At 39.8% G+C, this 220,084-nt stretch overlaps 2 protein-coding genes across 3 annotated transcripts; both read right to left on the bottom strand.

Moving 5' to 3' along the window:
• Positions 1-9,609: 9,609 nt before the first annotated feature.
• On the bottom strand, positions 9,610-68,810 carry PTPRB (protein tyrosine phosphatase receptor type B). Of its 2 annotated transcripts, XM_065743296.1 has the most exons (34): positions 68,747-68,810; positions 67,098-67,490; positions 59,226-59,458; positions 53,941-54,217; positions 44,286-44,564; positions 43,467-43,724; positions 42,469-42,732; positions 39,724-39,993; positions 37,771-38,031; positions 35,461-35,727; positions 34,212-34,475; positions 33,006-33,269; positions 31,768-32,031; positions 30,761-31,024; positions 30,235-30,504; positions 29,339-29,602; positions 28,209-28,472; positions 27,473-27,754; positions 25,996-26,274; positions 25,042-25,191; positions 23,920-24,163; positions 22,683-22,789; positions 22,064-22,163; positions 21,105-21,188; positions 20,971-20,988; positions 20,785-20,866; positions 20,272-20,362; positions 18,933-19,009; positions 17,991-18,125; positions 16,292-16,414; positions 15,917-16,080; positions 15,144-15,279; positions 12,927-13,047; positions 9,610-10,441 (listed from the first exon to the last, which is right to left on the bottom strand). In XM_065743296.1, exons 1-34 carry the CDS (start codon positions 68,799-68,801, stop codon positions 10,419-10,421), a joined length of 6,627 nt encoding a protein of 2,208 aa, XP_065599368.1. In that variant the 5' UTR covers positions 68,802-68,810; the 3' UTR covers positions 9,610-10,418. The 2 variants fall into 2 exon arrangements, with proteins under 2 accessions (XP_065599368.1, XP_065599367.1); XM_065743295.1 differs by lacking the exon at positions 9,610-10,441 and having other exon boundaries at positions 12,527-13,047.
• A 718-nt stretch (positions 68,811-69,528) lies between these two features.
• Positions 69,529-214,790, bottom strand: PTPRR (protein tyrosine phosphatase receptor type R). The gene is made up of 14 exons (XM_065743306.1): positions 214,634-214,790; positions 201,594-201,898; positions 138,960-139,073; positions 136,729-136,884; positions 129,939-130,049; positions 125,142-125,404; positions 104,909-105,095; positions 98,565-98,649; positions 91,943-92,022; positions 89,664-89,801; positions 82,293-82,403; positions 80,970-81,127; positions 77,231-77,344; positions 69,529-70,743 (listed from the first exon to the last, which is right to left on the bottom strand). The coding sequence occupies exons 1-14, from the start codon at positions 214,788-214,790 to the stop codon at positions 70,650-70,652; spliced, it is 2,073 nt and encodes a 690-aa protein (XP_065599378.1). The 3' UTR covers positions 69,529-70,649.
• Between the last annotated feature and the right edge of the window lie 5,294 nt (positions 214,791-220,084).

The raw sequence follows: 220,084 nt of genomic DNA, 5'->3' as shown, positions 1-220,084 counted from the left end.
GCTTGGCTCTGCTGCTTCCCTGCCATGCAGCACCAGAAAGGGTGCTCATAATAACTCATCGTTATTCTGTATTCATGCAGACGGAGCTGTGTCCCTCAATAATTAGCTTTATAATGATCTACAACCATTTGTACAAACTCGCCCCCCTCCTTGCATTGTTCTCTGTCACTCCTGCCTTAATCTGCGCTTTCAAGGTTGCTTTTATTGATAGGTGAGATGAAAATGCAAAATGCAAAGCAAAATGCCAAGTTGATTAGTATCATATTTATTTTGCAAAGACAGATTGCAAATCACTTTATTCGATATACATTCTGTTCTCCACTAGGTAACCTTGAAGACTGTGCTGCCAAGTCAAGCACTGCTATTAGGAATGCTCATTATGTAGCTCAGAAGCGTTCCGATAGTTGGCCCTCAGATTTAAGGTAGTACCTATTGCACCCTATGAAATGTGCAAAGAAGACCCACACAAGAAGTGCTGCAGCCCTTCCTGGCAAGGAAAGGTTTACTTCCCCTTTAGGAGAGTACATTTCTGGCAAATGTGCTGTATTAAAACCAGCTCTGTCCTTGGGTGAGGAAGAAGAAGGCTGGCAGTGTGGTTATTATTAATAGCTTCTCTCAAGTAGGGATTTTAATTGGCCTGTAAAAGTCTCCTCACATCCCAGGAGGTGAGAAGTTCTCTTACAGGCAGCAGAACCTCTGCGTGCAGGGGTTGGGGTGCTGTGTGTGGGGCTGTGCCATGAAGCAGCAGCCGAGATGGACACAAATGCAGGGATCCCAGTGTCCCCAGTCCCTGCTCCATCAGGTGAAAAACATCCGTAGAAAGAGGCACGTGTTGCAGTGGGATGCAGGATTTCTTCACTATTGCTGCCCTGCTAGGTGCTCCAGCAGAGCTGTGCCCACAGGCACGTGATGGCAGCTGCCTCTCTGCCACCTCCAGCACTGCCCCCTTGCTGTTCAGCTGAACAATGCCTTCACATCCTGAACTAATTTTCTTTGAATTCCAGGCGCTGTGATACTTGTGTTTCTTCCTGCTCTTCCCCTAAACATCTGTCATTATTTAACTGGATGGCTTAAACTCTTTATGCTCAGTTTACTAGTCTCTCCAGCTTGATGTGGAAATACACCCGGTGCGGAAGCAGCTGCCAGGAGGGCTCCTCTCGTGATGGTTTTCATTACTAGGATAGAGAGGACAAGAAAGTTTACTGCAGCATTTTGGAGACTGGGAGCTGATGGCTGTGCCTTTTCTTTGGAAGGAGGCAGCAGCCCCATCTAGCACGCACCAGCACAGTCTCTGCTTCCATCTAATCTCTGAGCAAAGACACATTCGATGCTGATTCAGCAGCAGATGCCATGGGCATGGCTCCTTCCTTGGCCATAGTCGGTGGATGTTCTGTCCATCTCCTCCTGTCAGTGGCTGGTAGGGCAGTGGTGGGCTCCCACTGCGTGGGGCAGTGCCAGCAGGGCTGGGTGCAGCTGCTCCTCACCTCATCGTGTTGTTCAGTGCTCTAAAACATGAAGGCAAAGACGGGAGCAAGAGGATGGGGCTTGAAGGAGGGGGCCCATCTGGGATGTGCTGTTGCAGTAAAGAGGGAAATGTCACAGTGAAAAGGAGATGTCTCACAACTGCTTAATGTCACGCTTTCACAGATTAACTGCTCTTTCTTTCTTTCTTTTCTTTCTTTCTTGTCTTTCTTTTCTTTTCTTTCTTTCTTTCTTTCTTCTTCTTTCTTTCTTCTTTCTTTCTTTCTTTCTTTCTTTCTTTCTTCTTTCTTTCTTCTTCTCTCTTTCTTCTTTCTTTCTTTCTTTCTTTCTTTCTTTCTTTCTTTCTTCTTTCTTTCTTTCTTTCTTTCTTTCTTTCTTTCTTTCTTTCTTTCTTTCTTTCTTTCTTTCTTTCTTTCTTTCTTTCTTTCTTTCTTTCTTTCTTCTTCTTTTCTTTCTTTCTTTCTTTCTTTCTTTCTTTCTTTCTTTCTTTCTTTCTTTCTTTCTTTCTTTCTTTCTTTCTTTCTTTCTTTCTTTCTCTTTCTTTCTTTCTTTCTTTCTTTCTTTCTTTCTTTCTTTCTTTCTTTCTTTCTTTCTTTCTTTCTTTCTTTCTTTCTTTCTTTCTTTCTTTCTTTCTTTCTTTCTTTCTTTCTTTCTTTCTTTCTTTCTTTCTTTCTTTCTTTCTTTCTTTCTTTCTTTCTTTCTTTCTTTCTTTCTTTCTTTCATCATTCTCCCTTGCTTTGTGGGCTGCTACTGGGTTTGGATAAACTAGTTGTTTCAAGACTCCATCTTGCCCAAATCCCACATTTTGTACCATGGATGCTGTCACTGACAGTTACCAGGAACACTGGATAGATCTCACCAACTGGTGTGGCCAATGAGACTGGCCTCAGTGCTCATGGAAAAGCTTGATCTTAGCTGTAAGCATCTAGTTGGATGCTAAAGGGGCCCTCATTTCTTCTGGTTTAAGGCTGCTGCCCAAGCAGACTTTGAAGTTCAGCTGCTTCGAGGCCCATATAGCACCCAAATCTGCCCTCAGATCTGCTGTGAAAGTTTAAAATGCACCGCTGTTTCCTACATCATCTTGCATGCCATCTGTTTTCCCAATCACTTTCCTCAGCTGCATAATTTAATTGCTGGGAGAAGTACAAGAGAGGGCAGGCAAAAGAGATGCATACAAGAGATGTATGTAAATGAAAGCTGTTTGCGAAGGCTCTGTGTCAGATTCTCCCATTTGTTGTGGGGGTACTTGGAGGTGCAGTGGCATTTCGGGAGCAAAGGACAAAGCAAAACCTGATCACACGAACAAAACACTCTGACTCCCCATTTCTGTGGAGGAAATCTGCAGGGAGCAGAGTTCCACTGCATTGAGGCCTCATGCACTGGGCATAACACAGCATGAGCCCTAAGCCAGCGTCCTCCTGCTGTCCAGATCCGTTCCCTCCCCTTCTCTGTTGCTCTGTTCTTGGAGGATAGTTCCCACCCATCAGCCATACTTGCACCTATGAGAAAGTCAGGGCTAGCTAGACCCCTTGCTTTCCAAATCCATCATCCCTGCTCCTCACAGAATACAGCCTCTCCTGGAGGAACCCTGCTGGGCCTCAGAGGAGCAGCCAGGCACTACCCCGTAGGCTGTGGGACCAGGGCAAGGCCCGAGGACGTGTGACAGCCTGGTTGGGATGGGGGTCTTGGCTGATCAACCACAGCAGACTTGACACCAGCGCTTTCTTTTGCTTTTTTTGTCCCCCTCTATTTTTGCTACTGACATTCTGGGCAACTTAATGCAAGATTTCGGCTGCCTGGGAACTCCCGGGGAGGACCGGGGGAGCTGCACCTTTGCCAGGATGTTGATAGAAGATTTGTCACAACCCAACCGGATCTAATTGGCGTGATGTGTAAGAAACAGGCTCCTCATTTATTTTTAGTGCTCCTCAACCTTTCTAGTGCAGATCTGTAGGGCATTAATTAATTCCAGTTGTCTGCCAGTTCGGTTTCTCCAAGCTGGACTCTCACAAATAATTTGGCTCCAGGTGTTTCTTAGATCTAGTGATAAGATAACAGGATGCTGGCATTTATCGTGCTTAGTGTATTGAGCACATCTTCACTGATCTGTTTGATACTTGGGACATTATCTGAGTCTTTATTACCTTTTCAAGTACCAATCTTTTCTCCTAGCAATTTCGTTACTGTGGCTTCAGTCAGTGACAGGCAAGAGAAGTGCCCCCAATTAACACAAGCACTTCTCTTTATCTCTTCATTATTTGCATCACATTTTCCTCCCCAGCCAAGCTGGGCGCAGCATGCCGACCACCTTTGCTTTACTGTCTGTCTGATTATTTTTACTCTGTCTTTTTACAGTGTAGCTCAGTTCATACCACAGCTATTCTGGTGGCTTTACTATGTGCCATCTGGTTTGTGTCTGACTTCCCAGGAAGTGTGGCTGTTCTTATCCATAACTCCACGAGTCTCCCCTTTAATTTCAGGTTTCTTTATTCTCTGTAGGATGGAAAACAGAACGGAAGGGCTTTCCTTCTCTGTGGGCTGCACTGCAGCCTCAAACCTGCTCTGGGCTAAAACCAGACGTTTGTCCCAAAGTGCCCAACAGGAGCAGGAGAGTAGGATTGTAGTGGCAACAGATAGTTTAAAAACTTCTCCTAATATGAAATTTGCCAAGCAGAGACAATCTTCTCGACTTTGCACCTTCCAGCAGGGGTCTGACAACTCAAGAAAATGGGTTTGAAATACATCCACATCCTTACTGATATGTGTGTGTGTGCGTGTGTCAAGGACTGGGAAGTAAATTCTTTTCCTGCCCTATTTGCTCACAGACCAATGCAGGGACCCAGCGTTGGTGTCCCATGGCGTCACCCAGTGCAGCTGTTGGAGTCCACGCTGAAGAGACCCCTGGCAATGCTCTTCCCCAGCTGTGAGTTCAGAGCTTCATTCTGAAATGCTATGTGGCTTCTGTGAAACAGTGAGGGGCTGAAGGTCCTGAGGCAGCCCCAGGACCTCTGTTCAGCAGGGTGAGGCAGCTTGACCCATTGTCCATCCCCCGGCACAGACAACAGCATGCAGGGATTTTGTTGGTTCACTTAAGCCCATGGATGTGAACACAGGCACTGCAGACACCTGCTAAGAAATCTGTTTAGTCAATCTAACCGCTTTCTGTGTGTTTCGTGACTTCTGACCTGATATTTTGGGACAGGGAAGCCTGGATGATCACCCCAGACAGACATCCCTGCTCTAGAGACGTGTGTGTGATCAGATGTGATACCGCTGGTGTTTGCTGCCTCCCCTGCCCTCAGCTGCTCTGTGTGTGTCTGAACACCCTCAGCTGGCTCCGGGCCTGCCCCACTCCTGGCCCTGATGTGGTTAAACAAACAGCAAATTGTGGCAGGATTTCAACAGGACCCATCCATAGTCTTCTTGGTAAAGCAGAGGAGCTGGACACCCTCTGTATTGCAGTTCCCTTCTGTGATTTGTAAAACCACTTGTATTTATTCTTGTCTGCAGTGCTGGCCATGTTTCTCCTGTGTGGGGACACAAACTGTACATGACTGCTGCTCTTCTGCACCCACACTGGCTTTGGGACACAGCACGCCTAAGAGGTGAGCTTTTGTACCACAAAGAGCCTCTAACACCTCCCTTGTAGCTTTCAGTGCACAGCTCCCAGTACAAAAGAAAGCGTAATACATCATTCCTCCTTTTAAACAAACTTGTCCTTAACACTTCTGATGACAAGTAAGGACTAACTCAGACACAGAGGGCAGGCAATAAGCATGCTGCTGCACAGCACCCTGAGCCCGCAGGAATGCTAATGGGTTTCAAGCATCACGGCAAGGGAGAGAGAAAGAACTGCATTTGTTATAAAGCACGGTTCAGACCCTCAAGTGGTAGATGGTGATGTAGCTCCAGAGCAGCCTCAATTGGGGCAGTGGCTTTGTGAGATGATGCCTCCAAAATAAGAGGCGCTCAAGTTCCCGAGGTGCGCTGTTGGTTCAAATGCACACTGTGTAATCCAGACAATATTTGTCTGGGGATGAGGGCGAAGGACTGAGGAGGCGAAGGAAACAACTGCATCTTTCTGCATGGGCACTCATCCACACAGCAGGCAACAGCAGAACCCCCTTTTCCCAATAGGCCGAGGCTTCTGATGAGTTTAATGTTCTCTGAAGACCATCTCACTTGAAATCAAACTCACTTACGACCTTCCTGCGAGCAGCAGGACAACAAAATCCATAATGCAGAGGCAGTCACACAGAAGACAAAGACGTGATTTTTTAAATGAACGTTTTATTCATGAGCTACTTATAAAAATGTGTAAAATACCCTCAAATATATTTGATCTGTTGGCTGCAGCTAAAAATATAAAAATATACTTAACAAACGCATAAATTAAATTGACAAGAGTAGCACAACTCTGTGTTCACCCAGTGTTTGTTTGTTAGGAGCACAAATATCAGTAATTATACACCATATGAGAATGGAATACGTGCTGAAGACATTTTTCAGTCACGTTCCTCCAGGCACTGGCAAACAATTTATGGCTAGCTGTATTTCAAAACTGTGGGTTTTTTTCTTATGAGCCCTACTAGAGGGCAATATATATTTGGCTACTTGACGTTACTTACAGTATTTCTTTAGCTTTCAAACAGAATAAGAACCAACAAAGTCATGTGTAGCAACCTACCAGCATCGTGTGCCCGAACTCCACAGTGTTTGCTGAATGCAGGTAGCCCCTACTCTCCAGTATTTCCTATCAGTCTTAAAAAACACCCCATTCTGAACACCCCATTAACCCCAGCTGTTAATCTGTGAGGTCACAGACCCCTCCAGCAAATCAGGAGTTTGACTGTCAGCTCGGGAGGGATAGTTGAGGGCACAGGGTGCAATGGGAGCTGTCCAAGCACCATGGTGCACACTCACCTTTCATTCAAAGGCACAGCCTATGGGTCCCAGAGCTCACAGAGCCCAAACATCTGTGACAGGGCCGTGAGGGGACTGACTGTTGTTTTAATTTAACATTTTATTCACAAAAACCTGTACGCCTGGAAGTACTGAAGGAAATCTGAATAAATGCAAGCACTGGGCATTGCCACTTCCCTGGTATGGCTGCTGTAGGCTGTATCTCTGAACGTCAGATGTGTTTCTCTGCTCTGTGACCCTGGGAGGAGAAGCTAAAGCAGTGATTAGATGGTTATTGTTCTCATCCCTTTAGTCCCCATATTAACTCCCAGGCTGAGGAGCGTGGCATGTACTCCTATCTGTTCAGTATTTAACTTCCTGCCTTCTAAGTCAAAGCACAGATAACTGTATACAATACATAATATAAACATAAAGCTCACAGATTCTTTTTTCTGTTCTACAACTGAAAGGAAATTCATAGCATATCATGGTATAAAACAATATTTCTGGCAATTTTAGGCACGTATATAAGCTGTATAAATAACTATAGCAGCAGAGAAAAACGTATAAAGTTGCACTTTTATGACATCTTCACAGTATGCCTTTCTCTCACTCACTTCTGTGTTCCACTAGTAACAAAAAATATCATTTATCAACTCCAGCTATGCAAAATCTTCTTCTTTTCTATGCTCGGTAGTGGATCTTGTAGTTTTATTGCACAGATTAAAAACATTTATTATATTTTTTTTCATTATTAAATAACTTTTAATACAAAAAAAAAATTAACTGAACTGAAAGCCCAACCCTACAAGTGCTTCAGAAGTCGCATGGTATTTTTCAGACAGACGTTCCAGTTGAGTTTCATGAAAGAAGTACTCAGGTAGCTTTGTGGACAATGAGGAGATTCACAGGACTGGGCTCCGAGTGTGCAAACCTTAGCTTATGGATCAGCAATGACACCAGCCTTACTTTACTTTAGAACATTATTATAGGGAAACATCAAGAAAGGAATTTTGAACATCATTCACGGATGTTCAAAGCAGAAATATCCTCTTTGCCAGAGAATGTCTTCCTTAAGAGCTGTCTTTGTGCAGTACAAAGGCTCCTTCAAGTCCGTTCTTGTGACACTAGCATTTTCCCTTTGGTTCTGTTATTCAGCTTAAAGGCACAGTAAATACAATGAATGACACGGACAAGTAGGTGTCTCATATTAAAAGAAATGCTACATATATACTTTTAACTTATTCTCAGTTGTTTTACACTGGTTTTGTATGACTGGAATTGGCCAGAAAGCAGAACCAGAGCAGTAAGGTGTACGCACATCTCTTGCGTGAGATGTAAAGGTGTTCAAGAGCGTTGTGCCAGAGTATGTAAGGTCATCTGCCCTCTTACTAAGTGTGAACTGTGTCAGTTATTTGCTGAGAGAAAAGACAAAAAGAACAGTTTGCTCCGACATCATCATTTTAGGTGCAGATTTGTAAACTCTGTAGGTGCTGGTAACTGAGCAGAGAACACTGAAATAAAGAGCAGAACAATGCACATCCTTCTGAAAACAATTAACAATATACAAACATAGCAGTATGCAATCGACTTCTGCCATCCAATCATGTATTATTGAGCCAGTTCCATTTCCCCCAGCATAAAAAAATGACACAGTAATATATACAGTGTGAGATAATTTATAGAGTGCATTTGGTATGTCCTCACAGTGTAATTGCATTGCTGCTGAGTAACACGATCTCCTTTCCTCAGCTACTGCTGCAAAAAGAAAGGACTAATGCAGTGCACGTCACACAGAAGCAATTTTCATGATGCCCTAAGTTCAGCTGTTATTAGTAGAGCCAACAACGAGTCTAAAGCTGCCATGCTTTTGACCTTGCTTGCTAACACAGAGTCTATGTAGCAAAAGAAACAGAGAAGAAGGAGGCCTGCAGAAAATTTGCCCCTTTCTTTGTGCTTTTGCCTACACTTCCCTCTGTGAAATGGGCTTTTGCTGTAATGTCATTCCCTTCTTCTTCAGATCCCACCTGGGGTGGTGAACCTTAAGGTTTGTGTGAGGGCCAAGAGGGATGCACAGGAGGAATGAGCAGTGTTTTCAGACACAGATACCTAAGAGGCTGAATGAGCCTACACGTTCTGAAAAGATATGTGCGATGATAAGAAAAGATGGCTTCTGCAGCATCTCAGGGTGTTTGGTCAAGAAAGGGTGAGACTCCAGCAGGAGCAAGAAGGAAGGGGCACTGTCGGGTTGTGTCCTCAACAGGAAAACCTGCACGACATGGAAGTGCACAATCTTGCTGGTACTTGTGTGGATTTAGGAAAACTCTGTCAGGGAAACCTTGAAGATTCCTTCACCTATTGTCACACAGGTGTTCCCACTGCAGGGAGAGCATGGCTCCAATAAGTCACGGCGAAGTCACAGCAGTGTTGTCAAAGAGCCACTGTGGTTTCTAACTGAGGCACAGCTTAGATGTATTGGTGGCTCTCTGGAGGCCCTCAGAAATACTGATTTCTCTCCAAAATAAAAGTGGAATCCAGACACTTGTCTCCAGCAGCAGGCCACATTTTTTTCTAGGTAATGAGTAGGTAGATAGATGAAAAGAGCACTAACAAGCACTTCCTTCTTGTGGAGAAGAACTGCATGTTGCCTCTCTTCTATTTATCTGAAGGGCATTTTATAAAGACAAAGAGCAGCTGAACCGTGTTCAGATCAGTTCCTTGAAGAAGAAGCCTCTTTTGCAGAGGAAAGAGGATGTTCCTAAACTGCCTGGCTGGGCAGGATACCTGATGGGTGCTCCTGGATTGCACTTCTTGCTAATCACAGGATGCTCTGAGTTCATCTGATGATTAGCACAGCAAGCTAATCACCCTGAGAGACTCCATCTCCTGGGTTACAGATGAGCCTTTTTCTTTTCCATCTGCACTTGTAGTGGAGTCTTGGGTGGTATCAAAGCGGAGGAGTCTCGAGTGGACGTGCATTTCCTCTGTGAAAACTAACAGCTCTTGAAGGAGACCTGCACTCAGGCGCAGGCAGCTACACTGCAGGCAGCGTTAGGCCAAAGCCAGTTGTGTAAACTGTGGTATCTATGTTTTTGTAGGTCTTTATTTCAGTACATTTGTAATCTCTCTCAATTTAAGCAGTCACGGTACATCACTGTTTTAATGAATTTGAGAGCCTTCACATCCTTACAGATCTCCTGAAGTGTTGTATAAGGAGTTTTCTTGAACACCTTTCTTATTCTATTGTACGCAAGCACAAATGCACACACATATGCTGTGCTCTGATTCTGCTCTCTCAAACCAGGGTGAAGAAATCAGAAAGTGACCTGTTCCCCTCAAAGTATGTGTATGGGGCAAGTCAGTGAGACTTCACGGCAGCGTGTGTTGTTTGATATTTTTCTACTGTGTCACATTAGACTGAAACAGTTGCTTCTAGTGAGGTGCACCTTATTTTACTTGTCTGTTATCAAGTTCTGTAAAAGATATGCCATAGTGGTATGGATTTCACCCATTTCACAAGCAGTAAGATTAAAGTGTAGAGTAGCATTGTAATTCTTACACAGGACTACTGTTCCCTTTCTTAATAGTAGCTTATTTCACCTCACAAACACTGAACTAATTAAAAAAAAATACTAACGAGGCTCTTCTTGTAGGTTTTTTTCTTTGTGTTAAATGTCAGTACATAATCTGCCCCAAATGCAGCAGTCCTGTTAGCAAATACAATTTAAAATAGTTTATGTAGAACAGTTTACAAAAACTGTGATACGAAAAAATAGTATTATCTGAAGCTTAATATTAATATAAACATTATAGAAAAAATACATATTTACATAATGCCAAAATACAATTATATACATTAATATCTATTACACTTAAATTATATATCTTTAAAAAAAAAACACCAGACCAATAAATAATACAGTTTCAATAGAAAGGTCTGGTACCTTTCTAGTGCATGAAATACAAATATAAAAACAAACAAACAAACCCCTATTTAACACACGTGGTCACAAAAGCAGGTGTCTGTAACATTCTTAGTGCCTTGAATAAACAGCATCTGAAAGCAAGGAATACTGGGATTAGAAAGAACAAAACAACACAGCTGGCTTCATGTTCACCTCTGCCTGCTCACTACAGGCTCTGAAAGGGGGCTGTGGAGGTACATGCTGTTGGTTGATGTGACCGCTCAAGAACCAATCCCACCTTCACTTCTGCTAGCACTTCCCAGCTTGCTGAATTCCAGTTACTTCAGTCTTTGGCCTCTTCCAAGCTTTGTCTACCTATTGATAACTGATTTCTACAGACTAGATTAAAAAAACCCAAAACAACACCTGTTTTGATTCCTCATCATATAACCTTGATTTTTACTGTGCAGCTCTGAGAAGCCACTGTGATCCTGCAGGCTGACCCTGAAAGCTTTTAAAAAGCCATTAGGAATCACTGAATGGCCTGGGTTGGAAAGGGCCTCAAAGATCACGATCTTTCAGTTTCAACCTCCCTGCTGTGGGCAGGGTCACCAGCTGAGCCACACCCAGCTTTGTCTTGAATGCCTCTGGGGATGGGGCATCCTCAACCTCTCTGGGCAATCTGTTCCACTGCACCACCACCCTCTGAGTGAAGAACTTCCTCCTGACATCTAACCTACATTTCCCTCATCTTAGTTTAAATCCATTCCCCCTTGTCCTATCACTATCAACCCATGTAAGCAGTCATTCCCCCCTCCTGTTTATACACTCCCTTCAAGTACTGGAAGGCCATAGTGAGGTCTCCCCGGTGCCTTCTCTTCTCCAATCTGAACAAGCCCAGTTCCCTCAACTTTTCCTCATAGGAGAGGTGCTCCAGCCCTCTGACCATCTTAGTGCCCCTCCTCTGGACCCATTCCAAGAGCTCTGTGTTTTTCTTGTGCTGGGGGCTCCAGGCCTGGACACAGTACTCCAGATGGGGCCTCACAAGAGCTGAGTAGAGGGGGACAATCACCTCCCTCTCCCTGCTGGCCACCTCTTTATTTAATGCAGCCCAGGATATAGTTGATCTTACAGGCTGCAAGCGTGTTTTACTGGTTCATGTCCAGCTTCTTGTCCACAAGGACCCTCATGTCCTTTTCCACAGGTCTCCTCTCCAGGAGTTCTTCCTCCTAGCACCTGGGATTGCCCTGGTCCAAGTGCAATGCACTTAGCCTTGTTGAACCTCTTTAGGTTCACACGGGCCCACTTCTTCAGCCTGTCCAGGTCCCTCTGAAAGGCTTTCCTTCCTTCCAGTGTACTGACTGCACTGGCTCAGCTTGGTGTCATATGCACTCTTGCTGAGGGTGCATTCAATTCCATGGCCTATGTCACTGATAAAGATGTTGAAGAGCACCAGTCCCAGGACCAACCCTTAGGGATGAGCTCTACAGAGAGACAAAGGCCACCACTGTTCACCTCTCCAGACTGGTCCTCCATCCACAAGGACAGGAGGTGAGGGACAGTGCTTGTGCTGGGTCTGCTACTGCTGCCCCAGCAGGTCAAGGCAGGGATAGCAGACACTGATGTGATGACTCCAGGAAGATGACTTCCCAGTGGTAGCTCCTGCTCAGTCCCCAGCTTCTCCTTAGCAACAATAGCCACCTGAACTTTTCAGGTCACCTCAGTTTAGGCTCTCAGCAGGACTGTAATGTCCTGAAAGATCCAACTCTTATTAGGAATACCCAACAACCTGATGTTTAGGACACTGTTGGAAAACAACAGATCTCTGTTAACTATTGGCTATAATGGGAATCGTGGTCATTATCTATATACGGTAACATTTGTGCAACATTTATCAACATGGGAACAGGGTATGTGATCTGCTCTGTCCCCAGTACATGCCAGGGTCTGAAGTAATCATTCCTAAGGCCATGGAAGAAATCTACTCTTGCAGTGTGACTCAGAGCTGTTGTGCTCTCCAACCACGGTGCCTCAAGGTGTAGCTAAGATGTGACCACAGCTGCTTCCTCTATGTCCACTGGGAAGTAAGACTGAGTTTCTCGGCACCATCTTCTCAAACTTTACAGGGACCCTGGGCACCCAAACGGATTGAGGGTTTTCAGACACTGAGGTATCTGTGGGTTCTACAACATTCAAGCACTTCAGAAAGTGTGTCTGTAAATTCTTACTACCAAGGAACTGGATATGGGATAGGAAAAAGGAGCCTGAAAGAAAGGATGGAGAGCTGGGGGAGTAGAAAAGAGCACAGCCTTGGACACCTACACAATCCAGTTAATACAAGCAGAAGTTTCCTCAGGACAATACACAGTCAACAGAAAATAGAGAAGATGCAGAACAAAAGCTAAACAACCAAGGATGACAGATGAGACCAGGAATCCCAGCCAGCAGCCTCAGTATGCTGAAAAGTAGGTGGTGTAAACACTGGTAAGGGAACAGGAAGAAGCCAGTATCAGGACAGGGAAAGGATTCAGTTCACCCAACAGTACAGGAATCATAAAGTGTGAAATTACACTCAATTACACTGTCAGTGATCTAATACATTTGAAATACTTTATAATTTGATAAATTTCCACTTACCTCTGTGATACTCTGGATTCACATTTTCATATATTGGAAACAAAGGATTTTCTTGTTCACTGTGAAGTTTTCTGGCTCTTAACACGTCTCTCACACATTGATGTAGATACACATATTGACACTGCAAAATATATACCCATATCTTTAAGTCACCCTGGGAAAAACAATTACAGGCTAACTCCCTCACACAGAATCAAGAGCAGTGTTAAAAATGAAAATATACTTCTAGAAGTCACCTCCTTTTCACTGTGCTAATACAGCAAACTTTTGTGATAACCTGTTTTTAAAAATAGTGTAATTGAAATATAATTCAACATCACATGTTTTGATTGATTATATCACAACTGAAAGCTTTATGGACTGGAAGGCATAGTCTGACATAATGCTATGTTGGATAGCTGCTACTCTGAAGGCTTTGTATAATTTATGTGCAACTACTAATATGTAAAGGGAAGCACATGGAAGAAACAATCAGCTTCCTGTTTTTTTTTTTGTTCTGAAAATAAGTATTTTCAACAGAATGTTATTAAAATATAAAAATATTCCACGGAACTTTGATGAACCCCATTTTTTTTTTTAAATAGCATTTTTTGATCCAATGTAAGTTATAAAGTTGCTTCTGAATATGCAATGAATGATAACCATCTTTCTGCAGAATGCTTTTCACTAGAAGGGAGCTAAGATGACATTCACAACCAATGCAGAGATGGCCAGCATGATGTTACGGACTATCAGACTACCATTATGAAACTGTTAAATCCCCACATGTTGCTACTCTTAGTCATTTATGAAATGAGTCATTATTGTTTTGTGATTAGTGTAGAATGGTACCCAAAAATTAGGCAAAGCATTTTTATATATCACAGAATGGTTTGGGTTGGAAGCAACCTTTAAGATCATCTAGTTCCAGCTTCCCTGCTATAGGCAGAGACACCTCCCTCTAGACCAGCCTGGCCTGGAATGTCTCCAGGCAGGGGCCATGCACAACCTCACTGGGCAGCCTGTCCCAGTGTCTCACCACCCTCACAGTTAAGAATTTCTTCCTGATACCTAGTCTAAATCTACCCTGTTCCAGTTAAAAGCCTTTTCCCCTCGTCCTGTTGCTACCTGCCTTTCTTGCTCTAGCTCAAAGACGTAATTAATTTCTCAATAAGCATGTATTTCCTCTCCTCACATCTTCAATCTACATTCTACAAGAAATTCAGCTATTGCTCTGTGCATATTTCTCAGTGATTCGGCTCTTGGAAAGCGAGCACACTCTGCTCTGCCCTACACGATCTGCCTTGCTGACTACAGCTGGTGGCAATGGAGGGGAAATAGATTCACCTCTAAGGATGCTGAGCTCAGGCTGAGAATCTGTCTCCCTTCAAAGAGAGGCATTCTGTTACTAAGACAGTTCCAGGAAATCTCTCTTAAATTCCCAGTGGTGCCAACCATGCTTGTGTGAATTTTGTATCTATCAGAAAGCTCAGCCACTGATACTGTTTCCAAATTGCAAGAAAGAGCTCCATTAGTACCAAGCTACAGGCAGACCCATCAAACACATTCTGATTGCTCTATTAACAGTTCAGACAAAATCTAAAGACTGCCTCCACAACTCTCCTTCATTAAATCAGCTCCTAAGTGGCTAGCTGCTATTAATGTAAAGTGATTTTCTTGCATTTTTAAAAGCACAGAAAGAAATCCCAGACACTTTTTCTGCACTTGTAGAATACATGTACTTCCTCTGGCATAGTATTTTAGAAGTCTGACCAATATTTCCAGTACCATTAATGAAAATGGACAGAGCAGCTCAATAAAGAACACATTTTAAGCCACAAGTCACAGTGCCTAGAGTTTTAAAATTACATATACCTAATTCTTCCGTTCTCCATTCCTTTCCCCCATTATGTCTACCTGTCTTATGTTCATCTTCCCACCCCATACCCAAAGGAGTTCTCACTGTTCAGAGCTCATTTACTGGAAACTGTAATAATAGAACAACGTGCTCTCAGAGTGAGAGTGGTGAGTGCCAAGGGGAGAAATCTACAGGAAGCATTGCTACTGCTTGTTAGTGCTTGCACCCACTGTGTGAGCCACTGCAAATAATCCCCAACTTGAGGCTCTAAATCTATCTAACAAATCTAACAAGTATTTCACTGAGAAGGGCTATAAGATGAGAGATTATGAAATAAAAGGCAGCTGGTGTTGGTATATTGTAGGCTATCCAAAACTTACCTCTGTTTGAACCATGTGAACCCGGTGAAGCCTTAGATCATGCACTGCTGCATAAATGTCAACAGTGTCCTTTGAATCCAGCTGCTGCAGAATTCTGTCCAGTGCAATGAATGTGCCAGTCCTGCCAACACCAGCACTGAAAAAGAAAGCAACCCAGAAGATTTAAACAGATTTAAATTGACACATGCAATACTTTTGTAAAGTCTGGACTTCCAGAATGAGAACCTCCTTATCAACTGATGTCTCTGGGACTTTACATGCTTCATACTGGAATTTGTTCTTGGAAGGAGGAATGACAACAATGGAAGAGGTATTTCTGATACTGCCTACTGGGCTTTCTGCTCTCGATCAACTCAGGCACTGAGATATCCTGAGAGAATGCACCTGACTGACTTTTATGTCAGTTAGTCTCAACATCCACATGTAGCCAGACTCATCCTTGGGTATCCCTCCTGTTCAGAACATGTTTTTGTGAACCAGATGTTGGACCACAACCAGCAGCATATAGGCAATTTAAGAATACATAAAGCGTAAGAGCAACTGCAGCTGCTCAGACTTTGAAGTGCTCTCCAGTAGATCCCAAACGGCGCAGTAGTTTCTGGGGCATCTCCAGGGTGAAACAGTGATTGCATGGGCCTTGGGAACGTTGATCAGAGGTACTTTGGGATCTATGCCCATTGACCATCTCTCAGGTTGTGTGACTGAATACTTGGGATCTCCACAATGGTATGCATAAAGGCTCTGTGCTGCTGACTTTTTGCTGCTGCACATACCTGCAGTGCACAACAGTTGGTCCCGTGTCTGGGGTCCTGTTGATATAATCCCTTACAGTTCTGACAAACTGGATCAGGGATTGAGTGGTCTCTGGCACTCCATGATCTGGCCACACAGTGTAGTGGAAGTGACGAATGAGCCTTGTTGAGTCAAGCTGCTCCTCCTGTTGAAGTACAAAGGTGTGGGTCATCAGAACAGCCATGAGATGAGGACACACAGCCTCCATGCAATTTCAGAACACTACAGCTACTACCAGAGATGAGCTGGGCATGCTGCAACTGCGCTACAGCAGAAGAAACATTCTTAATTTCCTTGCAGGTTTTTTTTAAGTCAATTATATATATATATTTATATGTATAAAAATGAAAACATACACTGCAGATTTTAAATTCCCGTATTGTCCATTCTGGGAGAACCGATTCAGACAGCATTTCAACTATCAGGTCTCCATAGTACAAGGAATCCTGGTCAAGGGGCCAGTAGTGATCACACTTTACCTGCAGGGACATGGAAAAAGACTGATTCATTATCAAAGAAAGCTGGGAACAAGGCTTTAATGCAGCCCTGGCAGGAGCAGGCTTCAGACCTCCTGTGCCTGAAGATGGAGGAAGAATCATAGAGTCAAAGAATCATCGTCATGGTTTTATGCATAAATTGTTGACAATCATCTAGGGTGGAAAAGACTTTGAAGATCATCAAGTCAATCCATCAACCCGACCTACAAAGTCCCATCACATCCCTTAATGCCACGCCCACCACATCTCTTAATTACTTCCAGGGATAGGAATACCATCACTTCCCTGGCAGCCAATTCCAATACTTGACCATCCTCTCCATAAATAAATTTTTAGTAACACCCAATCTAAACTTTCTCTGACCTTCTTTGAGACCATTTCTCATATCCAGTCATTCATCATGTTAAATGCCACACAGCTGGATTTGGTCCCTTGATCCAGCCTACCTAGATCCCTCTGAAAAGCCTTCCTACCCCCAAGCAGATCAAGAGTGCTGTCTGACCTGGAATTGTCCATAAATTTACTAAGGATGCACTTGATCCTCTTTGATCCAGACCACTGATAAAAATATTAAACAAAACTGACCCTAGTTTTGAGCCCTGACTCTATCAATCAGGTCTCTAAATTGGATTTCAAGAGGGTAGACTTCAACCCAACTAGTAGCTCTGCTAACTGCATTTCTTACTTTACAAAGGATCAAAAACTCTATCATTTCATGATCACTGTGCCCAAGGCATACTCCAACAACCACTTCACCCACGAGCCCTTCCCTATATGTACTCAACAGGTCCTGCAGGGTACTTTCCCCAGCTAGCTCCCTCATCACCTGTGCCAGGAGGTTATCCTCCATACTCTCTAGGAATCTCACAGGCTGTTTCATCTTTGCTATTTTGTAATTCCAGTAGACATCTGGGAAATGGAAACTCTCCATGAGTATAAGAAAGGCAGTACTAGCAGCAATTGAATTAAGAGACCAGTGCCCCCTTTTGCCCTGTCAGCTCAACAGATAGGTACTGGGATGGGAAGAAATTTGGATGAGGCTAAAAAGGGGAGTTCTCATCTCCGATGTTTGTGATGGGGGAATGGAAATTGCTTCACTGATGTCTTTTTCTGGATGTCACATTTTCTGTGACAGTTCTTCGCAGAGCTCTGCATAGTTGAGGACTAGGCCTCTAGCATATACTTCCTTGCCTGCCTCTGAGGTTTGACAGTGGGGTCCCACTGTGAGCCAGTCAGGTGTAGTAACAGACAGCTTGCTGCCTGGCTTGCATCTGTTTTCTCCACTTGAAGGAAAAATAGCAAGCTAAAAGAAAACATCCCTATATATCCCACCAGAAGAACACCACTTCAGGATGATTTAACCTCTTAACAGATCTAATCTGTGTCTTACACAGAAGATGCAGGACATGGTCACACTACCTACCTACGACTGCACTCAGCATGATGCAAATAATAAGCATAAACACTGTATAAATATTAAAGCATTAATAATGACATTATAAGTTTAAAAAAAAGGCAATAATGAAGTCATTATTGATAAAGAAAAGTCACTGCTCACCCGGCCCTTCTCAACACACTGGGTTACCATGACAATATTGTGAACATTTTGCTCCCATGCCATCTTCCAGAACTCATCTTTAGTGCCAGGCAAAGGGCCCTGAGTCGCTATATATTCCCTGTGGAAATTAGTGCCCTGTAAGAAAAGAAAGCATCATTAGTTTCCATAAAGGCAGAAAAAAAAGATCTAGCAACTGAACAAGACATAGGGTTATAGCCCGGGCTCTGCAACAATGATACCCTTGCTGGGACAACAGCCTGAATGCCTTGGACCTCAAAGCAGAAGGCTGCTAGAAGCAGAGAGAAGGAAAAGACTGCAACAGTGTATATATTGCAACAGTGTACTATTCCTTTTGTGACAGTCAAAGCTTTGCATTGTGCTGGACACTGGAGCAGTCTCAAACAATTATGGAATCAGTAGGAATTTTTGTTTCATTTCTGATGTTTTAACTACATTAGCTAAGTTCTAGCTTGAAATTTATATTGTTAAAGGTACTGCTATTATCAATCAACTCTCTAGTAAATGGCATAATTGTAATCTCATCCTGTTTCACCATCCCACAAGGTGCCAGAGCTGTCAGGATGAGCTGCAGCTTCACACTGAGCATGCCACCTGCAGTGATAGCTACAGTTGTTGTGGACAGTGTATAAAATCAGTGACCTTTGAAAATGTGTCCTTGGCCAATTAGACCTGCTATCTTACATAACTATAGGAACCTAAGGAAGTGTCCTTGAGAGCTGGCTGAATCACTCAAAGCTAACTTAATGGCAGTCAGACAGAGCCTTTTAGCACACCCACAAAACAAGTTATCAGACTTCTAGCTAAAATGAATAAACAAAGAGAGCAGGGAGGCCTTAAGCCTCCAGGTTCATATGCAGTTTTAGATGAAGGGCAAACAACCACCGAGGAAGGACTGTAAAATAACATCCTTGAGTCACTTACTGGTATATAGCTTGCATTAATGTAGTCTGAGCAAGGGTCATCATCCACATTGGAAAGCTTCACTCTTGATGAATCATCTAGGAAGAAATTGATTACAAGCTGCTCATGGTTGGGTCTTGATTTTCAGTCCCTCTTCCATTAAAAAAGTGCATTTGTGAAAGGATTGGTGAGACTACCACAGGATTCTTTTATGGAAGGCTAATTTAGAGGAATAACTGCTTACATTTGTACTGCCTCTTTCACTTAGGTGGGGTCTGGAATATTTCAGAGACTATGAGGTGGACAAATGAGAAGCAAGCAGTGAACGTCCAAAAATTCCTCTGCTAAATTGCCCACGATTTGTTATGGCAACGAAAAGAGCCACAAAAGCATCCTCCTTTTACCTGACTGCAGTATGCTGTTGTGGACAGCAGTGCCTAGCACTGGCCTTGAAAGAGCAGCCGTGCTTCAGCAGCCTTCACAGCTCCCAGAACAACCCCGTGTGAGCAGGACAACTGTCTTCCCTGGAAGCAGTGGCATCTCTACTGCTAGAGATGTACATAGTGCCCAACCCACCAGGCTGCCAATCTGTGAGATGATGGCTCTCAGTCAGTATTGCTTCTTCTACATGGCAGGCCACAGGAAGAGGGAAGAGTATGGGTGAATGGGCATGTGATAGAGAAGCTACAGTCAGTAGGAATATAGCATGGGTTTAAGCAGGAGGCCTGGATCAGAGGCACAGCCCCTAGCCCAGCATGGCAGTCAGAACACATGAGATGCTGTGAGGTGGCAGCAGAGCACCATGCTCCTCCTACACGCGCAGTATCTGTTACCTCCAAAACTGCTGAACAGGAGATTAAAGGGGGCAACTTCAGTGACAGGTCCTGCCCCAAAAGAAGAGAGCTAACCTCACGTGTGTGTCCCACAATGCAGAACCACACTAACTGCACTGTGTAGCAGGTTTGCTGACCTCTAAAGAAGGAACAGAGTCACCATGGCTGTCAGCACTGAAGGGATGACACCCTGTATTTATACAACTCCAGTGTTATTTCTTCTATCCTTGTTATTAGCAGTGACTGAGTTGTAATAGCTTGTAAAAACTTGTAGTAGCTTAAGCTTTTTCCGTCTAGACTGAGCACCAGTCACTACACCTCTAGAGCATAACAGAATTACTGCTGCGTGAAGCCACTCAGGACCAAACACCATATGCCCCTAAGCACCAAGAACTAAGGTGGCAGAGGTATTTCATCTCTGACAGAAATGAAAGGATTGGCTGCACTCTCTTTTCCAACAGGCTTGCTGAAAAAAGTGAAAAGTAGTTGGTGTGATGTAATATTACACAACCAAAACTCAAACTCACAAGGCAATATATTATTGTATCGATTTTTCCCTCTGTTCTCTGGCAGAAGTGCTATGTCACATGTCTGGTTTCGACCCACATCTTTTAAGTCCTGCAAAATATTAGAAATAAAATGTCAGTTGAAAATAATTAAAGGATGTGACAACACAGGGGGAAAAGGGTTTTTTTTTTTTTTGTTTGTTTGTTTTTGTTTAAATGAAATTACATAGTTAATCACAATGGCATAAGGCAAGCACATGGCTGACAGGCATTATCCATGACTTGTCACACAAATGTGGCACACAATGAATGCTCCTGACCTCAGCCAGGTAGGTATCAGATAGAGGCTGCCAACCAGAAGATGCTGTGCCAAACGAAGAGCTTGTATTACAAGTGGAATTCAGGTGAGACTCTCAAACTTATTTTAGTTTGCGTGTGACAAACAAAAGCAGATCTTTCAAATGCAAGAACCCATTGATTCAACCATCCCGTGCCTTCATAAAACAAGGTCTTTTGCCTAGATTTGGTTCCCACCTCATATTCCTTGGACAGGAGGTAGTTGGAGTCTGCTTGGAGTTTGGTGAAGTGTGCTTCAAAATGACTGACTTTGATCGGACTGAAATATTCAACAGGAGGAAGAATATCACACGATGAATCACAGTCATAATTTATTCAGTCATTATTTTTAAGCTTTTTTAAGTGTTATCTTTTCATTTTTACCTGGAAGTTTTCCGGTTCCTAGAAGTAATATTAAAAGAAAAAGAAACACTTTATCAGTGAGTGACAAAATTGGACTGCTCCTCCATGATGCCATGTTAAAATATTGCTCTTAGAAACAAATATGATGATGTTACCCTTTTTGCCCCAAGTTCAGATGGACTGCCAGTGCCTTGTCCCTGTGAATGCTCATCCTTGCTGTAGGTCTCTCATGGCCATTGCTGGAATAAAAAATAAGATATTTTCACCTCTGTTCTACAGTTACAGTGCAATACTGCTAAAAGTTGCCAATAGTGTGACTTTAAGTAGTGAGCTTTGAGAAAGGAATTACTAAAAGTTTGATTTGGGGCTCTGATCACATGACACTGCTTTTAGCTGTGGCACAGTTCTCTTGAATTTTAGTGATGTGGGACAGACTATAAGACTTTGTTCCCCACCTGAAACACTCCCAGCCCAGCCTGTCATCAAGAAGGGCATCCTATGTGCTATCAGCAATGCTGCATCTCTTTCAGTCATGCAAAATGGTTTCAGCACATAAAGCATTTTTTGAAGTTGGGACAGTATTTTGCTTTTTAAAAATGTATTCAAAATTTGCTATTTAGAATTCATCTATGATGTGAAATACACAACTATAATCAATGGAAAACTGAAAAGTGAAGTTTTGGATACCAAGTGTTGGATACTAGTGTTTTGGATACCAGGGAGTGTCACACTTTGAACTTTTTAAGCTGAAATAACAAAGTCTAAATGAACAGTTTCAAGAACTTCCCATCTAAAATGGTTATGAAAATAATTCAAAACATTTCATTTTTTACAACAGATACTGAGTTTGCATGTGAAACTTTTTTTTTTTCAGAAAAATTCAGACTCCTACTGAAATCAAGAAGTAGCAGGGATCCTGTACAAGACAATTCTTACTAACATCAGTGGATATTTCAATCTCCTATCGAGAATATATTCAGTTATTGATATTTAAGTCATTCGTTCTATAGTTAGTGTGTACAGACATCATTTTTTTTATAGTTCAGTGCATTGCTTATATCAAAGCAGCATGACCTGATCTTGTAGCAAAGGCTGATAAAAGGTCTCTACTTACCTAACTTTTTGTCTGCAGACAAATAAAGCAGTAACAGCCACTAACATCACAATCAGAAACAAACCAGCACTCACACCTTCAATAACTCCAAAGAGAGGCTCTAGAAACAAAACAGTGAATTTATACATTTTGAAGAAAAGATATGAAGAATCAAAGAATCACCAGTGTTCAGAGAATAGTTATGATCAGCTAGAGGAATTGGTTAAATTCACGGAAATTCAAAGTGTTTAAACAACTAAACTAGGCCTCGGTTTTCCAACCTCATTTTTTCTAATGTTATGAAAAACTTTTCACTCCCAACCACAATAAAAGAAAGCACATACAGGAATTTGGTTATTTTGTACTTTGAAGCTCTCTTGGTGACAGCATCACTGAGAATTCTGTCAGCAGTTCCAACAAGCAGACCTTTTAATTTTCAAATTCATGGCTTATCTGTGGCCATTATTTGCCATGGACAAGCCATGGCTTCTGCCTCATTTTCAAAGACTTCAGGACACTGCACAGCAAAAACACATGGCTTTGTTCAAGTCCTTGCAAACAGTTCTGGATACCAGAGTGTTTTAAGTTGAAAAATATAATCAACTTGCTATGGTGACCGAAAAGCGAGCTTGAAACTAACCTGCCTCTGTGGTGATTGGTAAAGAGAAGAAGGTGTCCGCAAAGAGTGGTTTAGGAAGTTCTTTTGGGTCTTCACTGAAGAGCTGGGTAAAAGCCCGTATGCTGATCCTAAAAAATCCCAGTGCAGTTTACAGTTACTTGTTACGTTTATCAGATGTTCAGAGCCACAGTGTAAAAATAAAAAAATTCAGGTAAGAACTCACTTGTCTCTTAGAGATACCTAAAACCTTTCCATTGATCACAGACAGCTTGTAACACAGGTGCCTTAGATAAGTATCACAGCTGGGTGATATAAATCCCAACCCAGCTACCACAGATGGAAATACCCTTTGAGGTCAGGGATGGGGTTCTTGATGCTGGCACACACAGACTGACAGCATCTGGAAGCACAGTCAGCAGGAGCTGCAGTGGTGAGGGGACTCAGAAATACTTCTAAGTGGAGATGTTTTCCCTTCACATGGCAGGGCTAGGCTGTGTTGATGGAGAAATGTTACAATCCTCTTGGGTTCTCCTGGTAATGTTAGTATTTCCCAAACAGAACTTTTGGGAAATGTGCCCTAATGAGAAAAGAGTGGTAGGGGATGCACAGCAATGTGTTCATGACTGTGAAGAAGCTAAGAGGCATGATGTGCACTGCCTGGCACGTGCCTTCTGTTCATGTCACTGTGTGGTAAGCATCTTGCAGAACCCTTGGCAGAGTGTTTGCCTGCAAGAAGGGTGTGACTGATCTGCACTGGAGTTCACATTTGGTTTCACAGACTGTTCAACTGCTGAGCCTGGTCTTGGAAGTAGCACTCTTCTATATCCTACACCTAACCCAGCCTTAGCTCTGGAGTGTCTGGACTGTGCCATGGGTTAGAACAACCTGCACGATTTTCTACCTTGAGTAGTAGTGCCAAATAAATTCAGTGCAGTGTTCTTGCCTTCTCTTGTTATGTAATCATCTGACTGAGATGACTTAGTGTTTCTAAAGAGAGACTCACTACCTAGAGGGAAGGTCTTAATCAAAAGGAAATAAACAAACTTACTATGCATACCTAATGGTATCGTTCCCATGCTAGTGAAAGTACGGTTTATATCTATGGAATGGGGCATGGATAGAGCTTTTATAAATTGTGATATGAAACACAAGGAACACTATACAAACCAGTTATTAATCTTCAGAAACTCAAGTGTATCAGGCACTCAGCACTATGCCTAACAATGTGACAGAGCACAATTACCAAGAGAAATCTGACCTATAAGCAGTCCGAGGCTTCAGGGGTCCATCGCAGAACTTTTGCTGATCAGGATCACACTTTCCTCCCAGATTTTCCATTTCTCCTCCAAGCTTAATGTCAAAGCTTTTATAGTCACTGTCAGGGTTTTCAGCACATCTACTGGCAAAATAATTTGTCTGGTAGATGCGTATGGAGTCATTGTGTTTGTACTCCAGGTAGGAAGGTAATGGGTGCTGCTCATCAGGCTTTGGTCCTTCACTACCTGCATGTGCAGAGAAAGAGGTGTGCATATCACAGCCATTAATGCAATGCAATATTAGAGACTCAGGGTGCTGATAAACAAAATCTTTATTATTCAACTTTTGAGCCTTTCCTGGAGGGAAAGCAAGAAAAAAAGTCCTACAAATTGACAAGAGTGGTCTACTGTATGCAGAGAAAAAGTAAATAGGAAATGACAGGAGTCTTCTGAAAGAAGACCTGTAATAGCACGCAGAAGACTTGAGCAGGCAAAAGCCCAGCAATAAGCAGCCTCTTTCTGCAAGAGCTCTATAAACTGCTCAAGCATGACAAAGTAGACAGTGGGAATATTTCCTCTGGCTTTTTTTTTTTTTTACTTAAGTGCTGATAGAGACCTTAAGAAATTTTCTCAAGATTCATAAAACACCAGCATACCAATATATGAAGCTGCTCCTAAAACCAGTGTTTTTAGATCTGTATGCAAAGTCATATTCTTCAGCAAGCAAACTTCACACTACTTTTTCCTTCTCTGCATGGCTCACTGTGGTTCTCCAAAAGAGTTGTCTACTTTTCGAGATCTGTGCACAGCAAGGCAATTTATTCTGTGTTCACTCCCAATGGCATCTATCATACAACATAATTCTTCTGCCATGGAAACTTTCTGATCTTATGAGAGCATCTCCTAGAGTACAGAACCTAACTGCCACTTCTGGATAGGCTCTTCAGTTCCTGCTGATCCTCTGAGGGGAAGACTGAGCCCTTAAGATCCCAGACTAGGGAGCGTGAAACTTCAGTGAAACTCAGCAACTATATTAGAAATTACTTTGTTGTGTAGTGACGGGAGTGCACCTATGCGTGTAAATCATACAGGCTATAGAGTGAATGGTATTGAATGACACTTACCATCAGCTTCTCTGACAACCACAGTGAAGTACTTCACAGCTCCATTAGTATCACTAAACCAGCTGCAGTTAAAAGTGAAATTGATGGAGGATTTAGTAATCAGCACCTCTCTTTTGTTTACTCGTATGTCTGGAGGTGGCTGAGGGGGACCTGAGAAATGAAACAAAACAAGAAAAAAAACATGGAAAGGCATTATCTATGTACTTGCTGTGAGCCATACATAGCAAAGGAAATGCAATTTTTAATAAAGTTCAGATGACTGGACCAAGTTTCTGATTCTGTTATTTTGCAGTCAAGAAAATATCTTCACCTCCCACAGGGAAACTGCCAAAGGACGAATCAAGCCAACAGTGAGTCAACCATATTAACAGTGGCAGCTCCTCAGTAGGAATTCCTGCAGAAACCCACTTGGAAATGCATTAAAGTCTGGCTACATCTATGAAATCAGAATTCGTAGCTGCTAAAGATGACACAAGTCTAAACCAGGTATACAGAAGCCAGTTAGCCCACTCACTACAGCAAGTTATCTACTTTAAGCACCTAAATTTCTGTTTTCCTTTCCAAATGAACAGCACTGAGTCAGACACAGCACTTAACTACAGAAAACCATTTTCCAGACTGAATGCAGAATTTCTTCAGGAAGTGTTCTTTGTATGATAGAAAGCTACACCTTAAGTAGTGACATAGTAGAAGTAAACTGCAAAGCAAAATAGCAGGGATTAACATGTTTTTATGGTGCTCAGTTAAGATAGATCTATAGCGCCAGGTTGCAATTTTTAGGAAGATCTGTGTTTCCCTGGGGTTGAGCTTCCAGTGATAACAGAATCTCTCTACTTTGGCTACTAAACTAAGAGTTCCACGCACTGGTCATTGTGGAGTTCAGAACTTATAACTCAAGCAATGGCTTATTGCTGCTCACTGCCTCCTTTCACAGCAACTCTGCATTCCACTTACGGTCAATCATTGTGATGGTGCTGTCTTCAACTACTTCACTTGTCATGTCTGCAGAATGCACCTTGATGGACACTAGGTAGCGCTTGTGGGGAACAAGGGTCATTATATTGAGCAGAGTTCTGTCTTTTTCTATCCTTTTAGAAAATTCCACTTCCCGAGTGTCCAGTTTTTTGCACTCAACACTATACCCGTCAAAGTCAGAATCAGGAGGAGTCCAGGAACACGCAATGGCAGTGGAAGTCTGGGGCCGACAATGAAGACTTTGAATCTTGTCTGGTTCTACAGAAATGTGGAAAAATTTAGAGTCAGTGAGAAAAGGGCCAGCATCAAACACTTCACTCTATGGCTCAGGTAGTATCCCTAGACTCAACATCAACCATATAATCAGTGCAGGAGGCCAGGAACCAGAATTTCTCTATCCCACAAATGTGCACTTCCTGGTTATTAGGCAAGGCAGCCTAACTCAATTCAGCCATCTGAAACAGGAGCTATTGACACTGGCCCCAGTAGATTTATGAAGCTTCAGTAATTAATAGAAAACAAACAAAATTACTTGCTGAAGTTTTAAGAGAAAGACTGGAAAGCAATGGATTTCTAATACCATGGTACAATTTATTCGGAGGTTACATCTGATTAACAGTATCAGTCAATACTGATACTATTATGTTATTACTGATCTGGTTTGCTGGATAGGGTGTGGTGTGTACACATTACTAAAGCCTACTAGAGAAGTATGTTTTGTCCATTTAACACTGGAGTAACATATAACATGACATGTAGCAAGAATGGGACTTCACCTTCAGATGGCGGCCACCTACCTACATTAAGCAGTCAAATACAGGTGAAAACTACGTCGTCATTTTTAATTAATACAGTTAATGAAGTCTAAAGAGCTATTCAGCTTATTGAAATATGGTGTGAATTTGGAATCCCATCCCAAATGACATGAAAATTTTCAAGGCTGTTATTTTTACAATTCCAGGTCACTTCCACAAATGAGTTTTCTACTGAGGTTTCTAAAGACAGCTAGAGTTGATGAAGATCCACAAGCACCGACTGTCAGAAATGCAGAACAACGAAACACTCTGCTTCCAGTTTTAAATCTAGTACAGCAGGGTTCCATTCATCCTTTATCTCTGATTGTTCAAAAACTGATGAGTTCAATGTTCCACTGTCCCTAGAATCAGAAAAGTTTGGGTATTCACCCTTATTTAATCCCTGAAATGGACTGATTCAGACTCTGCAACCAAACAGCTCCACTCTGGATGTGACATTTGCAAATGTACGCCTGTTTTCAATCTTTAAACACTTGACCTTGCACACAGCAAGGGCTTATTTTAGAGTTCAGCAGAATTCATTGCCACTCACTCATGAATTTATTAATGGAAATTACTGACTGTGAAAGGAACTAGTAAGATTTAACAGCTTTGCAACTTCTCCAGCTGACTGTTAGGGTGCAATGGATGTAATTACTTACTGGTTCTCACACTTTCTGACTGTGACTGACTGTATGTCTTCCAGCTGTCACCACTGACCGTTCTGACACTGAACTTATAGAGTCTTCCAGGTCGCAGGCCATAGATGATGCGTACTTTCGATTTGCTGCTGCTGTAGGGATTGAATACTGTGAGGGGATCCTTTGGGAGCCACTGCAACTCAAAATCATCATAGTCTGTCCAATCTGGAGGACCCAGCCACGTGACTGACAGAGAAGTGTTTGCAACGTCAGCGAATGACACAGTGTTAGGAGGGCTGGGTGCTACACAAAAATAAAATAAAAAAAAATAAGAGATTGATTCTTACCAAATTTTTTACACAAGAAGATGAAACACTGATTATTATCTATATGGTTGAAATTATCCTGTGCACACACCCAGTTTCTGCAACTGTGCTGACGGTGGTTACTTACGGAGCCATTTCATATTCCTAAGTCTTTGAAAGAAAGAACTGCTCTAGATGGCAATGCTTGAGCAATACAGTTGGACCAGATGACCTCCAGGGGTCCCTTCCATCCTATACTATCCTGTGATTCTGTGAAAAACAGTTCTGAACAAAATCATACTCAATTGCTTTAATACCCTCTAGGATATTCCTTTATCTTTTAGATCTTCAGTGATTCTTATAACAAATCCTTCCTCAGAAAATGTTAGTCGCATAGTTGTGAAATGATACGAATCCCGACGGATAGAAATTTCAAAGCTTTTGGACCTTACCTGTTCTTCCTTCAGCATTTGCTGTATTGATCAGGTCACCACTGTGAGTCACCACAACCAGAGTGTACTTTCTGCCAGGAACAAGCCCCCGGAAATGCCACTCTTTTAGGTCTTTCCCTTGCAATGTCTCTTTCTGTGTCCCATTTGGGTTGTAAAGATTGAACTCATAGAAGTCAACATCTCCTGCTGCTGGACTCCAGGTGAACCACAGACTGTCTGTCATGTTTCTGTTGGATGCCTTGAGATCAACAACTGGAGCTGGCGCTGAAAAAAACGGGGTAGACATTACTTTACAGTGAACATCCTTGAGGAGAAGCAGCACCAAGATAAAACAGGAAACAGATGTAATGGTTTCACATGATGACAGCCATTTAGCAGACTACACAGACACCACAGTTGAACAAAACCCTAGGAAGTACATCAGGAAGTATATCTCAACAGTTTGCCTTCTTATTTAGAATTTCCACTGTCCCAGAAAAAGGTTGGAAATGTTTGTAACAGACGTTTTTGCAAATGTTAAGCAGCTTTTTACTAGTCAGTACCTGGAAACATCCAATTCTGAGGACACTGAAGAAAGTCTGCTGCTGTTCAGCAGCAGTGGTATGCAGATGTTACTATACACTGGTTCAGAGGATAAAGAAAGGTTTCACAGAAGTCAGGTCTGCTACTGCTGCTTAGGAAACTGCTTCCCATGTGCAACTGAGCAAATGTGGAACAGCAGCTACAACTCCCCATGGGAAACAAGTTTTATTTCACTGGTTGACTGTCTGCTCCAAAAACCCCACTTTCTTTGCCTTTTTTCTTTTTCATTTACAGACCAGCATTCCTTTTTGGGAGGAAGACAGGTGTTTTCCATTAAAGCTTATGCATCACACATTGTGATATCCATTCTCCTGACCTCACTACCTGGGGACTATTGTACAATGTAGACAATTAACTTTTCTGTTGTATTTTTCCTTCTGTAAACACATTGCTTAGGATTTTACTCCTATCTAACATTTCTCACATGCAAGAAAATATTGATACCTCTGACATTTGCCCTAATCTAGCAAGAGCATCACACTCAGACTAGCTCACTGGCTGCTCTCATGAACGCCACACTGGAAATAGATTTTCTTACACGTCCCTACCTGTTCTCCCAAAGACAGATGACTCATTAGTAAGGTCTCCACTGTGGGTAACAATCACCATTCGATATATCCTGCCTTGCCGCAAGTTCTGGAATGAACACTGCTGAAGGTGCTGCTCTCCTGAAATCCTGTCATGAAGGGACTTGTCTGGGTTGTATAGGAAGATGTCATAGGAATCAAGCTCCCCTTGTGAGGTGGTCCAGCTGAAGGACAATTGGTCAGTGGTATTCACTGTGACCTTCAGATTTGTGACGGCTGCTGGAACTGAAAAGAAGGATAAATGCAAGAGTAAGCAGAAAGGTGTCTACCCACTAAGCTCAACCTCTAATAAAGTAATAGCTCATAGCTGTAATACATTTCAGTTAAGCCACAAGAAGCCAAGTAATGTCAACAGCAATTTTCAGGAACAAGGGAAGAGCATTTAGGAGGTGCTACTGAGTCTCTCCAATACAATGTTTGTATTTCCTAATCAGTCTGTTCTCTGGCCTATGCTCACACAGAACTGTCCTTTTATTTCCGCGAAAAGCTTTGCTAGAATAAAGACTGCAAGACTTGGCTCAAAGTTTAAAGATGCATATTCACATCAAAACCTATGCTAAGAGCCTTGAGACTGTGAATGAGAAACCTTGTAACAATCAAAAATTCAGGCTGTTCCATAACGGACAGAATGAGGTAGGTACTTTGCAGTTTGGTTTAGTATTCTTACTATGAAACTATGCCCACATTATGCAAACAAATTTCAGATACATATATGAAGCATATAACCTGAAAAATGAGGTATAAATAGCTGGAGTCGTTCTTACCAAACATTTCCAGATTCAAGATATACAGATTATTCACGCATTTAATTATATCATACTAAGGGAACTATAAATAAACCAGGACGTTCTAATTACCTGTTCGCCCAACAGTTTCTGCTCGTTTACTGAAGAGTCCACCACTGACTGTCAAAATATGTATTTTGTACTTCTTGCCAGCTAACAAATCTTCAAATTTGTGTTGTTTGGAAGTAGCTGGCTCTGATTTGTTGCTCAGGAGGACTCCTTGCTCATTCAGAAGCAGAATGTCGTATCTTTCAGCTACACCAGGAGCTTTCTGCCAGGTTACTAACAAGGAATGACTGCTGTAAGCATGATCGGCTAATAATTCCTGGACAGAGGCAGGAACTAGAAGAAAGAATTAAGGATGAACATCACCAGATGAAATATGGACCATTCATGACATAACTGAGTAATTAACAGAGAATATCTTGATAAATTTTCACGGTCTTACAAAGCCACAATTCAGGCTGTGAATCTGAATCCCACACACATTTACCCAGGTAAAGCTAACCATGTGACAGTACTCAATAGCATTAATGGACTCACACCCAAGTAGCTTCTGGGAAAATATAACACTACTCACTCCTCAAAAGAAACTTACTTGTTCTCCCAAAAGCTGCTAAGCTGTTGTGTAAAGCACCACTGTTCGATTGCACCACCACCCGGTACTGCTCCCCAGCTTCCAAATCATGAAATGTTTGCTCAGAGATATCTTTGGAGACACTCCTGGAATCAAGTTGATGGTTTTGCTGAAATATAGTCACAGTGTAGGAATCAACATCTCCACTTCCAGGTGTCCAGCTCACTTTCAGGCTGTCTGTCATACCATTAGGTGAAACATGAATGTTTCTCACTGCACTTGGAACTGAAAATTAAAAAAAAGAACACAAAGACACCTGCTCACCAAGTTCCTGGTTCATTCTTTTTGAGTCCTTTTTTTTTTTGTAACTACAATAAACACACCAGAGTACAAAGAGCATTTAGAAGTACAAGTAATTGCACTCATGGGTAAACACAAGTAAAGCTGAAGATAACTGTAGGATTGTGATGTTACAGAAAAGCAACTCCATGTGTTCACAGCAATAGTGAAGAAAACATAAATAGGTTAAAAAGAAAAAAACAACAGTTCTAACATTCCTTTATATGGATAACCTCCTTCTTTTTACAATGATACTTCAGAGGCATCCTGGAAAATCAAAGCTTTTTATGCACATTTAATTAGTTATCCACTTTGCAGTTAAAATCTCACCTACAGATTGCAGGTGGATAATCAGAGGTGTAAAATAGCTTAATTGATTTAACCAGAGATACTAAGCAAACAACTGGCATGCATGAGAATAACAGAAACCCTAACATTGACATTTCAATACCCTTAGTATGCAGTAAATCAGATTATCTGCCAACAATCAAATACTGGTGACTGTGACATTTGTTTATTAAGGGCAGATCAAGTTAGCTGATGTACTGGCATGGTTTTCAGTGAGAGCTCCCATGTTTATGATGTTACAGCAGCTCAAATAAGATCATGGTTCAGCCGTGATTTTATGTGCTTTATTTTTCTACTAGATAAGTCCCAACACAAGCTCTAAACACCATGTTACTTCTTACTTGTCAGGCCTTCTATGAAAGTAGCACGCTGTGCATCTCCACTGATTGTCAAGACAAGAATTTTGTATAGACGTCCTGGAGTCAGAGCTGTGAACCAGCACTCCTCGATGGTATTCCCAAGGAAAATGGGTGGGAAGATCTTCATATCATTGTAGAGGAGTTGAATCTCATATTTATCAACATCACCCTCAGCCTTTGACCAGGTTACCTGTAGATCTTCTGTGCTTCTGTTACTAAGAGTTAGTTCCTTCACTGACTCTGGCACTGAAGAAGTGAAAAGAAGGGAAAACTTCTCAGTACTTCTTAGGAGATCATAGCAAAAAACAGATAACAGCTCTGAGACCATTTCATTCAGCTACACCTTTTCATTCAGTTCCTTAGGAAAAGCAATAGATTGCTCTTAGTTCAAAGGCTTGTTGTCTGTGGCTTGGACCATATATAGCAAAGAAAGGTTCCCTTTCAAAACAGGGAGCCCACAGTCTATCCTCTTTAAACTCACAAATAATGAAGCTGGCACAGAGTTTGCACTGCCAACAGAATTTGAGATGTCTTTACATACAGCAAATGTAGTGCAAAGAGCCCTGAGCTAGTAGAGATCTAAGGCAAGGCTGTTGATGCAGCACCATGCTGTGCAGTTCCTGACTCCTGCCAGACGCAGGTCAGTTATTCTTGCCCAGCACTGCATCTGTGTTAATAAACTTGTTTCTTAGCATGGCTCATTAGCTTACACGTATCAGTAGGTCAAGACAGTCAGGTTACACCCAGGTACCTACTGGCTCACAACCAGTCAACTTATCATTTGTGCCCCAAGCTATTCAACAACTCCAGTTCATGGGGCAATTTGGGAAGAATAAGGTGTACCTTCTTCCTTTTACGTTACCATAACAAGGAAAATCCATGTTGCATACATTCTGACCTAGCTGAAGCGTAAGTCCTAAGATGATGTGGAAGTATGTACAACTCTGTTTTTCCGTTTTCCATGTCACAAGATTTAGCACTCCAAGAACACAGCACAGATCTCTCTCTTTTTTTTTTTTTTACTTTTCACAAGTCCCTAAATTAAAAATCAGTCATAAACTCAATATTGCTCTCCACCCTTAGAATGATACAGATTCAAGGTCACATTCAAGACATTCATTCCTCCTATGTTAAAATCACACAAAAATTTTAAGAACAAGGTATGGCAAGTAAAAGAAAATCCTTAATTGTCACAGGATGCTTCTGGGGTATTTACTTACTTGTTCTACCAAAGACCCTCTCACTGGTTTCGTATTTCCCACTCCTTGTGCTGACTGTGACACTGTACTGCCTCCCTGGGACCAGATTAGTGAATACACATTCATTTTCATCCTTTGGGACGCTTTTTGTTTGGATGAAATCATTGTTGTTCTTGATGATCACTTCATAACTATCAAAATACCCAGAGGCATGTAGCCAAGACACCTTCAAGTAGTCACTTCTAGCTGAATTGCTGACAGTAAGTCCTTGAACACCAGAAGGAACTGAAAGAAAAAAAAAATTAAATTAAAGATTCAGAAAGTAACAACTTCTTTAAGTAAAAGGAGTCGCTGTATTGGATTATATTTGTGGTAATTATCAGAGGAAGTTGCAAAAAGCATACAACACGGATTTAAGGAACACCCTACCTTCTAAAATCACAACTGGACAGTTTTCAGTCTGGTTTACATCACACATCAATAGTCTGCTTTTCCAATTTTCAGTCTCTGGGAACAACTTTGTCAGTTTTGCTTATAGCAGTGAGTTCCACACACTGACACTGAATTTACTTCTCATTTATATGGCTGTACCATGGACTTATGTTGTAAGATTAAAATAGCATTTAACTACACTAGCTTAATAGTCTTGGTGATTTTAACACCCCTTACCATGCTTCCTTTATTCCACTGGTTTACAAAGTATAAAGTCCCAGTCTTCTCAACCTTTGAGGAAGTTTTGAAAAGTTCTCCATCATTATGGCCACCCTTCTCTGAAATACCTCTATTCTGAGCATTGGATAACCAAAACCAACATGGAAGTAACATGGATGTTACTCATTTATGTGACACCTTATTAATGTTTTAGTAGTTAGCTCCTATTCCTTGCTTTCTGCATCTGCATAACTTATCTGGGGGGTGCTCTGCTGGATATATTTCAAGAGTCAAGTAGAGGAGTTAAAAACAAAAAAAATGCACTTGAGACATAACAGACATGACTTCTGATCATTCACAAGAACTGACATTCAACTTCTATTCACACTAAGGTCATTCTGTATGACATAAAGCAGAAATAGGGATATAAGAATAAGCCAGTCGGTAAAATTGTAATGCTATGGTTTGATTCTCTAGCCTCTCTACTCATGCATCACAGTTTGGTCAGATATTCATATATCACTACTATATCCAAAATTGTTGCAGTGACTGGATTTACTCAAAGGCTCTATTTACCTGTTCGTTCCTGGACGAAGGAATAATTTTCATACTTCCCACTCTTTGTGGTTATCCTCACATTGTAAAGTGTCCCAGGAGTAAGGCTGCTGAAAGAGCATTCACTGAGAGACTTGGATATGGTGAGAATCTGAATAATCTGGTCATCATGAGATAGCGTTACCAAGTAACTGTCTACATCTCCAGAAGCTGGCAGCCAAGAAACACTGAGGTAGTCACTGCGACCTGAGTTATTTACTGTTATTCCAGTCACACTGGAAGGAACTGTGTAAAAAAAAAGAAAACAACACAGAAGAACTTAAATTAGTCGATTCTTATTGCTAAGGAAGTCTGGAACACAACCCTGCAAAATAAGCCACCTGTGAATCTGAGGACTAGGGAGCTCTGCACTGATTCCCACTCACCACCAGTCATTTGCTGTTTTGGACAATGAGGGAAGTCTTTGGTGGCACGACCCCAAGACTTCTAAAATTCCACAAGATGAAATAACCTCTGAAAGTGCCATCACCAGCAGCAATAACTACTGATGCTTGTTTGAAGTATGAATGTGTTGCATTTATAATGAGTTCTCTGACACCTAGTGGCCAAAATATGAACGTAATTTATTTTTCAAGCAAGCAAAGTGAAATCAAAGCTCCATGCAGCCAGAATTTCCATCAGTTTCAGGTACAAAACTATACAGTGGCAGGCTTACCCCATAAGTAACTGCTCTATCTTCAGAGGATTCTGATATACTGATCTGACTTACCTCAGTGGAGGAGCTGGTTGTCAGCAATCATAGTCAAAATTATGAATACATACTTTGTGAAATCTAGTATCTTAAGTCTTTTAGTATTATTGTTCTCCAACGGTTTTTATGTTCCTCTCTACTTGAAAATAGTTGTCTTCAAGGTGAACAATGGAACAAACTGCAGAACTCCTGGCCTTTGCTAACTTCATGTAAAGGGTGAAACTGCACTGTGTTGTCAACTTTTCCCTCCATTTAGTATTCAAAGAACTGCTACTACATTTCACAAGTTATTAAACTTACAGAATTTGATGCAATAGTAAAATCTACCCCATGCTGCATAGGTCTCATAAACAGTAGGTATCACTGGTGGACATCCTCTAATGTTAGAGGAAAAAGAGCAGGTCATGAGAGACTGAGATCCAAAGTCCCAGATCAGTGGCTTAGCTGTAAGATCATTCTCTTAAATAAATTTGCTCTCTAAAAATTTAAAATGAGTATGCTGGAGTACTTCTTCTTTACCTGTCCTCCCCTCTGCAATTGTTTGCCTTGAAGATATCCCCCCGCTGACAGTGGTGACAACAACTGAATAGAGTCCTCCAGGTTTGAGGGGATAGAAATGGTATTCATTGGTTTCACTGGGTACAGTTTCATTTTTAATGACAACATTCTCGTGAATCAGTAGCACTTGATATGAGTCTACATCTCCCAGTGCTTTTGTCCAGTTGGTGAACAAGTTGTTGGTTGATCCCTGACTTGATACAGTCAGACCGGTCACTTGGGCTGGCACTGCAAAGCAAAATGTCATCATGTTACTGAAGAGAAACAAAATAAAACACTCCTCCCCAAATAACCCAAGTTTAGTCACAGTGAGGAAGTACATCAAAAAAGCTTTCCAATTTGTAGCCAGACTCAACAGGACTAAAAATAATCTGTAGACTGCTTCCTGTCTGATGGGATGTGGTCTATGGGAAACTTTGATACAGAAATGTCTTCAGGCTTCAGCACAGCTTTTCTTGGTCAGACCAAAATCCCTCAAGATCAGAGAACTGGAAGAGGCAGCATGTTATAAATACCATTAGCAAAAGCCATCAATTTAGGAAATCTTTTTTTGTTGTTGTTGTGAAGGTAATTTTGAATACAGCCTTTCATTCTCCTCTCCTCTTGCCCTCCTTGTCTTCACCTCTTATACCTATTAAATGGCAAACCAATTTGATGAATGCCTCAGAGAGTTATCTGTACCCCACAGAGCTCTGTGTCAGATTCTTTCATTTCAGGGGGTAATATGATGGACAGGATAATAGCTTTTCTAGCATCAAAAGATGAATTAATTGTTATACAAGCAAAACTTTTATTTAAGCATAAGCTGGTGAACTCAGACAGACCAAAAAGGAAAAAGGAAGAAGAAAAACAAATGTTTAGCAGAAATTCTACTCAAAATACAGCTACCTTTTTCTAAGTATTTCTGCTTACATGACCAAGTGTAACTGAAATAAAGAATACTTTTGCTTTGGGAAATATGACTGCAAGCTTCTTGTTTCATATCAGCCTTTTTGCACATGCAGTACTGGATTAGCTATCATCAACAAAAGCTAGAAAATCAGGCACATAACTGAAGAAAGACAAATGCTGTCAAATAAACTGGAAATAAAAATCCCATCATTTTTTCTAACATTGTCACAACATAATGAGATCCACCAAAACACAGACGTGACAGATTTCTCTGCTAAAGATTCTTTTATTGTTAATTAAGGCTACGCTAAAAGCTGACCAAACTGTGTAAGACCTACTTCTGTCATACTTACAGAATTATTTTGAAAGTCAAATAGTTTGTCCTATTGAGAAGAAGATTCAGAGGTCTGGAATGCTTATTAAGACCTATATTCAAATTTATTGATGTTCCTCCTTCATCGCTTTGAATGTAAAGCTGACAAGACACCCCTGCCTGGTGTGTTCTCAGGCACTAATTCGTATTAGTGAAGAGGGACACTGTAACCTCTCTGCCTAAACGGGCCGTCCAAAGGAGCATTAGGCAGAAGGAAGCGTAACCCTAGCTGTTCAATCACATACCAGAGAAATTAAAGTCAAACTCTTAAGGAATTGGGAGGAGTTGCAGTGCTTCAGTAAGGACCACTATCAAGTCACAGGCATGATTAGGTTCATACACCAGCAGGTTGTTTTTTCTTGGGCTTTGACAGACGAAAGCAATATTTTAAGACTTCTTAGCACTGGAGAATGCATAAGTCAAGCAGAGCAAAAGAACACATATGGTTTAAAACTTGCACACGTGCACAAAATTAGCACCCTGTAGTGGGTGGGAATGGGACTTCACTTGTGTCACAATCATCATTCTAAGTAAAAGATATGGAGTTGGGAATCAGAAGAGCAGAGAGAATCAAAATATCTTTTCAAGGTCACATATGTTTTTTGTCTGTCAACTTTGGAATGTTCCCCCTAAATCAACATTTTCCTTTGTGTATTTTTTTTTCCAGATGATGCACGCTTTGAATCAAGAAAGTGACCTTCCCTAAGATATGCAGTGAAAATTGTTCTTATTCAGAATCTTTTGCTAATGTAGGTTGATCTGATATGACATCATATTTCAGAGACCATTTTTGCCAGAAATTACGTATCTATTTTCCCAAAACTTTGAACAAATACTGCAAGAGTTAGAAATGAGAGACTAGAAACGCATCTCTTCTGTTGAAGAAGCAAACATAAATTGAAGGGTTTTGATATTTAGACACTGAGTTCATCCAGTTCATTACAAAGCAATCAATGTGGATAATAGTTAACAGAAGTAAAGATCAAAATTGATTGACAGGACAGTACCTGTTCTTCCTTCCACTGAAGTCCAATTACTTAAAATCCCACTGATGGTAGTGACTGTTGCTGTGTATTTCCTTCCAGGTACCAACTCGGTGAAAGTAAACTCTTTAGTTTCTTTTCCAAGCCCTTTTTTTATGACAGTAAGATCTCTGTCTCCCAGTGAAACCACATAGCTATCCCATTCTGCAATAGGGGTCACCCACATGATGCTAAGTGAAGATTCGTTAGCATGCTTTACACGGAGCTGGAGAACAGGCTCTGGAGCTGCAGAAATACACGAATATCACAAGGACATGCCTTGTAGTAAACACATGTACATATCTCAAGCTGCTGTAAGGCATCAAAATATAAATGTAATAGTAAGAGAATTAATGCAGAGGAGATTCTTTACCTTTCTTAGGAAGCCTGTCTTACAAATATAGTACTTGTGCTGCTCTTTCAGCAACAGGCTGTGACAGCAGACTTCAACAATGCATTACGGATGCAATGCCAATGTTTTAAGGTTTAAACTTATGCCAGGATATATACAAGAGTGTGAATAGAAATTCAGTGAAGTCAGTAAGCCTACTCAAGAACTATGGATGTTAGACAGGACTATAAAACTTTTGTACCATAAAATACATCTAGGTCAATTTAGCCGTGACAAACAAGGATGTAAATTACAAGGTCAGAGTGACATTGATTCTCTGCTGGTTTTTCTCAGTGAAGTTGGGAGAGATTTCAAATTTACAGTTGTATAAAAGAAGTTGACCTTTCTGCAGTGAATTTGTTTATGTATGCATACACGCATGCACCCACAAACACGGGGTGCTTGTCACCTAGCGTAGTCCCCAATCTGATTTTGTCTATGTTATAATGAAATCCAATTCATGTTCCAAGAGTGTGGGCTGACATAAGAGAAAATTAAATTACAACAGAGACTAACACCTCTGTTTTCTAATGTGTACATTATGTACTTGAATGCGGATTCATCACAGTTGTGACACATTCACTGCATATACTGTTTACTGGACCATCTTCTCATCTTTTAGATGTGCCAGTCAAAAGTAACACAAACAGCTAAAGTTATGTGCAATTTATATCAAAATAAATAAAATGGAAATAGTTGGTCAAATTGGTGAGAAGTTAGAGAAAACTTCAGTTCTGCAGCTTCTACTGATCTTCCCACTGTGCAAAATCAACAAAATGAAATCCTCACAGAGTGATAAGTAAAGGCATAGCAGGAAAGGTGGTCACCAGAAAGGATGAGGATGAAGTTGGGTGGTCCCATCTTATCACGCATTCTCCTGTAAGGTAAGACTCTGCCTTGACTCCTGTTTGACACTCCTTCTCCAATTCTTCTTGTCCTCTGAGCTCCACTTTTTTGTGGTCACAGAGCAGAACAATAAACAATCATTTCTTAAGTTTGAAGCAATCAGATGTGGCTGTGACCAACTTGCTTCAAAAAAACTTCATTAATGTCACAGCAACATATAAAGATTTCTTTTAGAAAGGCTGACTTGAATTAACACCATTTTCTTTATGGAGCACAAGAACAAGAATTGGGATACTATGGAACAGTCTATAGTCAGCTTTGGTTAACATTGTTGATACTAATCAGTCATCCAGATTTGCAAGAAAACCTGTATGCCACTGATTATACAGGTGAACAATTCAGGGAGCTCTATATCACTATGTTTAAAGAACTACAGAGGGTACCTGTAACAGATTCAAAATGTAACTGAAATGTTGTGCATCTAGCATTATGCCTCAGTTTTGACAGAATTGTGGTGATTTTCCAAAAGATTCACCAATGTATTTATCATGAAAATAACATTTTTTTTTCCTTTGCTTACAAAGGATCTCTTTTTTAATTTATTAAATGCGACATTTTGTAGATTCCCAAGCACTACACCTTTCTGACTGCCCACAGAGCCAAGTTTTGTATTTTCATGCTTCCCAGATAAGCACACTGACCTGTTCTCCCCGTGCAGCTAGTCTTGCTCTGCAAATCACCACTCTCAACAATGACCTCCACTTCGTACTGCCTGCCTGGGATGAGCCCCACGTCTTGGATGAGGTGCTCAGTCGTGTTTTTCCCCAGAGTGGTGTTGAGCACCAGGGCTGAGCGGTTCCAGAGGAGCAGGTGGTACCGCTCCCAGTCTCCTGCAGGGGGCAGCCAGTTCACTCGCAGAGTCCTCAGCCAGCCACCTCCACCGGCTTTCAGCTCAGAAACTTTCTGGGGAACTGAAACAGAGAGAGAGATGGAGGGAGTTATTCTGAAGCAGGGGATTTCTGGCAAGACATAACCGGACACTGCAGCACAGGTATTGTAGAGGAACTCAGATCATTTAAAGCAGTCTGAGGGATCTTGTAACAAACGGAGGTGTTATTTTTGAAGACATTTTCACTTCTCCCCTTACAAAAACGACTCCCTTGTTCACCGTTGGTTTCTGATAAAAGAAATTCTCTTCTTAGCATAGGGAAAAATCTCTTCTATGCACCTCTAAGATGCATCCTGAAGGTTTCAGTTAGTTTCCCAGCTGTTTCCTGGAGTTAATTACGTTTACTTAGAAATTGTAGATCAATTTTTTATACTTAAGGCCAAAATTTCCTTCACTACAGGCCAAACTGTGCTTTCAGCAACAGAAATGCAAAGCCTGACAGCTTCCTCCACAAGCGCCTTGTATGCCCTAGATCACCTACACATAAGGCAAAAAGGTTCTAACCTCAGTTCATTAAAGCTTACACTCAATCTGTTCCTCCACTTGAAGGGTCCTGAACTTGCTCAGTCTTCCTGCCCTTCTGCCGTAGGTCTCAATGGAATAGGGCTCTGGTAGCCCTGAATACTAAAGCTTTTCCAATTTTCATGGAATAATTAAATATTAATCACATCAAGCAGAGATTGGTAGATGCAGATCTTTAGCTTGGGATACCTATAACTTAGAGCTAAAACACTCCAAGATGATCTTCGGAGCCCTGAGACCATCACTAAATATTAATTATAAGCCACAAGGCTAGAATCATGCCTTCATTTATGCACTGGCTTAGTTAATGCTTAATTAATTGCTCAGTACCTAGAAATGATTGAAAGATTTTTCTAACAACAGCACAAAATACACCAGTTTCATTTCCCACAGGTATAGCTGAATATCAAACCTAGATCTCCACATCCCAGAAAATATGGGAGATACGTTTCAATTGCTGAGTGAATGGATAAAAGCATTAAGCACATCACTGGGAATACTACTATACCTAGATGAGATAAAGTTCAGGCCTGAAACACTGGCTGGGTATTATTACAGCCTTATGATACAAAGCTTCAGCCCTAGAGACATCCATTTTCCTGGCCCCAACATTCCTCAATAGGTTTCACTGCCACAGGCACTCTCTCAATATAGTACGATGTGTTAATTCTCTGGTACCCATCTCTCCATATGAGTTACAGGGGGATCCTAAGAGTCCACACCCCTTCAGTGTCTGTAGACCTGAAAGCCTACATTTATAAATCCTTCCTCAGGGCACTAAGTGTCTGCTGAGGTGACTTTGTTTTCAAAGCTCTTCCTTTTTCATAGACACCAAGGTCAAGGGAAGAAGCTGCACACGATCAGTATCTTTTGAAAAGGGACTTGTTCATTCCCAGCTTTTAAAGTACTGGTTTGGGGATCACAAATTGACATAACAGAGGTCATAAATTTGGGGGTCACTGGTGTTAGTGAGAACCTGAAGTTCTCCCTTCAAAGGGAAGTAAAAGTTAATCCTAATAGTCAATAATGGTAAGCTACACAAACAAAATCAACATACAGAAACCTGATCCTGCTTTGTACTTACTTGACTTTCTGAGCTTTTCAAGTACCATCCTACCACATGCTACTGCACTTAGAACAAGGTAGAAGCTAGATATGCCAAAGACGTTCCTGCCTTTCACAGGAGTTGTTTAGTTGCAAATTATAAATATTCTCTAGAATAAATACTCTTTTTCATACACACATTTTATATTTGTTGGCTCTCAGTTTATTAACAATTTAAATGTTTTCTTCATCTACTTATATACTTCTCCCACCTAAATTCTACTTGGGTTAGGCTGGTGTGGAGGAGATGGTATGTCTCTCTGGTCAATAGTGCTGCCAGAGAAGTATGCCAAGTTTTTTTTTTAATTCAGAACTCATCTAAGAGATGCCTGAAAGAAAATTACACTTCTGAAAGAAGGCAAACAAAATATAATCCAGCTCTACTCAGACTGCCACGTGCCTTCCTTAGTCCATGCTGCTGACAGCAAGAAAGCTAAGACCTAATGTTTTCCTATTTGTAAATTTTTGTCTGGAGCAAGAGATAGCATTAGAACATATAAAATTACTTAAAAATTCAATAACAATTTGACTATGTGCAGACTTCCCCATAATGTAACTCATTTTATACACTATGCTGAGATGAAAACAAAGCATGGAATACTGTAAAACCATTTTGAAACAGATTCACCCAACTGTAAGATCCCAAAATGAACTATTGTTTCCTGCTCCTAAGGTATGCTGTAGCTGCTTTTGGCTGCCACATAACTGTTGCCAAGGATTCAGGAAGAAGTGCTCCCAGAACAATACTGAGCTCTTTATCTTATTTTGCCTGGAATCCAAATCATTTTGACTCCTGAAATGATTTGCTACAAGGACAGCAGAGGCAAAAATAGCATTGGTTGAAATGTTCTTATTGAAGCAGAAGACTTACATGTCCTGCCAGATGCCATCTTATCACTAAACAGTTCACCACTGATAGTGCGGGCAGTAATATGATAAAGACGTCCTGGAGTTAGTTTGTCAAAGTGAGTCTCTGTGACTGCTGGCTGCAAAGTTTTGACTTCTTTAACTGATCTAAGATGAGACAGAGTGATGTTATAGAAATCGATGCTTCCTGAAGGTCTTCTCCACTTAATTTTTAAAGTATTGAAGCTGTCATCATTAGTCACTGTTAAATCTAACACTTCAGCTGGGGCTAAAAAAAAAAAAAGAGAGAGAATATAACATTTCAAACAAAGTACTTCTCTGTGGAATAAAACAACAACAACAACAACAACAACAAAACAAAACAACCCCACCACGGCTCTCAATTTTCTCAGTTTCAAAGTCCTTAACCTGCTTTGCATTTTTCTTTCCCACTTGCTTTTCAGAAATGCAGCTATTTCACAGTCCAGAATAAGAAAGACCACAGATAATATTTTTAGCCCAAATTACAAACCACCACTCTCTGGGTCTGGCCCCCCAGCCAGTTCTTTACCCAGCAAAGAGTGTACATGTTCAAGCCATGGGCTGCAAGTAAGAATCACTCAAGAGTTAAGTCTTTTTTAGTGCTGTGAAATAACCAGACTACATACTGTTTCAATTCACTAAGAAAGTTGATACAGAAGTTAGATGGACTTATTTCACTTGAGACACTGCTCCAGTTGGGCTCAAACTGTTGATAACTTTAAATGTTTAATGGAGCTGAATATGCTAAGCTGAGCATGTAAGTCAGCTGTAGACAACTTAAAAACTAATTTACCAGCTAACTTTGCTGTAATAACTTAGGAAGCCAAATTAGCTCATGGTGCCTGTAACTTCCTCTATAGCCTTTGAAGAAAAACACCTGTCAAGGCTAACTCAGCCATTTATTATACTTGAGTATGTTCTAATATTGCTAGATCATAATCTAAGCTTCTCGTTCTGTTGTGACAAATTCTGAAATCATACCTGTCCTAACTATTCGAAAAGCAGTGCTCTCCAATCCTGCTGCTTGGGTTATCACGGAGAGGTTATACAGGTGTCCAGCCGTAAGTCCAGAAAAAGTGTAAGAAGTCAGAGGATTTTCTTGATGACTCTCATGAACTGTGCCATGATTATCAAATAACACCAGCCTGTACAGATCCACATGCCCAGAGCCAGGAGACCAAGAAGCATGGATACTGTCTGTCTTGACAATAACATGGATATTCTTCACAGGGGATGGCACTGTTGGAGCATAAAAACCACATGCTTTAGGCCTAATGGCCATCTCCACAATTTCATCAACTTTGAACAGATTTACTTCAGAAATACGTTAAGCTTATTTAGGGTTAGTAACAATCTAACCCCAGATTTATAGCCAAATAGATCACAACAACATTCCTCCATTCCTAGCAAATACTTTGTTACATTAGTCAGTCATGTTTTCTTCACAGAATCACAGACTTGCAGGGGTTGGAAGAGGCCTCAAGAGATCAAAAGTCCAAACAGTCTGCCATAGCAGGTACACAGGTAATAGGTTGCACAGGTAAGTGTCCAGATGGGTCTTGAACATCTCCATAGAAGGAGACTCCACAACCTCTCTGGATAACCTGGTCCAGTGCTCCGTCACCTTTACTGTAATGTTCTTCTGCATGTTTGCACGTTTCCTATGTTCATATTTATTTATAACCAATACATTATATAGCCAAGTAGAATAATTATATGAATTTGCTAATTTCTAAGCACAGAACTGCAAAATACTCTAAGTGGTTTTACTTAGATGAACTATGGTGAAGGAAGTCCTACCAGTAGATCCATTTATGCGAAATTCCGGGGTGCTTTTATTTCCAGCAACTGCAGTAAGGACAATACTGTATTTACTCCCAGGGACTAGGCCAGTAAAAGTTTTTTCAGTTTTTGAAAATCTTCCTGGTATGGAGGCTTCTTGTAGCTTTGTATTACTGTGATCAAATACTACTATATTATACAAGTCCACCTTTCCTGGAGAGGGATCCCATTGAACCTGTAAGCTTGTGAATGTTGTTTTCTCCTTGTTAATTTCAAAACGAGGTGGTGGTAAAGGATCTGCAGTTAAAAAAAACAAAACAAAACAAAACAAAAAACAAACAAACACAACAGCAACAGAAAAAAAAAAGAAAAAAAAGAAGAAAACATAAACCAGTATTTCTTGCATTGGGACTGTAAGAAGTTTTGTATAAAATAAAAAACTTTCACAACTCTCCCTTTTCATCATCATCCTGTCAATGCTTTTCAAATGTCTTCTCCATTTCTGAATAACAAATTACTGAAATGTGCCTTCAAGAGACTCCTACAGAACTTAGAAATGTTACCTGTGTATATATATGTATATATACTCACTCATATACATACACACCACAATAGAAAAAGCACTTGCAGTTAGTTGTGGATGTAAATCATGAGCTTGTAAAACGACGACTGTAACAAGAAATATCAAAATAGGAAAAAAAACCCAGAGATTACACTCAATGACTCAGGATAATATAGTTTTATAGATATAATGGTACCACTGGCTTTCTCTTCCAAGCTTCCTAGAACCCACACGTAAACACTTTATCACTAAATGAGCATAAGGACCACATAATTCTTTGTTTTTTGTATTATCTTCAACCACTTACAATAGATTAAATATGCTTTTCTGGTGTAGTATAGTTTATAGAAATTTAAGAAACCCAAACAGTATATTGGACAAAAATTTAAGAAAAATATGATAATAATAATAATTTAATCATTTAATTAGAACTATTTCTCAGAAAAACACTCCGTGGTCATTACGTTTGGGCTGATGTGTTGGAGTGAGATCAGAATATCAATAAAATGGTCCAGGTTAGCAAGAATATGTCTACAGCGCACCATTAGAGTGGAGTAATGGCGCAAACACTTTCTAGGAACACAACATACTGGGTTAAGTATCCTAAGTGGCTGTACACGAAGGTATGCAGTATGGGGAACATACAAGTTGACTGGGATCATGGAGATGTGGCAGGATGGCTCCCATGACTGAAGAGTTGTAGTGGAAGGATGCAGGCTCTTTAGGAAGAACAGGAAGAGGAAGACAAGGAAGGGATGTCATCCTCTATGCCAGTGACCACCTGGAATGCATGGAGCTCTTGCTGTGGGATAGATGGGGAGCCAACTGAGAGCTTATGGGTTACGATTAGGGGGAGGACAGGGACAGGCCACATTATAGAGAGGATATGCTACAGGCCACCAGACCAAGAAGACCAAGTGGATGAGGCTCTCAATAGACAGATAGAAGCAATCTTATGTTCAGATCTTATGTATCTATTAGAGGGAAAACACTGCAGGGCATAAACAATCCAGGAGGTTCTTGGAATGTGTTAATGGTAATTTCCTTCTCCACGTGACAGAGGGACCAACAAAGAGAGGTGCTATGCTGGACCCCATTCAAGGAGGGGCTGGTGGAGAATGTGAAGTCAAGAGCAGCTTTGGCTACCGTAATCATGATATAGCAGAGTTCAGGGTCATCATGGCAGTGAGGAGTGCACAAAGAAAACTCAGAACCCCAGACTTCAGGAGAGCAGACTTTGACCTCTTCAGGGATCTGCACAGCAGAGTCCCACAGAATAAAGCCCTAGAAAGAAGAGAGGCTAAAGAAAGCTGGTTAATATTTGATGATCAACTCTTCCAAAATTGAAAAGCAATGCATCCCAACAGGGAGGAAGTCGGGCAAAAATGCCAGGAGGCCTGTGTAAGTAGCTCATGAACAAACTCAAACAAAAATGAACCAAAACAAAAATGAACCAAGGCTGAATAAAAGGAAAATTAACCTGGAAGAAATATAGAGGCAGTACTGCAGGATCAAGTGCACCCTCTGCAAGTTTGCAGATGACACCAAGCTGAGTGGTATAGTTGACACATCAGAGGAAAGAGGTGCTATCCATGGGGTTGAAAGGTGGGTCTGCATCAACCTCATCAAGTTCAGCAAGGCCAAGTACAAGGCTCTGCATCTAGGCTGGGGCAACCTCAATCACAGATACAGGTTGGGTGGAGAATGGATTGAGAGCAGCCCTGAGGAGAAGGATTTGGAAGTGTCAATTAATGAAAGATTCAGCATGAGCCAGCAATGTGTGCTTGCAGCCCAGAAGGCCAACCTTATTCTGGGTTGCATCAAGAGAAGTGTGAGCAGAAGGTCGTGGGAGGTGATTCAATCTCTGCTCTGCTCTTATGAGACCCCACCTGAAGTACTGCATCCAGTTCTGGAGCCCTCAACACAAGAAGAACATTTGTCATTGGAGCAGGTCCAGAGGAGGGCCACAAAGATCATCAGAAGGCTGGAGCACCTCCCTTATGAGGACAGGCTGAGAGAGCTGGGGATCTTCAGCCTGGAGAAGAGAAGGCTCTGAGGAGACCTCTTAGCGACCTTCTAGTACCTGAAGGGGGCCTACAGGAAACCTGAGGAGAGACTTTTCATTAGGGCATGTAGCAACAGGATGAGGAGGAATGGCTTTAAACTGGAAGAGGGTAGATTTAGACTAGGTATCAGGAAGAAATTCTTTACTGTGAGAGTGGTGAGACAACTCAGGTTGCCCAATGAGATTGTGAATGCCCCTTCTCTGGAAGCATTCAAGGCCAGGCTGGATGCAGTTTTAAGCAACCAGGTCTAGAGGGAGGTGTCTCTGCCTATAGCAGGGGGGTTGGAAGTAGAAAAACATAGAGGACCCTTCAAACCCAAACCATTCTATAATTCTATGATTGTCAGATCATCCAGGGAAGGCATTAGTAAAGCTAAAGCCCAAACAGAATTTAATTTGCCCATGGTTGTGGAGGGCAACAAGATCAAAGGCAAGCAAATACCACTCCTATCTTCATGAAGGGCAGGAAGTAAAACATGAGGAATTGCAGGTCAGACAGCCTCACCTTGATCCCTGGGAGGGTGATGGATCAGGTAATCCTGGAAACCATTTCCAGACATACAAAGGAGAAGAGAGGCATCAGGAGTAGTCAGCATGGATTCATCAAGGGGAAGTCACACTTGACCAAACTGATGAACTTCAACAGTATCATGCCGAAACTGATGGATGAGCAGTGGATATTGTTAAAGATCTTACTAAAGTCTGTGAAGACAATGTCCTCCATAAGATCCTCACAAGGAAGATGGTGGAGTATGGGCTGGATAAGCACATAAGTGAAGCAGATAAGAAATCAGCTGAATGCTCAGGCTCAGAGGGTAGTGTTCAATGGCACAAAAACTAGTTAAAGTCCAGTAATGAGTACCCCAGGAGTCAGTACTGGGTCCAGCCTTGTTTAACATCTCCAATAATGATCTGTATGATGGTGTAGAGTGGACTCTCAGTAAATCTGCAGATGACTGCAACTGGAGGGAGTGGATGTCTCACTGGAGGTTCATGCTGCCATCCTGAGGAACCAGGTGGAGGAGGTGGGCTCACAAGAATCTCATGAAGTTTAACAAAAAAGTACAAAGTCCTGCAACTGGGGAGGAATAAACTCAGACACCAGTACATGGAGGAGGCTATCCAGATGGAAAGGATGAACAGACCCCAGAGTCCTGGTGCACAACAAGTTGGACATGAATCAGTAATGTTCCATTGCCAGCAAGAAGGCTAATGGTATTCTTGGCTGCATTAGGTAAATAATGGTCAAGGGAGGTGATCCTTCCAGTCTACTCAGCATTTGTGAGGCCATGCCTTGAGTACTGTGTCCAGTTCTGGGCTACTGAGTAAAAAAATCAGACATGGACATAATGGAGAGGCCAATATAGGACCACCAAGATGATTAAAGGACTCGAGCATCTTCAAAAGCTGCACAGACATGGACCTGGATAATCTGCTCCAGGTGGCTCTGTCTGAGCACACAGGTTGGACCTGATGACCTCCAGAGTTGCCTTCCAACCTCAATCATTCAGTGCTTCTGTGATCAAGGATGATAACTGAGGTTTCTATATCAACAGTGCTTTAAACACAGATTAAGACCATTTTTTCCAATGTAGCCATTCCTGCCCTGCTCCCTCATCAAGGCAAATGAAAGAGTATGAGAACACCTCCCATTCTAGGAATACAGTGATGGGAACATCATGCGGATAGGAGCCATTAAGCTGTTCTTCTCCAGAGGTTTCTCTGCTCCTTACAAAACTGTGATGAGAATGTATGATGCAAGGTTTGGGTGGTATGCTTTTGTCAAACAAAGCATTTCAGAAGAAAATATCCATGCCTTCTTGAAGGCCTTCTAATGCCTTCTAATGCTCTGCTTAAATTCCTGCTTTGGACCATAGAGACACTGTTGCTCTTCAAAAACCAAAACATTAAAAAAAATAAAAATAAAAATAACAGGTATCTTCTTTTCTTAAACTCTTTAAGGCAAACTACTTCTGCTTAAATCTGAAAAAAAAAAAATTAAACTCAAGTCAAAAACTGAGCACGTCAAAATTCAGTCCAAATAAAACTTCCCATTTACAGCAATTGAGACCGAAGGTTTTAATAAAAAGTGTCAGGAAATCTTAACAATGGGCTAGAGTACCAGCTCCACCTATAAAATATACTAAGCGACTAAAGACTATTATGTTGGCAAAAGTGAATAGAGGGGCCTTGTTGCTTGAAGGCAAATGCTCTAATTGGAAAAGGTCAAACTTGGGGAATTTGAAATAAATTCCAGTGCTATGTATGGTCAGATGCACAGACAGCTGGAAAAATTTTAATCTGACCAATAACCAGAAAACAGTCATGATATAACTGTCAAGATCTTCAACTCTCTCTCAGACAAAATTAGAGTAAGGTAGACTGATCACTAGTCCTGCAAAAGTAATCAACACTGTAATCCACATTATTTGTCAAATACTACAAGACGTTTCCTACATTTTTAGAATACTTATACTATCCTAATCAATCTGCCTTCCAAGGTGCATTAAGGAAAAAAAAAAGAGTTGCGTGCCTAGAAGGTGAAGTTCAGAAATTCAGACTTTATCTAATCTATCTGGTCCAGAAAACAAAACACTCAGTGCTTTGTACATCCGTTAGAACAAAGGAACAATGAGATTGGGAAGTGCCTGGGCTGAAAGAGCCCTGGCTGGAAACAAACACTTAAAAAGCCATTTACATTGTTATACAATTCTTTGCTGGCAACAGTACAACACTGATGTATCTCAGAAATAAAATATTTTCGAAGATATTTATGTACCATTTAATACTATGTGAATTAATGTCTCTTGGTGTACAAAGTCCAGAAGATCTGATGTTGCTTAAATTAAACTGCACCTTCATTTTAACTTCTGGGAGGGAGAATCTGCTTTGTGTGCACCACTGCTATGAAGATATTTTATAGAAACAATATAGTTTCATCAAGTCCCCTTGACATGACTCCCAAATCCATTCTGTAAGCACAAAACCACCCTTGCATTATGTAAAGAGAAAAAAAAACCATCTGAGGTAAGTGCTGAGGATGGGGAATTCCTGACTTCCAGTCTCATCTCTTTTCCTACCAAATCATTTGATTTTATCTAGTTCTCTAGAGGTTTTCAGAAAACAGTAAATGTTACCTACTTTACAAAGATTTTTCTGAAGATTAAGCAAAAGGGTTTCATTTCACTGTTTTTAAGTACAAATGCCCATTTCTTTCAGCTGACATGCAATATAAAATCTTCAGAACAATTTACATTGCTTTTGTTTTTGTACTCTACCTTCTGAGACAATGATCACAACCATTACATGATTATGGATTACAGGATTATACAGCCTATAGTTGGAGCCATGTCACAGCAGTCGTTACACATGGCTAATAAATCAGATTTATCCCCAATAATTTGAGATTTATGAACACGTGGCCAAGTTACGCTTCTGGCACTTACAGTTGTGTGTCCCAATGGAAAAATACTCTGCCAGTCTGTTTCTTAGATGGTAAAAAATTTTAATCTCTTTTCATTTGAATATTTAGCAATTTGTTTGGACAACATTTTATTTACCTGATAGCTCTTTCAGTACAGGTAAGATGGATTAAGCAGTAATAAAATATACCACTGCAATACTTATGTAAAAAAAAAAAGTTGGAAATCTTATTTCTAAGCCTACTTTAGGAGATTCATTTGAAAGCAGAGAAATTCTCCACTTGTTTCTCATTGCTCTCAAGACCAGTATTTTATTTCTGAATTGAAATTCAGAATCAAAATTCATGAATTTAACTGTAAACTCTTCATACACTACTGCTTTTAACTACAGATTTACATAAAAAAAATAAAAAATAAATAAAAAAACTAGAGCCATTTCCTGAAGATATATTACTGAAATATAGTTATGCAGATGCACAGACATTTGGAGAACTGAGGATGTAAAATGTATTTTCTCTGAAATCAAGAAAGGGACAATACCATCTTTTGTCATACAGCAGCTCTTAGTAACAGAGTTTTACTGAGATCAATAAAGAAGACAAGAATACATCAACAGGTGCACAGGTTGTCCCAACTTTAGAATGTCAAGCATGCTGACTAGTTACATGGCATTATATGTTGTTTTATATAAATATATGTCCACTAAAACACGTAACAAATGGTAAATATTAATCTTAACTAAACTAAATATCCAGACTTGTGTCTACTAACATCTGTAAACTCAGGTTTCCAGAGGAAATTTAACTGCAGTGCCCTTTCTTCATTCCCTCTTCTACTAAAATAGCACAACTGCCAACACTGCATACGAGTTTGCAAGTTTGCTTATACCAGGTTCATACACTGTGTGAGTGATTGCATTTGCCATCATTTTGGAGGATCAGTTTTGGTCCTCCCTTTAGAGGATTAAGTACTTGCCACTTTGAATAATCTCTGGATAAAATTTTCTTGAGTAAATAGATGTAACAGACTCCACCAAAGTGGACTAGTGTGTTTTACTCCATCACTATTCCTACATTATTAGATTTCAGGTGTATGCATTCAGATATTGAATGGAAGATGCTGCTCCACTCATAGAGTAGAACAGAACAATACTAAGGTATCACATGAGAGCTTATGTAGTCTTGGTGAACTACGTGCTAATTCTATTGGAATATCAAACTTGTACATAGCATAGATACAATATGTCCTAATTACAATCTTACTGTAAAACTGAAGACACAAAAGGCTAAATTACATTAAGGATTTGATCCTCTCCAACCATTTACATGACAACTGCAACTACAGTATGCATTATTCATCACTTTCACTCTAAGCTCTTAATCAGAACACATCACAATCAAAATTTGATGAAGCATTTTGGATGTCATAGGCTTAGCTGCTCCAATATTTTGTGTAACAAATGTGGTGAAAAAGTGAACTCCCAACAGGAACAAGTACATAAAAATTGTAATAGGACTGAATGTGGGGAAGAAATCATAGTTTCTGAGTTAGGTCTAAACATGAATCTATGAATTCATCTGTCTTCATTTACTATATCAAGGCAATACAGGTGTTCAAAAACTAATTTTGTAAAAATAACCATAGAAGATATGATCCCTCTCACTTCCATCATTCGAACTTCAGGTTCCTAGTTTAACTTAACGCTCCTTTTATAATCAGTGGAAAAAGCTGAGCACCTCCAAAGGACAGTTTTCTTAGACATAGTGCTCAGGAAGGGAACCTCACCGAGTAGCAAGGTCAGACACCATATTTTTAGATGGCCCATGATAGCTCAGTTCCGCTACCATTCAAATCAGTGGGAATTTTGTTTACAATACAATTGAAAATATTGCTTATGCTTCCACATTCATCATATGGTTTCCAGGAATATATACCTTAAACTAAAACTACTGACACCAACTTGTAATGGTACAGGTGAAGACAGCTTCCAGAAAACTTGCTCTAAACGCTGCCCCTAGAGGAAACGCACAGAGGAATATAGAATTGGATCTCATTCTGCACTGAAATGCATAGTACAGACAATGCAACGTAGGTTGCTGAGGGGTATAACAAACCCTATATATTCTTTAGAAGTTATCCTGGAGCTACATGTATACTTTAAACACAAGCAATGCAAGAGTTGAAATTGAATCAAAGGATGTGAGAAACCATGGAACAATTTGACCCGTTGTGTTGGAAGGAAACCACAGCTCCTCTATTCTTATTTCATGCTTTTGACAAATCTGTGCTATTCAAACCCAAACCCAAACTCCTCTTCAACTACGGTCAGCTAATTTGTAGTACTTCAGTTTGAACTGTAATCAGTGTTTTCACTCTGACACCAGCTACATACATTGCTGATACAGTATGGCTACATCAGCAGTTGTATCAGTCACTTATCATCTCAGTCTTGCAAAATAATTTTACTGATTAAAAAGTCATAAGTGACAAATACAAACTACTGCCTAAATGACTTTGCAATAACCAAAATGTGATCTAAAGTGCTATCCTTACCCCATCTCAAGCATCCCTTCTTAGAACTCTAGTACCTGTCACTGATGCTGCTTCACTACCTGTCACTCTTTCAATTTTCAAATTACAAGTTATCAGTATTAGAAAGAGTTGGGATTATATACGATGTGGACTTAAACCACTGCTTGTATAGAAAGTATTACTTGTTTTCATCAAGACACGCTACTTGTGCTTAATATATACCCATTACACCCGCAGATTCGGCACTAGACTTCTTTAACTTCAGGTGCCAAGGCAAACAAATGGAGGGTATTTACTGTTATTTGTAGTTACTGCAGGGAAAAGGGTATGACAGCAAATGAGATGTCTGAACTAGCAACCGCTAGGTGTTTAAACAACTGCTAAGTGTTGTGCTGCCATAATCTTAAATGCAAATACTAAAACACCTCTCCAATGTGAAGATTTTAGGAGCAAATCAGGGAGGCATTTAATGACAGACACTATTTAAGTCATCTCCATTTTGAGGCTTGTGTTAGCACCTGTAAGAGGCTGGACTGGACATCATCATCCTTAAAACAACAGATAAATGTAGAAAGAGTCCCGTTCTTCTGCTACCACAGTAGGCTGCTCAGAGTGGCTCTTGGCCTCACAGTGCTGCGTTGCTCCCACACACACACACAAACACACACGCACAAAGGGCACTGCTGGAGCATTTTCACAGCTAGTCGTGGATGCAGCACTGCCATGCTCTGCACACTTTCGGCCCATCGTACACCTCAGCGGCTGTATTCGGTACAAAGGGACATGCAAGAAATTTCAGATTTTGAACTTCCAGACTCACGAGATGGGATAAAAACAGTATGACGTGGTATTAGAATGAAACGGTGAGCTAACCTTGAACAGCACCCAGCAGTCGTTGACATCGACCACATTTTAAACACAACTATGCCGTCACCTGAGGCACTACGAAGCCAATAGATCGGACGGGCAGAAAGGATGCCACCGCTCACTTCTGCCGGCAGGCAGCTCGAGGGGCTGAGGAGCGGCAGATCGCGCTCATCGCCGGCCGAGCCTCCTTCCAGCCCGCCGTGCAAGCTTTCGGCAGCGGCTTACCTGTCTGCAAAGTGACGTCGGCGGTCTCCCCGTCGGCGAGCGGCTCGATGCGCAGATGGTACCACGTCCCGGCCTCCAGGTCCCGCACGGTGCAACCGTAGGAGCCGTTGCCGTCGCAGGCGGGACGGCAGCCAGCGGGCTGGCCGTCCTCGGAGCGTCCCGTCAGGTTGAAGTCGCAGGCGTGGGCCGCGGCGCTCCAGCGCAGCCAGGCGCTCCGCGCGGCCACGCGGCGCTCCGTCAGGTTGGCGCTGCAGCCCGCCGCCTCCCCGCGCGCGGCCTGTGGAGAGAGCGCGGGCACAGCGCTGCGACACCGACCGGCAGCCACTCCGTGCCGTGCCAACCCCCGCCGCCCTCGGGGCAAAACCCACCTGCGCAGCCCCCCTCACCTCGCTGAGCGCCAGCACCGTGCACAGGGCGAGTCCCGCTCCATAGCTCAGCATCGCCACCCGCTTTTATCCTCGGAATCCCTCGCGGGGAGGGGAGGGGGGAATGAAGAAGCCGAGCGGCCCCGCGGACCCTCGGGGTGCCCCCGGCCCCGCTCCCCGCCGGGCTGGCTCCCCGCGGCGGCCGCGCAGCCAGCCCTCCGCCGGGCCGCCCGCTTGCTGCATGCGCTTGGGGCTGCCCCGGGCGCCTCGCCGCCTCCCTGCGGCCGCGGGGGGGGTGACGGTGGGGGGGTGCGCGGGGGCTGCCCGGCGGCCGAGGAGGAGCGGGGGGCGGAGGAGGCGGGGGCGGCGGCCGCCGCTTCCCACGCTGCCATTCTGACCCGGGCTGACTTCTCTGGAGCCCTTTCCGCGGACTTCCGCAATCAAAAGGCGATTTCCTCGCTGCTCGAGGCGGGGGCGGCGCCCTGGGGTTCATGGCAGCCGGCCGGGGGTGCGGGTCGTGCTGGGCGGTGGGACCCGGGACGCCGCCCCCGGCTCCTTCCCTCCCCCTGCTCCCGGCTCCTCTCTCTTCACTTTTTTCTCGTCCCTGTCTGCCACCCCATCTCCCTCCCTGCTTCCTCCCTTGTCCCCTTTCCTCACGGGGCTCCCTCTCCTTGCCTTCCGCCCTCCTCACCTCACCTGGCCCCTCACCTCACACACACCTCTCTCCTCATCCTTGCCTCGTCTCCTGTAGACTTCAGCTATGTCCTTTTCAGCTCCTTTCAGTGAGAAAACGTCCCTTTTGTGGCCTTTTGTGGCACAGCTAATCCCCACTACCTCTGTCCTGAGGACAGGCTCAGGAGCATTCAGCGTGCAGCGTGTGCCTCCAATGCCTCCATCCTCTCCCTCACCCCGCAGCACCATGGCAGGGACCGTGAGGCTAGGACGGCTCCAGCAGAGCCCTCCACCAACCCACTGCCTTCAGTCCAGTATACACACAGAGGAGCAGCCCGTGTACCAAGGGCCAAGCTTTTTTGTTTTGCTCTGCATCAACGTCTGTCCTTGAAATATTCCCCAGGATAACTCTCAAGCTAAAATTACACACCAGAGAAAGCAAAAAAACCTCTGTGTTTAAAGAAAGCACAAAATGAGCTGTGAGCAACTCTGAATTCGGCTGTAGCTGCAGCACAGCTCTCCATTTCTGTCACACACACCCATTTCCTTTTATTTAAGCTTTCAGCCCCTTAAAACTCACATGCATGTGGATGCAGGGTGGAGTGAGGGAAAAGAATCACTGTTGAAATTGTTTCAGACTGTCATATACTGAGATAGGCAATAACCTAGAAGCTACTGTGGCTGCATAAAGGGGGGGGGGGGAGGAATCAACATTCATGTTTTTCACATAGAAGTGGCACCTTTCTGCATCCTTCTGTACGTGCATACATGGTTTCATCTTCTAAAAGCAGCACCTCAAACAAGTTTATCCCTGTTTCACTTTTGCCCCATCTTGATATTCAAAGAGGAAAAGGTGCTACCATTTAAAAATGCCAGTCCACCTTTCATGGCAGCTGCTGTTGCAGCCTTCAAATACGATGCAGATATATGAAAAACCTTAGCTTGCACTGGGAAACCAAAGGTTTTAGTATTCATGAGTGCTGACCTGGACTTGTGGAAACTTTAATCTGTCCCAGTGCAGCTCCCCACGTGGTCCTAGGGACCTGGCACAGACAGTGTTGAGCTTTACACTGCAAAGACTCATGATGACCATTAACTTCAGGATCAATAATCTTACTTGATGTTATAAATATATACTGATTATTATGTAATTGTCAAGCTCACTGCAGTGCTAAATCTTCCTTGGAATAAACATTTCGTATACTTCAGATAAAAGGAAGGACTGTGCCTCAAAGAGCTGTTTCAGTGATAATCCATTGATGGTGTGTGTATTATGGAGCCAGGACTAAACTGATATAAGTATCATGCAATCAGTTCCAAGCCAGAGATTTTTTCAGTATAAAATCATTTTTAGATAATTATGTTTTGATGACTGAATGGCATAAACTACTTAAACACTTTTGTGGCACTGAAAAAGAGCAAATCTGAACGTTTATTGAGATGTTTGGATCACTTCAGATCCCTCTCTGAAAATAAGAATATTCAGAACAACCTTGATTTTCTTGGAAAGTGGAGCTTGTATTGTAGGGACTTTTAACAGCATATTTATGACTTGAATTCGCATGGGAAATTCTAATTCAGATGTATAGGTGTATGTGTAAATTAGTTAGGTAGATGTAATGTTACTGCAAACTTACAAGACCCGGGAAATAAATGTAACTTTTCAAAAGGGAAATTTAAAGATTCTTGGGAATGTTGGTGTTTTCCAGTTAACATAAGATAATGCATGGAGAAAAAGCATGTTGCTGCTGCTTCTCGCCTTTGCTCCAGAATTAGAAGTTCTTAGTTTATAACTCTTATTCTCAACATCATAAAATCCTTGAGCTAGTTATATTAGTAAGAAAGCACAGGTTTATGGATTTTAGAATTTCTATATTTCATACAAAGCTGCTTTAGAGGTAATTTTCACCACAGATGTCTGCCAACACTGGAATAAAGCAGGAGAGATCATTCATTCACTGGAGGTAATATATGTGTATAGAATAGTCAACGTAATACAAGTAATTATTTCCAGAGTGGTATTGAATAAATGAGTTTTTAGCAAATCAGCAGTCATGCAGTCTTTAACACTTACCGATCTGTGTGGCAAGCCAAGAAACTAATTAAAAAGGAAAAAAAAAAAGAACTGGAAGTGACTTTTGGGAGTGGCCGGATGTGTCTCTAATAGCAGGCTCCAAAGTCTCTTTCAGTCACTTTCCCAAGGTTTCCTGCCCTTTTTTTTTTTTCTTTACACCAGCCTCTCTCTCTGTCTCTCTAATCAAGAGGAAATGGGCTTTGCATAGTTTTTGTCGTGGCTTGAAAGTGCAAGCTGCAGTTTTACTTGAAAACCAAGGCTGCTCTAAACTAAATATTTTGTTTGATTGAAGTGCCACCATTGTCGTCCACCTCCCCTCCCCCCTTCCCTGTAGGCATGATCGCAGCCAAATAACATCAAGGCTTTAATTTTACAAACAAGAGGACCCGGCTTGGGGCAGATGCAGTTCATAGAAGGTATTGTCTTCCTGATAGCAATTATTAGCCTACACGTTTTCAAAGTATCATGTTAATTCCAGCTGTTCTTTTAAATATGTCTGCTAGTTTGACAAAAATGTTTTTAATTCCACTCTAAGGACAAGAAAGCTACAAGATGAAGGTCAGAATTTTGTATGTTCAAAAACGGGGTCTCTAGGTTCAAGTGGTTAGACAAGGCTGGACATTTCAAGGGACAGATAATTATACTTTTCTGTTGTGGTTATCTTCAAGAATCTGGTTTGAAAGCTTTGACCTTGCTCAATGCAAATCAAGTGAATGAGATGAGCTGGGGTAGGAACCCAGGAGGCAATGGCTTCAATTCAAACAGTACCTTCCTGCAGCACTGATGGGGCTATTCAGTAGGACTGTTGGAGGCTATTTGGGTAATACCCTGTTCCACAGGGCGCTTCCATTTGGAGGAGACAGATACTTAAGGCAGGAGGCTTACATATGAGCAGAGAACATGGAGTAATTAGCTCAGCCTGCCTGCGCCAGCCCCAAATAATGATATTTTGAAAGAACCATCCATCACCTCTGGACTAGGGTGCGGTGCATCCATCATCAGCTCAGTCCCTTGTGGCCAGCACTAGAATAGTATTGACAGGGTCCATAAACCCTAAAGTCAGTAATTTGCATCAACATTGTCCTGGGCAACACTTCTACTTTCTCCCTGTCTGAAACGTTCTGTAGTGATGTTGTTCAAACCAGATTGTGCAGGATTTCCTTAAAATAATCAGGATGTGTAAAGGCTCCTGTTGTTCTTACTCTCATCTACAGTAACGTTGACACTCAACGTAATAACTGAAACAGGTTCACCGACCCCAATAAATAAAGTGCAGTGTGCTCTCCTGAACAAAAAGCTGGGGGATTTAGGGATTTTCAGCTCTAATCCTTATGTATTGATAGCAGGATAGTGACCAATCATCTCCTGAGTGCTTTAGGTCTAACTGAACGTTTTGCCAACGATTATGCCAGATTTGCTCTCAAATTACTTAATTGTGGCTTGCCCACACTAAAACAGAAGACTGGAGGGCTGAGTGCTCACTGTTAGCTTCTTCTGGATATGGGGCTGGCACCTGCATTCCCCTCCTCTGCATTCCCCTCCTCTGCCAGAGCTGTTTGTGTTTGGACTCTGGAACAGAGTGTAGATGAAGGAGCAGCTGTGTGTCTTCCCTCTGGCTATCAGTCACCAGATAAGCTGACCAGGGTCAAGGGCAGTGTTCCTCATAATGCAAGTTAGAGCACTGAGTTTTCACTTGCTTTAGTCTATAAACCATATATGCAATTCTAGAACTCAAATATCCTAAAAAAGCTCATAAAACTGTTTCTTAGGATGCAGTTAAAGCAAGAGCCTCACGTCGTGCAACAAACCCATGGCAGAGACTAAGTAGCTGGGAACGGATATGTCAGCTCCCGTGTCTCCTGCCACATCCATGAGCATTCCGTTGCTCCTCACGTATCCTGAACATTTTTCCTGTAGCTTAGACATTTTCCCAAAGCACTGTGTGCACCACGATTGTGCTGTACGGAAGGGGCAGATTTTTTCTCCAGATGTACTTCTAGCAAAGGGAACTATCAGCATGAAGAAAGAATCCCATCAAAATAAAGAACAAAGCTCAGTCCTGCAGCTGGCTTTTTTTTTTTTTAAGTCTGTGAAACATCCACCTGTAATAGCTCTCAGGCTCCACACAGTGGAGCAGGCTTAATAAAAATCAATCAATAATTCATCTGCCTTACCTCCTCTGTAGTGCTGGAGTATTGCAGAGGAGTAGTTGGGACGGAGGGTTTCCCTGTTGCTGAAGATTTCAAGTCAAAGTGGAGGTTTTCAATGAAGTTTTTTGTGAAGTGTTCAGTCACGTTTCTGAAGGACATCTCTGTGCTACTTGCCAGCAGACTGTCAGGCCTTGAGGTAGTAGTGTTTAAAGGGAAGGATGTAGTTGTAGTAGTCCATTCAGAAGCATCTTGGAGATCTAAGACAAATAAAGTAATTCAAATGAGCTCTATATTTTTATAACCAGTTCCATAGATGCCTGTTATGGCTTCCAAGTAGTGTAAGTGCACCTGTCAGTTCTGGAGTTTTTGTTTTCAGCACAAACATTATTTTGCATCAACATTAAAGTTTGCGCAAAATATCCATGAACTTTCATACCACTCATCTTAAATGCAATTCCTCACTGGCTCCAAAGTGTAGAGAAAGGCTGTATTTTGTCATTAACAACACAATGTTTTCACACATAGCTTTTTCACTTACGTGTTTTGTCAGACTGCATGATTTCAGCTTTATACAGTCAATAAAAAGCCCAATGTGTAAGTACATGGGACAGATTCTCATCTGCCTTTTATTGATGTAAATCCAGATTATGATTTTGTGCATGGTAATGAAGTTCCTTGTGCCTAGATGTGATATTCCTCTTGCAATTTTATATCTGTCCCAAGTTAGACACCACGCTAACCCCTGACTGCTCTCTTTCCAAGGTTCAGCTAACAATGGTATCATTTCACTAAAGTGTCTGCAAATATAACTCTGGGTTTGCTTTTTTAGTCACGTACCCTTCAGAGAACGCCAAAGTTGCAATTAGAGAGCAGGAAAGATTTTACTACACATTTTTCCTCCACATTTTCATGGCTCTTCCTCCCAATTGGTATGTATTTAATATCCTTTCTTTGTGGCTGTGAGGGCAGGGTTCAACCTGTGGTGGCCTCTACATCTGGTAGCATCACGTTTCAGCTAAGCGATTGAACTTACTCACTGGCCCCTTCTCCTCACAAAAAGCTGCCCTGCCATTGCTGGAGCACAGCTAGTGTGTGTTGGCCCAATGCCCAAGACACTTTGTCTGTCCTTGAACTGGGCTCTACAACATGACAGAACCTTGTTTTGCTGCTGAGCCACTGGGCTGATTGCCATTCATAATAATTTTAGCTCACAATCCCTGTTAAAAAAAAAAAAAAAATAATGACTGAGTTAAATTGCAGCAGAAGCTTCCAAATGTAATCGGGTGTACTTGGTGTGCAATTACGATGTCTTAGCAGGCCAACATGTGATTACCTCTTTACCCAAAGGATCAATGGATGATCTTCCATTAAGTCAATACTGTTTTTTCCTGGGGTTCTTTTATTTTTGGTGTATGTGTAAACATGCATGTAAACATGTCCATTTAGTAAAACTTGTGGTACTTCCCTTTGTATCTGGAAATAAAAGGGAGATTAGTAACCTTTGTAAGTGACACTTTCCTACAAGTGTTTCTCATGCTTGACAGCATGGTGCGTTCACCAGGTATATTGTTCAGGATCCTCTTGATCAAGGACTGGCTTGCCAGGGTGGGATGATACCTACTGAAACATTTCCCCTCTTATTTGCGTTTCACTGGAAATAAAAATGACCAAATATCCATTACATTACAAATATCCATTACATTACAAAAACTGTTGATCAAATATTTTTCAAAGTCAAGGCATGGAGAAGAATTCTGATGATGGCATTTTGTTTTCTTTTACAAAGGAACCCTCATGTTTGCTCCGACGCTGCATGACAACCCTCGTGCTACTGGTGATGTGTTTGCAGAGTCCTCTGCAGATTCATAGGTTCGTAGGTGCATAGGTTCATAAGGTTGGAAAGGACCTACAAGATCATCTAGTCCAACCATCCTCCTATCACTATCCCTACCCAACTACTAAATCAAATCCCTTAGCACCTCATCTAAACGCTTCTTGAACAGCACTAGGGATGGTGCCTCAACCACCTCCCTAGGCAGGCCATTCCAGTGCCTGACCACTCTTTCAGAGAAAAAAAATGTTTCCTCAGGTCTAATCTAAATCTTCCCCGGCGCAACTTCTGGCCATTCCCTCTCGTCCTGTCATCAGATTGCCTATAGTGCAAAGTCTGCTGTGGTTCTGCATCACATACCTTCGTGGTCCCTATCCAAAGGTCAGGGAAGAGTCTGGCAGGGGCAGCCCTGTGCTCAAGCTGTTGTCAGCTGCTGAACCCAACCTTCAGCTGCCACAAGTCCTGACTTAGTCTCAAGTCCATGTCACCCTTTGTTCCTGGGGATCTCTTGTTAGTTGGGGGTCTATGAAAGCCTGTGGTAGGCAACTAGAAGTGCCAGCACTGATGACTTGGGCTGGATTAAGCCTGCTGGCTCTGTGCCTCTTAAATATCTCCAAGTTCAGCAGGGAGTAAGCTACTGATAGGAAGACAGCTTTAAAAAAAAAAGACATCTGAGTGGTTAGCAGCCACATAGAAAAAAAGGCCATTCATTTGGGTTCCTAAATATAGATTTACACACTCAACTTAAAAGCACATTAAAAAAAATAAAAAAAACCCTTGGCTTTGTTTACAGAAAAATAGCAGCTATTCCAACAGGAAGAAACTGACATTCCAGTGCCAGTTGTGTTTTAGTAGAGCTGCTACTCCATAAAAGGTCTGTGGGACCCAGTATCTGGGATAAGCAGTATCCCTGGTGCAGGAACAGAGGGGAGAGGCCAACTCCACTGCCAGAAAAATCACAGGTCATCAGACCCATGCCATCAGCCTGGGGAGGTACTACAAAGGGGCACTTGGTAAATGCCCCACCTGTCTCCTTTCTTCAAGCTTCAGCCTTCAACCAGAGGCTGAAAACCTGTGAACCTTAGATGGAAATGGCTTGTGCGTAGCAGTAGGATGTACTGGAACTTGGGGCATGTGTACCAGCACTTTTCATGTATGCAGTGCTGGACTATTGAGTAACAAGTGTATCATGATCCAGGTTTAAATTATCTAAGGAAAGCTGCTAGGGTGCCAGTATAAGGGCCCTCTCATCTCTTCAGCAGCAGGCACTTACAAGAGAAGTCTCTTTACTGTAAGACTTTGGCAAAAAGATTTCTACACAACTTGAATTTCTAACTTTTATCCCTTTTGAACCAGAAAAAACTCACCTCCTACGTGGCTATCAGCTAAGTACACAGGAATCGCAGCAGTGGGATTTCTCAGAAGTGCTTAACATTGTTCTAGCAGTCTCTTTGGAAATCAGTCATAAAACTGTTCATGGGAACAGCACTGCAGAACTGACAGTGACATTGATCAATAGTGGCTGAATGATGTACAGTGTGTGAACATACCATTGTAATCATCAGTAGCACACCCAGGAGAAATTATGACATTATGACTAAGTGCATATTTCATCCATGGGTGTACTGCAGACTGCATCCATCTGCACAGCAGCAGGCTGCTTACAAGCAAAGGAGATCCATCAGTTCTGTGTATATGCTGAGCAAAGTGCTGTGTGAATATCACTGGTTCCTTGTCAAGCACCTGGAACCCTATAGCAGTGCCTTCAGGCTTGGGCAAGGTATCCAGACCCCATTAACTCCATGGCTCTCTACTGAAGAGAGCTTAGAAAAGTAGCTGCTGTGTAGACACCCAGGGCTTGGCTCAGGTGCCTGAATGTTGATACTTTGTGCAATCTGAAAAGCCCTAGGGCACCTGAGACAGCTGCTCAGGGCTCTCATAGGGCCAATGGGAGACCTATGTCCTTCTGAGTAGGCAGAAACATAGAGAAACCCAACCTGTTAGGAACCTCGGGATGGATTGCTGCAGTTATTACCAACACTAAGGTGTGGAAAAGTTAAGGCCCATAGATATCAACACTATCACAAAATTGGGTGGGAGTTGAAGCTTTTCCAGTGCTTCTTCCACCTTTCTTTAGTGTTCTTCCCCTTTCCCCTTTTTCAAGAAGACCAACAGGATGGTGCTCTTATCTTTCTTTACTGTGTTCTGCAGTTACTCGCCTGGTTCAGAGCATACCCTGAGTGTACACTGCCCTGCTCTGCTCTGCTCCCATTTTCCCCACTGAAAATGAGATAATGGGAAGAGAGAAAGCAATGTGACAGGAAGGTAAAAAGGAAGCAGAGACACAGGACCAGAAGCTAGGATAGAATCGGAGGTAGGACTGTGAAGGTAACAGTCATTGACAGAGGGCATGTCAGGATTTTGCTTATGTATAATATCAGATATTTTGTCTATGACAGACTGCAAACAAATTGAGATAAAAAGGTGCTGTTTGACTTTCTTGCCTATTTTGTTTCATATCATTGCAGATCCTACTATGCTTCTTAAATACCTGACACACAACAATAAGTAAAGAAGCCATGCCCCTCTACAGAATCAGCTTCTCTTGTGAATGGAGCTTAATCCACAATTCTAGGGTTTTGCAGCTACACTTACTTTAGGAGATGTCCTTCCTGTATATGTTACAGCAGAAGGGAAATGTGACATAGAGTACTGCATTACAAAACAGCTCATGTCAATTTCTGTGACTAGAGTGCTCTACAGGCCGCGTGTCAGTCTACAGCACTGTGAGTAATCTCAGCATACAGCCTGGACTTTCATCTCCCTGTTTGAAATAATTCTTAATTTAGTGAATAATTTTCAGTTTCAAGTGGTTTTAAGGTTTGTTGGTAATATTTGAAGCGCCACAAGGCATTGCCTCTGTTCTCTAATCAGATATTTTAGCGAAACTAAACCTTTCCAGAGCAAAAGAGACATGTAAGGATTGTTCACACAACTCCAGAGAGACAGCAGCATTACTGTGTTAGATTTGCAGTGCTTGGGGTTGTTATTTGCTTGCAACAGATTTTGCTGCTCTCAGTCATAGTAAAGATCCTTCTTCCTTTCGGAAGAATATTGCCTGTGATTTTTAATTTTAGATTTCACATAATTTACTGTGCACAAAATTCTTCTGCAAATATACATCCAAATACAAAACCGGATCCTGAGAATCCTTCATGTCTGCCAATTTTCTTGCATGCAAAACCATATTTTGTCTAAGTCTTTCACTATATCTATGAAAACACTTCCAACTGTTCATTGATGATCTTCATTAACATGAAAGGTTTACTTCTCCCTCTGTCCCAGACATGCTTCTAATGAGCTGATGTTTGCTTTTCTTGTGAGCACCCTACCTCACTCCCTCAGCATGTTCCATTTCTTCACATAGCACTCTCCCTCATCATGCTGCCTTCTAGCCCTGCAGCTCCTGCATGTTTTTGTCCTCTTTGTTTCCATCCCTCTTCCTTCTACTGAATCCCAGACTTAGGAAAGTTCTGAGCCTGCAAGTGAAAATAAGGCCTTAGCTCTAAAGGTCTGTGCATCTGTGCCCCTAATCTCATGAATGCCGAAACCTGACGTCCCACCACCTCAAGGGAGACAATACCTTGTGGCCTTCTGTTGTGTCTGCTGTTTGAGCCTGCTGCCACAATCAGCAATGTCTTTGTGTGGGATGGACTGCCTGCTGTTAGATTTAGAGTGATCTCTGACTGAACAGATCTGGATTACATGTGTAAACTCATCTGGATTTCCACACACAGTCATTTAGGTTAGGATTGTAGCAAAAACCGAATATCCAGCACAATCAATTTATGATTTGAAATCCAAATCTGAGCTCAGACTTTCCCCAACCTCAGAACAAATTATGCTTGGTATTTGAATTAGCTCCAGTATAAGAGGTAGTTCCAGTTGTTGGGTTTGGAGCATGTTCTTTATCTGAGCGGATATTTGGGATTCAATTCAGTAAGTAACTCCATTGTGAAAATAACAATGTTTTTTTTTATAAATACTATGAAAAAAAGGTTAAATTACAATCAAACATGATATTAGTCTGGAGTAGAAAAAATATACAGCCGTTTCAGCTCCAAAGAGTGCTCAGTTTTTGCTATCTCATCTAAACATAGATTGAATATGTTATTTTAGACTGATCTACTGCAGGATTTGCTGAATTTAGGAAGATGTGCTCAAGAGAGTAATTTTAAGAATTCAGCATTGAAATTTTTGATATTTATATGACCACCAATATCAGCACTGTAGGCATTAGTTTTCTTCTTGAGGTACTTACTATTTTCATTTGAAAAAATGCATCTCTTCATATTACTTCTACTAATGAACACTTGGAATTCTTAGGTATTGTGGATCACAAGGTATAATTTATTTTTCAGCTTCTAAGAGCCGTCAAAAAGGGGGTAACTAATAAAGTGAGACTCTTAAAGAGAATCAACAGGCTTCTCTACTTAGAGAATTGCTCAGTACTCATTGGTCTTAAATCATCTTCTCATGATGAGTAAGAAAAGGATTCAAGCTTACCTCAAATCTGTTAGGCAACACTTTATCCAACTGTCTGCAGAAATAACACTGCCTAGGTATCTAACTTAATTTTTCATGGTGTCTTTGAATAAGCAAGCAACTCTCTGTCTACGCACAGGTACACAGAACTTCATATTATTTTGCCTTCTAAGTCTTTAAAATATATGAGAAGACTGCATGTTGTCCAATTCTCCATTCCTTGATAATGCATCTTTTCCTTTCGGACTTCCACAGTGGTCCTGTTGCTGTGACTGGATTCCTGCAAGTGTAGATTGGCTGAAAAACGTTGGTACCCAGCCTTAGGAGGAATGGGAGGAGGATCAGCTATCAAGCATGCCCCAACATTCTCGGGTTAGAAAGAACAAGGAATTTGTTTGAAATGTTCTGAAAACTTGGCCAGATGCAAAAGTATTGAACCATAAACCACTTTTAAAATCATGTAAATATAAGAATAAGTGGTGTGTTTCCCACTGAAAGGCTTAACTGTGCAGGTTGTCTTTATTTACCACAAAGAACACCTTAAAAGTGTGCAAGTAGAATACCAAAGGGATTGTTATGAATGACTGACAACAGGATGTCAAAGAAAACATTATTAAGTAAATTCAAACGTTTCTTTTTCCTTTTTGCTGGGGATATGTAATATGTAACACAGGTGTCTCAACACATCTAGAAGCATGTGCGCGGGCCCATGCGTATACAAGTGTCACTGCAAGAATTTCTAAGATTATATTCAGGATTTTGAGTGCTCTCATAGATGTTCCATCCAATGGCAGAGAGAATCTGCATGAACATACAAATATGTGGACTATATGGCTCTTCCAATCATGCATTTGGGGATATCAGAGTAATAAATGTATTTTGATTTTCAGATACTTCCTTGTTATTGACGTGTTGAAACCAGATTTTATGATACAATGAATGAGAAGGACCTGCACACATCCATATTTTAAAAACTACATGGAATTATAATCTATACTTCTGTTTAAAAATAAAGAAGGAAATGACACAGGAATAGTGAGCTGAGCTAGCACGTAAGTACTTTGATGTTAGGACTGTGAGTAGAGAAGGCGGGGGGGAACATCCTGATAAAAAAAAAAATAATCAGACAGACTGCTCTAATCTCAGCTTTCCTTTTGTGGTTCTTTTAACTCTTTTTCTTTTTTGTTACTATGAAAAGATGTTTTTATGTATAAACCAAACACTTGAGAATTCTTAACATATGAGTAAGCACTGAAGAGACATTTTTGTTACCTAAACTTATAGAATCACAGGATGGCTTAGGTTGGTGGGAACCTTAAAGATCATCCTGTTCCAACTCCTATTCCATGAGTAGGGTTATCACCCACCAGATCAGGCTGCCCAGGGGCCCATCCAACCTGTCTTTGAATACCTCCAGGAATGGGGCATCCACGACCCATCTGGGCAGCCTGTGCCAGTGCTTTATCAGACTCCACCAAACTGACCAAATTCCAGGATATCTTTTTGAAGAAATAGCTCACCTTGCTTTGAGCAGAGATTTACATAGACAGGTTTTCCCATCTCGCTGGCTTCGAGCTGCATCCACGTATGAAGGTATTTTTTACTCTGCTTGGCCATCACCTTCTGACCTTGCTTGGTAAGAAAGAGTGAGCTGTTGGCTACCTTCAGGAGCCCATCTTCCTCGTGGCAAGTCCACCTGACTGCCTGGGAGCAATTGACGATGATGCTGCGAGATGACAGTGCAGAACGCGTGGAGATGCTCAGGCACTGTCCAGATTTCACATGGAAGAGCCTGTCATCAGCCATCCATTGCCACTGCTGGTTGGGACTGCTCATGCTGCACCTTTCCATAATGACTCCTCTCCTTTCTGAAAGACACTGCTGTCTCTGGACATGGATAATCAGAAACCCTTCTGGAAGAGGAAAATCCCAGAAAATACAACAGATTACACATGGTTATTTAAAAAGTAAATTCACAATGATTTAAAATACATCAGCAAATAAATTTCCCTTCCCACTGACTGTGTTCAACTACTCATGAACTCTCCATGTGTTTAACCTACTCGAAAGAACCCCAATTGTACAGCCCACATGATGTGAGCACTCTTTCATGGTAATGTCAAAACACAAATAGCAAACTGTTGTGGCAAATGTCACCTTAACTTTAATTGTATGTAAAAATGAAGAAAAACCTACACCGGATATAAAAGAAATACAAGAATTTCTAACTTTAGATACCTGTTCTAAACATCCCACTTCCCCCGCCCCCCCCCCTTGAAAACACAGACATCTGTCTACAAGATCTCTCAATCTTCTTTCAGTTTTATGGCCCAGTCATTCTGCAATATAATTTACTGCTTGCAAATTGTTTTAGCAAAACTCTCAGTGTTAGTGAAGAAAACATGTAAGAAAAACACCTCTCAGTACCCGTGCCTTTGTAAGAATGGAGACTTTCTATGGATAGGAAGTACAACTCTTACAGGATTTACTCCAATGTCTCTAGCTGTTAGTTCTGTGGCCACTCTAATCCATTTCAGCTCAGCACTTTGTTCCACCATAAATACAGCAAACAAGCATTCAAATGAACACAGCTATGACTCATTTATCATAAAGCTCCGAAGTTACCAGAGCAAAAAAGTACATGTCATGGAGCACAAATATTTCAAATGCAGCCACTCTTCCCCATCTTATTTATGTTTTTATTTTTCTACCCTCAGTTTTACTCAAACACGTTATTAGTTACAATATTTAATTAGTGATAACATTTTATTAATTACAGCTAAAATCAATGCTTTTTTCCCTCCGTTGAGGTTTTTCATTCCTCTGTTTCTACAGATCTCGGTAGTTTCCAACTAAGCATTACAGAAATCTCATGCCTCTGGAAGTTATACAGGGTAGCAGTAAAACAGAGTTTCCCCTTCAAAGACATTGCCCCAAAGCTCATCTCCTGTATTGTCAAGTAGGAAATCTTAAAAACAAGAAGAGGTACATCCAGCATTGAAAGAGAAACCTAAACAGAACTGGCTGTGTTGGCCCTGCCCCCCATTCCTCTTGTATAAGCTCACGCACAGAAGTGACTCTGTTCTGTAAGTCCCCAGCTGCCCTGGAGGTTTCTGCTCAGTGGCGGAAAGAGCGAACTGGTGGAGGGGAGGTGGGGAGAGACACTTACCTGAGAACATCAAGGCAAGACAGGTAAAAACCAGGACGTGAATTAAGGACTCCATTTTCCCTCTAGCAACTGCCCACGCTTCTCTTAAAAAAAACCACCTCAGATAAGTGAAGCGAAGGCTAGGAAGGAAATGTGCCTTCACAGGGGGAAAAAGTCAGTGACGAGCACTTCCTTCTATTCAATTGTTTTGGGGAGTTTTACACCACTTTGTCGTTTCATATGATTCTTCACAGTTTACTAGCTGCTTTCTTTTGGAAAAATGCAAACACGCAGGCCACTAGAAGAGATGGTGTTGAACCGCTTTAGACTGAAAGTCCAAAGAAAAAGGGATTGTACCTCTGTATAATTAATTGCCTGTGAAATATTATGAGTCCTCAGGTGATCTGGATGATGCCAAAAAAGTATTATGCAGGGAGCATGTACACATTTTTATAACTATCTGTAATTAGGCAAAATCCTGATACTGATGTTTCTAGCTCCACAAGTCCTAAAAAGCCAAGCAGAGAGTGAGAGGAGAAGGAGGAGTGGAGAGGGCAGATCTCTCAGGTATATACTGGACCTTATATGAACTCCCCTGAGGACTGGGTGCTGTTGATTGTGCCTTCATCAAGTGATCCACTTTGCTCAATGTCAGTAGGATTTACTCTCTAGTAATCGGAAGCCATTATGTATATAGCCAAACTGTACCAAGCTCTGCCTGTTCTGGGTGTACAAAAGCATGCACCAAATTACTCTAAGCAAAAAATAAATAAATAGAGACTTCAGTAAATATTTTGTATCAAGTGTAATTTATTAGCAGTATAAAGCAAAGTCAACATCACTGCATTAAAAACTCATGATAACCTGTGAACAGACCTCCCAGTATTAAGTCATAATGCCAACTTTGCATTTCTCTTAAAAACAAATTCTTACTGAGCAGTAAGGAAACAGTCACAGCAGCATTTTCGTTCTTGTATAACCTGTCATGGAACAGTCCATATCACAAAGGCATCTATCTCTTACTGAAAGAGACAGAGCAGATAAACAATGTAAGCAAAAAAATCTCGTATTAATAAAAGACAGACAAATATTTAAAATCCTTACCATTTAATATATGCTACAAAGTTTCTTTTAAAACTTTAAAGTAAAATGACTCACACAATTTACAAATACACTGGATTTGGGTCTGTAGCTGAAGCATGTTCTATGACAGTCAACAGTACAGGGTAAATACATACACACTGAATAACAGACATTGTGCTCAGCAGCTGCTCCGTAAGACCTACAGTAAATACACATTTAATAGTTAATAGTATGAAGAACATATACTTCCATATAAAATATTAGCTGCTTTTGAATATTTTCAAAAACAAGACTCAACATTTTTTCTCATCCTCTTTTTCTTTTTTCTTAAATCCATTATTGAACACTTGCAATTTTAGCAGCAAGAATATTATGTGGCCAAGAAACAAGCTCACCACATAATCAGTAATAGCACTTTACAGTACAGTTGACAGTCCATTCACAAGACATTTTGCAAACGTTAAAGCATTTGTACACTTGATAAACATTTCTTCAGTAGAAGTTTCTATGTCCAGTCGACTCCGGCAGTAGCACATACATACATTCCATAGGGCAGATACCAGTATTACAGAATGAACCCACCTTTAGATATATATGTGAAATCCACGTGTAGTTTCAGTACAGTACCTTCTTTATAAATCATTTTTGGGAAGCTCACAATACATTCATATACAGTAAAGGTCCAGCAATCTTTATACTCTTACCAAATTGTCCACAATCCTTTCAGAAGTTGGCTTCAAAGCCGCTCTTCCCACTGCAGTAAACTCCTTGAAGAAGCTGCTGGTAGGTAATGAAACAAATTACCTCAAGAGACAGACATTCTGTTTCACCCTCCTTGTCTTCACTGGACAGCTTCCTCAGAAAGTCGGCTTTCATACAGACTTAGTGCGTGGTGCACAAATTCATACTGTTCACTGGTCTGAACCATGCCACCTCTGAAAGAAAATGCAGAGGAATGAAATGTTATTTGTTATGAATGCAACAAGCTCCAGCCCCTGCCAGCTCCATGGCTAGATAAGGACTTTTCTCAATTTTTGACCTAAAGTTTGCTTGAGCAAGAGGGAGATTTGCCTATCCAGAAGTATTTCCTTCATGACTTATGCCATCCAGCATACATATAGCATGAACTACTGGTGCTAATAATATCAGAATAAGAACTAGAGAGGAAATCTGGTGTTTACACTGTTAAAACCTACATTTCAAATTCAACACATTCATAGAGAATTTTGCTCTGTCACTGGGGCATGGAGGGCCAGCTACATGGACTCTGCATTGCCACTGGTGGAGCAAGGGAGGATTCAGAATCCGGCCTTTCATTTTTGTCCTTTAGTAAAACTGCAACCTTCATTGACCCTCAGACTGCCTGTACAGAGAACAGCTCTTCCTGTCCCCTTTCTAACGCCTACAATGCATCCTGTCCTAACAGCAGCCACCTAGGAAATTTTACAGCAGTGACTCATTTCAACACCAGAGATACAAAAGAGCTTAACCTGACCATAAAAAGGACTAGTTACAGACAGATTGTATTAGATGCCTCCACTTAATACATTCAACTGCTAACAATTCCTTTTTTAGGTGGAACAAGGAGGATCTAGTCTCACACGTCCAGTGCCAACTGCAGTAGGAAGGGGACAATGTCCTACAGGAGGTAGGTAGGTGCAGTATTTAATAAGAGTTACATTCAGTTCTGAAATTAAACTGAGCTTCATTCTGGAAGTACTAGGATCTTTCAGATCTCACTCCCCATCAAGTGAAGGCCGCCAGGGTATTTGAAACAATGTGTTCATCCTTAGGTTACCACAGAGAGGCTGACTACCTCTGGGGGGATGAATGAGTAAATGGCCTTAAGGCGAAGGACGACATTAAGATGTGTATTGTATTTGGCATAAGCTAAACCTTCTCTAAAGCAATAAAATGTAGGGAGGGATTTAGGTCCAAAGTGATGCAGAAGCCAAGCACCTAACAGCAGAAGCTCTGACAACCTCCCACATGATCACTTCATAGGCAGCAGCAACAAAAGGACATCGTGATATACAGCTGGGTGAAAAATGGTAACGATGCCTTGGCAAATATTGTCCATTAGTATTAGATGAGTTCGTCTGCTACCATAAGGTTCTTATATTTTCCTCAGTGCTATTGGATGGTGAAATTGCTACTGGTTGTAGCAGCAAAAACGATTAAGTTAATACCTACTTCTGTAGGAAATTGACCAGCTGTCTATGCTCCTCCAGTGAGCTCAGACAACTGTAAAACCCTTTTTAGTGACCTGCATTTCTATTATGATACGCTGCTTTTAGGAATTAAATCACAAGTCCTTAAATGGTCCCATACAGTGCAAAAAGCAGCAGTCTCTTTGCTTTGCCAACAAATACATCCACAAATCCACAACTCTTGGCTGCCTGCTGCCTGCAGCCACTCTCCTCTGTGCTCGTCTCCTGCCTGAAGATCCATCAAGAGTCATCTAAAGGTGACAGGAGGGCTCTGCTCTGGTTCTGTGCTCTGCCTGGCCTCCTTCCTTCCTCCTCCTGCTGCGTCCCGCTCGGCCCACACGTCCTCTTCCCAGCCTGCCCTGTCTCTCTGCCAGCGCTCCCCCAGGACATGCTTTCAGGAGTGCGTTTCCCAGCTCCAATCCACTGTGAGAAGGGGTGAAGGAAGGGAAAATGTCCAGGGACCAGCATGTGGCAGGAAGAGAAGGTTAAAACTGCTTTGGCTGCACAAGGCCAATTGTGGAGGTGACCCTTGCACCTACCTCTGTTGAAGTGAAGTAACACACAAAATCCCTAGGGCATACATAAGCCTATCTGAGGATGAACATTTGTTCCTAAGCAAAAGTGAGCTGTTGTGGTGCTTCCAAACCCTGTGTGGGCATAGCAGTGCACGTCCCTGCCAGCCAAGGGGATACTCAGATCTTGGAGGTTCAGACAACTTGACCTTGCCTACCACCCATGGGATTCTCCCCTCTGTTCCTGTGAAGGGCTCATACTTAACATCAAGAAATTATCTATCACCTTAAAACATTGTTTTGTGTAAAAGGCTCCATGAAAGAGTACTTTTTCAGGAGGAAATCTGCTGTAAGAGAGTGTTTTCCTCTGCCACGTCCCCTGTGCCCAGGAGGGAAGGACTCACAGCTGCAGCACCGCTGGGCCTGCAGCTTTTGTCCTCACTAGCCCACACTGACAGCTCCTCCATTAGCTGCTCTCTGCTTCTTTGGGGCTCACTGAGCTGCTGCTTGGAAGAACCAAACCCTGGTGTGCTGAGGACTCGGGGGCCGCCATTGTGTCTGCTTGGGCAACCATGGCAGAGGGAAAGCTCTCGTTCCTTGCCCTCTGGCTTGCTGTGAGTGCAGCTGGTTGCAGTCTGCTCCAAAATGAATGTGATGCAGAGTTTGGAATTTCTTTTTTTTTTTTTAACCTGAGGCGATTAGTCAAAACACTTAAACAATGAATTGACGCACACTGGAAACTCTTCATCCTGTCTGAGGAGCCAAAAGCAAAATTATTGGATGCTATTCCAAGAATGTGCCTTTAAGGTTAAAGAATGTGCAAAGTTTCTCGATATCACAGCAAGCCTTGAAGATGCCTCACATCAAACATTTCCTGTTTCTGTGCCAAAACATAAAAAAATGAACTGTGAAAAAAAGAATAAAAGAAAGCTGAGCAGAGCTGAGGGTCTGTCTTTCTATGAAGCCACACAGATCATAGCTGTATCTATATCCTGGGTCAAGCTTTTGAGTGGATGGTTCATTTCCTCATGTTAGCTCAGCACAGACGACTGCTGCAAGATCCTTTCACCCCCCATCAACCTCCTAAGTTATACTGAGCAGTTAAGAACACAGCTCCTAGACATCCTGGGAACAGCTCTCTGCCACCTCATTCTCTATTGGAACTCTATTTCAAACTCTGTTTCTAGAGGGACTACATAGGCAGTTAATAAATTTTCTTTTTTTTTCCCCGCACAACTCCTTGCCACTATCTGTAATTTATTTGGGTGTTTGTTTGGTTCTTGCAGAGTACAGTGGCCATTGGGAATGTTTTGGTAAATGACGACCAGCATCATCTGCTCTACACTGAGAGTCCATCCAGCACAGTTCTATTTTCTGCTCTCCTATTGCCTATATTATTATCTCAGTAGAATCTAGGCCTTGGGTCCATATGGCAGAAAGGTCACACACCAGAAATGTGTTCATTCCATTAGCAGGTCTGCATTGAGTGGTGTAGCTCCAAGCATGAACAAACTTGGTTGGGAACCAAGTGGATATGAAGTATCAGAGACGAAAAGATTCAGTGCACACCTCAGGCAACTTTCTAGCTGTTTTGTAGACAGAGAAAACCATTGTTTTCTCCTTAACACTATTCTCTTTTGAGAGGGCAACCTGTACAGAGAATAAATTGCAGCCTGGTGATGTCCAGCGTCATGAGGATGAGGACCTCAACTCTGCTCCTGTTCTGCTGCTTGGCTCATATGGGCTATGCCAGTAAATGAAGTATAACATGGTGATGGCCACAGCCAGCTCTGGCAGCAGAGTCTAGTGGGATGTTCAGCTCATTTTGTCAGCTTCAAGCCACTTGTAGTGACCTTATCTCACATCCCACCTGCAATAATCCCACGTCAGGACTGTGAGGAGAACTTGGTCTCATGGAGCTTTGTGTGTGTTACAGTGATACTTGGCCACTTGATGAAACTGTGGTCTGGTTGGACTGGCAGGGCTGCTGAGGGGCTGCTAAGCTTTGCCTTAGCAAACCTTGCTAATAAGCTAACTGCCAGGTGAGTGAGAGCTGTCCTGCAATATGGCCATCTGGAAAAGGGAAAGGAAAAAAGCTTTAGGTGTAATTGAGTTTTCCTCAGAAAAATGCCATCAAAAATTAAAACTCAAAAAATGTACTTTTTGTCTCAGGCAATGCCTGAGAATATAAAAAACCGAGAAGCCTTCACCGAGATCTCTGGGGTCAATTTTCACTATCTGAAACTTGAAAAAATATGGAAATGCAAGAATCACTTAAAATTTATAACAAGCTTTGTGTCATTGAGCTTACTGTGCTGAACATTCATAATTGAGTCAGATTTCTATTTTCCCTCCAAGTTTATCATGGGTACATATAAATACATATAAGAAAGTTCACTGGATAGATATACTTAACCAAACTATGTTGTCAGTAATAATGCTGAAAATACAGATTATTTCTGTGGTTGAAATAATGACATAAACACTGCTGTAAAAGAGCAGAATTTGCTTCCACTTCTCTTCATTGGAGTGTAAGCGCAATGAGAGAAAGGTTATCTTATAATAGAAATACTGAAATGAGGAAGAACGCTATAAGCCTTTTTAAAATAAGATGAATAGATAATCAGGATGGAGTTAGAAATTTGGAACTGATAATTTAAAACAGAGTAAGCACTTTTTTTTCCCCTCACCATTTCCATCTTCTCTGTTGCTGTGATTTTTAGGTCAGGAACTCCCCTTGGAGAATTTTACACTCCAAGTGGCTCATGTTGCCCTGTAAGGATCACATTACAACCTCCACTGTGAGGAAAGAGTGTGGGAGGGTAAGGGCAGAGGAGGTGATGCATAAAAACAGTCAGCTATATGGATTCTGGTCCTTTTGCAGACTGTGACTCCACTTCAGCATTTCAGAATGCTTCAGAACACAAAAATCCTTAATTGTCCCTCTGACCTGAGCTCTTTTTCAGCATTTGTACTCCTCATGGGTTGTTTCCATTTAGAGAAAAAAGTATGTCAGAAGCAGGTAACAATCTTGCAAGGAGATTATATGACCTGGTACCTACAGCAGTGGTGAGACTTCTCTGCTCTTGATGCAGCCCTCTTTGTTTATTTTTTTACAAAATCCTGTTTCTCTAAGCAGAATAAGAAAGAAAAGTACAACCAAACGAGCAGCTTGCTCCGTACACAATACCCACATCCTCCTCTCCAGTACAAATCTCTCTTTGGCCATGGTTTCACAAAACAAAGCACTCTGCAACAATGCTGGCTTACAGTGCTCCTGCTTCCCAAGCCCTACTCCCATGCTGTGAATTCAACCAGGGACTTAAAAAAATTCTGCAACATATGCCTTGCAGTTTTCCCAAACTGAGTAACTTTGCCAGCCTAATTCGAAAGGAGTTTCAGCACAACTGAGGCAGTAGCAGCAGCAGATTTGTCATTCTCTGCTGTATGAAGAAACTACACATTGAGTGAGCCTTGCTGTCCCTGTCAATTTGGGCTCAAAGACAATCTCTAGCCTCCAGATTGCCTTGTGTCTCTTGTGACCTAGTGGGATACTGCAGACAGAAGAAAGAGAGGAGCGCCAAGTGCCCAGAAATGGCAGTTGCTATCTCAGGAGAATTTCATTCAATAGAGTCTTAGCCAGTTTTACCCAGAAACAATATTCCTTAATCTAAATCTTAATCTTGATCTAAATACAAAAGTTACTTAGAATATTCAGCTAATGCTGTCATACTGGTCAGCAAAAGTGATGGCAGCCACTCCATCCATGTAAAGCAGCATTCAGCTGTGAAGAGGTTTTCATAATCATTACTGAAGAATAAACCAGGCTCAGCCTGTCTTCTGACCGCATCAGGACACAAACTGTGAAGAGCAGATGGATTACAGTTCCTTCCCCCATTCTCTTGTGTCTGGATGACGTATACCCAACAATAAGCTCTCTGTCCTTCAGAGAATGCCCCACTCTGATGGTAACCCACTGTTCAGTGTTAGAGCAGCTACAGGCTCGCTTTCAATCAACAGCTGCAACATAGAGTAGTCAGTTCACTGGTCACTGCATGCTCATTTCATCACTGAAACCGTAACTGGGACACATTCAACATCATGAAATAGATCAAAAACATATTAAAAAAGAAATGGAAAAAAATACTCTTTTTTTCTCTCCCCCTTGTCCGACAGGACAGAAAGGGAAGATGCTGTGGATCTCCTGTTAGAAGTGACTGGATTACTAACATCTGTACTAAATGTGTCCCTTGCCTAGCAGAAGTCAGGTCCATGCTCTAGCTGTCAGTGGTATAACCTCCTTGTACAAGAGAAAACAGCAGCAGAAACTCAAGTCCTGAAAGAGCCTGAGTATAAAATCAAACAATTCTGTGTATGCCTAGAAAGGGTAGAAGAGCTTCCACAAAAGCTTATTGTGTTGAGCTAGTTCAGCTGATGGTGGGATGCAGAGGAAAATTTCCTTTAATTTAATTTAATTTACATTTAAACATCTAATTTTGGAGCTCATCAGACTTTTCTATTTCTCTTATCCTTTTGTAACAGGTTTCATCTATAGCACTGTCCGCAAGACACTTTCTGCAAAGATGCAGAAGACATCTTCTGTTTGAAGTTATCCTATAAATGCAGGAGACTTGAACTCATCCAGTGTAATTTTAAATAAATTCATGTCATCTGACTGATGTATGGTTCTATGAACTCACCTGTCCACTCGTAGCTGGCAGACAATGCTCAATGCATCTACAACTCCTTCTTCCTTCAGCTGTTGACAACCAATGGCTGTGGCGATAAAACACCCAGTTCTTCCTATGCCAGCACTGAAAAGAAGGCAAAATTTACTGTGTGAGTGGAGCAAAACAACTGAAGGAATTATCTGGAAAACACCACACAGACATGAAAGCACTAGAAATACGAAATGTTAAATTGCTATAACCAACAGATTCCTAGCAAGGATAACTTAGCTCACTTTCATAGCTAGAAATGAAAGGGCAAACTCTTCCAGTTGCCAAACTGTTGTGGGCGACTTGTGAAGTTTACACACTTCCAGTTTGCACACAAGTATGTGGTTAGAAAAGTAATCTCCATTAGCATCATAAAATCCAAATATTCTCTAGCATAGAGCAGGCACCAAGCTGGGGAAAAAGCCCACCTTAAAGGCATAAGTCAAAGGGACACTGCATTTGAAGCCCTGAAGGACAGGGGAGTTCTGCGAACCACACTGATGACGTTAACATTCTCTCCTTGATTCTGCGGAAGAGAGAAGGACTGGACATCGTAACTCCAGGTTTTACTGATGCCTGCTTGGAAACAGCCATTGCAGCCATTATTTTTACCCTCTGAGCCCCCATCACTTTTGAGAATCTCTCCATTGACTAGTGGCTTAAGGAATGTGTAGTTTAATGCGGAACTCAGTGCAGCTCTTCCCTGCCATGCTGTATGGCAGGAAAATATGAGGAAAATAATTAAAACATTGATTTGGGTCCAGGTCTCCATGCTTGGCTTTAGTGGAAATACTTAAGACAGTTGGTGCCTTGCTTTCTTCATCTCTGCAGTAGGTATGAATGCCACCTGACCCATAATAGCATTGTGAGCACTATTTAAATTAAAGCCAGGAAGAATACATTGAGTGTCTTAGATGAAAGCTTGATATATATGAGTGCAAAGTGTTAGCAGACCCACGTCTATGTGCTACAGCTGAAACAAATCACAACCTACTCATCACAGAATGAAAGGTAGGAGTGCTTTAGGGACTCAAGAGAGAACACATCCCTCTGGAAGTGAGTATTACCAAGAGGATTCAGCAATGTTAAATACATAAGGATACCTAAGCCGACCATGAGGGGTTAATGAAAGGTAAATTTGGCAGTGTAAAAAAAGATTAAGTGAGCAGAAGTTTCTGAGCTGACAGCCTGTCTTCTTCGGCACTGATATCTGAGGTACATCAAAAAGGAGAAGGACAGAGTTTATAAAGATGAATCTGTCTGATACATAGAGCTAACAAGTTTAAACAATTCAGATGTAAGTTAAATTGAATAGGCTCTTTTTTCTCTCCTTTATTTATTTATCTATTGTGGATTAAGTGTTCTTAGACAAATTCTTAATAACTATTACACAAAAGTAGAATTTTCTCATGCATTTTCCTCCTCAGCTCAGGCATGCAGGTCCTGTTCTTATACAGCTGTATTTTGGATAGAGCAAGATAAAAATGACACTGTTCTTCATTTGCCTTACATTTCTTTCCTTGTATATCTAGACAGTCTGGAGAGCTACTTATTTTGAAGTATTTTCTGGGAAAAAATCTAACAGTATGTTCCTACTTTTCTTTTTTTATTAATTAAGGTGTAACAGTTCATTCATAATGACTGATCAGTTAATTGGGAGTGTAGAATATTGGACTCTTACACTTTTGGGATTAAGAGATGCAGGCAGTATGCATTTTTTAGAACATATTCATTTACTGAGGAAAGAAAATAAAAAATCTACATAAAAAACAGCATTAAATTTCTAAGCATGACAATTTTATCACTTCTTTAAGAAACTCAAGCAAGTCGTTCAGAATTACTTTGTCTTCTGGGAAGTAGAAAATTGCACTGTGGGCCAGATTCTTGGAGAGGTTGGCTTCACTGACTAAACAGTTTCTAATTCTATTTATTCTAATAATTTAAAGAAAAAAAATCTTCTCTCTATAACTAAAATATATAAAAATATATTTGATCTCAAAGCCCCTTGTTGCCATTAAACTCAAATATATTTTGATGTACTATATACATATGCAAAGGACAGATTTTTAAGGAGTTATCACATGCTTTACATGAATGACATGAGAGAGGAAGCTTTTTCCAGTGAATACCACTATAAAGAGTGTCAAGGACTGATTACTTTTTCCTTTTGTAAATTCTTTAATTTTTGGAGAATCACATCTGCTGACAAGGACCAAAACAAATGTTTACTCTTTTCCCATGTGTTTGCAGACCAAGAACAACATTGCTAAAATGAGTAAAGATCTCCTCATATCCTGAATGGACACACCACCAATGGCTGTAGGACAGCACCCTATGCTGATAGACTACAAGAAGAAACAGAGAAAAAAATGATCTTTTTTTCACTCATGTGATAATTCCAAGTTTTCAGAGATTATTGAAGCTCTTCTGTTTCAGATTAGGGATCATGCTTGAGCATGTCCTGTAATGGATATGCTCAAAAATAACTGAGAATTATGCATTTGTATCTCAAGTCCGAGAACACGTGCACAGGCTCTGTGAGGCCTGGATGACCTCGCTGGCAACTCAGAATTAAATGGCAGAAACTATGTGACAAGAAAATAAGGTATGAGTGGGTTTATTCATTTTGTTGCCTATTATGTAGCAAGTGTATTGATAGTTGTGTTGGTACTGAACTATTAATTTTAATCAAGGATATAGATATTCAATCATGAATAAATTCCTGTTCATGATTATAGGCCTTGCTGTCACATGTCTCACATTGGAAAGACACATTGTTCCTCTGAAGACATGACATCCTTAGTAGAAAAATGGAAACCTCGTTCTCCATCCACAGATTTGTGCATTGTTTAGAAAAACTGCAATTCCTGACAAAAACAGCTGGATACAATTTGGGAAATATCCTTTTCTTCACATTCTGGATTTGCAAAATAAAATCTGGCTTCCATTTCTCAACTCCAAAATACAGAGTTGAAAAGAAGTGGCTCAAGATGAAAAGCTCAGGTTTTGACAGACTTGTAGGAATAAATGATACTATCCCAACTATAAGAAATCTATTATACTTACGAGACAAAGGATGTAAGGAAACACTGAGTTCATTTCATTTTCTGTTTTGCTTTACCTACATTTAACCACCAATATTAAAGTTTAGCCCTACTTCCTATAACTTATATTAGAATTCAAGACAATGAATCGACGCTGAACAGTAAAATGGAACATCCTCAGACTCATTACAAGGACACTGATTGCAAGTTGAGTTAATTAATTTGTGTCAGTAACACTCTTCTCTTGAGAACCATCTGCCTTTGTGAAAATGTTCACGAGTTTCAGTACTGATGTATTTTGGTCTGCAAGTTTGTACCCAATGTCTGCATCTTACATTTCATTCAACCAGTCACAGGGCATTGCATCTGACTTAGCTACGTAATAATGTGACAAGATAAAAAAGAAAGCAAATCATGAACATGAAACAGAAGCAAAATCATGTTTCCAGCTGGTCTTTCAAATACAGAATTAATTAGCAGAAATGGAGAATGGTTCAGAAAAGATTTGCCAGCAACAAGGGGATTCTATCCAAAACAGATAGGAACAGAAAAAGTCAATTAGCATGAAGAGGATTTGGGGGAATTTTTCTCTTCCCTAAATACACTCTTTGTTTAGGAGAAGGACCGTCTGATGTGATTTTCCATGGCAGTTCTTGAAGGAAAAGGCTGCAAATTACCTGCAGTGCACGATGATGGGCCCTCGGGCAGGTGCTTCCAGCCTGTCCTCCTCTACATCCAGCATCAGCTGCAGCAGTGGCTGGGCGCTGTCGGGGGTTTTGTGGTCAGGCCAGGACGTGTACCAGTAGTGTTTCACTCTCCGGGACTGACTCCCTTGCTGGAAATAGCATCAAGGGGTTTTATGCACACTTGTGGTCAGCAGTTCTTTTTTATTTTTCTCAATGTTACGGTAAAAATGTCAAGAGAGATTAAACGATTTGCTTTTATTGGACTGAAGGGATACAACCGAGGGGAACAGACATGCTTTCCAGGGATACAATTGTAAGCAGGGTTTGTGCACTTGAAATCTTGGCTGTTTTTCCAGGTAAGCCCTGCTGAGTCCATCTGGCCATGGACTTGATGACTGTGCTGTCAGCTGGAGTTTTCAGAGGCCTGTGTTAGGTCAGCAGTAAGGCTGATTTGGGCTTTTGATTCTCTCTAAATTATTGATTTCTGCTACCTGTTAAGGACACTATCATTAAAGTCTGATACCAAAATTACAAGAATAATTAAGCTAAAGCTACCGAAGAATTGCCCTTCTATAGTAAGCCACCCAGTCTAATCTCTCCAACAGAGACTGCTGCTACTTCAACAGGTGAGGAAGCTAAATACAAACTATAGTAACTTGTCTGCTTCCAGCCTGGCAATATGGCTTTGATCCACACCTCACAGCCTGAGCTGAGCCCAATCTCCCCAGATTTCCCACAGCAATCAAATCTCCCCAGGTCATCACTTATTTATTGGAAAGCTCTACCAGAAGAAGCTGGTGATAGAGTCCCATAGCACATAAGCATAATATGGGCAGTAACTTGGCATCATAGGAGCATCTGTCTTATTTTTCACAGTTAATGTTTAGTCAGAGCTATGAAACTATGAAGCTTTCCTTATATGCTCCTTATATTATTAGTTTCTCAAATAGGCTATAGAGGCACTCAACACATAACATGGACAACTTATAATCTTTTGACTGATGCTGTGCTAGTTCTTTCATCAACTAAAATCCCTTTACTTCATCTTGGCAACACTAAAAGGGACTCAGAGCAAATTTAATTCAAGACAGTGTAATTTGCACTTCCTTGAAGCCTTTTTTTTAATTGGCAGAATGATACAAAACAGCAATATGATGTGTTTCACAGCTTTGGTCTCAATTATACCTTGCAGCTGTGAGCTTCACAGCTCAGTTACTTGTAAAAATTTACGCTCTTTGAAAGGACGATTTAACTTTATTTAAAATTGAAAACATAAAGCATTAGGAACAATGCTTCTCAGATGCAGACTTTTACCTTTATTGTGAGCTGACGGACAGTATAGTTCTCACATTCTTGCACACTGTTAACAAGGACTTCAACCTTCCCATAGATTCCTCTTTTTTCTGGCCAATAGAGCACGCACTTCTGGAAAGCAAACATTGGTCTCATCAAGAAACTAGATTCTGAAGCCACATTAATTTTTACATAGAAGTTTGATGAATTCAACCCAAGAGTTACTGATGGTAGAAGCATTCCTGAGACACTGTGGGCTTCTTAATGAATGACTTAGGCCCGCTTTTCAGGAGCTGAGTTTTCCAATATGAATCTCTATCACTGAATGCTTACAACAGCTGTTCTTATTTTTAAAATCTCAGTGAGGTTCAATTGAAGGAACTATTATATTTATTCAAAAATTCAGGATCATTTTTTTTCCCAAAACATGAAGATTTATGAAGTTTACACTTTCTAAATGGGATTTTCTTCTGAGTAAGAGGTTTAGAATTCATCCTGCCCTCACAAGGCTTTTTATCCTGTTTACTTTCCTGTGCCACGATAAAGCAAAGCATGCAGATGTGCCCAAAGTGCTTACTGAATTCAACCGTACGTATAAAAGTGTTTTGCCTGAGATGTCTATCACATTACTGTCATACACAGAACCATCTAGCTACAGTTTCACAAAACTGTATTGAGAATTCTTAATGACTTGGTAGTGTTATATTATTTCAGCAATGCATCTGACAAGAGTCTCCTGAAAAAATGATGAAATAGTACATATAAAGAGAACGCCATTTTTTCCCCTGCAACAGTTTATTTTCAGATCAGCTGTAACTTCATACTCATTTCCACTGAAGTATCTCTATCCTTGAAAGCAAACATCTCTATCATTTAAATAGTTCCCTAAAAATAGATGCTTGTTAACTCAAGAGCATAACGTGTGTGAGAGCCACATTTTCTGAAATAATGGTCATTTGCTAAATTAAAACATAACTTCTAAATAAAACATTCTCTTTAATATCCAACACACAGGTTAAAAACAGAGAGAACAGATAACATTCCTACAAGAATAGGATTCCCCAAAATGACCTGTTTGCACTTCCTCAAAAACACTTGCTGAAGGAACAGTTGCTTATACTGCACAGTAAGATGATACAACCGCTTTAATATAATTAATTGCCATAAATCTTAGCTACTAGTAAATTCTGCTAAAAATGAGCTAGAAGCACATTTGGTTGTGTACAAAGTAAACGCCAGGCTTTACCTCCAGGTGTGATCTTTTTGCTGCTGCTGACCCCACCAGCTGATAGAACTGAATTCAAACATCTTCCTGTGTACTTCTCTAAAAATAGATGCCCATTACCTTCAGAGTGCAAGGTGTGTGACAGCCACATTTTCTGAGATAAAGCTGGCCAATCTGGCTGGTTTCATTCAAATCAGAGAGCATCATTCAAATGGAGAGTTACTCGACCATCTTAAATTCGGTGTCTCCCCAAGGACACCAAGAATGGCAATAAAATACTCACAAAACTGTATGAAAAAAAGCATTCACCAGATCCACAGTCACCCCATGTGACACACAGCTGTTATCATCCGCGAGATCTGCAATTCATGCCCCTCCCTGGGAGTGTAGTTTTCATTGCTAATATGGGAAAAAGTCTAAACACACAATTGTACCCTGACAATCAACAATAGTTCGGTCAACCCCTGAGAGTTCTTGATAAATGAAAGTATGCAGTGTGCTACAAAGCCTTCAGGCTGTCCTAAAGTTTTTCTTGACTCCTTCCCAGAACTGTAATTGGCAACTTGTGCTGGGTGGACAATGAAACGGGGCTGTCCATTAAAATAACTTTCATTTAACAGTCCATTTGCATTTAGCGAGATACAATGGATTATTTTTAACACAGTCTCCATGCAGTTTTTTAAAGTTCTGTCTGTTACTGCTTCAAGAAATAGCTTGAAAATAGAGCTGGGACCAGATACCTAAGACAGATATGTGGGGGAAATTAACAGTTTTGAAATGTTATTTTAATAAAGGGATACAGGTGAAGGTGGGAGGGATAAATATATCAGAAAATAATATAAAAATTCCCAGGAGGATAAGAAAAAAAAAAAAAAGCCTCAACCTATCACTTGAACCTAAGAGGAAATTCCACTGGTCCCAGGTCAGTATATTTTAAACCTGGCCAAAAGCCAAACACAGTGGTTAAGAAGGTTCTTCCCTAACCTCATGTCTGTAGTCAGTAAAAGCTCATTGCCCACCATATATACTTGAAGAATGGAAGAACTCACTTGGTCTTATCATCAGATACTCCTCACTTTTTTTTTTTTTTTTTTTTGTGCTGGTCCTGTTCCTTGCTGTTCTTTCAGGCATCTTAGTATTACTTTAAGCCCATTCATCCACCACAGCACTTTCTAAATAGGTCACAGATTTTGTGAGCTTGGGGTTGAACTTTCTGTGCAATCAGCAAACACATAAGAGCCATGAGATAGATATTTTAAAAGATGCTTAAGCTGGGAAAAAAATATTCTCAGCCAACTTGCACACCAGCAAAAAGCTGGGATTCTTCTTTCTTCCTGCAGAAAATCTCACCTTCCAACCATATTTCAAATCCCCCCTCAGGAGGCAATTGCACCAAGTAGCAATCTGCCAGTACTCTCAGCTAATGATTATTTCTGACCTGGTGCATGATCCTGGTACATTCCCCGGTCAGAACAGAAAGTTCATATGACAAACAGCATCTCACACGAATTTAAATTTATTTCGGTCTTTTTCCTGCCCTCTGTGACAGGGTTGTAGGCTTAGCTTCTCTCCATTTCCTGCTCTGCCTCCTTGCATCCCAGCCCTGCTGGGTGCCAGGCTTCACTTATCAGCTCTGGAGGTGGGTCTCTGTCAGCCTGTGATCAAGAGAATGGAGTTTTGTCAGAAAGTGCTTCTGTTGCAGTCTGGTTCCCTCAGACAATTCTGCTGAATGGAGAAAAGATTTTTCAGCTGACGGATTATTTACTTTAATTTCTCTGGATTTGAACTCTCTGAAGAAAATAGGTTTAACAATTCTCAGATATTTGTGAAGGTGCTTTCCTTCAGCTGCAGTTCTTACCCTGCTTATTTTTTCTTATAGCTCTGCCTAGAAATTTATATGTCAACAGTTTCAATCACCAGGCAATCACACATCACTAATGAATAATTACAGGAAACTTCAGTTCCAGAATCCCTTTTTACTCCTGCCCTCTATTTACTGCCGGTACTAATTCATGCATGAGAGGTATACTTTAGAAGGGATTGCAGGATTTGCATTTATATACAAAAATCCTCAACGTTAGGACCTAATCTTCTTAAGTTTTTCCAAAACCTGAGACATCTCAATGGCGCCAATACTCAATTTATGACTAATCTTTAAAGATGCTTATGTGAACTCTGCAAACAGTACGATTTCTGAATTCCAAAATCTATTTTGTTATGCATAGATAAGAGTGCTTATAGGCCATGGGAAGAACCTTGCAGAAAGATTGATATGAGCTTTAAATAGTGAGTTAACAAGATTGTCCTAGATAATTACTGACAACAAGATTTCCGTAATCTGAGTAGAATAAACATGTATTGTTTAATGCATCTCTCACAACTAGTCCTTTTTTCTTTTTTGCATAGTACCTTTTATTTGTGATTCTCAAAAAATGTTTCCTGATTTACAAGTATTGTTGCTAGTATGTTTTAAACTAAACAAGATGCATATTATCTGTGGGATACATAGCATGGCTATGCTTCCATTGCTCTGTTGTCTTGAATAAGCAATCAGTAATACATGAAATTTGTGTCTTGTTGATAAAACTTTGTAAGAACATGTTTTAACATACTATTAGAGGATTAGAGATGGTAACCTTCTGTGGGTCATTTAGCTCATTCATGAAGGGGTTGGGTGGTCCTCTGGAGGTTACTATTGCTTTTTCCAGTTCTGGTGCCCCCAGCACAAGGACAGGTAGTCATTGGAGCAGGTCCAGAGGAGGGCCACAAAGACCATAAGAGGGCTGAAGCATTTCCCCTATGAGGACAGGTTGAGGAAACTGGGGCTTTTCAACCTGGAGAAGAGAAGGCCCTGAGGAGACCATTTCGTGGCCTTCCAGTAACTGAAGGCCCCCTACAGGAAACCCGAGGAGGGATTTTTCATTGAGGCACATAGCAACAGGATGACGGGGAATGGCTTTAAACTGGAAGAAGGTAGGTTTAGACTAGGTATCAGGAAGAAATTCTTTACTGTGAGAGTGGTGAGACACTGGGGCAGGTTGCCCAGTGAGATTGTGAATGCCCCCACTCTGGAATCATTCAAGGCCAGGCTGGATGCAGCTTTAAGCAGCCTGGTCTAGAGGGAGGAGTCACTGCCTATAGCAGAGGGGTTGGAACTAGGTGATCTTAAAGGTCCCTTCCAACCCAAACCATTCTATGATTCTATGATTCTTCCATGACCAATGATGGTACCTAGATTAGGTGAGATATATTTTATCTCATATTAATCCTAAAATTAGAATCCAGTATTCCAAGTTGTTTGATTTTTTGTTCAGGTAGAAGTTCTCCCCTATGAGGGTTGGCTGAAAGAGCTGAGAACTTTTAGCCTGGAGAAGGCTTCGGGAAGACCAGATAGTAGTCTTTCAATATCTAAAGGGGAGCTATAAGAAGGAAGGGGACACACCTTTGCAGGATCTGTTGTGATAGACAAGGAGAAATAGTTTCAAACTAACAGAGGACAGTTTTAGGCTGGATATAAAGAAGAAATTTTTTACAGTAAATGTGGTGAGATACTAAAACAGGTTGCCCAGAGAGATGGTGAATGTCCTGTCCTTGGAGACTTTCAAAGTTAGGTTGGACTGGGCTCCGAGTAACTCAGTCTAGCTGTAGGTGTCTGTTCACTGCAGGGGGAGTTGCACTAGATGGACTTTAATGGTCCTTCTAACACAAACGATTCTATGATTCCTTTGCTGTGCACTCTCCTTGGACAGACAGATTTCTCACCTGTTTAGACACTGTGTAGACTCTTAGACTTGTTAGTTTACTTAGTATTATTCTTGCTTACAAATTTATTTCCATTTTTCAGAAGTGTTCAAAATGAAAAAGAATCCAAACAATAATTCTGTGCTCTATGTTTCCTCACACAGCTAAAATATAATAATTTTTTGCTTAGCATTCTACTTTCAAAATATATTTTCATCCTTTAACAAAAAAATCTTATCACAGTAAGTCTTAACCATTTTTAATCTCACGAAGGGACTAACTCGATCGGAACCTGCATTTATAACCATTTCACACAATCCCCATTCCTATAGCAAATTTATAACCTTGGTATGTTCAACTAGGGTATTTATGTCCCAAATAATTTTATTTATGCTAAGGAAATTACTTTATTGATGAGCTTACTGTTTTTCATAGGTGTTATGTTTCATTTGAGAGCTCCCTCTTTGTACATTAATTCAAACATTCTTGTACATTATGGATGAAAAGGATGTTGAGTGATAACATGAACTGAGGAAAGGGTCCTATACCTGTGAATATGATCTGGGGCTATACGTGGAAAAGCACACAAACATGCTTTCAAGTATGAAGGCATTTGTATGTGTAAATATCACAAATGTACCTCAGTGAAAATGAGAGAAATACAGCAGAAAAAAAAAATCAAGTGCTGTTATATTAGTTACCTTTTGTTTCTGCCCTCTCCATAGGCAGCTAATACTTAAACCATTAAATTAATACGATTGAGCTTAACAGTCAGCCAAGATGTTTTCTTTTCAATAGCAAGTCAAGGCTTTGGATGAACACACTAACAGTGGAAGAATTCCTAAGGTTTCTAGACAGGGCAGGACAGCTTGTGCAAACACAGCCTCTCTATATAGCCTGGGAACTACTTGAGATTCCAACCCTCTTTCTATTAGGAGGAAATGACCACTGGCAGGCCACAACAATGCGGATAAACACCAGAGCTGAGAGACTGCGTAACTCAGGTAAACACAGGGCTTCCTGACATGTTGGAAATCACTGAGCATTTCTTTCAAGTCATTCTTCTTACACAGTGTCAGATGTGAGTGTTTAAACAGTCAGCATTTCCTCAGTAAAATACTTATTCTATTGAGCAGTTACGTTGGGATAAGCTTCCTACATTTTCAGAAGTAATCCTTTTAATGTAGGCTTCTGGTAACTAGTATGAAAAGTCTAGTTCAAAACAGCATATGTTTTGGTAATAAATCTCTGGATATTTTCCAGTACCAATCTATGTTTTATTTACACCTTTCTTAAAATCACCTGGATTTAAAGCCACTTCATGTTAGAAGGCCGAAGTCATTGTGACAAAGAGTCAAACAGTGGTCAAATGCAGAAGAAAGGAAAAGTTTGTCAACCTAGTCCACCTTTAAATTGAGCAGTGAATTGAGACAGGGGAGTTTGTCTGAAAAAAGTCAGTCTTTCTGCCATCACACTCAACTGAATTTAAAGTGCAGGGTGGTGAGTAAGGGAGGGACCACACGGCCCTCATGCTTATCTATTAACATGCTGAAACATGGTAGAAACACCCACCTGGATTTGAAAGAGTTACTTCATCTATCAGTTTGGACACAAGAAAGAAGGTGAACTCTTTTACATCTCCCTCTCTTCTGTCCACAAGTCCTATAAACCACTTCTGTAACATTCAAACCCTCAAAATAGGACTTTCTTTTGGCCACAGGCCTCCAAATCACAGGAGAGTGATTTGTTCTTCATGTATGACAGTAAAATATGGTCACAGACACTATCAAGGAAAGCCTGGCAAAGAAGTACATGAATACTAGATAAAACTATTAAAGATGTAGTTGGGAATCAATTTGAAAGTCACCGAATATCTAACATGCAGCTAGATGGCCATTAACCATTAAAATACAATTGTCACTTGCATTTGGTGCTAAGGTAAGGAGCCATATATTTCCATTACAGTTAGGTCTCTCCATGATATTGGCATTTGGGAGACCAAGTCATATTTCTGGGACGATCTAGACGATTTGTAGTATGTAGAACTGATTAAAAAACTGCTATTGTAGCAAAGAGTAAACTTCAACCATGCCAGGAAGCCTCTAACGCTATCCATTTACACATCTATTCTTTACAAAACAGAAAGTCATCAGCAAGAAGTACAGAGGTGACCAACAAGTAAACTATGTGTTTCTTAATAAATTATGAGCCCAACAGTACAGATTTCGAAAACGTAATTTATCTCTTCTGATGACTACACAATTGCAACTGGTGAGTTTGAGAACACTGACATTGTTTTTCACATTGCCCATTACCAGAGTATTTGAGAGCTGGTTATCTGCTGGTTTTCTTTCAAATCTGCTAAGGCTCTTTCTACAGCATGCAGCACCATTGGAAAAATCTCTTGGTTTGGCTAGTTGTCATACCTCATTTTTTTCTTTGAGCTTTGTGATCATAACAATGACAGGGCTGTCTTCTTGCCAAACCATCTGCCAGAAGTCATTCACAGTATTAATCATGGGTCCCTGCGTTGCAATGAATGCCTTCTCTTTACCTCCATATCCCTGGTTTAGAAACAGGCACAAAAACATTTACTGAAAATTCATGCTGTCAGTCAAAATCACAGGTGAATATTCTAAGCAGAAAGAGGAATCTGGAATTAAAAAAAAATTAGTTCTTTGAGCTGAAAGCAGTTAGGAGTAACAGTAGAGCAGATCAGAAATTTTTCAGTAGAACAGTTTTTCCTCTGGGAACTACTGATTCAATGAACTGAAATGATCCAAAGCACACATCAATCCCTCTCAAATTTCCCTGCTTACTTGGCTTCTTCTAGCTTACTCTGTTCCACAAGGTATTGGTGGCTTCTATCATCCAATGGTACTTCAGTGCATGATTTACATGGCTGCAGTGTTTGCAAGATAGTTTACAGTCAAGATGCCATATATATATAAAAAATGAAAACAATAAAACTGTTTTCTGTGAAGATTCATGACAGGAAAGAAGATTTAAAATACATGAGTGTTTGTAGAGGCAAAGACTGTTCACTACATCTTTGCTAAGGGAGAAGTACCTTTATGAGACCTTACAGGAGGGACAGCATCAGTGCAGGGAGTGCTGAGGTACACAGAGAAAGGATAGGTAAACAGTGGAGAACCAGAAGGGAGGGAAAAGTGGGAAGAAATAAGAAAAAAACAACAGACTGCCTTTTTATTTTTCAGGTGAAAAGAGAACTTGTGAGTTTAGGCAGTAGCAGAATGGCATACAGCAATGCAGATCAGGAGCAGGCTGAAGGGAATGAATGAATGGAGAACTGCTTGAGGTGGTGTGGAGCACTCTAACCGTGAGAATTCCTTTTAGGTGGCTTTCTCCCTGCTCACACTCTTCTGCGCTGCTATCCACTGTATGGAACAACAGGACAGATCCTCAACTGGTATAAACAGTTCTCCCTCTACTGACCAATTTGCCTGAATGTAGTTTGTCAAAGACAGGTGTGTCAAGATCTCAGCCAGACTCATTATTTCATTTATTTGCTGTGTTGGATTTTTTCTGCGATTGCTCACACTTCTACCAGTGACAGCAAAAGAAATCACAGTATTTTGGCTTACAGAGTGATGGCACAAAGGACAGGGAGATCTCAGAGGACTCAAAGCACAGCCTAGCTGATGGAAGAGTCATGCTGTTACCCTTCAGAGACAATAGCACTGCTTACTTACAAAGGTGATGATGTCCTTCATACAAAGCACTGAAAGCACAGGATGTGAAATGAAGCAGAGTAAGATGTGTGGTGGATGTGTAAGTATATATTCATATACTGTTATTTAATTAAGGAGCACTATTGTAGAGCTCAGAGGCCATAATTTCAGTTGCAATTATGGAATTATGCAATTAAAAAATATGTTTATTCCAGCTGAGGATCTCCAATAAAAATATTTAATTTTCCATGTAAGGGACTATATTCCTAAAACTTACTGAAGTAGTTTCTTAGTATTGACAGCAGCTTCCAGTGTGCTACAAGAAAGCTCTATGTGTGTCACTGAGAATTATTACATAGCTAACACTTAGAAATAGTACTTTTCAACAGGGTTTGTGCTGGTGAAGTTTTTGCATCATGCAACCATTCAATACAGTGTATAAACAGTTGAATAATGTGCATGTTGGTGCACATATGGATATTTAATACATCTGCTGATGCTCCTTTTCACAAACTGTTACAATATTTGCTTAATTAACTCATGATTTCAGGAATATTAATTGCTAGAGTATGAAAAAAAGACACAATCACTGAACAAATTGGAGATAACATGACTGCAATGAGCAATCATAGATCTTACACTGCTGTTGACTCTGATCTTTAACAAAATATTGATATTTCTGTCTCTTTTCCTTCCTGTAAGGCAGTTAAGACAACATAAAACAGCAAATATTTAAGTAAACAGAAACAGTAATGCATGTATTTCTTAATGTTTTAAAATGTATTTGATAACCTTTTTCTTACTGCAACTATTATAGCACATTGATAGCTACGTGGTCTTTGGTACAAACAGCTCATGAAACTATTTCTGTCACAGCAATGTAGACACAAAGATTAGGATTTATCAGTGAAGATGGGTAGGAATAAAGTGAGAGGTACCTTGGCAAAAATGGCTATTCAGGTGGAAAATCAAATATTGTCCCAAAAGTACAGGAATAGTGTACATTTACTTACCCTAATGTAGTTAGCATTTATGTAGGTACTCAAGGAGTCAGATGGATTTTTTGGTTTCAAATACACTCTGCTTAGAGGATCTAAGAGCACAAGGAAGATGGAAATTGAAAAAGAAAACCCATAATTAGAAGATTTCTATAAAGAATCAAAGACTTGTTGAAGAAAATAATCTATGGTTACTTGGGGTTGTCAAGCACTAAAGCATTATGTAGGAAATTTTTTCCACTGCAAAGACTCATCACATGAAACCAAGGAACACCTACAGTACACAAGGCTGAGCTATGTAGAAGTGTCTCACTAAGCTGCAGATGTCAAAGTAAAGTTGTTAGGTTCAGGCAACATTCAAGCAAGGTCTAATCTGCCTGTGCTGAGTATCCAGCTGACCTGCCTACACTGTCTCTGAAACTTGCCATGGATCTTTGCAGGACACTAGATAAACATACTAAGTTCAGCTTAGATAACTCTGCAGGAAGCTGTACTGTTTCAACGACTGCTTGGATTTAGTTTAAGATGAGACTCCTCTGTGTGGAGTGAAATTAGCCATGTTTTTATATTAGTGTAATGTTCACTAAAAGAGGCTGGACTATATCCTTTCCTCTTGTGTTCTCCTTTGACAATTTGGCAACACTTGTGTGTAACAGAGTGAAGATAAAATACAGGAACATTTTCCTTTATCATCTTCCTTTCATTGTCTTGGACAACCTAGAATGGCATGAGATGCAATTCTTTTGTCTACAGAGTTGGGGGTTACTAAATTCTGCCTGAAAACATATTTTTTGTTTATTCGTTTGTGATGATGTAACTCTCCATGTACTAACCTTTTAGAATTAAGGCCAGTAAATACACAATCAGAGAGAGAAAAGGAGGAGGGGAGCGAGATGCCTACATTGTGGTATAGGGGCACACTTTGGCTTTCTTCACATCTTTTCTGAAAGAATACTCTACTGTTAGTAAACTGATATGGAAATATTTCTCTACTGAAAAATATTCTTCCAGCAGTTGGCTTGAATCAGTAACTGGAATCATCAGTTTTCTACTGGTTTGGAAATAGTCTCTGGAAAGCTCCTTTGAAATGCAATTTTGACAAACAGGTGAAGATTCTCACATGGGTGCTGAACTGGAGGGTGCTAAGAAAACACTACCTGTGCTACAGCAAAACCTGATATTTTCAGGTTTTGAATTTCTTTTGTGACTTTTCACCCTGTTCCTATGAAAAGACGAAAGTTTTGCAAATCAAAGGAAGAGAAGGGTGATCCCAAACATACTTATGTCATTTTCTCCCTAGAGGTGAAAGGAACTTCTTGGGAAGGGAGTGGAGCCATTTCAAGACCCAGGTCTGTGTTATGAACCCATATTTCACAAATTGGGCAAATATATGAGTGTCTTTTAATTCAAAGTCTGTTCATGGAAGTCTTGTTTTCTGTGTTAATAGCACAACATGAATGCTGCTTAGTTATTTTTTCTCCCTTAACAATATGAAGACAGGATATCTCTCATTCCTTTTCAGCACAAACTGATTATTAGCCACTTCCACAAGTGCCTCAGGCTACATGGCCTTGAAAAAACATTCACTTCCTCTAGTTCACAGAGTGCCTCCAATTCTGATGTAGCTTGACCCCTACCTTAAAAAACCTCTTCCTAGCAGACTCAACATCCAGACTGACCATACCTTGGGATAAATTCCTCCAGTACTGAGGAGCTGCTAAATCATTCGCAGAATTTATGAGACTCTTCCAATTTCAACCAGTAAGAAAAAGATGTTTTAGAATAGAGATCTTCTATAAATTAACAGTCCCGATCATTTCTAAAATAGAAAATTGCTGTAAACTTAGCCCAGTAATGAGGAACACCTGAGCACTGCTCAAGATCCAGAGCCACTGAGTGGTCATTGCACATAAATTGAAACAATTACTCCTGAATGACAAATACCTCAGAGGTAATCATCTTTTCCTCATGGATGGCAAAGTCTGAGAGTCTGAAGCTACAGGAGAAAGACACAGATGGTGGCTGCAAGGCTGAATTCATAAACGTTTGTAAAACAACTTGAAATGCAGCAAGGCTGTTAAAACATTTGTAATTGCCAATAAAAAAAAATGTTTCTACAATAATGACCTCCTGCAATAACGACCAAGGCAAAGTTGCTGCTGTTTTCCTCCATGCGTATAGGAAGTCTGGAACAGTTCTCCCATTAACGTAGAAGAGGCTTCCTTCAACACCATCTTTAACAAATTCATACTGGTATGAATTTTCCAGGCTGGAGGGAATTAATGATCTGTAGCTTGCCCCCATGAGAGCAGTCCATATAGGGATCAAATCATAGCATGGACAGCACTGCCAGACAGCTGCCTCTACACTCTCATCACTAGAGTTTCATCCTCCACATGAAAATCCTTTTGTCACAAAGACCTCCAGCTTCACCCCACTGCACTAGCTGTATCCTACTTGAGTTTTTTTTTCTCCTTCATTTAGACTGCTATGTGCTATTCTTTAGAGCTTGGGTACGTTTATTTTTGTAATATTTCCAAGATAAGTCACTTGTTTGACTTAGATCAGTCCTAGTTACCTCACTGACAGCGGAACTGAAACAGCATAAGAAGGGCTGTCCTTATGGCATTTCTCTTTCTTGGACAGGAAAAGAAGCTGAATGTGTTCTGGGGCAGACTGCTGTCCCGCTTGCAACCCAAAGCAGTCAAACAACTTTTAGCTATCAAAACATTTTGAAATTCACTCCTGCTTTGCTTGCGGTCTGTAAATCAATTGTGAGTACTGGTATTCTTTGGTAAAGATTGTAACACAGGACAGAGAAGAATCTGAACTGAATACCTAACCAGGGAATCAGCTATGAAACTTGCAAATAACATAACTGCCTCAAAACACCTAATGTATAAAATACCTGTAAACTACATCAATTTTTAAAATTTCATCTGAATCAAGTTCCAGTACTTCCATTACAGTCCAGGATTCCCCAGATCTAACAGATTTATGATGGTGAGTGCTTCTGCATTTTAAAACTTGCTTCAGCACTAGAAAATAATTTCATTGATGCAAAGGGTTTTTTTCTTCTAAAAATAAGGCTAACCTAATACTCACCGATGATTTTAACTATGCAACCTAACATTAGTTAATCAATTATAACATTGGCTATTGACAAATATAGTAGTATACTGGTGATTACAACTAGGACACATTCTGTCAAATCACATGAAAATAGAGAAATCCTTTGATGAATACATTTTGAATTTACCTAAGAACTATTTTTTTTTTCCATCCTGCTGTGCAAATACGATTTTTTTTCCTTTTGTCTCTGAGATTCCTGCTGAGAATCCTATTGCCTTCACGAGGGAGCAGGGCTGGAGCAAATAAGGCACAAGGGAGCTTAAAAATTCTCAACATCAAGAGAACGGTTTCTCAGCATCTATCTATAAGCTTATGTAAGACTGTAATTTATATGATTTAGATTTAAGTTTCCCCTTATCTTTAAAGGGAGTGTCAGAACCAGTCTTAGCACAAGTAACTCAACAACAGCTTGTGCATTCGTGGACCTGACCAACCAGGTGCTTTGCACCTTCATGTTACTGCCAATCTGCTCTTCTCCAGTGACTGCTTTCATACAGGCTCTTGCCTTGAGTGCTCTTTTTAGGAAGAAATAAGGAGTGATGTCCAGGTATCTTGGATGTGTGCCACATATGTATACCCCCTGAACAGTGTTAAGCCACTTATTCCTCTGTGAGCAGGAGCCTACACCTACTCTGAAGCACAACAGCAATTCTACTTCTATTTTGAGGTGGAGAAGTGGAGTAGAAGGATTAAAAACACAGGTGTTTGAAGCTGCTGTGAGGACAAGTGGTAGGGGCTGCAGGAGACAACTGGTGAAGGTGTGAAACAGGACAGTGAAGAGGGAGCATCAGGGATGGTTTTCTCCTACAGGGATGTAACTGTGATGGAGCTTAGTATAGGACCAGCAGCAGAGGAGACCAGAACGCTGTAAGGGGATGGCAGGGGAATGCAGTTGAAGATACAGAGAGAGCTTTCACAGGACCAGAGCAAGGCACCTAAGTCACGGGGAACGATAAAGAAACAGTGACCTCAAGGAGCAGACCAGCCACTTGTCTTGTCCCCTCACTAGGTGTATTAGCATATTATTATAAAGCAAATAACACTGAAAACTTACAGAGGAATCCTAGCATTTGTATATGAACCTTGGCTGTACTACACTGAAAACATCTTCCACTGAAATGCAACACTTCCTGCACATTGGAGTTTTCCATATAGAACGGATTTCAGCAATCACCTGACTCACGCTGGTGCCTGCCTGGGTAGTGTCTACTAACACTAACCTTCCCCTGTGCACCCTGTGACAGAATTATCTGTGGTGAAGTTATCTCTTAGAAAATGAGAACATTCTCCTCAGCGCAGAGGGTGGAGTAGGCAAGATGGAGCATTTTCAGAGATAATCCATCAACTCCAACGTCACTTGTTACCACAGGTGACGTGCCAGTGCTGGGAATGGAAAAACTGACATGGGTTCACTAAGCAGTAGGTTGATATTATCTGTGCAGGAAACCAGAAGAACCACTCTATTTAATGATGCTGATTGTTTCCAAGCTCTCTTGGACTGGGCATGGGTGTGAGTATTTATTATGAGCATGCACTTCGATCCTCGAAATACCTCCTTTGAAAAAGCTTGGTGCTAACACACAACAGAACTTCTGAGTGCTGTCAAGGAGGGCTGTTACAAAGCATCCGTCCAAGAGTAGCTGTGGTGCATACAGGCAGTGAGCTTTGACTGAAAATGTGCCTTGGAGTCAGCTGTGCACCCTGACTGTCAGAAAGTGAGAACGCAAAGGCATTCTGACTCTCAAAACTCATAAGCATCAATGGAGGCCCAGCTGTCATGACCCAATTCAAAACACATGTGGCAGTGAAGCAGGCCTCCCTGAATTCACAAGGTGCTCCAAAAGGTGAACCTGATGATATGGGCACTGTAGAAAGGGAGATGTCCTTCCAAAAATGCTGCTAGTCAGGCAAAGGGAGGTTTGGGTGATATCCTGGCTCTATTACAGCCAAAGGCAAGCTCCTATTTTCATCAAAAGGGTCAGAATTCCAGCCTCTGTGCATACCATATTGACACCGGGCCAAACTGTTGGGGCTGCTTAGCTTTCTGATTCCTTGGTAAGTGACAACTTGCATTCAATTGCTTTCATTTATTTAATTCCCTTCAACATTCCTCTGTTGCACTCAGCTGCATATAGCTGTTCGTTGCAATGGATGAACTGACCCTGAAGTCAATGGGAATTTTGCTGGTGGCTGAAGGGAAGCAAGGGCTCCGCACAGTGCATTTTTTTTCCCCAACTATGTATTGCATTTCTGAGGCTAATCTAGCAGCTGAAAGCCATCATTTCTCATTAATTTGACTGCAAGGTCTTTGGATGGTGTGATCAAATTACAGTGCATTCAGGCTCACTGGGAGAAATCTTGTCATTCAAAGTGTGTGAATTTGCATAACTGATATGTAACATTGTCCTACAAGGGCAGTATAGAAATGATTAGAAAGCAGTTTCCTAGTTGACAGAACATGCTATGATTAAAAAAAGGTATTCTTCATTCCAAATACAAGCAAAAAGTTGTGTTTATATTTTGCTGTGAAAGCATCCCCCAACATTTAGAATCACTGAACTTTTCCTCTTTGATACTTTCAAAATATCACAATAACACAACAATTCATGCCTAAATTTACTGCAGTATTTAAACTCCTGCAACCTATTTTGAAACTGAACACAAAGCAAAACAATTAGTAAAAGATTCCAAATCTCAGCATCCCCCCCAAAATGGTATAAAAATATTTCAATTTCAGAGAAACCTGTATTTTGAAGGAAAACTATTCCACTGAAAAGTTTTCAATCACCTCTAATTACAACAAACCAATTATTACTATGACAGAAGTAAATAATTTGGGCAGATGAGAATACAGAAGCAGTATAGCAAAGCAGTAACGAGTTTACAGCAACAATGAAAAAGCATTGTATTCTTACTAATATAAACGTATTTCCACAAAGCCATGGAGTGCACGGAGAAGAAAAATAATTAAAACAAAATGAAGTGGCCTTATAAGATGGAAGTCCATTATGAGAAAGGATAGGATGCAATTTCTCTTTTAGTCTGAGCCACTTAATGTTAGACAAAATCTACTCGTTTGACCAAGACAGTATTCAGTGATGGGCTGCACTCTGTTTGATGGTGTGGGCTTTGATACAGGCAACAGCCTCGGTCCTCTCATTCTCCAGATCAGGGGAGCTACTGTGAAGGCATGGCCTAGCTATCTCAACCCATTTGCCTGAGCTGTCCTCCAGAGAAAACCAGCATACATCTAGGCTGCTTTTCAGCATGTGATTGGGATGCAGCCAAAACATGCACCTAAGTCTAAAGTATCCAGGCAGAGTCCTGCACTGGTCAGTTCCCCAGTGCACTGGTCAGCTCCCCAGCTTTCTTTCTACATAGACTTCAAATACACTTATGAATAGGTACACAACAATCAAAGATAAAGACAACTAACTTTTCATGGCAATACATTCTCAAAGCAGACTAAATTTCATCGTAGGAAACCATGGGCTAACTCACTTACTTGGCAAAATTGTTTTATAGCGGTTTTTAGTTCCATGACTCGGGATGTCAATTTCTTTGGGATCCACAAAATTCATTGGTATTTCCTATAAAAAATAAATTAAATCAGATTGGTGTTTCCAAAGGAACCATACAGGAAATTATCCCCAGAAGGCCATCTGCTGTTACACAACTGTCTTTTGACATCAAAGTTATTAAGAAAAAAGTGGTTCCCACCTCAAGCCTGTCAACACCCTTCCTTTAATAAACACAGGAGTTGCATATTGAAGGGGTGACTTCCAAGAAACACTTCTGATGAGTTATTAAAGGCAAGGTTTTTAGAAGATCAGGAGATATGTTAGGAAACACAATAGTACTAGAAATGTAGAGTTGAAAAGTGCAGTATCATGCAACAATTTGCATAAACAGGCTGAGAAATTTCAAGGTAATTAAATAATAATGATACATAATACTGAAATTTTGTGCAAACCTCATAACATCAGTTAAATATCTTGTTTTTCATAGCAGTGATTATTCCTTTGCATGCAGTAACTCAAAAGTGGGGACAGTCATTTTGATTTTGAGGTTTCAAAATACTGCTAGCATTCTTGTAGTTGAATAAAAAAAACCTCAGACAGTTGTTTCCCCCCCCCCCCCCCCCAATGATTCTGGGTCACATTTTGCCAGCTAAAACATGAAAGATGTTTCAGTTGAGTCAAATCTTCATTTTTGACAGGTTTTTTGTTTTTTTTTTTTTTTTAAGTTTTGGACAGTGCTGTTTAAATTATCTTAGTGTAAGCTGGAACTTGATCTTTGCTAAATTAATACTTCTACTTAAGAGTAAAGTAATTTCTGGAGACTTCAGAACTGTTACTAGCCTGGGATATTCATCCAAAGAGACAGTGGCATATTATATAATTGCCTCTTGCAGACACATAGGAAATTAAGGAGGCAGGAAAGGTATGTTCATACCCTGTATAGTGTGGACTTCCTTTGACTTGCACCACTGAAAAATTCAAGTATTTTCTTCCAAAATCAACCAGTTTCTAACTTCAGAGACAAAGCCTGACCAGGACTTCAGCGAAGATCAAATGCATGGCCACTATCCATCAGACACATGGCTCCTGTACACTTTTGTAAGACAAATAGGGACACGACACTGTTTCTTTCTAGATCTCTTCCTTGCTCTTCAACTGAGCCCTCAATAGAATGAGTCTCTGCCTCTCTTTTCAGGCTAGCAAAAACTGTGCTGCTTAAATACATTCTCCTTGCAGATTCAATTCCACTTCCCTGCACTGCCATCCATGTGGTGCCTGTGCTAAGCATGGGATCTTCTCAGTTATAAGTCTCCACCACTGCACAAATCTCATTCAATTCTTTCAGATCAAACCATCTTCTCTGTCCTGCTTTTGATGCCCCTTCTTCCATATATGCTCCTCCTTTCCCCTTTCGTATCCATCTCTCCCTTTCTCCCCTTCCCAATGGTCACCTCCTTGAGGATCTTCCCCTTGGCCCTTGGGCTCTGAAGGGTGCTAACTGGCAAGGGTTGTGAGCACCTTGCACACAGCTACTGGCTGAGATTCACTAGTCCAGTGAGCTTAGTATTAACATTACACTGCTTCTGAAAGGTTTTGTTGCTGAACTGAACAACAAGAGAGAACAATGCTTTAAGCCTTCTGCTAAATGATCTATGCTGGTCATCCGAAGAGTCTAGAAAAAGCATAAGTGGCTGTGGTCTGTGAGGCTTTTCCAGTCACTTATCTGTCTCCTTACTGATGCCTCTTGAAGTTTTAAAATAGTTCATTAGTTGGCAAGTTACTGACAGATGGAGAAATGCTAGTGAGCTGAAAACAGGAATGTATTTCTTTGGGCCAGCAAGGTCAATTAATAATATTAATCACTTACATCCTGTAAACACTCTGTAGTTAGTGGGCTCCTCCCTGTATTAAGTACTTGCGAGGCCAAGGGCACAGACAGGAATCTGCCAATGCACCATGGACCACAGCCACAGACAGGTTGCTTGTGAGGCTGGCTATGAAATGTAAGAGAGGATTCCAGAACAAAATTCAGGATTGGATGAGGAAGCCATCCTGCTAGTGGCAGGCTGATTGCAAAGCACATGAACATGAGTGAATAAGCACACAAAATCTGTAGATAACTAGATGATATGTATCAAATTTCTACATATATGTATGATATTTTAAAATAAATAGAAATTTATAAGCTGCAGGCAGTCACGCTTGTGTGACTGTAAAAGCATATGCACATACGCTTTTGTTCTTGGGCTACTTCACCTATCTGGGTGATACTGTTCGAATAACAGGTATTTTGGTTCACATTCAGGTTTTCCAATGCTACATCTACTCATACACTTAAAGATATATGACTTAGGTCTCTGAGAACATTCCAGAAAATGTGCCAAGAATTAGGAAAATGTAGGCAATTCATTTCAGGGTTTGTTATAGTCATGCCTCCTCTTTGATGAGAACCAAGTTTCACAGATTCAACCACCTGACACCTTCCCATACCAGCCTGTACTTTCTGATAATCTGGTGTTTCAAGAACTGAACTTTCTCTGTTCTGTCACCAAGGTCCAAAGTTCTTTTAAATAGTAGTAATTCAAGCTACTAATCAAAAACTTGCTGGGGAATTTATGTTTCTTCTTCATTGCAAATCAGGCACATTCTCTCAAGTAAAACTAGCCAACCTTCCTGATAACCAAAAAAGAAAGCAACAAAAAAAGAAATCAGAAGAAGAAAATAGCACTTTTGTCTTAATAAATATTGTGAAAAATATTTTGAACATTTGATACTGACAATTGAAAAGTAGAACTAATACCCCTCTAAGATGCTAATTAAATAAACAATTCTTTAAACCAAACATAACTCAAAAAAGGTCATCTTCCAGTTTTCCACTGAAAACTTTGAACATCAGTTCCCAATTTTCAGCATACTTAGATCGCTTTCATGGGAAATAGTAATTTCAGTCTCAAAAAGACGTTCTTATTGTACTTTCTTAGCTAGTTAAAACAAGCTGACTGAGCAGAATGAGTGAGAGCTGTATACTGTGTTTTTTATATGCTTAATATTTCTACTAAAGCTATTATCTGTAGCAAGGAAGACATTAGACAGAAAGCCTACAGCAGCCTCATCTTAAAAGACAATAAAAAAATCTAAAACTGAAACATAAAAATCATTATCTTCTCTACATAATTCTCTGGAAGCATGGAATGACCAAAGTCATATTATGTTCCACTGAGAGAAGAATATAATATGAGCATCCGTTGACCCAAAACCAAGAATGGATGCTGTGTGAGAAGATCTAGGTACATGAGATTCTAGGAACGAGCCAGCTTGTCTCTATGAACTGTATCCTAACATGGGAACTTTAACCATGAAAATGTTGTTCCTTTTAGACTTCCAGCCTAAGCCACAGAATGACAGAAAGTGGATGGTTTGAACAGTGATTAAAGAATATTGAATGCTTAATTTTTTTTTCCAAGTGCAATCTAACCAGTTGCTGGTAAAACAAGTATGCAATTTATTTTTCCAAAGCAAATGGCTTTCAAACTAAACCTTGTCTCTTTAAAAGAAAACAAATAAATAAATAAATAAATGGACTGTTTCATTGGAATGTAATTGTTCAAAATGAAAACTAGCCTATGAGTAAAATGAAACTCATCATCTCGTTCACTGACTCACATACACAAACTGTAAAGAAAAAAAATCAAACTCCAAGAAATCACATCCTCAGACATTTAAAAATAATTGAGAGGATTCTATGCCTGTGCTAAACCAGTGTAAAGATTTCCCATTTATTTCGGTTTGCTAATGACTTATAAAAACTTTAGACTAAGGGTGGGTTGAGTAGTTGGATGTGTTAGGTGTAGCACAACGGAAAGCACAGCATAGTAGCTAAGTCCTAGGCTGCAGCAAGTGAGGATTTGCCCAATTGCAACAGCCATGGACACAGAAATAAAGGAGAGGAGCTGTGTACATTTAGAAGACCTCAGGTACACAGGGATCTCCTGCAAGATATGCTTGCCTCCACTGTCAATCCTTAAATGAGGTCTGGGAAGAGGTGGATGCTGGCTCCATCCCTTCCAGTTACTCGGGTACACTGCATGAACCTGAGCTCTCCTGGGTTGGCCCTGCCTTCCCACCAGGTGTTCCATCACTGGTTCAAGCCATGACTTAGCATTTCTGCTACAGTTAGGTTTGGAGGATCTTGTACCCTCTGATAGCAAGGTTTCTGAGAGAAATATAACAATGGTATGAGCCTTTCTGTGTTTTGAACTAGCCACCCCAGTGTTCTTTCAGCAAAAACCACAATGAATATTCATCCATCTTTACTTTCTTGATATTGATGATTTAATAGGCTTCCATTAGAACCTCTTCCCTAGTCAGGAGTCCTCGACTAAGTCTATTTAATATCTCTGGATACTGAAGCTGCTGTAGCCTGTGACTATATTTGCCATACTTTTTCACGTGCTTTGAAATGGAATAATCAGAGCAGCTTGCATTTGTGAATGATATTGTGAACTATAGATTTTTTCACCACCAAAAAGATGTTTTCTATTTTATTCTCTACTTCCTTTATCACAAGTCTTAGCCTTGTATTTCAGAACCCACTGAAGTATGGAGAACTATTTCCCCTTGAACACATAATGTTTTATTTATCAACTCTGAATTTCATCTACCTTGCCACACTCATATAATCCTTCTGGAACTTCTTTGCAGTCAGTGTCTAATTTTACTACCATTCACAGTAGAATATCATCATCAAACTTTGTCACCTTACAATTTAATCCCTTTTCCAGATGGCTTTTCAGCATCTTGGTCAGTTTCAGCTCAAGAGCAGAAGTCTTGGAGATTCCAGTGATGACCTCCTTTTACTCTAAGAAGCATCTATATATCCTAGAAATCCTTCCTATGCTACAAACACTGCACTGATTCTTCCCCATTGTATTGCATTTGTTCATTTATCTATTGGCATCTTTTGTTATCATAGTTCTTTGCTATTTCTCTGATATATACATCAGATTTATAGATGTATAGTTCTTTGGATCTATTCTGAAGCCCTTCTGAAAAAGGACTAGTTACTTTTGGCTTTCTGTCTCCTCAGATACTGGGACACAAGTGCTACATTATACCCTAGGTTATATGCCATGTTAATAGATCAGTAATTGCATACATGAAATCCTCTAGGACTCCTGGATGGACACCACCCTATTCCAGTGATCACCTTTTATTCACTTTATCAATCTGTTCTGTTACATTAACACTTCAATATCAGACAGACCCTTTTGTGATCTATTTTAATCTACTTCTGCCACACAAGTAGGAAATTCCACACATTCTTCCACGGTTGACCACAGATGTAAATAACATTAACACTTTTCTCCGATTGCCTCACCTTCCCCAAGTCTCTTTTTTATTCCTTTGATCTTCTATTGATTCTTGTACTGTTCGTTTAATTTTGTGCTTTTGATCTATTTAAAACTAAAGCTATAAGGTTTTCTGTAAATTCAAAACATTTTGGCCTGCCTTATTCAGCTTTCACATTCAACTGGCTTCCTTTTACACTCAGTTTTATTTCCTTTGTAAACAGTATCTCCTTATATCTGATAAACTTTTTTATCTGTCTGTTCTGCAATTCTGGTCTTTTTCAGGTCTTCTTAGAGTAATGTTGATAATGTGTTTTCCATGAGTCATTTTTCCTGCTGTGATTTGTTTCATCCTGGTCATTGTCTTTGTTGTACATTCCTACTTTTTAAAATATATTAAATACACTTATAGGAGTCTTTTCTGTATTTCCAGTCTTTAGTATACTAGACCCATAGTATGGAGTATTTGTTAAGGACATGTTAGACTGACTCAGGAGCTGCTTCTCTTCTTGTAGTGTCTGTGCCTGCTCCAAAAATGTCATTTGCTGTAACTAAAAGTTTAGTCTTTGAATTACAAACATTACTAACCCAGGTGATGTTTACAGGGGGATGAACAAATTCTCCAATTATTACTGTGTTTTCTGTCATCATGAAATGATCTCTTATGATCTCTCTGAAACTGCCACGATGTAATTCCTGGATGTTAGTACTGCAGTTCTAATGCAATTTTTATGCCACCCAAGAATGGAACAGGAATCTGTATTACCTATGCCTATAGATAACAGTTAATCTATGAGTTATTTATTTATTGTAGTTGAGTTCAGATTTCTAAATATAAAACACCGCCTCAGAACAATCTAATCCTCCATTCAGAAATGATTTGCTTCTTGATATTAAAGTGTTGCTCAGTAACTTCTTTTCTACAGTTTTCTGTTGTGCCAGTTATCACAAAATCCTCATGTAAAGCTTGTTAAACTCACCATGAATTCTGTTTGCAGTAAATGAGAACATGCAACTGCATCTCGAAGCTGCTGCCTTGTCAGGACGCGACCAGCTGACTGAAGGTATTCCATGGCCACTTTTTCTCGTGGAGTCGGCACAGCAACGAATGGTTCAATACTTCCCAAACTACTCATATCCAAAGTCAGAGAGACATTGGATCCTCGCCTGCATTAGAAAATAATTAAAAGTTATTTTAAAATTAAAATGTATTGTAAATCCCATACTCATGCACCTGACACTAACTGTGTAGTCAGTGGGATATTTGGATGTGCAAAAAGATTTGTATCACTTGAACACTGTGTGTCCAGAAAAGTGAGATTTTAAAGGTCATCTTACATCTTGAATCCAACAATTGACCCTGTAAAAACAGTCTGCTATGGAGGAACTTCAGAATACTCTTAAAAGTAGAAAATGCTCTTGGTATGCTACTTAATCTTTATATATGCCAAATACACAAGTGGTATGTTAGTAAGGAAGAAATGTTTCACAGAAAGAAAAGGGAATGTATTTCTAGTATATACTTAAACAAGCTGGAAATAAATTCATGGATCTCAGGTGCATCTTTAAGAATCTACACAAATTAAATATAAAACATGGAGGAAAAAATGATAGAATAAATAAATGGAAAAGAGGTGTCAACATCATGGGCACCAAGTCAGTGGACAGTATCGTGGGTGAGGTAAGTGACAAGTTAGAGGCAAAAACAGCAATAAACCACAGGGGAAGGAATGACCACAGACTTAGAACACTTATTCAGAAAAAATATGTGAAAACAAAATTTGATTAAATCATATCTTTGAGCTGTGGAAATACAAATGAAGCACATTTTTGTGTTTGGTATGACTGCTAACCTTTTTGTTGCTTTCTCTAAATCACGTGTAAAGAAACGTTTTTCCTAATTTCAACCTATTAATCAAATGTTATCTACTCAGCCCTTAACTTGGGGCGTATTGATGGTGATAAATCCATGCTCTTTTAATTATGATGACTAAATACACAACTTTAGGCCTTAATCAGAGTTTCTGTATTTACTAATCAGAAAAGGGTACTGTGAAGGCTATGAGTTATCCAGCTATCTCTGAACTGGGCTACAGATGCCCTGCTCAGTGTAATCACATTTCTAATATCTACCAAGCAGCAATGTGAATACAGAGATGTGACAAGTTTTATCCCCTGAAGTGTAATGCACATTGTCATATATTATTATAAATACAACACAAGCATAATCAGATGGTGAGGTGACTGTCATCAATACTGGGGTAATGCTTTCCCTTATTAAGCAGCAAAAATTGTGTTTACAGTTGCCTGTTACTCTCCTCTTGTTATCCATGGGTGGCCCAAAGATATTTGAATGCAAATGTATTTAAGTAAATTATTTGTCTTTTCCAACACTCTGACTCAGCTTTGTGCTGGTACTGTTGTTGTTTTCAAATCTTCTTTCTGTCTCCAGAATAGGTATATTCTAAGGGTTTATTGCTTTCTTCTCTGGTTGTAACTATACTAATACAACTCTGTTTTGTTCTGACGCAGCTTCGATGTACTTCCCTTTCTTTTACATGCCAACAGGTCACTTAGTAACTTTGTTTTAAATTAAACCATTTCTATCATGTCACTCTGCTTGAATAGAAATGATTTCAGCCACCCACCTGCCACTTAGCAAAACACAAAACTGCAGTTGCCAGGAAAAGAGACCACCTGATGGAGCCAGTGAATCTCAGACGGTGCCATTGTGTCCATGAGCCTATTTCAGCTTAAATGATGAGTGGGTGACAGCAAGAAATGTGCTGTTCAAGCATGCAGATGGTTACAGTGAGTCAGTAACAGAAGCTGCAGTGGGAGAGAAGCAAGATGGAGCAGAAGTGGTTGCAGACAGCTGGCTGCCTCCTGGGTTAGACAGGGACAATTTTAGTTGGCAGAGGGAAGATGGAGGGGTAGGATTCTGCTAATTCACCTAAGAGGAATGGAGGGCTGAAGGAGCATACATGGTGGCCGCTCTCTGCACACTAATCCTGGTTCATGTACCTAAGCCACTTCCTGAGGGACCATTCCTGCCTGTAGGATAGACGGTCCCTCAGACATTCATCAAGCAAAACATCCCGTTAGACCACTTTCTCATAAAACCCATCTTGCTTAAGCACATCTTCTGACCATGACTAGCAATTTATTCCACGGAAAAGGGCTGTCCTTAAACAGGTGGCTCTGAGGGTTTATATCACAGAACAGATCTTTTGAAAATGAGCCAGAAATCTATAGAAGAGGTGAGAAATGAACCACTCCCGAACTGTTTAGACTATCTTTGGTTGGGAAATGGGTAGCAATTGAGATTCAGTCATACTTCTGGAAAAGTCTACTGAGATTTCCCATTATAGAGGAAAAGTATTCTCATTGTTTGGTAACAAAGTACAGTGAAAATGTTAATATTTTCTTTGGCTTTTACGTTGTTATAACTGACAGTCTTGGCAAAAAGGCTATTTCCTTTCTAACAACAACAGAAAATATACCTGGTCTAATTATAACTTTGAGTTTATAGTTTTTACCATTTATGGGGATTATTGATGAATACCAGTGCTAAGAATCAAAAAACTTACTCTGGAAAGAAAAAATAAAATTAGCTACATATTTAACACATTGAATTCTACATACAGAATAAAAACTGAACAGAGGACAGACTTACTTTTCTTGTGCTATTGGAGAGAATGGACAATGGATCAGTGGGATCACTGACACTGCCAGTCAGACAACTAATTTTTCTCAGATCCTTCCATTGCAAATTACAGTGAAGAAGGCATATGCTTGTTTTTACCCTTATTTCTGAATATTTTCAATTGTATGCCACAATCCCCTATAAATAGCTTTATTTTCAGTGCCCTGTGTTAACAGCCTGGGCCAATTAGAGAAGATTGATTTATTCCTTTGTGAGCAGAGATCCCTGTCCTGGAACACCTTGAGGTTCTGTCTTGGTGGTGATGTGCATCATGTAAGGAATCTGTAAACGTTCGTGACAACATCTCATTAAAGTCGGTTCGAGGCTAACTCTTCCGACATTTCGTCAGCTGGTACAGCCACATCATTATGGGTATGTGAATAAGTGCAATCAGGAAACCACTTGTGTCTGTGTATTGTCTAGTACCTCAGAGGGGGGCCTACTACATTCTCATGGGCCTCTTTTCAATAGGGCAATAGGAACAAGCCCACTGATGAGAATCCACTGGAGGATTTTTAATGGTGCATTTATTGATGCAGACTTTATTATAAGTCAAGGTAAAAAAAAAAATGCAATGTTTGTTTTGTTTGTTTCAAAACCCTCTAAAGGAAGCTCCACCTGTCCACCCCAGGGGGCCACCAGGTTACTAAAGCCTATTAATCATTAGCAAGGTCATTTCCAGGTCTTCCACGGCCCTAAAATTAAGCCATGGTTGGGTGATTATGAAAATTCCATTACCCGACACACTTTTTTTTCCCCAGTTGATTATTTAAGCTGGGCAATTTCTTTAAATACACCTTTCCATGTTTATTCAGCACTCTCCAAAAATGCAACGCCCAGATTCCCAGTCCCTAGTGGGCCCTGGTGCCTCCCAGCACTGCGATGAGTGGCAGGGCCGCAGCCCTTCAGCAGCCATTGCCCTCCGACCCCACCATTGCAGGCACAGGAGGTGCTTCCTCTCTGCATGCCCTCCTCGCCCTGCTGCTGTGCCCCTGAGGCCGAAGGCAGGCCTGTGTCAGCCCAGTGTGGAAGGAAGCCATTAATGAATGGGAAGAGCGGTGCTGGCTATGGTTGCTAGGGAGGGAGCTGCTTCATGCCCAGAGATCCTCTGTGCACAGGGGTGCTCAGCAGGGCTTCTCTTCTTGTGTTTATGGCAGGGATGACAGGAAAACCATCACTGCTCCCTCGTGAGCTTGATTTCTCTGGCATTCCTCTGGTCTAGACATGGGTCCTGATGCTCAGATTTTGCTGGGCTACCCAGTGAGCATTCAGGTGGGCTGTAATTGCACTGAAGAAGCACAATTAGGCACACCACTTACTGCCTTACTGATGCTTTTTTCAGTGCCAGAATTGTCTTGCTTGTCTAGTTTCACATTTCAGAATAAAAATTTAAAGGAAAACAAAATTAAATTCACAAAATTAGGCAATTGAATAACTATAGGGCCTAGTTTTCCAGCTGATCTTAAAAATAGCTAAGAGAAAAGGGTCATGCAGATGAAGAAATGGATAAATAAAGCTGTTGTGGGGAGGGAGTGAAAAAAGCTCAGCAAATCAGAAAAGGACACAATGTGGTTCTCATTAGTAATCTTGTATTTTGAGATAAAACAAATAAAAAGAGAGTACTGAATAACTCTTACTGACTTCACTGAGAAAAATCAGTTCCTGAAAGAAAGAAAGAAAGAAAGAAAGAAAGAAAGAAAGAAAGAAAGAAAGAAAGAAAGAAAGAAAGAAAGAAAGAAAGAAAGAAAGAAAGAAAGAAAGAAAGAAAGAAAGAAAGAAAGAAAGAAAGAAAGAAAGAAAGAAAGAAAGAAAGAAAAAGTAGAAGAGAGGAAATACACAGGGTTAAAATATCTTAGAAAAGGATTGAGTATACTGCCATTTCCCATTAGCCTTGGGCAAACAATAACACAGACCTTCTAACATAAAACTGAGGCATTTCTTCACAAGTCCAGATATACAATCTCCATTACAGTCAGTCATCAGAAAATCAAGTGATGACTCATTTAAAGCAAAATATAATTGGATATATTTTAAATAATACTCACAGTGTTGTCAAATAATTACATCTAATTATACATTCTTCACAAATGTTACTTGCTCTATACTTGATAGTCTGAAATATGCAATACTTTGTACTGATCACATTACTGCACAGGGAAAGTAGAGTCAATGAGACAATGGTTACATGAATCGATGTGGTGAGCTCTAGATTTTTCCTGCTCGTCAGCATATTATTTCAAACAAGACTTTTCGAAGACTGTGGTAAAACTCCTTTACTAACAACCTAACTGTAAAAGGGAAGATTCACTTTTTCCTAGGTCTACATTTTGTGTGGGATTTCAGAGCTCAAGAGTTTCAGTTTTCTGGTATGATGCAACATACGTTAAAGAATATTCTGATAGAAAACAAAACCAAAATATGATAATACGCAGACAGTATTAATTTGATTATCCTCTTATTTACTTCTACTTTCACCAAAGATCAAACAGTATTTTCAGCATAAGTTTAGGAAATAGTGAATTAAAAAAATAATTATGCAACTAGATGAATATCATCCTAATAATAAACACCGCACATAGAGCAGATAATGCACTTTTTATTTTTACACCACTAGGTGATTTATGAAATATTATTACACCAATTTTATACTTTGTAGGTCTATGATGAAAACTCAGTTTCCCAAATGATCTCTCATTTGCCTGCTAATATTTTGGGTTTCCATTTAGCTTTAACTTGAACAAGCACTGCAACTTTCAGGAACTAGCTCAGACCTGGGGTGCTCAACACTTTTAAACAAATCAAACTCACATCACACAAACTGCTTGCTAAAGACTCAGAAGCTGCAATCAATGAACTAATGATGGGAAACAAGAATTAGCATTAGAAGCAAGACTAAAACCCAAAGTTCCCTAAATCTTCATCATTTCTCGATTTATCTTAAATCAATCTGAAATAATTTTGAAATCATTGTCACAGGTTTTCTTTTCTAAAGGTAAGTAATCTTCAATTAATTTTAAGATTCATTAGCATTGATGTAAATCATTTATTTAAAAACAACAATAGCACAGGAATACAAACTAATTTTGACAGAAAATCTATATGAATATAAAATGACTGATTTATGTTGTATTAAAGGGTAATATGGATCATGACCAATCAATGCAGCCTGATACCTAAAAGGACCTATTCCACTCAGTTCCTATTTGATCATTTTGCAGCAAATTTACTACATACAAAAATAAATAATAAACACAGTTCTTCAGACCATTTCCATCTTCTTTGGTGTGCAGATGGTCAAAACCTGATCTTCCTCCCTGCCCTGACATCCTGTGCCATTCTTAAAACACCAGAGGGCACCTACTGAGCTCCTCTCCTGCCTAGGAACTACAGACTTCTCTTTTTCTAAGGGCTTCTGGCCTCATTTCCAAATAAAGTGAAATTTTCTTCTTACACATTGATCTTTATTTGGCTCTGATTCCCTTTTGCTGGAGAGGAGATACTGGATGGATAAGCAGATATTAGCTTGAAGTTTCCACAAGCATGCTTAGGAATTCAATTGCTAATATTACTGATATTTACAGCACTTCTGCGTGCATCTGAGATAAATCCTGCAGCCATTTATGAGGGCAGTCCCATGCCACCTACCAGAGGAACTCATTCACAGTGAAAAAGACACACATAGTGGATATAACACTGGGGCTAATACCTGTCACCAAAAAGCCATAGCTAGAGGACATTTAAGCTCAGCACCGAAAGAGATGCAATTGGTTGGGGTACATAGATCCTAGGCATTTTCTGGAAGCAAGATTTGCCATTTCTGCTCATGTTTATCACATGGTTATCCTCACAGTATTCTAGTGTTATGCTTTTATTATTTTACACTAATATGCCATTTGAACAATTGATGCATCCTGCCCTCTACTCTGAGGAAGGGGTTTGGAAGAACAGCCTGTGTGCCTTCTGAAAGGATATACAGCTACTGGGAAAGAAGGCTTCCACCCTGCTGCAGTCTTCTAGACAGAAAAAAACTGCTAGCAGCACCTGGCAGCATCCTCCAGCCCTCTATTGAGTCCATAGACACTGATGAGGAGCCTCAGCTGTAACATTTCAAAAGCTTTTCTGGAAAGTGAAGGCATTTCACCCTCCAGAAGGTCTGATTTTATTTCCAGAACCACGAGCAAGAGCAGGCCAATACCTCTAACACTAAATTGCAAACAATTCTCAGGATCTACTCAGAGCTCAGCATGTCAAAATGAACTACGGAAATGGTTTTGACAAGTACTTCTGGACTAAGTTTTAAGCAATCAGTATCTGGTTAGGACAGGAATGGCTCAATATCCTGTGGAGGAAAACAGCTGACACGAGAGTAGTTTCAACTTTCTCTCTTTTAATCATGCTTTCTAATGTACTGCCAATTCACTCCTGTTCTGCCCTCGATAAGGGTATGCTGCTCTGCTACGGGAACTGACTGTTCAAAATGCAAAGCTTATACAAGCTCACATCTTTTCCTGTAGATTATTTCTATGATCAAACTGCATTTTGTCACGCAAACTCCTCTCTCCAATAAAATTTCAATGGTAACATAAAGCTGCATTTCAGACTCATTTTCACACATTCTCGTTTTTAGCATGGGTAAAAACTGAGTTAAATGTTCAGGAACAAAAATAAATGAAGATGCTAATTCTTTGTGTTCATTTGAGTTGTTTGTTCTGAGTGCTGAATAAATGTTCTCTAATTTATGGTTAATTTGCTTTAGATGGTGGAACTTTAATTGAATGCATTCATGTTTACTGCTACTATTAGCTGCTTGCATTGCAGTGTCGTTCTATTTCATACTGGAGGCATTCACTGCACAAACATACAGGATAACCTGTTCTGTCTCCAGTTAATACACACACTAATTTAAACCAAGATACAGTGAATATAAACAAAAGTGAATGAAAGAATAGGGAAATAGAAAAGAGAATTGAGAGGAAAAACATTTAATTGTTATGGCTGCACAGACTGAACAAATGCTCAGGTTAAAGAACTCAGATACTGCATAAGGAAAACCAGCAAGAAATGTTAAAAAAATCACATATCTTACTGTATCTTTTGTTTGAAAAAAAAAAGTAAAAAATTAAAAAAATTAACAATTTTTTATCTTTTCCTATTTAGCTTTCCTGGGTAGGTGCAGCCTGATGGCTTCTTCCAGCACATGCAAGGCTCACTTCTTTGCTAAGCACTATGGAGTGCCCAGAGGGAGCTTGCCTGCAGTACTCAGGGAACTGCCTATCTAGCCTACCTAAGAGAAGAGATCTAATAAATGAGAATGAAGAGATGCAATACTACAGCAGGAGCTTTGGTGGAGGTATTTTTTTAAGACTGCATAACTGAGATGTTTTGTTATTTAGTTGGCCAGAAGTACCCAGGAAAAAAAGGGGGAACAAAAACTGTTTTTTTTCAACTTAGATACATTTTTTTTTTAATATAACAGAAGTAATGTCAATAAATTTCTCTCGCAGCACGCGTTCTATATTAACCTTGTAAGCAAAATTTCTAACTCCAACCCATACCTGCTGCTCATTTAAGGAATAAAATATGCAATCCTTAAATCAAAACAAGTAAGAAAATCATCTATTAACATATTAACATACTGCAATACACTTTTGAAAAAACCAGCCTTTGTGGAAAAAGAAATGGATAGAAATATTTTTCATGTAAATGAGCAGAGAGAGTTCTTCATACAGTATCAGTAAGAAAAAAAATTATTGTTGCTTGAAGACTAATCAGTACAATGAGTTCTTTCCTGGTGCATTTGCCATTTTGGAAAGACAGGAAGGAACATCTGGGAAAAGAGGCGTTTACTACACCCTGTCAACCTCAAGATAATAAAAAAGCACATTCCTTGTTTATTTGACTTGGTCTTCATTATCTTTAAATTACTGCAAGTGTCACAGAGAAGATTTCTAAGCAGACAAATGAATTGTTAGAGCACTTTGAAGAAATTACTGAATGACAGCAGTTCCTGATGAATGTAAAACCTGCAGGCCCACGGCGTTCTTCAACAAAGCTGCGCCATCTATGGACAGCGTCCTTCGTTCCCAAAGGCAGCTGATGCAATGCTCTATTCAGTGACACAGTGGGCAAAATAACAGGCTGGCTGTACAGACCAAAAATCCTTTTAGCTCATACACTTTGGAAGTCACAGTCCCATTTCCAGAGTGACTCATGTGCCTAAGATCAACAGAAAGGAACTCCAAGCCACTTACCTGTCTGCTTCTCAACAGCTGCTTAACCTTAAATGGGACTGCACAGCCTGACAGTGCAATTTAAAAATGTATATCTATACTAAAAGTTGATGGGATTTAGGCTTTCAAAGATGGAAGCCAGAAATTTACACTTAGGTCTGTTATTTATTTAAGTATGTAAACCTTTCCCTATTCTCAGTATCTTCCTCTTGATTCATTTCACTATTCTTTATTAGTTTCCAGACTTTTTTTAATGGGAATGCTTGATCAAACAAGTACATTAATGCACCAATGACCTGAATTCCTTTCGAAAATGGGTTTTAGGATATCCACTTGGCTTTGCAATTCGAAATGGAGCAATGCTTGAATTCTTTCAGAAGACAGATGTAAGTGTCCACAACTAGGGTTTTACTTTACCTTCACTCCAGAATTTAAATATATCTTTTTCAAGTGGCTTGGAGGTCCCTTCTGTAGAGCTCAGCAGTTCCCATAGCCTGTGTATGGAGGATTTGGCTGTACCTACCACTCACCTACACTGGAGATGTTCCTACAGATGAATGCACAGGCTGAGATCTAGAGAAGGGAAATGCGTCTGTACCAGTGCCCAGACATTCAGACATGGGTCTGAGCAGAGGCTTCCTGGAGCTACTCTTCCACATGCACTCCATCAATGAATTAGTATGGACTGGAAACTTCAGAGTGAAATATTTATAGCTGCTTCCAATTCGTAGTTCTCTATTAGCAAAGGATGACCTCAAGAAACCTTACAACACTTGATATAAATTCACTTCAATTAATTTGAACAGAGAAGGGAAACGTGATGAGTCTGATAAAAGCAGTGTTACTCTAAACACACGCCTAATCATGAAATAAAGAGAAGGGAGGTGTTATACTTGAAAGAATACTAAACTGCTCTCCTTGCCCCAACCTCCACCCCATCTCCCTCGCCCTAAATACTCAACATGTAGGGCTCCATGCTGCTAATGATGCAGCATGTGTCGTATTAACATACATGGAATGGAGTGATGTATGCTTAAGTTGGCCCACTATGTCAGATCAAAGGTTAACTTGTATCCTGTTTTCAAACAGCCACAAAGAGGAGGTTTAGGGGAAGGACACCAACAAAGTAAGCAAGAATTACCAATTACTTGATTAACGCTGATAATTTCTGTCAGTATGCCCTCCATCTTCTGGCAATCTGTAGTTCAGGAACAACCTGAACAAAACATTGATTGCGTATCTTTGAATCTGATGGCTTCTCTTCCAAGATTTTTCCTCCAGATAGATCTTTGCTCACTTCATGACCTCTGCAACGTCCCAGGACCATGAGCTCTGTAGTGCAGAGGGTTTGAGCAAAGTAGTAACAAACACTATACATGGTAACCGGAGTGAAATTTAGGCCATCCACATTGAGGAAAATCCTTGTGATAAAGCAGAAAACATTTATTTCATTCTAATCTTATCAGCAAATTGCAAATGCATTCCCTGTAGCTGAAGGATTACCCTTGGGATTAATTACAATACCAGCTTTCTGATTTTCACAATGCCTTCTTCTTTCACAAACCTATTCAGTAGCATGCTCTGGGGGCCAAATTATCTTTGCAGATACCCCCTACAAACCCACTGAAGCAAAACAAGCTAAGTAGGGTATGAAGTGAAACAACACCATGCAAATTGGATTTATTAGCTATCCAGTAATTTGCTGCAGCCTTGATTGTTTTCCTTTATTTGTTGCAAGACCACACTGTTAGGGCCACTGTCAAACACAGGGAAAGGAACTGAAAGCATGTAGACTGTACATCCTCCAGTGGAATTTGCTACAACTCAGCAAGGATTTGAGACATCCCAGAGAAAAGAGAGAGCTTCTCAGCGGACAGAGGGTCAGGCTCTGCTGCCTCCTGCCCAGCACTGGCTTCATCCCTCACTGGCAGCACGGCTTTGCAGTGAGCTGCTGCTGGCCATCCCAAAGTACTGAGATGGAGTTCCCTAGAGAAATACTGTGCTTAACGACATTTTTCTGTGTGGGAATTATATACAGCACTTCCACTTCTGATGCCTATCACATATTTGAGCAGTCATTTGAAGTTGCTGTGTTCTGTTTTGCTCCTGTTATCAAGATGCAGGATTAACATAACAGAGATAATTATAGCTACCATAAATTAATAACAATGTCCACTGTTTGTTAAGCATCAAAAGCACATTCTTCGATAAGGCACAAAAGGGAAGTCCCTGTTCCCAGAAAGAGATATCACTGTTATAGCTTCTTACAGATTCAATTGGCCAGAGGACAGAACGAAGAGTTCAAGAGTGGGTATTTTATGGAGATGAGACACTGGTTTGTATGATTACCTTTGATTAGTCACTTAACTAGTTAATGTCTCATTTTCCTTAGCACAAAAACAATAAAAAGAGCTTCTAAAATATGTTGGCCACAATAAGTTAAGGCTCAAAGTCAAAGCAAATGGATGCATCAGCTTGGATATGATGAAACCAAGGCAGACAAACAATTCAAGCAAGAACTGGGCTGAAATGTCAATGCTGTATGGAATCATCTACCACCAATGGGCAATATTTCTAAGCCATTCTCACAGCATACTTCAGGCATCTTCATGTATGCTGTAGTAGTACTGCTTCTTTGTTTCCTGAGGCTTGCCTGACTTGCTGTACACATCTAATACCTTGCTTATGTTTCAATTTTAAGGTTTTTTTATTTTTTTATAGAGAATCATATACTATATACAGTATAAAGAATCTTGCATAAACAGATCCTGCTAAATGACTGAGGACATCAGGTGCAATAATAATATAAATGCCAAGAAAATTTACCACAGGAGCTGAGGAACAGAAATAGCCTGACCTATAGCAGTGTTATTTGAGGAAAGGTGTGTTTGCAAACAAGTGACATTTCTGCTAGCAAATGATGTTAAGCTTTCTGTACATAGCAGTTCTGACCGCGTAGGAGATCTCTGCTGAATTTCCAGGACCAGCTTCTTCCAAAAATAAGCTATGTAATTATTCAACTGTCATCATTTGCAAGCGTTCTGACAAGGCACAGAAATAAAATGAATTATCACTGCAGTCAAATAAGAGAGTCATGGCCTGGAATATTAACTGATGGCTACAGTGTAAGCTGGATGCTTCATAACTATTGTCCAGTATGTGGCTTCCTGCAATTCAGAGACATAATTATTTATTTCATATTTCATTCTTGGAGACACTTTGATGTTTTTCTTTTCTTTCTTCAGTTGGTGTTCTCTGTCTGTTCCTGATGTTTTAAGTTAAGGGCAACTGAGGTATATTCAACTTTAAGTAGTCCTGCAGAACAGCTGGACATGAGGAATTGCATGATCAATGAGAAATACAGTGAAAAACAACAGAAAAGGTGAATATTTCTGCCTCACTTTGAGGCATAATCCCTTTTCAGACACTGATGGGAACATTCAAATAAACTTCATAAAGAAGTCACCAAATGTGAAAAATCAACCATAACTGTAAATATCAAAACTTTGTCTATTTTGTACAGATGGTCCTTTCCGCACTGGTTGTTCACTTTCCTGAAGTCAGCACCTGTGGGACCTAGTCAAGTACTCATGACCTGCAATACAGCTTACCCCATGCAATATAGTAGCCTGACTCTTATAATGTAACTGGTGCTCTCCTCAAGTCTCTTTGTCCTCAGCACTGCACTTTCAAACTGCCTTGCAAAAAAAAAAAAAAAAAAAGTGGTATATTTGGTTGTAAATGCCACTGATGGACACAACCTGAGAGGGGCTGAGCTATTCGGAACAATCAGCTCCAGCTAACTTGCATCCTCACTTTCCCAGCTGTCCCAGTCTGCCTTCACATTAGCCTCAGAAGCTCTTCGTGGGATGGGTGGCTACAGAAGCAAAGCAGAGCCAAAGAAGTCAATAACTGAAAGCTGCTGTCTTTGGTTTAGCTGTTAGACCAAACAGTGCTTAAAGATACAAGCCGGCTACTGGACAAGACAGGGATTACTCACACAGCTCAAATTACTGCATGCGCAGGGCAACAATGACCTGTGTGATCCTAGGCCTCCAGAAGCATTTAAATATTAACATAGATATTTCCCCTCAGTTTCTTGTGCTGTGTGTTACTTTTCAAAAGATCAACTGGACGAATCACTGCAAAGCCACCAGAACTGTCTACCAGATGGCGGCCACTGATTAGTTTGTCTTAACTTAAGCCAAAAAGGAAGAAAATGTGATGGGTGGAGCAGTAAAGACAAGCACAATCAACATCCGACCAAAGAGGGTTTCCTGTCACCTTGGGAACAACACTGATTGGCACTGTGGTTTCCTGTGTACATGCTAAAACCAGTAGTAACTGGAGTAACAAGAATAAACGCAAGATAAGAGACCTGGGAATACAATAAAATTATTATAAAATTCCTGACTAAGACTCACAGGATGGAAAAGGCAAAACCAAGTGGAGGCACGGGTTGCATTCGAAACAAAGTGCATCCCTGCATCTGAGAGGACTACCAAGTGATACCAGAAGATTTTTTTTCTGAATAACAGTGGGCCATTCTGCCTGAATTATCCCCTCTAAGAAATGAATGTGAAGTGCTTTGAAGAACTTCTAGCTCTTTGCAAGAAGAAAAAAGGAATGTGGGACAATTTAGAGGTGACCAAGTGGAGACAGAGCTAGGAGAGGCAATGTACCATCTACCCATGCTAACCTGAAGTAATTTGCAAGAGGTGCTAGACATAGGGAAATGGACTGTGGGTGTATGTGTGGGGGCTGGCACATAGCTATTTGCATCTATTTATTTAGATCATTAACTTCCAGTTTTTCAAAGAGCTCTAACTTCAACCAAAACACCTCCTAAAGCAGCTAGAAGTCAAATAGTTAAAATATGGTATTTAAAAGGTCTTTGTTAGGCTGCTGCCTGAGTTCACTTCCCCTTCAGAAATAGGACAATTCACATTCCTGCCCTTTTCCTACGCAGCAGATAAGCAAAGAGGTCTACAATGAACTTGGCTGAACAGACATTTGTGCAGTTCAGGGGTTTGTTGTTTGCAGTAAGTTTTAAGGGAGGCCTTGCACTAACAGAAATGTTACACCAGTGCAAGCTGGATGTAAAGCATAATTCTGTATCTAGTCATGAATTCACACAATAAATGAGACCTTTTAAGATAAGATCCTCACACCTGGATCTCGTTTCACATTCCCCACCACACAGACTAGTTTCTTTCAACAGCGCAATGCAGAACCCCTGCCCTTACCCAGTCACACTGTGTCCTTCAGCTAGATGAGACCATCCCAGTGGTCCCTGGGGAAGAAGGACAGTGCTGGGCTGTGGGGAGAATGAAGCTGAAAGGAGTTTTACTAGAAGGCACACTCAAGACTGCTCCCATCATGTGAGCTGCCACACCAGATGTACACTTCATGATGTACAAATCACATCAACAAAATGCAATCAAGCAGTGCCAGGAAACAGTCCCAGGCACTGATACTCAGTAATCAATATCACTGAATTTCAAGCCTTGCCCTTGGCTTGCTTTTAGCCTTTGCCAACAAGACTGCTCCAAAGCAATTAATTCCCTGGCATAGTTTGGGAATGAGCAAATGCAGCAACCATTCCTAGTAGGCAGTCAGCATCCAGGCCCCACCATTTTAGAGGTAAAGGGAGTTTGGCAGCATGGACACTAACTAACCTGTTTTATTGGCCTCAGTGCTAGTAAATGCTTCTGGTTGTATTGAATTTGTTAGTCCATCTTACACACTTGGACAGAATGTAGTTGTGAGGTCTGCCAAATTATTAGATAAATGTTTTTTTAGGTCCTTCTCTAACTTTCCCTTTACTCTCTTGAATTAGTGTGTCCCATCAGTAGCTCATAGCTCTCTCACTGTTCTTCAGATTGAAGGTGTCTTCCTGCTTCATGTGGACATGTGGGCCCAACAGCCTGTACCCAGCACAGGAAATTCAAAGCATTCCAATAAGCTGGTGGCAGACACAGGGCTGCAGCACAGGCATTCCACCTCCTGCCTCATACTCCCTTTACTGGTCCTTAGCACTTTCCAAACTGCTTCTAATAGGAGAACAGTGTAAAACTGTTCTCCAGCTTTTACTTTTGTGTTGGCACAAAGCTGTGTTTTGAACAATTGCACTGACATTTTCCTGAAAACAATCCTAGGATTTAAATTAAGAATGCAGAAAGCATATTCTGCTCTACACAATAGGGTAAATTTATCCTCCAAATCTATGCAAACCTAGTATATTTTAGCCAGGAAATTCAAGGCCCCTTCCTGTAAATATATTAAGTTCCCATGCTTGTGTCATAAACTGCAAAAGCTGGCATGTTTACACTCCTCAGACTGCAAGGTGCAGTCTTTAAATGATTACTCACAATCACCAGTTTTATATAAAGATAGCACATCAGCAACGCCATAATTATATTTGCAGCACCAACAGAGCTCTGTCATTTAAAAATCAGAACAGAAACAGAGAGAATTGTTGGAATTTTTTCTCATCTATTAGGGACCTGGTTGAACAATGACATCCTGAGATGCAGATGCCTTTATATAAATGAAACAAAGCATACATCAGGTTTTCTTACCCCATTTCCTACATATCTTACTAAGTTGAATGAGAGTATTCACTTTGCAAGCAGTGGCATTAATATAACTAACCATTTTAACAGATACTGCTTTTCTAACATCAGGAGAATAAATATCACAGTTAGTACTTGACGTGCATGGTATTTAGCAGCTGGATGACAATTGGTAGGGAGCAAAAATCGTATATGTGGCCAGAACAATAGTTTATTTTTTGTGGCTATGCAGAATAACTACAAAGGTCACTCTGAAAGTAATGCCTCCTATTTATTTCCATAAGTACAACAGATGCAAAGAGCACAATAACACATTTTGATAGAGCAAATTCACAGTTTCAAAAAAAAAAAAAAAAAAAAAAAAAAGAACAACTATTTTTCAACATAGCCAGCACCATTAGCTATGTATTTTTGCCAGTGATAAATAAGAGCCTGCATGCCACGCTTGTCAAAATCTGCACCAGCGGAGGTGAGCCAAAGTTTCATAGCTGCTATGACAGCTTTATTGCTAGGAAAATGTTGCCCATGCAGCCCAACTTTCACTGTGCTCACATCTACTCTTTGGTCTTCATAAACATTCAGCAAATGTCAAAGAATGTCAAGAGCTGCATTTTTTTTCCACGTGGAGGAATTCAGTTCCACCCTTTTGCTTCATACACACTTCCATGTCAGATGCCATTCTGTCAGAGTGCCCCCTCTGCTGCTGTCTGTCACATGGCAACAAAATGTAATGGAATACTAGTGGGAAGGTTCAACCTCAACTGCTACGTCACGAAAATCCATCCACCTTTGATGTTGTGAGCCAACATGATAAAAATAGAAGGCATTACTTTTGGAGCAGCCTTCATAGGAGAGGATAACAACTATCAGTATTAACATAGAAATTTACCTCCAAGTCCAAATTGTCCATGACTTCTCTGTAAAGGTGTCAAATAGGAGATGTTTCTGAGAAAGAATGCCAAGGGAAGGGAGAGAACAACCACTGTTCTCAGTACTCCTGCACATGGACATGAGCACCTCTTCATAATACGTTCCTGATTCAAACATTACCTTTTGGCAGTGAATTCCATAGACTAGTATGGGCTATCTGAGCATGCTATTATTTTTTTTAAAGTTACTTAAAACTGTACTGCCTTTCTTTTCTGCCACAATATCTGTTTCTTTTATAACATAGGGAAGCAGACAGAGGTGACCATTTATTAGCTTTGCAAGACACATTACTTTAGCCCATCTTTCATTATACTCACAAGTAGCTATTCTTATTGTATGTCTATAGAGTATCTGAACTGGAAAGAACTGTTAATTCATGGGCATCTTCAGGATGATTAGGGACATCTCACTGCTTACAACCTGCAACATAAGTTTTTATAGTACTGCTCTGCTTTTGTAGGGAAAAGCAGCACCATATACAGATCTCTCACAATCAAAATTTAAGCTGAGATTCAGCACTATCTGTTATGTTTGTGGGATGTCATAATTGGCACTGGGCTAGGTAATTTTTCCTCTGACTGCTCTCTGTTCTAATGTCTCCTGATTATCACTAGATGTTGCAGTCTCTATTGAATTTGTAGCAGATTGAGAAAACACTGACTGTAATCTTTCCCACTGATTATTTAATAGACACAGTTTCAGGTCTTCGTAGCTAGGGGGGATACAAATGCTTGAGGCTTTCCAAAACACTCTGTGGTTTTTTAATATATACAACGGAGCAGCTATTTTCCACAGCCTCTTTTCTTCCATGTACTTTTATGTGCTAGATAATAACCAAATTATCAGAACAAAATAGAATTCTGTACACTAGTTTGAAATATGGTTGTTCTAGCAAAAAATAGTTCCAGAACTAAAAATCAGCAACAGTGTCTGGGGAAAAAATACATTTGTAAAACAAGTGAACATTGTGCTGGTTGTGGTAATTTATTTATACCCCCACAATGCTTGTGCTTTAACAACTCACTGCTTGTACTAACGACTTTCAAAGCCTGACATGTCAGAAATATCACATTCCACATCACCAAACTCTGATTTTGGCTGGAACCAGTCATATCAACATGAATTTTGGGGCAATCAGCTGAATAAAAAAAAAAAAAAACAAAAAACATCAATCTGTAAAATGTGAGAAGAAAAAAATGGGAATGCATCATTCATGGTTATATTTATGGAAGAAAAAAAAAACATTTACATTTTTATCAGTGCTATGATATATGACAGTTTGTCACAGAAGACACCCACAGGAGAACAACATTAGCTTCTCCTGCTCTTTTGGTCAGGAACAACATTGTGGGTGTTGCCAATGGAAAAGGTGTTTTGCTGCAAAGGAGCAAGTGTGAAAATACTAGAAGACAGTACCAAATAACTTAGATGTCAGGAGACCTGGAAGAAAAACCTTCATCTACTTGGTCTGTGTCTGTAATTAATCATAATAAAAAGGCAATTGATGTGTTTTTGCAGTAATAAGCCTGTCACCTCTCCTCAGCCATCCACTCTTCCCCTTTTAGCCAACATTCCTTCACTGATACCATGAATGCATGCCAAGCATGGGCTGGCATCCTCAACCAGCTCCCAGGACAACAATTCAGCTGCTGCCACCACAGGTACTAGGCACACAGGTACACAGGTTCTGACCTGCTCTGAGATATACAGCCAAAGCTGGACTGAAAAATGCTTGCCATCATCAGCTACTCAGAATTTTACCCAGATTCTGAACCTCGAAGAGGAGAACCCAGGATATAAGTACAGACTGGGAGATGAGAAGCTGGAGAGCAGTCCCACAGGGATGGACAGAATCACAGAAAAGCTTAGGTTGGAAGGGACTTTAAATACCATCCAACTCCAAAGGCGACAGCGACAGAGCCCAAGGGGACGGCACGGAGCTGCATTAGGGGAGGGTCATGGGGGGAGGGTTAAGGTTCTTCACCACAGGGCACTGGCACAGAACAGGCTGCCCAGGCACGACCCCGAGCTGCCGGAGTTCAAGGAGTGTTTGGACAGTGCTCTCAGGGCTGGCTTTCATTTGAACTCAGCAATCTTTGAGGGTCCCTTCCAACTCGGGATATTCTGTTCTGTGGGCATATGGACCCTCTGAGGACCCGCAGCGTGCGGCTCCGCAGGGAACGCATTGCTGTACGCAGGCAGCATGGCACGGCACGGCACGGCACGGCACGGCACGGCACGACACGGCACGGCACAGCAGCCTCCCACCCGCTCTAGATGTCGCTCTTCCCCCAGCCAAACCCAGCCCCGTTCCACACCCGCGGCCCTGGCAGCCCCGAGTGCCGGTGGTGGGCTGTGAATCTGCTTGAAAACCAGGTCCTAGCTGCTTGATAGCATCCGAGAGCAAATCTATGGCACTGTTAGGCCTGCGCCACTTTCTGGACATCGCGAGCCCGGGGAATTAGCCTCATTTACATCTGCATTAATCAAGGTTCAAGACACCAGAGCGTGCAACACACAAAAAATCAGTTGTGACACCCTACAAGTTTAATAATGCAAGTGTTGCATAATCTGCTGGGAAAACCATGTCATATAAATGAGTAAAGGAGCCTTTTCAGAGAGAGATGCAGCAAAACAAGAATGTTCAAAAACTTAATGAGAGTTGGAATGAGAGCAAGTATCAAAACGTATTTGCTTGCTTCCTCCATTCCTTATTTTCTGTTATGACTACACTTTTTATGACAGATTTGCCTTTCAGTATCTTTTACTTGTAGAAAATTCAGTGTGGTTCATACTGCCATTGATAAAATCTGTCACTGAAGTCCCACTGTTCCAAGTGAATCAGAATTACGGCTCAGCTCCAAGAGTCCTCAAAGGGAATGCTCCCCTTGGTCTGCTTTTCCATTCTGATTTCCCTGTCACATTTGCATGCTGTCTGCTCTTTCATTTATCTCCTGTGCTGGGGCAGAAGAGTTCAGTTGCATGGCTGCATGCTACATTAGTTATTCAGAGCACTGATGCTTTATGAAAGCGGCCTGCAGCCATGAGGCAAGAAATTATGTGGGTTTCTAACAGAGGAGAGACAGATGTCAGTGTGCATTCTCCTGTTGGAAAGATAGCTAGTTTTATAAAAAGAAAACTGGCCCAATATTTTAAAGGTAGAACAAATTCTGCTTGCAATGTCTGGTGCACAAGTACTTCTAAGGCACTGATCATGAGGGTTGCTTTCTTTACTAATCAACTCTTTCTCTTTCTTGTAATGTTTGTAGACCTTAAGTAATACCCCTATCATCAGAGAAAGCTGGATTTCAGAAGAAAAATGATCTTAAGGCGATACTAGAAATCAGTGAATATATTCAGTTACTATACTTCTCATTTTTATGTTTCCTATGAATTAGGGATCCCCTAACAGTGTGAATGTTCTTTGTTGACAAAAGACAAGCAGCTGCTCTGCCCTCTGCCAGGATCAAAACAGGCAAAGTAAAGGAAAAAAGAAAAAAGATGATTTCAGGTAACCGTTGGAAAGGGGAAGAAACAAATGTAAAAAAGGAGTTATAGTATAACAATCTCAGTTCAAACCTCTGGATCATTGTTCATGTGAAAAGGAAATGAGGGAATACCCATAAGGCAGGCATGAATGCACCAAAATTCCACTTGAGAAGTCTACAAGATGAAGCCTCCAGTCCACTGTCAGAGGAGACACAGGCAATCAAACAACAGAAGTAGTATAACAAAACAGAATGAATTCTGAACACGCTGGGCACCGTCCTACCTTTCCTGGAGCCCCACAGATTTCATTCTGAAAGGAGATGGACTGGCACACGGAGGAGGTTTGATCTCAGGAACACATTGACCTTGAGGGTCCACTACCACACTGACAACCTTTGGAGCCTGTTCAGGCTGGACCATGCTGTTGGCAGTCTTATATTCAGATCGAGATGTCTGCAGGGGAAGTGGTGAGAGGTGGATGTCTTGCTTCTTTTCCTTCTCTTGTCTCAGTGACAACTGGATCTTCTCCTTCAATCTATACAGAACCTATTGGAACAGAGAGGGAAGCCCAATCCTGATTTGCTGGTAAACAAGGTAAGGAAGGAACCACAAATACAATAAGATTGCTAAATGTGGCTTTTATTCCTAGAAAGTAATCCACAACTTATGTTGCATGGCATTTCTCACAGCAGGATAAATATTTTCATTACATAAACCACAGAGCGTACACGTGGGAGGCAGAGATCTTAACAGTCCTTGTTGTGAGCCAGTAATTATTTGTAATACCAGCAGTTGTATTATTAAAGGGACAAATAATGTAGAATGGAAAATAGTCACAAAAGTCTGAGTGAAAAAGGAAACAATAATAAAGTAATTGTAGAAAAATGTATGAGGATTTTAGAACAAGAGAGACAATTGCACAGAATAAAATATAGTTGAACAAAGTAATTTTACCAGGACACTTTTATAATGGTATGGTGCTATTGCTCCGAAATACTCCTCAGTATCCTAAGGATGTTTCTCAGTATCCTCACGGAAACATCACCTATTGTGTGAAAAATCTGAACAGACACGCAGTCTATGAAGCTATTTAGGGATCTGTGACTGTTCAGATACATGTGTTTTACAGTTATCAAGACATTGACGTATAACAGTGCAGCAAAAGCTTTTCAGAAAGTTGAACCAATCTTCTTCCACTGAACTCCATGCTGACGTTCTCAGACAGGGGCTTGCAAAGGGCTGGCAGATAGCATGAGCTCAGTTCTGTTACTCCAAAGGAGCCTATGTTACACCTGTGTACCAGACATCATCTCTTGAGGGGAACATCAAAAATATCATTTGAGCTGTGGCTGCTCCTATTGTAAAACGTTCCTGAGAACCATGAAACTTGAGACAATTACCATTGCATCTTCTGCAACAGTCACAGTACCACAAGTACTGCATGTGGAAATGGGTGAAAGGTGCTCACACAGCTCTTTGAAGGTGCCCACACATACACATATACTTTCTACACTGCTTGCAAAGCCACAAGAACAGAGCCTCAACCTATGCAATTTTTCTGCTGCATTTTTTGATTCCTATTTCCCTGCTAACACTGCACGGAGATCCATCACTACAAAGCTTTTCAATGAAGACTGGATATATCTGACAAGTTTGTTTTTTCAAGGATTAGCATTAGAGGTTTATCTGGGAACTGACCTAATGTCATTAGCAACACACCCATTAAACAAGACTTAGCTTCGTAAACCATCTGTTCATTCAGGAGAGCTTAGAATTAAATTGCACAGATAAACTCTCTTGGCCACAGTTTTGCAGAAAAACAGCCCTGCTATGAAGCAAGGATACAGGGATCAGTAAAGATAAAATTGGGATTTAAAATATTTTAACCCTTTATCCCAGTGATCACTTTGGCCTCATTTGTTTCTGGTAACCAGAGGCTTATAGACAAGACATTCACTGTCATGACAATGTTAACCATACCCTCTTGTCTCTGATATGCTTTGACATAGTTTCTTTTGCTTGAGACCCCAAGAAATTATGGGGCTGGGTTCAAAAACTCTGAGCTATTATTATCTCCTAAACTTTTAAATACTTTTTAATTACAAGATTCTAGGGGAAAAAAGACAGCCAATACTTGCAGAATTTGAAAAAAAAGCTGAAGAAGTACATGTAATCCTCAGAGACATAAACCAGTCATTTTTTAATGAATTCCAGATAAAAGTAAAAAAAAAAAAAAAAAGAAACAGAGAAAATGGCCAAAAGGCAGTGGTCAATTCCGTTGCCAAGTTCTGAAAAGTAAGCTTGGTTGTGTCATTTCAAGTCACTTAAAATTGTATCTGTCAGTAGGGGAAACAGATATGAAGGCCTTTACTAGGAGAATTGATGCTGTATTGATATCTCAGAAGACTCATTGTGTAGAAAATAAAGAAGCATGGAGCAACAGTTTTCCAGGACACACACAGTGGATCAGCTTTTTTATGTTTCATGTATTAGATCTAGGGTTCAAAGCCAGGTTCAGTGGGAAATTAACTCTTTTTGTGTCCTCTTTGACTCAGCTCACGTGGAAGAATGACAGGGTGCTGACACCATGATAATCACTCTTCATTTCTGCTCAGTGTTCTATAAAAGTAAACTGATGTGATAGTTCAGCCAGTGCCTCCCAGCTACCCATTCAAAGTGCCAGTGGAACTCCATTTCTCATCTTCAGATAGAAATGGAAAAATCACAGAGAGAAGGAGGTCTCTGGGATGAAGTTCTTGGTAAGCGTTACGTGGAGCAGCAATACAAAAACTCATCTGCCTAGAGATATTTAGGGCACTGAGGACTGTACATCAAAATCTCACCAAAAATGGGGAATTAAGATGGTTCACTGTAACTAAAAGTGTTCTCTAACAAGTGCTTATCAGCACGTGCGTGCAGCTGTGTGCACATCTCTGCGTGAGCCTGGCTGCTCTGTGTACGTACATGAGAAGAAAGCCAACCAAAAAAATTTCCCTTCAGCTCTGGGGAAAGGATGAAATAAAATGTTAGTCATGTTGTTTAATGTATTATTACTGCAAAGTATTTGAATACCTTGATTTGAATACACTATAAAAGCTTTTAATAGAAACAGAAGATAGATAATCCAGAACTAAATACACAAAAACACTACTTTTGAGTCAGCTTAGACACTACTGTGGTATGTTTCAACTATGTTTCTTTAAACTGGTAAAAAAAAAAAAAAAGTGCTGAAGAGAGTGGGTTGATATTAGTTAGCTGTAGATAGCCTGTATTTGAATTGCTTTCAGGAGGACTGAACCAGTTTATGAATCCTGAAACTTGTGACCTTAAAAACAAGTGAAAAAAAGAATATTGAATTTTTTTTTGTTTTGTTATTCAATATTCTTTTTGAAGGGATTCCAAAATACAATTATGAAGTTGAAAAATATTCCTAATTCAAGTAACTATTTCCCCAGAGCATCAAAAAACTGCTCATAATTTATGAGACACTGGAGCCAGTAATAAAAATTTATACTCCCACATTTGTTGACAAGACAAAAGTCGTATCTTTCAATATTTTAAATGAAAAAATAATCCTGCTTTCTGATTTTTTTAAGTGAAAAGAATCACATCATTTAGAAAACCACTTCATAACAACTGAAGCATTTCATAAATTGAAAATGATACTTCCAGACTATTCAAAACAGTTACAAAGAGTTATATTTAAAAAGAAAAAGATATGAAAACATTGGTTTATCAAAACAGAAAAAAATAGTAAGAAATATTAATAGCTAAAAATTTAATCCACTGCCAAATATTACACTAATATATTTAGTGATAGCTCAATTATTTCTCTGTGTAAAGCAAGAAAAAAAAAAGAGTCCTATTTTACACACTGAAGCACTGATGCTGTTAGCCCTACTTAACACTTTACTCAGTGTGATTTACAAGTGATACACAATGCTCCCAGCAGAAGCAAGCCAAGCTCTGGTTTTTCCCACAGCTGAGGGCAGCAGGAGCTGAGTGTTGGTCTCCATGTCTAGTACGTTCCTTCCTACTCCCTACTTTAAAGGACACTTCCAAGTCACTGTCACATGAAGCTAATCTTTCTGCTTTTGGACCAAAGAGCATCTTGCATTCTGTTTCTTCAACGTGAAAATCTGGAGTAAAAGTAAGTTAACTTGCTATCTTGAAGTGAGATAACATAGAAAAATGAAGATGACTAGGAGGTAGAAGTTATGAAAAAGAACAATTTTGTGGGAGGCTTTTAAATAAGATTTTGTTATAAATTTGAACATCTTAAATCTTAAATGTTCTTTCCCTCTTAAGGTTGTAAGTAAGAAATTTGCCTAGATTAAATTAAACATTAATTGTATTTGCAAGCAAAATAATGAAAAAGACTCCAAGGTATTAGAAATTCATAAATATTGAGGGTTTTCACAGGATGCAGTATACCCACAACTTTATGTACCATGGAAGACATACATCATATGAAATGTAAAAGAGGAGAAATGCAGAACAGCCTGGGAAAGTCAATGATGGTGGAGTCTTGCTCCTGGTCTGCATGAACTTTGCACACCTCACATGCAGCATTTAAAGTATTTCCTACAACCAGAAACATGCCCACTGAACTCACACAGCGAACTATGTTATTCAAGAACACAATGACTCCTTTGTGTACTTGTCACTTCAGTTTAGAGTCTGTAATTTCAATATATGAACACAGACACGTGCTTTCTCTCTTTCTAACAACTGTACATTGCCAACAGTGTATGAATGTGTTGTTGTTTTATTATTGTTCGTGAAATGAAACACAGTAGGCTAACACAACTTCAGGGATCTGGGACCTTAGTAAGAAGGCTGAAAAGTCATCATTCACATCACTCCAGTTACTCTGCAGGCTTAGAGGCCGCAATTTAGTTCTTCATCTAGACTAAAAATATATCAAGAAATGTATTTCTTCAAACTTTGGCTTCACAGCATGATGAAAGCTTAGTTTTTAACAGCTCTGAGGAAACGTCTCATATAAAGAACATGACTCCACCCTTCACGCTGAAAAAAGTATGAAGAGCAGCAAAAAAAGGTAAAAAAGCAAACTTACCATTAAACAAGTTACTAGAATGACAAAGATGCTGAGAAATATGACAACTGCGTAAAATCCTTCTTTGCTCCAGATTTTGTCTGCTTCCCGCTGGCCTTGCAAAACATTTTTCTTAAGAAAAAAAAAAAAAGGAAGAGAAGAAAAAAAAGTTATGCAGTAGCACGGGCAGATGAAATAGCTCCCATCAGACACCAATCCCCATCTCCAGCAGCCACAGCTCACGTTCCCAAGCCAGTAGCACTTACTCTGAGCCCCTGCCCCAGCTCAGCACCCTGCCTGTGTGTCACACGGGGCCCTGGTGCCACATCAGGTGATCCAAGATCTCTGTGACTGCCTCTCCCACACAAGCAAAGCCTTGCTTTGAGGCTTAAGCAAACGGGTCTGGTGCTCTTCCTTGGAAACTACCTGGCCAAGCAGAGGAAAGGGCAGCACCTCGGCGTGGGCTGAGGAAACAATTCACACTGCCCTTTTCTCTCACTGCTTATCTCCAGCCCCACCGCCTACACGCCAGCCTCCAACCTGTTTGCACTTTACACAGTGACAGCAGGTGACTCGATGCTCACCCAGGCGCCCTGGTGCTGCCACCTTTACAACAGACACCCTCACGGATGTTACATGCACAGCAGAATTCCCATTACGCTGAAAGTGCTTTCAAAACTCCACTAGCAGTCATTCTGAATGTTCTTCCAGTAATCTTGTTATCTCTGGGTTCCTGCTGATCCCACACTTCTATGCATGCTCAAATTTGAAGAACTCCTGGGGAACTCGTGGAGATTATGAAATAATAATAATTGCAAAAGCATATATTTTCGGCTTTATTGTAGCAGGCTCAGCTAATAAACGTTTGGAATTTCCCTACACTGCTAGATATGTTTGGTAGCAGAAACAAGGTATATATACTCAGCCTAACTGTAACGTGTTATTTACAAGAAAACATGCTCTCTTTCAAGAACTGGAACCTTCCGTTGCACAGAGCCTCAACAGAAGATAAGAAGACATTGCCCTCCTCCATTCATTTTCTTCCCCATTCTTTAATTGCACATTCAATACAGAACTGAGGGAAAAACACAAGTTCCATTCCTGCTCCACATGTTCAAAGTCTCTGTGTTCACCCTTCACTGAAATTCACAGAATGGCTTGTAGTGGAAGAGACCTTAAAGAACACCAAGCTCCAACCCCCTGCTGTGGTCAGGGTTGCTACCTGTTAGGTTAGGCTGCCCACGGCCCCATTCAACCTGGCCTTAAAGTCCCCTAGTGGCTTTAATTACAGTTCTTGTTAACAAATGAGCTGCCTTATCATGGCATACTGTTCTTCTTTCCTCCCAGGGACACACTGTGTGGGGACTGAGAGTTGCTCTGTTTTCACATAGGAAATCAGGAATGAGTGGCTGCTTGCAAGGACACTTCAGGATTTAGCATAGACAGTTCACTCTTTTGGACATCAACATATCAAGCAGGCTCCTTGCGTTTCACAAGCCCTCCAAACAGGAAGATCTGATGCAATTGAACTCATCTGGTAAGGCCTGATGAGGAGGAGGAGAGAGTGTACTGGGGGAGAGGGAAGGCAAAGAAATACCAGGCTGAACGCTGCATGCCCACTGTAATGTACACTTTCTCCTTTCATTGCAGATTTGTGCCCTGCCTGCTTTAGAAATGGGCAAAACAATGCTAATGCAAGATAATTCACAGATCACACTGTCACAGGATGCAAATGCACAGGAAAGCACTGGATAGCATGGTAAATTCACAGAGAATTGCTTGCTAAAAATAAAAATGCATATGTATATGTATAACCAGAACTTGGCTGCTTTCAGCATAAGAATTTTCCTTGAAAGCCACAGCACTGGGGACCAGCATGGGAATCCTTTACCTGCTGAAGTACAGAAACAGACTTGTAAAGGTAAAAGATATCAATTAACCAAGATTCATCACTGTCACTAATTTTTTTTTAGCACATTTATATTTTACTTAATGTACTTAACTCACTAAATGAATTATAATATCTGTCTAAAGGTACATGTGTTCAGTATGCTTTTTACAGATCTGTCTTTCTAAAAGTACATTTCAAAGAATATCAACCAATGTAAAAAAAAAAAGTGAAAAACAAGTATGCTATGGCTTTCACGGGTCCAGCACACTGCTTTGAAACAACAAAGCAGTCCCTTCACTTGAGGAAGAAAATTCCCCCCCGCCAACCTGGGGGAAACTGAACAGTGTTCAGGAGAACAGAATCCTTCCTTCAGCTACTCCCCCATTGACAGAAGAGGCTGTGACTTCCAGCAACTGAGTCATTTCACTTCCATGATAAGAAATTGCTTTCTGAAATGTTAGCACTGCTAAGTTAGAACTTTGTTCTTGGGTCTGAGAGATCTGATAAGAAGGACAGCAGTTGCCACATGCACTGCAAATTGCTAACAACCAGGAAACAAGCTCACAGGACAGCCAGAAGGCAGAAGAGAAGATAGGAAGAGAAGTCAAGCGGAGCAGCAAAAAGGCACAAGAGGTTAAGGCATGAGAAATACAAGAGCACGGGGCTGGCTGTAGAGTACCAGTCGCACAGGCCCTATTAGGTCCCAGAGCAAACTTGGCTACTGGGAGGGTGGACACCATGTTCATTATCATGACTATTATCCTTAGTATCTGACTCCATTTCTTAAGGAGTCTTCATAATCTGGCAAGTTATTGAAGCAGAATTAGCCTGGTTCATTTAAATAGTTTTAATTCAACATCATTAAAGGTGGGAAAGGAATTGTGTTTTGTATTCTACACAGTCCCATGCTATTGTCATCCTCATTGGAGAGTGCCTGCACAGGTGTCTGCTTTGCTCTAAAGTGGAACATGTTTAGAAAAAAAGACTTTATTAATAGACTTAAAAACACCAAACATTAGATGTCCACTCACCCTTCTGGTCTTACTACAAAAGCCTAGCATGTTATTTCTACAAACAGGTGAAATGCACAGCCAGCAAGAGACACCAACCTGAAGCAGTCACTGTAAAAGCAAGGACTGAAAGATCCTGCCAAGATTTCAGGAACTGCCAAGAAAGTTAATCCTTTTCTGGAAAAAAAGGTGAATGCTTAACTTGGGTCATTTAACCTCAGCTAATTCCTTAGGCTGAAACACTAGTGAAAGCATGGCACATCACAGTTCAGAGCTCAGAAGAAAGCTTTTGGGAAGGAGGGGATCAAATTTAGGATCATATAGGGTTCATCAGAGTTCAAACTCATTTACTTTGATTTTTCTGTTATTCTATGTTAGCTAAGGAAGGCTTAGGAAAGACTGATGAGAAATCACTTCCCTCCAGAGAAGCTATGCAGGAACGCTGGTGACCTCCTCAAACACTTAACATGCCCTATGACAAAGCCTCCTCAAACATTCCAACTATGCTGTGTTAAGCTATTGCCAAAGTCACCTTTCAGTTTCATGATGATTCTCTCTATTCTGGCATTCAGCCCTTACACGTGTGTGCGATGGAGTGCTGTGTTCACGGAAAAGCTGTCAGCCTGCAGGGCACTTCTTTGTGTGCCAGTCAGCTCACTGACTTAAGGCTTCTGTATGCTTTAAGTGCATGACTGCTTCCTTTGATTTCTTCTCTAGCTGAAGTTAATATCACATGCTTCAAAAGGCAAACAATAGAAGCTTGTGCAAGGCTGCTGAAATTGTACATTTTGAGATTGCATAATTTTGGAATATACTCTGACATGGAGATTTCTTCTTAATGCTACAAATCCCAGCTAGGAGTTAGCTTATCTCAAAAAAAAAACACAGTAAAACTTAATTTACTTACCATAACTTCAGTTTTTCCTTTATCCAAAACCACTTCAAAGTCCACTTCTATTCTACTAAGCTCTGAAAATCAACAGTATTTTCTTTTTATTCTCTCAGCACAATTTTAAGGCACTGGGATTCTCAGACTGTAGACACAGACTGCATCGGTGGTTGAATTTAGTCCCATCAAGAAACACCAGTTCAGCAGCTACTTGTTTTAGGGAAGTCTGCTCGCTGCCCTGCGACACCATCGATCAGAGTAAAGTCCTAAATTCCACTTCAGACACAAACTTAGACCATAACAAAAGAACAAATGCTGCAACTACAATAGGCCATTGGAAAAGAAAGGACATACGAAAGGATGTGTTGGCTTGTATCCCTGAAATGGCAATGACTCAACTAAAACTTTCATTTTCCCCACAGGTACACTTTCTATTGTACATCAGGCAGAAAAGGACTCCAGTGGTTCCAGCAGCTAAAACATATATGAAAACAGCTCTTCCAACAACTGCATAATAAGAAAGTATGATATGAATTTTGAGGAAGGTAATGTAATTGAAAATAATTCCATCAATGATTAATGCATCACTAGATGTGAATTGGCTAATTATTAGCAGAACAAATGCAGTTCCATACACCTACATCCACTGAAAGTTTAACTGTTCATGGTATCACATGGGCTGAGACTTTAAAAATGAGCTTCAGTTCTCCACCCCAGTTTTCCTATCGCATCTTCATAAAGTCTCTTCTTTCCACCAGCACTAGCTCTCTGCAACTAGAAGCCTAGTTCACACTAAGCTCTGTAAGAAAATGACAACCAGGCAAACTCAACAGAGGTACCTCCAAGATGGGCTGAGCTGCCTACTGGAGGTATCTTTTTCATTCTGATTACTGCAGAGAGGGTTGGTAGCCTTTCAAGTCTCATGCAGTTAATAATGAAAAAGACAACTAATACTGGAGAAGAATTCCAGTCCTAACACCTCTGAGTCACTATCTAGAAAAGAGGAGGATGCTCATGCCTCTCATGCCTCCTTTTTGCACAGATACACTGCTAGTGCATATGTAATACTGGTTGGGAAGAACTCAGAAATGTTGGTGGAAGGCTGTACAGTTTATTCACTCATGATTTAGTTAGGGCTGATAGCTGAATGAAAAGTAAATAAATGGTTAGTAGTTGAGCTGAATAGTTGATAAGGTTGTCTTTTAGCTGCAGCTTTCTGTTGAGTCTTACAATACAAACACATTATCAAGATTGAAAAGGAATAATAGAGTAAATAACACCATAAAATGGCAAGATTTTTGCAGAAACAGGGTTTTAGCTGTATAATCTGCATGCAACTGAAATATTAAAATAATCTTTTATTTCTACAACAGCATTAAAGTGAGAGAAGGAGGTAGAGCCTGAACAACTTTCATTCTAATCATCCTTTTCTACAGGATTCTCTCTGGTTTTCCACTTTTTTTTTTTCAGAAATAAATTTCAAATACCTGAACACCCCAGACTACTGTCTAACATAGATGGGATCTTAATTTCAGCACTATTTTTTCCCAGCATCTTTTCAGAGCTTGATGACATTTCTCCATTCATATATTATTCAGATATGTTCTTGTCCCACATCTACCTGAAGCGTTATTTGTAACTGAAGTACTTAGAACAGATAATTGCATTTATCACAATGGTCACACTCATAGTAGTAAAGGATGCTGTAACCTAAAGCGAGCCTAGCCTAGGTTACAAATGGGTGATAAAAAGACTTGATTTGACTTTTGGACAACATCACTTTTTTTTTTTTATTAGAAAAGCTAAAACCTGAGAATTGCCTCATTTTCATAGTGGTAGGTTGCTATAAGTCATGTAAAATTGCACTGAACTGACGCTGGTTTTATATTGCCTTTTTTATACTGAAAACATCTTCAAGATTCTTGAACAGAGTGAGAAGCCCTTAAAATGAACATAATTATTTCCAGTTAGGAGAAATACAGGTGAACATAACAGCTAGTGCTGGCTCAGCACTGAGTCAAGTATAGGTTTAGATTCAGATAAACATGCTCTCCCAGAATCACAGAGATTGGAAGGGTCCTCAAGAGATCACCAAGTCCAACACCTCTGCTAAAGCAAACACCCTACAATAGATCACAGTAGATCACAGTGGTAGGCATCCAGACAGGTCGTGAATATCTCCATAGAAGGAGACCTTACAACCTCTCTGGGCAAACTGTTTGTGCTCTGTTGCCCTTACCATATAGAAGTTCTTTTGCATGTTAGTACGGAACTTCCTATGTTCAAGTTCTAGGCCATTGCTACACACCACCGAGAAAAAACCATTTGTCTCCCACCTTCCTTTAGATATTTATAAATGCTTACCAGATACTCCCCTCAGTCTTCTTTTCCCCAGGCTGAACAGACCCAGGTTACTCAGCCTTTCCTTATATAGGAGGTACTCCAGGTCCTTTATCATCTTCTAGGAGATCCCTGTCTTTTCTGAACTGGGAAACCCAGAACTGAACACAGTAGTCTAAACATGGCCACACCAGGGCAGAGTAGAGGGGGACAGTCACCTTCCTCAGCATGCTGGCCATGCTCTTTTTAATGCATCTCACAATACTACTGGCCTTCTTGGCCGTAAAGGCACACTGCTGGCTCATGACCAACCTGTTGTCCAGCAGGACCACCAGGTCCTTCTCCACAGAGCCCCTCTCTAGCAGGTCATCCCCAACCTATACTGATGTGTGCAGTTATTTCTTCCTGGAGGAATACTCTGTAAATATAACTCTTAGTTGTAGCGCGTAACAGCTCATAAGAACCTCTCCTTTTTCTGCAGGGGGACCTTGATTCTCACATTTAAAGAGTCTCACAAAACAATATTAAAATAATAAGGCTAGTTACATAATTCCTGTATAGCAGTAATACCATCTTAGCTGATACATTCCCAGCCTCATTCATGAGAACCTCAGCCTGAGAACTACTGTGGCTGCTGTAAGATCTGCCAAATCCATAACAGGTTAGAAAAGTGATACCAACCTCAGGAGAGACCTCCGTTATTCCAAACTGTGATAAACTCTGATGCAAAATGTTGATATTAAGTGAACGCAGAACTTCTTCAGATGGGAGCGCATCAGAAATTCCTGGCTTTCTGTTCAAGGGAGACACAAACAGTTCCACACAGTTCTTCTTGCCCTAGAAAAGTAGTAATAATAACAATAGTTGATGGAGCTGAAGTGCAGTCCTGTTTTGGTGCTAGGCATTGAACAGAAATGCTTAGGATGATGCTGTGGTATTTTGGCATTGCATTCTAACCCCACATTGTGAATACACTACAACGTCTTTTCAGTAGGCTGCAGTGTAACTCTTAAGAGAGCACAATGAAACATGAGAGGATGCTTAAAAAATAGGCTGAGCATGCCAGTTTCTCTCCTCTGTTAATCCCTGCCCTGATTTTGTTGTTGTAGTTCTGTTCGCAGAAGTGGTGCTGTGTTAGACATGCCAGCAATGAAGACCATAGCAGGGCAGCAAAAGAAGAGAGTGCTGAGTGCTAAAGAAGTCCTCCACTTGGTTGTGATGGACCTAAATCAGCATATCCACAAAGGGTGCATGAACTCAGATTAAGAGCTTACCTCACTTTAATTATCTAAGTCATCTCCAAAGCCAGTTCAGAGAGACTGGCATCTCCAGTGGATGACTGATCCCATCCTAAAATAACCAGGATCTCAATGCTTCTTTCATCACCCTTCTGCACACCTCCTTTGGAGGAAGCCTACATGAGCAGCTCAAACTCATACTGAGTGAGGTGAGATGAAATTTGATGTGCCCAGCTTGCTTGCCAGCACTCTGCATAAAAAGCTCTGGCTCACAGTAGATGAATAGGAAGTGAGAATAGTGCCTCTTAACTGTATTTTTATCACTTGTGAATTTTGACTTCGTGATTTTAAGAGCAAATGAAGCAAAAGATTGTGTTCTTCCTACATCACTAAAAGACTAACTCATAGTAGAAATTCACCAACATCAAGAAGACTAATAATTAATAGTACTTAATGTATTCTTAGCTCTAGGCAGATTTGAAATACTATTACCTCTTTCCTTAGATCAAATGAGAAGTGAAAAACTATCAGTCAGCAGAAAAATGAATATCACCTTCCTTTTTTTTAGTTAGGTAATTTCCACAGAGCATAGTAAGAAGGCAATGAAAGGATTGGGAGTGTTGAAATATGTACTTCAAACTCTGCAACATTTCTCATTTAATTTTGTTTTTTCTGTGAATATATCTTCCATTCAGGCTAATACAGGGACAAAGGAGAATCAGCATCACTTGTCAGGAATGAGTGGCATCCTGGCAAATATGAAAAGAACTGCATTACATTCCTGTTCATCTTTTCTGCTATATGTCTTATGTGATCCTTTCTCCCTGAGACATTATTTGAAGGAGTTTTATAGCCCTTTTTGATGTATACAATCCTATCAAGCTATCAAGGCAGGCAACACTTCTATGCTGAACCTGTCAGCTTTCTTCCCAAATATTCAACTTGAAGCTAGAATAAAATAAAACTCTTCTTCACAGTGCAATGTGAATTGAATGCTAGCAATACACACACAATCCTGGGTTTCTTTGTTTGTTTCATGTCTTAACTCTCAGAAAAAAAAAAGACAGCAGCATTAAGAGTGTATGCTCTTAACCATCCACAGAAGAGCAAAGCACAAACTGTTTTTGAAGTCTTTGCTGCTGGAAGGAAATTTCTCATCAACTTCTGCAAAAATGACACAATAGCATTAATTGAGTATAGACTGCTATATCTAAGTAGCAAGTAACAAATATTAATATTGTGATGGGACATTTAATTTACTAATGGACAGTCTGATGGTAAACTGTGAGGATGCCTTCGAAAGGCAGAAGCGTGTATTTTTTCAGCAAGATTCAACCTCTGAGAAACAACAGTGGCTTCTGTTGAAATGTGTTGTAGAACCGCACTGGAATGCAAACTAAGGAGTAAAAACTGATTATGACTAAGACACAAAAGAAATCTGAGTTCATTTTGTCTAGACTGTAACTGAGAATGGTTTACTTTCAAAAGAAAATTTATGTCATTTTGTAATGGAGTGTCATTTTTTTGTAATGCACTTCTAGAGGAAAAAAAACTTCTGGTAGATTTTGTTTTTGTCTTATTTTATTGAAGTTCTCCACAATATCAAGATAATAAATATGAGAGAATCCCAAACCAACAGGTAAATTTTATCATACCTGACCTTATGATACTTACAATGAGTCTGTTGATGTGAACTTGCTGAGGTAACAGTCCCAGTGCTGCAGCCACTCCTTGGCGAAATATCCGAAGCAATGTGATATTCAGCTTGTTTATGTCCATTTGCAGTGTCTGAAAAACAAAAAACAGTTCGAATGAACACCTTGCTCAACACATTCAGCTCTCAACATATCTGATCTCTTGGGTGCTCACTAATTGTTTTTTTTTTTCCCCCAGAATGAAAATCTGCAATCTACTTTCATTGCAACAGGGAAAATATCTAAAGGAAAACTTGAGCATCTTAAATACTGCTTTTAGCAAAGTTCTGCCTTTTCTCAACAACATTCAGAATAGATTCCAGATGTTTTTGGCTAAATTCCTCAGCCAAGATACAGTGCTCAAGGTAACATAACTGCTGCATTGGAAATGAAAGACATTGAAGAGCAATCCACCTTTGAAGAATGAGATGTTGGATTTACACAGTGAAGATCTGCTTTGAATATTTTTCTCCAGGGTTTCTCCCTGCAGGCAAAGAATGGATCATACCTACAGAAATTACCTTTTTTTTTTTTTAATTTTGATTAGCAATTTCTGTGATCAAGGTGAAAGCATTCTGGATACATTCCCCATGCTTGAATTTCCCAAACTTAAGTTCATAAGTTCATCATCTTAAGCAGACTATTAATTCTTAATTGAGATGAACCAAGGCAATGAAGCATTTTCAGTGTCAGAAGAACAACAAAATTTAAATATTTCCTCAGGATCAAGAAGTTCCTCAGGAACTTCTACAAAGTTGATGGAATTTTACCCAGGAAATAATTAAGCTTCAGATCTCTTTCCCAGAAGACCCAGATATATCTCCGCGAATAGTGCATGGTGGCCAGCTCTGGGGACTCTTTCTTGGCTTCCATGTCCTGCTTGTGGACAATACACAGTAGAGATGAGAGGGGAGGAAATATATTGGATGGTCTCAGGTGGCCTACAGCATTTCTAGCAAGGCAATGGTTCAGGAGCTTATCGGGTTCTGACTGAGCCAGTTGACTTGAGCTGAAAAAAGATTTTTTATTTTTAACTTTCTATTTAAATCCATAGGACAGTTTACTGCTCTGAGGAGCCAAGCAAGGATTTTTCCTTCCTAATCAGAGTGGCATAAAGAGAATTAAATATCCATAGGTCAGACATCACATCATGAACATGGCTACAGGCAGAAAGAAATGTCACTTATCTCAAAAAAAAAAAGCACCACACATTTTGACTGCTGTTATTTGAGTGTTTATAATGTAAAACCAGGAATAATTTGCTTTCTTCTTCATTTATCAATTTGATCTTTGCATCAGAATCAATTTTCATTTTTCTTTTTTTCCCCTTTTTCTTTTAACCATAATTGGACTGTCAGGTCTTGATGCATCAGCTATGATCTGCTCTCATCCTACACATGAGCTTTAATTCAACTGGAAGCATTATAGGAGGCCTCTCTTTCAATGACCCTTTCTACCTTGACATTTTCAAAACACAAAGTCTTCTCCTTGTTTCTTCCTGAATTAAACATCCTGTGAGGTTACAAATCTGCTGCAGCTTTGTCATTGGAACAGAAGAATGCCTTGAGGGTGGAGACAGATCTTCATCTGGTCTGAGCACTGATCCTGCTGTTGGGAGCTGTGAAGGTGTCCCCAACACAGAAAGCTGACAGCCCAAAGGATCTGGGGTAGCTGAAAAGGGGAGCTGCTGCCAAGACAGGAAGGTTGTGAGCATCCCTATACATCCCATCGGGATGGAATAATGGAGGACAAATCTCCTGTCTGTGCCAATGACTCTTAGTCACAGGGGCAATGATACCTGTTGTTACTGAACAAAGCTAGCAGGCATAAAAAAATATATTCAAGTATATATAGGTATCAGACCCCATGAACTGAGATGCTGTTACATAGCACATTAAGAGCTCACTGACAATGACACAAATGAAACATCCAAGAAAAATATCCAGCTTCAGATTAAATATCAGATCTTAAAGAAACTATAAGAAGGTAACATTCGTGTAATAAATTTAGCACACTAGAATTGTGGTCCAGGGACAAAAAAATGTGGTGAAACTCAGTTATCTTCAGGAGAGTCCCATTTCCTTCTACCAGGCCTGAATTTGCCGCACCATGTCCTGTAACAAACATAGAAGGCTATATAGTCCATGTGTCTGTATAACTACACCTTTATTATCCTTAGTGTTTCAGGGAAGCCTGAAGAGCACAGCACTCTGTCACTCCAGATTCAGCCTGCTTAGAAAGCTCTGCAGCTGGAGACTTCAGGTCACTTTCCAGAGCATTTTCTTTCCTTGGTTGGCCATACCACAACTTAGTGGGATGGCTGAAGATTGCATGGAGAGAACTAGTGTCTGTCCAGACACAGAGTATGAGCCTGCTGGATGGCCTCCAGACCCCAGCACACACTTGGACACTGCCCAGGCAGGCAGTCACAGCACAGGTCCACAGCTCCTTGTAGTGTTGGGAAGAAATTTATCCTTAAGCCTCAGCACACTTCCTATGCAACAATAAAAAATGTGATCATTCATAAAACAACAAAAGCAACAACAACAAAACAAAACACACCACCCAAGAAGTAAATTGGTAAGGGAAAAAAAACCTTTTTTCTGTAAGAGCCTTGCTTTGTTATCTGATGAAAGAATTCTCAGTTGCTGATGCTTCTGTGTAGCTTAGTTTCATGACAGTGAAAAGTAGGTAAGAGGAACAGAGACTACCCTTTTCCACATCAGGCAGCACATTGGAATACATTTGTCTCTTTTTATCAGGAAGAAGCACTGCAATCCAGAATATGATGCTTTGGGAATGGGACTGCTACGTAAATCAGAGAAAAAAAGCTTCTAGAAATGCCAGATGGGACCCTACAAGCTCCTGCATTACAGCAGGCAGCGTATCAGTACTCCGTGCTCTTACCCTCTTATTTGTATTGAAGTCTTAAAAACAGAGCAGGAATGGATCAGACTGCAGACACAGCAAGTTCAGCATCCTGTGGCCAACTCAGGATGCTAAGAGAAAATGACAAGAACAAGGCAGGAATATACTCTTTTTCAGATTAAAAGAAAAAGACGAAAATAAAAGAAAAAAACTCAACTCTTGCCTATTCCCATCAGTAAAAAGTTTGTAAAACCTCATTAAAATGTTTTCCTTTGGCATAAATTCCATGACAAAAAGAAAAAACAAAAAACTGCACAATATTACTGTGCCATTCTGATGGCATACCTTGATACCATGTGAACCACAGCCCATAAAGATGGGATTAGAATAGCAAGTTGATACTAAATGAACTGCAAAAGCAGCAATACCTATACAATAGACAAACAGTACAAACTTCCCTTAAGAAAATCAATCCTAGAATGGAAACCTGCCTGACCACATACAGACTATAACTGCACAAACAGAAACATGTATTTCAGTACTGCCTGCAAGAACATGTGAAAACAAACGCTGTAAGGTGAATTGATAGCAGTAAATAAAGATTATGCAAGACATGTCTTACTGTGGTACTCTAGTCAGTCCTTTTTCTTTGGAGAAGCAAGGGCTGAACGTTCCAGTCAGACAGCACCAGTCATTTACCTTTACTTCTGCACAGTGTTTATCACCTTATACAACCCACTCCCTGTGGAGCTCATGCTTCTGGGTCTGCTGCCTCCGATGGCAGGAGTGACTTGCAGAGCCCAAAGGCAGAAACACCAGAGGACACAGTTCCCCCAGCAATTACTGATCTGGGTATTGCAACCGTAGCAACTGTTTCTAGGTGCATCTGATCCAAGCAAAACAGGTAGCTGAAAAGGAAACAGATTTCTGCCTGTAGTGGAAAAGAATCCCGGGGGCAGAAGGCTGGCAAAAGGAGGCTGGAGAAAAAACTTTTTATGAGAGAAGTTTAAAAACAAACCAGCAAATTTTACATCCTAGGGATTTTTGAAATACTCATTTCATTATGCTCATTGGACTCAAGGGTAGGGAAGCAAAAGCACCTTCTCCAGTAATGACTGTCCTGCTGCAGTGGCTTGTATGTGGAGAAGGTGATGAGTGCCACACAGAAAGGCTGAAGATGGGCAGGTAATTGTGAGGATTTTAAGACAGGGTAATTGTGCCAAGGAAGGTTCAGGTTGGATAGGAAAAAATTCTACTCAGAGAGAGCAGTGAGGTATTGACACAGGCTGCCTAGGGAGGTGGTGGAGTCACTGTCCCTGAAGGTGTACAAGAAATGTAGAGACATGACACTGAGGGACATGGTTTAGCGGTACAGTTGTGAAGGACTGATTGCTAGACTAGATGATCTTAGTGGTCTTTTCCAACCTTAATAACTCAATGAACACACAACCAGAGCAAAGCACACTGCCAACACAAGGCTCCAATGACACTTTGCCCTAAGCCAAACCTGTGGTCAAGGTTGCTTTCCCTTCTCTCCCATTTACCACTCTCCCTGCATCGTTATTTTCCCCAAGAGAAAAGCCTGCTTTTTTTTTTTTGTGAAATCCACAGCACATTCTGAATTATGACTGCAAGGTAAGATAAAATTGCTGAGAAACAGTTTCCTTCAGCTCATATAAATTCTCCCCAAAATAAAATCAGTCATTTTTGGTGATTAAAGGAATTCCATGTTTCTTACATATTAGCAAATGCCTGCAATGATCTACTGAAATGTTGATCCATTATATATTTCTGCTGCAACACAATGTGAATACAAATATTGGGAAATTTAAACATTACCAAGGTCAAAGAGCAATTGATGAAAAACGGTGTGGGAGAGTCTTAACTATTCCACAACAGCACAGAGAAAATCATCTAAAATAGTGGAAAAATCACAGGCATGTGTTTGAGTTACAAGAACCAGTGCAGAGCATCCATTAATGCTCTATAAATCTCTCTTGCTCTGCCAGGTCTCTGTTCAGACCTGGAACACATTGCTGGGTAAGTCAAGCAGTTTCTGAATAGGAGACAGCAAGGCTGCAGAACATGCTAATATGCCAAAACATAAATAAATAAAATAAAAAGAAATCCCAGATTTCACATGTAGGCTGCAAAAAAATTTAGCGTCCTTGTCCAGAAAGCATTTGGGTGATGAAAAAAAGAATGCTAAATTGGTTCCATGTAAATGCAAGTAAAAGCGGTAGGAATGGGATACTTTGATTGCTTCAGCGCTGATTACTTCAGGAAGTTCTGTATATTTGGATGCTGCCTTTCAAGATGTGACACTACACAGTTTCACTTGCATCTTTATTTTAGGAAAAAATAACAACCCACAGAAGACTTTATGGAAAATCTGTTTTTTAAAATAAGCATAATAATTCCCAGATTTATACAATTTTCTATACAGCCTTAAAGGACATCTTTGATTCTTGATTAATTTTTCATGAAGGTAGATAAAATTTAAATGTTTTTTGCATATTATGAGCTCTTTGAAAGAAACCAGAGACACGAGCAACATTTATTGGAAATGTGGGGGTAATCTAATCAGTTAACACAACTACATGGACACCTCTCACGCTAATTTTCAAGTACATGTGCGTTAAAATATGAGCAAATTATAACTTTTTTTTATGCACCACAGTTAATCCATAGTTTTTTTTTACCACAGTAATTTGCTGAGGTTAAAAACCAAACAAGGGGCAGAAAAAGAACAGCACTTTTAGATAGATGTGAAAGTCACAAGCGTGACAGGAAACACAGACACTATGAAATCACAACACAATTGAACCCACACATTTTAACTAACAGAAGCAAGAAAGAATCCTAATTTAATTGTTGAAGTCATTATCCCTGAAGGTGTTCAAGAACTGTGTAGGTGTGGCACTGAGGAACATGGTTCAATAGGGATAGGTTGATGGTTGGACTAGATGACCTCAGGGGTCTTAAAAACCTCAATGGTTCTATGAAAGGATAACCCCCTCAGTTTGTTCTCAGAAGAGGCTGCACCAGGGGCTGACATAAGACCAGGATGCTTCACTGGCAACCATGGCTCTGGCTAAGAAAGTGAATTGAGGCAGGTGGGCAATGTGGCAGAGTTAGTCTCAGCTAGGGCACAGATCTACACTTTTTGCAGGGAGAAGAACCAGTTTCTCAAAAGAGATCAGCTGATTTTGGCTGATTTGACCAACTCTGTACAAAGTACCAAAACAAGAGCTAGAAGGTCCCCATCTGTGATGTCTGGCATTCATCCAACATTCCCTCACTGGTATTTTATGTGCATTGGGCAATGAGTCAGCTATAGAAAGACTTTGTGACCTTCATGGATGATTAAAGTGCACGAAGACACATTCAGCCTACTAAAGATAAGGTCTGTTAATGCTTCTCTTCATAAGGTACGCTTTGATTTCTAGCAGTCCTGTATTCTGGATTAATCTCTGGGCTTGCAGTCACCTCTCTAGGAGAAAGGATCAGCTACTCCAGTGTCATTTGATGGTACTGTGTCAGAAGATAATGTGATATACCAATCAGATCTGACATAAGACATAGAGTAGTGTTGTATCCTTCTTCTAATAGCAAGCTCAGAAGGTAGGTTACTTCACTCTCCCAATTTCTGAACCGTGTATGTCATTACTCTATCACATATCATAATCTGATATAGTTAGTGGGGTGACAAACAGAGAGCAAGTTATGTTGTTATAACACAACAGAAGGCACAGCAATGACAGCACAGTAGCAAAATTCCAGGCTACAAGAAGTGAGGACATACTCAAATGCAATAGCAATGGGCACAGAAACAATAAAAATAAAACTGCTTACCTTTCAAAGGCCACAGGTACGCAGGGATCTACAGCAAAGAATTCTAGCCTCCACTGACAACCCTTAAATGAGGTCTGGGAAGGGGTGGATGTTGGCTCCACCCCTTCTGGTCACTCAGGGACATTGCATGCATCTGAGCTCCCCTGGGTCGGCCCTGCCTTCCCACCAGGTGCTCAATCACTGGCTTAAGCCTTGACTTAGTATTTCTGCTATAGCTGTAACCAGTACTCACTGCATTCACTTCTTCTTTACCTTTAACCCTTTCCTGTGGCATCATTAATGCACTAATCATTCATTAGATATTTGGAGGACAGAAAGTACATATGGTGTTTTACCAGCAGCTAGAGTTCTATAGGTTGTATGAGATTTCCAACCATTGCCCTTATTATAATTTTGTTCACAGCACAGTATAAACATATTCATGGTCCGATAGAGTGAATAGGACATTTTCTGAGTCAGGGAGTTCTAGAATCCCACGTCCTAAACTTTCAGAGAGATGCATACTTGTCAACGCTGAAGGAGTGTAAGAGAAGGAAGACTATAGTATCATGGGACACAGGTTTGAAGCAGCCTTGTCATTAAAAAGTATCAGTCCCAGAATCTCATCTGCCTGTGGAAACCCTTTAGGAGTGAGGCAGGAGGCTGCCCCAATGCAGCCCATTGGTGATTTTCTAGAGCTTCTTTACAACTGGGAACCTTCTGCTTCATGGTGTGATGAAACATAAATATCTGGTGGTGAAAGGAGCCAGTGTTTTCCCATGCGTGAAGATGTATTATTTAAAAAACAAACAAACAGACAAAAGCTATTCACAACAACATTGGATCTACTTTAGAGAGTGCTAATCTGTGAGCATTTGCAATTACTATCAGGAATGAGAGACCAGAACTTTGCTAAGCCTCTAGCCTTTACAACTCTCCCTCGGTTTATCTTCTTCAGTTCTATGTCCATAAAAATGGGGATGATAGCACTTGACTGTCTCACAGGAGCACTGTAAAACTAAGCAGTTTGTATACTGCAGGGAGGAGGTGGGAAACAGAGATGTAGGACTGAACTTCTCAACTTCTTTCACATTTCACAACGTTTTACCGAAAAGATAACTCTAGTCTTTGTTTAGTTGTGTGCTACATTTCTACAAGGACTAGGATTTACTTTATCACAAATCATTTCAGTGCAGTTAAAGTAACAGCTGAAGTAAATTTCAAAGCTGTGATAGTTCTCTCTTGACTTTTTCCTTCCTCCATCCACCTCTCCCTGCCCTCCTCCCTTCCATTTACCCTGAGATTACGTTAGACGGTAGAAATTGCCAAGATGATGGAAAAGCACAAGGCAACACATAAGGAGGTGGAAACATCCGGAGATGGAACAGCTCAGCTGAACATTATTTCAGCCTCTTTGTTCTTTGAGGGGTATGTATAACGAGCTCCATAAAACTGTACTATCTGTCCCTTTTGAATATTACCCAAAAAAATAATTCCTTCCATTACAAAAGAAGTGCATGGTGCTATTATGTCCAGTACAACTTTCATGCACAGCATGATTGTACCAGTCACATTCTATTTCATCATCCCAAGGCCAGCAGTAATCCTCAAAGCAAACAGACACTTTGAGCACAGCACTCTTTAATACGTTTGTTTTTCTGTACAATTATTAAATGCCTAGGTACAGCCTGACTAAAGCTTGAAATGCCAAAGAACCAGAATCGACTCTCCTTGCTCCTTCTGTAAAACCCTAATTTCAGCTAGTTCTATGTTTCAAATAATTCTTTGTTACTGAAATTTAAATTTCTGTCACAACTTTGTAAAGAGGTTCTCAGTAGATCAAGATCCCTTTCAGAAAAACATCAGTCAGAAACAAACAAACAACAAAACAGAACTGAATCATCCTTCTTTTTATCTTCAGAATTCTAAATTTGATTTATTTAACTGATTATTATTTAATAATTTGACTGATTATTTAACCTTGCATACTAATGAAGAATGAAACTGGAAACCTAAGACAATACAGCAACTTCCAAATTTTACAGGAACTGATGTGGCCAAAAAGACTCCTACTGACTCACCCTCCTTAGTAACCCTTCTCTTTGCTTTGAAAATCAAAGACAGACTTCAGACCTGCTCACATCCTAACTTTCTCAGGCCTTTAATTTCAGAGGCATTTGGAATAAAACATACATAACTGACTTTCCTCTACCTACTATAGTAAGACCTAAGTGCAGATAGTACGTGGAACCCTTGTCATTTCTACCTTTCATTCCTTTAACTATGAACTTGAAGTGAAACAAAGCAAAACCCTTGGTGAAGTGTTTTTTCTTAGACAAAACTTGCATTACTCTGGGTTTTATCCTATGACGGATACACATGCCTGGCAATATGTTTCTATCTCAGTTTTGACAAAACTATTAATGACTGTGTGTGATCCTATAAGCTCAGAGACTGGAAAGTAGATGAAAAGACAATCCCATGGCTTTGGCAGCTGCCTCGGGATCTTTGAACTCCTGAAGTTGCTGATACCAAATGTATCCAGAGGCTATGAGATATGAATTCTCTTTCTCCTGAGCAGCTGGACAGACTAAGAATTTTTCTTTTCTGTCTAGTATGGAAAAGTGAAGCTATGGATTAAGAGAAAACACTAACTCAAAATCTTCAAAGATCACTAATGCTAACATCAATATCATATTTTTGATGAGAAGTTCCAGATTTGGGTTCATAACTTTGGAAACCTGACAGCTATAATATGTCCCAAATGTCCCAATGTAAGCAAGTTTTCTGATTGAGCCATTGGGGAAGAAGTTTTAGAAGATGGGTTTTAGTCTGATTTGGGAAACTTTTGTTTAGAGATGACTCTACATGTGAGCTAAAGATGAAGAAGCTGTGATGCCTTGTAAAAGAGCTCTAAAATGACTGGGAGGCAGAGCCCAATTCATGCATCTTCAACTTCCTTCTATTGATTAGGGTTAGAAGAGCATCCTGTGTTATTTTTTTAAAACAGGCAACACAGCTGTCAAACATAGCAACAGAAAGTGTTCTGAATGGGAAAAATGCAGTTTTTCCCTTTTATATTGGTAACTGATGACCACTAAAAGAGAATATTGACTATTATGTATGTGGAGGTTTCTCATTCTCCTACATAAACCAAAAGCATATAAGTTACAAAAAAATAAAAAATAAAGAATTTTTTGTATCCCCACTACCAGCTGATTTTTAGGATAAATGTTATTTATAAATCACTCTTGTATTACAACAACTCCCTTACCCTCTGCGAAAACTAAGGAATTTTGTGTTTTGAAGAGTGCTGATTTCTTACCTACAGTTATTTCATGGGTTCCAGACAGATCTTCTATGTTTTATTTGTTAAAAAAGTGGCAGACTTTTCATTAAAGAATTCAAATGCATGAATATAATTGAAATATCAAAGTCATTTTGCAAACTGTTTGTTTTGTACTTTGCTCACCCTGCCCTTTAATCTGTGCTATTCCAGGAGTTGTATGAGCGTAAGAATGAATGGAAGCTCCGCCAAAGCATTTTTGTGAGAGATCCTAGTGATCCTGCTGGCTTGGCATCTTAATCCTGTTCACTTTTAAAATTAGAAAACATTTTTACAGCATTTCATTTTTTTTTCTGAGGTGTTTTCTGTTTTGTTATTCTTCTTTGTAGTTTTCTGAATTTGATCACTGTTTGAATGCTTTAGAGCCCTCTATAAAGCCCAGATTTTGGTCTCTGAAAATCCTACCTCCATTCAGGAAAGTAGCTGAGCAGCAAAGTAATTCAGAAAGAAGTAGCAATTGTAAATTTGATGAATGAGAAATTATTTTCCTTTCTTGCTTATTGCTTTTTTTTTTTAACAACATTCAAGCATACAAGCAATCTTCCAGCTTTCCCAAAGAAACCACCACCTGTGCCATTTGTGATTGCAAGAAGAAATACTCAGCTTCTCAGAAGCTGGATACAGGGCTCAAATCCAAAGAGATTCTTGTGTTACACGTCACAGCAAAGCAGTCTGAGTCCTAATGGCAGGAGGGTTTGCTAACTTCATTAAAACCAAAGATGTCCATCTTATTTCTGGGAAAGACTACAATCAGTAGGAGAGACAGTGATAAAAGCTAACAGAACTGAGCCTGCTATTCAGCTAAAGCAGGGCATCGACTTGTGAGTGAAGGTGTGCCTACTTAAGTTCAGAAGCTAAGTGTCTATAGGTGATTCAAAGCAAAAACTGACAGCCTCAAGAGGAGTGAAGAAACATGATTTAAATCTGTATGTTTGCATTTTATACTTCTTTTGACAGCACCATAAAGAGAAATAGAACAATTATATTGGAGATTGGCCATTGGTGTCAGTTTTTACTACAAAAGAGCTAATGGCAGCAAGTAGTTCTCAGATTACTTTCAGAAAATATCTCAGTGATGAGTTGTTTACAGAGTCTTCTGCCATTTAACTTTGATATGTCAGAAACCTGTTTTGCAAAGGGTCCTAGCCTGCAGACACTTCTGGAAAAATACACTGGCATTATCCCATCGCAATTTGTGAGAGCCACAGGCTTTCAAGGCACCCCTGCCCTCATCACTGTGGCTCAGCATAGCTAAGCCTGCCTAGCTTATGGCCACAGCACAACATCAAATTCATGGGATACCACTCCTGTTGGGCCAAGTGTGCAGTATGCTCTCAAACATGCATGTTGGAAGAGCTTCCTTCCCCACAATACTCTCACCTCCCACTCCTATGTTTTCCTTTCTGCAGTTCTGACAAATCATTATTTTGGATGGCTTTCATAACCCTCCTCTAAAACCATGCACAGTGCAGCAGTCTGCATATATATAATATCCATTCACAACAGCAATCCCAGCTTCTCCAGACCAAGCTGAATCAGTGCAAGTGCAATGGATCATAGAATCACAGAACCATAGAATTGAGTTGGAAGGGAGCATTAAAGGCCATCTAGTTCAAATCCCCTGCAATAAAGAGGGACACAGCTACATCAGGTTGCTCAGAGCCTGGTCCAGCCTGACCTTGAATGTCTCCAGAGACAGGGCATCCTTCACCTCTCTGGATGATGGGTAGGAGCCAACTCACAGTACTTCTCGACAGAAAGAAACCATATCCAGAACTTGACCAAAGAAATTGGCTTTGTTCTGCTTCTTCACTGCAAAGAATCTGTGCGTTACCTCAGCATGGGAGATGACTGCTAACATAGTAGCTGATAGCCATGGTCGTGAGAGCTGGCAGGGCTCATCTGACATCTGCAGACTGATCAATCTCTTCCTTGCCTTTGTTCTGAGTTACAACTAAGCACGAGAGGCTTGCTTTGCCAACTTTACCATTAGATTTTGTCTGTGGTAGTGGAGCTCATTTGAGTAGCTGAGAGAAAGCTGAACAAAAATAATAGATGATGAAATGGAATAACCTCATGCTGGCATGAACAAAGAAACAAAAGATTAACTAAATGGCTGTTACAGTTTCTCATTTCTATGATCTTTTTTTTCCATTAAATGTAACACTCCCAGAAAACCTCTCAAAAATTAAATGACTGGAGGGAGAAGAGGAAAAGAAAACTAATTATCAAGATGACCATTTTCTAAAGGAATCTGAATGTTTCAAATAAAGCAAACAGAAAGAGGAAGCTAAAAAAATCTTAATCTCTGTCAATGCAGCAAAATGTTTTAAAAATGTGATATATATATTTTTTTCCAGTTGATTTTTCCACAAACTGGTACTGCAACAAATGAGAGAAAAATCAGTGATGCTGAATGTGATAACTGAGACACTTGTGCCCTCGATTCTTTATCTACCTCTTGTCACAGGATGGAAGGATATATTAGACAGAATTCTTTATCCAGTACCATAAATATATGCTTTATATTTGCTGTGTTAGGCAAAATCTACTCAGTAAAATCCATCTTCTTCTATATACATATCGTATTTTCATCTCATCAACACTGCCTGCCATATTAAACAGGCCTATGACTGCCTATCTATAACTTTCCGGTATCTCTTACTTTTCCAAGAGCTGATCAGATGCTGCTGCTAAGGTCACATTCACATGCACGACTTTAAGCATCTAATTTTCATCTTCCAGTGATCAGCCTTAATCAGGCACATTTACAAGCCAGGTTATAAAAGAGGATGGTAGATGGATGGTAGATCCCATTTGCACACAGCCAGACACACAGCCCCAGCTCTTCAGGTGCTCCCTGGAGAATACTGTGGGCAGGCAGTGGTTCCTCCCAGAGGGATGTAGGAAGAGAGTGCTTTTCATTACAGAGCTGTGCAAACAGCTTATTTTATTTCTTCCCCTACTGATGCATATATCATATTTCCTGGCATAGACAGGCATAACATGGTCCCATGTAGCACCTCCTCTGCTGAATGCAGAATTGCATGCACTCTTCCTAAACAATTTCAAACGCACAGTGAAGGTTTGCATCAAACAGGGTGGCAGGGAGAGTGTATGTATGAGTATGTAAAGAAGAAAGAACACTTTAGTAATAAATAACTCTCAGCTTACATTTGTAGTTCCTTCCATGTGGGCACACTGAGGGGTTTAACGGTGGGGTCTGAAGGAATGGAAATCCACCACAGCAAAGTGTTTGCCTCACAAACACAAATTAGGGGTGGGATACCAAAAGTACATGCAAGGTGAAGACTTGAACACCAATCCAGAATTCTGAGCCACTTCCTTTGTGATCTTATTATCCAGGTCTGGGGCTTTTCCTTTATATCAACTGCCAGAAGATGTTAGTGCTGTAAGTGTAACAGAGCTCAGCATTGTTAGAATTTGAATAAATTTTGAAGCATGGAAACAGAGGACTGCCCACATACCACTTCTGAAGAGCAGTGAATCTGAGTTTTTTGACATGCTTTGCAAGTATGCTCCTTTTGTTTGAAGCCTGTACTGTGTATCATTAAAAACTTTTCTGTTTCATTAAGAATAAATTTTGCACTTCATTGACATCATCACAATAAGTTACATAACTAGTATCAAAATACAAGACAAGCATTTAAATTATTTGCATGAACTGAAAAAGATGGAATCTTTGTAATGTCAGCTTGAATGTGGCCTATTTTAACCTAATGTAATTAGAAAACATATTTATGACTCATCAGTCTTAAAGTGGTTACAAATTCTAAGCTGGAATCTTGCAACTGTGAAGTTCTTAAATTTCACTGTAATTCTGTATTCTGTCTCTTCCTTTAATTTTCTTTTCCCCTTATAATTCATATATAGATTAGACAGATCATAGTGAAGCCCACAAATGAAAAAGTGCATTTGCAAAAATGTTTTGCAAAATACAATAAATACATACATAGTAATTTATTTCCAGTTTCTGTTTGGTTTCCAGTCCAAATAGGTTCAAATTTCTATTTGAACAACCGTTCTGCAGATTATCTTAATTAAAAATCACAGTGATTCAAACATTTCTACATACAATAATAAAAATACAATAATATAATATATAATATATATAATATAATGTATATCTACACAAGGAAGTTGATACATTTTTTTCATTAAAAGATGTTTGCCTCAAAACTGTTGTGAAGCTGCTGGTTGATAGTTTTTATGTAATTACAGAAGATTTCTGTTTAGAGATATGAGACATTTAAGGTCATATCCCCAATATATTTGTTTACTTCTGTGTATTCACAATTCATGTACAAGGGAACACACAAAATTTAATTCACTGGTAGAGCACATGTCTGTCTACATTTGACTGAAGAATTATTACATCTGCATTTAGAGAGAAGCAGTAGTGCTGTTCTTGTTTCAGAGCTGTAATAATGGGAAGCTAGATAATGAGAGTTGGTACTAAGAAGTAGGCTTAGAAACCTGAAAAGCATAAAGGCGACTGGGAATTCAGATTTCAAATTATCAGTTCAGTTTGACTCCTCAGTGGGAATACTACTCATCTGTTTCTCCAACACTCAAATTTCATTACTTAAACTTGAGGAAGGGGATAATTTCACACCATTAGTGATATTTACACTTCTGTAATTCCATTAATTTTGTCTTTCTGGATAAGAATTCTCTCTCCACAAAAATGCTGTAAATCTGCTTCCTAAAGAGCCTGATAATGAATATGAGCTTAGGCTTGCACTGCCTACTTAGGTACAGTGCAAAATCAGTTGCGGGCTGCTCTGAATTCTGAAAACAGTGACTGTGACAGTGGCAGCACTACCTCAGCCTAAGGCACTTATTCTACATATCCCACAGATCCAGGAAAGACAGTCTGTCCACGACATCTCCAACTTGTAAATGGTTCTGCTGAGTGTGGCCACGATTTAACAGCCCCGTTAGGAGTGAGAGAGAAATACTTCATGATCTACTAAATATGCTGCAACCCTCTAGGAATGCCTGCTGCACTGCTTTCAGATACAGAGAGTGCTTACATCTAGACATTCCCTGCTTATGAAAAACCAAAGTGCTTCCTCATGAAGAAAACTGAAAAGCTTGTGAAAAGTTGAATCCTTAGTTTCATTACATTCCTCTGAAGGCAGTTAATTTGCACCCTTCAGAAAACCATGTAAATACTATAATGGGAAAAAAAATAAAGAAAAAAAAGAAAGTTTATGAGAGCTGTTGGCAAAGGCTTAAAGGAAGAAAAACTATTTATGAATATCTAGAGCCAGTAGATTTAAGCAGGACATTTTGCTTTTGTTCAAATATCAGCAGAGATACCACACTGAAATGGGAAAATTTTCATAATGACAGAAGAAAGAAGAATACACTTCTAGAGATTTCTTGCGGGATGAGATATCAAGGGCTGATAGTAGTATGATGTATATAATCTATTCCAAAAGAGATCACATCAGATGTTGAAAGAGCAAGTAGAAAAGTAAACCTGAAGCTCTGCAGGAACAAATGACCTCTTTGAGGAAACTGCTCCTGGCTCTGTGCCAGTCAACATCCTTACTAGAGGTGTTTTGAGAGACACAGTCATGTAGAAGCTTGAAGATAACTCAGAGAACGTGGGATAAACAATAAAGTAGGTCAGATGTACGGAGTGATTCAGATGTCTGAGCACCTAAGTTTATCATGTTCTTAAAGCCAAGACAACACATTCCTTGGAAAAGACTATGTAGTTCGCCTGCAAATAAATCTATTTCTAAAATATGTGACTCAGAAGGTGAGCCAAAGCTCATATTTGATAATTAAACAGATACTCCCAGGACAAATGCAGGCAAGGGGTACATGAATACAATCCTTGCTCAGCCTCTCAATATACTAGAAGCTGTATAACCATGTCACAGAGGTGGTGACATCCGTTTATTATATACTGTTAACCAACAGAGAGAACTGCACGAAGCCTGTCACCTTCTACCTCTTTTCTCATTAAAGTCTTGCTGGTGTGCATGGTCAGGAGCATGAGCATGAACATGACCACACACATTCACATTCAGCTTCTATGGGACACAGAAATTCTGTAACTCTCCAGCTGCTTCCAGTTCTGTGAACACTTACTGACTATGTTTCTGCTAATGAGCTGAGGCTTAACAGGTGACACAAAACACTTGAGAGTTCACTGTACACAGACTGCAATTAACTCTTGGTTCCTGTTATTTAATTAGCAGCAACCATTTTGAACAATACACATGCTGATCACAGAAAATACAGGCAATTATAAATAGTAATCTAACCCTAGTTTCTGAATTACACAACAAGGATAAATTATTTTAAAGTAAAGAAATAATGTAGGCAAAGCTTTTTCATGCTGTGTGTCTGTCCAATAAGCTTAAAATGTCCTAACATTTAATGATAATTTCTACTTCCTTCAAGGTTCAGGGTACACATATAACAATCTCATAAACATTCTTCTCCTCTGCATAAACCTCAGTACATGTTTTCCTACTGAATAGCCAAAAGATGCAGCGCTTGCAGAAAGAAACCTTGAGAGCACCATTGACTGTATTTGCTACTCTGCTCAGAGGTACATTGAAGAGGTAAAGGTGTTTAATGGATATTCACTGTATTAATGTCCCTGTTTTACTTTGGATCCCAAAGTTTAACCTGACATCAACTCGTAGTGGTACACAGTCATTGGTCTGCAGTTTTTAGGGGTAGTCCACAAATGCATATCTGTGAATACGAAGTGAATATCTATGGCAGAAAAAACTCCCCTTTCTTTCCTATAATTATATAAAATAGAAAGGCTAGAATCTACATCTAGACCAGACTTACACTGTCTTCCTGGACCAGACTTATGCTGCTTTCTCTGTCATCAAAACGAGGAAAACTGAGCTTCTGAAGTAAGCTGGTGGTCTTACTTTAAAGAGGTAAGAGACTGCAAATCAACAAATGCTCCACATTTCTTTAGAGCTCGAAGATGAAGCTGGGGGAGAAGTGCAGGTACCTTTGGCAGTGGGAGAGGTTTGATTCAGTCAACAGCCCTAGGCTTCTGCTGAACTGGAAATTCTGTGATTGTAAATGAAAGAGATTGCTATTTCTGCTGACCTTCAAATACATGGAGCACTGCTGTTCACACAGAGAGCAAAGTCCACACTATTTCAGCTCTGTGAAGACAGTGACTCCAAAACAGTTGCTGGAAGTGGATGAGAAGTCTTGAAGAGGGACTGCATAGCCTGGAGAAGAGAATGTTCAGGGGACAGCTTGGCTATATGTATAAATACCTAATAGCTTGGAGATGATGGAGTAAAGCTCTTCTTCTATGAGACCCAGTGACAGGACAGGAGGAAACATGCCCAAGGTGAAATACAGGAAATTACACTTTCACAATTCATTTTTTCACTGTGAGAGTGATCAAACACTGACATGGGTTACCCAGAGAGGCTGTGTTCTAGGAAGAACTCTTGAAAGAAACTTTCTCTCTGTTCTAGGAAGAAATGGAAAAAGTCCTAAGCAACTTTCTTTAGACCCACAGCTTCGGATAGGAGCCTGGACTAGACAGTTAGTGAAAGCTCTCTCCAGCCTCAGCATGTTTTGGTAAGGAATCAAATGTATACACAGACACCAGTAGACACCCAGAATCAGTGGTTTTGTTGCGCACATAGTACTTGTACTGCAGACTTACAGCAACTTCTCTCCTAGAAGAAAAATTGGAGCATAATTCTATGTATGGAAATAATACTTTTTTTTCCCTCTGGAAAAAATAAAATTGGTAAAACAAGTAAAGTAAAAAAAAAAAAGAAGTTTATTTGAATAAGAAACTCTGGCTCACTGCTTAAGTGCTTGATCCAGGTCATTTTTCCAAAGCTACAGGGTTGATGACAATAAAACAATAAGAAACTTACTTTTGTATCTAATATTAAACAGCTGTGTTTATGAGTAAACACATGGCACAGAACTGACAAGAATAAGGGTGGCATTTTGCAATCATTTTCCAGAGCAGCTGTTGTGATCGCTCAAGGAATGAGTGGCCCTATTAACATCCACAAAATTATTCATGTATTCAGCGCTATGCTTCAACATTTTATTGCTGAACTGCTTATTAGCCCTTACATTTTATAGAACACTTACAGGAGGATCATGGAGAGTGCATGGTATCCAGCAATAGTCCCCATCACTGCTCACAAATCTGTTATTCATGTAATAATTTAAGGAGGAATGCTCCTCTTTAATATCACTTCACAGCATGACATTTTCTAAAATATGTATTCTATTTCACGCTTATTTGTGCATAAATGGGCATGAAATCTTAAAATAGCTCTCATGAAACAAAATTAAAACACTACTTATGCTGTGACAGCAATTACATTTGACAATAGAAGCACACAGCCCTACTGCTTCTGCCCAAATGTCCATCTCTCCCTATTGTGCATCTTGTGCACAGCTATAAGTAGAAAAAAAAAAAAAAAGACATATATGAAATCTCTCCCCTATTTCTAATCCCATGTCATACCACTTTTGGCTCAGAGGATTCTCTGCAGTTTGCCTATATAATAGTCATCGACAGACCTCTGTTCAAAGTACTTATATAGTCTTGCTGTGAGCCTGGGCAAACTTCTTGCACCCACAGCAATCCTTGGTAAGGTCTATTGCTCACTGGGCAGAAATCCACTCTCTCCTGATATGACACTAGTGCCTTCTGAGATGACGAAGCTATGTGTGATTGGAGGCAACACCACAGTGCAGCCATTCCCACCGTGTTAGCACTGAGCACATGGCAACAGCTACAGGGCTGCTCTGTGTTGTGACAGCACTTCAAAACTCTGATCTCTGCCTGAAAACCTCAGAACATGCCCTGGTTTTGTACATTCCACATGCTCAGTTGCATTTCAAGTAAGCTTTCTTCATCTGGTTTAAAGAAAACACTTTTACAATTAACTAGTATTGTAATACTTATGTTCTTTTTCATGTGTTTAATTCTAGGATTATTTCTCAACAATAAAATATTTTGTCAATTAATTAAATATTGGCACGAACAGTTGCAAAATTCTGAATTTTATCTGAGGAGATAAATTTTGCAACGTGCAAGATGTTTTAAATAGCTTGGAGAAAACAAGAGTTATAGAACATCCCGAACTGGAAGGGACACACAATGATTACTGAGTTCAACACCTGGCTCCGCATAAGACCACCCAAAATACAAACTCTATATCTGAGAGCATTATCCAAATGTTTCTTGAACTCCAGCAGGTTAGGGCTGTGCCCACTGCTGTGGGAAGCCTGTTCCAGTGCCCAATCACCCTCTGGTGAAGAACCAAGTCACTCTTTATAAATTTTGCCCTCTGGACCCTTCACTATCTCCATAGCCCTCCTTTGGACACACGCCAATAGTTTTATGTCCTGATATTGCAGTAAAACTAAAACTGCACACAGTACTCGAGGTGAGGCCACACCAGATCAGAATAGACAACCCCTTCCCTCACTTGGCTGCTGGTGCTGGGCCAGGTGCACCCCAGGGTACAGTTGACCCTTTTTGCCTTAAATTATGTCCTTCTGTTCAGCAAATGGTGAAAATTAAATTATGTAAGCAGGAGTTTGCTGCTGCTGAAGTAGTGCCCCTAGTAGCTCCAGTAATACAGGTTTTAGTCCAAAGCTTTATTCATTAGGAACACAACAGGAGAACACATGGAAGCTGCAGGAAGGCCACTTTCTTAGGTATTGATATTAAAAACATCTTTTTTAACCTTAGACGTTACGTAAACATTAACAGAATCATTAAGGATTGAAAAGACCGCTAAGTCCAGTGTTCAACCCATTACCACCCATTACCACCATGCTCACTAAACAGTGTCCCTCAGTGCCAGTTCTCCACATTTCTTGAACACCTCCAGAACTGGTGACTCCACCACTTCCCTGAGTAGCCTGTTCCAATGCCTCACCACTCCTTCTGAGAAGAAATTTTTCCTGATATCCAACCTGAACCTCCTGTGGTGTAACCTGAGGCCATGCTCTCTCATCCTGTCACTGTTACCTGGGTTTATTCTGCTTCTCCATCACTGGCTTCCAGCTCAAGGGGCTGATTATCATAAGGATAACTGATCTGACTATTAAAGACAGAAGCAAAGAAGGCACTGACAACCTCAGCATTTTCCTCATCTTTGGTCCTCCTTTTGTTAATGTATTTGTAAAACAGTTTTTATTATCTTCTAAAACAGTGTCTGGATTAAGTTCTAGATTGGTTTTCGTTATTTTAATTTTATCTCTGCAAATCTTAGCAACATCCTTGTACTCTTCCCAAATTGCCTGCTCCTTTGTCTGCAGGTGGTAAACTCTCCTTTTTTTCCCCAGAGTCTCAGCAAAAGCTCCCTGTTCATTCAAGTCAGTTTTTTTCCCCACTGGCTCATCTTACAGCACATGGGGATGCCCTGCTCCTGTGCTTTTTAGATTTCCTTCATGCAGCATGTTCAGCCACCCTGGACTACTTTGCCTTTCAGGACAGTTTCCCAAAGGACTCTCCCAGCCAATGTCCTAAATAGACCTGCTCTCCAAGACTGCTAGATGTTGAAGATATTGGGATAAGCTTCTGAGACTAACATGATTTGAAGTTTGTGAAGTATCCTGCCTTCTCACCTTCCTGAATATTTCTGCAGGAAGGAAGGACTTAAAAGTGTCACACAAGTACACGGCTTCAGAAAGATTTTCAGCGCATTTTAAACCTTAGTCCTTTTCCTCTCTAGTTTTAGAAATATGAAATTGAAATTAGATCCAGGATGCCAAAGACAACTGCTTAAGGTAGTACTTGTTCTGATTCAATCATTACATCAGAATTAATTCTACTGTGTTTTAGAGAAATTACGGTTCTTGCAAGGCAGGACAGATCTTATTTTTGCCTTCTGGAAAAAATACTTTTAGTAACACAGCTCTTTCAGACAAAGGATAAAGAGTATCATAGGATGTGGGATAAAGACAGGAACTCAACATAATGGCATATGATAAAAGCTATCTATCTCCTTTTTCTGGTAACTACAGGTTACTCTTCCTCGCCTCCTCACCAGCTGCTATTCTTCTGTACGTGAAATGTATCCAAATCATTTCACATATGCAAAATAAACCTAAATCAAGTCAAGAATAGAACGATTCAAACATATGACAGCCTGATAGTGAGAAAAACAATCACTTCATTCAGCTGATCAAGCACCACATTGTTAGAAGTTGATTTGTAGCCATTGTAGAAATTGGGAAAAAGCAGAGTTAGATGGAAAACCTCGTCTTGGAGAGGATAACAGAGCTGAAGCATGTGTTATTGCCTATCCTTCCCCACCACTTCCCCCTGCAGCCTATGAAGAGACAAGTAGGCTATGAAACAGTTGGGTAGCCAAGGCATACATATTTTCTCCCAATTTTACAGTGACCTCACTGCACTTTTAGGGGAACAAGGTCAGCATGCATCCCCCTCCTTTCCACACATTTCAGCAAATGACTGTCTACAAGTTCATTATATGTAAATATAATATGTATATTATTATCAAAATATGTATATTTTAAACATACATATTCCCATATCAGATGGGAAATGGAGAAACAGTTACAGTGAGGAGGTTTCTGCACAGCAAAGCTCTTACCCTTTTGGTAGCACTTATCTATTTATTTATTTATTTATTTATTTCACTCAATAGCCTCTGCAAAAATTATCTAACTTAGAGCAAAGATAGATCACAGAGATGTTTTCATGGAGTTATCTAGCAATGGACAAACAAAGAAGACAGGCAAACCCAAGCAACTTTTTGCAGTAGAAACTCTTACTAGCTTCAGCACGAACACAGCAATAACTGCAATGACTTTCTACTAAGCATCCCTCTGAAATATTTTACAAATCAAACAAAAAAAGGTAAGGCAAGACAGGCACATCAAGAACAGCTAAACATGGACATAAATACTAGAAATTTTCCTTTTCTATGGAACTTAACAGAAGGGGAGAAATATTCCTCTAGAAACTCGAGAGGGAATGGCCACAAGTTACGCCGGGGAAGATTTAGATTAGACCTGAGGAAGCATTTCTTTTCTGAAAGAGTGGTCAGGCACTGGAATGGCCTGCCTAGGGAGGTGGGTGAGGCACCATCCCTAGCGCTGTTCAAGAAGCGTTTAGATGAGGTGCTAAAGGATTTAATTTAGTAGTTGGGTAGAGATAGTGATAGGAGGATGGTTGGACTAGATGATCTTATAGGTCCTTTCCAACCTTATGAACTTATGAACTTATGAACTTATGAAACAAAAGATCATTACAATTCATGATTGAAAAGCAAAAGAATATTTTGATCTCAATGTTTTGAAATAAGTTTGTCTTCCTAAAAAAAACTGGATGCCTATCAAAAAAAAAACCAAAAAACCCAAAATATTAAAGTGCACAACAAATAGCAGAGGCTGGCATCAAGTAAATCTGATGTTGCTGTTAGCTATTTACTTAGCTTGTATCTGAAAAATTACATGTGAGGGTCCTCCTGATCTCTATAGTGGAAATTCTGATTTTGCCAGCAACTACAATAAACAGGGTAATTTGAAATACAGTTACATCATAGGATGTTTAAAACCGGGGCTCCTCAAAAAAAGAGAAGCATTTTAGTCAATGTGGCTTTTTTTTTTTCCATGCTTACTTGTCTTCGTTAACTAAAATTTGCAGAAAATTCAGATGCCTCTCTCCAGACACAGGAGAACAGGAGATTTGCAACAAATTTAATGCCCTCAAGCTAGATGAAGAAAGAGCAGATGTGACATTCTTGGTATTTCTAATGGCATAACAAGAAGACAGCTTTCAAAATCACATTTCTGTATATTTAGAATAACTTGAAAATCAATCATGCACTGACTTGATTGCACAAAATTCTTAGAAAAGGATACAAAGTTTTAACGCATTACAATTATTCACATTGTGCATTTAGTTGACGATTATTTTAGAGAGAGGAAGAATGCCAACAAACCCATGTCCATAGTAACAATATCTCTGCAGTATTAGGGCATTCTAAGTCTTATCAGTCATTCTCTACTTAATTAATCAACTTTAAATGACATGAAATAAAAAATACAGGACCACCATGGCTGAAGCCTGTGGAGTATTTCATGTAGTATGACACATGGAAGCCTTGCAATAGGAATTTACCAGAGTAACGTTGCTTTGGATTGTTGTGCAAAATCACTCTTGTGCTTTAAGATCAAAGAAAATTATTCATAACATCTTTGCAAAAACAGCATAAAAAGTTCTGGCTAAAATGTACTCTTCTCATCCCACATAAATAAAAGGAATGATAAAAATCATTGTTTTGATTGTGTACAATAACAGCTCTCCATTGCTAGTATGTATCTTTGTCATAGACTTCTTATAACTGAACTCCCACTGATCAGCTGCTTCTGTGCATAAAGTACATAGAACATATACTAACAAATTAATTTCCACAACAAACGTGTTTTATTTATTTTTTTATTTTTATTTTTTTTCCATCTGTCAATATCTTAGTGGGAGAAGATTAAGGCTACAGAGAGACAAGCTTCAGAAACAGATGTCAGAGAGCATTTAAACAATAAATTGTCCGTTCTGGGGCAAAAAGTAAGCTAATATTCGTCATTCAGAAGCCTCCATCGAGGCAATCAAAAGTGAATTTTAATTTAACAATGTAATCATTCTCCTAACCTGCACCAGCACCAGCTTGAACAGGGTGGCTGCTCCCACTGAAGGTCTATGGCAATGACAGATAGATGACAGTTCTGGAAAACAGGCCCCAAATATACCATGTCACTGAACGGCTCTGCCAAACTGGTCCAGAGATTTGGTGTGGCAGGGTGAGCAGCCGTGGGGTGGTTCAGTTTTGATGTCATTAGTCCACACAGTCCACACTGCTCTCCCTTCTGAGGAGCGATACACGATTGTGGCAGGTGGAAGAGGATGTACGGCCAAGTCATGCAAAGGACAAAAATGCCCTTCTTGCTCATGACGGAGAACCACAAAAGAAGGCAGGACTGCAGTAGGATTGTGAACTATGAGTTCAGGAACTGGAACACAGAAACTTGTCCTACTCACTGACCTCCAGCAGTAGGGTGGAGAATAGGCAGCAACAGTTCCCCTGGACAAATTTCACCACTCATTCTTAGTGCATAAATCAAGCAGTGACATAGGATGAAACAGAACATCAGGAGAACATATTCAAGACCTGACCACGCCTGCTGGATTTGGATGCTCCTTAGCAGCAGCCCCATAGTGGGGTCTGCAGCTCGTGGCAAAGACCTTATACAACAGAGAGGCAATAGGAAGATCTAGAAGCTAGCTGTGCTTCCCAAAAGTGACATGCAAATACAGTGCATAATTGCTATATGGAGAAAATTCACAAATTACATGTAATGATTAACTACATGGATCCAAACAGAATCAATTGTTATGATATTTCTCACCCCAAGTAAGCTTTCAAACCTTCATTTTATTTATGGCGTATGATACATATGATCACTTTTTTGAGTAGTCTGCTAATGTAACAAATATCTGAATTACAAATGATTTTTTAAAAGGTTCAGCTACTATGTTCACAGGTACCATCCTTTTATATTAACAGTTAATATCTTGAGCAGTTGATTGAATCATAAAATATAAATTGGAAAAGGAGAGGATTTGAAATGTTCATTTTTAAGCATTTGGACAGATCACCCACTCTTAAATTACAACATCTTAAAGAGGGTAAGGAAAAGAAACACAAGGGAAATTAATGAAGATGAGGTAAAGGCTTGAGTTAATGATATAAAACTGAGACATGGAACTCCTGTGATACCTCTTCACTTTTACAAAGCCATAAGACGTAGGATGAAAGCAATTTGTGGCAAAAAGTTTATGCTTTACTGCATCTCCTGACAAGACAGGAACCTGTGATTCACAGATACAGTAGTAAGTACCTTTCATCCAAAAGGATGCTTAAATACATTACAAACTGACTTACAAAATATATACAGTATTAATTATACAAAATCTTGCTACCTGCCATAGAAATTCAGCTATCACAGAGAGAAACAAAACAGATAATGAAGGCAGGAAATACAGAGCATATGCTATGTTGTTTATATCCCCACAGGCCGATTCTGTATATGTTTTTCAGTGAATCTTCTTCTTTTTCTAACTGTCATGGTGAATAATGACCTGTGATAAAGACAGGCAATTTAAGTTCTGCAAGATGTAGCTCAGCAGGCTGCAGAACAGCCCTCCTCACTGAAATGCTAAGTGTAACAAATGGCAAAATGCTAGCCACGGTCCTTACCCTGTCTGTCTGCCTCAGCTCCTGCTGTGCTAATACCATGAGAACACCTGTCCGTCCTGTTCAGGCGGAAACAAGTGTGTATTCTGGAGCTCAGTGCTTCTGCCCTTGTGGGGTGCAGGGCTGAAGGAATTCACTGTGCTTTCATCTGTCTGGCCAACGGCATGAGTGAAGGAAAACTACAGTGACATGAGAACTAAAACAGCCATTTCCTCCTAACTGACATTTTCCATTTGTCATTTCACTTTTGGGCACTCTTAAAAAAAAAAAGAAAAGAAAGAAAATGAAAGTTAGATTTCACTCAGTGTTTCTGCCTCCTCCGAAAGAGGAAAGCAGTCAGCTGGGGAATGAGGTCTACCAGTCTGCTTCTTGTATGGCACGGAGAGCCCGACTGTCACTTGTGAGCCCAAGGACAGTGTCAGATAGCACCCCTGGTGCCATGCCTTGTCCTGATATGAAGGAAATAACGATTTCTCTTCCAGCTATTGCTTCATTTTACATCAAGCACATTGAGTTAGTAAGAGGTAGAGGACAGTCTAGCTTGGTGGATATAGACCACTGCTACAAGACGAATGCTGCAGCCACTTCTTGTAAATCTCTGAGTAGCTCACATTAGGTTAAAAAAATAAATTAAAAAAAAAAGTCAAGAGAAGAAAATGAAAGCATCTAATGCAGAAAAGAATCACAGAATGGCTTGTTGGAAGTGATCAAAAAGATCATATAGTTCCAACCCCTCTGCCACAGGCAGAGTTACCCACGCTACCCCATGCTACCCACATGATCAGGCACTAGATCAGGTTGTCCAGAAGATAGTTCAGAAAATAAGCTCAAAATCTCCTGAAGAAAAGGAGAGGCCTCTGTATCCTAGGAAGTATCTAGATCTAGACTTAGTGTCTTCTTCACTCTTCTCACTAGCTCTTCTTTTTTTTTTTTTTTTTTCTGTAAAATCAACTCACTGAATTAGACTTGAATAATAACTCTCTCTGGGTTGATTTTTTTTTTTTCTGACAAATTGATTGCTTACCAAAAATAATTCTGTCAGCTTTACTGATTTTGGCTCATTCTGAAGTGGGTTAAAAACAAATCTGTCCAAAAGAAATTTCCCAACATTTGCATTATCCGTAGTAATGCTGATACAGCTAAGAATCCATCCTCTCATTACCAATTTGTCCCATGAGGTGTGAATTCACAGAACGATTAAGGTTGGAAAAGACCACTAAGATCATCTTACAGGTCCATCAACCTATCACCACCATGCCCATAAACCATATCTCTAAGAGCGACAGTTGGTCAGAAGAAATTGGAAGGCACAGATTTTTGTTTCTCCATTGTTCATTCCCTCAGGCAGAGCAGCCTTTCTGAAATCTGCTGGTACAGGAATGTGTTTCCTTAAACAAACAAGAATAACAGTCACTTATTCAAATACTCTATCATATGAATGGATTTACAGTAATAGGATTAAGCTTTCATACATGTACAAAACGAAAGATCTGAATTTCAGCACTAACTTTTGTGATGAACTTTCTACTTCAGTTCAAGAAGTTGGTGCTGCTAACTTGTATACCCAGCAGGTGAAATAAGACCAGTCTCTGAATAAAACCTGGAGCTGGAATATTTCAAATTCTGCACTGTTATTTGGTTTCATGGTTAATTATTCCAGTTATTATCTCAGCAAGTAACGTTCCTCTATATTTGCATGCTACTCTTATCTTTTATCTTTAATTGCACAGCTCACTTTAATTATTAGCCTGGGAAATTCTGGGGATGTCAAGGAAGAGTCTCTTAAAATAATGACTGTGCTAAGATTTCCTTTGCTGTTTGTGCATTAAAACCACTTCCTGCAATTATTCCATCACTCGCTACTCAGTTATTAAAAATAAGTTTTTGTGACTTGCAAGGTCAAGAATAACACTCCTCACCCATGAATAAACCTCATATCACACAGAGCTGCCTTCCAGAGCTTTGCAAACAGGCAGTGCTATTTCTCTGGGATTAATATGAACAGCCATATGTGTCTCTGTAGGGCAGTGGCTGAACACATCATTGCTGAATAGCATAAAAATACTACAAAAGGTATTTTCTTGACAGTCTACTGAAGCCAACATGACCGTGGTCTGACATGTCTTTTAGATACCAAAACCCCTTCTGCTACCTAGATGCAGGACCTGGTTTTGCCACTGGCTTGCCACACAGTTTTTAACTTCAATATATTGAATTGGAACGATGAAAAACAAACAACAGAAATAACGAAAATGCATTTCTCCAAGATTAGTTTATCCTGCTAAAATCATTTGAATTTGATTCATTGTTGATTTATACTTCCTGGGGATATATAATTTTAAAGCATGGACCACGTCAGTTCCTCACCTTGATTCTCAGCTTCATCTGCACTCCAGTGACAAGCTTTAGGGCAAGGAGTGAAGGCACTTCTTTTCTTTGTTCCATATACCTTCAGAATTAAATCTATTAGTGCTGGTTTAATAAAAGGCATAAAAAAAGAGAACAGGCAGAGCTCTAAAAGAATGGGTTAAAGATCTGACAAGTACTCTAAGTTCAAGCATAGGTCTTTGAATTGTTTATTACACGCTTACCTCTCTGACTACGAGACACAAATTAGAGATTTCTTTATTCTAACTAAACTCTGCTAAGGTCAAGCACTAAGTTGATGGGAGAAGACAAAGGAGCTGTGGTGCTTCTCCAGTAGTAATAAAGAAAAGAGAAAGAGCCAAGCCAGCCACTACAGGCCAGTTAAACATCTGAAACTAAACCAGCCTGAATTCAGTTACAATCCTGCCTTTTACACTGGTAGATTTGGGGCAGGCTCGTACCCAGAAAGAAAATGTGACAGGAGAAAACTGATATCTCTCCATCAGAGAAAAGGCTGAAGCTTTTTTTTCTTTTTTCTTTTTTTTTCAATGTTACAGGGTGTCATTAGAGCTTCTGTCTGAGCTCTTCACTGTGTGTCTCCTCACTGGTTTATTTCTAGTAATTCTAGACATCATGCCCTTTTCAAATGAAAGCTGCGACAGCAAGCTGCCACTTTTGTGGCTACTTCTTGGGGGAGATATTGTTTTACTGACAGCTGTAAGGTTGGAATTTGAGTCAGGGTTACATAAGCCTTTCTCTTAGTTTATGAACTTAAAGAAGTCACGAACTAGCTGTGTCCTTCTGATGGAGGACACTATGCTCACATATACTCTTAGACCTAATGGGGTGAAATGCGTGCAGTGGTTTGATATATACAGTGCATATAGCAGATATCTTTTCAGGAGAATGATATGGGACTATTTCCAGAGTCTTTTCTTTAATACTCTTAATAGTGATCTAATAAAAACAGTGTCTCTGAGAACAAAAGGACTTTAAAAAAGAGTAAGCAGAACCTCTGAATATATTGCTAGAACACAGATTTGACTAAAATCCCACAGACACACCAGACAGCATGAATTTCTTAAGAAACTGGAAAAAAAACAGGAACAATTTTTCAGTTTGTAAGCACAAAGAGTGGAAAGGAACCCTCCATTACACTGATGGGATGCTGAACCATACTGAAATAATAAACAGCTTCAAGTAGCAGCCTGAAAAAAATGTACCTGTTGTGCCATTGGGTTAGATTAGTTGCTAGTGAAATTTATTTGAAATCAACAGTGCCATACAAACCACAAATTTCATTCATCGTGTTTTACCATCTACATTTCAATTTTGGGAACAATCAGACATATTGTGCGTGGTAGGCATATGGCATAGCTGCAAACCAGATCTACCCTGAAACTATTTTTGGTCATTTCCCTCTTTTCTGTCACAAAACCAGAAATCTGTAACAACAAATAGTGCAACTTAACAGTTATCTCTTCTGTTATAGCAACTGTGTTGAAGTACTCAGGGATATTAATTCAACACACATGACAAAAATTCTGTTCAGCATTTTTCGTGACGCTAGATGGTAGCGATAGTGCATGAAAAAATAATTCTCAACAGCACTAAACAGGAAGATATTAAACCGTAAAATGAGCATAGGCACTCATCTAGCATCTACTTTCCACTGGAAATAAGAAGAAAGGTGACTTTTTAAAAACCTATTTTAATGAAAAACAGTCAATTATCCCTGCTATTTAATTATATAAAAGACTCAGTAAAGAAACCTTTAAATGAGTCCTACAACAACTTTCACAAAGTTCATATTTAAGAACTTCAATGCATCAAATCTTCCTAAATACAACCTTTAAGTAATATGCCTGTGCTGCTCACTGACATTTACTGTCTCCTAAATACCTGGATTTATCACAGTACCACTCTTTTGCTTAAGATATAGTGATTTTAATTACTGAGATCATCTTATGAAATACAAAACCCCTGCCCTTGTCAGGGAGAAATATAACTACTCCCTCTCCTGACTTACAATGATACCTACTCTTCTAGGTCTACCACGTATTTTGATGACAGCCTAAAGCATAATTGCTAGGTGCATTCTCTCCCTCCAGTCCACAGCATAATTGTATATTTACCAGCAAATGAGAGACAAAAGTAATTTTGTGCAAATGACCTTTTCAGATCCTTTTAAGCTATGAAAATGTCATTCTACTCATTGTGTGACAATTAGTGCATCGTGCTATTCACTTTTCTTAAGATCCCCAGAAAATAAGTTCAACTACTCATATGAGTGGTCCTATCACTGTTACGGGTGGGTAACTGTTACAAGTTTCTTGCCTTAAAAATGTCTTTTTTTCACAACTTTTTAAAAGTTCTTGGAAAGGCTTAAAATCCTTCCTTCATACGGTCTACATGAATCAGATTTAGAAACTACAGTTATAATAAAGATCAAATCATTTGTTGGAACAGTTTAAACTCAGTCTAAGAGCTGGAAGCTGTTGTGAAGGGTAATCACAAACTCTGGTTTTTGCTGACATCTCTTTTTGCTTGCCATCATCTCAGGCATTATGTAATTACAATTGAGTGCGTGATGTTTCCTTCTGGATCACCTTTCCCATTGCTGACAGCAGCCCAAACAGCACAATATGGACACTGGTTCATTTGTATTCTCTTGGTTCTCAAAGCTGTCACTTCTGGCAGAGACAGAAGGCCACACAAAAGTCAAGAAGTGGGTATTCTTCCCAAAAGGAAAGTTTATTTCTTTCTAATGCTCTCAGGCACGGTGTGAGCCATGTGCTAAAGCAGAAAGGCTAATCACCTTTTTGCTTCTCCATTTTCCAGTCTACCCTGTGCAGTCATAGATATTACTATTTCAAATCACACATACAAGACTAGAATAACCGATACTTTTTCCAACAAGCAGAGCTCATTTCATTTATTTTAATCTCCACTAATACCTGCGCTCTTCTCATTACTACCCACATTCTCTCCAAGCTGGTGGGAGGATGAGAGACATTGACCTATATCTTGTCATGAATTCAATTTCTCACCAGAGGTTTGTTTTGCTGTTAGAGAAAAGGGAATTCATTCACTAATGCAGGAACCATTACCACATGCAGTTATATCATCTGCTGAGAGTGAACTTCATTAACACAACCAATACAGAACCACAAAGCCTTAAAGACCATCTCAGCTCCTTTTAAATTTTTTTTTATTATTATGAAACATTACCGCTGATTTACTTTCCCACATGTACTTCTTGTTAGAGTCTGATGACCAGCTTAAGTGTTTTATTAGAGGAAGAAAAATCTCAGACGGTTTTATTTCTCTGAGGACCACATTTATTTGCAGAATTTTTCCATCTTTTTTTCCTGTCTCTAATAATATCAGAGCACTTGTAATGAGGAAGAATGTTCAGTACAATCTTGTAAGTAAGATATTATGCAATTAAGAGCTATTAATGGAAGTGAAGATTCAAGATCTATTTGCTTTTTTTTTTCCTCCTTTCTTTTACAATGCAATCATGCTAAATTTAGCAACAAGTGAAAACAGTTCTGTTCACACTGGGAGGCCAACACAAGTTTTTAAATGTATGCCATACATGTTCTTTTGATAAAGCAAAAAGGATCAAATAATAATGTTATGAGGCCACTTGGGCTTTCTTTTCTTCTCAGCAGGTAATATAATTCTTGCAGTTTTCAATAGCTTCATAAAAAATTAAACCATTTTACAGAAACATATTCTTCAGCTCACTGGAGAACTGTGTGGGAGGAAGTAGAGAGAGTGAAGAAAACACATAGAAATTGTTTCAGGATGGTTATTTATGAGGACCTCATTGACTGCCTGTTTTCATATAGTTTTAGGATTACAGGTACTTATGCTGGAACAGTGAAACAATTCATCTGATAGATGCTTACCAAATAGCTACCAAAAGACATACAGATAACACGATGATGGGTGCACAACTTCTGAATAGCATGATATACAACATTTGATAGAACAGGCAGGCAGTCCAATACGATTTGGAAGGAAACTGAAACACTTCCCAGTGATTTCCTACAGAATATACAGAAAAATGAAAAGAGAGCGCATGGTGATGTAACGTGTCAGAGCGTGGTCTGAAGAAGGTTCAAAATAAATTGTTTCAGTAGAAATATAGATTAGAATCTTTATAGTCAAGCACATTTTTCTCTAACAAGGTCCCCTGTGATGTCAGAGAAAGAAAGTAGGAAGTTTTGCCATAAAAAGTCCTCTGGAAAGAAGACAGGAGAAACCCAATTAATGACCTTTGGTAAAGAAGGATATGGGTGGAGTGGGAACCTCCATTTATCTACTGATCTCTGTCAGCTGTTAATCAGTCACGTCTGTGTGATCAACACAATGAAAGCAATACTTCATTTCTGCCTGGTGAAGTGGAAGAAGAAATTTAGTATTGATCATTATGGAAGCAGGAGAGCTGAGTTATATGAATAATTGTAATGGAAAGTAGAAATACTAATATAGATAGCCACTAATCCCTTTCTCCCTTTCCTATTTCTGACCTAGGAGATGAAATAAACACAAGAGATAGGAAATGAGACAACATAAAAAACATGAAGTAAAAAGGAGCATGGGAAGGAAATGATTGAAAAGATCTAGAAAGAAGCAATATCAGTCACCAGTGTACAGTTCACAAACTCATACCACCTGATCTTCAGCCAAGAAACCAAACAAGAAAACTCATGTTTCTGAACTGATATTTTTGTTGTTTTTTTGGATTCTGTTTCTCTCCACCCCACACTGTTATGCAATTTCTATCCTGCAATTATTATTCTATCCTGCAATTATCCTGCAACCCTGACAGCAGCTCTGACCCTACACTGAACCTCTCCCATGTCAGCCTTGCGTCTCAGTCTTGAGAAAACCCAGTGAGAGAACAGTCTCTTCAAACACCTATGGAAGGGTTAACTTCAAATAACAGCTTGTTGGTGGAAGAGGAAAGTATCTTCATGCAATTAATACCATCAGGGTACTCATCAGTGAATTCAGTGAGTAATGAAGCAGATCCTGTAAATGTGAGATTTGCAAACATGCTTCTCCTAAAGAACAGTTTGTCCCTTATCAGGAGGAAGCTACATCTTCAGCAAATTTACAGTAATTAATTTTTTTTTTTTGTGCATGACCTTTTACTCTGTCTCTTTACATTACAAATAAACGCTACATCCTTCTAATTTAGAGCAGTCTAGCCTTCCTAGCCAATATTCTCCTAATTTACTTTAAAGTTTCTAAGATGACACAAGGTGGGCGGATTTTTTTTTACTCAGAAACAGACTTCTTTCAAATAGTTATCCATCCTGAGTCATCGTTTTGCAGCCTTCCAATAAAATAAATCAAATGTTGCCTGTAGCTATTTAGGTAGATTTATTACAGGTAAGAAGGACAACAACCAGCAATAAGTGAACAAATATTTACAAACTATGGTTACCAAATAAGAGCTCCTGATCACAGCCAGGAAGACAAATGAACTTTAAACAGATAAAGACATGATAATGGGGATTATATATTAACAGAACTAAATTACCGACCTGACTGCCAAGTTCATTCAGTTCATGCTGGCAATAATCTTATCTCCCATAAGGATATATGCAAAATTCACACAGAGAGAAAAACGTCTTAAAAAGCGGACATCAATTGCTTTCCAGAAAATCTTTTCATTAGAATTTTTAGTTTTCTGTAAACTTTCGGCAAAGGACAATTTTGAGTGAGGTCATATTCAAAAGATGTTTGACACATGGAAGATGGAAACTGTTCACCAAAGATATTAGCTTCAGATCTAGCCCAGTTACTGACTTGAATCTTTGGCTACAAATTTGCTCTAGTTTTGCTCAAAAAACAAACTAAAAACTTGGTGAAAGGTCTCTGATAGAGTAAATTATAACAAAAAGCTGTTTCGATAGAACAAATTGCTTTTATAGATTTTTCCCCCAATTATCTTTAATATTATAAAGACAAAGTTTTTTGCAGAACTAGTTTTGTGTTTCCAGTAGCTTTTAAGCTGAACTACAGTAATGCATTTATTTTAAAACCTATACAGACCCCAGTCATCAGTATGTGTATACTACATACACACAGACAAAAGGAAGTACTGAATGATAATTTTTTTTTTTTCACACACACACAAAAATAAATAAATGAAATAAAAAAACACTTGAACCCCCAAAAAAGTTCCATAAAATTTCTAACTTATACCCAATCATATGCTGTTTTTCTGCCTAGTGTGATGCACAAATATAACTTACCTATCCTGGGAGCTTCCCTAACTCTGGGAACTTCCCTATCTCTGGGAGCAAAGCAGTTTTACTGCCTTCCAGAAAGCTAAAAAAAATCTGTACACTTTTTTGGGGGCCTCTGTCTGTATCAGCTCTACTTCTGCTGCTGCCAATTCTGTGGAATCAGCACAGTGAGGATAATACAATTCAATAGCTCTAGTTCAAAAGCCTTCATATTTTCAGATTATTTTGTTCCGCTCCACATAATATAGTGCACAGGGGAAAACAGAAGCCTTGGGGGACTATTCCATCTCCTCAGTGCTTGTGTGATACCTATGCGTGCATCCAGGGAAGAACACATCATGTTTTTTAATATGCTAAACAAAGAGCAGCCAGAAACAACTTGGGTTTTTACTTCAGCACAAATCATGAAATCAGTATGACTCATGAGAACAGTAACAGATTTAAAAAAAATCACTTTTTCATGAAGCATTGTGGATTTAAAACTCTCATAACTGAGGTGAGAGATATCTAATTTGTGATGGACTTGTTTTCTGAAAATTAATTCTATGACACATATTAGAGACGTATGTCATAACAACCATACTTAACTATGGTATATATATCATAGTCTGCGAGTCCTTGTGATACTTTGAAAAAAAGTATCAGGAAATCACAGATACGTTCTGTTTTGTAGAACAGTTTCAAAATGGATACCACTTAAGAATAGCGTACATACAGATGTATATGCACGTGTACAAGTGGTAGAACACACGAAACACTGAATATATTGCTTTGTAGGAGCACCTCTTCTCTTTAGAACGCTGGATCATGTTTTTCATACATATCAATATTTCTAATTGTTCTACTCCATCTTGAAATGATTGCATTGTAAATCAGATCCACACGTGCACACAGACAGTTGAAATTAGAAAGAAACAGCTGCTTTGAAGGCCTTAAATACATTTTGAACAATCTGTAAGCTAGAGAAACCCTAAAGCAGAGAATGAGCAGTGTGAAGACTAGCTTTGATTCAAACCCTTTTTATCTACTTACCAAGGCTGGGACTTGAACAAGATAACATGACTTCTTATGATTCTAAAGGAATTATTTTCTGCAGAAGGCTGTTGGTTTTTGGTTTTTTTTTTCCTAATTGAATCAATTCTTAAGTTCTTCTGTGATGTTAGAAAATTTGAAAGAGGATCACAAGGTCATTAACAAAAATTTATTTCAAAAATAATAAATATGAGTGGGACCACTTTTTTCTTCAGTCACAAATATATTTCCACTGCAAACTTTTTACTCAAGAGAAACTGACCGGAATCATTCATGTGCATCAGCTCTGTAAAGCAAGTAAAGCAATTCCCCAGGTGTGTGATCTGCCAGAGCACACTTCTCAAGGGCCCAATACCAGCTGTTGATCACAACTGTAGTGCCCTATTATGCGCAAAACGTCAGGCCTACCCTGACCTTCTTTGTCCAGTTACTGCCACTATGAGGAGAAGAGCTGACAATACAGCAGACAGAAGGGACAGCTCTTGCAAAAGGTAGAAACCTCCAGGAAGAATTGGGGAACCTAGAACCTCACTGGTTTTTCCATCACAGACTCTGTGAGATGAACCATAACGTAAACTGTATTCTCTTGTAGTTGTTTTTTTTTTGTTTGTTTTTGTTTGAGAATGTATTCTCAAATACCCAAGACACTAGTACAGGCTGCCTAGAAAAGCTGTGGATATCCCATTCCTGAAGGTATCCAAGACCAGGTTGGATGGGGTCCTGGGCAGCCTGAACTGGTGGGTGGCTAATAGCCCATGGCAGCAAGTTGGAACTTGGGTGGGATTTAAGGTCCCTTCCAACCCAAACCAAGCTATAAGTCTATAATTCTAACAGTTGAAAGTCCCATGCCTATTTGATGTAGCTGATGAAACTGGTGAAGGGCAGACTTTACTGTTAATGTCTGCAGCCTCTGAGAACTGTAGCTTGGTATCTGGCAATTTGGGGCTGTCTCTCATATCACTGCAAACAGCTCCTCGGCTTTTCCAAATCACGATCATTATCCACAAGAGTAAAGAGCCATTAGCTCAAGAAGAGCCGGATGACAGATTTTGTCCGAAAGCTCTCCCATTAAAAAGTATCTTGGTCTTCCCCCCCCCCCCCCCCCCCAGAACACAACAACTCAATGTTTTTAATATGAAATTTATAAGGAGAAAAAGACGGCAAATTTGATCTTATTCCACTTGGAACTCCTACATTTATTTAGTTTTGGAAAACAATACTATGATCCATCTTTTCCCCCCTCCAATTCTCCATCCCCAACCTAAGCTTTCTGCCATCAGCTGGAATAGATGAAATAATTTCCAGCTTTGTGATTTACTTTAGTTTCCTTTCCAGTTTTCCTATTTGTCTCTTGGTGCTTTGTATCTTTTTTTAACTGTTTTTATTTTTGTTTTTAACTTATCCAAGTTGCTTCAAGTTTTGAAGAATAACAGAATGCAAAATGTTGGATAAGAAGCAACCCTGAAATAAACACATGTACACCAAATTCTACTGAATTTCATAACAGCAGAAATGAAATTAAGAAGAAATAATAAAATTTGGAGAGGTTTGAAAACTAAGATAAAGGGAGTTTCAATCTAAGAAATGTATATAGTTTTCTATAAAATATTCAAAATTTTGGACAACAGGGCAAGAAAAGCAATTCAGAAGAATTCCCTAGTAAGATAAAAAAAGAAATATATGAGTTTAAAAGTCTGCTCACTTACCTTTACAATTAATACGTCTACAAGAGAATTTATAATCACTACTATTTACAGAATTTTTCTGGTTTAAAATGATTGACTGCAGTATTAACCACCAGCCTCTGCAAAACAGTGAAAGACATGAAACAACTTGAATGGAGTCTTACCAATCACCTCTTCCTCACAGACTTCTCTTTTTCAAGAGAACATACTGGAGATGATTTATATGAAATTAAGATGCTAAAGATGAAGAAGTTTCTTACCTGGGTAGGATGGCAAGTACTAAGCCTTGACCTCCCAGGTCTGACTTAATAGCTGTAGCAGCATTTATTGCTATACAGTCTGTCACTCCAGCAGCTTCAAAAAGAGCACCATTCATTATCACGAATTGTAAACTTTTACTGTCAGAACCAAAAAATTAATTTGTTAAAAGCAGATGGCAGCCTGTAATTTCATGCCCTGCTTTTGTCTTATCCAGAACATCTGCATGCAGTACCTCCCTTTGCAAATTAAGCCTTTAACTCAAACATTCCGGTAGTCTGATTTACGGGTTTACCAGTAGTTCAACTAAACTTTTTCCTTAAATAGTCATAGAAGGAAATGTAGATTTGTTTCTACAGAGGCATATTTCCCCAAGTCAGAATTTTTATGTTTTATGTTTTGTTTTTTTTTTTTTTTTTGCAAGAGATGGGCTCATAACAAATTATCTTTCTTTGTTAGGCAAAGCCAGATCCATCTTACAGAAGGAGTTACCCACGATAACATACTGATGAGCCTTTACTTCCCTGTCATGACAAGGAAGGCTTGTACTATGTGCAGGACCTGGATATACACATTGTCTTCAGTGGGAATCGCAATTTTCATTTAAAGTGTTACTGCTCCAGGAAGATATCCCACACGTAAAATTTCTACACCTCAGGTAATCTACAGGACCTAGCATTAAATAAATGAGTTCCCCAGAACTCCGATTTTTAGGCAAACTGTGATGTTGCTCAAGTCTAAACACACTGAATTAATTTCTGAAGTCTGCAGTGAAAAGCAGTCTATGCTATTCGCTGTGGAATAAGAATTATCTGATTTCAGATAATTCAGAGCTAGAAAACACCTACCATATCCTTGGATCAAGTTTCTAGCTACTGAACTCAACCACGTCATATAAACCTAGTGTAAACTGAAACTTTAAGAATCCAGAAAGATGGGGAATTGAATCAATACCTTTTGTCTGTGAAACTTGCGGAGATTTTCCTTACTGCTAGTGTGAGAAATTTCACTTTGCAAGCAACTTTCCAGATAAATTTGTATGCTCTTTTTCATTGGAGTTAAGTCCAGCTGGCGTCCTGTTACGAGTGGTGTCCCCCAAGGGTCAGTTTTGGGGCCCATCTTGTTTAATATCTTTATTGATGACCTAGACGAGGGAATTGAGTGTACCCTCAGTAAGTTTGCAGATGACACCAAGTTGGGAGGATGTGTCAAACTGCCTGAGGGTAGGGAGGCCCTTCAGAGGGATCTGGATAGGCTGAACAGCTGGGCTGAGCTCAATGGGATGAGGTTCAATAAGACCAAGTGCCGGGTCCTGCACTTTGGCCACAATAACCCCATGCAATGCTATAGGCTTGGGGCAGAATGGCTTGAAGAATGTAGAGAGGAAAAGGACCTGGGGGTGTTGGTTGATGCTCGGCTTAACATGAGCCAGCAGTGTGCCCAGGTGGCCAAGAAGGCCAACGGCATCCTGGCCTGTATTAGAAATAGTGTAGCCAGCAGGAGCAGGGAGGTGATCATCCCCCTGTACTCAGCTCTGGTGAGGCCGCACCTCGAGTACTGTGTTCAGTTTTGGGCCCCTCACTACAAGAAGGACATTGAGGCCCTGGAGCGTGTTCAGAGAAGGGCAACAAAACTGGTGAGGGGTCTGGAGCACAAGTCTTATGAGGAGCGGCTGAGGGAGCTGGGATTGTTTAGTCTGGAGAAGAGGAGGCTCAGAGGAGACCTTATTGCACTCTACCACTTCCTGAGGGGGGGTTGTGGTGAGGAGGGGGTGGGCCTCTTCTCCCTGATAAATAATGACTGGACGAGAGGGAATGGCCACAAGTTGCACCGGGGAAGATTTAGATTAGACCCGAGGAAACATTTTTCCTCTGAAAGAGTGGTCAGGCACTGGAATGGCCTGCCTAGGGAGGTGGGTGAGGCACCATCCCTAGCGCTGTTCAAGAAGCGTCTAGATGAGGTGCTGAGGGATTTTATTTAGTAGTTGGGTAGGGATAGTGATAGGAGGATGGTTGGACTAAATGATCTTGTAGGTCCTTTCCAACCTTAAGAACCTATGAACCTATTTCTGATGCCTTTTTCATTTCTAAGGTTGTTGTGAGTTTCTCAAATACAACAACAAACTGATAATACATATTTGTAGTTACCTCTGTGTGGCAAAATCTGTAATACTGTGACTGAACGGAGAGGAAATTGAGGCATGAGCAGATAGAGCAATTAGAAAATAAAAGCTAAACCCATGCAAAATGTACTAATTTGTAATTTGTGAGTAATAAAAAAACCTCTCCCCATGAGTACCTTATTATACTTCATGCTCAAGCTCCTGAACAGTTTCATTCCATCATACACATTTTAGTGGTTAATTCATTTCAGAGTTAGAAATGAATTTTCCTCGTAATAATAATCATATTATTACACATACTATTTAGTATACATTATATAAACAACGCAACAAATTCAATATCCTTCTTAAACTGAGGCCTTATTTTCTTAACAAATCTATGATTTCCCAATTCAGAGGATGTTCAATAGCACTGTTGTGCTGAAGAATTGAAATAAATTTATGGTTTTGTGGTTAGCTGGGCGGCTAAACTTAAAGATCATATGAGTCTTTTCCAACTTAAATGATTCAGTAGTCCCTTCTGTACATGGAATTTCTGCAGATTTCACCTTGTGCTTGATGTATTTGAGGAACAGTATAGAGAGATCCAAAGAGCAAGTCAGCCATGGCTGCACTGTAAACATATCCTAGCTTCTAATGGGGATAACACTCAAACCAGCAAGTAGATACTGAGAAGAAAGATTTTTTAGGATCTGTAAATATGAATGTGTTTTAGCCTAAAGTCTGAGAGTTTGCTAACATGAGTGCACCATAATAGATTTATGGTTGTAGTCAGAAGAAATGTTTGTTAGGAAGCGGATCTGCTCCAAAGAATGGATGCTCCTGGGCAGAGATCCGGACCCTTCAGAAGAACATTCTTCTCCCAACCTCCTCCCCATAATCTGAATCAAACAAGTTGCCCAACATGGCTGCAGTTATGCAAGTAAACTGCTGTTCTCTCACCTACTACCTCTCTGATATCACTTCTGCTTCAGGTTTTTCACCTCTGCTTTTGTAGCAGAAAGGAGCATAGCCAAAAGAAAGAAACTGAAATTGAAGTATGTGGGAGTTCAGTTTGAATGACTGCTACAAGATTAGACAGATATATTTGTTTTATTTCATGTTAGGCAAGTCATACAAAGAAAAGCAATTAAAGAACCAGGAACATTTTGTTCATTTCAAATGCTCTGCTGAAGGAAAGGTTTTTTCCTGGATCTTTGCCTTTTTGAATATATTACATCTATTTTGGACTGCAATCCAAGTGTTATGAGAAGTAACTAGTATGTTAAGCCAGGAGTGTTCCCTTTTTCTTTGCATAAACACACTTCAAGCACTGTTTTACAAAACTTGCCACAAATCCTCTAAATTATCAGGGTGCTATTTAATAGATTTAACGTTGTTTGTTGCTGATGGAGCAAAGCCAAATGTAGATGGGTTAGCTCACTGAAAATCAAGTCTTACATTCGTCCTTGAAAAAGAGTATCATGAATGCTATTAGCTCATGCTGGAAGAAAGGACAAGATGAGAAGCGAAGGACAGCTCTAGTGGTCCAAAGACTCTGGCAGGCAGCTCTCAAGACAAGTTTGATGCCACACAGACCAACACCAAATACTGGAGCTAACAAAGTTACTGTAGCATCACAGATACAATCTCAAGAGCTATTCAATTCAAAAGCATACAGTTGTTCATGCTTACCAAAATCTCAGAGCTTTGAGATGACATTCATGGTTACATTCATATGATACAAAATGCAACTTACAAGCAGACTGCACTCATGTAGACTATTCTACATCATTCATCTGCTGTGCTGCCATTTTTCATTTGGAGTTGGCCTGTAGCTTTGATTTCCAAATGTGTGTAGTACTAAGATCTGTCAAGGCAGAAACTGCCACTGAACTTGAACCATTTCTTTTACTGTCACACAGTACTATTTCCCCTGTAGCTATTTATCCAAAGTACATCCAGTTTGAGGAAGTGTCCACAGGACACTTTGGCTCTCTTACCTCAGTAAAACTTAGTCAAATCAATGCCCGAGTGTTCATTTTGCCCCGGAGTCACAAATTAGATGAGGATAAGTCTTGGGAAAGAAACCCCCTAGAAAACATGCCTAAAAAGCAGGCATGGCATTTTTCACATGTCTCTGTGTTGCAATCCACATAATAGCAGAACAACATATAGGCATAGAGATACAATAAGCATAAAAGAAGAGTATTAGAAATAATAAGAAATACATTATCCAAGACTTTTTTTCCATTGTATAGGAATCATAATACTCAGAGTAGCTGAACAGCTCTATATTTTTTCCAGCTTCATTTTGACCTCACAATATCAGATAAACTAGTTTTAACTACGCATGCATGGTTAATAACTTAAAGCAATTCCTCTACTTCATATCTATTTTTCCCCCTTAAAAATCTATTGTCAATCCTCCTCATGTTGCTCTACCAGACTAAAAACAAGTGTTACGCTCCATGTTGACAGATACAGTTTTAGTAAGTCACAGCAGAAGGATTTTAACTCCTCTACAAAGAACATCATGGAAGCAAATTTTATAAGAAAGTCTATTGCTAACCAAAACTTGTCCTTGTTTATATCGTATACACTTCAGACAAGGTTTGCACAATTATTACAGTATTTTATAACTATCATCAGTGTAGAGTTATCAGTGCCTAGACTGATCTGTAAACTAAAATGTTGATCACTAAAAGCACAAGATGTTATGAGTACTTTGAAGTAACAAGAAAAAAGAGCAATATATAAATCTCTTTGTAGTAACTGTCTAACTCATCTACAAAATATGTTCCCTCTCATTGCAGCATTAGCAACATATTGCTAAAACAGAGCTAAGCTTGGTTATTATACCTTTGCATATTTATATAATTACTTCTAGATTTAAGCATAAAATCTACTTAAAAACTACAAGTACTTACGTAATCAGACTTCATTACCTACTTTACAGTAGGTGGTGTACATTCCTACATTCAAATTAAGAAAGTTGTGTAAGAAATTTTGTTGTCTCTTTTTCTTTTGCAGCCAGTGTTGTTCCCCAACACATACAAGCAGATTAAGAAAGATGGCAATTTATGAGATTAAAGAGCTAGAGATAATCCAGGAAACTGCAAATAAAATAACAAGATTAAGTTATATAGTTAGCTCACTGGACTGAAACAAATTTAGTTCACTCTGTTGGGCTAAAGTGAATAAAAAACACAACTTCCAATAAGCCCTCTTTCTGAAAGCTTCTTTATGTTAATACCATGAATTGAAAAAATATACATATATTTATGACATGTATGATATTTATTACTTGTATATGACAAAATCATCTAAAAACTAAATAACATCTTTATTGGTTTATGGATTTAAAAACTGGGTAGCATTTTCTACGCAGACTTGGAATAAACTTTCATTTTGTGTTTACTGGGATATGGGAGCAAATATTTTTGGTTATTTTGTTCGATAGATACTCTTTAGAGGAATTAGTGCCTTGTGGAAACAAATGTTTCAAAGAAAAAAAAAGAAAGCACTCAACTTGCCATGTAATATGTCATCTTGAAGTACATACACAAATATATATAGGTACAGGATATATTCTCATGTAATGAATATAAACTGTTAGTTGATACCTTAATTTAGGAAATGTAAACCCTAAGCATATCCACCAGGACTAGGATGCCTGCTTTTCTCAAAATGTTATTTTTTCCCCCCTCTGATTTGGTTAAGAAATTTGTTCTAACTCCCTTCCTTCCTCCCTTGGCTCCCACTGATTTCCCATTACTTAATCAAGCTTACAGTGCTTAGACATCAGAAGGTAGTAATTAAGACAGGATTCCTACTGATGAATCAATCTATATATGTAGCATGAAACTTACATAACTCCTTGCCAATCAGGAATGTCGCATGCATATAATAAAAGTATCTCACACACATTGAAAAAAACAGAATCTGCATGATTTTCTCTATTATAATCACCAGCAGGCACTAAATATTTACCTTGTTTTAATAAGGGAATCTGAGGCACCACTTAATTTTTAAGAAGGCAGAAGATAACAGAAACATCCAGGAAAAAAACATATACCAAACAAAACCAGAAATCTTCAAGGCCCTCCATTTTGTAAAACTTTTTGTAAAACTACAATTAAGAAGTAGCATAGTGCATGTAAAGCCATTATTAAAACAAAACATTATATTCAAGTAATATTACTTATACTGCCAAACTGTAATTGTGGCTCTGGAGTCACAAGTACACTTCTAAAAATCTTACTTCCATCCACACTTTTGAATTATCTTATTTAAAATAAATAAGAGATGCACTCTTGTAAACATATATTCAGCAGCAGCATAACTCCATAAAACGGAGCTGCTCTTGAGAATAAAAGAACGGTTCCCATTCAGTAAATGATTTGCACGTGTGTGTTGCTTAGAACATACACAAGATGTTCTTCACAACATACACAAACAACCAGTAGGTTGTCTGTACTTGTTTGGTTTCTTGCAAGAATACCTCAAGCAAACCTTGTATGACAGCTCCCAAGACACTTTAGATCAGCTTGGATACTTCAACACTTAGACACTCAACAGACCCAAGAACTCAATCTCAAGTCTTACTACCACCATCAACCCACCACACCACAGATGCCTTTTGACGCTCCTGCAGGGTCCAATCCAAGAAGTCTTGTTTGATTCCTGTTGTCATCCACCAGCTTCTTTTAGCATAAAAGATCCATGGCAGCTGATAGAGCTGTATGCACGCTGCCTTTCCATTTTCTTCACACTTACTACACATATAATAAATACTTTGTACCCTAAACGAGACCATGTCAAGACAAAGGGCTGCTCCCTGCCCATGGGTATCTGTATCTAAGCATACCTCCTGTTGGCAGTGCTAGTTCTTGCTCAGAAAGGGGCTAGGATGTTGCGGATAGCTGAAGGAAGACATTTCAGAGGAGTCAATTGCTCTTCTGGCAGCTTAGTTATCCCAGGGAAAAGGAGAGTTGGGTATTCTGCCTGTGTGGAGGCATCACTAAAGAGCCAGGTGGTGTCCTAGAGTTGGCCATGATACTTTATAGGGAGCCATTGACATATCTGCTCAGCTCCCACTGAGGATATGGTCAGGTATAGGGTTGTCTACAAATCTGAAGGCAGTAACCCAACTGCTCAACCTAAAAAAGATGTTTTACAATCCCACTGTAGCTCCTAGATATACATGGAAGACTGATAGCCAAGCATTCAGCCAGAGCATGTTGTTGATAAGATGACAGCTGATAGAAATAACACACATGGTATGAATACAAGTACCATGACTGCAGTGGATTGCAGTCATGCAATAATGACCGCATGACTTCACTATCTACCACAAAATCCATACTCCCTTAACTCACTAGTTCCATCAATTCTAGAAACATGGAATCTTTTGTAGATTAAAGATTAAATAAGAGTGTATTGATTGATAATAATGATGACTAATTATATTTACATATATATGTAACTGAAAAATTTATATAAGAGATTGTTTATCACTAGCATGCAATGTATGGCAGGCCATATGCCAAGAGAAGGAAGCATACAGAAAACTGAGATGAGTAGAAACTTTCCAGTGAATTCCCGTAATTTGTTTTCATAACTACAGCTCTCAAATACTGTTAATGTAATTGCCATTTGTTCATGATCTTATTATGCACTGGTTAACAGAGACTTGGGAAATATATACACTGTGTGTAAATTGCCTTTAATAACAGCAATTAGACAGTTGAATGAATATTGTTCATTACCACCTGTGAGTACAGGGACATCTGGTGGACAATACTATTATTTGATATTTTTGCTAGGTATCAGCGCATACATATTCTTCCTTAACTCCACAGGGTACAAATTTAATCTGCTCAGCAGCTCACACTTAAAAAATACAAATATTTTTTGTATTTGTATACAGATGAGTATTTTTTATTATTAAGTGATCTTTAACACACACACCTTACATTCAGTTAATCAAATAAATACCCATTTCAACTGAGATAACTTTTCATTGTCTTTCAGCAGACATTAATTTAGCTTCTTTTAGTCAGACTTATGTGGTAAACGTGAAGCTTTTTAAAGTGAAAATCTATTTTCTTATATAGTACTTCAATAAAAACTGCAAAATTTAATCTGGGACTTAGTAGTATATTTTGGTTCCAAGTTCAAATGAGATTTTCAAAAATTACTTGTATCTTGTATTTAATTCCAGGACTGTAAGCTCATGAGCATACATACTTCACAATAATCCCTGCAGCATATGGAACCCAGAAGTCCATGGAATGCTGCTAAATCAAAGCAACTCTGTACCAGAAGAATAAATTTTCTCACATTTTGTTTTCCAAGTTAACAGGAGCAAAAAGGTTTAGAAATACTCACAATGAACTACAACACTTATTTTCCATGAATAAAACAAAACAAAGAAACAACAACAAATAGACCAAAATATCTGACTAAAAACAGAGTTAGAGGCACCTGCTCTAGTGCCACAATATATGGCGAGAAGATGAACATTTACCATTTAAGAAATGGACTGTATTCCCACTATATTGTCAGATATATGGTAACAGAAAAGGGCCTAGGGGAAAAAGTGGTGTGTGTACAGCTGAAGGAAAGACTATCAGGGAAGAAAAGAGAAGCATGGAGTAAGAAGTATTTAAAAGCAGAGAGGAAAAAGAAAGCAATATAGTAATATAGTTTGAGGCTACAAGTCTAAAGGAGAGGAGCAGAAGATAAAGAATAGAAGGAAAAGATCTGGGGGAAAGCATAACACTGAAGAAAAGGAGAGCAGAAGAGCAGAATACGAGAAGAGTGAGAAAGTGCAATAAAAAGCATAGACAGTTCACACAGTTGCATTCTAAAGAAGAAAGTTTCACTTCAAGGAGAAAAACAGAACTTCACTTTCAGCAGAAGTATGGAGTCAATATTAAAGATCTTAAACCTGCTACTTAAAGTACTTTTCCAAGTCTGAATTTATTATGAAAGATTTGGGGTAAGATTACTGTTTGCCCTGGCATAGTCCAAAACCTAAACACATGTTAAAAAAAAGACAAGGGATGTATGAGATACAATTAAAGAATATAACTTACATACAGGAGAGTCAGAGATGGTATAGGTGAAACAACAAAATCATCAGGGAGTGTTTGGACAGTGGTGCAATTATATTAAGCAGCACAGACTAGATATGGTGAGAGTAAGAACTCTGGTACAGTCATTTCAAGAATGAAAGAAGGATGAGAATGGGGAAGAGAACATTGCATGGTAAGCACTAAATAGTTAGCCATCACAGAAAAGGATAAAAAAGGAAGAATGTATAACAACTTCAGCAATGTTCTTTTCAATCAGTGTTTCTATATGCTTGATTAAATGTCAAGAAATACAAGTTTTACATGGAGCATATCAAGCACACTGGATTCTTCTTCTCCTAAGTTTCAAATCAATTCACATCAGTAGTATGATAGCATTGGTCCCAGTAGAAGGTACAATTCAGGGAAGAATGAGCAATGCAGAAGCAATTTGGTACAAGTTCAGCAGCAACTCTTGTTGAGTTGACATCATGATTTTAACCAAATGGTTCTCAGTCATTCATCGAGAACTGTAAACAAGCTTCTTTTGATAATAAGTGGTCTTCCCAAACAGAAAACACTAGGGTATGCTAAAATGACCGCAATGAAATTTTATTCATTTCTTCTTGTTTATGTAACCTGTCTGGTATTGCCTCTGAACACCAAATTCTGCCTCCTTATTTTACCAGATAAAGCATACAGACTGGATATAAACTTATCTCTCTGTTATGGTCTGTATTTTCACTATATAGCGTTTTCCTCAGTTTTTTTCTCTAGCAAGGTTGCAGAATCCCTAACTAGGTTATGTGAAGAACTGAGGGTACCCATATCAGCATAATCTGCATCGAGCCAATACATTGCCTTCTGATTTCACACAGGCTGTCATCAAAAGAACAGGTAAGAACAGCTTCTTTCTCTAGCTCTTGTCTCCAGAGAAATCAAAATCATGTCTTTTCTAGTGCAAATAAATAATGTATTGGTGATGCTCTCCCTAATGACCAATCAGACCTTAAGGAGATCTGTTTACTTCTGAAAAAAGCAATAGATCTGTGGTAAAATCTTTATATTGGCTACAGAATACCTCTGCTCAAGCTCTTGATCTGTATATGCCTCAGAATAAAGAATTAATGCTTTGACCTTCCTATTCCACGTGCTTAATTCAACAACTGGACTTCCAGATAAATATTTTTTCTGCAAACACCACAAACTCCACTCAGTGCAAGCAATTAAATAAAAACTGATCTGGAAGGGAGAGCAAAGCATTTCAGTGACTTGAAGATACTTGACGTTCTGGAATTCTCATATATCAAAGGCAAGACCAACCTTAAGTGCACTGAAAAGACTCCTTCCTGATACTGTCTCAGGTCCTCCCAAAAACTGAAACAAAGCTACAAAATGAACTTATTTGGTTGGTTTAATTAATTTCCTCCTTGTGAATCTTGGCTCTGACCAGGATGCAGCAAATGAAGTGCTTGAACCTGACCTTTGATTGTAGCTCTATGACTTGAGCCCTGGGATCTTGACCATTTTGTGATACCACCCCATTTCTTCCTCACTTCCCAACTAAAGTAATTTTTTTTTTTTTTTTTACAACCTCTGAAATCTGTGAGAATTAATGCTATTTTCAGACTACTCTATCTTATGGTTTTAATTCCAAAGATTAAATTTCAGTGAGTCTTGATCTACCTTCTGAACAACTCAAATGCTCTATTGCTATCCACTCCATAACTAATAAGCTGTTAGAGTACTGATTGGCAGCTGATGTGACATCAAAGTGAAGATATTTTTGTTTTGCACTGGCCTCAAAGCAATTTTGAAGGAATTCAATAATTAGAGACAAGAGAAGGAAAGGAATCCTAAGATAGAGCCAGAGTATGTCAGCCTTCAGGCAGAAAATAACTTAAGGAGGCAAAGATGTAGCCTATATGTTAAAGTAGAAGAGCCAAGAAAACAAATTACTAAGCATCGGAGCCAAAAACTATAGTAAACGTCTTTCTGTTACAAATGAAGAAACTCTAATAGTAGTAGCATTGCCAAAAGAGTAAAGATCAATAGCGGTAAAGCAACGGGAGGAGGGAGTTATGACAGCATTAAGACAACAAAGGAAAGCTAGCAGCCTTTGCCAAACTTTATACAACACTATTTGGCAAAGGTAAGGATCAGTGGAACTGGCAACACACAAGCCATTAATGAGGCCACAGAGACTGGACAGGCCTCTTAAACAGCAGATACATGTTTCTGAAGTATTTAATTTCTTCAATGGTTGATCAAAAAAACTGAATATACAGAATGCCAAGAACACTGAATTCTTCATTTAAGGTCTCTTACCTTCAATGAAAAAATTTATAAGGTTGTGCTCATAACAGATGAGAATTGGTCAACTGGCAGCCCATGAGTCAAAAAGGACGTGCAAAGAAATATTGGCTAGCCTCAAGGAAAGCCTACAGCTGCAAGATTTTAAGCCAATTATTCAGTTCACTGAGAGATAATGAGAGAAAGTGAACTTGATATGGGCCAACCAAGAGAAAGTATTGCCAATACTTGAACACAACTGGCTGACCAGCCAAACAAACTGTTAGCATTACAGGAAGAGAAAATAAATTGTATGAAAGTTAGAGAGAGGGTTCAACTGCATAGGACAGTCAGGAACATCTGAGTCTGGTCAAGAAATACATTTCCTGCCTTAAAAATACAGTCAGTGCTCAGTTGCCCTTGGGTTTCCATTTAACTACACACAAATATTGAGACACCAAAGCAGTTCTTATGCAGTAGGATACCATAACTGAGTGCTAACAATGGGACTCCATTGGAATTTGTTGGTTAGAGATGGACAGTTCCGTACATTGATGTGAGATTTTAGCTAGCAAAATATGATAGAAATGAGATGTGGCCAGTACATTTACATCACTATCTTACTACTACTATATTGTATCATTATATTGCTGCTTTAAATTATTATTATTTTCCCTTTACCCACAGCATCACTTAGTCTCTCGCTTTCAATAATGGAGAACTAATTATAATTACATCCAAATCTAACACCTGGGCAGGAATAGATATGACCCATGAAAATAAGCTGCCATTTACTTTTTATAAACATATTTACCACCACAACAAATGCGTGCTGCTCATACTGAATAACACTATTCTCAGAGTGGATCTTTTTTATTTTTAGAAATGTAAATCTAGATTGTATGGTTAACAGAATGAATAATACCAAATAGTACTGTAGCTGAGATACTTCACAAATGGATAGTTAGTAAGATTATTGTGATGGAAAAGAGATAAAAATAAGGAAAACACTCACCCCATTCCCCAAGCTCACGGTAGGAAACTCCAAAGGAGCAACCTCCAGAAAAAAAGTCTTCCCCCAATGGTGGTCAGCCCTTAAATGGAGTCTGGGAGAGGTGGAGCCAGACTCCACTCCCTCCAGTCACACAGGTGAATTGCCTTCATCTGAGCTTCCGCAGCCGACTCAGTGCTCACCACAGGTGATCAGTGTTTCAGGCCATGATTCAGCAGTTCCCATGCATAGATATAAAATTTTCCAAATGCATTTTATGGAAACATCTCTGATCACTTTGGCAAAGACTTGTACATTTTTGACAAAATAAACTTGTAATTTAAGTCTCATGTTAATTATAACATATATTTTGTGTCCTTATTTTATAATAGTGTGCTGCAAAATGTTCATTTTGGCCATCTTCTTAATGAGTTAGATTCCAGGAAGGAAACTATTAAAGGTGGGAAAAAGGGAGTTTAACTTAACATGTTTAAAAACCAAGAAAAGTGAAGAGGATAATGGAAAAGTATATTTTCTGCAGCATTCCCTGGTCTCCAATGGCATAAAGGACCATGCATAGAATGTACTATGGTCCTCTAAATCTCATTCACAGCTCTTGTACAATCATTGTCTTACTTCTTTGAGTGTACAGTACAACAGTTTGAAGCATCTGTAATTCTTTGGGCTAGATAACACTTTATTCCATAATTACAATAGTGTCTCACCATATTTGCTGAGCAAGTTAAAGTAGAATGTGAATAATTTTAATTGACCAAAAGACAACAGTATTTAAAATAAGGAAAAACAAACAAACAAACAACCACACCTAAAGTAGCACTGTTCTGCAAGTGTTTTTCATGTATGAGGCCCACAGCCTTCTAAAATTAATTAATGCTTTAATGAAAGTTGTCTATATCTGACTAAAAAATTTAGTTCTTCCAATACCCAGCTACCCTATCTTTCAATTAAGACTTAAAAAGCCAAGAAGTGATGAGAAAGAGCATCATAAATGATTTATGGATGTCCTACTTTTGTGTATGGTACATTTATTATTCCACTTAATGTATCTATATGGTTTTCTAATTCATTCATTTCTGAAAGCTTCACATGACAGAGTTATTTAATTAAAGGTTATATCCATTTTCAGTCAGTTTCTTAGGAAGCACATTTAAAAATTAAGACTACAATTGAATTTTTGATTTAGTGTATGGAATTCAAAGTATCTGTCTATTTAATTACTGTCCTATTACCCATTCCTAGACAGATCAGTTGTTGACTTTTTTTTCCCCTAGATAAATCATCAATTGCTTTCTTGTTATTTCATGATCTGAGCAGTCTTTTAAATTCATGGTTATTACTTCCTTATTATTCCAATTCCAGTCAAGAATCTCTGGTTCTAACCACTAAACTACAAGGACTGCTCCAAAAGTAATGCCTCCTACTTTATTACATTGACCCACAACACCGGAAGCAGATGGTGGTGGTATGGAAGTAGAGGTTGAACCTTTCCACCAATCTTTCTATACATTTTGTTGTTGTGGGACAGATAACACCAGAGGGGCACTCTGACACAGTGGCATCTGACATGGAAGTGTGGATGAAGGAAAGATGCAGCATTGAATTCCTCCATGCAGAAAAAATGGTACATGCTGACATTCATCAACACTTGCTGAACACGTATGGAGACCAAACAGTGTATGCGAGCGCAGTGAGGGAGTTGGTGATGTTTCAGCAGTGACAACAGTGACATGAAAGACAAGCCATGTTCTGGATAGCCAGGCATTTTTACAAGGGCAGCATGCAGGCTCTTGTTCATTGCTGGTGAAAATGCAGGGTAAATGGTGGTGACTTCGTTGGAAAAAAGTGCTTTGTAGCTGAGAATTTGCTCAATCATAAGTGCTATTGTTCTCTTTGTATATAGGAAGCATTACTTTCAGAGTGACCTGTGTATGTATGCAGTATATAAAAGAGGTGTTCCCATAGCTAATAATCACCTTCCATCCCTCCAGCTCAGCCATCCTCTAAGAGAGCATTTCTGAGCTGATCTAGAAATCTTTCACACAGTTTCTTTCTTAGTAGGTTATGGGCAAAGGGGAGAGGTAGCTAGTTTAAACAGTCAAAGAAAAGGAGTGAGTACTTTTAAATTTTTGGGTTAATTTCTATTGACTATATATGCTTCCAATGGGGCTAATTAGGCAAAGCCACAGCATCCTGCTGCACCAGTCCAGAGAAAGTCTGTTTGGGGTATGGGATTTGGGGGATCTCCATTTCATGCTTATTTTATAGCATCACCTTAAGACAACAAAGATCATTTCAGTAATGTTAGCTTTATTTTGCCTAAAGAATGCAAAGACTTTAAAAGAAGAGAGATGTATTAAAAGTTATTCTTCCTAGCCCCTAACATCTGTATTTTAACGACTTTCAGCTCAGAATACTCCACTGTTATAAAACTGCATAGTACAGTACCAGAAATAAAACTATTATTTTTAATATGGGAAATGGAAATATCATATCCATTTGTAAGTATTACCCTCCAGAACTTTATTCTTAATTAGACAATACATTATGTGATGCTTGAAGAAAGCATTTCAACAATTTGGCTGAATGATGCAGAAAGATATAATCATGTGATATTCTGGCAACAATTATAACTGAGTTGATCTTTATGTTTTCAAAAAATCCCTAATGTTACCAGTACAGTTATTACCAGCAAAAAATATAACTTTAAAGCAATCTACAGGAAAGGGACCAAAAAAAACCCACCCAAATTAACCTTAACCATCACAGTGTGAATCAAGTCAAACTGACCTTAGGATATTGTAAATGCAAAAATCTGACTACATTACCATTGATTCCTCTGCTGCAGTTTATTACACAATGGTAATTCCCAAAGAGAATGCATATCCTCAGCCAAATCTGTACAAAGCAGACATTCCATTTTTATTCTACAACAACTAATAAAGGCTGAAATGTAAATCTGTTTCAATTCATGTTTAAATAAGCATAGATATAAGCTGTCAACCACATTCCTACGCTATTCATCATGATTATATTAGCAGTATTGATGTATACCCACAGCAGCTTTCATAACACTTCTGCCATAAACTTGATTCAAAGCACCATGTCCACTCAAAATATTTTCCAGTAGTTCACTGAGGTGTAGAGCCAAATAAGAATTAGCTTCATTATAGACTGTCAGTCATGACTGACCTGCAAAGGCAGGACAGCAAAACATTACTTAAACGGCTCTAGCAACAACAAAGCCAAAGACTTTGTACCACTCTGCTTACCTCCCTGGGTAATGCCCCTTTCCATGACAGTTTTGATACTGTAGGGATTGAAAAACCATCATTCAGTCGACAGTTATCTGATGATTTTCAAATTCCAATATCCTCCTAGTCTGTGCACTTCAGTCCAGAATTCTTTTTTTTTTTTCCATCAAAAAGATGCTGAAGTGTAGTAATATTTGATCTGTGAAGTTTTGTTTTTTTTTAGGAGTATGTTCAAAGTAACATCTTTAGATCCTAAAACTGTTTCTCTGATTCAGTACATCACCAGGTTTTAATCATAAAATATATTCATGTAGTGATGATAAAAATGCTTTGACAGGCTTAACATTTAAGAGGTTACACACAAAACCACATTATGAAGGATCTATTGAGGAACTTTTGAGAAGCTATCACTTTCCCTTACAATATCAGAAACAAAGAACCAATAGGATCATTCCAGAGGCTGAATTGCCAGATCCAACAAAACACTAAGAAGGAAAGATATGGTTCTTGCTGTCTTTTTATCCGAGTGCCCTATATCTGCCTTTTAAATGTTACTGTAGGGAAATCTGTCTTTCCACAAAGATTGTTCTCTGAGGGCTCTGGTAGAATAATAATAATAGTAATAAATAATAATAATATTAAAGAACAAAAATGTAAAAAGTGTGCTTCTTCAGAATTTAGTCCTAAATAACATTAACACAACGGATAGATTTATAGCAGTGAGTTGTCAAAATACTTATTTGTTAATGGGTGGGTCTCATGACCCCAGCAGAGTAGTTTGGTTCACATTGAAATTTGGATATCAGGTTCCTGTGAATCCAGTGATGGCACCTGGAACAATGTGTGCCAGCAAACTTTTCCTTTCCTTAGTCACATTTAGACAGTAATAGAATTCAGATCATTGTAGAAGGAAATCAGAACATAGATCACAGTACAGCAGTGTCCTGTACTGATGACATGCAAGCCTGTTTGCACTGCTCTGCAGAATGGAGTCAGTATATTTCCAGTCATGAAGGAATGCATGACCAGCTCAGAAGCTGAAAGGCTGCAACACCCAAAGTACAGACAGTACATTGTCATAAAGGACATAATGGGCAGGGATGGAAAATCCACTGCAGCCTAAACTTTTGTATCTTTTCTCCTAGAATTCAGTACAGCATGGTGCAGAAATTGCTTCTATATATGCAGAAATACTCTTCTATATTTCAAACAGAAATAAATGGGGTCACGTAATAAGGAGGCAGGAGAGGACTGTTCGCTTTTATTTTTTTCTCCTCTTTTTCAAGGACTAAATCAAAACACATACAAAAAATTTGTACTGGATCAGCCTACAGTCAACACAACTTTGAGTATTCAGTTTGCTTTTTCTCTTCTACTTCTTTTAAGTCGAAGAAATGTGATTATGAAACGAGGGATACTCTGTAGCCCTTTGTTCAGTGACCAAATCACATGAAATGGGAAAGACTCAGGTTCAGTTATCCCCTTATGCTCTTGACAGCAAGGCTTGAAGCCAGACCTCTCACACCTGGGAATGAAGACTTTTTCTCATATCTAAGTTCCCCCATCTTCTTGAGACATTTTGTACTTAAAACAAAAGCAAGGATCTTTGATTTGGCTGCAACTTTTGCTGAATTCAACCCAGTTTCATGGAGAATCTGTTTTGCAAAATACCATTTTATCAATTCAAAAGTTTATGAAAAAATATAAATATATATAGGCAGATCCTTTTCTCTTACACAAGTATCTACTTTATAGCCAAGACTGGTCAATTACAGTAACGTGCAGCTGAAAGAAGTATCAATAGTTGACACCTTATCTTTTTCCTACAGATGAACTACACAATATCAGCTGATAAAGAAGGTCCAACAGTGAGTTTAAAAGCATAAAACATGTCTGCTCCTAAAATCCAGTTTTTCATTTAAACTGTGCAGCTCACAAAGAAAATGAAATGACTGCAAGAACATTTTCTCTCTACTGAAAAGTGATAGGAAAGGAAAACTGTGATCAAAGAGGATTTGAGAGATTTATGAAAGACATGACTAGCTTTTGTTCAAGTTCCGTAACTTACTGTACGACACAGAAAATAACCCTGAAGTTGCCAGCAGTAAGCTAATCAATTAAAGCACTGAGTTGCTGAATATTCCACTAACATTCCATTAACATTTTGCCAGTTGGATGACAAAAAAAAAAAAAAAAAAAAAGCCTTAAGGAAGCATTAGTGCATGTTACAACATAATGCAATCTTTCCTGTTTTCCACAAAGATGACAAAAAACACAATACCATGATAATGGTTCAGCATGCAATTATCCCTGCTGAAGTGCACAGAAGGAAGCAGAAAGCAAATGAGGCCAACTAATGAAAACTCTCTAGACTTCCTTGTGCAAACAAAATCCAGAATGACAGAGCTGCAGGCTACTAGGTCTGTTTGAAAGGGTTGCTGCAGATATGTTGAGCCTAGTATAATCGTATAATCACTTAAGAAAGGACTAAGATAATGGTGCCCATCCATCCTTAATTAGAATGTGGATTTGAGTTCAGAAGCCAGATCTGGTCATGATGTAAATGGACACAACAATGATTATAATGACACTAAGGGTACTGACTTGACATTGCTCACTGTTGTAATGCGTGACTAATATTTAGAGGTTGTTAGCAATTCAGCATTGTAATAACAGTAAAATCTTAAGACTTCACTGCTGATCAGCACAGCATTTGTTTTCTGTTGTTTCAAGTATCAGACAAATACATGACCATTGAAAAAGCTCCATTAAAAAATTACTGCAGACACAATCTTTTATTCATGTTTCTTCTGCCTGGCCCAATGCCAATCTCCATCTTGGGCTGCCTATAACAGGCCTTAGTAGCAAAAAGTGACATTTGACTTACTGTCACAGAACATTTACTTGACTGCTTGCCCCAGTACTCATTTACCTCCTAGATTAAGTACTACTTGTTCTAATGATTGATAACAGATTCATACCTTACTCTTACACCATTTTGTAGCTGCTTATAGTTTCAACAGTGTTTTGACCACCTTTTCATAAGGTCTTCAAGGGAGTGAATTTAGAGTACTTGAACTGGAGAAGAGAACTGGATGAGCATAAAGCAACCTGAGTCACAGCGTTAAGCTGCCCATGATCTCTCTGAGAACGAGAAGGTGCAAACATAACAGGCTTGAGTTGCCCCAGGGGAGGTTTAGGAAGAATATTTGGAAAAGATTCCTCTCAGAAAGAGTGGTGAGGCACTGCAACAGGCTGCCCAGGCAGGTGGTGGAATCACTATCACTGCAGGTGTTCAAAAAACATGGAGATGTGGCACTGAGGGACATGGTTTTGTTGGTGTAATGTTACAATGGGATGGAAAATACCTAAAGAATAGCAGGGTGGCAAAGTCTTTGACTACAGCAAATGAGCCCAAATGAAGCAGCCACAGAGACATGAAAGAAAGGAGCTGCTTACCTTTAAGAAGCCTCACATACACAAAGATCTTCAGCAACAGACACTCTCACCTCCACTGCCAACCCTTAAATGAAATCTGGGAAGGAGTGAATCCTAGCTTCACCCCTTCTGGTTACTCAGGTGCATCGCATGCACCTGAGCTCCCCCAGGTTGGCCCTGCCTTCTCACCAGGTGCTCAATCACTGTTTCAGGTGGTGACTTAGCATTTCCACTGCAGCTGATATGGTGATGACAGGTTGATGGTTGCACTAGAAGATCCTAGTGGTCTTTCTCAACCTTAATGATTCCTAGATTCTAATTGAAATTACTTATGGAGTTTGACACAGTCAAGGCTGAGATCACGTGTTCAAACAGTATTCAGAAAGCAGCTCTTTAGTAACTTACATTATGAAAATATAGTATAGCTAATATAATTGCATCTAAGTGCTGAGAGAACTATGTATACACATATCCACATCTATCCCAGTGAAAATAAGGACATTGCCATACTGTGTGAAGTAGGAACATAAAATTAACATTCAGAATAAATTCCTGTCATGGTTTTATGATTTTTGTTATATTTCTGATTTTCCACATCATAACATAACGTAGTGTATTGGGAGTTAAAGAGTTAATGCTCTAGCTCCGTGGATCATCGATAGTTCTGGGTACACCTGTCTCAGAAGAGAAGAACTACATTCCCCAGAGGACTGTGTGATGCTTTGTATTTTTATGTGTTTCCGCCCAGAGGGAAAGATAAAAACTGTCTGCGGTCACAGGACCGTCCCTCTTCCCTTTGGGATCGAGCTCAGCAGTGGGTGTTTGTTGCAGCCATCTGCCTTCAGCGTTAGCCTAAGGCCCTTGGTTTATCGGACATTCTCTCTTGCTCATTTTATTTGATTCGTTTAGCCTCAATTCCAATTATATTGTATTATATTGTGTTATTTTGCTTTCTGATATCTTATTTAGTAAATTAGCTTTCCTCCTCATTGCCACTGTTTTGTTCCTAGGCCCATCTCCCTTCTCCTTTTTTTCCCTTTTTCCCTTCCCCTTCCTCGTTTTGTGGCCCTTGAGTCCCCTGCCTCAGTTGTCACAGTACCGGGTTAAACCGTCCCACAAACCACTGACACTTCCTAACTGTAATTAGTTGGTCACACAGTATAGTGTGTCACACAGCACATGATGAAAGGCTGACAGGTCACGAGCAACAGTAACACAACACTTGGTTTCAGAAACTGTTCCATAGTAAAATCATCCCCAGCCATCACCTATTCCTTTCTCCCTTTGTGCCCCAAACTCCCCAAATTAAGATTTACTTTTGGTTTGTAGCCTCCTAAAACATAAAAATGCACCTACAGGGTAAATAGTTTAGGACCAAAAATTAATGGAAGGATTGAATGATCCCTTTTTCTTTTTCTTATTTTTTAATCAGATTCTCCTACAGTTCTAGTGGCATTCCAACAAAGCCAGTCAGAAGTAGTTTTAATTATAAGAAAAAATGACATTTTGTGGTCTGGTTCCCTTTGACCAATCTTCAAAGTAGCAAGGCTTGCATCAAGAAAAAGTCATGAAGGAAGATACAGCAAGACGTTCTGTTTGTTACTAGAGAAACAAGGATGGAACAGGCAATGTGGAAGCCAAAAACTGTCAAAAGTACACATAATTAGAAAAATAGATATTTCCAGAAGGAGAAGATGCTGGGAAAATTGAAATAAAATACAGGAACAAATAAGGTAACTGAGTTCCTGGTCTTTGATGTCAATAGTTAAACCTGATGCATAAGAAAACAGGGAACTGATGGAGGAATAAACACAGACATGTAAAACTGTGTCACTAAGGAAGTAAGAGCTTACATAGGTGTCCATAGTCTGACTACAGGACGTGGTTCCCCACCAATACTAACTTCCTAATCATGCAGAAGTTGATTAGAATAGTGCTAGACAAATTAACAGCCTACCAATAGGCTAGCTCATATGTGGATTTATAGATACTTACATTCCTGTGCTTTGTTCCTTTGAATCCAACCTCAGCACCTGAAACACTTTCACATTTGAAGCTTGTTTGAAGGCAGAAGGTTCAAACACTGAGGACAAAATTGATCTAATTGTATGACAGAGCTGCAGCTACAAGAAATTCAGCTTTACACAGAAAGCCAGGCAAATGGAAAGAGAAGCTCTGTATGGCTGTCTGTGCATCTTATGTCCTACTGACATCAGCTGAGAGAACATGTAATTAAATCATTCATGTAAACCAAATGTAACTGAAGAGATGCACTGAATTTTAGCTTATCACACAACACTATCACATCTATAAGCAACAAACACAGAGATAAAGATTTCTGTATTTAGACATGATAGTGCTGAGTAGTAGCAAAGGGTGAAGGGAAAAAATGTAGTCAGCAAGTTCATTAGCTTTATATTTCTGAAATGTGTACAAATGAAGAATGCATCTGAGAAGCTCAGTCCTATATTATCACAACATACTTGTGATTTTGAGAGAGACTTTAGACAAGCTACACCAGGTTACAAATGATGATTCTCCAGCACCTCCATGAAGTGATATATTAGTAATAGCTTTTATTTATTTAATTTTTATTACAAGTCCTTCTGTTTTCCTGTCAAGTTCAGCCCTAACTATATATGCACTTAGATCACTCTGAAAGTAATGCTTCATATTCATTTCCAATGTAATGGAATATTGGTGGGAAAGTTCAACAGGTTCAGCCACTGCTGCTGTACCACTGACATTCACCTCTGACATCATGGGCCAATATCATAAAATAGGAGGCATTACTTTCAGAACAGCCCTCGTATCTACATATGTTTAGTTGTGTGGTTTTGTTTTGTTTGCAAAAAGAAGCAATATTTTTAATATTAAGTGTTTATCTACATATTACTTATGATCTCTGCGTACTGCCTTGACATTGATGGTGCTCATATACAGTACTGGGAATACTTGAAATAAACACTAACCTTTTTGGATAATTTGTTAATTACATTACTAACTCTCTAACATACATCATTTCTGAGATTCAAACAAAACCCACAAAAATATAAAATCTTAAGTATTACCAAGCTGTTAAATAATGTCTTATATTAACCATGCAATTTTTAGATGAGTGGTCTTTTGTACTCCTGAAAGACAGATAAAAAGAATGTGTGGCTACACATAAAGACATTGATAAAATATCCAAGATGCTTCAAAGTGATCTCAGTTGTCCTCACTTTTCACAACAGAACCTGATCACCAAAGAGAGAAAAAAGAGGAAATAAAGAAGAGAGTGATATTGAGTAATGTGACAGAAAGTCCTCAGCTATAGAAAACTTACTCCCAGAAAATAAATTCCTCTTCTTCCTCACTCCAGCAAACAACTACAGTATTCCTAGGTTCAGCAATATTAGTTCTTAACACCTGCTCTTTACTGGTAGAGTCACAAAACATTGATTTTCAACACAACACCTGCAGAATTCTTGGCTGCACAGCACCCTTCTGTGCATTGGCAACATCTTGCTTGTCAGATGGCCTCCTTCTTAGCACAAAATGTAACCTTGTAATTGTTGTACATTAGTCATCCATTCACTCTACCTTTCCAGCTCCATCATGGAGAAAATGGATCTCAAGTCACTGAAATTAGATTGAATTCCTTTTCCCCCACTCTGCAGAGCTGCAACAGCACTGATTTATTTAAAAAAATAATTCCCCTTGCAGGCTTTCATACTAAATCACTGTGTGCACTAGTCATGTAACTGGATTACAGGAAACATTAACACCAGCAATTGCCCTTTCAAGTTGAGCAACCAATAACATTGCTTCAGGCTGGAACAAGAACGGTCAGCCAGGGCAAAAAAAAAAAACACAAATGCTGCCACTTGTCCTACATAATAAAAACCAAAAAGCAGCAACAAGCAGCAAGTGCTCATTCAAAACAAAGAATGAACAACATGCATGCATTCAAAACAAAACAGACTCCCTTGGCAACAGAATTAAGAGTACAATCTACTTAACATGAAATTTGTGGGGGAGAAGCCAAACGTCCAAGTGCAGAGGCCTGGAAGAAAGAGGACTGCACTTGGATGATAGCAACCACCCTGCTGTGGGACATCTGTCCTTTGGAGAGAGACACCTTCAAAATTTGTTTATTGTGCGATTACTGAGCTGCCCAGGTTGCTCTTTGCATTAAAACATACTCTCCCAAAAAGCCTTATTTTTAAAGGATGGCATTTAAACCAAACAATAAACACTGTCCTTGAACACACCTAGAAATAGTTCAAGATCTCAGCAACAAACAGCTTTCATGTTACAATCAGCTCATGTTGTTACTTCCCCCTTAAAGTACATATGGTTCTCAGCTAGAGCAGAAGGTATCAGAGCAGGTGTTCCATCCCACAAATGCAGTAGCAAAGCTTGAGACTGAGGTTGCTTAATGAGAACTTAATGTAGATTTAATACATCTTTTTTTTTTTTTTAATCTGACTGCCAATTGGGAATCTGCATCATTTAGGTTTTGATGCAGGCACAGGCAGTCAGGTAGAACCAGGGTAGTCCCAGAATATTTTGCAAGATTTTTGCATTCGAAGTTGAGGACTGTGAGTCTCCTAATTCATGCAAAGCTCGGCTAATATAGCTGATCATGTAACAGTGTCGTATAAAGATAAAAAAAAGAAAAATAAAAAAACAAGAGGTTATGTATATTCTGAATTCTTCGCTTTTTTTGGATTCTATCTTCACAGGGGGTGAAACAATGCTTGCTATGGGAAAAGAGAGCAGGGACTTTCACTTTGGAGCTGGTCTTGCAGGCTGTGACAAGTTTGGCATATCCTCCAGATCAATACCATTCCGCTTTGGTGTGGACAGCTGATATGACCCCATTGAAGTGAGTCTGTCAGTGCCTCATTTTGCTCTGAAATGGACTGTGGTAGAACATTTGCATATAACTAAACCTATTCCTGATTATGCTTGCCATTTATCTCAATTTAGGAGACCTTAGTCAAAAGGGATGCACATAAGCACAGAACATAGCTTTCTGAGGCCAGGTTGAGCTGCGAAGGAAGCATTCAAAGCAGAACCAGGCTCTTCTTGTTGCTCAGTGACAGGACAAGAGGCAATGGGTAGAAGTAGTACAGTAGATTCCCTCTGAATACCAGGCAGCACTTCCATGCTGTGGAGTGACAGAGCACTGGTACAGACTGCCCTGAGGATGAGGAGTCACCTCCCTGGAGATCTTCAGAAGCCACCTGGACATGACCCTGGGCACTCTGCTCTGGTGGCCAGGCTGGGGCCCTGCCAACATCAGCCACTCTGAAAACAGTTTCTTGATAGTGTTTTTTTACTATTAGCTAGCACTTACTGCATTCCAATAACCTCAGCATGTTCTACAGAAATCTACTTGGTGTGTTCAGGAGGGCAGATCTCCAAAAGTACCAACAACCAATGGAACTCTGTCAGCTCTGAAATACTTCCTGCACTAACATCTCCCAGTGCTGCACAGCCTGTCTTCTTTCCTTGTTTGCAAAAGCCATTATTTTTTAATCTAACATCTTTTGAGAAGAGCAGTTTACAGAATTAGGCAAATAGCTGCTGACTGTAATTAGTCACATTCTTTCAGTATAATCTTTATTAGTTAACTGTAATGAGTGAGTGAGCCATTATGAATGGTAGTTCCTCCCTCAGAAGTAGAAGGATAAGCCCAACGCTTTTCTTTGTAATCAGGAAGGGCTAACATGCACCAGGATGAGGCAGAGCAGTGCCATGCAGAATGCACACAGAATCTGATACACTCTCCACAGAAGACAGTTCTACTGACATTGTCCTGCTCCTGGCATGAAAGATGAAGATGGAGCAGGGTGGCATCAGTGTATGGTTCCACTGGCATTATCTCTGCTACAGGAAGAAATTATGCCATCAGCTTTCTAAAAATGGGCATGATCACACAGGTAACTGAACAAGGAGGGTCCCAGACAATATCCTCCAGAAGGAACACATGTGCCTTGTACTAACAAAAACATAATCCTTAATTTTTACAATAAACAGACTTCCTTTCAAAACAGCTTGTAAGCATAATGGTGAAACTGCTAGAAAAATGGAAGTGAATGAAACTTTTTTTGTCAGCCTTTTAAAATCTCCCTGCCTCTGTAGAACTCTTCCCTTTACAGTTTCTTGTGCCCTATACAGAATAAACTTAAAAACCATCCAGTGAAAGTAGGTAAAATACCTATCAAGATAAGAGGATTAAAGGCATCTGAGAAAAAGAAGTTCAGAGACGCTATATTTTGCATTGATTCATCAGATTTCTGTTGATCACAGTGAGGTCATACGAATGCAAGTTCTGCTAAAGTGAAGAGTGTCAAGATGTGTGGTAATTATTTATAAGTAGATAATCACCCAGGAAGAAGAATATGAACTTTGGATACACAGCTTTAAAATCTGTGTCTGTATTTGTCTACAAGCACAAAACAACTCCAGAAACCTGAAAAAGGCACTTACCACAACAATCACGTTTGTCGCAGGAATGGGAAGATTTTCTACTTCCAAGTCTTGACCTGTCATAGCTAACAGATTGAGGGATGGGTCGTAGGCAGGTCTGGGGAAAGTTGACTTAACAACTATTGCAGGGTGCAGCTTGTTTATTTTGGTATGGGAAGAAGAATGGAAATGTTGTTTGGAATTCTTATAACTGTCTGTATCCAGACTTTTTTCCAGACTCTGCACATGGTGATAAATGAAGACAGGTTTCCCACTCTTTCGCTGATGAATTGTCAAAAAGTGGTCGTTGTCTCCAGAAAAGCAGCCTGAGGAAAGAAAAGAATAAATTTAGAAGGTCTCTCTTCGGTATTCTGTAGGTGATTTGGGAAATCTGATGAGATCTTTGGGTTCTACGAGATTTTGAAAGATTATTCGAGAAATACAAGAATTTCTTTAAATGCAATTTCTACAGTAATATCTTAACAACACCACAGAGTCTACTAAGTATATTAAATGTATTACATTCTTAAATTTATTTTATAGAGTTTTTTCAAAACTTATTTATTCTTCTGGTCAAAGCTTCATTCCACAAATGATATGCAGGAGAACAGATGCTGACCCAAGTCCAACTTCTGTGTCGTTGTAGACTTCAGTATCGAAGCACATGCAGTCCACTTTCTAATACATGTAATCATCTAGTAATGACAAATGCTCAAATTGCTGTGATCATCTTTCATACATAGGGACTGAGGGAAAAAAAAGTCAAAAACTAGATACAAAAATCAGACTTAAATGTGTAAAGAAAGAGAGGAAAAGTACAACTAAGATGCCTGAGTCCAAAAACATACTTCTGCATTACCTGGTCAGCTGCCATTAATTGTAGAAATTTCTAAACTCCGTGAGTATGTCAGCTAAAGCTGACTTCACAGTCTTCATGACAGGAGGTATTTACCACCTCATCACTAGGCAACAGCATACAGAGCATATATTCATCTCCGTTACATCTCCCTTTGTGTAATGGAAGGAGGCTGTCACTCACCAAACCTTCCATGCTGCTGCCATCAGATATCCCAGTAACCAGGAAGCTGCTCTGGAACACAGGGAATGCTCTCCACCCTGAACCCTTAGGCTGCTCCAATGGTCAGGACAAAACGACTAAGATTCACTAGGCCAAAGGAAGACCAAGGGAATAACCATGGGTCTTTGCACACTTAGCTGATACATAAAAGAAGAGTGCCGGGAATCTTATCATCACAAAGAAATAACATACCTGTGGCATAAGTAGTCAGTGAGGAAACTACTTGAAGAGTACTTGAAACAGAGATCTGTGCTCTCCTTAACACAGATGCTTGTTAAATCAGTGGTCTTACTGTCCCCTGTGCCAACTCTTGCTACGACACATCCTATAGGCAAGCATTCCCTGGCCAGACAACAGAGCTCCTAGCTCTCTGTACAGGGTATAGAAGTATGTGTACTTAAATCTTGCATACAAAGAACTCCTGCAGATTACATGCTTTAAATTGACTGTGCATTAATAAAACAAAACATTTTATTTTGATAGTTAAATTACTTCCTAATGATGCCTTTTTAAATGAAATAATGATTATTATTATTTTGTGGGTGTAGCCTGGTGAATCTTAAGTTCCTTTGTGACAAACAGAGCAGCTACAGGAACCCAGTTGAGCTGCTAGCCGGGAAGACAGGCTGTCTCTCTGAGCAGAAAAATAGGCAAGAATCAGCTTCTTTAGAGATAAAAAGTAACTGAAACTGAATTAGTCATGTCCTGGATGAGTGCTTTAAGAAACACAGTGCTGTACAAAGGGACTTTCTGTTCTAAGCGAAGTTAACCCTGCCCTGCTCATCTTGGACTTTCCTCCTCAGAAGCTGTTGGAATTAATGAGAATGTTGAACTGATCCTCTGTTATTCAGTTAAAATAAATAAATACATGAACATGTCTTTAATTCTCTTAATGAGCTGTGAAGAACAGCTCCAAACCAACTATATGTTTCAATTCAGGTTGAACAAGAAATCATTTTGTTCTATTCAGACTGATTTTTGCCCTTGATTTTTTTTTTTTTCTTCTGTAAGCAAATCAAAATAATCAGCCATTTGCACAGCTCTACCCGGTGCCCTTAGGAGATTTCAGTGTAGGTAATTACATTCTGTTGACCTAATTTCCTCATGAAATTTCAGTTAGGAAAATCAAGGACGATATCTTATCTGTGATATAGTATTGCTATGCATCATTGGGAACTGCGTTGTCTGTCAGAGTGTGTCCATGTCAGTAGCCAGTGAGGCAATTCATAACATACATGAGCAGAAAATCAATAGGAAGAAGACAGAACACAGAATCATGTATTCTACCGTACACTTAAAAATCTTCCCAAATTAAAGCAGAATGCTAAACCCAAGGCTACTCTTTTAAATGGTAAACACAAGTGCTGGCAATTTCTAGATGACCACTGAGATCACATATATATACAACTGTTGTCAAGTTGTATTTGGAAGATGTTTGAGAGCAGGAAAAAGAAAGAGAGAGAGAATTTATAGAGTATGGTCTTAAATATAGCTGAATTCCAGAGCTTGTTAAGCTTTCTGGGTTCTCATTCAGCTTTTCGAGGCTTGGATTCATTGATAAAATTCTGAGGGCTGGTCTTAGCAATTTACAGAGCTGTATGAAAAACAAAGTGAAAACAAGGGAACATCAGCACTTCTCATAGTCACCTCTTTACTAGATTTTTTATTCATGTCTCTACCATAGGCAATCAACATTCCAAAAGTAAGCAAATGTAACATTCAGCAATAGAACTACAAACACATTTTGTTTCTGTGGTTTCTCTTAGCTTCTTTCATTACTACTCCTTTGTTTCTGAGGGAATCAAAATTCCTGTATTTCTCCAGGAATTCTTCATTTTACATATCTTCCTCACTTCCATATGCCAAAGTCTCCTTTCCTTTCATCTATTTTGACTGAACTGAGCAGGAAGTGCAATGATTGTCAAAAATTCTTCTCTGAATAATATTAAGATTAATCCCAAGTATGATTTCAAAGCCAATCCTGATTAAATTCAGAAAAACTGAATGGTTGTCTTATTTTTGATATGTGAATAGTTCAAGGAGTCCTCCAAAAAGCTCACCTGCTCTCAGATCTCAGAATGTTTTATAGCAGTAGCACCATTTCTCACTAAAACCCAACAGATTATCTTCCATTATGTTAAAATCATGGCATCAACACAGATCACTGCAGCAGATTCAGTACATAATCCACCGCAGCAGTTTCTCAAGATGAACTGCAAAATATATTTGGTAGTGGCCCATCCTGCAGAAATGAACGAGTCTAATTACACAACATACTCTCTGCACTCACACAAATCTATTTTTACCAGCTGACAGCACAAGTTCAAACATGTTCCAAGAAAATCACTGGGCTGAATTTGATTTTCTGAGAAGGCAACACAGCCCTAATAATTTAAGTAGGTTACATGCATTCATAGTGCCCAGTGTGAAAGCTTCATTGATCTCAGTAGACTGTGGATGATGCTCTAAACAAGATCAGACTTTGTCTCACAGAAAACTAACCATGCCTCAAGTGACCTTGGCAGCAGGCCACCACTGATCCTCTGGCAGAACCTCTGGCTTCTTCTTAATCTGTTGAATATTCTTGACACTCCTAAATTTCAGTTCTGAGAATAAACATTGTGCACCAATGAGGTGACAATGTTCAGAGACATAAATCATGAGAAACAGCAGCACTCCTGCTACACATCACCTACAAGTTTTGCTAGTCTTCATCCCTTAAGAAGGAGAAGGATTCTCTTCTCCTTCCCATATCTAGTTCTGTATCCACACATCAAAAACAAGTTCATCTTTGTTGCTCCCAGGGAAAACATCAGAAACTATGAAGAACCAAAGTAGCACAATATGATGGCTGAAAGTTATTTTGGTGTCTTTTAAGCTTCAGCTATACCAACATACACAGGGATTCAGAAAATGAGACTTAAGACAAAGCTCAAGAAACAGAATTCCTAGAAGAGTCTCTTCCATAAGCTTAGCAAACAGGATCCTAAAGTGAATTTTATATTCTAGTCAGATTACCTTGTTTGAACTCTATTTTAGAAAATCATTCTTCATGACAGATCTGTATCCAGTACTGATATCACCCTCTAACTAGAATAATTTTATTCTTTTTCTTAAAAATCTTCCCCACACTGGAAGTCTTGTCCTGGAAGTGAGGGAGGGGGCAGCACAAAAAGTAACTCATGAAAATAGATGGGTAAATCAAAAGGATATTAAATAGATAGCTCACGCTGCTGTACCTGTCATACACTACAAATGTGCATTATGTAGGCAGAAATGAATGCTATATAATAAATAAATAATAAATAGTAAATTTAATCTGAAAGATATAGTGGGTACTTTTGGCTATTCTAACTGGTTTCTGCTTAACAGAGAAATCCCAGGTCTGACCTGACTCCCAGAGTAGCCTCAGAGAACTTACATTTTATTTGAAATCAATCTGCCAGAAAATTGTTACAAACTCATAGTTCCCAAACACCTTCACTTTCTCTGAAGTGGACACATAAAAAAAAATGAAGATAGCCAAGACCCATTAAGAGGCCAGTAACAGAGCAGCAATGTTCTAAGACATAAAAATAACACAGGTCTACAGATCTTTATCTCTTGAGTCCAAAATCAGCAGTAAAGAAGAGTCCCAGTGGGACATAAAAGTTATTGTACTCCTGATAAAGCCAAGATAACAGTGTTTAAAGTCTTGATGTCTGGAAAAGCAATTTGTGGTCATTACTCTAAGTCTTATTATTTGCTTTAATCTGAACAACTTAGATTCATAATAAGGTAGGTTATTTAACATTCTTTAATTCTTTATGTTGTGTAATGAGATGTATATAGTATATTTACCATTTGTAAGTAGTACAGTCACTTCAATCTCACCAACAGCACTGCTGTGCTCTAAAAAATTAGTAAGTGAAATACCTAAGTGAACATAGACATACAGCGTATCAACGTTGGAATTCACACTTAATACTGTATCTAGCATTATGTAACATTGAATTCTCTTTATAATTATAGGTATCTTGATATATTCCAAGACTGAAATTTTCATTTTAAAAAGCTATAAATTGGAGGAAAAAACAGGTAGAAAACGTGTAGACATTTCATAAAAGTGTGCTGAAAATTGATTGATTGGTTTCAAAGATAAATTTAACTCAAATGCTATTTGATTTACAGTACTTAGTGCTATTGCCAAATTACTTGTCATTTTCAGGAAAAAAAGTTACTGATCTTAGAGAAATAAATTCTATACCCTGATCTCCATATTCATTTTTTTCCCCTTTTTCTGTAGCTCACTGTTCTGAGGAAAGTCCTTTGTCCCATTCAATCTTTCTTCACATCACATAGACTGTCCCCAGGCTTTGGACAAGCTCCACGTTTAATCACCTTTCGCACAATGGTTCATCTCTTCTGAAACAGCTGACCAGAATCACTACAAGATGCAGGCCAATGTACTTCTGCATCCATCAATTCTCTTCAATAATGCCAATGTTCCTACAGCTGGGAGATTTCACTGCTGCCTCTTCTTATGCACTGAGGTGGAATTCTCTCTGGTCTATACGTAATAGCCAAATAGATATTGGCCTAAAGGAAGGAAAAAAAATACATCTCTCTCTTACAACACGTGGTAAATTGCTTAATATCATGATATTATGATATGCCATTTATGAGCATGGATCTAACCCTCAGGGGTCCAGATAACAAACATACTCAGGAAAATGCTAACTACAAGTGATTTCTAGACGCAGGATAAACAATACCATAGCTTTAAAGGATTTTTTTTTTCCTGGGCTACAAAGGTTTTCCCTTATTCTGCAGGCAAGGGAGTATTGTTTTGGCTGTGACTTCAGAAGATACAAACGTATATTTCTTCATGCCTTTCTCATCTATCTTACTGAAAGAAAAAGAAAAGATTTAGTGTATCAAGAGAAGTCAACATATCTAATGGGAAATAAAAATGTTTTAAATGATGTTGAAAGCACAAAGGAAAACAAAAGCTGTCTGGAAGCAATATGCCTTGCATTTGTACTGTCTAGTTAACAGTATGTCTTACTGTCAGCAAAGTAGTACATCGATCAAATCTAAATTTCATTAGGATAGGCTATACAGCATTAGCAAAAAGCAAACTATTCTTTAACACTGGCAAAGTTGGCCAAGAACTATTACAAGATTCTGTGAAATGACTTCACCATTACTCAGACAAACCAAAAATACTTCCAAAAGTTTTTCTATGAGGACAAACAGGCAAACCTGAAAAAGAGAAAGTATGGATCTGTTTTCTGGTTTCACAGAATCACAGAATTGTAGGGGTTGGAAGTGACCTCTAGAGATTATCAAGTCCAATCCCCCTGCCAAAGCAGCTCCCTAACCCAGGTTGCACAGGTAGGCATCCAGGCGGGTCTGGAACGTCTCCAGAGAAGGAGACTCCACTACCTCTCTGTGCAGCTTGTGCCAGTGCACCATCACCTTCACTGTGAAGAAGTTCCTACTCACGTTTGTGCAGAACTTCCTATGCATCAGTTTGTGGCCATTTCCCCTCATCCTATCACCACACTCTGCTGAGAAGAGTCCGGCCTCGTCCCTTTGCCTCCCTCTCCTTAGATATTTATAGACATGAATCAGATCCCCTCTGAGTCTTCTTTTCTCAAGGCTGAACAGAGCCAGGTCTCTCAGCCTTTCCTCATAAGAGTGGTGTTCTATGCCCTTTATCATCTCATTGGCTGTCCACTAGACTCTTTCCAGGAGATCCTTTGTTTTTTTTGTACCAATCCCTGGCTTTTTTGTACCATTCAAAGTCTTGTTTATGGGCAAAAAGGAAACATACTTCATACATGAAAATAATGCCGAGGGCTCATCAATAGCAAAAAATACAAATATCTAATTCAAGAAGCATTAGATCTAATTGGTATAGGAAAGCAGGCTAAATGCCGACACACAGAGAAAGTCACAGTAATAGCAATAATAGAATAAAATTTGCAGCACACAGAAATTTCCTAGCTTTTATCAATTTTCCTGGTGTTATGCTCACCACTCCACTGTTTCTCTGGGTCCCAAGGTTGCTGTTCTCACACTGGCATTAGGTTTGGGACAGTTGTCAGCACCTGACTCCTTTGCCAGGAGCAACATGATCTTCATGCTAATGGTTTCTTCCTCCTCTATTCTTTCTTTCTCTTAGAATCATACATATATAAATATATTTGTTCACTAACATGCACTCATAACCTTCTTTTTCTTCAATTGGCCTGCAGCAACATCAAGGTTGCATATGCAACAGAGAAGTTGCATTTTAATTTCCTATCTGGTGTCACATTAGATAGTATTTCTTTGTTCTCTTTCTTAACCCCTAAAACCAACAATGTTAAGCTTATGGTCCACCCTTTTAACTGACTATGACAGAGTTGTTGATAGCATGGGGTTCTCTATTGCCAAGCATACCATCCTCACTCCGTATGCCACTGTCCTTAAATCAGGTCCATGTCTCTCTACAATACCTGTTCATGTTAGAGTCATAAATATCTCATTCTACGTAGTACAGCTGCTTTTTACTGCTATCTATATATGCTTATAATTGTATCAAAGTAAGGCAAACAAGAGGAAAGCAGATAAAGAGACTTGGTCAATTAAAGAAATTACTGTTACAGCTAATTCAGGTCAAAAAAAGTTCATGCAGAGCAGGTCTTACAAGCCTCAATTGTGAATCCTAGCAAACTCAGTACAAAGCTTTTATTTTTACTTCTAGTAATGGCAATACCATGTTACAGAGTGGCCAGGTTACAGTCCTATATAGGTGGTCTGTGCTTTCCTAGTAACGTTCAACAGTCAAAAGTCCTGGCCTTTTGTATGGAAGGAATAGTCCCGATTGCATGTCCAAAATTCAGAGCTGAGCAAACACAGAACAGGAAAATCGTAAAAATTTGAAATAATATTTTTATTTGCCATTGAACAAAATGTTCAACTTTTGATCAAAAGAAAATATGTATGCACATATGAGTGTGTGCATGCCTGTACACAAAGATACATACATTTTCTTTTCTCTACATGTGTGAGAGTGCACTTGCACCAGTATGTGTGTAAAAGAGAGAGAGAAAAAGTATGTCAGAAAGAATTACAAGGTATTCTTTCCTTTTCTAATAAGCATTCCACTGAGAATAGAAACAACTGCAATTTTTTTTGCTTTTTGTTTTTTTTGCTGATTTGTCCTTTCCACTAGAAAAAAATAAAAATAAAAAGTGCTCTGTCTCAAAATATCCACAGCTATAGTGTGTTAGGATTAAGCATGAGTCGTATCTTTTTCAAAAAGGCACTTTACATCTCACTTTATGGGCTTGTTGCCTGATATGTCAATATTGAAAGTGGATACTACAGACATTTGCTTTCAGTAGGTCTACTCATGTGAATTAGGAGATGAGCCATTGGTCCCAAAGGCACTTAAATATTCCACCATACTCATATGCCCTGGCACTGATGTACTATATAGTGTCACATTAGACTCTTTCTTTCCAGAATGCGCAAGAAGGTGCTGCAACAATTTGTTAATTTTGTGATTACTGGCATTTTCTAAGCAAAGGTTGTGGATGAATTTTATTCTGCACAATGTGAATAAATATATTATATATCCATGGAAGTTGGTAGCTGGTACAAAGAGAAGTAAAACTTGGTTCTAAGGTTTTGGCAGGTTTTTATTTTAATTATTATTTTTGCAGTAATTCTGCTCTAGATCACACCAAGGTTTTCTGAGCAGATTTTATTAAGCTTTTCCAAGCACATATTCCAAAGTCATGCTGAAAATTCTACAGGGCAATGACAGTGCTTCATGGAATGAGAGCTGTACCCTTCCTCTTAGCCCCACTAACAGGCCTCAAGACATCTCCGTGGAGAAGACCCCAACCATAGAGACAGACTAGAGAGACAGATTTCCCACGAGCTCAATTCATGGCTTTTAAACAAGGCTTCTGTTTTGCTCTCTGGAAAAGCTGGAACCAGCCTTTGCTGTCAGAGATGTTGCAGTCTTCTCATAATACAACAAATGGAATAATGGTGAGATTCCAAGATCACAAACCACAATAATTTCCTAATGGATGTACTGAACATAATCCTCTCATAGATGATGCCTTTCAAAATTATGAATAATGAGAATTTCCACATGTAGAATACATGGTAAAACATTCTCTCCAACTAACTCTTCAAAATGAATCTGGATACTGAACTATAAAACTGCTTTTCCTCAGCTGAACTTTTCAAAGAAACTGATGACTACCCTTTGATTATCCATAAGTCTACTAATAAAAGGCACAAGCGTCTATTCTAGTAAAAACACCTACTCATGCCCAGCAGTATGTTTTTTACCAAAGGCAATTCTAAGTACCAGAAGCGTTTAGATTATGTTAGTGTAATGAAGCAGAATTCAAATACATTTTCAAAACCAATAGATTCTTCACATTCACTCAGAATATATTTAGAAATTAGGAATATTCACACACTAGTATGAGACAAGCGAAAGGGACCTAATTTTGAACATGTTTTGTGCATATCACTACCCTCCCACCCCCCCCAGTTCTGCAACTAGTGACTTCTTCCCAGAGCAGTGTTAGCTTGTGCTAAAGAAATTTTGGTTTTAATACAAGCAATCCTCATCGTAATAAAGCACTGCCTCAAGAAGATAAAATACCACTGTTCCCTACTTGGACTTTACTTGATTCAACTGTTAGGTTTCTAGAAGGAATCTACTGAGAGACCAAGACTAGGAAATACGTAATTCTCCCCTGCAAAAGCTGGTAAAGATGCACTGGTCCATACTTAAGGATGTCAATGTATCACTTCACTGATGAAGTGAAACAACAAAACAAGTTAACTGAAGTCCTCATAACCTACTGTAAGGCCTTGCTCGTTAAACCATGTCTTAGATGACCTAATCAAATCTCCTGTTGTTGAGTCTTTGCTTTTCCAGAAGCAGAATTTGGGAGAATGGACAGAAACTGCAGCACAGAATGTGCACAAGAACTTCTTTATGGTGAGGGTGATGGAGCACTGGCACAGGCTGCCCAGGGGAGTTGTGGAATCTTCTCTGAGATATTCAAGACCTACCTGGACGCCTACCTGTGCGACCTGGTGTAGGGAACCTGCTTTGGCAGGGGGTTGGACTTGATGATCTCTTGAGGTCCCTTCCAACCCCTATGATTCTATGTTCTATGATTCTCTCAATACAAATACTGCAAAAATGCTCTGTTAAGATCTTAACATAAGGAAGGTGGTGGGTTCATATTGTCACTGTTAAATGAGAAAGTCTTTCATGTCTAGATTATTTTTCCTGGGTTATTTACTGTGACTGAATGTTTAATCCATACATTTTAACTCTTCTCATGAAATTTGCTAAAAAGTAAAGTGAAATGGTTAATTAGCTGAGTAATCTCGATGCAAGTAGCTCGAATTGCAAGCTAGTATAATGCATCACTTTGTGTTTTTGCTACCACCTGTCATCCTTCTATAAGGAAACTGTTCTCTAGTAATCTTTGGGGACATTCATTTTTCAATGCAAGAACATGCATTAGATCATAGCTAAAAAAAAATTATAACCTGTCTTGCACTGTCTCACGTGATGCAGAATACCTGTCAAAGACTCATGCTGACCTGTAATCTGTTGCTACAAATTTAGGTCTTCCTCCAACAGGAAGCTTTATATAGGTTGATTTCTTCACCTGATGCATTCAGCAGAAAGCTCAAATTCTGCTTTCAGATATACATCTAATTGTCTTTAATTTCAGCAAAATGTGTACCAATACACCAACAGCACAATTGGATTTAATTTGCTGCTTACACAGCTGTCATGTTTTATTGGAATTGGTACCTAAATCAATTGAGTGAAATTATACCTTTTTAAGGACATATAAATTCTCCGACCTTTTCTTTTGAAAAAGCTGCTTTTTTTTTTTTTTTTTTGGAGGTACATACATAACTACTGTGACACAACTGTAACAGAATTGTCTTTCCATAGCAATCCAGATTTGCAATATGGCATGCAATGACTTACTTCTAAAAGGCACTACTTAAACATTTTAGAGAATGATTTATTTTTGCAGTAGTATCAGATAAAGTAATTGTGGGCTTATGTTTTGTATAAAGTCTATTATCATTGTTTGATTTTAAGGGAGATTTTGTTAATATCTGTTGACAGTGTCCCTGCCGTTCCCTTACACAGAAGCACGCCTCATGTATAGTCAGCCTCAGAACAGAATGAAACATGAAAAGTCAAACAGCTCCCATCATGGTACCAAAAACTGACATTTGGGATATAATTTGTGACCGAGCACAAGCAGCAGAGGAATGAATTTTATGATATCATATGAACCAAAACTGCAAAAGCATTCTCAATAATTTATAAGTTTGGGCTATTCATAAAAGACTCTATAATGGTACTCCAAGAAAAAACAAATTTTCTAATTGATTCAGATGAAACAGAAATCTGAGCAGTTTAAGCTTGCTGTACTATTTTATTATTGTGACATCTTCACTGACTTTCAACAGGAACAAGTTGCACTCAGCCCTGTCTAGAGGAAGCACAGCTCTTGCATTCAATGGGAGCCATGCCCAGCACGCAAAGGCTGAATGCATCTCCTGTCTGTCTTTCCTGTTGGCTTCTCTGAAACACTTACTCTCCAAGATTGCCTGGGGAACAAAGTAACACCACATGAACTTTTCGTAGGTTATTTTTCCTCTGTTTTTCTCATTATTAGAGACATTTTCATATTAAAGGTCAAGCTTTGTATGCATTCTCAGCGAGTTAATAAAGCAAGTTAAACTTAGTAAGGAACATAAATGTCTTTCTGGCAGGATATTAGTAGGATAGAAAAATGAAGCACATGTAAACTAATGTGAAGTCCACTATTAGTAGAGGATGAACTGAGATTAGTAAGCATGTTCTGTCAAACAGAGGCTGTACACTAATTTTGTACACATGATCACTTTAATACATGTTGTAAAAGAACAAACTAATAGCAGCTTACAGCTGTTATTAAAAAAGATAGCAGGACGTGCCCTGCCTTTCACTCAATAATCTCTCTCACACACGAATATAAGGCATAACAGCATGAGCTTCCTCACCAGAAAGGAAAAAGGATCCTGAGGTTTTATGAAGTGCAGCCTGGTATTCCAGGGCAATCAAACACCGGTAACCACTGCACAGCACTTCTGCAGCCCACAGTAAACAAAAGGATGTGGTGCCCGCTCACAGCTGCACCCAGACACACAGCTATTTTCAAGCACAGATCAGCTGTGCGTGGGATATGTGTACGTGCACTGCTTCCACATTCAAAGAGACATGAAGCACAATTATTACTTTTAATGATTACATGATAAGGCAATGCCAACGACTCGCATCTTAAAAATCTCTCCTAAAAGCATCAATTACGGAAGCAAAGGGGTGCGTAGTAGCTGGGGGTGCATTTAATTCTTTCCCTTAATTAAACTTCAGCGAAGTTAAACGTGGGCTGCAACAGCCATTTTCTACCTGAGAAATAGCAGCGCTGCCATAAAGAGGGAAACGCTTCCACTTCACTCACTGAGAACTTAATTCTACCCTTACCACAGATTTTGTTCCCATCCTGGGGATACCGAGGCGTAACTTCGCGCTGAGATGCTCCGGGCACGGAGCGGTGCTCGGGACCTGGAGCAGCCCGGAGCGGAGCCGCACAACTTCTCTGCACGTACCGGGCTCCGGCTCGCGTGCAGCAGGGTTATCACCCCCTCCGCCCCGAAGCGACGGCCGCCGCAGCCGAAATCGCCCTTTCTCATAACGCTCCTTCCGAATCGCAACGCCCTTCCACCCCCCGAAGAAGAGGAAAGGGGATAAAAGGAGATAAACGCATCCGTCTCCCCGCGTACGCTCGCAGCCCCCGCTCCGCCGCGGCCGGGCGAGCGCTGACCGCGGTGCTGAACGGCGCCCGCCCGCCCGCCCGCGGCCCCGCCACAACAGGTGCGCGGCCGCCCCGCTCACCTGAGGCGCGGAGCTGGAGCAGGAGGCACAGCGCGCGGAGGCACGCTGCCGCCCGCCGCATGGTGCGAGCCGAGCCGAGCCGAGCCCAGCCGAGCCGAGCCGAGCAGAGGCGGGCAGCGCCGCGCCACCGCGTCCCGCTCCCCCCGGCAGTGAGCATGCCTTGCGCGTGCGCAGCTCCGCGCGGGAGGGTGGGCGGTGGGGCGGGGGCTGCGCCCGCCGTGGGGTGAGGCGAGGGGCGAGCCCTGAGGAGACGGGAGCTGAGCGCGCGGAGATGGGGGACGAGAGGAGCGGGTGGGAGCAGGCAGGCAGGCAGGCAGGCAGAGGGCTTCTCCCTCAGGCTCCAGCCGCGGCCGGGGCTCGCTGCTGCAGCGAAGCGGCTGCGTTGCGTCTTCCAGATATTAAAGGGCGTTATGAGGTTCCGCTCAAAGGATTCGGCGTGTCTATGGGGACACCGGAGACGCGTTTTTGTGCTTGCAGGGGGAACAGTCCTCTTCTTCAATCTGTTGTCAGACATGCAGTGTTGGAAATACGCGGTTAGCAGAAGCTGTGTTGGGGATCATGGCTGAAACGGGAGTAAAGGAGCGTCGGCTTAGGGGCTGCTGAGCCGCTGTTGGAATGGGCTGACGCAACACCCACCCGGCAGGCACCCACTGAACCTGGTAACAGGAATATGAGAGCCCCGAATACAGAGGACAGGCACCACAGAGCCCTCTAACGCCATCCTTTGCTGAAGTTGAGTTTTATTGAACAAGAGTCACTGGGAACCTGCCTTGACAGCAGGAAACGTGTGCCACCCTACAAGTGGCCCATCTGCAGGACTGGGGCTGGACGTGGCTGGTGGTCCATCCTGCAGCAGAAACAGCTCGTCTGAAGTAGGACATAACAGCGATTAACAGAGCTTGCTTGCTTGTGGTTGTCTTCAGAAAAACCTCAGTGTAGACATTTCCTTCGTGTCATGATACAAAGGGCTGCGCAAGAGCAGATTTCTGGACGTGGTTGCATGTGTGACTGTACGTATGCAAACGAGCTTCCTCTGCCAGCCCCCGCACAGCTGTTGGCATGCCGATAGGCTGCTGGGTCGCTTGCTTGGCAGCAACCGAAGTGAAAAAAGGCTTGGGTTGGAAAACAGCACAATCTTGAACTCTGCCTGAAATAGGGAAATTAAGAGGATTGAGGGGATTTTTGAGCACAGTAGCGTTTGAGCCCTGTCATCTCAGTGATATCTTTGTAGGCGTTCTGCCTCAGATGCCCTGCTAATTCACAAGACCAATGCTGCTTTTTAGATGGTAATTTGCTGTGGGTATATACTACTTGCAGCATATCATTACCAGGTAGCCACTTCCCAGGGAAAGACAAAATAAAAATTTACTTATGATCCTCTGATGTTTTGTTATTCTCCACAAGTGGTCACCCCTGTGTGTTCTAGGCAACCATTTAGGGTCAAATATGTCAACAAGATAACTCAACTGAAGCTAATGGTATTGATCCTTCCCTGTGTGGTTTCAAATGAGGCAGCTGTGGTTTTATATGACTGAGCACTGCAGTGACATCTACTCACCTCACTTGTAGAGCCCAAAGACGCTAAGACGACTCATCAAGAGAATTCTTTTCCACTGGGGAAATGCCTTAAAATACAGTTTTGAGCCCACAACCAAGAAAACATTTGGGGTTCCAACTCATACTTAAGAAGCAATGGGAAGCTAAGACTGTAACTCATTTGCTGAGTTTTTTAGCAATGCATCATTTTTAAAAGGCAGTGCCATCAATGCAAAATGGAAGCATGAATGTGGAGCGGGAAGCTATTACACAAAGTGAGGAAAACATGTTGCATCTACTTGAATACTCTAGCTTAAAGGATTGGGTCTTTTTTTTTTCCAAATATAGAACATTATAATAGTAGAACACGCATTGCTAATGTATGCTTTACTCTGAGAGATTATATTCAGTCTAGAGTGACACTTCAATGTTCAACTGAGTGCTACCTTTACGAACATTTATCAGTGACGTAAATTATACACTAATTCTTTTCAATTTCATAGAATCACAAAACCATAAAGTATCTTGAATCAGAAGGGACTGAGAAGGACCATTGAGTCCAATCCTGGCTCCACACAGGACCACCCAAAATTTAGACCCTATCCGAAAGAGCATTTTCCATACACTTCTTGAGCTCCAGCCAGCTCAGTGCCGATCTACCTTGTCACTGAAGAACCATTTCTTGATATCCAACCCAAACCTTCTGTCACTGGTTCATGCCATGCCCTTGGGTTCTGTTGCTGCTCACCAGAGGGCAGAGATCAGTGCCTGCTAAGAAGTCATATTCAGTTTTGGTTATAATTAAGACAGTCTAGTCGAAGTGTTAGAGGTCTTATTGTTTTTATCAACTCTTATGGTGATCAGACCATCTTTCTTGTCTGGGAATCATTTTTACTGGACTTCTATTGAGTTTAAGAGGAAGCTAGAGGAATGTAACCCAAGTTCTAAAATAAACTTTAGTTTAAGAGGACAGTGATACATTCTTTATCAAGCAGAAAATGTATCTGAAGAAGAAGGAACCATATTTTTGTCTGAGATAAATAATACAGATGCTTATATCTGTTCTCTTTTGACAAGCTGCAGCAGAAAACAAGCACTGCGTAGTAATAAATGAAAGCAGGTTAGAGGAGGAGGAGGGGTGAAGAGGAGGTTATACACATAGATCAAAGGATTCTTCAGAGAGATGAATGCAAATCAGAAAAATAACTACTTTTCAATGTGTGCATGTGTGTATACTGCAGTCTCAGCAGAAGAGAGCTTATGACTTGTAAAGTTAAGACTAGCACTAAATCATATTGCTAAGGTGGGCAGAGTGATAATAACACAATGCAGAAACATAAATGCTGCAGGAAATGTGTCAGGGAGTAACTTGTGTCCTGAGAGAGTGCCTGTGGGCAACGGTATTGTTGTGCCAATGCAAATGCATCATATTCCTAAATGAGTATTGTCATTTTAGGACTAATGCTCTTCTAAAGTGGTCTCAAGCTCTCCAATGTATTTTTGGCACAGTATCTAATATAGACGTGGAAAACTGAGACTGACTCAGCTGGGAGACAACAAAAACTTTGACAGCATAAGAGAGAGAGGATTCAGTAGTATTTTATTCTCTCAGCCAACTAATTTGTGGCTGTGTGTGTCAATGAGAAACTTGAAGACTATGTTTTAATTTAAACCTTATTAAAGAAATTATTTATTTACCTACAGCTTAAATTGAGAAAAAAAATCACTCCTGATTTATGGAGTAATTCAGAAATAATCTAAAGAATAATGGACTGCTTGTTTAAGCTCCAATGCAAGCAACTGTTAATCCTAAACTGAAATACTGAGTGAGATGTGTAAGGGGCTGTGGCAGCCTCAGCTGGTAGTTGAGAACAAGGCATGAGTACTTGCAAATGCATTTAGGCATACTGATTACTCCCTTTCTGACAGCATGCTTTATTCATGCATTTTGATTGCTCGTAAATTCACACTGTTTTCCTTTTATATGAAGTTACATAGCTCTGGGTCACTTGCTTTGAAGCACAGAGAGGGCAAATGAAGCTGGCCATTTGGATGTTTGTTGTGGTTCTTTCTGAATTTTCCATGTGAAAGAGGAAAGAATGCAATGGAGAGCTGCTTATTCCTACTAGTTTTATGAAAGCTTGCCTTGTATTTAATGGTAAAATACTTTTAAATGGATTTGAAAGAATAAGGATGGCTATTTATCTTGCTCATAGCAAGGTCTTTTAGAACTGTTTTCATATGAAGTCTAATTGTGCAAATGTATCAGAAACATCAACTTTGCTTTCTGCTGTGCTATGTTAGCCATTTCATTGTTTTGCCTGAAAGTAGGACATGTATGCACAGGTCAAAATATTCCAAATATAGATGTGGGATTCGCTTCACCTAACTTAACAGATCTGCAAGGTAGGTAGATATTTTCCTCCGAGCTAGTCATGATGAGCTCCATTTGTCATCAAGAGAGACAAATAGGAACTCCTAGTGCATATTTAATCTGATCTATTTTAGATGTTTACCTTGGGATGAATCATGCCCCACAATGCCAGTTTTTCTCCGTTGACTATAATGAGAGATAATTAGCTTGCAAATAGATATCAATATTTGCTCAGGTGATTCTTACACAGTCTTACAAAGTTGTTCACCTTGGGCATTTTTCTGGGTTTCTCACTGGAGATATTTCTGATTGTCAACACTCCACAAGGACATTATCAACAATTCCATGTTAGCAGATGTTTTTGTCTCTCTGTCCAAATCCATTCATACAAGTATCTGGAACAGCAAATGACATCTCTGATTTTATACAGTCTGGGTACTATTTCACCATTTCCTTTTTCTTTCAAGCTCTTCTTTCTTTTATGCTATTCATACCAGAGGAAAGTAAAGGCATCTTCCTCCAATGTTCTACCACCAGCATAATATTGTCAAAATCAGATACTTTAAACTGTGACACGGGCAGCAAAGATAAAAAAGAAGTTTCAGATTTTCCTTAAAATGTCTTTAGCAAAGGCTAGAAATGTCTCTCTTGAACTATACTCGTTTGTATAGTCAATCATTTCAATTTAATATGTTACATCTTTTTTATGAATACTGGTTAAAATAACAACAACCAAACACAATTATATGTCTATATTAATATGTATTTAAGTACAGAATAGTGGTTATTTATAACTATGCAGAACATCTCTAAATGAACAACCTATGCTCAAGATTTAAAGTAAATAGTGCTGTACACTTTAAACTCTAGAAAGGACATCTAAACACAAAAGTCACTGAGTTTGCATGGAGGTTCTAGCAACAATTAGATCTGTCTTGAGTGAGATAATCCAAAGGTGATAATGGCAGAGTTAGTTCATATTCAGGTAAGATTAGGCAATTTGGATGTTTGTCTACTTGCAGTATTTGCCTCAGACAGTTTACTCTGATGTTACACTTCACAAAGAGTATGCCTCCTTGCAGTGAAAATGTAAAGAGGACTCAGTTAGAACTTTGTTACTTGAATACACAATTCTGTGTGAAGTCAACTTTCTTATCTTAACTCAAGTAAACAATAACATTGTTAACAATAACATCTCATCTCATTCACGTTTGTTTAGCGATCACTATTTTCTTGTGTATGCGTAAGGATTGACTGTAACAAAGATAGTCTTAATTTGTCTGCCCATTGTCTTTCCAAACAGTGTTGTTAAAATATACTTGAGTATTCAGTGAATCAAAAGATGCAGCAGCTTAGGCTGGATTAAAAAAAAAATAAAATAAGACTAAAAAAAAACCCCAAAGCATGAACAGGAAAATGTAATTTGTCAATACTGAACTGACATTCACAGAACATTAGAGGATGGGAGTCACATCAGTTGTCCTCAGCAAAACATCCTGTAATATTCATATTTGCCATCAGACACTGTTCAGAGATTTACT

Source organism: Cyrtonyx montezumae, unplaced genomic scaffold (assembly GCF_038088225.1).
Source record: "Cyrtonyx montezumae isolate F1298 unplaced genomic scaffold, pur_monq_1.0 scaffold_3, whole genome shotgun sequence".
NCBI classification, from domain to species: domain Eukaryota; kingdom Metazoa; phylum Chordata; class Aves; order Galliformes; family Odontophoridae; genus Cyrtonyx; species Cyrtonyx montezumae.
Note: the sequence above shows the minus strand (reverse complement) of the source record. Positions and strands in the feature narration are given on the sequence as shown.

What these genes read in the sequence shown, in the direction of transcription:
- PTPRB (XM_065743295.1), bottom strand. Translation starts at nt 68,801, where the DNA reads ATGGAGTCCTTAATTCACGTCCTGGTTTTTACCTGTCTTGCCTTGATG. An exon ending in GTCTGCAGACAAAAAGTTAG is followed by an intron (nt 21,189 to 22,063) that starts GTAAGTAGAGAC and finishes TTTTTATTCCAG; the next exon opens with CAATGGCCATGAGAGACCTA. An exon ending in GGGAATTTAAAATCTGCAGT is followed by an intron (nt 16,081 to 16,291) that starts GTATGTTTTCAT and finishes GTACTTCAACAG; the next exon opens with GAGGAGCAGCTTGACTCAAC.
- PTPRR (XM_065743306.1), bottom strand. Translation starts at nt 214,790, where the DNA reads ATGCTCACTGCCGGGGGGAGCGGGACGCGGTGGCGCGGCGCTGCCCGC. An exon ending in CGACAAACGTGATTGTTGTG is followed by an intron (nt 139,074 to 201,593) that starts GTAAGTGCCTTT and finishes TTTGTTTTTCAG; the next exon opens with ACACTGCAAATGGACATAAA. An exon ending in TGCCAGCTACGAGTGGACAG is followed by an intron (nt 70,744 to 77,230) that starts GTGAGTTCATAG and finishes ATTTTCTTTCAG; the next exon opens with AGGTGGCATGGTTCAGACCA.